We start from the raw sequence: 288,358 nt of genomic DNA on the forward strand, positions 1-288,358 counted from the left end.
TGACAAAGGCTCCTCCTAGGATGCAGAGGAACTACTTCTAGCATCCATGAGAGATGGCCTGTTAGGAGGCTGCGATACTTGTCACATTCGGTGTTCTGTCTATGAAAAATGGACCTATGAGCTGATGGTTCACTATCCCAAACCATACATTTACATTCCATGGATGCTGATGTTCCACCTGATGAAGCCAATAGTAATTGTCAACAGAACACTAGTGTATGTTTTGGCAGTTTAACTGGCCATGATTGGTAAATATAGCTTCATGACTAAACAAGATATGCATAGATCAAAATTATGCTTTTTTAATGTCCATGTGCAGAGGTTAACATGATTCTCACAATCATTTCCATGCAGCTCTTGATGGAGAGAGATATGATAGGGCTGGAACATTTGTTGATGGAGAATGCATAAGACACTTGCCTGATTAATGCCACTTCCTTGTGCAAATGGATAGGAGCTAAGTGCGGATCAACTGCAACAGCAGCAAGGACATTCATTTTCCCCTCTTCTGTCATCACTTGTTTTCTTCTGATACATTGTGTAAGTCTTTATTACTTTCACATAACTGGCTGTAGAGGTTGATAAACAATTGCCGAGATGGTTGATGTCTATTGGGATATCTTGCCACATACACCAAACCAGAATTCTTCATGCATTATCCATACACCATGAGCATGTTGGCTTTATCTGCATTGGCAAACCCCTTTCTCCACTCATGACATACTGCTTAGACTGTCACACACTAACCGACTATCAAGTTGCAACACACTCAGGAAACACACACTGCACTATAAGCAAACATAACAACTTTGTATCTAGTAACTATGCAGGTTGAATGGCACAAACAAGTGTCCATGCTGAAATTTGTCAGAATATGGTATCTTGTGAACAACTTGCACTAGAATCCTACAACAAACACCAATGAAATTCTAATTTACCCTACTTTTAATTTTCTAATGTAAATAGATGTTGTTCCATTTGAAAAACTGTGTGTTCCCAGAAAAAAACGCTTTTTAAATATTATTGCAATGATTTATTGGTGGACAATGTGAGCACTTGACTACCAATCCATTCTATGATAACTGCACATCAATAGCACTTTCTGTTTTTGCAACATTTGTGCTGCAAGTTTTCGGCGATTCCCCCTGTATATACAGAGTGGTCCACTGATTGTGACTGAGCCAAATATCTCATGAAATAAGTGTCAAACGAAAAAACTACAAAGAACGAAACTTGTCTAGCTTGAAGGGGGAAACCAGATGACGCTATGGTTGGCCCGCTAGATGGCGCTGCCATATGTCAAACGGATATCAACTGTGTTTTTAAGATAGGAACCCCCATTTTTTATTACATATTCGTTTAGTACATGAATAAATATGAATGTTTTAGTTGGACCACTTTTTTCACTTTGTGATAGATGGCGCTGTAATAGTCACACACATATGGCTCACAATTTTAGACGAACGGTTAGTAACAGGTAGGTTTTTTAAATTAAAATACAGAACTTGGTACATTTGAACATTTTATTTCAGTTGTTCCAATGTGATACATGTACCTTTGTGAACTTATTGTTTCTGAGAATGCATGCTGTTACAGCGTGATTACCTCTAAGTACCACATTAATGCAATAAATGCTCAAAATATTTCCGTCAACCTCAATGCATTTGGCAATACGTGTAACAACATTCCTCTCAACAGCAAGTAGTTCGCCTTCTGTAATGTTCGCACATGCATTGACAATGCACTGACGCATGTCATCAGGTGTTGTCGGTGGATCACGATAGCAAATATCCTTCAACTCTCCTCACAGAAAGATATCTGGGGACGTCAGATCCGGTGAACGTCCTTCGACAACCAATCCACCTGTCATTAAATATGCTATTCAGTACCACTTCAACTGCACACGAGCTATGTTCCTTCATAAATTTTGCCTTTAAGTTTTGCCCCAGATGTTCCTGGAACCATCTTGTCATAAAAGATTTACATCAACCGGTATGCAGTAGATGGTGTGCTTTTCTTTGTGCTCCCATGAAATTGAACCACAATGTTCATCTTTTAACCCTAAAACTTATAACGTTATGTTTCACATTTAGTCCATTGAACTTATGCTCCTAAACCCATATAAAGTCTTGAATTTATCCTTTGCACACTACCACAATCTTTTATAAATTCTCAACTCATCTACTAATTTAACTTGTTATTTATTGTCTTAAGTTTCACTTATTAGCATGTAAAAAGGTAATTCTGTTAGTGAACCAGTCAACGGGTACCTAGCATGCAGGTAACTCAGAATGGTGTATAAATCTTCATTTAAAACAAAAGTAGATTACACAAATTGCAATCAGGACTGGTGCAACACTGGCAGTCATAACACATTTGGTCATAATACTGTGGCTTTGTCTGTCACAATATTTTCACACATGTTGACACATTTGCTCCTATGTGTTGCATTCTTTTTGTGATGTTACAAATTCATCTAGTCAGTGTAGGAGATGAGGTTTCAGAATATCATTCTGGAAAGTTAGGTTGGTGGCACCTCCAACAGCTTTTCTGACCAATAGAACATAGGTTGTATCCACTGGAGCGTAATTGTATTGGTGACCATAGCTGGGAGATGGGAATATTATGTTCACTATGTCCCTAGTCATAACTTTTATTACTATTCTGATGTTCTGTGATTTTATTCTTGCCATAATTAAGGTTTCGTGTTCTGCCAAATGTCGTGCAATCTTTTTGCAAGTTTCTTTCCCAATTAACCATTGGTTCATAGCATTAATTTTTATCATTTTGGAAGACTTAGGCATTTTTCTGTCATATACCATGTCTTACAGTTTGCACCTTAGAACTGTATGCTGTTATGATGTACATAAGGTACACATCCCAGTTGTCACAATTACTGTTCACATAATAGCTTAATAACTTAGAAATTGTGTGATGTACTTTCTCTGTGTATAAGATTAGTGCCTGGAACACCAACTGTGAGCAAGCAGTTGTTCACCATTGGAAGATTTGTAATGATTACTTGCTGATGTTCAATTAAATGGACCTAAAATATCAAGTCCTATCGTTTCAAATAATTTAGACACTTCTGTCAGTCTCTGTAATGGAATTTATTGGTGACTAAGGTCAGCTAGTTGTCTACAAGGTACACAGTTTCTTCATTATTGATCAACAACTTAGGTAATACTCTATCAAAACTTTTCAGCTACTGATCAGTCAGTTGCTCTGCAATTGCCGTGAGGTACCAACACATGGCCATGCACTTGTTTCATAACATTCTGTTCCTGAATACCATGGGTGCCACCATGCATGGTCCCCACTTCTCTACACAATATGTCGTCATGTTGTACGAACTGCAGTTGTGACCTAAATGCTTGAGAGTCAACATCAGCTGGCATGTGTTCTTTACATTCATTACCCGGGGGTTGTAAAACTCCATTTTTCCTACTTAAACTATTGCCACTAGTATGCTTCTTCCCTGGTTTGTGCACTATCCCGTAATCAATTTCACTCAACCAGTGTCCACCATGTCAGTCTACCGGAATGGTCTTTGAGTCCCAACAGCCACTTGTGTTGCATGATCTGTCGCTAATTTTACATTTTGCCCTTACAAATAACAATGGAAGTAAGGAATGCTGTAGATAACTGTTGACATTCCTTTCTCCAAAATTGAACAGTTCCACTCCAATTTATTCAGTTGTCTCACTGCATGTGCCACTGGGTGTTCCTTATTATACAGGGTGACACATAGAATATGGATGATTTATAAATAAAGAACACTCAGTCAGTTTCAAAATTAATGTATTTTTATTATCATTAATCAAAGCTGATTACTTGTCATTTAATGCAGGTCAGACTTCTTTGGTGATGATGATGATGTGTGGTTTGTGGGGCACTCAACTGTACAAAGTCCCACTTATTACACAGTCCAGTTTGTACACAATCCAATATAGCCACTGTCAAGAATGACAACGATGACGAAATGATGAGGACAACACAAACACCCAGTCCCCGGGCAGAGAAAATCCCCAAACCATCCGACAACGGAACCCGGGACCCTGTGATCCAGAAGTAGCAACCCTAGCCACTAGCTGTGGACACACTTCTTTGTGAAAAATAATGTCATTAAAGTGATGTCCATCATTTTGGTTGCATGATTCAAGTTTCTTCTCCAAATTCCCCCTCACATGGTCCAGAGTCTCAGCAGGGATACCAGCAAGTACTTAAGTGATTGTGTTGTGCAACTGGTTCAAATTTCATGGTTTGTGGCTATAGACATGGCTGTTGAGATACTCCCACAGAAAAAGTCACACACTGTGCGGGCTTTCAAAAATAAGATGAAATGATGTACTATGTACCCACTGACTCAGAGTTGAAAAAGTTTTGGCTGGTTTCATTGTCTAGGGGCTGGGATACGTACCGGTATTTGCTGCATTACAAGCCAACTACTGCTGAGTCTACAGTATACAATATGAATATACACATGAATCGAATGGTCATAGGTTCCTATCACTCGGCAATTTTGAATGTAACGTAGAAGTTTATAAGTGAAAGATTGCAATTAAATAAAATCTGCAGGTACTATCTTAACGACTTTAAATGATGAGTACAATAGTAGAAGTACTTTTGAGAATGCAGTATATTTCTGCAATCACTTATTGGTGTCGATGGACGAGCAGTTAAATAAAATATAAGTTGAATGACAGGGAAACAATAGATTCCTACTGCAAGTAATTAGTTATGAACAACAACATAGCTCGCGAGATATTCACTTCTAAATGCACACCATGTCTTCACTGTAGAAGCCACGGAAATCTCACAAGTGCGCAAGTCGGCACTCTGAAATATCTCTATCTGCAGCATTCACGCGCAAACCGCTCCACAATCTCCAAGTCTCTGCTGCGACTGTGCATCAGTCGCGCTGTACTGTCTCGAACGCGCCGTGTCCTGCATGACTCTTCCTCATGCCGCCCTTTCAGAACTCCTCATGTCCTCTCCCGTACCCTCTCACTTCCATACAGTCTCTCCATGTGTGATTGGCTAGAGCACTCACACTCTGCGTTCAAGACAACGCACACGCACATATTGAAACACATTTGAGCTACTGAATTTACATTTAAATAACTTGAAATTAAATAAATGTTCTTACAGCTGGACCATAAAAATGCTCTAACACACATTATTAAATACATAAACAAATTAAATAAACATATAAACAAATTAAATAAACATATATCAAAGGAATAGCAACAAAAGGTAGGCCAGTAGCCTAATGTCTCTATGCTTTCTAAAACACAGTAAATATTTAACCAATTTCTTCATGAATAATATATATCGGATATAAACAACGACATAGATGAATAAATATATTGATAAGCATGATGCTAATGTTTTTTCGTGTGAGTGTGGAGTACTTATGGCCTGACGCGATCGATAGTAATTGGCCACTTTGACCTCCAATATTCAAGTTAGATGCCTGTAGTTCATACCAATTTAGGTTTACACCAATAGCTTTCTAAAGACATGTCAATCGACAAAATCGGATGAACTGTTTAGATTTTGGAAATTCGTGGCTGGGTGTTACTTGTATAATTTATCGTCAGATACTAAACTTTAAACTAATAAAGATATTGAAAATCTGATTACGCTGTCAGAACTGTCATGCAAATAATGGTAATGTTCTTTTTGAGGTATCATGATTCATCTGGCTACTATTAATTTCTATACGAACTGTGAAAAGTCTGGTTTCACAAAGCCCGCCATTTTTGGCACCCTTGGCATACAAGTCTCTCTCATCGACACAGCGTCACCATGGAATTCCCAGCCACGCACTTGGGCTGGACCCCTCTTGCTTCGACCAACGTCCAGCACCACGTGGTCGGCCTGCTGAGTGGCCCGCACTTGCCGAGCAGCCTGTGTGGCAACGCCAACTCTGAACTTATAATATTTTCGTGGTGCCACAATTCGCCCATTACCTTACAACTGGTAAGTTTCAAGATATGGGAGGCAAAGGAACATTGCCAAAACGTGAGATAATCTGTCTAAGAAACACGTTTCAAAGAACTGCCATTGAAGCTTCCATGGTGTGTGATGTAGCAACATCATGCTGGAACCAAAAATCTTCTAAAGGGATCAAGTCAAATTAACAGCGACTGTTGCTCCAAAAATACATGGTCCAATAATGCCAAAAGAGCCAAGAGCCCACCAGACTGTGACCTTTCTCAGAGCATAAAGAACATTGCTGAATAAGGTGTTGATACTCAGGAGCCCAGTAACACAGGTTTTGTTCATTGACGGTCCTGTTTAAATGAGCTTAATTGTTCATCAATAAAATCACATTATCTCTCAAAATCACTTGCCTACTGCAAGCCAAGTTTCACATGCAGCAAAATCAATTGACTTCATTTGTTGCGCAATAAAGAGTTTGTACAGATGGGAATTTAATGCAGGCAAAATGAATCAAACTGATTCGTGACTGATTGCTAGTACAGTAGCACGATGCCTTACTGACTGTCTAGGACTTTTGACTGCCTTTTTCCCTTACTCTCGCAAGATTTCCTGGTGTTGCACTTCTTGTCAGGCCTGTATGCTTCTTACCCATTATCTTCCCATATGATCTGAAGCGTTTCACCCATCCGGGAATTGTGTTAAAAGTCAGAATAAATTATGTCAACTGAGACTGAATTGTACATGAAACATTCGCCACATTACTGACACTTCTTCTAACAAATCTGTCATAGATGAACAAATGATGTTGTAAGTCCCTCAGCTCAATTGTAACTGAATTGGCATCATGTATGGAGAAGAACTACCCCCATGACAATCTCCCACCACTGCATACTCAGTGATTTGCAGTTCAAAATCAGCCTTCTTCCATGTGTCATTCAGTATATTCTCTGGCTGAAAGAGCATTCAATTGCCACATTGCTCACACTACAGGACAAAGAAATCCCTCTTGGAAGTTGGGGAATACATACAATGGATCTGACTAGAGTGGCTATTTTGTGGAGTCAGAAGCTGCCTGTTAGTCAGTACATCATTCCAATTTTTACTCAATTCTTCAACAAGCAGTCTTTAGGCTCAGTAATTTCAGTAAAATTTTTGACAGATTTCCTATTAGAATTATGAAGTCCTAAAAACGATTCCAAATTGGTTTGCTGTCTGCAGTGGCAAGAAATTATGTACCGTTGACACTTCACAATGAATCAGTTTTTTTACCTTCGTAACTCGTCACATGCCTGAGCTAGTTTACTTCTGTTGCTGCAAAATCACATTTATCAATACTCAGCACATTGTCTTTGAAATCTCTTGAACTCCTCTTTGAAATCTCTTGAACTCCTCCTTGAAAACACTGTGATGTCATCCAGATACATTGTGGCAGTTCCTCCTGCTTTATTTATTTTGTTGTTTGTTGATTTTCCTTAGGGTTGACTTACTGCATTGCTACACTGGCTGAAAAATGGAGTTTGTAATTCTGATACTGACTACTGTAAATGATGTAGCCGACAGATGCACAGTTGCACTTCACCATATTTTAATTTCGCTGTTCACAACCCCTCAGTAATACACAGTTCTATATGTATAGCCAGTGACCTATTGTTTAAAATTCCATAAGCCTCATTAATAGTTTGCAGGCAACACTCTACATAGTTTCTTGTTGAACATCTATGAACAGTAAAAACATCACCACAAAATTCACAGTTCTTGAAGAATAATCAGGTACACATGGAGAAGTCGCTGTCACTGTTTTTACACATAACCTAATTGTTTAACACTCATTCCACAATTAATTTGAAGCATTTTGTTGTTCTAATCTGCACAGGTTACTCGTCAGAAACTCGGCCGTGGACTTTACTGTCTCGTGACCCAAAATTGGGCCCTTATATATCATCACAATGATAGGTGCTAAAATTACACATTGTTTGAAGTTCAATTTACAGAAGTTACAATTAAAACTTAACTCATTAAATTAACTGAATACATTGACAAATTGCATTTTTTTAACAGTTTCTTCTACTACGAGGTTTAGTCTGAATCATTTGTTTAAATCATGAAATTAACAAATGTGCTTATGCACACAATACTTTTGATAAAACTGTTAATTACTTTGGAACTTATGACAGGCTGGTTTTTCAATAGAGCTAAATAGGTACTTTAAGATTAATAGTACTTCGTCTTCCAAATGTTTACAATTATTATAGAATTTATACTCATTTATATGTCTACAATAGATTTTAAGTAACGAAACAATCACTGTTTTCACCTTATGACAAATGAAACTAACTAGGAATAGTCAAAATAAATTAGAAAATCAATTACATACATAAAACTAAGCACAAAATTAGATCTGGTGTTATTTACTTTAAGACTGAGGGCCAATATTTCTCTTTTATGGAAATGCACATTATACATGGATATGTTAATGGTAAATAGGTAAAAGTAACAAAATTAATTTAAGTAGGCAATGGCAAAACAAGAGGGGAAATAAAATTATCCCAGCTTGCTTCATCACATCATCATGCAGCGGTTTGGTTTTAACCCACAACACTCTCTGAAAATAGTGTGTAGGTTCTTTAAATGACATACACCTATAAATAAACATTCATGCTGTCCCTGTTCAGCAGTGGTATCATAGGAGGTATGATAACGCCTATGCTGACAGAAAATTGAAGAACAAAACTATCATTTTTTTTTTCACTGATCTCAGAGTCTGTTGGTATTCTGAGCTTGTGTGATAAAGATATACGCAACTGTGTTAAGTAAAAGTTATAATATGCAGAAGTCACAAGTTTTCATTCTTTTACCAAACTAAGTCCTATCTCCACATCCCGATGCAACGAGGACTTCCATTTTTAAGTGAAACTTTTTTAGAGACAACGTCAACACGAAGAGAAAATAGCCACCACAGCCATGCTGGCATTGTTGTATATGGTTGAGGAGACAAGGTGCAGCTTAATGATAATTACTGTAGATCTGGGCAATCCACATTATCCCTCTCTCCAGCACTATATCTGGCGACCTACAGTAGGATGTCACCATCAGGAGAGAGAGTTAGCAGGTTTGTAATAGTTTAAAATAATTATATAATCCTGTAAATTTTATATTATAGTAATTATTTATTTACACGTCAAGTTCCGTACGGCCAAATTGAGGAGCAAATCCCCAAGGTCATGGAACGTGTCAGTACATGAACTTACAACATAAAAGTAATAACAGATAAAAATAAATGTTCATGAACCTGAAAAAAAGTCAGTCCGTAAGTTTAAGTAAATGCTATCAGCAATACAATAAGAATCAGCTTAATTTTTCAAGAACTCCTCGGCAGATTAGGAGTGACCAATGAGGAAACTCTTCAGTTTCGATTTGAAAGCGCGTGGATTACTGCTAAGATTATTGAATTCGAGTGGCAGCTTATTGAATTGGACGCAGCAGTATACTGCACACCTTTTTGCACAAGTGTTAAGGAAGTCCGATCCAAGTGGACGTTTGATTTCGGCTGAGTATTAACCGAGTGAAAGCTGCTTATTCTTGGAAATAAACTAATATTGGTAACAAGAAACGACAATAAGGAATATATTGAGAGGCCAATGTCACCCAGACTTGTGTCACCCAGACTCGTGAACAGAGGTCGGTAAGAGGTTCGTGAACTCACCACTTATTGCCCGAATGGCTCGTTTCTGAGCCAAAAATATCCTTCTAGAATGGGAAGAGTTACCCCAAATCATAATACCATACGACATAAGTGAATGAAAATAACCAAAGTAGACTAATTTACGTGTCGAAGTATCACTCACTTTTGATACCGTTCGAATAGTGAAAATGGCAGTATTAAGTCTTTGAACAAGATCCTGAATGTGGGCTTTCCACAACAGCTTACTATCTATCTGAACACCAAGAAATTTGAACTGTCCAGTTTCACTAATCATATACCCGTTCTGTGAGATTAAAACGTCAGGTTTTGTTGAATTGTGTGTGAGAAATTGCAAAAACTGAGTCTGTGATTTAACGTTAGTTTATTTTCTACAAGCCATGAACTGAGGTCATGTACTGCACTACTTGAAACTGAGTCAATGTTGCACACAACATCCTTTACTACCAAGCTAGTGTCATCAGCAAACAGAAATATTTTAGAGTTACCCATAATACCAGAGGGCATATCATTTATATAAATAAGGAACAGGAGCGGCCCCATCACTGATCCCTGGGGCACCCCCCACTTGACAGTACCCAACTCAGATCCCACATCACAGCCATTATCAACATTGTGAATAATGACCTTTTGCTGCCTGTTGATAAAGTAAGAGGTGAACCAATTGTGAGCTACTCCCCTTATTCCGTAATGGTCCAACTTCTGGAGCAATATTGTGAGATCAACACAGTCAAATCCCTTTGTTAAATCAAAAAATACGCCAAGCGTTCGAAACTTTTTGTTTAGCTCATCCAGTACATCACAGAGAAAAGAGAAAATAGCATTTTCAGTTGTCAAACGATTTCTAAAGCCGAACTGTACATTTGATAGCAAATCGTGTGATATAAAATGATCAATTAACCTTACATACACAGCCTTTTCGATAACTTTTGCAGACACTGATGGCATAGATATAGGTCTAAAATTATTTACATTATCCCTTTCTCCCTTTTTATAAAGCGGCTTTACTACTGAGTACTTTAATCGCTCAGGAAACTGACCATTCCTAAAGGAAAAATTACTAATATGGCAAACAGGGCTGACATGTGCAGCACAGTACTTTAATATTGTGCTAGACACTCCATCATAACCATGAGAGTCCTTAGTCTTCAGTGATTCAATTATTGACTCAATCTCCCTCTTGTCTGTATCACAGAGGAGTATTTCAGACGTCAATATCGGAAAGGCATTTGCTAAGAAATTTATATGATTTTCTGTAGAAACTAAATTTTTATTTAATTCACCAGCAATGCTCAGAAAATTATTGTTAAATACTGTACATATATCTGATTTATCAGTAACAGAAATATTATTACTGCTTAATGACTTTACATCATCGACCTTGTGCTGCTGACCAGACACTTCCTTCACAACTAACCATATGGCTTTAATTTTATCCTGTGAATTAGCTATTCTATTTGCTTACCACATACTTTTTGGCTTGCTAATAACATTTTTAATCACCTTACAATACTGTTTGTAATGGGCTACTGTAGCTTGATTGTGACTACTTCTAACATTTTGATATAATTCCCGCTTTGTTCTACATGATATCCTTAACCCACTAGTCAGCCAAATGGAAAGCAACTCTCAAAGAGCATGAGAAATGTGTTATGGAAAGCATTGTATTTATCATCTATATTTTCCGCACTATAAACATCTTGCCACTCTTGTTCCCTGACAAGTTTTAAAAAACTCTCCATTGCTGTTGGATTAACTTTCCTACGTAGTTTGTAATGACATTGGTTTGAGTACAAAAACATTTTAGTGTTAAAATTTGTGCATCATGGTCTGAAAGGCCATTCGCCCTTTTACTAACAGAATGCCCATCTAGTAACGAAGAATGAATAAAAATATTGTCTATGACTGTGCTTCTCTGTTTCATGAATGGGATACTATCTTATTGCAGTGACAATGGGAATCACATGATGTGCATGTTTATCAGTTGGAGAATTAATTCTGGAAGGAGTGAGAAAGCCAATGAAAAGTTAGGAAAATTCACGATGCATTGTGTGTGTGACTACACTTCGTAGCATCTCTGCCAATAGTGATCATAGTGCTTTTCCTAATCTAATCCATAAATTGAAGCATTCTCATAAAATACATAGACATCTGACAAAAAATTAATTTTAGGGAGAGAAATGTGTGTATACAATTGAGTTACACTGACATTGTACACTCCTGGAAATTGAAATAAGAACACTGTGAATTCATTGTCCCAGAAAGGGGAAACTTTATTGACACATTCCTGGGGTCAGATACATCACATGATCACACTGACAGAACCACAGGCACATAGACACAGGCAACAGAGCATGCACAATGTCGGCACTAGTACAGTGTATATCCACCTTTCGCAGCAATGCAGGCTGCTATTCTCCCATGGAGACGATCGTAGAGATGCTGGATGTAGTCCTGTGGAACGGCTTGCCATGCCATTTCCACCTGGCGCCTCAGTTGGACCAGCGTTCGTGCTGGACGTGCAGACCGCGTGAGACGACGCTTCATCCAGTCCCAAACATGCTCAATGGGGGACAGATCCGGAGATCTTGCTGGCCAGGGTAGTTGACTTACACCTTCTAGAGCACGTTGGGTGGCACGGGATACATGCGGACGTGCATTGTCCTGTTGGAACAGCAAGTTCCCTTGCCGGTCTAGGAATGGTAGAACGATGGGTTCGATGACGGTTTGGATGTACCGTGCACTATTCAGTGTCCCCTCGACGATCACCAGTGGTGTACGGCCAGTGTAGGAGATCGCTCCCCACACCATGATGCCGGGTGTTGGCCCTGTGTGCCTCGGTCGTATGCAGTCCTGATTGTGGCGCTCACCTGCACGGCGCCAAACACGCATACGACCATCATTGGCACCAAGGCAGAAGCGACTCTCATCGCTGAAGACGACACGTCTCCATTCGTCCCTCCATTCACGCCCGTCGCGACACCACTGGAGACGGGCTGCACGATGTTGGGGCGTGAGCGGAAGACGGCCTAACGGTGTGCGGGACCGTAGCCCAGCTTCATGGAGACGGTTGCGAATGGTCCTCGCCGATACCCCAGGAGCAACAGTGTCCCTAATTTGCTGGGAAGTGGCGGTGCGGTCCCCTACGGCACTGCGTAGGATCCTACGGTCTTGGCGTGCATCCGTGCGTCGCTGCGGTCCGGTCCCAGGTCGACGGGCACGTGCACCTTCCGCCGACCACTGGCGACAACATCGATGTACTGTGGAGACCTCACGCCCCACGTGTTAAGCAATTCGGCGGTACGCCCACCCGGCCTACCGCATGCCCACTATACGCCCTCGCTCAAAGTCCGTCAACTGCACATACGGTTCACGTCCACGCTGTCGTGGCATGCTACCAGTGTTAAAGACTGCGATGGACCTCCGTATGCCACGGCAAACTGGCTGACACTGACGGCGGCGGTGCACAAATGCTGCGCAGCTAGCGCCATTCGACGGCCAACACCGCGGTTCCTGGTGTGTCCGCTGTGCCGTGCGTGTGATCATTGCTTGTACAGCCCTCTCGCAGTGTCCGGAGCAAGCATGGTGGGTCTGACACACCGGTGTCAATGTGTTCTTTTTTCCATTTCCAGGAGTGTATTTTGATACATGTTAGCAAGGCAACACTGAATAGGTCTCGTAGTGGTATCCTATTACAAACAGAACATTTGATTTTCAAAATTGTTCATTTACATTGTCATTTTCTAAAAGTATCAAAAAATAAGTACGCACATTAGGCACATTGTTGCCAGTCCATCGTCGGATAACCAGGCACAAGATATTGCCAAAATGGATGTAGCAACAAATGAAATTGAAACTGAAAATGTCAGTCGCAGTGATGACGACCAATTTAATTTTTCAATTAACATTGACACAGATGATAGTAACATTATCATTCGAAACGATACAGTGATGACAGCAGATGAGACAGGGACACAATTTTCTCCAGGGAGTACTCCCCCCCACCTCCAGTGAACATGTAATGCATCACAGCACAGACTTATTAAATCATTCTTTGCCTGCTGCACTTATGCCTAATGTAAGCATGATTGGACAAGGTGCATTGTGCTAGCAGGAAATCCAATCATGATGCAAATCTTATAACACATATTTAAGCAAAGGTTCATTGATTTGAATTAATTTAAGGAAGAGCAAAAACGAACATTCAAATGAAGTATTGATGAAAAATTTAATGAGTTTTCAAAACAACAGACACAACAGACAGATACACAAAGGGAATTACTTGAACATCAAAAGCACACACTCGACGATTTCAGAACCATCATAACACAACAGTTCAGTGACTTGACAAAAGATTTGCATGATGATCTTTCAAATGAATTATTGCATAAACTTATAAGTATGGGGAAAGATGTAAAAACACAATTGCTCAGTGATTTGTTACAAGATAATGTAAGCCAAAAGGTGTCATCAGTAGACAATATAGAAGAACAGTTCACAGAAAAGGTGAAAGAGGTATTTGAGGGTCAGACAAAAACGCAGCAGGAGCAGTGACAACTGCGCGAAAATATAAATACACTCACAGATACCATTGACAGGTTGTAAACAGTGTATAAAGGCCTACCTGAACAGGTGCAAGACCTACCATTGCAACTAAGTAGCATGGGTTTAAATACTCAGTTCATGAGAAAGGAGAATAAAGACATTAAGGAAATAAAGAACAGAGCTGAGGCTGGTATCCTAGACCAAGGCAGTACTGTCACGCTTAAGGTTGTCCACAAGCGTAAGGGTTATGTAGATGTGATTGAGGAGGCAATGAAGGTACAGAAGGCAGAATGAAGAGCTGAAATAGATCAGAGGTTGACAGCAGTGGACTAATATTGTTACTAACACTGAAAAGGAAAAGGAACATTCAACTGCAAGCTAGGTATCAGGTGTCCATGAACAGGGTAGATAATCCAAACATATGTCCTCAGGTGAACCCTAACCTGTCAGATGAAATAGATCGCAACTATAACATGCAACAGGCACTATGGACTTCTGTACCTGTTGCACAGAGGTATCTGTTGCACAGGAGTATTCAGAATACGACTGGATACTGCACATTAAAAAAATGCCACACCAGCAATGAACAGAGCTGCCTGCCCTCCTGCTTTGCTCCTGGATGAAGGCTTATTATGATTCAGAGTTTCCGATTTTTTCTTCTGAAGGTAAGCAAACAAATCCAGTCATGTTCATAGGAGCCTTCTGGTACATTTTCCCAAGGGATACATTTTTGGTAGGCTATATGCAGGGTGACATCTTGCTGTGGGCCACTAACATGACGAAAAATGTCCTATCTACAAACAGTTTGAAAGAGCATTCCTAGACAAGTTCTGGCCCATCTCTGTACAAGAGAGATTGAGATGCAAAGAGTTTAACCTGACGCCATTCAGCAGTAAACACAGAGTGCTCAGAAGATACTTTGAGATGTATCTAAATAAAACTCATTACTGGACAAACACAATTTCACATGTACATGTGCTAAAAATTTTGGAAAACCTTCAACTGATTAACACTTGGGAGAAATTAATCACCACTCCTGAGTACAATATAGAGAATTCCCTCTCAGTTCTCAATTCCATTGATTTATCTATGAAGCGAGACCTGCGCAACCACAAAGTGGCATTGTGCAGGCAGACCCCAGAAGAACTAACAAACAACACGGTGGGAATGGCAATAATAACCAATACGGTTGGCAGCCACATCTTCCTCGCATCAATACCAATAGCAACCAATTTGGTGATGGCAAGAAACGAGAAGTCTAGTGGCGATACAAAGATAACCAAGGACAGAATTTCAGTCAGTCAGGATTTAATGGCGAGAGAGGATATAATCAGGAAATGTACAATGCACTGCTGACTCGGGGCAATTACCTGAACAGCCACTGGTAAGGGCATAACACAATCAGGCAATAAAATAATCCACAACTGTCTGACTATAACCAGTTCAATCAAAATCACATTTCAAGTAGTGGCCAGGGAGAATGAAATTCTGAATCGAGAGCTGCACAAAATACTAACTGGTGATAGTGTGAACATAGTTGAGGTTACTCCTCATAAGGAAGTCAGTGCTCAAGGTAATTCAGAAAACTTGAACTGTTCTCTATAGGAGCCCATTCGATGATTAGTAATGGGAGTGGGGGCTTGGAACTAGTTAAACCTGTTTTCTTAGTTACTACAACTGTGCTGATATAAAAGATGACCTGTTTCAGGAAGATATTACCAACCGTGTAGATGAAAATGAATACATAGTACAGGCACTAATCAATGCACAAATACTTGGTCTAAGGGTACCCACAGTACTGGACACTGGAGCTACCGCCAATATAGTTTCACAGGGTTTGTTTCACCAATTACAAAAATGAGGATACATACCAATACCTCCAGTCAAAAACTGTAAAATCCAAACAGCTGTAGGTCATAAGCATAAAACTACAGGCATGGATTCCTATACATAGACACATCTAGGAAGTAGCAAGTACAAATTGACATTGGTTAGGGGAAAGAGTCATTTCACTGTGAACGACCAATAGTATTCAGTAGACCTAGTGATCTCAAACACCAGAGAAAGCAGGCTACAACACACAGGTGATGTTCAAGTACAATTCTTCTATCCTGTCATCATGTTTGTAAACACATAGGGAATTAAGCAGTAACAGGAAGAGAGCCCCGAGATTGTGTGTGCCAAGGTAAGTGAGACAGTGTGTCTTACAAAAGAACAAAAGGAAGAACTGCTTGCAGTTTTAATACATTATGCTTGTGTTTTTCAATGATGCTTTGGCATAATCAAAGGGTACAAATAAAAAAATGGAGGTGTACCCATACAAAACCTGCTTTTCATCTTACCGCATCCTGTGGGCCAAGAAGGAGGCTGTGAGGAAATAGATCAATACTATGCTAAACTAGGAAATAATACAATCATCCTTATCTCCTTACTGTAGCCCCACTTTGGCCATTAGCAGCTCAGACAGTAGTGTCTGCCTCATGCCTGACGTATGATGAATGAATAAAATTATTGTGCTATTGGGATGTGGCCTGACAACCTGGATGAACAACTTCAAAAATTCCATAATGTTAAGTACCGCACCATACCAGACATTGAATATTCATACTGGCAAATTGCACTACATGAAGAGCTGTAAGTACACTGACTTTGTATATTAGGGCAGAGGCTATGAGTTCTGTGTTCTTCCTTTTGGCTTAAAAGTCGGTGCAGACATTTATTTCTGCTTTAGATCCTGTCTTAGGACCTGAATTGTTAAGTAGAGTCACTGTGTATGTTGCTGCTTTACTGATTATTACCGCCATGTGGTCATAACACTTAAGGCTCTAGGCCCAAGTCTTGTGTAGCTTTTCAGAATACAGAGTCACAACCAACCTAATGAAGACACATTTCAGTAATGAAAGGTTTAAATTCCTTGGAGAAATATACGACCTCCAGACCCTAAGAAGCTTTATGCTGTCAGTCACTGGTAGCATTCATCTCACCCTAGGTTAGGAGAACCCTATGTCATCGTGACGTAAATAAACCTAAATCGACTTTAGGAGTACGTATATCGATCTTTGCAGTTGTACCACAGAGAATGCATGGTAACGTGAAAGCTAAATGTAAATAACCTTTTATTCTATGGTCCTTGTGTAAATACATGTGTAGAAACCATGGAGGTAAGGATACCTCCATGGTAGAACAGCGGTTGAGTGGTATGCTCATCCCAGTTAAATTAATTGTTAAGCTGTAATCTCACCAGTTTTTGATGTTATTGTGTGTTTCTTGATGTAATGAATGTCTTAACGGAGGAACTATAACAATAACGAAGTCAAAAATAGCGTCTAGTCATTTTTAAAAAATCTAATTAACTGTGCATGAATCATGTGGGTAGAAACGTGAAATAAAGAGAAATTAAAGTGTTTCGTATTTTTAAAAAAGCCAGTGGATTGTACATAATTCATCTGGTCAGAAATGTTAAACTTAGAAATTAACGTGGTTCCAAAGGTAATTCCGAACGTTGCAGGAATTTTAATTTTACCTTCATGCTGTAGATCAGCACAGAAAATTCTGCTCTTCCAAAATAAATTATTGCGGTTGATTATAGTGTACTGACCTGTCATTATGTACTGTACATGTACTGACGTGTCATTATTTTTCCTTATATGTTGTATACTGTGGAAAAACAATGATATGCAAGTCATATTTACCAGCATTTTATGCAACTTAAAGCAGTGAGTGCTGTTGCCAATTTTAGCTACTTTTAGTGTGACACTTAGGTAATGTGGAAATAGCTATAGTAATCATGCCAAACACCCCCAAAATTTATACCATGTCTATTAAGAGAATTAACAAACACAGTATTCCACCATCGCATATGAAACATCACATAGTGCTGCTAAAAACTGTGGACTGCTGAGGTAATGTTGTCAAGTAGCTCACCCATTGTGACAGTCAGTGTTTAACATCATTTCGCAACTACTAGGAAACTTCCTTTTTTTGTAGTTGATACTGCTTAAATATTAAAATGTGAGTAACAATTATAGACGAAATATAATTGTCGTTTCACAGTATACAGCGCATAAAAAAATTTAATGACGTGTTATAAGCAGGTTACATTATACGTTATAATCATCAGTAATAATTTATTTCTGAAGAGCAAAATTTGCTGAGTTGATATCCAACATGAAGGCAAAATTAAAAGTCCAGCAGCATTTGGAATTATCTTTGGAACCACATTAATTTCTCGGTTTAACGTTTCTGCCCAGAATAATTATATACAATCCATTGGCTCTTATAAAAATACGAAACACTTTAATTTCTGCCTATTTTACGTTTCTATCTATAAGATTTATGCACAATTAACCAGAGTTTTAAAAAAATGACTACTCGCTTTTTTACTTTCGTTGTGCTTATGGTTCCTTCGTTCAGATATTCGTTATGTTGATGAAACACACAATAACATCCCACATTCTTGGGATTAGAGTGCAATAACTAATTATTGCATGTTTCTGCCGACACAATCATGCACGATTCGTGGCATTTTTTAAAAAAATGACTACAAGCTTTTTTTAATTTCGTTGTGTTAATGAAATACCCAATAACATCCCAGATTCTTTGGATTATAACTTAATTGTTAAAAGAAAAGAAAAAATTCCTTCAGATCTATGTTTATGTGCTGCTCCATGACTCTGCTGTCAATATTTTATTCTTTGCTTTCGTGTAACTTCTGTGGTTTTTTTTTAGTAAATGTGTTTTTTTTCGTATCCAGGGTGTAATTATGAAATTAATAAAATGTTTTCTTGCCTTTAAAATAATATTGATCATCAGGTTATGGGCCCAGTACACGTGTAAAGGCAAACAACATAGTTTAATTAAAACAATATTTGAAATGAGCCTACTTCTGTTAAGAAAAACATGATTGCTAGCGGCGATTATAAGGTCAGCATTGATAAGCTTTAAGGACGTGAGGACTGGGCCAAATGGAAACGGCATATTTCTATGATGCTACGTTCATATAGATTAGAAGATACTATTAACGGTACCCGCGAATGTGTAGAGCTGCTGCAAGATGCGACAAGTGCACCAAAAGAAGCGTACATGGAATGGCACAAGGACGATCCAGATAGCACAGTAAGCCGGTTTCAAACTTGTTTCCAGATGTAAAGTTCAAGTATATAAGCTTGATCAAAGTTGGAATATTCAGGCCTGTTAGTTGGATTCAAGCTTGAAACAAACATCAAAGTTGGCAGAGTTCAAGCTATATTTCAAGCTTGACTTATCAAGTTTGGCTCCAGCTGTATCTACACACGTAGAATACAGCCTGGTATGTACAGCTTGTTTTAAGCTATATAATTATTAATCTGAATTTATTGAACCTAATTAATTAAATAAATATCAGAATGGAAATGGTGTGAAAAAATTATGAAGACATTTATGTTTAAAAATTTTTATTTTCAAAGTGTTTAAAATTGTTTTATTTCAGAATTTAATTATTCTGACGCCCCTCCGGCCCCAGCACACAGACCAGAGCAGGATCAAATTTCGCTGACTTCCGCTGGTATAATGATCTTGTAACAGGTAAAAGAAAATGTTAGCCACACCTAAACATAATAAATGTAAAAAATTGAAACTGATCAACCTAAATATGAAAAGTAATGTTACGCTTATTATGAATATGCTTAACTTTTGCCAAGCATGAGTCACAAGAAATTTTGTGTCCATCACCACAGAAAGAATTAACAGCTTCAACAATATCTCTCAAGACTGATTGCGTAATAACAGACTGCAACTCTGATTTTACTGTTGCCCCAACTTTAAGACTTCTTTGACTTGAATTTTTTGAGCATGTTTACTTTGTGCAAGAGTGTCACACTAACAGGAAGAAATTTTATATTACCGCAATTGAAGAGCAGTCAAAGCTACGTAAATATAAAAGACTGACACCTATGAAGTGACTGGTTCTTGATGTACTTTTTCCCGTTCACCATGTCATTACTATTTGTATTCACAAAGAAACTTTTTGCACTTCACGATTATTCATTCATGGTGTGACACACACGAGTACTTACAAGTAAACAAATGTAATATAGCGATATTTATAAAAAGGCGAGATTTTTAAAATAACGTTAAGTTTTAATTTATTGGTGCCACGTACTAGAGAGCTAGTTTAAAATGATCTCTTTTTGCTGAACAACTTGTAATATGTATTCTTAGCTGGTAATTCATTTCACTTTCATCCAGGCTCAATTTTTCTATGTAAAAGAATACGATATTTCCTTATGTTACGTAATAGTATTTAACATTTGTAATATTAACGTACCACTAGACAAAAATGCACCAACATACTTGTAATACACTATATATCCTCTTCAGACCTGGTGTAGCAGTAAGGCACGAGACGCCACACACTTACCGAACTATTTTCCAGTATAAAACAAACTTCACAACAGTCAACAATCATTAACGCGTGTCACAAAGGTAAAATGGTCGTAAACCTAGCAGAGTCAGTGCAAGGCTTATAAACACTTGTGGCGCTTCCCGTGGACATCTATGGAAGCTATGCTGCACGCGCATCTGCTGTACAGCCTTCCAGGGAAATTACAGTTTATTTCAAGTTTGAGAAAATTATTATAATTGAAGCTAAATTTTTACAGCTTGATGTAAACTGTGTAACAGGTTGATTTTTCAATCTTGAATTTTCAACTGAACCTAAACTCAATATCCACCCTGAAATAAGCTGTGTAACAGGTTGATTTTTCAATCTTGAATTTTCAACTGAACCTAAACTCAATATCCACCTTGAAATAAGCTTGAGTGCTAGCTGGGGACGCAAAGGTAGCAAGTTTTATAACAAGTGCGCTAAGTAAACCTGTTGCAGAACTCGTCTTAACGTGCAAGAATTCTGAAAAAATCTGGGACAAACTACGCGGCCGATTTGAACGTAGCAGTACTCAGGTTTGAATATGTTGATTGAAACATTTTTCCGTGTTAAACGTGATGAAACGGAAGATATTATTGCACATGTAGCCAAACTGTAAAAGTTATTTGTGGACCTGAACGATGAATTAGCAAAACATGAAGAAAATACGCTATCTGGAAGAATCTTTAATGGCCGAATTTTGTCTACACTGGGAAAAGACTACGACAATTTTAAGGATCTCTGGGATACGATACCGACAGAAAAGCAAAGTTTGAATTTATTAATTGAGAAACTCTGTACTATTGAACTGCGTGAACAAGACATTAATGGAAGTGCAGCTTTCGTCGTTTCTAAAACAAGAAAACGGCAAACAAGTAATCAGCAAGTAAAGATGACGAAGTCACAATTAAAACAGAAGTTTCCGTGTAATATATGCGAACAATTAGGTCACAGGGCAGCAGAGTGTCCACAGAACACTCGTGACAGCAATAAAAGAAAAGAGAAGAAGCGAGAAAGTGAACACGCTGCATTTACTTCATACGCTATGGGTGTGTGTACCAGTAATCACAGTGACCCAAATAAATAGTATTGCGACAGTGGCACTACAAATCATAACACTCCCAACAAACAGTATTTTGTTTCGTATAGTGAATTTGATGCTCCTCAAGTAATTTAATTGGGAAAACAAGATGTCAAAATGTGTGTGTACGGTCAAGGAACAGTTTACAACCAAATTCGACGAAACAATAAATGGTACAATGCCAGAATGGACAATGTTTTGTACGTCCCTGATACAAGTGCTAATCTGTTGTCTGTGAGAGCCATAGCCTGCAGAGGCTACAGTACTAATTTTAGTTATAATAGTGTCTGTGTTCGAAAACAAGTCAATGGCAATATTGTTATGACAGGTTATGTGAAAAATGGACTTTATGTGTTGAACATGCGTGTTGTTAGAAATGCAAAAATGAATCATGTGAACTTGATGCCTTCATCTGAAACATTGCAAGTGTACCACGAAAGGTTTGGTCATCAAAGTAAACAACGTGTGAAGAATATTTTAAAAAGAATGAACATTAATGTGGACGATGCCAAGAGTGAATTTTGTGATGGCTGTGCGGTTGGAAAGATGCATAGGCTGCCATTCAAAACACAAACAATACACGCTACCAGTACTGGTGAATTAATCCACGTGGATGTCAATGGACCAATGAGCACCAAATCTTTTGGAGGAAAGCATTATTATGTATATTTCAAAGACGATTTTAGTATATTTTGCCGAATTTTCTTTTTAAGACACAAAAGTGAAGTGTGTAGTGTGCTTAAGCAGTTTTTAAATGGAGCACGAACTAATGGACAAATTGTCAAACAATTTATATGTGATGGTGGCAAAGAATTTAACAATAAGAATGTCAGTGAACTGCTTGCAGACAGGGGAATTGAGCTTCTGATTCCTTCTCCTTACATTCCTGAACAAAATGGTGTGGCTGAACCGGAAAATAGGACCATTGTTGAAGCTGCCTGGTCAATGCTAAATCCGAGTAAATTACCTAAAGGGTTGTGGGCAGAGCATGTAACACACAGTCTACCTAATAAATCGTACTGGAAAATCTTCAGTTGAAAATAAATCCCCTTATGAAGTACGGTTTAATCGACCAGTGGGACGACTTGATCATCTTAGAATTTTTGGCACAGGCTGCTTTGTTCACATTAACAAACAATTCCGTTCCAAGTTTGATGATAAGGCAGTTTTTGGACGACTTGTTGGATATGTTAATGACAAGGATTTTTTTAGAGTTTGGATTCCATCTATGAAGTCCCTCAGGAAGAATTTAATGATCAGAATTAATCTAAAGATGACCAATGTAAATCTCCTAAGCTGTACACTTCTGGAGGAAGTCAAACTTAAGAAAAAATCGGCACTCTCGATTCTAGAGAAAGTCAAGAGTCGAGTGAATCTGAGGAAAATAAAGTACTAACAGAATTTCTAACAGCAAAAGCTGCTGAATCTTCTAATGAAGAGAAACAGAAGAATAAAAGACAATGAAGAAAACCAACCTGGATGGAAAGTGGTGAATTTTGTATGGCAACAAAAGTTGATGCACTTGAATAGAAAGATCCAAACTGTTTTTCAGAAATATTGCAGTCAAACGAGAAGGAAGAATGGATGCAAGCTATCAGTGAAGAACTTCAATCACTAAAGAGAAACAATACCTGGGTGCTGGTTGACCATCTGAAGAATGCCAAAGTATTGCAAAACCGCTGAGTTCTACAGCGAAAGGAAAGAGACAAAGCAATAATTTCATAATTTTTTTCTTTTGGAGGAAGTGTTAAAAGAAAAGAGAAAATTCCTTGAGGTCTATGTTTTGTGCTGCTCCATGACTCTGCTGTCAATATCTTTATTCTTTGCTTTCATGTAACTTCTGTGTTTTTTTCAGTAAATGTGTTTTTTTTTCGTACCCAGGGTGTAATTATGAAGTTAATAAAATGTGTTCTTGCATTTAAAATAATATTTTTCATCATTAATAATTAATTATTTAATGTTTCTTTCCACATCATTAATGGACGATTCATCGAATTTTTAAAAAACATAATTGCAAGCATTTCATTTTTTACTTTCTTTACGGTTCCTTCGTTCAAAGATTCATTACGTTCAAGAAACACACAATAACATCCAAAATTGTTAGGATTCCAGCTTAATAACTAATTCAACTGGGCTGAACACACGACACAACTGCTGTAGCTTTGTTTCTACACATGTATTTACATTTAGCTTCCACGTTACCGTGGAACCTCTGTGGTACAACTGCAAGGATCGAATATGTACACATGAATTCGATTTAGGTTTTTTACGTCACGATGACGTAGCGTTACGTCACTATGACGTAGGGTTCTCCTCACCTAGAATGAGATGAATGCTACCAATCAGACACAGCCCTCTACCTCAAAATAAGAAACAGTTGATGGGACACAGCAGCAGTGAATAATTACATGTATAAAAATATGTATGAGTGTGATAGTGTGAATGTCAGTATGAAAAAGCTACAGTATGCCAGATATAAAAGTGTTTAACTTTGGTCCCACACTGCCAAATGAAGAGGGGTCAGACCAAGGCTTAGAAGTTCATGTGACTGAGAAGAGCACCAAGTGAGAGTTACTACAGTACATTCACATATGAACTCAAGTTGTCTCAGCATTGTTTTACACTTGTTCAGTGGCACAAGTCTCGAAGAGACATACTCATGCACAACATAATACACAAGAGTGACATATTGTAGCAAAAGGAAATATGTCACTGACACAGAAGTACATTGTTTACAGTTGATGATGGCAGTTGTATAACACAATATTGTACTTCCAGAATGTATGAGTAAATAATAAACATGAAGTAAGTGATTTAACACGAGTAGATACTCATGAAATTATATACTCAGTAGTTCTCTCTTGATGAATGAAGGATTGCAGTACTACAGTAAAAATGAATACTTCTTTATTTATATAATATTTCCTGTAGACCAGTAGATGCATCTAGTAAAGTTGTCCGAGGTGCAGCTAAGCATATTTATGTAGGCTTATTGCGATTTCGTATTATGAAGCTTACCTTCCTCGCATCTGTAACGGTGGATACTCAAGTGAGGTGTGGTGTATGAACACGAAACTTATGCACGTCATGCGATGATGTTTTATGCAAATATTTGGTCAATACTGGGAAATGAGATAAGAAATAATGAAACATGTGTAATGCTTAAAGTAAGATGAGACTATGAAAACAGATTACTCACTAATGAACATTTGAAATGGTAATGTGACAAAAATGGTAATGTAAAAATTAAAAGATATTATGTGACATAAATTACAAGAGATGTGTTGAAAATGTGTGAAACAAGGACAAATTTATTTGTTATATTTATGTTAGAATCTCAGTGATTTATTTTCTTTGGTTCTCACAACTTTTTGCTGTGTGCATTTTCTTTGCAGTCCAGTATCTTTCTATTGTTATTGTACATATAGATTCTTCCCCGTATGTTGTGTGTGTAACTGTGCATCAAATAAATATCCAAGTTCATCACATTCGATATATTATTTATTATCTCAGAAATAAGTAGTTTCAACAGGTTATGGGCCCAGGAACACAAGACACATAATATTTTCTAAAAAGTTAGTATCGGACGTGAAATAATAATTTAAATACGATCGTGCCACATAAGGTCAGTTTTCCAGCCATGAATGAAGAGAAAAATAACTTAACTGCAAGATGGAAAGTGGGATCATCCGCCTAACCAAGCTCAGAGTTGTTGAAAATTGGACTGCCTGGAAGTTTCAAGTGTGCTGAATTTCCCTGAAGAAACATCCGCAAATGCTGCATACAACAAGTTAGTTGCAGCCTGGATGAAGTGTGACACAACAGCTCAACAAATTATCGTCACGTCAGTTGAAGAAAAAACAATGTTGCATACTATGAACTGCAACTCATCGAAAGAAATGTGGGACAAGCTAGTGTCTATTTACGAACAAAAATCTGGAAGCAGCGTGTACATGCTACTGCAACAGTGGTATAGTTTGCAAAAGAAACCAACAGATGACATACTGACTCATATTGCTAGAATTGAAGATCTTGCACATCGCTTGCAGATTCTTGGTGAGCAAATACCGGAGCAAATGGTTGTTACAAAAATATTGATGATTTTACCAGTGGCATACAAATATTTTGTGAGGGCATGGGAATCTGTGCAGGCAAGTGGACAAACACTTAGTAATCTGATCTCCGGACTTGCCATTGAGGAAAATGGAATACATGTAAGTGATCGGGGTGAAAGTGCAGCATATGCACCAAACAAAAGGTCTCATAAAAAAGGTGGTAAAAAATACAACCATTTTGGAAAATCAATCACTTGACACTATTGTCATAAGCCAGGGCACTGGATCCGTGACTGCAAAAAGCCACAATTGCAAACCAGTCTTCACCCAATGGAGAAGCTCTCATTGGAGAAGCAATGTTTAGTGCAAGTGATTCAGATACAACTGGAGAAGCATGGTATATGGATTCAGGAGCAACTGACCACATGTCCAATCTGAATGGCAATCAACAGTCTTGGTTCACCACCTATGAAGAATTTCCAGAGGCAAGACCTGTTCGTATTGGTGATGTTAAGTACATTCCTGCTCTTGGATCTGGAAACATTAATATTCTGGCCTACACTGGAAAGGAATGGAAGGAGAAGCACATTAGCAAGGATTTGTATGTTTCGGAGTTGATCTACAATCTGTTCTCTTTAGGTGCTGCCCTCGTTAAAGGTATGACACATCAATCTGACAATAGAATGTGTAAATTTTTAAAGAACAGCAGTGTTGTTGCAGTGGGAGAGAGATATGACAAGCTGTTTAAAATGAAATTTAAGGTTGTGTCAAATAGTGAGTACTGTGCAAATGTTGCTGTGTGTGAACCTCTTTTTCTGTGGCACAAGAGGATATCACAACAAAATATCGTGCAAGTTAAGCAAGTTTTGTCAAGTGATAACATAAATTGGCAAGATCAGAAGTTTCAGTGTGAAGAATGCATTATTGGTAAAAAATGAAAACTGCCATTTTCATCCAGTGATACCAAACCAAAACAAAAAGGTGAGCTTGTACACACAGATTTGTGTGGTAAAATGCAAGAAGACTCTCTGGTTGGTGCAAAATATTTCTTGATGTTGAAAGATAAATATAGTCAGTGGAGAATGGTGTACTATATCACGAATAAATCGGACACAGCTGAATGTTTGTAAAATTTCTTTAAACTTAGCGAGAAATATTTATGCAGAGGCATAAAGACATTAAGAACCGATAATGGATTAGAATTTTATAATGAAGTGGTTGCCAATTTGATTAATCAGCATGGAATCTTGCATCAGAAAACAGTGCCATACTGTCCACAACAGAATGGAATCATTGAAAGGGTAAACAGAACTGTTGTCGAGTTATCCAGGACTTGGATGCATGCAGGTGGACTGCCAACTGAAATGTGGGCAGAAGCTGTGAATTATACAGTATTCACACTCAACTGGATTGGAACAAGTAAAGAAAGGGGAGTTGTGCCATGTGAGCTTTGGCTATGGAAGGAACCAAGCTTAAAAATCCTCAGAACTTTTGGTGAAGAAATTTATGTCCATGATGCTAAAGAGAAGAGGCAAAGGTTAAAAAGGGGTATTTTGTTGGCTATGACCAAAACACGAAAGGTTATCGTGTGCGGTTTCCAGACCTGCGACAAGTAGAAGTCCAGAGAGATGTTACTTTTACAGGGAAACTGTTTATGGACAACTTCAGCAAACGTGAAACATCAACACCAAGAGCAGTGAACTTTTTCTTACCTCAAGATGGTTTTTATCACCTGCAGAAGCCAACCTTCAAACTATGCCTGTGGTGCGGGATACTACAGAAGCACGTGAAGGAAGAGACAGTGATGCACATTCTGATGATATCAGTGGACAGGAAGCAGTAGCTGATGAAGCTGTTCAGTCTGATAGGAAACATCAATTAAGAGATCGCAAATGATTAAGATTGTCAGCAAGGTACGAGAATCATGTATCCGTTTTCGGATATTGGTAAACCAGAAACATATGACAAAGCAGTTACATGTAATGAGACAGAAAAGTGGAAAGATGCTATGAAAGATGAAATCAATTCCATGGAAGCTAAGCAAACCTGTACATTAGTGGATCTACCTGGACATCACCAAGTCATTGATAACCGTTGAGTGTACAAAATCTAGTATTCTAACAGTGATGATGCTCCACATTTCAAGGCTAGACTTGTGGCTAGAGGTTTCAAGCAAGTTGTAGGTATAGATTATCTGGAAACTTACAGTGCAATGACTAGATTTGACTCAATTCTTATAGTATCATTCATTGCACCATACAGAAACATGTGTCTTGAACAATCTGCGTCCAAACTGCTTTAGTTTATGGAAATTTAGCAGAGAACATTTATATAAATCAACCAAAAGGCTTCAAAGATGGGACTGACCGTGTGTGTAAACTATATCGAAGTTTGTATGGCCTGAAACAAGCTTCCAGGTGCTGGAACCAACATTTCACAACAGTTTTATGCAAGTTTGGACTTCTTAAGAGCCTTCTACCATTAACACTTTGCTTAGTGAAATACAAAGAGAATTTGACATCACATTCAGAAAATAGGATATATACTTGGGCCTGCAGGTAGAGCGATTAGCAGATGGCCCTTTTTTTCTGCATCAAGATGATTATGCCATGAAGGTTTTACGCCGCTTCAGGATGGAGGATGCTAACCCTGTAACAGTACCTGCAGGCCATCATCATCAGATATGTACTGAGCTACATAAAAGGGGGAGAAGGACATGTCCAGTGTTCCATATAGGCAAGCTGTGGATAGTCTGATGTATTTGTCAATAGGAACACGCCCAGACATCACTTTCGCAGTCAACAGTGACAGTCAGCATCTAGAGAAACCAATGAAAATGCATTGGAGTGCTGTGAAGAGGATCCTGAAACATGTTAAAGGCACTATGGACTATGGATTTATTTTCCTTCAAAGCAGGAGAATCACCTCCATGCCTTCAGTGATGCAGACTATGCTGGGGGGGGGGGGGGGGAGGGGGTGAAGCGGAAACTAGGAGATTCACAACCGGTATGTTGTTAAAGCTTGGTAAATCCACTATTACTTGGGCATCAACAAATCAGAGAGTGGTAGCACTTTCTAAAACTGAAGTTGAATACATTACAGCGAGTCAGACAGTGACAGAAATTGTTTGGGTAAAAAGTTTGCTCATTGACTTGGATTTGTTCAGCAAAATAAAAATTTCAGTGCAGTGAAACTTACTAAAAACCCAGGGTTTCATCAAAGAAATAAGCATATTGATGTACGTTATCACTTTGTGTGCAATAAGCACAAGGAGAATAAGTTTGTACTAGAGCATGTTCCACGCAATGACCAGCAGGCTGATTTACTAACCAAGCCATTACCAAAGGTGACACTTCAGATGCAGATGAAGATGCTGAACATCCAAAGCATTCAAGATATTCGTGAGAAACTTCTAAACACTTAATAATAAATTTGAGTCCTCTTTAAGTGGGAGTGTTCAAACTGTGTGACAAAAGGACAAATTTATTTGTTATATTTATGTTAGAATCTCAGTGATTTATTTTCTTTGGTTCTCACAACTTTTCGCTGTGTGGATTTTCTTTGTAGTCCAGTGTCTTTCTGTTGTTATTGTACGTTACCAATCTTCCCAGTATGTTGTGTGTGTAACTGTGCATCAAATAAATATCCAAGTACATCACGTTCGATATATTATTTATTATCTCAAAAATAAGTAGTTCCAACAATATAAACGTAATATTATCTTGTATGTATATTTTCTGTACAGTGTTTAAGTAAAAAACGTAAGAACCTTATGAAAATGTACATGTACAGACTAAGAAATTTGCAAACCTGGCATGTCAAAATATTTTAAAATGTAAATACTCAGGTTATTGTAACAATGTTGAAATGTAAAAACTAAGACGCAATATAAAGTTGAAAATGTTTTCCAGGACAACGTTTGTGAACTAATACCTATAAATGTGCTATAAACATTTTGTGAAGGTTTGGAACCAATAATTCCATGTATGTTCCCATGAGAAATGTGTGACAGTACTGTATAGGAATGAACATTTATATCCTCAGTGAACTGGGTATTGAGAAGACATTCTACCACATAGAGCGTATCAAAACGAATCAAGGCTTTGGAGACTTACCTCGAGCCCATTCAAGAGTCTCTGGGACGCTGATAGTGTGTCTCGTTCAACCACTGAAACATATGGATTGTGACAGGAACAAATGCCTTCTGGGTAAAAAATGTCTCTGAGCACTATGGGGCTTAACTTCTGAGGTCATCAGTCCCCTAGAACTTAGAACTACTTAAACCTAACTAACCTAAGGACATCACACACATCCACGCCCAGGGCAGGATTCAAACATGCGTCCATAGCAGCAGAGTGGTTCCAGACTGAAGTGCCTATTACCGCTCGGCCACTCAGGCCGGCGTTCTGGGTAAAAACCAATGTGACTTATCCAATTCATCACTGCTTTCTAATGGTTCTACAACACAATACTTTCTTTGGTAAGGCTGTACCTACACTAATAGCCAAAGTTGGAATAATTTCATTCAAAAACTTCCATTTTCTCCTGAGAATTTTCAGTTCCAACCATATAGCTGAAAAGTACCGTCCCCGGTGACGTTGCATCTTTGTCACCTCATCCACATACCGTGTATCATGGGGACTTTGATTTCTCCCTTCCTAAGAGGTCCATGCTAACAACCAATACCTGAGCACCTGTGTGGAACAAAACTTTATGTTCCCTATGTTCACTATACCAACAAGCAGCTTTACATCTCTGCATATGTTCTACTGGGAATGTCCTCTTAAGGTTAAGGCATCCCCTTCTGCACTTAACGATTGCTTACTCCAGTGCTGTTTATCTTACTCATTGCTTCAGCAGTTATGAGCCATATACCCTGCTTCTCAATGCTCATAACATTCTGGATGGTGGTACTGCTTGTTGATGTGGCCCATATCCCACATCCATAAAACTATCTCAGAGGAGAAGACACTATAGTCATTCTGCCCCTGAGTAGCAGGGTCAGTTTCCTCTAGTGACAGTACCTCAGTTCTTCATGCTCATTCTTCTCAACATGTCAGTGGAAATACCCGACACAAACATATCTAAGCCCTGTTCCCTCTCCATTCCACATTAGCTCATAACTCATGTGTTGACTTTCCTAATGCTTACAGAGATTGATTCCATAACTGTTTGTGCTTTTGTGACAACCCAGTGAGTTCCTACTTAAAAAGGTAATGCTGTTTCGTTTGCAATAATGCTGGATGATTCTGTTAGCCAGCTGTTCTATATTTTTTGCTTTTATTAAGGATCTTATACAGTGCATTAGGTGTATCTTTGCATCGCCCGCTAACCCTAACTGAGCTATATTTAAACAAATACAGGAAAGTAGTGGACACCTCGTTACTGTAATTTATGGTTGGACCACTACTAGCAATGGCAGTAGTATACCAAAAGGCAATAATACCAGTAGGCAATAATACCAATAGGCAGTAAGACACTGGGGTATAGGAAACAATACAGGGTCATAAGACATCTTTTGAGTGAAGTCGTGATACTTGTCCCAAAAAAATGATTAGATGGCACTAGAAAGAACAAATTTGTCTCATCTGTTGCCTAATTTGAGAGACAGCCCTTACATCACTAATAAATTCAGACAAAAAGGAGTCACTAGAGTAGCTGCTTTCAGCGTTCTCTTGTAATTTATTGTTAAACTACTTCTGTTTGGCTTTAGTTTCTAATGTGCTTTCAGAATTTTAACAGTCTCATGCAAAGTCAACACACATGTGTCTGGCATTTTTATAGACTCAATCTGTGATTATACTAGCAAAAATGAGGAAACTATACTCACATGCATGAACAAGGAACAGATTATATCAATGTTTGTGCATTGTTATTGCCCAATGGGATTCTGTGCACTGCTGTGCCTTATAGCCAAGCCATCACATATAACTAGTATTGCCTTAGTATCTGGCAACTTGTACTCAGAAAAAATAACAAAATGGACACATCACTGACCACAGGTACATTCCCCTATAACTCCCATGTTACTGGGAGAGATCCACAGGCTCCAGTGGTTTAAAAAAGTAAACTTCAATCTCGTGGGTGTCCCTATCACCCAACATGGCCGCAAATAAAAAGAGGGCCAAAAGAAGGCCAACAAAAGAGTTACTCAACAAAACATCTAGCGGCAAACGGTAAACTGTAGTATTTGAGCTCACTGAGGAGCCAGACAGATGATAGTTGCTAACACTGTAGACATACAGTGGAGGTACCAGGCATAGATGTCTCTACAGGTGATTACCACTCCTATTGTCAAATATAGACTTCTGACGCCAAATATAGAGGGCCAGAACCATGGCCCCTAAAATTGTCAGGATGTGTTGCGGAGTGCAGCAGTGAGGATCTTTCGAGCCCCAAAGGTGCTAGTGAGTTACTGTGAACAGTATGCCCATTTATTGTTTGTGGATACACAGTTCTCTTTTTTCAAGACTACCAGTACCCAGGCAAAGAGATTAAAGTAATGCAAGACTAGTACTCACTGATGGCTGGGTGCCCCACAGTCTTGGCAACCACACAGTCGGGGCAATACAAGCAATGGGCAGCTACGCCACAGCAGTTTGCTGACCAGGTACGCTGTGGATGTTGTCTGCATGATCCTAGTGGCCAGCAGCAGTGCTAGAAGGTTGCCATGCACTCTTGTTGACACCATAGAATGGCACACAGCAGCTCTGTATGAATGTAGTTGTGAGCAGTTATGTCATGACCACTTAGCAAGAGAGCAGCAAGGGATGCCAGTGTCTGCTCATAGATGCAGGTTGAGGAATGGCTGCTACTGCTCTCCTCTGGGATAATGGTAGTTTGGAAATTCATTAGTATATAAGTACGTGATGAAAGGCACCCAGGATGCCGTAAAATTGAGATTATTAAAAAACAAAAATTGAAACACTGAGTAACCAGAGGGTAGGCAAAGACGTTAATTATGAATGCGCAGTAAGATGCAGACAAATGAACAAACAAACTGTCAACTATTGTACAGTTTTTTCTGTTTTGTTTTCTTCACTCGTACACACTCTCTCGTATGTAGGAAGAAGAAAATGTGCGATTTTAGATATGAAGTACTGTGAGCTCTATATCTCATATGTGTGTGCAAATAATATTATATGGAAAAACAGTATCAAGTATTTTTTATTTTTTGAACTAAGTGAAGAGGAAAATTACAGGAAGAGGATTTTCGTGATTACGACAAGCGCTGGTGTTCCCAATGTCCTTCGCCACCTGTAACTTCAAACTAGGTCAGCGAAGTCAGATTGCCAAGAAAAATTAAGATTAGAACAGACATTTCAACAATGCAATCATATTCAATTTTATTTATTTAAATTTTTTTGTATTTTACGACTGAAGACCAGTGTGCCAGAACTTCATGGCACCAGTCGTGAGTAGTGTTTGTTAACTATTGTTATACTACGAAATTTCTACGACATAGTTATGAATCATAAAAGGTAATTGCCTGTATTTTCCGTGTGCATGAATCACAACTGGAAGCAAGTAACGCAAAAAGGCAAAATTGAGGAGAAAATTTTCGAAATGAATAACAATTGGACCGAGGTCTTATAAAATTTTCTATAGTAAGCCATTTTGATCGGCGTAGCAGAGGTAGGACAGCTACGCAAGTTGTTTGCATGGTAACTCTTGGTAGTACCTCTTTTGGTGTAGATAGAAACTTTTTCCTCATTATTCCCTTCCTTGAATTTTATTGACGAAAAATGTGCAGGAAATTTTCAGTGTGATACGCATTGTCAGTAAAACATAAAGAAGTGTGACACAATAGTTTGCACATAGTAACAGACGTAAAACAGGATTTGACATTACGTAAATTACATTTATCAAGTGTAATAATTAGCGTATGAAATTTTAACATGTTGTTTAATATCTATTTCTTTGCATATTCATATAACATGGCCGAAAAATATATGTCCATTCTTGATAGCGATTGCGAAAATGCAATCAGCCAAGATGGCGGAGAATTGCGAGATCGAACGATTGAAGTTCAAGCGCCATGCATGCCTACTGCAGAAGGTTTAAATAGATCAGAGATGAGTGTCGCTGGAGTGAGCGACGCTCCACAACAGAATAACCTTGACGACACAATGTTTACAATTGACAAGACAATGTCATGCATCTCCCAGAGTGACATACCGCTCATCAATGAAACATCTGAGAGCGATCCAAATACGAATCTTGACAACACGCTACAAACACCACTATGTCGCAACACAAACATGAACTTGGTAAGTACAGTGGGCAGCAGCCACGGTAGTAAAACTGCCGCACTGCTGTGGCAGTTATTATATAACATAAGCACGAATCTCAGTGATATGAAACAAGACATGAATACCAAAATTTATAATTTGACACAATTTATGAACATAGTAAAACAGCAGCAAAACACTGTTACACAAGATTTAAATTCAATGAAACAAGAACAAAAACATGTATTCAAGGATTTGCAAAACACGGTCTCACAGAAATTCAACGACTTAGCCAAACATTTTCGCACTGAAATCGACAAAAAATTTAATAATATGAAAACACAAGTATAGCATGAAGTACTTTCTGAAGTTAACAGTAGCATTTCAGAGGTAAAACAGAAGGTAGATTCTTTTAATGACCATCACGATCGAGTAGAACAACAGACACAAACACAAACATTGAAACCACACAAAACCAGTTGGTTTGGACAATAAAAATGGTACCACTGACGTTAACAAACTAAATAAAGACTATAAAGGTGAACCTCTAACTGTAGAGGAGCTTACTTTAGGGGTAGCAACATTAGAAGTTGACTCAGCATGTGCTAAGTAGGACAGAGAAGATTAATGAGTATCTGAGTGATATCATTAGTCAAGTTGAAGCAGGTACGTTAGATAAGGGTAATAGAGTTGCAGAGAGGTTAGTAACAGGTTGTAAGATGTACACAGATGTAGTAGAAAAGGCTAGTCAGAAAAAATGAAAATAAAACAGTGAAAAAGGTAAACATTAACCTACAAGCTGTCGAAGATAAGATCCGCAATCTTTTAGAAGAAAATATTACCGGATCTCGAAATAGGCAAGTAAATAATACACAGGCTACAGTGAACAAATCACAAGCTGTTGGTATCTATTCACAAATTATCATGAGTCCCGCAGAAGCACCACCCCAGATAGCACAGTAAACCGGTGTCAAACTTGTTTCCAGCTGTAAAGTTCAAGTATATAGGCTTGATCAAAGCTGGAATATTCAAGCCTGTTAGCTGGATTCTAGCTTGAAATAAACATCAAAGTTGGCAGAGTTCAAGCTATATTTCAAGCTTGACTTATCAAGCTTGGCTCCAGCTGTATCTACACACGTGGAATACAGCCTGGTATTTACAGCTTGTTTTAAGCTATATAAATATTAATCTGAATTTATTGAACCTAATTAATTACGTTACGAATATTTAACATTTGTAACATTAACGTACCGAACTGTTTTCTAGTATAAAACAAACTTGTCAACGAACCACAACCATTAACGCGCGTCACAAAGGTAAAATGGCCATAAACGTAATTTTACGTTACGTAATATTTAACATTAGTAACATTAACGTACCAAACTGTTTTCTAGTATAAAACAAACTTGTCAACAAACCACAAACATTAACGCGCGTCACAAAGGTAAAATGGCCGTAAACATAGCAAGGCTCAGAAAAATAAATAAAATAAGATAAAACAGAACTGGAGACAGCCACACTCAAACCAAACTTCGCGCCGTCATGACGTCACACACGACAACACCCTTACGTCACGGCTTATAAACGCTTGTGGCGCTTCCCGTGGACGTCTATGGAAGCTATGCTGCGCGCGCATCTGCTGTACAGCCTTCCAGGGAAATTACAGTTTATTTAAAGCTTGGGAAAATTATTTTAATTCAAGCTAAATTTTTACAGCTTGATGTAAACTGTGTAACAGGTTGATTTTTCAATCTTGAATTTTCAACTGATCCTAAACTCAATACCCACCTTGAAACAAGCTGTGTAACAGGTTGATTTTTCAATCTTGAATTTTCAACTGAACGTAAACTCAATATCCACCTTGAAATAAGCTTGAGTGCTAGCTGGGACTGACAGTTGTAGATTGCAAAATGCAAAAATACCCACAGCTCCAATACCTGAACAATTACCAGCCAGAATTACAGGTAACTACAATAACAACATAAATATGATGGAAAACGCCATGAGGCTATCAACTATTTTCGCAGACGAAGGCTTGCTGAGGCATCGACAATTTCCTACATCACTACTGAAGGCAAAAGAATAAGTCCTGTAATATTTATTAGTGCTTTTCGTCATGTATTTCTACGCAACTGGATGGAAACACAGAAAATCAGATATGTCGTGGGATATACGCAAGGTGATGCGCTTTTATGGGCATGAAATAATAAGGTACAAAGATGGCGGTGAAAAAAGGTACGCGAAAATCGAGTACCATGAAAATCATGAAACAAAATGAGTTTCTACGCAACCAGTGCAGAAAAACTAGTTTAATCCAACTAGGGAAATGTTATTGCTGTAAGTTAAAAGTAAAAAACGTAAATGAAATCATCACAAGATGGAAAGCAAGTGAAAAGACGGAAGCAAGTTCAGTGCACAACAAGTATAAACATTGTGACGACTTTCGTATTGTGATATCCGCAAGAAATAGTGAAATAGAAGAACTAAATAGGACTGTAAACCAACTAGAACAACAGTTGGAAAATCGGGACTGTAATAATCAAGAAGTACATTATCAACACATGCTCCAAACAATGTCAGAGAGCAGTGAAGTGAAAGAAAAAAGTACAGCAGCCACAAGCACAAAACTTGGACATATCAAAGTAACTGCTTCAAACAATTCTCCAAACGAGTCTGGAAACAGTGTAGCGGAAAAACAAGTGAGTCCAGAAACTATTAAAAAACAGCAAGAGTCACGTTCTGTGAAATCTACTAGTGTTTCAATACATGACCAACGCAAAAAAGACAAAAGAGTAGTAATTTTTGCTGATAGTCACGCTCGTCAACTGGCGGAAAAAGTGACAGACACACAGTCAAACCTAAGTGTACAAGCCTTTATAAAGCCAGGGGCAGAAATGGAAGTAGTTACGAAGTCTCTTGCAAAATCATGCGAAAACCTTGACTTTAATGACTGTCGTAATTTGTGAAGGCGCAAACGACGTTGGCAGAGATAAAGGTAAAATACTCATCACAGTTCTCGACAGGGTGCTGCCCAAATTAAATAAAACAAACGTAACTGTGGTAAATCCACCCCATAGATGTGACTTACCGCCCTGTCATGTGTAAACAAACTGATAGAAAGAGTGAACATTGAGATAAATGAACTGTGCAAAAAATATCCTTATGTGAATCTAATAGATTTCAGTACATTAAACAGAGACATGCATACCACCAGCTAGCACTCAAGCTTATTTCAAGGTGGATATTGCGTTTACGTTCGGTTGAAAATTCAAGATTGAAAAATCAACCTGTTACACAGCTTGTTTCAAGGTGGGTATTGAGTTTAGGTTCAGTTGAAAATTCAAGATTGAAAAATCAACCTGTTACACAGTTTACATCAAGCTGTAAAATTTAGCTTGAATTAAAATAATTTTCCCAAGCTTGAAATAAACTGTAATTTCCCTGGAAGGCTGTACAGCAGATGCGTGCGCAGCATAGCTTCCATAGACGTCCACGGGAAGCGCCACAAGCGTTTATAAGCCGTGACGTAAGGGTGTTGTCGTGTGTGACGTCATGACGGCGCGAAGTTTGGTTTGAGTGTGGCTGTCTCCAGTTCTGTTTTATCTTATTTTATTTATTTTTCTGAGCCTTGCTATGTTTACGGCCATTTTACCTTTGTGACACGCGTTAATGGTTGTGGTTTGTTGACAAGTTTGTTTTATACTAGAAAACAGTTCGGTACGTTAATGTTACAAATGTTAAATATTACGTAATGTAAATAATTAGGTTCAATAAATTCAGATAAATATTTATATAGCTTAAAACAAGTTGTAAATACCAGGTTGTATTCCACGTGTGTAGATACAGCTGGAGCCAAGCTTGAAATATAGCTTGAACTCTGCCAACTTTGATGTTTATTTCAAGCTAGAATCCAGCTAACAGGCTTGAATATTCCAGCTTTGATCAAGCTTATATACTTGAACTTTACAGCTGGAAACAAGTTTGAAACCGGCTTACTGTGCTATCTGGGCAGTCACGGCCTACATTTGAATTATTATGGTAAACAGTTCTAGGCTGAAAGAATCTGCCGTCTTGTAAGCAAGAGTGACAAGAAGCACAAAAAGATTGCACATCAGAGTACCTTGGAGAAATGGATCACTAGGGAAGACTCATCTCGCCCAACAAGAAGAAGCATCAGGCAGCCTCCTCATCTGAATAATTTTTTACTGCCAAAAGCAGTAGCTACAAATTGCACAAACAAGAAACATTTTAAACTGAAGGTAGGTGGTGCTGTAGATTTTCCCACAAATTCTGTAATAAAGATCTTTCACCAAAATGTTCAATCCCTAAGCAATGAAGTAGAAGAACTAAATATTTTATTAATGCATGAACTAGAAGATATTTCCGTAATGTGTCTTTCAGAACACTGGCTTGACGAGAACTTAATTAAATCTGTCTGCCCACACAATTTCACTCTGGCTGAGTACTATTGTAGATCTAGTGGTCACTATGGAGGTGTAGCCATATATGTAAAAGATAATATAGAGATTAGTAAAATAGATAATGTCACCTCCCTAAGTTGTGAAAAAGACTTTGAGATGACAGTGATAAAAATTCCAAAATTAGGTTTGATAATAGCTACAGTGTACCGCTCTCCAATGGGAAACTTTGAGGTATTTTTAGAAAAAATGGAATTTTTTTTAAATAAGCTGCATAAAACAAGGTGTGATGTTGTAGTTTGTGGTGACTTTAACATAGATTTTCTTAGTAAATGTTAACAGAAAACCGCCCTAGGCAATCTCATTAAAACAGATAACCTTACAGCCACAGTTAAATTTGCAACGAAAATAACACCAACCAGTCAGACAGGTTTAGATCAAATTCTGATTGATAAAGAGAAATTGGAGTAGTCAATAAAAGTGTTTAACACAGGGTACAGTGACTTCAAAGCTCAAATACTTACCACCACAAAGGAAGGAAGACCGGTTAAGAATAATTTACTAAAGGTCAAGAGAAGGATCTACAGGCAGAAAAGCATTGACCACTTTAACTCACTATTGCACACTGAAGACTGGTCTGATGTCTATGAAAAGCAAAATCTGAATTTGAAATTCAATATTTTTCTAGAGAAAAGGTAAAGCATTTTGATACAGCCTTCCTTTAAAAAATGGTAAATATAAGAGAGAAGACAAGAGGAAAGGTTTGGATTACTAAGAGAATCAGAACTTCTTGCCAGAAAAAAAGGGAGCTCCATGGAACCTGCAAAGAAAATAATGCCACTAAGGAAATGCATACTCACTACAAAACATACACTAGACTCTTACAAAAGGTAATTAAACAGGCAGAAAGAATGTACAATGATTACTACATAAATAATTCTACAAATAAAGTGAAAGCTATGTGGGACATCATTAAAAAAGAAACTGGCAAAAATAAGAGAACTGAGGAGAACATTGTCTTGATACACAACAATAAAAAGATTTTACAGCCTAGAGAAACAGCAAACATATTCAACAAATATTTCACTGGCATATCTGAAAATTTAATAAAAACTAATTTTAGTTCAGCTCAGCATCAAGTGGTAAACAAGTGCAACAGTAATAAATTTTCAATGTTTGTGGACCAAGTAAACAGGCAGGAGACATTGAAGGCTGTCAGAGAACTAAAGACAACATACTCAGCAGGAATTGATGGTATACCAAACAGAATCCTAAAACTCTGTATCCAAAATATAATTGACCTCACTTATGCAACTGTTCCCTAGAGTCAGGCATCTTTCCAGATCATCTAAAAACATCAAAAGTCATCCCTATTTTCAAAGATGGTGACAAAGATGAAGTAATAAACTGTCATCCCCTTACATTAACATCCTGTTTCTCAAAAGTAATAGAAAAAATTATGTGTAGTAAGTTGTTAAAGTTTATAAACAAAAATAATGTGCTATCTAATACTCAACATGGGTTTAGAAGCAAGAAATCAACGGAGACAGCAATCTGTGAATGCATATCTACTGTATTAAAAACAATAGATGAAAAACAACAACCAACTGGTATATTTTTGGACCTAACCAAAGCCTTCGATATAGTAAACCACAAAACCCTAATGAAGAAGCTAGAGCACTATGGAATAAGGGGGTTGGCAAATGATTGGAATTGTTCATTTCTCAGCGACCGTTAACCAAAATTATCCATCAGACATATAGATGATAAAAGCATGAATAATCACAGAATATGTATTGTCATATAGTCTAATCACTTACAGGGTACCACAAGGGTCGGTAATGGGACCGCTACTTTTCTTTTTATACATCAACGATTTGGATATACATATTGATTCCCACAAAGTACTGTTTGCTGATGACACAACAATACTGGTAAAAGCAGCAAAAAACGAAGATATACAAGAGGATGTAAAGACAATTACAAAACATCTAAGTAATTGGACCGCAGAAAATCAGTTGATAATAAACTACAACAAAACAGTAGCCATAAATTTCCATAACCACCAAAACACCACATTGATATATCCAGAGATAAAAATCAATCAACACCCTATTGCAAGTGATGAGGCTACAAAATTTCGCGGCATCTGGATCCAAAGAGACTTAAAATGGGACAAACACATATAACAAATTAATGCCAAGCTGAGCACGGGCTGTTATCTTCTTAGGGTTCTCAAACGATGCATAAATGAACACGCACTATTGTGTGCCTATTATGCGTACTTCAATGCCCATCTCAAGTATGGACTCATATTCTGGGGAAATTCCCCAACAGCTCAAGGGACTTTCAGAATACAAAAAATAGCCATTAGGATTATGACAGGGAGTGGTGCTCGACAGTCCTGTGAACCAATATTTAAAGCACTGAATATACTACCTCTACCGTGTATGTTTATTGTTGACACACTAATGTACGTAAAAAAGTATATGATTAGAAATGATGATAATACTTTAAAAAACAAAGATATACATGATTATAATACTCAAATAAAAATAACTTGCATGTACCCATAGCCAGTACCAGTTTGTATCAGAAAGGTACATGCTATCTGGGTATTAAACTCTATAATAGACTATCAAATAGTATAAAATGCTTACAAAATATTAGTGCTTTTGAAAGATCTGTCAGAGAATATCTACAGTACCACTGTTTCCATCAGTAAAGGAATACTTGGATCAGAACAACTCTTAAGAACTAAAGCTACTGTAATTTGTAACATTGTATCATTGTAAGAACTACTACTATTGAAATTGGTATAATGTTGAAAAATGATTATTTAAATATGTATCATTTTGAACTTAGTAATAAGTCCAATATCATCCTGTACACTGTACTACATATGATCAAAGGACTCAATAAATAAAAAATAAAAAACAACTGAAGTGGTCGAACGTTGCAGCACTTATATCCAATTTGAATGAGCTTACATCGACAAATACTGGTCTGAGGCAATGCAAGAAAGACTCAGACGCGAGGTTTTCAACCCTGCACTATTCAATGGCAAATATGGTAGTCTACGTGGATACTTTGAAAAATACCTGAACAAGACACACTATTGGATGAAACCAATATCACAGCTAGACATGTTAAAAATTTTGAAAAGTCATTAAACATCGCATATTAGAGAAAAAATAATCACAACACCAGAGCATGACACTGAATATTTTTTGTCAGTACTTGATTCTATCGTCTTAATCTATGAGGAAAGACTTGTACCCAATAGAGCAACAGAAAATTGCGCACAACAGCAACATAATTATGTTAATCAGTCAGCAAAACTTGATTTAAACACACAGCAAGATTGGTACACAGAACAGCAAAACTACATTCCCAGATGTAATGAGTACGGTACACACTATCAGAAGCAGAAAGATCTTAATCAGTGTCAGAATTTGAAAGTTTAACAGTAATATGGACATTAAAGAAGTTTGAATATTTTTTTGTGGGGTGAGAATACCAAAGTTTACTGACCATCAGTCACTGTCATTTCTTTTAACATGTAAACTATTACACCATGAATTAGCCAGGTATATTTACAAAAATTCAATTTCAAGATCATTTATACTAAAGGGAGTCAGAATGTTACTGTGGATGCCTTGTCCTGGTTACCACAAGGTTTAGATTAATTTGGTGAGTTAACAGAGCAGGATACAGAAATCGGAACGTTATTAACGCAAGGTACAGCACAACAGTCTGATTACCATAAGTTTTGTAAGCAAGTGAAAATTACACAACAGCAAGCTCGCAGAGGGAGTAAGGTCATGCAAAACATTAAGCCAGATGAAGGTGAGAAGGTAAGTGTAAATGGTATCAGGAGTACAAGGGCGTTTTGTTTCATAGAAAACATGAAAAATCTGATTAATGGTGTATCGTATACCTGAAGATTATATAGACAAATTTATAAGACACACACATGAAATATGGGGACATTATGGAATGAGCAAATGTACTGCAAAAATTGAAACCCTTTGCTATTTTTCTGATTTGACAATGTAAATCCTACAAGTATTTAGAAGGTGTGCAGTATGTCAAACGTCAAAACAATACAATGTGTCAAAATATACCGAGCTCCACCGAATACTCACAATAAATACCCTAGATACAGTATCCCTGAACATAGCCGGTCCATATCCAAGATGTAAAGGAGGAGAAGATATGTAGTAGCACTATACGATATTTTCTCGAAACATCAAAATGTATGCCATTAAAAATACAACAGCCACAAATATCAGAAAGAGAATTGAGGGAGACTATTTGAGAAGAGTAGGTAAACCAAAGGTACTACTAACTGATAACGCTTCATGTTTCATTGGGCAAAAGTGGAAACAATATATGTCCTCACGCGGCATAAAGCACATGTTAGTAAGCCTTTTTCACCCAGAAGCAAGCCCAGTGAAACGAGTCTTTAAAGAATTTAACCGGTTTATTAAGACATACAACCCTCACAAATACACCTGATGAGTAGAATGCGTAACTCCTTTCATCCAAGTTGTCAATAACCTTACACATTCTTCAACAGGTATCACACCTGATGTTCTGGACGAAACAAACGAATGAGTGGCAGTCAACCATGCCAAAGGTATCCATTACAGAAATGACACTACAAGACAAAATCAAACAAGCCATGGTTCCACTAGCAAACAGTGCCGAGTATAGAAAGAACAGGAAACTGAAAGGTGTTACACAGTTTTTTGAAGGGCAACGTGTCCTCTTATGGACGCATCCTAAATCGACAAAAATTGGGAAACTAAATAAGAAGTGGCACTTACTCTGTTCAGGACCATAATTTACAAAATACCACACCCTGGGAAGTACTGATTAGCCTATGAAAAAACAGGGAGGTACAAGCGTCTCCACCCTCACAAAGATTAGATTAGATTAGATTAGATTTTCTTTCATTCCAATTGATCCGTAGTGAGGAGGTCCTCCAGGATGTGGAACATGTTAGAAAAACAACAATACACGAAAAATATTTACAACTAAAACAAATAAGCTAATGTACCATTCCACAGGTCCCAAGTGGAATGATCGTCATTTTTTAATGAACACTAAGAGTCATTTTACAAATACTAATGCACTGAAATTAAAATAAAAAAGTTTTTTATTTATTTATAAGGTAATAAACATGTAATACTGTAATAGTTATTTACAATGAACACATTATTGCACTGAAATGGTGCAGAAGTTAGATTAAACTTACACACACACACACACACACACACACACATACACACACACACACACACACACACACAAATTTTCAATGAACACATTACTGCACTGAAATTGTGCAGAAGTTATGTTGTACTTATATACAAATCAGTTGGTTTTACTAAGAAATTCATCAATGGAGTAGAAGGAGTTGGCCACCAATAAATCCTTTAGGCTTCTCTTAAACTGAATTTCATTGGTTGTTAAGCTTTTTATGGCTGCTGGCAAGTTATTGAAAATGTGTGTTCCTGAATAATGCACACCTTTTTGTACAAGACTAAGTGACTTTACATCCTTGTGAAGATTATTCTGATTTCTGGTATTGATTCCATGGATTGAGCTGTTGGTTTGAAAAAGTGATATATTTTAATGACAAATTTCATTAAGGGATAAATACACTCCTGGAAATTGAAATAAGAACACCATGAATTCATTGTCCCAGGAAGGGGAAACTTTATTGACACATTCCTGGGGTCAGATACATCACATGATCACACTGACAGAACCACAGGCACATAGACACAGGCAACAGAGCATGCACAATGTCGCCACTAGTACAGAGTATATCCACCTTTCGCAGCAATGCAGGCTGCTATTCTCCCATGGAGACGATCGTAGAGATGCTGGATGTAGTCCTGTGGAACGGCTTGCCATGCCATTTCCACCTGGCGCCTCAGTTGGACCAGCGTTCGTGCTGGACGTGCAGACCGCGTGAGACGACGCTTCATCCAGTCCCAAACATGCTCAATGGGGGACGGATCCGGAGATCTTGCTGGCCAGGGTAGTTGACTTACACCTTCTAGAGCACGTTGGGCGGCACGGGATACATGCGGACGTGCAGTGTCCTGTTGGAACAGCAAGTTCCCTTGCCGGTCTAGGAATGGTAGAATTATGGGTTCGATGACGGTTTGGATGTACCGTGCACTATTCAGTGTCCCCTCGACGATCACCATTGGTGTACGGCCAGTGTAGGAGATCGCTCCCCACACCATGATGCCGGGTGTTGGCCCTGTGTGCCTCGGTCGTATGCAGTCCTGATTGTGGCGCTCACCTGCACGGCGCCAAACACGCATACGACCATCATTGGCACCAAGGCAGAAACGACTCTCATCGCTGAAGACGACACGTCTCCATTCGTCCCTCCATTCACGCCTGTCGCGACACCACTGGAGGCGGGCTGCACTATGTTGGGGCGTGAGCGGAAGACAGCCTAACGGTGTGCGGGACCGTAGCCCAGCTTCATGGAGATGGTTGCGAATGGTCCTCGCCGATACCCCAGGAGCAACAGTGTCCCTAATTTGCTGGGAAGTGGCGGTGCGGTCCCCTACGGCACTGCGTAGGATCCTACGGTCTTGGCGTGCATCCGTGCGTCGCTGCGGTCCGGTCCCAGGTCGAAGGGCACGTGCACCTTCCGCCGACCACTGGCGACAACATCGATGTACTGTGGAGACCTCACGCCCCACGTGTTGAGCAATTCGGCGGTACGTCCACCCGGCCTCCCGCATGCCCACTATACGCCCTCGCTCAAAGTCCGTCAACTGCACATACGGTTCACGTCCACGCTGTCGCGGCATGCTACCAGTGTTAAAGACTGCGATGGAGCTCCGTATGCCACGGCAAACTGGCTGACACTGACGGTGGCGGTGCACAAATGCTGCGCAGCTAGCGCCATTCGACGGCCAACACCGCGGTTCCTGGTGTGTCCGCTGTGCCGTGCGTGTGATCATTGCTTGTACAGCCCTCTCGCAGTGTCCGGAGCAGGTATGGTGGGTCTGACACACCGGTGTCAATGTGTTCTTTTTTCCATTTCCAGGAGTGTATATTGGGAAGCAGTAGTTAGTATCCCTAGTTCCCTAAACAGGCTTCTGCAGGATGTTCTTGAGTTCACACCACATATAACTCTTACTGCACGTTTTTGTGCCTGGAAAACTTTAGCTTGGCTTGATGAATTACCCCAAAAAATAATCCCATATGACATTATGAAATGAAAGTAAGCATAGTATGCCAACTTTTTCATTTTTATATCCCCTATGTCTGACAAAATTCGCATTGCAAACAGAGATTTGTTAAGACGCTTCAGCAGTTCTGTGGTGTGCTCCTCCCAGTTGAATTTATTATCAAGCTGTAATCCCAAGAATTTTACACTGTCCACTTCTTCTATCTTCTTGTCATCATATGTTAGACATATACTCTTGGGACACCCCTTACAAGTTCTGAACTGCATGTAGTGTGTTTTTTCAAAGTTTAGTGACAAAGAATTGGCTAGGAACCAGTGATTAATGTCCACAAATATTTTATTGGCTGATCTGTCTAAGACTACACTTGATTTGTTATTTATTGCAATGTTTGTATCATCGGCAAACAAAACAAACTTGGCATCTCGTAATGTTACTGATGAAAGGTCATTGATATACACAAGAAAAAGTAAGGGCCCCAAAATGGAACCTTGTGGGACCCCACATGTAATTAGTTCCCAGTTGGATGATGCCTGATAGCTTGATACATGTCTCTTTCCTAATAACACCCTTTGTTTCCTGCCAGAGATATAAGATTTGAACCATTTTGCAGCATTTCCCGTTACACTATAATATTCTAGTTTACTTAAAAGGATATTGTGATTTACACAGTCAAATGCCTTTGACAGATCACAAAATATACCAGTTGCCTGCAATTTGTTGTCTAATGAATTAAGCACATTTTCACTGTAAGTGTAGATAGCCTTCTCAAAATCAGAACCTTTTAGAAATCCAAACTGTGACTTTGACAGTATGTTATTTGAGATAAGATGGTTATAAAGACGACTGTACATTACTTTTTCTAAAATTTTTGAGAATGCTGGCAACAGTGAAATTGGACAGAAATTTGATGCTATTTCTTTATCTCCCTTCTTAAACAGTGGCTTAACTTCAGCATATTTCAGCCACTCAGAAAATATTCCACTGATAAACGACTGGTTACACAGATAGCTTAATATGTTACTTAGCTCAGAATCACATTCTTTAATTAACTTTGTTGATATTTCATCATACCCACTAGATGTTTTTGATTTTAAAGATTTTATGATGGACATTATTTCTGTTGGGGTGGTGAGGCTCAAATTCATATTATGGAAGTTACTTGAAATGTCTGGTCTAAGGTAATCCATAGCAGCATCTACCAAACCTGACCACCCCATCTTGTCAGTAACAGTTATAAAATGTTTGTTAAAAAGTTTTGCAACACTATACACATCTGTCACCAATGTATCATTTACTCTTAATGCTATTTGTTCCTCTTCATGTCTGGTTCTACCGGTCTCCTCCTTCACTATTTCCCATATTGTCTTTATTTTGTTATCTGATATGACTATCTTTTCCTTGTAATATATTTGCTTTGACATCCGTATTACAGTCTTTAATATTTTGCAGTATTTCTTATAATGTGCTATAGCATCAACATTGGAAATGTTTCGGATTGACAGATACAGTTTTCTTTTTGTTTTACAAGATACCCCTATTCCTCGAGTAATCCATGGATTCTTTGTAGACTTTGCTCTAACCTTGGTAAGTTTTGGGGGAAAGCAGTGTTCTAATAAGGTAAGCACTTTATTAGCAAAAATGTTATATTTTTCATTCATGCCATGAACACTGTAAACATCAGTCCAGTGAATGTCTCTGAGGAGTGTCCTAAAATAATCAATTTTTGGCTTACTGATTACCCTCTTGAGCTCAGATTTAACATATTTTATATCCTGTTCAGTATTAACATTTAACAGAAGGAACTGCATGTCATGGTCTGAGAGGCCATTGACTATTGGTTTTGTAATATAATTTTGTTCATTGAACTTTTCTATAAAGATATTATCAATGGCTGTTTGTGAGCAAGTAGCTATCATAGTGGGGAACTTTACAGTGGGAATTAAGTTGAATGATAGTGTTACTAACTCAAATAAGTTCTTATTGGGAGAGTCTTTAAGGAAATCTACATTGAAATCACCAGCAACCACTATTTCTTTGTTTTTGGTTGTTAAATGGGCCAGTACAGCTTCAAGGTGGTTTACAAACAGATTAAAGTTACCTGCAGGTGCTCGATATACACTTAATACTATGAAGGATTTTTTGTGAAATTCTAATTCTGTTGCACATGCTTCCATATGCTGTTCTAGGCATAATTTATGAATGTCTATGTTCTTAAATTTATGACAGTTCCTGATGAATGTGGCAACTCCTCCTTTCTCCATTTCTGATCTACAAAAGTGAGATGCTAACCTAAACCCTGTAACACTTAAAAGTTCTATACCAGTGGTCACATGATATAAAAGATATAAAAGATATAAAAGCTTTAATAGAATGACGAAGCAAGGTAACAATTTTTTTTTATCGCAAGTTAGTGTACGTAATTCTAAGTATAATTTTTTCTTCTGGAGTATATTTGAAGATAAGCTAATGTGTAGAGGCGTAAATGATTCTTTTGATTTGTACACATAGGCATAAAATTAACAGCAATGTGAAGAAACATACCGCTTCATGCGAAGCGAAAATATAAACAAAATTAGCTTATGGCTCAGCTGTCCATGCTCAACAATAGCGCTGACGTCAGTAACAGGAGAGGAGACATTGACCTGTGCCCATGCGCGACAGTCTGATAGAAGGTGTAACCATAATAGAAATGCAATGTGTACATAACCTAAATACAGAGTAATCGGAAATGCTACACAAATACATCTAGTGTCTAAGATCTAAGGAACCTATTGATATATGTACACAGAGATTTAATTAAATAGTAGGCTATATACAACATATTTACAGCCGAAAGGAAGCATTCTGAAAAACTATACGAGACTTGTAAGCTAACGACGAACGACAAAATACCACAAGAAATGTCAGATAAATTTCTTTTCACAGTAAATGATCATAATGGATAACAGGATAAACGAATGTCAATGAATTTAAACAAAATATGGAAATATCTGCGGACGTATGCAATGACGAAAGATATCAATGGCCATTGAGCTACGAAATCCAATTATTTTTAACTTAGTTTTAAGTTTTTTTTACTTTCATCGACCAGTGCATCGTCACAGCGCAGAAGAAGAGAATTACGTCGAGAGTAGTAGGTACCAAATGAAGAAATGGGCTGCACCTTGAGTAAACAATTTAGCTGTAAGGATATACCTGTATATACAAAGGTCATAAGGCAAATGAAAAATCAAATATGCATCATTACAGTGTGTCTGCGTGACAATTATCAGTACATATTCACTGCAGAGTTCACATAAACCTTAAAGCGTGAGATTTTACAAAAACAAATTAATTTTTTTTTTTTTTTGTGTCACATGAAAGTTTGAATAATGACATTTCCAGGTATTTAAGAAAGATAAGTCTATGATGGTTCACACGAAGCTACACATGAATTGAAGTAAACAGCACTAAAATATGAAGAAACAATATGACACTTTGGCAATAATTAGTCGGTACGCATTATTTACATGAAACAAAAGTTCCTTGGCGAGTAGTCCATGATTGTACGAGTAACATTTCCTCATAAATTCTTGAACCAGTAAATGAGTTAAAAATATTCAAATGTGTGTGAAATCTTATGGGATTTAACTGATAAGGTCGTCAGTCCCTAAGCTTACACTCTACTTAACGTAAATTATCCTAAGGACAAACACACACACCCATGCCCGAGGGAAGACTCGAACCTCCGCCGGGATCAGCCGCACAGTCCGGTAGATGAGTATTTCCCTTCTTCCTTCCCAAACAAAGGTGGCGTCAGCCAAGGGTAGTTAGGCCAGCAATGCGCAATGTTTGAATCCTATTTCGAATGTTTTTCTTGCTCCTCTACCAAAGAAAGAAATGAGCTCCCATAAGTGATAAACGCCTATCTATAAAATGAAGCCAAAATGTGTCATATGCTTGTATTGTGTCTAAAAATTTGGTATGTAATTAATTTGTATATGTGATAAGAACAAAGATAAGCTGAAGCTAACAATTAAACTGTAGTAACAGAACCCAGTTGATGAAAATTTTATAATGTTTTAAAATTTAAGGAATTTGTGTTGGATGGAATGTCAGTTATAGGTATAAACTATCATGTTATGTATATTGTTGTAACTCAATACTTGTATGAATTTTCATTGGAAAGCAAACTCTATATAAAGAAATGAACTTCAAAGACAATCAATTAATATAATGTTTTGGATGGCTGTATGTGTCTTTCAAGTGCACGGTCAAGTGTGGTGACATGAACACGCATGTGCAACGAAATAACTTCTGAGTATCATAGCTCACGACACTTGCTTCATTGACAAGTGATCTATAGTTTTTCGAGCAGGTACTCACCTCATCCACGGATGCTGTTGGTCAGGGTTCTCTTTGCTAAAAATGCGTGTACAATGGATAGTAATGACGCCCAGGCCGTAAAAATGGAGATCTTCTGCCACAGCGTCTGATTTTGAACAATAAGCACACACACACCTGCACCCAGAATGAAGACAACCGCCACAGAAATTCTTCGATATGTAGCATGTAGGTGAAAGTTTGACATTCCATGTGTCATTGACACTAAGAAAACCAGTGCACGCATGTGCAACGGTATCATATAGCATGTTGACTGTTGGTAACTAGTTATTGCCGCCAAAACAGACAGTGTGCCAGCACTAAACCTAGCAGCAAGAATGCAGTAAACTGGACATTATCAAAAGCGTGCTAAATTTAAATATGTAATGGACTCACATATATATAATATTTTTATTTCTTGTAGAACTTTAATGTACATAGGATAAGCTGACATATCCATTACACTGAATAAAAAAGAAGCTAACAATAAAGGGCATGGGCCCCTGTTGACAAATGTAATTAAAAAACACTGTATGTCTCCATAACATGTCAACATACAGTGTGGGGGCAATTGTATAAGTACATGGTGAAAAGCCCCCAGGAACCACAAAATTAAGATTTATTAAAAAACAAAAATTGAAACACTGAATAATCAGAGGGTTGGCAAAGACGTTAATTATGAATGTATGGTAAGGCACAGATAAATGAATGAAAAAACAGTCAACAATTGCACAGTTTTTTTTCTTCATTCTTACACACTCTCCCCTTTGTAGAAGGACGAAGAAGATGTGCGATTTTAGATATGAAGTTTTGCGAGCTCTATGTATTATATATGTGCAGGAATAATATTATATGGAAAAACAATATCAAGTATTTTTTATTTATTGAAGTAGTGAAGAAAAAATTTACAGGAAGAGGATTTTCATGATTACGGCAAGCTCTGGTGTTCCCAGAGTCTTCCACCACCTGCAGATTCAACTAGGTCAGCGAAGTCCGATCGCCAAGAAAAATTAAGATAAGCACAGACATTTTAACAACGCAATCATATTCAATTTTGTTTATTTAAATTTTTTGTATATTACACTAGGCACCATCAGCTCGGTCTCTATGGACCTGATGGTAGGAGGCATGAAGATACAATGGCAGTAGCCCATGGGAGCCGAGTCCTTCCAATAGGGCTTCCTGTTACATCATGGATCAATGTCATCTATGAGTATCACAGATAAAACATCACAAGTCACATGTTAGGGCTGGTAGCTGAAACTGAGAACTGAGCTTTGGAAACCAAGAATACTTCTACTAGTCTGTCTTTGCCAATTGCGTTCCATGTGGCAAGAATGGCCAAGTATGGTCTCTCAAATGTGAAGGCAGCAGAGAGCATTGTCACACAAGTATATGTCGCCTTTGAGAATAAATCCATAATTAGTGCGAGACTGTTGGATCTTAAGAAAGCATTCGATACTGTATCCCACAATATTATTATAAGAAAGCTACAGTATTACGGAATAGGGGAGAGTGCTCGCCAGCTATTACAAAGTTATTTATGCAATAGAAAACAAACAGTGGCAATAAAAGAATAAAAAACTGTTTCTTGCCAGTTACCACAGGAGTAACACAGGGCTCCATACTTGGACCTTTTCTTTTTGTAGTCTACATAAATGATCTGCCTTCCTCATTACCTTGTGACACAGCGCTGTATGCAGATGATACAACACTAATTACTCAGGAAAACAACACAGATGAATTACAGAATAATGTAACAATAGCAATGGACAGATGCACCAGCTAGTTTTGGGCAAATTCATTACAGATAAACAATAATAAGACAGAAGATATTGTATTTAATTTTAATGCCCCCAAACATGAAAACAAATCTTTAAAACTACTTGGGTTCCATATCGACCATAAACTTAACTGGAAAACTCACACAGGTGCGCTATGCAAAAAAACTCTCACATGTACTAGTACTACATGCATACTTTGCCTTTTTCCACTCTCATCTCGCTTATGGGAGTATACTATGGAGAAACTGCCCAATTTCAAAGACTGTGTTTAAATGGCAAAAAAGCAATAAGATGCCTTGTAGGACTACAACCCACAGTCTCATGCAGGCAGCATTTTAAAGAATTAAATATAATGACAGTCCCTGGCTTGTATGTTTACAGTTGCCTCATATAAGTCTGAGGAGTATTACCGGGTTGGTTGCACCAATAATCACATCCATTTAGCAATAGTTCATTTATTAACCTTAACACATACAAGGATCACAAAGAACTGAACTGAACATGGCGGAACAGTCAAAGATAATGCTTAGAGTCCAAACATGAATACATATTGATGTTGGTGTCGATTTCATAGGCGCCACATAGCACCCCCCCCCCCCCACCCCACCCCCGGCAGGGGTGATCTGCAGGAGCCAGACCACGGTCAGCTCGACAGCGTCGTCGGGGAGCTGTGTGGGTAGATGTCGTGAAGGAAGGTTCGGCCACCAAACCTGGAAGTCATTGAAGCGAGCCAGGAGTCGTACTGGGCATGCTGGTCGTGTGGCGACAGGTAGGCTGGCAGTTTGCGGGTGGAACAGAGAGATGCCGACGATGTCTCCGGTGGTCGTGGCGAACACACTAAGCATGTCCAGGTGGGGAGGGGAACACATTTCATCAGGTGGCAGGGAATGGTGGAGGTTGTGTCATGAGCGCTGAATGAAGAGAAACACATGACAAACAGTGTATAATCGTGCAGTGTTATTGAGACATCGTGGATTATGTCTGGGGGGACAGGCACAAGCACCTCGAGCAAGGGCTCGTTCAAGATGGGGGGGGGCGTGAGAAACCTCGACAGGGCGAGGCAGGCGATGGTGGAGAGGTCGAAGGGACTGACGAAGGGCCCGGCGGCGAGGGCGTGATCGAAGGTAAGCTCGACATGGGGGGCGTGTGGTCACTCGACGGAGTGCGTGAGACCGGAGTAGAGGGCAAGGTCAGAGGAGAGTTCGACAATTGGAGCTGGAAGTCACTGGACAGAGTGTGTAAGTCCAACAAGGAGCATCGTGAGCCATGGCAGTGAGTGGCGTGTTCGTGTCCTGAAGGGGGGTAGAAGAAGGCTCGACATGAGCAGGCTTAAGTCTGTTGAGAGAGACTGTAACAGCTGAATCTTTCATCTGGATGTCATAGGTGTTGGCTGAGCGCTGGGAAACTCGGTACAGGCTGGTATATGGAGGTTGAAGGGGAGCACGGACAGTGTCATCTTGGAGCATGACATACTCGCAATTGTCCAGAGATTTTGGGATGTGAACCTTAGGGTGGGAAAGACTGGCGGGTGGAGGGATATGGAGGTTGATGAAGTGGTGTCTGACGCGGTCCACGAAGGAAGGTAAGTCAGACTGAGGGAGAGAAGTGGAAGGGCTCACAAGTTCGCCAGGGAGAACAATGTTCTGGCCATATACGAACTCGGCTATTGTGCCTTTGAGGTCTTCCTTATAAATTGCACGAATGCTGAGTAGTACAAGGGGAAGGGCCTTCATCCATAGAAAGTCATGGCATTGAAGAACTGCCTTGAAAGTGCGGTGCCAGCTCTCGACTAGCCAGTTACTTTGCGGGTGATATGCTGTGGTACGAATGCGCCAGATGCTGCAAATGTTACAAATCCCATTGAACAGGGTCGACTCAAATTGTCTGCCCTGGTCAGTCGTGATGATAGCTGGACAACCGAAACACGATTCCCATGACTCGATGAAAGCTTGAGCAACAGTTTCAGCCGTAATATTGGGGAGGGGACAGCCTCGACCCAGTGAGTTGTTCGATTGATAGACTAGAGAACATAACGAAAGCCGTTAGAGGAGGAGAGAGGGTTGACAGTGTCAATATGAATATGCTGGAAATGCCCAGGAGGAATCAAAAAGGCATCGAGGGGGGGTGAAGTGTGCTTGTGTACTTCGCAGCGTTGACACGTGACACAGGAGCGTGCCCATTGCTGGCAGTCCTTGTTGACATTTCTCCACACAAAGCGCTCCGCTATGAGGCGGGTGGACACACGAACACCAGGGTGGGCTAAATTATGCAATGCATTGAAGACAGCTCGATGGAGTGTGGTTGGGATGAGGGGGCGTAACGTGCCCATACTGTCGTCGAACCAGATCTCACCATTAATGACAGGGACGGTGGTGCAGACGAAGTGTAGTGTAGAAGTAGAGTCTGAAATCAGGTTTTGTGTTTCCTCATCGGCGGGTTGGAGGTTAGGCAGTTCAGAGAAGTCTAACAGCGAATGGACAGCGTCGACTCATGAAAGGAAATCAGCAACTATATTGTCAGCGCCCTTTATGTGTCTGACATCGGTGGTGAACTGAGATATGAAGTCCATGTTTCCAGAATGAGATTTTCACTCTGCAGCGGAGTGTGCGCTCATATGAAACTTCCTGGCAGATTAAAACTGTGTGCCCGACCGAGACTCGAACTCGGGACCTTTGCCTTTCGCGGGCAAGTGCTCTACCAACTGAGCTACCGAAGCACGACTCACGCCCGGTACTCACAGCTTTACTTCTGCCAGTACCTCGTCTCCTATCTTCCAAACTTTACAGAAGCTCTCCTGCGAACCTTGCAGAACTAGCACTCCTGAAAGAAAGGATTTTGCGGAGACATGGCTTAGCCACAGCCTGGGGGATGTTTCCAGAATGAGATTTTCATTCTGCAGTGGAGTGTGCGCTGATATGAAACTTCCTGGCAGATTAAAACTGTGTGCCCGACCGAGACTCGAACTCGGGACCTTTGCCTTTCGCGGGCAAGTGCTCTACCAACTGACCTACCGAAGCACGACTCACGCCCGTTACTCACAGTGCTCTTGCCCGCGAAAGGCAAAGGTCCCGAGTTCGAGTCTCGGTCGGGCACACAGTTTTAATCTGCCATGAACTCCATGTATCTGAAGCGGCGGGGAGGAAGGTCAGCTGGCAGGTTGTAATGGCCACAGCCAGGGGTTTTTGGTCCATTAAAACATAGAAAGGGCGTCCCTCAACATCAATCTTTAAATGCTTAATCGCTTCATAGACCACGAGCAACTCCCTGTCAAATGTGGAATATTTCAGTTGTGCATTGGTGAGCTGGTGCAAGAAGAACTGCAGAGGCAAAGTTTGACCATCGATTGTCTGGCTAAAGACAGCGCTGATGGCAGTATTGCTTGCATCTGTAGCGATGAAAAGCTGCGCATTGGGATGAGGATGCGCGATGGTGCAGGCCTCGGCAAGAAGATTTTTGAGAGGAGTGAAAGAGTCAGTCATAGCAGGGGTCCATAGAACGAGCCGAGATCCAGAAATGTTGGTGCCTACCAAGGCGTTCATCAGTGGAGCCTGAATCTCCGCAGCCTGAGGTAGATGTTGGTGATAATAATTAACCATCCCCAGAAAGTGCTGGAGCTCTTTGAATGATGAAGGTCTGGGTAGGTTTAATATTGTTTGTACTTTCTCAGGGGGCGGTGAAATGCTGTCAGTAGAGACCCAAAAACCAAGAAAAGTGACAGCGGGTTGATGTAGCTGCAATTTGTCCTGGTTGGTCTCGATGCCTTCTGCCGCCAGAGTGTTCATTACAGTTTATACATGTCAAATGTTGTCCTCGACAGAGGAGCTGAACACAAGAATGTCATCATCATATGCAAAGCAGAATTTTAGGTCAAATAGCACTTCGTTGATGAAGCGTTGCCAGTTCTGGGTTGCGTTTTTCAGACTAAAGGGCATGAATCGAAACTGAAATAACCCGATCGGGGTGGTGATTGCTGTCTTCTCGATGTCTTCAGGTGCCATGGGTATCTGGTGGTAGGCCCTTTTGCAATCAATGACAGAGAACATGGTGGTACCTGCAAGGGAACTGGTAAAGTCGGCAATGTTGGTTATGGGGTAGGTGTCCATAATTGTTTGTGCATTTAGTTGACGGTAGTCTCTGCTCATGCGCGAGGAACATCTTTCTTGGGTGTCATATGTATGGGCGTAGACCAGCTACTGGCAGAGGGTTCAATGACACCGGAGCTTAATAGTTCAGAAATCTGATTTTTAAGGTCGGAGAGGCACTCGGGACAAAGTTGACGTGGTTTACTGGAGATCAGGGGACCTGGTGTGAGGTGAAGCTTGTGAACCATGCCATTGGTGATGACGGAAATGTTGCCAGTGGCACGGTAGGTGGTTTCTTTTCAATGTGCGGCGGGCGGGGCAGGCGGGGCATGGTCATGGTGTTTGGAGCCACTCGGTTGATCCGCCAGGAGCCGAGGCGGCAAAGTGTCCCAGGAGTCAAGACGACAAGATGGCCGCCGGCCTGAAGCAGTGGCACTGTGGTCGGGTGAGCTCAGTAGAGCTCGTGAGCCATTAGTGAGTCCATTGTCCGAGGTCATGGCCTGTGGCAGCACGGTCGTGGGCAAAATGCTTGACGCGAGTCCACTGTTTGTGTTGTCAGTGGCAGTGGCACGGCGGCGCGCAAGAGCCGAAGTTGCATAGTTTGAGGTACTGTCCGCAAGGGCCGGGGTAGGAGAAATCAGTTCGGCAACACGTACTTGTGTCTGGCAGAGTGTCAAATGCTGCCATGTTAGGAGGGTGTGTCCCTGTGGAACTGGCAGTACACGTTATGGCACTCTTGATAGTACAGTTGTGAGGGGTAGTGGGAGGTAAACACATGGAGGCTAGATTGCTGGGATTGCAAGCAGATTTGGTGCACTTACTGACATCGCTTCGTCCTTGCTGTAGTGTCTGTAATTCCTTTGCTGCATCGGAGAGCTGGAGCTGTGTTTCGTGGAGCCAGAGGGAGAGCTCAAAGTTTTCCTTGCGTAGGCTAGGGATGTGTTCAAGTTCAACAAGGCACTTGTGCGTGGTTTCTTGTAATGTCACCAACAGAGACGAGCATGTACGGATGAGATGAGCCTGGACTGGTGTGTCATGGGGGGGGGGGGGGGGGGGTTGCTTGACGGAGCACAGGGGAAGTGAGTCTTGGATGGTTGATGAAATACAGTGTTTTGCACTAGGTCTGGTGAAATTTTTTTTGGTGTCGCAAGAAGTCAATGCCTAGTATAGGTGCGTCAATTTCACACACCAAAAATTGTCCACTCGAGTTTGCGGTTTGCGGAGAGTGAGATGACGTGGGAAGTTGAACGCGAGCATTGTAGTTTAGTTGAATGCACGGCTTGCAGTGAAGTATGATGAGGGCGCATGTTCAACAATGCTAAGGACGTAGGCAGCAGCGAAACATCAGCGCCTGTGTCCACTAGGAAAAGATATCCTGACGAAATGTCTTTAAAGTAAAGTCGTCCGCAATTATCCAGTCATTCCCAGACAGAATGGAGCACTGGGGGGTGCCTGTCATGTTGTGTGTGGGAGGCGGCACCCGGACCTACCTGCGATTGGCGTTTGGGAAGTAGCAGGCTGGTCTGCAGTTCTGTGCCGCCTTACCAAACTGTGTGTGGAAGTAACAGTACGAATAGTGCGGTTGCATTTCCTGCGGTAACTTCATTGCCAGTGGCGGTGGCTGAGGTTCGGTGGCTGCAGCAGGTTCGGTTGCAGGAGGGGGTGTACCATGGGCGGAGCCGGTGAAGTCCCTGTTGCTTGTTTACTGCTTCCCGGAGCAAGCGGAAAGGTCGGCACAGTACGGCCCCGGCTGTGTCCAGCAGCAGGGCAATGAGCTTGGACCTGAGACTCGTCAGGTAGGCAGTGGCTGGCGAAATAGAGCAGTGATGCATCGTGTAGCTTGTCAGCAATTGTCATTCTTTGCTCAACAGGTTCAGGAGACCTTTGAGCCAGAGCAAAGCGGATGTGAGGAGATAGTTTATATGACTAGATGGCGAGGAGAGCTGTGTCAGAGAATAGATCAGCACTGACCAGGGCACGTAGCCATCTCCAGAGCTGGGAAGGTTTGTCGTTGCCTAGTTGCTTGATGTGGAGCACTTTCCATATTGCTCCCTCTGTTGAGCATGCAAGCCGACACAGAACTCTCTTTTTGGCTAGAGTGTACCAGGTAGATGAGTCTGGGGTGTCGACGAGGTCAGCAATCAAATCCTCCTGGTCGTGCAGGTGGGTGATGAGGCACAGAAACCTGGTTGACTCTTCGAGTTTGTGATGGTTGAACACTTCATCCACAATTTTGAACCGGGTTGTTGCTCTGTCAGGATTAAACAGCGGCAGCATTGGTAAGCATTGTAGAATGTTCAGAAGAACAGGTTGTTGCTGCAGTAATGCAGGAGTGTGCCTTCAGGGAATGTGGCAGTGAAGGCTGTTCGGGTGGCAGCGTGAATGTGACACATTGTGGTTGAGCACAATCCGTTGTGACGTGGAAGGCCGACACGGGTGAGACACCGTAATGTGTCGGTTGCAGCTGCGGAAGCTCAACATGTTGCGGATGTGTTTGGACTGACGTGTCGCGGAAGACCTTCATGGATGAGGCACCAAGATGTGCCGAGAATGGTAGCGGAAGCTCGACTGGAGCCAGTGCGGGGGCGACAGGTGATAAAAAGTTCAAAGTTTCAGAATGCGTGTTAGTCCACGGAAAGCTCAACGTATGATCAGAGCCAGGGCCACCTGTGTTGCAGGAAGGCTGCGGAGGTGCGGGCTGTCCAGAAGCACAGTGTGGAAAATGATGTCGAACGTGGGACAGAATGTGTGTATGTTCACTGTTCATAGTCACTCTACTCAAAACGGTGTGCGGATAATGTGAATGTCGTGGCACAAAACACTGAGGCGTAGCAGTGGGACAGAGTTGGAGGTCAGGCACAGATAATAAGTTATTGTTCCTGTTGCAGGCCGAGGTATCAAACTAGGAAGGCATGTGCTGATGCTGAACCGAGGCAGGCGCGGACGTGGTCAGATGCTGAGGAGGTAGACCTGTGAACGAAGCAGTTGTGGCCACATGGCAGGTATCCGCGTGGTACTGCAAGGATTGTGGCGTGGGAAATCGTTGTCCTGGCGGTAGTAGGTTGTCCAACGAAGCATTTGCAGAAATTGGCATTGGTCCCACACTGCACAGAGATCCGTAAGATGTCACTGCACAGTCGATGAGGGAGGGCACATGTGGCAGGAACAAAGGCGTTTGGTAGCTGGAGTCACGTGCGCTCCTAACCTCACTTATTGTTGCAGGTTCGAAAACGTCCGGCGAAATCGGCGGAATCATCAAGTAAGAGGCATCGTGTTGCAGTCCTGGTGGGTGTACATTGCCCACAACACAATGCATGTCTACCACAAAATCCGGCGTTAGGCACTGGGCCGGAGTCATTATTTGAATGCTGTGTCAATGTAATACACGTGAAAATAATCGACGCGTAGGCTGCGGATGCAGTAAAATGGTGAAAACGGAATATGTTACAACTCGGGGTCACCAGAGAGGAGGATTACCGGGTTGGTTGCACCAATAATCACACCCATTTAGCAATAGTTCATTTATTAACTTTAAAACACAAGTATCCCAAAGAACTGAACTGAACATGGTGGAACAGCCAAAGATAATGCTAGGAGTCCAAAGATGAATGCATATCGATGTTGGTGTCGATTTCATAAGTGCCACACATCTAATCTAAGGTTAACCATTCAGTGGTATTGAGTTTGTCATGATAATGTAATGAAAACACATAGCTTTAATATTCATACACATAGAATATAAAAATACATGTTACAAAGATAGGACAAGTGGTTGGCCATGGCCTTGTCAAAGGGACTGACCATCTCAATACATGCCTGAAATTATTTGGGAAAATCAAATAAAAACCAAAGTCTGGGTGACCTGACAGCAAACTCCATCCTTCCAAATATGAAGCCAGTGTCTTAAAAACTGCAGTGCCTCATTTGACTGCTGTCTGTTGTACAAAGTTAATGAAATTATGACAAATCACTTAAATACATTGCAGTGATGAACCAAATCATTACAACCACCTGCTTAATAGCTTGTTCTTCCATCTTTGGAACAAAATACATCACTGATTCTGCATATGAGGTATCCAACAGTTTGTTGGTAGACTTGTAGAAGTATGTGGCATTAGATGTCTATGCACAGGTCATGTAACTCATGTAAATAATGGGCTGAAGATTTGAATACGCATCTGACAGTGACCCAGTTGGGTTCCATAGGATTTACATCAGGCAAATTTGGTTGCCAAGATATCAACATGAGTTCACTGTAGATCTCCTCAAACCACTGTAGCATGGTTCTGGCTCTGAGACACAGAGAGTTATACTACTGAAAAATGAAATCGCAACTGGGAAGACATAAAGCATAAGGGGGGTACAGATGGTTTGCAGCAGTCAGCATGTCTTTGTTTACTACCACAAGCCCCACGCAAGTGCAGGAGAATGTCTCTCATAGCATAATACTGCTCCCACCAGCCTGCATCTGTGGTGCACTGTACGTTTCAAGCCACTGTTCACCTTGAAGACCATCAAACTTGAGTAGCAAAAATGTGATTTACCCAAAGAGCCAACACGTTTCCATTGATTGACAGTCAAATCCCGATAGTCCCATCACCAGCGTAATCATAATTGATGATATTGTTGAATCAACATGCGAACACGTAGGGGTGGTCTGATGTGGAGCTCCATGTTTAACTATGCACAGTGAACTGTGTACTCCAAAAAACTACTGCATGCACCAACAATGTGCTCAATGTGCTATTAAAGCAGAGATGCTACAGGTCACCATCTTTCCTACCTTACAGAGCAGACAAGCCTCTCCTTATTGAGTGAAGAGTCATGGATGTTCAACCATTTAACACCTAACGGTAGTTTCAGTGTGCTTCTAGCTCTTTCCATAGTGGCTCACGATTGTAGGATGTGAACATTTGACAAGTTTCACCATTTTCGAGATATTCATTCACAGGCTCTGTGTAATAATAATCTGCCCTTCATCAAAGTCACTTGCCTCAATGAATTTTCCCATTTGGAGCCCATATCTTTGTTAGGGTGATTCCCTGCCACTGTCTGCTTTGCTTACAAGCTCTTTCCAAAAAATTCCAGAACTTTTTCTACAAGGTTTTTTTTCACTTATCTTTTACTTATTGTGCTTGGTCTCCTTTGAAATGTTCTTCTTCAATCCACAGGGATCAGGTCTGCAGAATACAGAGGATGAGGCAGCACAGTAATTTCATTTTTTGCGCTGTTCGCAGTTTGTGAGCTGTAGGTCTTTCTGGTCTTTGCTTATGAGCCGTGAAATGAACTTGGCAGCAACATGATGTATTCCAATATGCTGTGTCAGGATTTCATGACATGACCCAACTGAAATGTTACATTGTTCTGCAATCTCTTAGGCAGGCAGTCTTCGATAGGCATGCACAATTTTGCTGACTTTCTCAACATGAGCATCCCGGTAAACATCAAAGGGTGTCATCCTTAACTCCCATCAGGCTATTTTTAAACCATGTGAACCATTTGTAATGCCAAGTATAGCTTGAGCACTCATCACTGCTGACTTCCTGAATCATTTGGCATGCCTCTGTAAAGGTTTTCTTGAGTTTCATGCAAAACTTAATACAGATGCATTGCTCCTCTAACTCTGCCATCTCAAAATTTGCAAACTGTGTGACACAACATTCTACTCAATACAGCATTGAACAATAACTAACAGCCATACAATATTGAAACTTCTGACAGTTACAGATTAAACACAGGTGTGTGCATGGATGCCAAAACAACATTGGTGCAAAATTATGAATGTTACGGAATTTTTCGAACAGACCTCATGCATACTATTGTTACCACATCACATGCCTGCAATGCCACCAGGCAGCATCTAGTGTCAAGGTGGGCTGTAGTCATAATATTTTGGCTCATCATTGTATATAGACCAATGGAAAGTTTTGGATGGAACAACAAGAATTTTATGAAAAGTACAGTTTGCTGCTAACCAGATAGAGAAGGTGTTAAGTCACAAATATGCACACTGAAAAGATTGCTATATATTCAAGCTTTCAGATATAAAAATTCTGCTTCAAAAATAAAAAACACACATTCAAATAAGTGCAACTAACTCACACTCATGGCCACTATTGACAGCTGCTGTGGCTTGTCTGTGAACTGTGACTGCAACTGACATGAACAGAAATCTTGTGTGGATAATGGGGTTAGGGAGGAATGACAGCAGGGTGGGGTGGGGGAAAATGTTATGCTGCCTGTGAGGGTGTGTAGGGACATTGTCTTAGTAGCAGCTACATACGTCAATATTTAAAATTTACAAAACTATCAGCAGTGTGATGTACAAAATATATTTATATGTTGGCATTAAACAGAACTAAATATAAAGCAAGTGAGATACTAGGCGAAAAGATAAATATATTAAAAGATGATTGTATAGTTGTTATACAATATCAGTAGCAGTACTTGTATGTATCAGAAACAATGTCATTGCCATTGTGTCATGTCCCTGTGTGTATTTCTCTTATTTCCTAGCTGTCATTTTCGTCACCATGCAAACAGCATCTCATCTAATACTTACTAGCATCAGCAGAGGGTGTTGTGCAACAGTTTTACATTGATGTTTTTATATTTTTATTATTTTTATGTAATATTTGGCTTGTCATAGTATTATGATCAATATAATACCAATACATAAAGATATTCTGCTAATATCCACTATTTACCAACTACAGACCATCATGTGGTAATAGTATTTTCCAGTTTTCCAGTAACCTGTCTCATGGGTCATCCATACACAGGTCTTTGAATATAGTGACCTGTACCATTATCACGACTACAACTGGCATCCCCGTGTGTACTTCTCTGATTTCTTAGCTGCCATCTTGGTCTCTGTGTTACCTTGACAACAGTGTCACTTCAAGTACACACAAGAAGGCACTGCTTAGCAATTACATTGCAATATCAATATATTGTAGTATTTTCATCATTTTATGCAATCATTTGCTTGTTGTATGTCACATTATTAGATTAGATTTACTTTCATTCCAATTGATCCGTGGTGAGGAGGTCCTCCAGGATGTAGAACATGTCAGAAAAACAACAATACATGACAAATATTTACAACCCAAACAAATAAGCGATTCTACCATTCCACAGGTCCCAAGTGAAATGGTCATCATTTTTTAATGAAAGATATATGAAAGAATCATTTTACAAATACTAATGCACTGAATTTAAAATAAAAAAGGTTTTTAGTTAGATTGTACTTACACACACACACTTATTTACAATGAACACATTACTGCACTGAAATTGTGCAGAAGTTTTGGTTCTAGTGAGAAATTCATCAAGGGAGTAGAATTTCATTGGATGTTAAACTTTTTATGGCTGCTGGCAAGTTATTGTAAATGTGTGTTCCTGAATAATGCACTCCTTTTTGTACAAGACTAAGTGACTTTAAATCCTTGTGAAGATTATTCTTATTTCTAGTATTGATTCCATGAATTGAGCTGTTGGTTTGAAAAAGTGCTATATTTTTAATGACAAATTTCATTAAGGAATAAATATATTGGGAAGCAGTAGTTAGTATCCCTAGCTCCCTAAACAGGCTTCTGCAGGATTTTCTTCAGTACACACCACATATAACTCTTACTGCACGTTTTTGTGCCTGGAAAAATTTAGGTTGGCTTGATGAATTACCCCAAAAAAATCCTATATGACATTATGGAATGAAAGTAAGCATAGTATGCCAGCTTTTTCATTTTTATATCCCCTATGTCTGACACAGTTCACATTGCAAACAGAGATTTGTTAAGACACTTCAGCAGTTCTGTGGTGTGCTCCTCCCAGTTGAATTTATCATCAAGCTATTATCCCAAGAATTTGACACTGTCCTCTTCTATCTGCTTGTCATCATATGTTAGTCATATACTCGCGGGACACCCCTTACAAGTTCTGAACTGCATGTAGTGTGTTTTTTCAAAGTTTAGTGACAAAGAATTGGCTAGGAACCAGTGATTAATGTCCATAAATATTTTATTAGCTGATCTTTCTAAGACTACACTTGATTTGCTATTTATTGCAATGGTCACAGGTTCGAATCCTGCCTCGGGCATGGATGTATGTGATGTCCTTAGGTTAGTTAGGTTTAAGTAGTTCTAAGTTCTAGGGGACTTATGACCTCAGATGTTAAGTCCCATAGTGCTCAGAGCCATTTGAACCATTTATTGCAATGTTTGTATCATCGGCAAACAAAACGAACTTGGCTTCTGGTAATGTTACTGATGAAAGGTCACTGATATACACAAGAAAAAGTAAGGGCCCTAAAATGGAACTTTGTGGGGCCCCACATGTAATTAGTTCCCAGTTGGATGATGCCTGATAGCTTGATATATGTCTCTTTCCTAATAACACCCTTTGTTTCCTGCCAGAGATATAAGATTTGAACCATTTTGCAGCATTTCCTGTTACACTATAATATTCTAATTTACTTACAAGGATATTGTGATTTACACAGTCAAATGCCTTTGACAGATCACAAAATATACCAGTTACCTGCAATTTTTTATCTACTGAATTAAGCACATTTTCACTGTAAGTGTAGATAGCCTTCTCAATATCAGGACACTTTAGAAATCTGAACTGTGTCTTTGACAGTATGTTATTTGAGATAAGATGGCCATAAAGCTGATCATACATGACTTTTTCAAAAATTTTTGAGAATGCTGGCAAAAGTGAAACTGGACAGAAATTTGATGCTATTTCTTTATCTCCCTTCTTGAACAATGGCTTAACTTCAGCATATTTCCAACATTCAGGAAATATTCCACTGATAAATGACTGGTTACACAGATAGCTTAATATGTTACTTAACTCAGAATCACATTCTTTAATTAACTTTGTTGATATTTCATCATACCCACAAGATGTTTTTGATTTTAAAGATTTTATGGTGGAAATTATTTCCGCTGGGGTAGTGAGGGTCAAATTCATATTATGGAAGTTACTTGAAATGTCTGGTCTTAGGTATTCCATAGCAGCATCTACAGAACCTGACAACCCCATCTTGTCAGTAACAGTTATAAAATGTTTGTTAAAAAGTTCTGCAACACAATACATGTCTAACCATTTATTGTTAATGTTATTTGTTCCTCTTCATGTCTGGTTATGTCAGCAGGTGTATAAAAATTGAAAAAAATTATTTTATTCTTTTACTTATCAGGTGAAAACTATTAAGAACTACAGCTTTGTAACTTGTGCCAGTGTCACTAGGTGGCACTTCATCTTCTCCCAGTCTGTAAGTTCACTAATTTTAACACAAAAAAGGCTGCTTTGTCTGTTGATCTGTAACCATCAGATTGGTACATAGGTTCACAGCTTTTTCGTCTTGCATGTTGGTATTCCAGCTGATAGGAGTTTATTTATCAAATGCCATTTGTTATTTGAGCTTAGATATTGTCATTTTGTCATAGTGAGTGGAGCTGTGGATGCTGGAAAATGGAGTGCTAAGTGGAGAAATCAGAACATTTTTGATATATTCTTCTGTTTGAGTGCAACAGAGAGGTGACAGCAGCGGAGACAGCCAGAAACATTTGCTACCTTGTATGGGGACAATGGGACTGGACAGGGCATAGCAAAAATGGTTTTCTTGTTTTAAGGAGGATTGTTTTGAGGTTCAGAAAGACCTTCGGGGTTTGATGAAGATTGTTTAAATTCATTCATCCACAGTGATCCATGTCAGTGTACTCAACAAGTGACAAATGCAATGAGCTGTCATCATGCAACATTTGCATGCAGTTGGGAGCATCAAAAATTGAGTGTATGGGTGCCACAAGCTCCTAGCCAAATTCACAAAAATCAGGGGTGGCAATATGTGCATTTCTTCTTGCTCATCATCAGGTTGTGAACAGCACAGGCCAGTCCTATCCAGTATCATTACTGGTGACGAGAAATAGTGTCCTTAAGGTATGTCCACATGGTACCTCTTTGATCATACACAGTCACAGATGCATGGGAATAAAAGAGAATGCACAAAAATTTGTGGAAAGAATGCATGTACACATGTGCATTCGTATGCCCACGCATTGCCTCATTGTGCAAGCCGTCTGATATGAATCCTCTTATTTGATTGGGACTTTGTATTGCACTTATTGTGGTGAAAAGATGACAGAAAAAGAAAACACAAAAGTGACTGTTGATAAGGCAGTATCTAAACAACAGAGGTATGAGTAATACAAAGTGATGACAATGTTTTGCCTGCAAATTTCACAAGGAGGTCACAATGAGATTTTTGATTTTCTGATTTTGTGCTTGGGAAACTGCAGCTATAAGGTGGGCAATAAATTTTTGCTAGCTAGTAACTGGTGACTAATATACTTGTTTGAAGTATTTATTCTTTATTTCAAAACAAAGCATTTCAATTCAGTAAAATTTGTAACCTATAATGTGGGAGAACTGCAATGTATTATTTGATTGTTTTATACATCTTTGCACTGTAGGAAGTGCTTAAGCTTGTAATTATTAGCATATTTTGCTCCTACATAACATTACAATTCATTTCTATTAGCATCTTATACTTCTTCTCACGATAGGACATGCTTAAGCTTGTAATTATTAGCATATTTTGTTTCTATTTTTGCATAAAATCTAAATAACGGCAGCAATGGCTTGTGGTCTTTCAACAGAATAAAATGGCGTTCATAAACACAGTTGTGGAATTTTTTTAAAGCAAAGATTATGGCTAGAGCTTCCTTTTCGATCTATCCATATTTGCACTTGGTTGATATCAATGTTTTTGAGACAAAAGTGACAGGCCATACCAAGCAATCAATGATATGAGAGAGAACAGCTCCTAATATATAACTGGTTGCATCTGCTGTGTCTACCATATGGGGCAAGGGAACATAAGCTATCAGCTTTATGGGCCAAAGTAACACCTGTTTAAGGACCTGCAAGGCTCATTCACATACTGTGCCCCAGTTCCATGCCACATTTTTACATAAGGGATGGTGTAATGGTTCTGTGACTGTGGTAGCAGCAGGGATGATTTTATGACAGTAATTCAGTTGGCCTAATACACATTTAAATGGCTAAACATTTATCAAAGGTGGCAAGTTCTGCATATCCTGGACATATTGTGACATTGACCAGATACCTGTGGCACCAGGGACAGTTCCCAAGTATTCAACCTGGGAAACAAAACTGTGGTATTTCTCCACATTACAATGAATATTTGCTACGTACAGGACAGAAAAAAGGGTGTCCAGTTTATCTGCCAGGTTTTGGGAAAACAGGTCTTCAACAATGATGTCATCCAGGTAACTGGCCTTTCCTGGTACTTCCCATGTATGGTGTTCAAAATACCTCTCAAATATCACTTGGGCTCACAATCCCAAATGGCAGGTGATTGTAGCAGAAGAGATCAAAGGGTGTGTTGTTCACCAGCAAGTCTCATGCTGCTGCATCCAATAGAAAATGTAAATATGCATCCTTCAGATCAATTTTTGCTAAGATTTTGCCCCCAGCCAGCCAAGTAAGAATCACTTCCACCTTTGGGATGGTGTAAGAAGCAACAATGGACTATACTTGCAATGTTAAAATAACGCTTATAAATTACATCTTTCCTCACAAAGTATTTGAGGTAGGAAGTTGAACTTTTTACAGATTATTTATTGGAATATGGGCTACAACTTAACACAGGGATTTCACAAAATTTTAGTTCAGTTATTAAAGATGATTTTTTTTCAATTGTAATGAAAATTCACAACATTTTTTTGCAATTTTTTATTTATATATTCAAAAATATACAGTTTTTTGGAAAAAGGCTGTGTTAAATTATGCAGAAGGTACTGTGTAACATTTACTGAAAGTTTGAAACAAATATGTTTGGAAGATCCTTAGAAAACATGTAATTAGTATGAGAAAATAAAAGTTTTGGGAATCGAGCGACAAAGATTGGATTAACTTTTTAGTGCATTCCAGGTCCATAGGATGGATTATCTTCATCCTCTGCAAACTCCTCCTCCAGCTTCCCCTTGTTCCTCCTCCTGTTTACTCTTGCTTGTATTTCTAGACTCTTTACAGCCCTGTCTGCAGCCTGAAGGCGTTCCTTGTCTAAAGCAAGCATCGCTCGTACCATGTTAGAACCTATCTTCATTCCCATATTTCTAAATACCTTGCACCTTACAATGTTGCCATCATTGAAAGTCGCAACAGCATCATACACACCAAAGTGAAGTGTTTCTATTCCAACAAATACAGTCTTGGGGATTCTCGACCATATAACACTATTTACACTTTCATTGGGGTTTTGAGTTTTTCCGTGAATACACTTTTTCAACAGTTCAGGTGCTGCTAAGTCTCTGAAAATAGGTTAGCCACAACACATACTTTATCTCACATCACTAAAATGTACCTGATGAACACGGACGTTAATAATAACACCATTTGACAGCAGTTTAACTGCGCCACAGTGGGTCATGCCCATGTAGAACACATTTCAAAAAAAATTTAAAAATAGTTGTAGTCTTCGGAATTGAATAAATTATATATCTATTAAAAGGCAATAGTCTTGCAGATTCAGAAAACGCAAAAAAGTAAAAATTGAACTTTTCATGATTTTGAGCCTTTCCAGAGCCCTTTAATGGTGTTACTGAAATCACCACATATGCAGAGGGAGATGTCCATTTGTTGACCAGCACGATGTGTGTTGCCCACTGACTGTTGTAAACGGCTGTCAAGGTCCCAGCATTCTGAAAATGTTGCAGCTCCACGCATAACTTATCCCACAAGGAAAATGTGATGTTCTGATCCTTGAAAAAAAACGGGATGTGGCCATTGGTAGGAGAGTGATGTAGGCATCAGATTCACTGACACCTGTAGCAGAAGCATCAAAAACTGAATGACAGTTTGAGTGAACAGGAAGTAAGTAAGAACTCTCCATACATGGCTGGATGCTGTTGGTTGCATCACACACTTCTGAATCCCAAGGCATCAAAGAGATCAAGTTCCAGTAAGTCCATCACTCCAGGAGTATCTGCAACAAGGAGGTGCATCCTGCATGTTGCACCACCATGTTGGACTAGGGTTTTGAACTGTCCTTTGACAAACATTATATCATTCTTGTAGCTGTGAAGGTGCTGGTATAATGTTTGGAGGGGAGGAGGGCCCAACCACCAGTAGGTATTCCACATGATGATCAATGAAGTGGAACTGGTGTCCACCTGGAAGCCAACTGGGTTACCATTGACTAGTAGACCTACCTGCAGGGGCAGTTTTCAACCCCACACCAGGGGGGACCACATGGATGTGGAGGACCTCCAGGTCTGCCACAGAGGTTATTCTACTGGGAAGGGGTCCACCTGAGCATAATAGACATGCATCTTGGAGGTGGCTTGGCAGACCTTTGCTTTGTGATCTGTTTTGCCAAACAAGACAAATATGACTTGGTGAAACTGGCACTTGTGACTAGGATGTGTGATGAAACAGTGAATGCAAGAGGGCAACTGCTGAGCATGGTGGACTGAAAATTCTGATTTACTGGCAGAGAAAAACTCCATATCGGGTGGGGGAGGGGGGGGGGGGGGGGTGCTACTGGGCTAGAGGGTGGTGAGTGATGAAAGATGTGAAATGGATCATGTACAAATGCTGATGCATGAAGGGACTGTTTGAATGCCTGAAAAGACAAGAATCCAATGTGCAATGTGGGATCTTTCAACTTAAGTAAGTCTGTCCAAAGTCCCTTGTCTGGGGTATGCACCAAGATCATTTCTCAAACAAGTGATATGGCATATGGCTGTTGACAATTATGATTTGAGCACTGAAAACAGCATTGCAGAGAGAGAACTTGAAGCATCATGATCTACTCTCAATACTATTGCCCCTCTTGCTTGTGGTGACTAAGGAATTTGTGCTGCACCATCACAACAAGCATGTGTGAGTCTAAGTGTTCTTGCAAGCAAAATTTCAATTCATTATATTGCAAGGCATGTAGTTCAAGTTCAGGCCATAATTACTGAAGAAGGCAGTAGGCCTCCAGCACAGTACAAGTGACGAATGCCTGACTATGATCATCTGAAGAGATATCATTACCTATAAAATGATGCTTGAGGTGGGCCATATAATTTTCCCTAAGTTCCACTTTCCTTTCAAATGCTTGAAATCATGAAGGAGCTCTGCAGAGGCCTTTACCCATGGAGTCCTTATGAGAAGAGCATTGCAATCCATCAGTGGATGCCATGGTAATGTCACCATCAGGTTTATCAGCCTCTAAATGACATGGTGCATATCTTTTAGGGAGAGCAACACCTGTAGCATACCTTTGAGAGGTTGAGGAACTGGGTGTTCCACCATATGGAAGCAAGAATATCTGACTGATCTGTTGACCTGGAGGGAGTAAAGAATAAAAGAAGACATATATGAAGACCTGGGTCCAGAAAATCTCATCACCAAACTGCTATGTCTCATGTACTGAGATGCTTGAGAAACATCACATTCTAAATCAATAAGAGAATGGTTTATTACAACACAGCAGGATATTAGCTGTATATAAAACTTGTCCTTACAAACTTAATATCAGGCTCTCACAGAAATCAGACATTTGCCTTGGAAACAATGAAGTTAATTAAAATGAATGGATGCAAAGACTAATCCAATGATGTTTCCCACTGGAAGGAAGGAGAGTGTATTTGACAGCTAATGGCCAAAGATACTTCTCAGAAGTAATGTTGGAGAAGTATGAATTTCCACTGTGGGACCTCCTACTGGACTCTGACAGAAGGGCTGGTATTAGCCAGCACACGAGTTGGTCCAGAACATTGGTGGAAAACTCCCAATCAATGGAGCTGTGCTGCTATAAATAGCCTGTGTGCAGAGGTATATTTCTGGATCTGGTTCCACACACATGACTTGATGGAGGAAAGGATATCCAGAGTGAGGAGGACCTCTGGTTGTGTTTTCCCCATTGTCTGTCAGTTGCAATATGACACTTTCTGGTGGCCAAAGCTCTGTGAAGTGACAATGCCAGTCCATCAGTCACACTGATGGTGTATGACATTCTGGAACCAAAAAGTTCTGATGACAAAACTGAGTACCAGTGGCTGCAGTAAATTTGGACATCACAACAACTGAGGTGTATCATTTACTATTTATTTCACCTCTTTTTCAATATGGTCAGTTCAGTTAGCCATATGAAGAAATTATTGTTTAGAGAGTGTTTTGTGTGTGTGTGTGTGTGTGTGTGTGTGAGAGAGAGAGAGAGAGAGAGAGAGAGAGAGAGAGAGAGAGAGAGAGAGAGAGAGAGAGAGTTTGTTTGTTTCATACACTTTGATCAAGTGTGACAATAGTAAGGCCAACAATCAAGAGATGGAGGAGGTGGTACATTTGATACAAGATAATGGAAAGAAAGTTGAAGGTAATATTAGTTATATAAAATTAGAAAAGGAAGCAGCAGTTAAAGAATCAGACAGTAACTGTTAACTGATTCAAGGATTCAGTCATGAGGAAATAGATGGCAATTCAAGCAACCTTTCTAATATGCTTGCAACAATAGTTTGGGGAGAAATTAGACATACAAAGTCAGAAGCTAGACAGGTGCATTGGAAAACAAAAACTTGAAAAACAGAGTGAGAAATTTGACAAAAAATAAATTGTTTGGATAAAAACTTACAGAGGCAAGGTCAAGCACTAAACTGCATCAGAAGATTCAGATGATGTCATAGTTCAGGTACTGAAGTCTGTAGAGATGACTGAGAGTTTAGACATGGATTTAAATGACTTTAAGACACATGTATACATAGAGCATAATAAGTTTGAAACTCATATTCATTCTGTAGAAAATGAGACTGAGACACTAGAAAACAAACTGATCATTGAGATAGAGAGAAATAACAGGAGGCTAAAAACCTTAAAATCTATGATTGAAAATGAAAGTGATAGTATTAACTTGAAACTGAGCAAATCAAATCAAATATTTAGTAAAGAATTGTCAGATTAAAATGTGATGTTGGTTCATGTGTTAGTAATATTTCAAATGTTAGGGCCTGTTTGATGAAACAGAGGAAACTGTTATGATCAGAAATTTTTGTAGTAACAAAGTTAGTACTTGGAATTTTAGAATATAAAGGACTTTCCTGGAGAAAACAAACTCCTCCCTGTTGACTTTGTTTGCCAGTGTAGGGATAATTTTACTAACAATATGTCAGACAACTTGAAAATTAAATTCACAGATAAACTTTCAAATGGGGTGAGGCATTCCCATGGCTTAATCAGAACACATGTACAGATATGACCTTCACAGAGTTCAAAATCTATTTTTAAAAAATTTTGTTCTGAAACAAGCTAGGATTAAATAAAAATTCTTGATTGCACCATGACTAAAAGAAGACAGCATCCAGATGAAAATTTTTTGTGAACAACCACTTAAAACACTTGCAGACTTAAATAAACCATTAGATGAGGCATTAAAAATATGTGTTAAAAAAGCATTTGCCACTTGAATAACGTGAGTGATAGTGTGTGGACCAGATGACTCTATTGAAGAATTTTTAAAATATGTTGATAAACTAATATGGCATGGGAAAGAAAAGATAGACAGAAGGATAGTAAAAAGGAAAATGGATTTTATCACAATGGAGAGTGGCCAAATGATCATCATAGAGACAGAGACAGAGGAGTTATCATGATAACGGAAAGGGATCGACAACCATTAGAATGACAGAGAAATAGATGATGACAAGAGAAATAATAATTGGAATGATGGATGAAGAGACAATGAAAGGCGTCTTGAGCAAAGAAGGAGGACATGGGAAGGTAAAGATAAAAGGTTTGATAGTAGTAATTTAGAGAACAGCAGGTGTGGATTCGAAAACTAATCCGCATCTCATGGGGCATATGTTGGTCTGGAGCAAGAGAAAATGATACCAATATCAGGTTAATCATTTTAGGAGAGGAAGAGGTAGCGTTTAGAGGGGTTTTGATGGTAGAGATTACAGTACACATCAGTAAATGGATATAATTTAGCAGGGTATTTTGGGAAGATATATTAAGGAAAATGCAAGGGAGGGGGGAGGGGGGGGGGAGAAATTAGGAAGCAAAGTGCTCAAGTTGACCTTGGTGATGATGTCTTTGCAGAGTTATTCTGTGAAACCTGCAGCTATAACAGAGTTTTCATTAAAGATAAAAGTGATGATAATTGTGATGAGTTTGGTGAGTTAGGTCTAGTGAAGTTAAATCAAACAATGGAAAATCTAGGATGGAATGTAACAATATAATGAAAAGGATAATTGCTACTCACCCTATGATGGAGAAGATGAGTTGCAGAAAGGCACAACAAGAGACTGTCAGACTTTAACAAAAACAGACAACGTACACACATGCACACACTCACACAAATGCAAGTCCACACATACTACCACAGTCTCTGGCAGCTGGAGCCAGACTGTGAGGAGCAGGGCATTATGAGAGAGGCAACCGTATGGGCATAAGGAGGGCTGTGTTGGGAGGGAGAGAGATAGCAGGGTAGGGGTGGGGAATGGTAAAGTGCTGCTGGGATTGTGCAGGGGTGAGTTGGAGAGTACGGCAGCTAGGAGATTAGACAGAGAATGGTGGAGAGAGGGGGGGATTAGATGAAAAGGAGAGAAGTAAAAAGACTGGATGTGTTGGTGGAATAGAGGGCTATGTAATGCTGGAATAGGAACAGGGGAGGGGCTAGATGGGTAAGTACAATGACTAACAAAGTTTGAGACTGGGAGGGTTATGGAATGTAGGATACATATGCAGGGAGGTTTCCCACATGTGCAATTCAGAAAAGCCAGTGTTGGTGGTAAGGACACAGATGGCACAGGCTGTGAAGCAGTCGTTGAAATTAAGGATGTTGTGTTGGGTGGCTTGATCGGCAAGTGGGTGGTCCAGCCATTTCTTGGCCACAGTTTGCCAGTGACCATTCATGTGGACAGACAGCTTGTCGATTACCATGCCCAAGTAGAATGCAGCACAGTGGTTGAGCTTAGCTTGTAGATCACACAATTGGTTTCACCAGTAGCCCTGCCTTTGATGGTATAGGTGATGTTTGTGTCAGGACTGGAGTAGGTGGCGGTGAGAGGCTGTTTGGGACAAGTCTTGCATCTAGGTCTATTACAAGCATACAAGCCATGAGGCAAGGGGTTCGGAGCAGGGGTTGTGTAGGGATGGTGAGGATATTGTGTCAGGTTCAGTGGGTGGCAGAATACCACTGTGGGAGGAGTGGGAAAAATAGTGGGTAGGACATTTTTCATTTCAGGGCATGACAAGAGGTAGTTGAAACCCTGTTGGATAATGTAATTAAGTTGCTCCAGACCTGTATGGTACTGAGTCATGAGGGAAATGCTTCTCCAAGGCTGGAAAGTGTGGCTTTGGGGGTGTTGAGTAGAGAAATAGATTGGATGGTTTATTTTGAGATTAAGGAGGAAAAATTGATGAAAAGTGATGATAAAAGAACAATTATAGATCTTGATGATGATTAAGTGAAGACTCGGGAAGTACATGATTATCTGCTTGTACCAGTTGGTATCAGTGAAATAATGTCCACTAGTTCCAATGTCAGTAAACAAATGAACTGGTTAATGATGATATTTTGAGGGTTACTTGTGATTATTTTGATAATGTGGTAATGGAAGTGAAATGCATTATGTGTTAAAGGGAATTTCACATGACAAACATCAAGAGAGGGAGAAGGAGGGGGAGGGGGCTTAATTTTGAGCCTAATGAGGATCTAGTAATTTTGGAAAGCTTACAAACTACAGAAAGTGGAGAATTTGTAGAGGAAGAGAAAGATATAGGTTTCAGAGAGATAGAAGAGGATTTATTGCGTGAAAATTAAAACAATGACAGTTTTTATGTACAGGGTAGTCCATAAATTTGTGTTCAAACTGATAATTGATGGGATAATTGCCTTGTTGACTATGGATGTCCTATGTCCTATGTCTGCTTGTGTCTGTGCATATACGGATGGATATGTGTGTGTGTGTGTGAGTGTATACCTGTCCTTTCTTCCCCCTAAGGTAAGTCATTCCGCTCCTGGGATTGGAATGACTCCTTACCCTCTCCCTTAAAACCCATATCCTTTTGTCTTTCCCTCTCCTTCCCTCTTTCCTGACGAGGTAATCGTTGGTTGCAAAAGCTAGAATTTTGTGTGTATGTTTGTGTTTGATTGTGTGTCTATCGACCTGCCAGTGCTTTTGTTTGGTAAGTCTCATCATCTTTCTTTTTAGATATATTTTTTCCACGTGGATTGTTTCCCTCTATTATATTCATATATATATATATATATATATATATATATATATATATATATATATATATATATATATATATATGCTTATAATAGAATAATAGAAGGAAACATTCCACGTAGGAAAATATTTTGTCTGCTTGTGTCTGTATATGTGTGGATGGATATGTGTGTGTGTACGAGTGTATACCCGTCCCTTTTTCCCCCTAAGGTAAGTCTTTCCGCTCCCGGGACTGGAATGACTCCTTACCCTCTCCCTTAAAACCCACATCCTTTCGTCTTTCCCTCTCCTTCCCTCTTTCCTGATGAGGCAACAGTTTGTTGTGAAAGCTTGAATTTTGTATGTATGTTTGTGTTCGTTTGTGTGTCTGTCGACCTGCCAGCACTTTCATTTGGTAAGTCACATCATCTTTGTTTTTAGGTATATATATATATGTTACCACTGGATATATTTCGTAAACCACATCAAACACCGTTCGGATTATCTGGATACTTCCCACTAACACCAACCTCTCAGAACTCTGGAGATGGGAACTTGCCCTCAGTATATCTTCTCTTCTCGTTACCTGCCACGCCTCAACCTCCGCTAATTTCAAGTTGCCACCGTTCATATCTCACCTGTAATTCAACAGCATCTTTGCCTCTGTACTTCCACCTCGACTGACATCTCTGCCCAAACTCTTTGCCTTTACAAATGTCTGCTTGTGTCTGTGTATGTGCAGTTGGATATGTGTGTGTGTGTGTGTGTGTGTGTGTGAGAGAGAGTGTATAACTGAGCTTTTTTCCCCCTAAGGTAAGTCTTTCCACTCCCAGGATTGGAATGACTCCTTACCCTCTCCCTTAAAACCCACATCCTTTCATCTTTCCCTCTCCTTCCCTCTTTCTTGATGAAGCAACTGTTGGTTGCAAAAGCTTGAATTTTGTGTGTATGTTTGTGTGTCTATCAACCTGCCAGCGCTTTCGTTTGGTAAATCACATCATCTTTGTTTTTAGATATATTTTTCCCATGTGGAATGTTTCCCTCTATTACATATATAACAGAAAGAAACATTCCACATGAAAAAAATATATTAAAAAATGCTGCGACTTACCGAACGATATATATATATACAGGGTGAGTCACCTAACATTACCGCTGGATATATTTCATAAACCACATCAAATACTGACAAATCGATTCCACAGACCGAATGTGTAATTGGTTAATACAAACCATAAAAAAATGCATGGAAGTATGTTTATTAACACAAACCTACGTTTTCTTTTAAGTGGAACCACCTTAATTTTGTTAGCACATCTGAACATATAAACAAATACGTAATCAGTGCAGTTTGTTGCATTGTAAAATGTTAATTACATCCGGAGATATTGTAACCTAAAGTTCACGCTTGAGTACCACTCCTCCGCTGTTCGATCATGTGTATCGGAGAGCACCGAATTAGGTAGGGATCCAAAGGAAACGGTGATGGACCTTAGGTACAGAAGAGACTGGAACAGCACATTACGTCCACATGCTAACACCTTTTTATTGGTCTTTTTCACTGACGCACAGGAACTTGATTATCGGCTTGATGTCTGCCGAATCACTAAAGGGGCACATATTGAACATTTGTGAATGCCTAAAAAAACTTTTTGAGATTTTGTATGTGTGTGCAAAGCATTGTAAAAATATCTCAAATAATAAAGGTATTGTAGAACTGTGAAATCGCTTCAATCATTTGTAATAACCCTGTATATATCCCACATGGAATGTTTCCCTCGATTATATTCAAAACATATGAAATAATAGACTTGGCCTACTCAAATTATTTGTCTTTCGATGCTCAGTCTACCGATGGTATTCAAAATTTTTTATCTTTTTGTGATGACAGCTGTAGTGTTAGGTTATAACACAACACCTTGTTTGTTACTGTTGTTGAGTTGTTCAATTGTTAACAGTGTTGAAATACTATTGTAAAGAGTGTTCATTTAGTGTAATCACCTAACTTATTTACTTTTTGTGCTGATTCTGATATTAAAGTCTTAATTAATACAGATCAGTTCCATAGTATGTTGATATGATACGATTAGACACAGAATTATTACAGAATAATGAAGTATTTCCAGGTAGCCATCTCACATCATGTCGCAAATGTCACCATTGTACAAGTCACACTCACCAGACATAAGGTTGCTGTAGGTTATTCACTTCCCGTGGTGATTAGTCACCACTTAGCAAGTCCATGAAATCCCTAGCCATCATCTCTTGCCTCAGCCTCCTCAGCCAAACCAACTCTTAAATCCTACATCTCAGAACTCCATGTTGCTGATATCTCATCAGCATTTGAGTTACATTACAAATTATACAATTAGACTCAAATTAACCATTGCACAGCAACATGTTGCACGGATAACATCTGGGGCCCATCATTGAACCTCATAGAAACATCTGGTTAACAAGATCCTCATGATACATATACCCTATTATAAAGTTATTGTGGAAAATTATTCACAGTTTCAAATTAATAGCAGCATTTGAATAAACAGCACTAGGAATAAAAGAGCCTCCACAATCTCCAACTTGATCTTAATGTTGCACAGGAAGTTGCTGGCAAATAGTGTAAACAGTTTCAAATCAAGGTTAAACAATTTTTGCTTGATGATCCTGTCTACCTTATAGGCAAATTTCTGAAATGAGAATATTTGTGTGTGGCTGAGAAAAATTTATAATATTTTATTGTAGATTAAGACTGAAGTAAAAACTGAAAAATCTTATTGTACAAACAATCAGTGGGAAGCCAGATTTTACTCAGAAAAAATATCTTATTTGTAAATCTACTGACATGTTTCACATGATAATAAGTTGTTACAAGTATGGTTCATGATGTCATATGCAAATAATTTACTCAAAAACTTGCTTTATTTTGCACTTACTTTTATATCTTCAGTGGAAACACATTCCACAAAAAAGATTTTTTTCATTATTTTATTTTACCATTTGTCAACTCATTTTCAGGAGATGATAAATAAACAGTTTTGTCCAGATGAGCCTAATATCCTATTCTGTGCTGTTCTAACTAGTTTCATAATACTGACAAAACTACCTTCTGACTCTCACATTTGAAACAAAAGCTTGGACCACCTACTTGCCTGATTTTTTTCTCATTTAAAGTGACCCCACAGCTCTCCAGAGGGCATTGTTATAACTAATTATGAAGAATCCTCCAGTAATTATACAAATGAATGATTGCTGGTGCCACTGAATCAATTTCTGAGTACCAGAAGTAACAAATACCCCAAACAGCTCCACCCTTAGGATGAAGATTTTTGTTATTTTTATGTGTAAAACAAACCAGCTTGCTTTTCTTACAGAATCATTCTCAGAAATAATGTCAGCAACTTGCTTTGTTAACTCATCTTTTTAACTGATATGGAATGTGTTCAAAATATTGTTTTGCTGTCAGTCACTCTGTAGGTTTACATACAAAAAGGAGACAAAGAAAACAAAAGCTAATTATTTTCTTTTCAATATTAAATGGGAAATTATGCTTTGTGATTAAGTTAAATGACCAACAGTTATCCCAAAAAATTCTCTGTACATCTTCTGACCATTTAGCTGACCTATTCTCTAAATAACTGTTTTTGTATTGTAATTTGCAAACATGAAATAAAAACCATTCCACTCTCTCACAGAAGAGTAAACTGATTAGTAAATGTTTACAGTTTTATTTTTTTTTAATTAACACATGTAGCTGTACGTAATGTTTGTTAGACACTCAAGTGATTCACAGACAGCATGCACAACATATTGTATGAAAAAAAGGAAAAAAATGAGAAACATTTCATTATAATTCATAGCCCAGCAAAAGTTATGTTAAAATTAATGTATTGGATAATCCATGCTTTGTCTTAATGTCATACATTCCACCTCATCAATTTTCAATGTGTTTGTCTTGATGTTGATTTCCTCTTCCAGTTGCAGTTGTGTCTTCAGCAGGAACCGCATAGAAGCCTGTGCCTGAAAGTATGTAAGTTGTTGTTTCACACTAATTACACCATACAGAAAAATTATATTACACAATATCTACAACAAATAATATTTGTCTGTTTACAAACAGTTAACCAAACAGAATAGGATATTAAGAAAAATAGACTGGCAATGAGAAAAACATCGAAGCCTCAGCTGTCGGAGATGAGAGTACCTCTCATGATGAGAAAAGGACAATGCAGCAAACTGCTGTACCCTGAAAGAAGTGACATAAAAGTAAGCAGGATGAATAACAGACTAAAGGCAATGATTTATATTAAAAATAGATAGAAATCACAGGGAGCAGTCAGAAAAGAAGGGCATGAAATGCAGTAATACGATGTAAACTGCAGAGGATAGGGAACAAAACATATCAAAATAGTATTAGGAAGAAAATAATAAAACATTAAGTGATACTCAGAAGAAAATGAGATTTAAACAGTTATGGGAAACAAGCTTTTGAAATGCGTTAAGAAGAGGGCTCATACACATTCACATCTGTACTTCACACTCCACTATTCAGTATGTAGTGTATGAGAATAATTTTGCCACTCATGAGTAACTTACCCAGATACCACCATTTTTTATCTCTTAATGCAATGACACCAGTGTCTACTGAAAATGCAGTACAGTTAAATTTATGAGTGATACTTGGAAATATTTAAGTCCTTCAATAGGTTAAGTTAGTGGTCAATAAAAAAGTTAGATTAATACTTGTGGTATATCATTGATACTTATCCTCACTGTTATCACATTATGGCTCTACTTTTATCTTAGTGAAATCACTAAGATTTTTCCAGCAATAAATACAGTATACCATTGGTGTCCAGCAAAATATATATATATTCTTTGTCTAATTAAGATTTCACTGCTATTTATTTCTGTTTTCACCCAACTTTTTGCTGTTGATACTAGGTATGTATGAAATATTATCATTAAGTGACCTCAGGGTAGTGACCTCAGTGTACTTTTTTTGTACCTGCTATGAGCTATATTTCTTTCCACAACAAATAGATGTTACCAGTTTCTGGTTCTGTAGTTTCTACACTTAACTATCAACTAACTGCCTTATAGTGAATTTTTTCTAATTAAAAAAACCTTCATGTGCATGTCTCACATACCTTACCTACCTGAGATCATGGAAATGACAGATCCACCTTCCACTCAGCATGAAACCAGAAGATTGCATTCAATTCTGGGCATCTCGCCCTGTCCCATGCACACATAAAAGCAAAGAAGGAATTTACATAGACCAGATGGACATTCAAGAGTCAAGTTTGCATTGCAGGCCCAAGTTGCAGCGCTAGAATTCTGATGCTCTGATGTAAAGAGAAATTTAAATAATATAAGTGGTGAAACAAGCCTGGGGGTCCTCTAATACTGCCCTCCAAATTATGGTTAACAGAGAGATTTGGGAAATTGTCAATGCAGGCCACATGGCTAATGTGACCCATTCTGATTGATACCTTAGTAGTTTAACAGTTGATGTGAGCTTTTAAACAGAGCTCGCAGATGAGTCCACAATGATAATTATGTTCATTTACTTATCTTTCTTATTTCTTCCTAGCCCCTCAATTTTGATATATTGGCTATTTCTGTTTGCTTCCTGAGCAGCTCTTTACAGTGTATTGGGTCTGAATTTAATACATTTTCCCAGCATCAGCTGATTACTGCTCTTATTTCCCAGTAACATATTTATTTTATCTGCAAACTCAAACATGGTTGTTAGAGACCATTATTATGTTTGAAATTTTACCTACATGTTGTGTTTTCTTGATCTGGGGCTATGATTAAATTTTAATTTCTTATATGATTTGTACATCTTTTCATATTTCATTCCCTCTAAATGAAGACATGGCAACTTTCACATCTGGAGATGTGATTTTTATTTCATTTTTCCCAACAATCCTCCTCTGCAACTTTCTCCTTCTGCAATTTGTGATGTACAGTCTTAAACATAAAAACTGACTGCCAGCCAGTCACCACAGAGACTAAGTCTGAGAAGTTCAGTTAAGGTGGCCAACAAAAACCAACAACCTCTGACAAGTCCAGCTATCTGCACAATCTGGCAACACTGTAAGATGAGGAAGTGTTGTCTACTTGTTGTGTGAGCACATGGTCTAGTGGTAATCATTGTTCCTTTTCAACTTATATTTGTGTGTTCGCATCCAACTTTGTCTCCCCCCCTTTTTGTTCTTTTACCATGTTTCGGCCCTCATCTAAAGTTATGAGACTGATTGAACATTGAAGATAATTTGCTCCACATTCTACTACCAGTAATAAAAAATACTTCAAAAAACAATTCCACAGGACAGCTCGTGGCTGCATTGCGATCAGAACAGCTCCGCTTGCACATTTGCTCATGCGGGAGTGGCTACCAGCCACTGGCCGGATGCTACCAACCGCTTGAAATCAGATGCCACCCAGGCGAATGCGGCATAATGCTGTCAGTGTATGTATCAACTGTCATTTTCGAATTTGAAAATCTTGTTATCATCTTGCAATTAAGCATTGGATTTTGCATACTTGAAAATCATGAACTATGGTTACGCCTTGTAAAATTGGGAGGAAAAAGAGGAAAAAGGTATAGCATCTGCAACACAATATTTACTTTTGGTATAATACAGGGGCATCTTGAAAGACTTGAACTGTGTGTGGAGTGAGTGCTTTTGGGGAAAATATATCAGTAAAATATATTTGTGTTTCAACAAAGATCATTCTGACATGAATGATTTCCCACATTAAGGAAGTCTCGACTACGCATATAAGTGATGGATTACCGTTTAACCCTCATGTGAAATTTGCATTCAACAGGAAAGTTTCAGAAGTCTGGTGTAGGAGTACTGCACGCTCTAATTCAAAACAACAAAAACCAATGGAGTTACTAGTATTGCAGTTTTGCTTGAATGTCATCAGGTCACACATTGAGCATACCTACGCAATTCTGTTGTAACGATTCACATTGAAAATTACTTAAGTTTCTTCTGCTTGGTCCATTGGTGAATGAATGAGAAATTTTCATGTTTCACAAAATTTATTCACATTAATTGACATCCGAACTGCACCGGCCGGGGTGGTCGAGCGGTTCTAGGCGCTACAGTCTGGAACTGGGCGACCGCTGCGGTCGCAGGTTCGAATCCTGCCTTGGGCATGGATGTGTGTGATGTCCTTAGGTTAGTTAGGTTTAAATAGTTCTAATTTCTACGAGACTGATGACCTTAGAAGTTAAGTCCCATAGTGCTCAGAGCCATTTTTTTGCACACTCGTCATGTAAACAAAACACGGAGAGACTTCACTGATCTCTTTGACTTCATAAAGTAACTTCAAAACTGACTCATCACAGCATTGCTGCATCTCTTTACAATTTTAACAGTAACTTCCAAAATAAAGCATTATTAATTCTGTACAATTTTGATGTTAGAACTAAAATTTACAAAATGTAAAGAAACTGATGTCACAGCCAAATAAGGTATAAAATACAATATTGAATGACAATCTTTTATAGTAATATCTTTAGTTTTCCAAAATAAAATAATTCTGAACGTTAATTCCAATAGTGTCTCTTGTATTATTTTAGTTAGATAATTAATTACTGTTTGGATTTGGTTACCAACATACAATGGTAGTAAAGAACTCATGCTTTATCCGATTATATACATAAAATGCACAAATAAGGCCTCAAATACTGGAAATTGGAAAACTGTGAGATGTAACCAATTGGAGAGTTAATTAGAAATGGAATTACAAAGAATATTAACTACAGAGTAAGACATAAAAATAAATAACAAATGAAAATACATTGCTTGGTAATAACTTTTAAGCTGTTTTTCAAGATAGTGAGGTCTCCTGGTACTGGATTTTTAGATTACCATTTTGTGAATTATAAGCATTGATTTTTATACTAACATCTCTGCAGTCTCTAGTTATTTATTGGTAAGGACTTTTTACTTCAATTTCTTGATTAGTTACTCAATTTAGTATATGTACATAATTTTATCAATGACAACAATCCACTGATAATTCCGACAATGCATGTCCTTCTAAAACATTCCACATGCCTTTGCAATGAATATCAAGTTTTTTATCAGACAGGACAGAATGATACATATAAAGACACAGATACAAAGCCTTAGGAAGCACTGAATTGTCCAATAATGATCCGGATGCATATAAAAAAATGTGGTATCAGACATTTCATATGAGTCGTGAGGGAGGCTGTACTGTTATACTGTTATTGGTGACAAATGATGACGCCTTTATCATTAACTTCCTAAGAAGAATCAAGGGCAGAGTCCTACCAAAATACGTACACTTGTGCAAAGGTAGTGTGAATGTATTTTCCATCTGATAACTCCAAAAGTGTGCTTTGCACTACGAATTCTTCCCAAAGGGTGTGTCCATCACAGCTGGAATTTGTTGCCAACAATTGAAACACGTTTCAGTCACAATGTAAGAAAGTCAACTGACAAAACTACATCACATATGCTACTGCATGATAACACACTGTGTTGATTTGAGAAACAAAATTATCCAAGAGATCGATAGGGAAGTCATCTCTCAGGTACTTGTATTGATAGGCAAGGCCTCTGATTGTATACTCATGAAATTTTACCTTTCCCACTCTTGATCAATTAACTGTCTAAAACTACACTGGTTGAATGTGCTCATTAGAACTAGTGCATTTCTAAAGGCATAGAATTTGTAAACTACTTTAGCACTGCCAGATTGTTTTAGATATTGTGAAAGAACATACTGTTGTTGATTAATTTCTCTTTGATTATTACTGTTGTGTTCAATAAAATTATGGAAAATGCAACTAAAATATGCACTGTACTAATACAAATTAAATTCAAGTTACTACAGAAACATCATGATGGCAGTCTATCTTCATAAAGCATTAAGTGTCAGTAAGATGATTGTGCCTATTTCAACGCCAATTAGTAGGATATGACTAACTTTTGACTTCAAAAAGGTCATGCCCTGTATCATACTCAAGTATTATGAAAATGTGGAAGTTCATAGATAAAATTATGTATTCACAATAACAACAAATATGTCAGCAGAAAACAAACGTGCATTATGAATTTTGAAGTATTATTAGGTTTTTGCTCTGACACTATGGGATACTGAAAGTAGCAAGATGAATTTTGCTCAAGTGTTGTCTGAGAATTCCCTCACTGAGTTTCTATCTGCCTGCTTGTAGCTGTGCTACAAAAGAATTAAAAATCTGGCTTTCAGCAAGTCTCAAAAGGTGGACAAAAGCAGCTTGCACCACATAGGTAAGCACGTTACCTTGGAGCTAGTGAAGAGGTGCAGCATGTGGGTCTTACTTACTAGCACAGTAGACGCTATGACAAATAAATTGCAACATAAGAGACAAGAGTGGCTGTATTTCCCATGTGGTATGACTTTCATGGACTCAGAAGTATTAACTGATATCCTTATATCACATAATTGTGAAAAACTACATTTTTCATCTGCAGAATATTGCAGTACGAACTCAATGATTTTGTAGGATTCCTGTTCTTAATTTCGTTGTCATCATTATCAATGAAAGTAGAGGAGGAGAAAAAGAATCTGACTTGAAATATTATTTCCAGCAGGTTTTGAATCTTTCACTACACTTGCAGTTTGAACATCTAGCAAGGTATCAAGAATGTGAGGATTCACTCAATGCTGTTGTATACGTTAGGGCAGAAAGATTTAGGTTTCCCACAAGTAACCAATGAGAGACACAGTAATTAACGCACAAAGTAACCATCTCACATTCATAAATTTTCCAAATCACTATCACTTGTTAAACATGAACTGTTCTGAAAGTTACTACTGTATCTAGTGAAGGTGGCCTAGTATAGAGCCTGCACCTACTGTCATGTATTTTCGATTTTCAAATGTTAAGAAAAGAATATTTTTCCTGTTCCTTGGTAAGAGGAAGGACTCTCTCTCTGTTAATGAACAAAGGTAGATGCACATTATTTCAGAGCGAAATTGGTGGTAGCCATTTTTGTTGTGAGAATAAGTAAAAAGTCTGCATTTTTTATGTGAGTAGAAGAAATAATGTAGTGGTATTTCTTCAAGGAAAAATTGAGTTGTTATTCCAAGTAGTACTGGAATATATAAAAATCCAAGTAGCCCACCTGTGTACTTCAGATTTATTATGAAGGTCCAATTACAAAAGGAATAATGGACACCATCAAGATTTTGTAGGTGGATACAGCGATTGGATGTAGCATTATTAATTGGTAAGCATAAATCTACAAGAAGAGAAAGACTATTTCGTTTATGTAGAACTAATATGAAAAGATGTCTGTAAATGGGTAAAGAATCACTCTGAGGTGAGTAGTTATAGAAATATCTTCTTTTTATTGTGCTTGTCCGACACACTGGAAAATTAATCTCATTATTTCCATATATCTAAACATTTATTACATTTTTTAAATATATTGTGCTCTATACTGTTGAAAATAAGTCTCTTTATTTAGGGAGACAGTATAAGTTCACTAGCTATTTTCAGGCCACCTCTTAATCATTCAAAAGATTTATCACTGAACTAATTATAAAGATTATTTCTATAACTACTCACCTCAGAGCGAGCTTGTTCCAACCACGTAATACTATCCTTCAAGTCTTCTGTCTCAGCAAGAAGTTTGATTTCCACCTCATCCCTGGCAAAAATTTAAAAAATAATTTAAAAATACACCTTCTGTGGTGTTCTAATATTCTTAGATAACATCATGTAACAATAATAACAGGAAAAACCAAAGTTTACTGAAAGCATAATTTGTGACAAGTTGGATAGTGGGACACATTTTGCAAAGTTGCCAAATAAATCCATTTCAAATCAGAAACCCATAATTTTACTGATCAAAGAAAAAGTAGGAGTAGTAAAAGAAAATAATTTATGGTGTTTCTCACAAAGATAATTTGTTGCCCCCCACCTATATAGGGACAAATTACCATCATAATAAAATAAGAAAAATCAGACTTCATACAGGAAGATTTATATTGGATTTTTTCCCATGAGCTATATGAGAATGAAACAGTCAAGAAATAGTCTGAAAGTGGTGCCTGGTCCCTCTGTCAAGCACTTAATTGTGAATTGCAAAGTAGTCATCCAAATGGAGATATAGATGAACCAATACCCAAAACTCAAAAGAAAAGCTAAAAAAGAAGAAGTTATAAGAAGAGACCAGAGAAAAGCCAAAGGTAAATGCAAAAATGGGTTATAATAACACTGCCTATAAAACAGGAGACCAACAAAATTTAAACCCTTAAGGATCCCAGTGAGTATAAAGCAAAGGTATGTGTCAGGCTTACAAACCACTTTCATGATGTTCAGATAGATGTGTAGAAATACTTCATGTATATTTCTGACTGAGGGGGAAGGGAGGAGCACTGATAGTGTATATCTCTGATACATTCAAGTGTTGAAATATCAGTAAAAAAGTTTACGAAGGCAGCAGTTGATCAAATACAAGTATAGATGGCCATATATACACCTCTCTACATAATTATTATATGACTGGAATACTTAAATTCTTGAGGCTGTATTCTTCATGTGTCAATTTCTACTTTCCAAAGTGGAATGTAACACTTCCCGCAATATTCACCTAATTTTTAAAAGCAAATATACACTTGTACTCCTGCTTAATAATACGTAGAAAATTATTCAAATTATGTTATTTTGTATTTCATTACTTTATGTTATAATAGAAAGGAACATTAGGAAAGTAGTCTAAAACATTGGGAAATATCTAAAAAATACATTTACTTGATCAAAAAACTTTTTAATAATACAAATTTTTTAAACAGATTAAAAAGAATTAAATATGAGGGTAATTGCAAATGTAAGGCCTTCAAAGCACTGGGACCACAGAGAAACTGTTTGTGTAGCTGTTGCCACATTGTATCTTTCTTTGCTCCCTCTGCTCTCTACAGAAACTACTGTTCATCCACTGGAGCTTTCAGTCTTGGATTGACAGCTAGTTACAATGGAGGTCTCGTTAGATGCTATTGCCAGGTGCAAAGTTCACACTGTTATTTAATTTTTGGGTGCAAAAGGTGTTAAACCAATTGACATTTACCAACAGTTGACGGAAGTCTATGGAGAGTCATGTATGGATGTCAAAAATGTCCACAAGCAGTGTAGAGAGTCTGCAGATGGTCATACTGCAATTCATGATGAGGAATGAAGTGCAAGATTGCTAATTTTTGAAGAGTCAATTGCAAAGGTCGAAAAAATTGTGCTTCAAGATTGACAGATCACTGTCGATGAGTTCTGCAATGTTGTTCCTGAGGTTTCTCAACCCACCATTCACCAGATTCTGAGTCAACTGTTGAAATTTCAGAAGGTGTGTGCAAGATGGGTTCCAAGAATGCTGACAAAAGATCACAAACAACAATGCATTGAAATTTCCTGCCAATTTCTTCAACACTATAGAGATAAGGACAATCTTTTGGATTCAATAGTCATGGGTGATGAAACGTGGCCTTCCCACTTCACACCTGAGACCAAACAACAGTTACATAGCGGCAGCATTCCGATTCACGCAGGCCATGAAAATTCAAAAGAATGCAGTCTGTTGGTAATATCATCACAGCTGTGTTTTGGGAATGGAAAGGGATATTGTTGATTGACTTCACACTTCCTGGTGTAACAATTAATGCCGACAGATACTGTCAGACATTAAAAATCTCAGCTGGGCCATTAAGAACTGAAGAAGAGGAATATTGAGCAAGGACATAAGCCTTCTCTATGATAATGCTCACCCCCACATTATCTGTCAAAAAATGGATCATCTGCAATAATTTGGATGTTACATCATCACCCATCCACCCTACAGTCCAAACATAGTGCCACTTGCTTCCCAATTTGAAAGTACACTTGGCTGGATCCACTTCAGTGATGACAACAAGGTGAAAGATGATGTTCAAAGCTTCTTCAATAGCATGGATGCAGGTTGATATGACATGGGCATACAAAAACTGCTACAGTGTCTACAAAAATATAAAAATGTTCAAGCTTCAAAACTGAGTACAAGTAATTGTAAATAAATGTTTATTTACATTTTTTAAAACAAAATTGAAGACCTTACATTTGGGAACACCCTCAGAATCTCTCTTAGCCATATACAGATTTCTAACCCCATACAGATAGTCCTGAAAATTTGTGCTTGTGATTTTTTATAGCTATGACAATACTTGAAAATAAAGTGAAAAATGTGGGGTTCATGCAATAGATAATTGATGAATGGACAGTTCACCTAACTTACTAACAATTTTATTGCATAGAAAATGATAAGAACTGTTCTGTGATCTTTTTTCTCAGTGACAGCTGCTCTTTACATTCCTCACTATTGCACTCTATTACACATGCCCCATGTTTTTCATTTTACATTTCACTAGTATTGTCACAGCTATTAAAAATTCACAAGTACTAATTTTCAGGACTATCTGTATGGGAGAGTAGAAATTATTTTGTACCTTTTAGTTTGTTTTAAAAACATTTTACATTAAAATGTTTTTAATTAAATAATTATTTTCTGGTTTATAGTATTGTGTGTATGAACATTTTAAAATTGATTTTAACATTTTGATGGGATTACAGTAGATACCTGTGGTTAAATTAGAGATATATTTCAGTTTCTCACGCAGATGCTTAGCAGCAATAATTCTTAACAAAAAACATTTTCGACTGGTATAGAAAAAGAGGGATACATCAGTAGTACACAAAGTACCCTCCACCATATACCAGACAAGAACATGAGCTAATATTGTATTTTCATCCATTTCTGAGTTATGGGTAAAGTTTCAAGTCTGAAGCTCAATGGGAAGCTAGAAAACAGTTGCAAAATTTGTAACAAACAGACAGACAAAAAACCAAAGAACGCTTCTCCCCATACCAGACAAGAAAGTGGGTTGATTGCATTGTCATCCAGGTCTGAGCTAAATTCAAAGTTTCAAGTCTGTACCTCATCAGAAGTTAGTTTCAATCCAATTGTAAAATTTTTACTGAACAGACAAGAAAGTGACTATGTATTAAAAAAACATACTGTGACTACATGCTTTACTTTTGCATGGTTTTCATTGACTCATAATTATTCCTGAATGGCTGTGCAATCCATACACTGCCTGTAACATTTGAAGTTCACAATATTGCCATAAATATTCCCTATTATAATATTTGAAGTGCTGAGAACCATAGTGTGCTCCTGACATCTGTTGATCTGATGGTGAACGAACTTTACCTACATCTCTAGCTCCACACTGTACATATGAACTTTAACAAAAAGCTGTATCACCAATTTCTCTATATTCATTTCCATATGGGTTCAAAGCACAAAGTATAATTTTGTTGCTTGGCACTGCTCAATTGTTATGTTGGGTACACTATGTAATTTAGTGTTTACATCATGTATATGATAAAAAATACTTCATATTCATAGGTATATCAGCAGTTTTATCTGAACCTCAAGCAACAGGGTATGCTTAATGAAAATGATGATGATGAGGACCATGAAGGGTTGCAATAGGTCATACTTGTGTGTGTCTGTGTGTGTGTGTGATGCATTTAGTATCTGCTCTTTATGTTCTGATTTAGTTTCATATTAATTACAAATTTTACAACAGTAAAAAGGCACTATTGTCACTAGCCTACACATGGTAATTTTGAGAATTAACATTATCAATAAAGGTAATCTTAAATATTAATTAATATTTCATTCAGTACAATGGGTACATTCCTTTTTTGTAGGAATTATAGGATGTTGAGACTTGATTAAAAAACAATTCAGACCTAGAAACTGGGAGTTTTTCTATAAATTTGATTTTCACAAACATCTATTATACTCAAAACTTTGTTTCTGTGGTTTGGGTTCTTGTGGTTGCCATTCCCCCATTTGATGTGGTCATAAATACCATGTTCAGCATTTACATATGCATTTTACAGATGGTTTGTAGTTTGTGAAGTAAAACTGAGATAGAATATTAATCATGAGTGCAGTTAATGAAGAAAACAACAATAAATAACCACTAGAGCAGATGTTGATTATGTTGTGAGTACAGGAGATTATGTATTCATGAGATGACATGAAAACTGCTTGTAACTTTCAGACTCATATCTTTAAGGATAAGTATTCTGTACAGCATTACAGAAGGACAGCTGATAAGTAAAGAGGTATCAGGTTTAATGTGTAGTTGGGCAGAAATATCCAGCGATGGTAAAATATGAGACATGATACTGCAGTCAGATGCTGAAGGGCAGAATTCACTGTAATGTATAGCAATAGGTGAGAAAATGAGAGTCTGGCTGAAAACTTGTTTCCTACTATCACTAAGTTTGTTTTAAACTTATTTATTTATAGAACCAAATATTTACCTGCAGAGCTCTATATTAGGCCTTTGTGTTCTATTTAATATTCTTTTTTGAGCAAGTGCCAAAAAAGCTTCCTTATTAGTAATTTCTTTTTCAATCTGTGTAATATTACGAATCATTTCATTTGCTTTTTGTACTGTCTGCAACAAAGAAAAAGTTATATTTCACGTAACTTATATTGTTGCTATTTAATGCAGTCTGACAAAACTTCTCTGGTATGAAGCCTGTGTCATGTCTATGAACATATACACTGAGGTAACAAAAGTCATGGGATTGCGATTTGCACATATACAGACGGACTGTAGTATCATGTACACAAGGTATAAAAGAGTAGTGTATTGGTGGAGCTGCCATTTGTATTCAGGTGGTTCATGTGAAACAGTTTTCAATCTGATTTTGGCTACACAAAGGGAATTAACAATCTTGAACATAGAATGGTACTGGAGCTAGACATATGGGACATTCCATTTTGGAAGTTGTTAGGGAATTCAGTATTCTGAGATCCACAGTGTGAAGAGTAAGCTGAGACTATCAGATTTCAGACAATACCTCTCACAACAGACAACACAGTGGCTGATGGCCTTCACTTAATGACCAACAGCAGTGTCAATGCTAACAGACAAGCAACACTGCGTGAAACAACCGCAGAAATCAATTTGGGGCGTTCAGTGAATACATCCATTAGAACAGTGTGGCGAAATTTGGCATTAATTGGCTATGGCAGCAGACAACTGATGCAAGTGCATTTCTAACAGGATGACATAGCCTGCATCTCTCCTGGGCTCGTGTCCTTATAAGTTGGAAAACAGTGGCATGACCCCATCAAGTCATGGACACAAGTAGTCAACAAGACACTGTGCAATCTGGTGGTGACTCCATAATGATGTGGGCTGTGTTTACATGGAAAAATGTCTAACTGAGCCAATCATTGACTGGAAATGATTATGTTCACCTATTTGGAGACCATTTTCAGCCATTCATGGACATCATGTTCCCAAACAATGACAGATTTTTTATGAATGACAGTGCTCCATGTCACCACACCATAGTTGTTCATGACTGGTTTAAAAAAAATTCTGGACAGTTCCATAGAATGACATGGCCACCCAGATCGCCTGACATGAATCCTATAAACATTTATGGTCAGTTCATCCACAAAATCCTGCACTGACAACACTTCCACAATTCTGTACAGCTATAGAGGCAGCATGGTTCAATATTTCTGCAGGGGAATTCCAACAACTTGTGAAGTCAAAGCCACATTAAGTTGTAACATTATGCTGAGCAAAAGGAGGTCTGACATGACATTAAGAGGTATCCCATAACTTTTGTTACCTCAGTGCATTGTACCTACTGTATTCCTAAAAAATATATCAAAAGAATCAGGGAGAAATAAAATATGTAGTGGTACAAAAAGTACTCAACAATACTAATGCTAAGAGTTGTAATAGAGGTATGTACAATAAACTGAGCAACTGTCCAACTCTGGAAATGATTGTGTCATACCATAACATTTGAGCTTCTATAAGGTATTCTACTACAACAATATGGTAAGTGTGGAACTAATGGATAGACAAGGCTCATACACAGACACAGGTAGGCATTGAAGAATGCACTATAACAACAATAAGCACGATTGCCATCTTATCTGAAGGGCCACAGCACTATACACATTTGACCACAGAGTTGTCACTAAATTTGAGCAGTACAACAAGTTTGGACCTGTCTGAATCAGTGATTTAATAATATTTACTAGGACTGGACTGGTGGAATGCATTCCATTGTTCAGAAACCAAAAATATCTCAGAGCAGCTAAGAGTATTATTGTGAAAAAAGTTGTGACTTGACTGCTACAGTAGAAGACACAATTAGAAAGCACACACCTTATTAAGTATTTCTTATAACTACACACACACACACACACACACACATCCTTAAATTAAATCAGTCAACTGTCATTTACCATTCAACATACATACAACAGAATAGGCCTCATTTCTTATACATAATTAAATCATACATAATTATTGATCTGCTTATTTACAAACACACAAATTACAGATATTTACATGCATTTTGAATTTCAACATACAGCATATATACTCCATTCTTTAAAAGAAATCTGTAATAAATATTATTAAATTGGTTTTCACCAAACCTTTTCTACAATATTGTTTGAAGTAATTTATATGTTATGGACCACACTGAGAGTGGTAGTTTATTAAATATTTTTAGAAAATTGACTCTGGGTGAGTGGGCTGCTTTTACTGGCATGACACTTGGAATATTAATTTTCATTTTGTCTGTATTGTTGTAGTGGCGAATTTTTCCTCTGCCATGAAATTCTTTTACAATTAGCTTAACATATAGCATTAAGACATAATGTTATGTGAATATAATTATATCAGCAAATTTACAGTTGTACATATCTTAAATTTTCTGTACAAACGTCAACAGTTATCTCTTAGGCAAGCCCCACACCTTTCTCATAGGACTCTTTTTATATTTGCAACATATCACTTACATGAAACTTCCTGGCAGATTAAAACTGTGTGCTGGACCGAGACTAGAACTCGGGACCTTTGCCTTTCGTGGGCAAGTGCTCTACCAACTGAACTACCCAAGCACGACTCACGCTCCATCCTCACAGCTTTACTTCTACCAGTACCTCATCTCCTACCTTCCAAACTTTACAGAAGCTCTCCTGCAAACCTTGCAGAAGTAGCACTCCTGAAAGAAAAGATATTGCAGAGACATGGCTTAGCCACAGCCTGTGGGATATCTCTGCAATATCCTTTCTTTCAGGAGTGCTAGTTCTGCAAGGTTCGCAGGAGAGCTTCTTTATAGTTTGGAGATGAGGTACTGGTAGAAGTAAAGCTGTGAGGACAGGGCATGAGTCGTGCTTGGGTAGCTCAGCTGGTAGAGCACTTGCCCACAAAAGGCAAAGGTACCGAGTTCGAGTCTCGGTCAGGCACACAGTTTTAATCTGCCAGGAAGTTTCATATCAATGCATACTCCACTGCAGAATGAAAATCTCATTCTGGAAATATCATTTACATGTGAAGAGTGACCCATCCCATACCAGGTCGCCATAAGAAATGTGGGACTGGAACAGTCTAAAATGTAAGTCTTAGATATTCAGAAGTAACTGCACCTCTCAATTTATGCAATAGGTAGTTTACCCATGATATTCTTTACCTAATACGACTGATGAAATCTTAAAAGTTCAAAGGACTTATTTTTTATTTCATTAGACAGTCCTAATATAATATGTTGGGTCTTATCTGGGTTATGCAGACGTTTGTTGAATGTGAACCATATCACTTGTAATGTACCCCTCCCTCCTTTGTTGTCACAAATGTTTGTATAGTTTTAAAATTTGAGAGGAGTAAGATTTACAATAAACTTTTTGCTTATCTACTTTTCTCGTGCAGTTGGCTCCAGTTATTCAAGTGTAGGGGTCTGTATCTTGGAGCTGAAATTTTCACATTTTAGGTTCTCATGGTCCAATTGATCTACATAAATTTGAAGAATGCCTGTACAGAATTTTTCTTTTTATGGTGTTTATTTGCATCACATTTTACAATATCACACTGTCTTTACAATTTTCATATTAACAAAGCCGAAATTACATTGTTCATCCCAAATAAAAAAACATGTCCGATCACATCAGAGACATGCCCACTATTACTTCACTCTGCGGTAATAACAATATTCCAAAGGGCTTACAATTTTTTTCGACAAATTAATTTATAGTAAATTATACTATTATTCTATAAATGAATCCAGAAATAAACATATTCAACAGAAGCAGATTGCATAAATAATAATAGAAATTTTAAGTTTACCAAATATTCCGTAGTTTCAAATGTTTCTAAAAAAAAATTTTTAATTGTACATTCAGAGCTAGTACATATTGATCATAGCAACACAAATAAAGTAATTCAATTTCATTGTTTTTAACTTGAAATATAACATATTGTGTATAAAATTATATGCAATTTTTCAGATATATAGTCGAGATAATATTGACCTGTCCAAAATTCGAAAATATTTCTAGTATCAACTACTTCTGCTGAGGAAAAGTAATGTCCCTTTGCAATATCCCCCTCACAAAATTTGGAAATTTTACAATATTTTGTGACCTACTATAAGGTTTGCCAAACGTTGTACAAAATGATGCCAAAAGATATAACATAGATGTACAGAAGTATTTGAAATAATTATATATGTATTGGGAAGATAATCCCCCTACTTGAAAAACCATACATTTATGAGGAATAACACTGCCCATGGCAGTGATGAAATTTCTAAACAAACAGTTGTATTAATTCTTCATATAGGATAATCCCTTGGCTAACAATTTACAAATTTCAGTCAGAACACTGATTAGCTGACAGATGCTTGAGTACATTACCCAGCACCTATGGTCTCTTGTAAGCTGACTGGACCAGCAAGGGTGCAGCCATATAGGAGTGTGGGATTGGATCTACCCACATCTATCAGTTCCCTCCCTATATTTCTCATCACATGCTCCAATAGATAGGTTACTTCTTGTCTAGCATTCACATCAAATCCTGCAACATTGCTTTGTGTAACAAGTATGCTGTTTAATACCCCCCTCACATCGCATAGCATATGCTTTGCCTATTTACATTTAGGGAAAAAAAAAGAAGACAAGTATACAAGGTCTACATCAGACTGGATTAAAAAGTGTTCACATACAAAACTTTAATAAACAGAGCTAAATGCAATGAAAAAATCAACTAGTAAGGTGATACACGCAGATATTCTAAGATACTATTCCTAATTTTTACAGTACATGATATGAAAATTTATTGCTAGATGCTTAGTGGCATGGTCCCATTTCAAAATTGTTAAAGGATCTACTCATTTAGTACCATGGCATAAGTGTATCAACTTCTAAACCACAAACCTGTAACAGAACATAATTATGCAGTTGTATGAACCTGCAAATGTAGTGTAGCATAGTCAATAGATAAGACAGAACTTAAGAAATCTCATCATCTTACATACTACATTCCTGACAAACTAAACATAATTATATGGTTATAATAGAAGGAAACATTCCACGAAGGAAAAATATATCTAAAAACAAAGATGATGTGACTTACCAAATGAAAGTGCTGGCAGGTCGACAGACACACAAACGAACACAAACATACACACAAACAATGTTTGTGTTCGTTTGTGTGTCTGTCGACCTGCCAGCACTTTCATTTGGTAAGTCACATCATCTTTGTTTTTAGATAAACATAATTATATATTCGTATGAATCTGCAAACATAGTGTATACTTTCTTCCAGACCAGGTGTCAGTCATTATGCATCCATTTTCAAAGGTCTTGTCTTTTATACTAAAAGTTAACAGTACCTGAGATTTTCCCAATTTACTTTGCTTACCAGTAATTCTTCTTATCTTTACATATACAATGGACATTTCCATGACATTCTTGATATACTTGATCTTGTCCCTAAATTGTTCAGATACACCACTAATTGGGCTATCTGTATCAATCAAACAGTTGCTTTCCCACTGATTAATCTTAATTTTAATGTAAGGACACCCAAAATCTGAATCATCTTCTCTGTTGTCAGACACTTCCTGCAAAAGATCACTTTCAATTTCATCAAATGCTACATCCACACTGTCTTTATAGGGTTTCATCAACTTTACTGGTATGATAGCATTACTTTGGGTACTCATGTTGTCAGGTAAAGACTGAACACAATGAATGGATTCCATGGCACAACTAACATCACTTGTTACAGAAGGAACACAAAACACATTACTGCCAAAATTACACTTCCTCTTTAGATCTTCTTTCACTTCATTCCACTAATTTGTATACAAATTCTGACTACTGATAGCTAACTTATTGCAAAATGCACAGTTATCTGTGTTATCATAGGTCTGATCCCAAACAATCTTCAGAAAGTTTTCACCTTTACCCTCTAGGTTCACAGATAACCCACCTTTACTGTTTGGATTACCACTCTGCATGACATTAATGAACTGTTTCGGCTGGACTGGTATTCCATGACTCACTTACAACACCACATACATGACCTACCTTACCTGCATTGTCAACATCATTCACAAAAAACTCTGAAACTTCATTATACTTAAAATTCACAAATACCTGATACTCATAACCATCATATTCCTCCAAAATTACTTCTCCAACAATATCACTAATAAGGCAAGTCTCATCTCCATCACCAAGTGAGGTGGTGCAGTGTTTAGCACACTGGACTCGTATTCGGGAGGGTGACGGTTCAGTCCCACATCCGGCCATCCTGATTTAGGTTTTCCATGATTTCCCTAAACCACTTCAGGCAAATGCCGGGATGGTTCCTTCGAAAGGGCATGGCTGACTTCCTTCCCCATCCTCCCCTAATCTGATGAGACTGATGACCACACTGTGTGGTCTCTTTCACCAAATCAACCCCAACTCATTTCCATCAAAGTCACTTACCTCACCTCCATTCATTTGCAATAAGCCATCAGTCTCACACATACCAACCTCAGTTATTCCACAGTTCTCATTCACATATTCATATCTACATCAGAAATATCCCCTAGTTCAGAACCAATACAGTCATCACCTGATTTACATACATCAACAACACTGTTTTCTGACCAAGAGAAGAAATCATTAATACATACTACATCAAAATTCTCACTACTCTCATATTCTGGTTTGTGATTAACACCTACATCACCATAATTAAACATAGTATCCCAAAAGTTTTGATCAGAACATGAATGAGAAATCTGATATTTCTTCTGTTCAATTTCAGATACATGTGCCATACCATTAACATTGTTATTTTTGTCTAATTGCAAGTGTAACTTGGAGGTCCTGTGTTTGTTATGTTTGCTTGCCCAAAAACAATGGACCTTCATTGAGGCAAACTGCCATTCCCCGAGTAGTTACTTTTATGATTTTTGCTTCTATTAAAATGCCCTTGATTATCTCCATGATTCCTATCCTGCTGATGTTCAAAATTTCTCTCTCTATTGACACTTTGATCCTGATAGAAGTTACCATTATCTGTGTTTCTGTAATTACTCGCTTGTGATTTCTGTCATTTTGATTATTATGGTACATACTTCTTTCTGCTGCCTTATCCAGCCCATCAAAATATCATAAAAATTATTTAATCAGTTGTCAGGTCCATGTACTAAATCCCTCTGCAACCTTTCTAGTAATCTGCTTTTAAGCACATCAATCAAAGTCATTTCATCAAATGGTTTATCAAGGTGTGTTAATTTTTTCAGTTCCTTCTTACAATACTCTTTCAAAGTGCTGTCCCTAATACTGTAATTAGGACCATTCAAAGATTCACTTTTGATTCTCCCCTGTTCAGCTTCCAACCAAAATTTATTTTAAAAAATTTTCTCGAAAATCTGATATGTTTCCAACAGACTTAAATTTAAATTTATCCCATGATAGAATTTCATCTTCGAGACATCTTTTAACAAATTTAATTTTTTGATTGTCATTCATGGCTGACACAAAACCATCTCTACAGTTGTGCAGAAAATCTACTAGATGTAAATTGTCCGATGGAAAACTATTGGTAGGAGTGTTGGACCAAGCAATACCACTGTTTGCACAAATACTTTGGTTAACATAGATTTCCTGACCTGCTGAAATTTTTTGATCTAAAACAGTTACATTAGTTTGCATATTGTTTTTGACATCTAGAATTTTTTGGTTTAAACTGGTGATATTTTGTTCCATTTTTTCAGGTATGGCCTTTTGTTCAACTTTAACATCATCAACATTCTTTGATTGTGTTGCTGATTCAACTACCAACTCATTTTCTAAAACAATAAATTTATTTTCTAAAACATCAGCTTTTTCAGTCACACTTTTAACCCCTCTGACAACCATTTTTTAACTCTGAAACTTGATTTCTAAGTTGACCTATCTGATCTTGTACTTTGTCTATTGTGCTATTGTTTTCAGTTCTTATTTCAGTTAACTGATCATTAACTGCACTAAATTTGCTATTATTATCTAACTTCATTTCCTCTAGTTTTGCAAAAATTAACTGTGAAATTTCAGTTTTTCCTGTTTCTTTATTGGCTACAATTTCACTTGTCATGACTTCACATGTCATGACTGGATCCTACAGCTTTCATTTCTACCTCACTTCTACCCTCATCCCTATTCATTTTGTTAACAAGAACACGATCCCACAAACAAATTAACTTCACAAATAGTTTGTACTCATATTTCGTTTTAGATGTCCCTGGTTGTAGCTGCTAAGTCCTCTTTCATTTGATCTGGTCCATCATTATTGGTAGTACGTAATCACTGCTGGTATGATTTGCTCTGTTGTTCAGCCCTCAGTCTTCGTGCTTCATATGACTGGAAACCCATTCATACATAAACTGCAAAGGGCACAAATCACCCTCCCTTCTGCAACAGACAAAACTTCATTATTTGTTAGTTGATCCCGGCTGAGCCCCCAGTTGTTATCTACCCCTCCCTCCTTTGTCATCACAACTCTCTTTAAGTCTTTCCATAAGAATTGAGAGGAGTACAATTTTATAATCTTACCCCTCTCATGTCATTTGTTGATTGCCACTCTTTTCATAATAAATTTCTTTTAATAAGCTTAGAGAGGATCTCATAGTTGGCTCTAGTTCTTCACGTCTAGGGGTTGTTTCTTGAGGCAGAAATTTTTGATTTTATAGATTTTCTTGGTTCCAATTGATGTAGTAACTACTGAAGAATTGCCTGTTTTATCTTGTTTTCGTTTTTTCACATTTTTCTTTGTCACACTGTGTTTACAGTTTCCACTTCAAAGCTGCAAAAATTACATTGTTATTTCCAAAATTAAAAACACATCCGATCTGTGTAGGTACATGGTCAAAGACCCCTGGATACATTACAGTCAAATTTTATTTAAAAAGAAAAATGAATGATGAAACAGAAACCGGCCATAAGGGTTGGAAAAGACATTAATTATAAATGAGTGGTAAGGTGCAGACAAAAAAAAAGTCATTCATTTTTCTTTGTACATGATTTTGTGTTTCACTCTCTCATATGTAGAAGGATGGTTAAGATGTATTGCTCAAAGTATGAAGTATTACGAGTGTTATGTATTATTTTGGAGTCTACATAAGAGAAGACTTAGTGACAGTAATAAGTATTTTTATCAAAGTGAAGTGGAGCCAAGTAAGGAGGATTTTCTTCATTTTTGGACATGTACTGGTGTCCTTGAAGTTGGCTGCCTGCATCAACAACTGAAATGTAAGAGAGGAAGTCCAAATAGCCTAAATTTGCACATGCAGAACATTTATAACAATGCAATTGTACTATACTTTAAATTTTTCTTTTTCATTTATTTTTTTATTATTGTAATACAATTGGCAACCTAAGAGCCATGACTTCAGGGCACTGATTATAAGTAGGGTTTGTTGACTATTTTTTGTAAGCAATTTCTATGACATTGTTATTAGTCACAAAAACTAATTTTCTGTATTTTCTGATTGCATGAATCACAACACGGAGCAAGTAAAGCAAAAAGGCAAAAATTGAGGAGAAAATTTTAGAAAGGAATAAGAGTTGGCCACAGGTTACGTAAAATTTTTCATAATAAGATGTTCTGTTAGGCACAGCAAAGGTAGGACGGCTATGCAAGCTACTTACATGGTTATGCTTGGTTGCAACTCTTTTGAAGTAGATAGAAACCGTTTCCTCATTATTCCCTTCCCTGAATTTTGTAGTGGAAAATTTACAGGAATTTTTCTGTGTGATACATGTGATAAGTAAAACATAAAGAATTGTGCACAATAGTGTGCATATCATAACAGAGGTAAAACAAGCTTTGATGTTGCATAAACAACAATTATCAAGTGTAATAATTAGCATATGACATTTTAACATTTTTTGTAAAGTTTTCATTTTTGCATATTCATACAACATGGTGGAAAAATATATGTCCATTGATGAAAGAAACAGCAAAAACACAATAAACCAACATGGAGCATGATAATAAGTCCCACTAATAAATATGAAATACTGAAAGTAATTAACACTATGAAACCCAGAAAGGCTGCAGGACTGGATGAAGTGCCAATGACAATAATAAAAAAAAGTCGCCTCAAAAATCTTGGAACCACTGGTACATATTGCCAATTTATCAATCAATGAAGGTGTGTTCCCCCAAAGGCTGAAAATTTCTAAGGTTAAACCATTATTCAAAAAAGGGGATATACATAATGCAGAAAACTATAGACCTACATTCATCCTCCCATCTTTATCAAAAATTTTTGAAAAACTGATGAAAATTAGATTCATAAGCTACCTTGACACTTTCAATCTTCTAAATTGTAATCAGCATGGTTTTTGTACTGGTCACAGCCCAGGAACAGCTATACAGGCCTATACGGAAGAAATTATTCGTAATTTAGACAATAACAAATGTGTGGTAGGAATAAACCTAGGTCTTTCCAAGACCTTCAAGATCATCAAGTTCTCCTTGACAAACTGGAGGCAATAGGCATCAGAGGAATTGGGAGGAAATAGTTTGAATCCTATCTCCAAGATAGAACTCAGGTTGTGGAACTCACCTCATCTCAGAATAAGCAAAAAATAAAGTGGGTATTTGATGCTGAGAAAGTGGCAGTAGGTGTCCCTCAGAGTAGTGTTCTTGGCCCCATATTATTCCTAATCTATATAAATGACATTGAAAGGCCTAACAGATCATCAAAAATTATGTTATTTGCAGATGATACAAGCATAACTATAAATGATGACAGCAAATCCTTATTCACTACAGCTGAAAAGGTTCTGAAGAGTGTGCAACAATGGTTTTACACTAATAAGTTAACATTCAATTTAAATAAAACAAATTTCATACAGTATGGTAAAGTAAATGAGAAGGATGATCACCATTTATCAATGAGTGACCATGAAACAGAGAAAGTGTGGTCTACAAAATTTTTGGGCATGTACATTAATCAGCACTTGAGCTGGAAAGACCATGTCACATACATATCCAAAAAAATCAATTCAGCGTGTTTTGCACTGAGAATAATTTCTAGAGTTTGCAGTACAGAGTGTACAAGATTAGTGTATATGGCTTATTTTGATTCTATTATATCCTATGGAATAACATTCTTGGGTGTAACTAAATGTCGCTTGAGAGAGGTTTTTAAATTCCAGAAAAAGGCCATTAGAGTTAGCTCTCCACAAACACATTGCAAGCCCTTGCTCATGCAGCTAAACATACTTACAGTACCATCTTTGTACATATTAAAAGGCAGGCTGCATACAAGAACACACTTGAGTAGTTTATGTGTAAATTCAGATCTTCATGACTACAATAAATGTATCTGTAAGAACTACATGTAGAAAGAACAAGAAAAACAAAAACTCAAAAAGATGTGAGCCATTATGGAATAAAGCTTTATAATGCTCTGCCACTCTGCATCAGGGGAACAGAAGATGAAGGAAAATTTAAGTCAGAATCAAAAAAGTTTCTGATAAATAAGTGTTTTTATAGCATAGAGGAATATTTTGAATCCTTAAATCACTAACAGATAATTGTATTGTCAATATCATGTTGTTCTCATTGTCAGTTCTATGTCTCGTTTATACTCTTTTTACTCTAAATTATGTGTAATATGTGTTTTCCAAAATGTACTAAATATATATAAATCCTTTATATATAGTACATATTAAAAGAGCATGTAAAAGAACAACCCATTAATTAAATGATTTAATTTCCAACATATTATATAATGTTAATTTGACATGTTTTAATTCAATGTTTTAATTTTCAACAAAATGTTAATTTCATGTATTTGATGTAAATTTGTAATATTATGCTGTGCATATTCTGGACAATATCATGACAATTCCTGTGTCATGTAAATGATGCAAAGGATGATAATAAATGAAATGAAATAGCGTGACCGAACAGTTGAAGCTCAGGTGCCTTGCATGCCTGCTGCAGAAGGGTTAAGTAGGTCAGAGATGAGTGTCGCAGGTGTGACAAATGATAGTGATGCTCCACAGTGGAATAACCTTGAGGGCATAAGGTTTACAAATGACGAGACAATGTCCCGCATCTCCCAGAGTGATATACCACTCATGAATGAAATATTGGAGAGTGATACAATTATAAATCTTGACAACACATTACAAACACCACTTGGTCACAACACAAACATTAACTTGGAAAGTTTAGCTGACAGCAACCACAGTAGTACAAGTGATGTACTGCTATGGCAGTTGTTATCTAATATAAACACGAAATTAGATAGTACCAACAAAAATTTCAGTGATATGAAACAAGATATAAATACCAAAATTGATAATTTCACACAAGATATGAACAGGGTGAAACAGTAACAAAACACTGTTACACAGATCTAAATATAATGAAATAAAAAAAAATATTCAAGGATTTACAAGACACAGTCTCTTAGAAGTTCGATGACTTAGCCAAAAATTTTCGCACTTATCGATGAAAAATTGAATTATATGAAAAAACAAGTAAAGCATGCAGTACTTTCTGAAGTGAATGGTAACATTATGGAGTTAAAACAGAAGATAGATTCTTTTAACAACCATCATGATCTAGTAGAGCAACAGATAAAGGAAATCACAGATGAGAAAACAAATATTGAAGCCACACAAAACAGGTTGTGTTAGACAGAAAGAATGGTAACCACTGTCATTAAACAACCACTATGAGGGTGTACCTCTAGCTGCAGAAGATCTTACTTTAAGGGCAGCAACATTAGAAGTTGACTCAGCATGTGCTAAGAAGGAGAGAGAGAATGTCAATGAAAATCTAAGTGATATCATTAGTCAAGCTGAAGCAGGTATGTCAGATAAGAGTAAGACCACTGCAGAGAAGTTAGTAACCAATTGTAGGTTATGCACAGATGTAGTAGAAAAAGCTATTTAGAAAAAAGAAAATGAAATAATGAACAAGGTAAACAGGTGTCCAGCTCTGAGGACTAAAAAACAGCTAAAAGCTTTTTTAGGACTGGCATATTTTTTTTCATAAATTCGTACCACAGAAACTGATGAACAGTGACTTATTACTCAACTTGTTACAAAAAAATAGGCCTTGATTATGGATTGGTAAGTGTCAGGAGGACTTTACTAACATTAAGCAAATATTCTTAACAAACCTGACATGTCCAAGGATTTTTGATTATCCACTGATACCTCATCTCAGGGGCTGGGAGCATGCTTGTTCCAGATGCGAGAAGAAGAAGGTAAGGAAGCACCCATGGTCATCAGTTTTGCTTGTCTAACATTATCAGAAGCAGAATTGGAAAGTTTAGCTGTAATATGGGCATTTAAAAAGTGAATATTTTTTATGGGGTAAGAATACCAAAGTTTACTGTGACCATCAGTCACTGTCATTTCTTTTAACATGTTAACTATTGCACTGTAAATTAGCTAGGTGGAGTCTATATTTACAAAAATTCAATTTCAAGATCATTTATATTAAAGGAAGTCAGATGTTATTGCAGATGCCTTGTCTAGGTTACTACTAGGTTTACAGGTATCCAGTGAATTAACAGAGCAAGATGCAGAAATCAAAACATTATTAATGCAAGGTACAACAAAACAGTCTGATTACCATAAATATTGTAAGCAAATGAAAGTTATACAACAGCAAGATTGCAGACGGAGTAAAGACGTGCAAAACCTTAAACAAGATGAAGGTGGAAAGGTAAGCAAATGGTATCAGGAGTAGAAGGGCGTTTCGTTTCATAGGAAACAAGAAAATTATGATCAATGGTGTGTGTGTATTCCTGAAGATTATATCGACAAATTTGTAAGACACATACATGAAGTATGGGGAGATTATGGAGTAGGCAAATACACTGAAAAAATTTCAACACTTTGTTATATTCCAAATTTGAGAAGGCAAGTCATACAGGTATTAAGAAAGTGTGCAATATGCCAAAAATCAAAACAGTCCAATGTGTCAAAATATACTGAGCTACACCCAATACTTACAAAAAACCCTCTAGATGTAGTATCCCTGGACATAGATGGTCCATATCCAAGAAGTAAAGGAACGGTAAGACATGTAGTAGCACTATACAATATTTTCTAGAAACATCAAAATGTATGCCATTAAAAATGCAGCTGCTACGAATATCAGAAAAAGAAATGAGGGAGACTAATTTAGTAGAATAGGTAAACCAAAGGTACTACTAACTGATAATGCTTGATATTTCATTGGGTGAAAGCGTGTAATGTAACGAACTATTGAAACTACCAACTATTGAAACTACCAAACTGGCGAGGTGTGCGCTGTCGTCAATCAACTTGAAGGAGCAAGTGAACTTTAACTACGTAAACATAAAGTGAAATATTATTATTTTGTTACAAAGCTGTTAAAACACTACTGTTCATACTATGTTTTTCATATATGTATACGTGCGATGTGTAAAATATCGATATACAACCAAGGTTGGCAGTACTGCTCAGTTTGTAAACTCTGTGAACAGGATCTGGTTGTCTTGAGACAATGGGCAGTTGGTGTTGAGATGTCTTGTAATATGCATGCTTTGAGAAGCTCATGGATAGAGGGAACGAAATGATCTATTGGAAAAGCTGTTACATTGAAAATTATTGAATATCGTCATGATCAGCGTTTATAAAATAAAAGTTGGAACTTTAACAATGTGTCAGTTATTACGCAACAGAATACACACCCTGGATCTCAAATTGATTTAACAAACAGCGGATGGCAAGATTCATCACTGGACGATGAGCATGCAGCAATGACCAATAAAGGTAAGAAAGTTTTATTACTCTAAATTCAAATTGTGATGTTACCTATCTTTCTCCATGTCTTCAACCCTGTATGTACTCTGTTGTTAGAGTGAACAGTGTGACGGGGACTGGTGGTCGACTAGGTACACCAGGGAGACCACACAGGTTTAAAATGATAATTTGTAGCTTAATATACTACTGCTGATAATAATTAGTATTTGTCCCCTGGAGACAGAGGTTCATTACAAGTGAAAACAATTTATGACCTCACAAGGCATAAAACACATATTAGTAAGCTTTTTTCACCCAGAAGCAAGCCTAGTAGATCGAGTCTTTACAGAATTTATCCAGGTTATTAAGACATACACCCCTCACAAACATACCCAGTGGGTAGAATATGTAACTCCTTTCAGTCAAGTTGTCAATAACCTTCCACATTCTTCAACAGGATTCACACTTAATGAACTGATGTTCCGAACAAAGCAGACAAATGAGTGGGAGTCACCTATACCAAAAGTACCCCCTACAGAAATGAACTACAAGACAAAATCAAACAAGCCATGACTAAACTAGAAAACAGGGCTGAGTATAGAAAGAAAATTTATAATAAGAAACTGAAACATATTACATAATTTTTTGAAGGGCAATGAGTCCTCTTATGGACACACCCTAAATTGACAAAATGTGGCAAACTGACTAAGAAGCGGCAATTACTCTATTCAGGACCATATATAATTTGCAAAGTACCTTACCCTGGAAAATACGGATTAGTCTATGAGAAAACAGAGAGAGGCAAGGGTCTCCACTCTCACAAAGATATAAAGGCTCTCATAGAATGATGAAGCAAGTTAGCATTTTATCTTTCTATTACAATATATTTGTACATAGTGTACATAACTCTAAGTGTAATTTTTTCTTCTCTTCTTCTAATTCTTTTAAGATGAAGTATTGTGGATAGGTACAATCAATTCTTTTGATTTGTACATGTAAGCATAAAATCAACAGGAATGAGAAGTAATACACCACTTCATGTGAAGCGAAAGTATAAACAAAATTAGCTTATGGCTCAGCTGTGCATGCTCTAAAATATGTGCTGATGTCTGTAGTAGCAGAGGAGGCATTGACCTGTGTGCATGTGTAACAGACTGTCAGAAGGCCCAACCAAAGTACAAGTACCTAACTTAAATACAAAGTAAATGGAAATACTAAGCAATTACATCTACTGTCTAAGGACTTAGGAACCTATTGATATATGTACACAGAGATTTAATTAAATACTAAGCTATATACAACATTACTATGAGCAAAAGGAAGCATTATGAAAAAATATATGGAACATGTAAGCTAAGGGCTAATGACAAAATACCATAAGAAATGTCAAATATTTTCTTTTCAGGGTAAATAATCATAATGAGTAATAGAATAAACAAATGTCTATGAATTTAAACGAAGTATGGAAACATCTCCAGATGGATGTAATGACAAAATGTATCAGTGGCCACTGAGCTACATAATGCAATTAGTTTTAAGTTGGTTTTAAGTTTTTTTCTTTCAGTGACCAGTGCTTCATCGCGGCACAGAAGAAGTTAATTATGTTGGGAGTACCAGGTACCAAATGAAGAAATGGGCCAGACCACAAGTAAACAATTTACTTATGAGGTTATTTATACAAAGATCATAAGGCAAATTAAAAATGAAAATATGCATCGTCACAGTATATCTCCATGACATTTACCAGTACCTGTTCGCTTTAGAGCACACATAAACATTTACACATGTGATTTTACAAAAACCAATTAATTTTTATCATGTCACATGAAAGCATAAATAATGACATTTCCAGGTATTCGAGAACGATAAGACTATGATGGTTGAAACTTGTTAATATTTAACACTAAGCTACATGTGAATTGAAGTAAACAACACTAAGAGCATATAGAAACAACATGATAGTATGTGAATTATTATCAGTACATATCATTTCCATGGAATAAAAGTTCCTTGGCAACTAGTCCATGATTGCACAACTAACATTTGCTCATAAATCCTTGAACTAGTAGATGAGTATTTCCTTTCTTCCCTCTCAAACAAAGGAGGCAGTGCCAAGTGCAGTGAGGCCAGCAACATGTAATTTTTTAGTCCTATTTCCAATGTTTTTCTCCCTCTTCTACCTAAGACAGACATGAGCTTCTATATGTGATAAAAGGCTATCTACAAAATGAAGTATAAATGAATCATATGCTTGTATTGAATTATGTAATTAATTTGTATATGTGAGGTTAACGAAGATATGTTAAAAACTAACAAACAACTGTAGTAGTAGAACACAGTTAATGAAAAATTTATGACGTTTCAAAATAAAAAATTTACGTTCATGTTATAAGTGATGGATGGAATGTCAGCCACAGTATAAGCTATCATGTTATGTATATTATTGTAGCTCAATACTTGTGTGAATTTTCATTGGAAACCAAACTCCATGTGAAGGAATGAACTTTAAAGACAAGCAATTTATACAATGTTTTGGATGGCTTTATGAGTTTTTCAACAAGTGGACGATCAAGTGTGATGACATTAACATATGTGTGCAATGAAATACTTTCTGAGTACTGTGGCTCACAACACTTGATACTTTAATAAGTGAACTACAGTTGCTCGAGCCAGTGCTTACCTCATTGACAGATGCTGTTGGCCATGGTTCACTCCACTGAAAATTCTAGTATGATGGGTAATAATGACATCAGGGCTATAAAAATGGAGATATGTCACAGCGTTGGATTTTTAACAATAAGCACACACCCACTGCACCCAGAATGAAGACAAATGCCATGACAATTCTTTAATATGTAATACTCAGGTGAAAGTGTGACACTCAATATGAAATCAACACTAAGAAAATGATTGCATGCACATGTGATAATAGCAACTAACATGTTGTCGGTTAGTGACTAGTGCTTAGCTACCAAACCTACTAATTTCCAAGTGTGAAACCTGGCAGTGAGGCCAAGGCAAATTGAACATTATTGTCAGTGGGCTAAATCCAAATATGTAATAAACTATCATATTATATATATAATCTTTCAGTTTTTTGTAGAACTTCAATATAGATAGGATAAGCTGGCATATCCATTCCATTAAATGAAAGAGAAGTCAACAAGTAAAGGGCATTAACCCCTATCAACAAATGTAAATGTAAATTTGTACATGCAAGAAGACTGAACGTCTCCGTATCATGTCAACGTACAGTGTGGGGTCAATTGTGTAGGTACATTGTGAAAGACCCCCTGGATGTAGTAAAGTTAAAATTCTTTTTTTTTTTTTTTTTTTTTTTTTTTTTTAAGTGAATGGTGATACAGTGATCGACCATAATTTTCTGCAAAGACATTAACTATCTATCACCCTTCAAAGAAGAAGAAGTTGTTCGTTAGGAAAATGTAAGTGAGTTGTATGATGAATGAGGTAGTGTGTTTGGAACATGAAGGACATTGGGAGAGGAAGTTCTCAATTGTGGCAAGACCTTGAGAATGAGGGATGTTGGTGTATAGGGATGTGGCAAAAATAGTGATAATAGGGATCCAGGAGGAAAAGGGGTGGGGGTGGTGGAGAGTCAGTGAAGGAAGTGGTTGGTATCTTTGTCATGTGGGGCTAGATTTGAGGTAGTTAGTTGGAAGAGTTAGTCAATGAGGGATGAAAACCTTTCAGTGGGAGCACAAATAACCAGCTACGATGGGGCATCCAGGACTGTTGGGTTTGCGGATTTTGTGGAGCATAAAAAAGTAGATGGGCTGGGTGTCAGAGGGGTGAAGAGGCAAATGGATTCAAGAGAGAGGTTCTGGGAAATGCCTAAGGCTTTAAGCAGGGATTGGAGGTTATATTGGACTTCTGTGATGGGATCATTCTGGCAGAGCTTATAAGTGGAGGAATCAGGTAATTGGCATAGGCCTTTCACTGTGTAGGCACTGTGATTCATAATGAGAGTTTGCAGGGAAGATGATTAGCTCAGGATCTGCTTTGAGTCTGTGCACAGCTGTCTTTTCTTATGCTGAAAAGTCAGTGTCCTTATGAAGGTAAGAGATTGCCAGGTGACAAGCAGGTGATTAGGTGGGAGTAGGAGAGGATCGCAGTTGGATGGTGGATGAACTGGGAGAGACAGGGTTCAATGTTGGCATTAGGCTGCCTCTGGTTGGAAGGATTGATGGCAAAAGAAGTTTCTCCACTGCATACACCTTACTTTCAAGTGTAAGATGGCAGATAGAGTAAAAGTTAAGCAAGTGCCTTCCAGAAAAACGTAAATTTTGGTGCAAAAAAAGAAATCATGTGAAAACTGTAAGGATGAAATTATGAAACTGAGTGAATGCATAACTAGCTTACAGTTCATAATCGGTAGTTTGAAAATGGATATTTTGAAAATACAACAAGAAAATAGTGAGCCAAACACACTAAAATTTGCACTGGATAGTTCGTCCATTACGGAAAAGTGGTCAAATGTGAAGCGCAATAACAGCAAGACCAAAGTGCAAAATCAGAAAACCTGTGAAAGTAACACAAACTTTGTGTACGGAAACACATTTCAAGTACTTTCAACTGCTGATAGTGTAAATGCAACATATAGTTCGCATGAATGATGGGATAAGCAAAAAGACACTGTGAATAAGGTAGGAGAAGAAAATTTATTGATGAAAACAAGCGTGAACAATGTCAATGTAAATGTGCTGACCAAAAATTGTGCCAAAGTGTTTAGTAAAACAATACAAAACGATTCCCAAATTGTGAACTTACTTTACTTTTTGGTGTCCAGAAACTACAATTTGTTTGCCCAGTATTGGGCAATGTCCAATGCTCCTTCTTTAGCCAGCCATAGATCTTCAAGGGTGCATCTGTGGGGGCAGGCAGGGCATTGTAGAAGATGTTCCATGTCCTGTCGAGTGCCGCAGTCACATTTGTCATCATTTTCATCCAACAAACCCCATTTGATGAGATTATATTTCACATGAGCCACCACAGTTCTGATGCAGTTAAGCATTCTCCAGGTTTTCCGATGCCGCTTGGTGGGTCCTCTCTTAGTGGAAAGTAGATGGGGGGCTCATCTAAGGCACAACTTAGGAAACGGCGTCTGGATTTGAGTCTGTTGGGGCCACACTCTAGGCCAAATATTGAGTGATGGGCATCAAAGGTTTGTTTTAGCTTCTCGGTATGTTCATGGGCTTTCCTACATGAGTCAGGGTTTGTGAAACCTGCAGCCCTGTGAAGATTTTCTATGGGGGTTGGTTTCATGCAGCCTGTCACTATCCTGTATGTTTCATTCAAGCTAATATCTACCTTTTCTGCGTGGGCGGATCTGCACCATACTGGGCAGGCATATTTGGCAGTTGAGAGGCACAAAGCTTGGGCTGAAGTTCTGAACATGGTAGGTTTGGCATCCCATTTGCTATTGGACAGCTTTCTTATTAGGGAATTTCGTGCTTCTACTTTTTTGCATGTTTTTCGCAATGATATTTGTATGTCAATGTTCTGTCCAGCACAGTGCCAAGGTAGGTGGGAGTATCTGTGTGTTCTAGTAATGTCCCATCCCAGATAACATTGAGCCTGTACTTTGCCTGCCTCGAGTTCAGATGGAATGCATTCACTTGAATTTTGGAGGGATTGGGTTTTAGAGAATTCTTTTTGTAGTAGGTTGACATTGTAGAAAGGGCAGTTTCTAGTTTCTCCTCGATGGCTTCAAACCTCTTGCCTTGAACTGTTATTGCCAGGTCATCTGCATATACAAAAGTTTTGGTTTTGTCTGGAGTTGGTAGGTCATTTGTATATACATTGAATACGATTGGTGCCAACACGCTCCCTTGGGCGAGCCCATTTCTCTGATTCTGGCAGCGACTCTTTTTCCCCTCAAGCATTACAAAGAGCTGTCTATTTTGGAGCAGGGATTCGATTATCTTGACTAGGTGGTAGCCTTTCAGGGTCTCATAGGTTTTATGCGGTAGTGTCCGGTCGACTAGTGCCAGCCCGGTGATTAGTTTATTCTCAAACCCATCCTCAATATGTTCCGTCAATGCCAGAATTTGACTGGTACAGGACTTTCCAGGTCTAAAACCTGCTTGGTGTGGAATTAGCTATGAGTCAATGATCTTCTCTATTCTGTTGAGGATCAATCTTTCATAGAGCTTAAACAGGTGGCAGAGAAGGGTTATGGGTCGATAGCTCTTCTGAGACTCTGGGCTCTTCCCAGGTTTAAGGAGAGCCACCACTTTTGACTTCCTCCACAGCTTCGGGATTTGAAAGTTTCACGGCACACGTTAAAAAGTCCAAGTATCCAGTCCCTGGCGCCAAGGCCAAAGTTTTTAATCTGTTCCCTGCAAATATCATCAAACCCAGCGGCTTTCCCATTCTTCATGGTATTTATGCCATTATTCAACTCTCTCATGGTAAATGGTTTCTAAAAGTTGGTGTTTTCCGTTGACAGTAGGCGTGTGATTTTAGTTTTCTGACGTTTGGAGTTGAGCTTGCCATTTAGAAGGAGTTACATTGGCTGGGGCCATGCTTAGCCTTGGGTCACCATCCAGTTTCTTAATCAGGTTCCAGGCTATTTTGCTACTGTGTGACATATCCATTCTTTCTAGGGTTGCTATCCACTTCTTCTCGTGTGCCTCGCTGAGGGCTGACATTAAAGCTGTGCCGCAGGTGATGGTTTCATTGCTGAATGGGTCTTCCATGAACAATACTTGATACTTCTCCAGGATGTCCTTTGAGGCATATGAGAGCCCTGGGATATAGTGTTGTCTGCAGCCCCTAGGAATATAGTGTCTAGATACCTTTCGCAAAGTCTCAACAAAGATAAGATAATTATTTGGTGTTGGGGTCAGACTGGCTAATTCCTCATCCAGTGCTTGGGAATATTCTGACCACCTAGCCTTTTGTAAAGTTGAATCTCCTACAGAAAGGTATTTTGGTTGTTTTGATTGTTGAGTAGACTTGGATTCCAATAGGTCAATGTTGTGTCTTTGGGATTGCATCATATACTCTTTTGCAGCAGGTGTCGTAGATGCTCCGGCTGACAAAGCAAATATCGGGATTGTAGCCTCGCTTCCAAATTTTGCTGTTGAAGGAGCAGGAGAGCTTGGGGTCGTGGAGAAGTGAGAGGTTATTTGCCTCAGCCCATTGTTCTAGCAGCTGACCATTAGCGTCTGTCTCATCGTAGCCCCAGGTGGTGCTGTGGCTGTTAAAGTCGCCCACAACGAAGTGTGTCCTTTGGTTGTTGAAGCTTTCTGGCATTGAAATGTGTAAGTTCTGGCCAGGGGGTTTATACACGGAGCATATTGTAAATGATCCACTCTCTATTGCTAACACTTCAATGTTGTTGGTGATTGTCTTACTAGTGGAAGAGAGCAGCATCTCGGGTCTGGTAAATGTTGCGCTCCCATATCTTCTGTGAGGTGCTTCTAATGCCAAGCACATTCCTTTGATATTGGGTCTGTTTGCTGTTTCATCTCTATGCATTTCCTGCAGGCACAGTACGTCCCACTTTTCTGATTGGCATAGTTGCAATATTACATCTTCTTTATTCTTGGTGATTCCCTTGACATTCAGGTTGGCCCTGAAAAGGACCTGTTTTTGTTTTTGGCTTTTGATTGCATTGGTTTCTGGTGGTGGAAGGTTTGGCCGTTGTCTGATTGGGCAACGTTTCTGGGGAGTGCCGGCATTTTAATTTCTTCTATGTAGCATGTAAGTAAAATGCACATAGTGAACAGCAAACTGTTTGTGCTTTCAGACAGCCATCGTGGACGTGTGAGTAAGCTAAAAGAAACAACTAAAACATAATTGTGTGGTATAGTGAAACCGGGAGCCCCACTTGGCCAAATTTTAAAAATACTCCATCCACAGAGGTACAAAATCTGCATTATAAAAACTTTGTTGTACTTCTGGGAGGCACAAACGACATCTACAAAAGTGAAGCAGCGAATGCTACGCATGATCTTAAACAGTGTCTGAGAAACCTCACACACACAAACATAGTAATGGTCAATATTCCACATCGCTATGATCTTGTCAGATGGTCATGTGTTAATACAGAAATAAAAAGTGCCAACAATCAGTTTGCAAAAATTTGCAGACATTTTAAAAATGTAAAAGGTGTTGATATAAGCAATATTGGACGTAGGTTCCATACACAACATGGACTTCACCTGAATGGCTTGGGGATAGAATATCTGGCAAACCTGATAACCAAGGAAATAAAAAACACCAAAATAAATTCAAAACTAAAATGATAATTGCATCACCATCGTCATACTCCATAACGAAAGCACTTCAAAAAGAGGCAAAAGCATTAGAACCATCATCGGCACCAGGAAAGCATGTAAAAAAAAAGACAAAGCGTTAACAGAAAGAACAGTGGACAGCCATTTGAATGACAAGAGAACTACAGTTCCTGATCATCCAAATATTATTTTAGATGAAAAACAAGAAGACTCCACATTCACAAGAAAACACAGCAGTAGTGGCAGAACCAACATTGGAAGTGTCAGAAGCAGCATCACCATCAACAACAGAAATGGCAGTATTAAGTACATTAGCAGCAGCACCAATAGCAGCAACAAGCAACTCACCACAGCCCATTGTACAGGTATGTCCCGAGAGGTCAGGAAACCTGGCCTTCTCAAGAATTTTTGATATATCACCAGGACACCAGAATGAATATGCTATTCCTCCATCTTGCCCGCCCGACTTTGGTTTGCTGCTTCTGTTTGCTGCAGTTATATTCTGGCCAGAGATTGCAGTCATGTGTTTGTGAGGTATGCTTGGTTTTGTGAATGTGTATGTGTCTTTCTCTTTTCTGAAGAAGGCTTAGCCTGAAAGCTCAATGTGTAACAGTCTGTTTATTATATGTGTCTGCAACTCAGTTTGTTATCTTTATGGTGAATAAAAGTCTATCCTTTTCACAATATTGTTGTTAGTCCAACCTGGGTTTTCCAATGTTCGATGTCTGAATTTCTTTGCTTAATGTTTTATAACTCTTCTGATATTTTCAAATTTCAGTCTTTATTCTTAACCAAAGCTGCACATCTATTCATAGTGCATATTTGGAATTTGACAAAGATGCCTTCAAGGATGTTTGAAATAAGGCTTATGGTGCTTATGTGTCAAACAACAGGCAATTTATCACATGAACCAAGTGTATCTGATACTTATGCCAAGGAACTTTTATTCCATGGAAATGATATGTACTGACTAATAATTCATGTACATTATATTACATGCCAATATTACATAATCACAAAAGAAAAAATTCAAGATTTACTTCAGTGTGATTTTTACTTATAGCTCACACATACTTAGAATTTTACACCTTGTGGATGAGTGCCTCATACTGTTGTGTGCAGTGAATATGTTATAACTGGTTGCTGAATTATAGTTTCTGCCTTTCACAGGAGATGCTCTCCCTAAATACGCTAATCAGGCATACCTTACAACCAAACCCAAAGAACTGGTTTACGAACACATCTCTTCTACTGACCTTCATTAACTGTTGGACTGGAATTTCTGGGACAGAGGAATGGTAGAAAATGCTTCATCTGCAAGCAAATTGTGGTTTGTAGAATGAATATTCATTCTATATTGGAATCTGCAGTACCGGTAGTACATAGCTCCTGGCAGGTTAAATAATTATCTAACCAGAATTGAAACTTCGACCCTTGTCTTTTGAGGACAATTATTTCTTCTAATTCATAAAGTATTTCATGATAGCAAATAGGCTATTGCAGACTGGAAAATATATTATGGTGTGGGAATGACAAGTCGATAGTTGACAGGACACTGAAACACTCTCTTTGCGAATGAGGTTCTTTGGAGAAAGGAGTGTCCGTTTTCCCAGGTTAACATATGCTTGTATTGTGTTCGTGTGGAATAATAAAAGTGATCACTGCAGTTTAAAATCCATGCAAGCGTTTTCTTTTGTGTAGTGTAATTACTCCTACATAAGTGGTGACCCTGGAACTACATTGCAGTGGTGTGGCAGTAAACAAGTTTCTTCACACAGTTTCTGCGCCGTCTCATATCGACATGTTGTCTGCACTGAATCTCTTCCTTGACATCAACAGCGTCACCCAGAATATAAAGAACAAGCGCTACATGATGCAGCAAACCCCTCAGTTAACAGTGCCATGGATTCCTACACCTCATACCGAGTTCATCCACGATGTTACGTTTCCAACCACGCCGCATGTGGTGTTCCCACGCCGCCACCACAGGATATTGCCTCGCACTACCAGCCTGCAGGACATGCCGATATCAAACCAAATGTGCTCGTGTTTTCATCACCCATGTAGGTGCTGCTCCCACAAGTTTCAGAGTTTCCGTTTGCCAGCTCTCGCAGCCCACCTGTGTCGCAATTACAAATTTGGCCCCCACCTTTCATTCCCGAACGTCTGGAAATTTGGTTCATTACTATGGAGAACATTTTCATGCAGCAACAAATAGTCGATGATTTTTAACAGTTTACACTAGTAATATGCAACCTGGACCAACGTGCTTTGTCAGTGGTATCGGATATAATTATGCAACCCCCATCACAACAAGCTTATGCCAGCCTCAAGATGGCATTAATTTCTTGTTGCACAAAACCTGTGGATCAGTGGATAACACAGCTCCTGTACCACAAGAAATGCGGTGACAGGTCACCTTCAGACTTTTATCAGCATTTACATGCTATGGTGAACCCTTCCGTGTTCTCAGACACATTACATGTCCACATCTGGCAATAGCAGTTACCGTCGCAGGTGCGCTTGACCTTAATTGCATACGAGGGCCAGCCATTAGGTGAGTCACTGCAAGTGGCTGCTAGAGTGCACTCCCTGCTCGACTCACATGCCACAGTGGTCGCCACTGCAACTACTTCGGCTAACGACTCCCACTGATCACTGTCGGAGCCGATCAACACCGCACCTCCAGCTTGCGCTGCCACGAGCGCCGGACGCGACCGAAGATTTCCGGTCCCTTTGTGCTGCCAATGATCATCTGACCACCCAGCTGCAGCATTTAGAGTCACATGACATTGTGGTGGCTGAGACATGCACATGTCCTAGCCGGAAGACCGCATTAAAAACAGACACAAAATTTCCTCGGCAGAGTTGATATATGGAGAACCACTACATGTTCCAGCGGAATTCCTTGCACCAGTCCTGCTCCCAGATGAGACACAACTACCCCACCTTTTGCAACAAATGAGGAAACAGGCAGATATGCTATGTGCAGCCCCGACGTCTCAGTACTTGTCCCTCAATACTTGTTCTCACATCATGCTCCGCACAGACCAGGTATATCATGCTTTACAGCCACTGTACACCAGACCATACCAATTGCTAGGACAGGACACACACACAATGGATATCCTCCTCCAGGTAAAGCCGACCAGTGTTTCCACTGAGTGGGTAAAACCTGCTTGGACAATGACAGCACCAACTGTAGTGTAATTACTCCTACAATGTTAAGAATTGTATGTTGATGATTTCTTCATTCCTAGTGAATGTTATTATTGACATTCTTGTAAATGACATTACTGTCTCACAAGCAGTAATCCATGTATGGCATGTGATTAAACAATGTTGATGATAAGCACTGGATGAGAAACAGGGAAGTATGGCACACAGGGAATGATTTCATATGATGCTGTAGACTTTAAGATAGTGACAAAATATTGCTTTGGCAGATGTAACAACAATGCTGATCTGACTACCTCTTGCTTTTAGGTGTAATGTACAGGTCAGCCAGTTATTATGAATATATTTTAGCAATACATAAACTAAGGGAATGTTCCATCCAGGAACTTCCATTGTTGTTGAAAATATTTTAAGGTTTTTATGTGAAATTTTATTTCAAAAGAATCAGAAATGTCATTCAAACACTTATCCTTCATCACTCTTTATGTCTATGCAGTGCCTATGATGCGGAGAGAACCATAGAATCACCTTATTATCATGTGTGTGCTTTGCACACTCCACTGAATAAATCAGATACACATGCCACCTATGTGACAAATAGAGAATGTGGAAAATGAGTCATTGGATACTGCTAGAGCAGTTGCTAGAGTGTCTTGTAGGGCAGAGCTCAGCCTAGATGCTCTCTCATATTCAGCCTTCAGACAGAGGAGACAGCTTGACCCTGTCTGCCTCTAGCTCTGTTCTCAAGGAATGACTACCAGACACATAGATGTGAATGGCCTCTTGTCACATTGCCCATTCCCTTTCTTGCATTCAAAAACTTAGAGTGGCAGTCATCCCTCACTCCCCTCCAAGGTGAGCCCTTCTGTACTCCATAACTTCAGAATATGCTCCAAGATTACGTCATTATACACTTTCATTTTGAAATTTACTCTTCCACTGATCTCTTGCTTTTATTTTGCCATGAACCAGATGCAGCAATACACTGATAATGATGTCCAGAGTGTGCTAGATCTGGACATTTTACTGACATAATGAGAAAAATCCACATCTGCAGCACACTGCCTGCCAACCAGTCCAGCCTGAGCGACGCCATGAGCTCACCAAGCAACGAACACTGTTCATGTGTGTTCTGTGTGTGTCGCTGCTGCTCAGGGCTAATTTCACTGTCACAGGGAGCTAGCCAGTGCTGGCTGGAGCTGCTCATCACTAAGCTGCCCACATATCACAGGGCATGAAAATTGCACCACTCCCATGGCCTTGCCAGCACTTACCCGTGATAGGCCGAGAGCACAGATACTGAAACCCACCGGCATCTAGAGGCACCGCCCTGTTAGCTGCCTCCCACCCACCTGTGGTGCCACATCTAATACTGCATGGTCTGGCTTCCAGCCAAACTGTCCATGCTCTCCTCAACTGTGTGGATCACACACCATCCATTCATTGGCACAGCCTACCTGCGGCTGCCCAGCCTAAGTATTCTGTGTACAGTGTTGGGGCATCTCTTCCTCACTCCCATTGCAGGCAGCACCCACTGCCGGGTCCATACCACATCCACATGGGATATGAGGCAAGTATCCTTAGCTGTTTGCATGCACCTTTATTGCTAGCTGTTGCACTTTGTTTGTCATATGATGTCTTGATAAGTAGTCTACGTTTGAACGTTTTGACTGTTCTTTGAGTGCACAAAATGCCCTCCACATGATCCCAGGTAGAGAGTGGAGAAGAATGAAGGACCAAAGTTGCAAGGACCTTGTTGAGACTTTACAAGAGCAATTAGTGGCACTTGGGGTGAGAAGTTGGGAATTAGAGGAATGATTTCAAGCAAGACAGAAATTGAAACCAAACAAGTTGATTTAAGTGTGCAAACCATCTCTGTTGGTGCTGTTATTAATAATCATCCTCCCCCCCCTGCCCATCCCACACACACACACACACACACACACACACACACACACACACACACCTGCCCCTCTTGTGTAAGAAACTGATTAATTTGAGAAACAGTTTACCTGCTGTAAATTTTATTCCCTCTTTCTTGGGGAAGCCCTTTGAAAATGTGAACACCTTTTTACAAAATGTCTGCAATACTGATTGCATTTACTCATGAACAGAAGGTTTTATGTTGAATGTGGCATGCCTAAAGCTATTGGTGACACACACACTTATGTGTAGTCAGTAATCACATTAAGAAATACAGAATGTATTGAGGGATTGACCAAGGGTTTAGTGGAGAGATATTCTAACATAAAAGTGTGAGCTGTTACCAGGACTGGGAAAGGTAAGGAGAATATTTTGAGGCTTTTGTAAATAGAAAGACAGAATTCCCTCCCACAATCTTGTGTCATACAAATGATTTTGTGGAAGATGCAACATGGAATGATATCCTGTTACAAGAGGCCAAATTACAAGCCATTGCTGTGTTTATCTGCAATATAAATCCACAAATTGGAGTTGATGTTTGAGTGGCATTATCTCTTCTTGGCATGAGTTAGTCTGCTTCAAATTAGTGTATGAGGAATTTTGGCTATTTGATTGATTCCCTCATACAATAATGACGCCTGTTGTGTCACACCAAGACAGACTGCTGGTGATATAAACAGCTGTGCCATACTGCAATGCCCTTGTTATATCTACTGTAAAGAAATTGGTCTCTGGGTTGATTACTGTCACTGATCATGAGGTACATCAACCAAAACAGAGGAAGATTTCTCAACTAATAGAGATCTGTGTATTCTCCATGACCTTGCAACTTACAAGTTGTGGAGTACTGTCCAGAGAGCAACCAAACCAATGTGGCATTTCTTTGCATTTAATTTTTGTGTTATGATCATGTTATCTCTTTCCTCTATTTATTGACATCTACCCACAATTTCATGCCACTGACATGTGTAGGTCTCTGCCCACATGAAGGAGAGAACATTAAGGTACTCTGAACTGCTTCTGCTAAAGAGGCCATGCCTCACCTGAGGCCAAAACCATCTGTGTGTCACAGGAGGAGCCTAATCACATGAACTTTGATGGGAGTGACTTGTTTTCAGGCCCAGATATAGATATGTCTTCAGAATCTAGGCTTTCCAAGAACAGTTGCAGATCATTAGATTCTGACAATCTTGCGACAGTCTATCAGATTACTAGTAGGGGTAGATTACTATAGTCCTGCAGGGGCATTATGCACTGATAACAATATGATTAGCATCTGCTGTTGGCAAAACCACTAGGATGCTATGTGGACTATAGACCTGCAGGGGCATCATACAGTCATAAAAATATGAAGTTTTGCAAGTGACACAGTGCTACTTAGCTGTTGCTGCATTTTGCACCTCTGTGTCAGGAAAATTAAAGGCACCACATTTGTTGGCATGGACCAATGTAAACAGAATTTTGTGCATTTACATAGGGCAATGAATATTGTATTTACTTTGTTAATGGTGCACCATTTCATATTTTGCTATCCGACTTCTGTAGTGATCAGCAAACAAATGTTGAGTCTTTTTTTGTATAGTGTTTTTAATCATAGACTGGCCAAAAATAGTTACATTAATGTTTATTGTATTTGAATGACATGTCATTCTTCGGAAGTACTTAAGATAACACCAGACCCTGTTTTTTAACAATTGCCTATAGCCATTGAAAGGTACCTTTCCTATCTTAAATAAATGTGTGTGTACCAGAGTTGTGGAATTTAAATGGACCTCATGCATAAAGCATGCCATTAATCTATTTAAGAATAAAGTTCTGTCATCAGTTGCACAGTTATTTTTATTCTGCATTACTAGTTTCACCAGATAAATATATCTTCAGAAACCTAGAATATTTGGGACAATGTTGTTGTTGTTGTGGTCTTCAGTCCTGAGACTGGTTTGATGCAGCTCTCCATGCTACTCTATCCTGTGCAAGCTTCTTCATCTCCCAGTACCTACTACAACCTACATCTTTCTGAATCTGCTTAGTGAATTCATCTCTTGGTCTCCCCCTACTATTTTTACCCTCCATGCTGCCCTCCAATACTAAACTGGTGATCCCTTGATGCCTCAGAACATGTCCTACCAACCGATCCCTTCTTCTGGTCAAGTTGTGCCACAAACTTCTCTTCTCCCCAATCCTATTCAATACTTCCTCATTAGTTATGTGATCTACCCATCTAATCTTCAGCATTCTTCTGTAGCACCACATTTCGAAAGCTTCTATTCTCTTCTTGTCCAAACTATTTACCGTCCATGTTTCGCTTCCATACATGGCTACACTCCATACAAATACTTTCAGAAATGACTTCCTGACACTTAAATCTATACTCGATGTTAACAAATTTCTCTTCTTCAGAAACGCTTTCCTTGCCATTGCCAGTTTACATTTTATATCCTCTCTACTTTGACCATCATCAATTATTTTGCTCCCCAAATAGCAAAACTCCTTTACTACTTTAAGTGTCTCATTTCCTAATCTAATACCCTCAACATCACCCGACTTAATTCGACTACATTCCATTATCCTCGTTTTGCTTTTGTTGATGTTCATCTTATATCCTCCCTTCAAGACACTATCCATTCCGTTCAACTGCTCTTCCAAGTCCTTTGCTGTCTCTGACAGAATTACAATATCATCAGCGAACCTCAACGTTTTTATTTCTTCTCCATGGATTTTAATACCTACTCCGAATTTTTCTTTTGTTTCCTTTACTGCTTGCTCAATATACAGATTGAATAGCATCGGGGAGAGGCTACAACCCTGTCTTACTCCCTTCCCAACCACTGCTTCTCTTTCATGCCCCTTGACTCTTATAACTGCCATCTGGTTTCTATACAAATTGTAAATAGCCTTTCGCTCCCTGTATTTTACCCCTGCCACCTTTAGAATTTGAAAGAGAGTATTCCAGTTAATATTGTCAAAAGCTTTCTCTAAGTCTACAAATGCTAGGAACGTAGGTTTGCCTTTCCTTAATCTTTCTTCTAAGATAAGTCGTAAGGTCAGTATTGCCTCACGTGTTCCAGTATTTCTACGGAATCCAAACTGATCTCCCCGAGGTCGGCTTCTACTAGTTTTTCCATTCATCTGTAAAGAATTCGTGTTAGTATTTTGCAGCTGTGGCTTATTAAACTGATTGTTCGGTAATTTTCACATCTGTCCACACCTGCTTTCTTTGGTATTGGAATTATTATATTCTTCTTGAAGTCTGAGGGTATTTCGCCTGTTTCATACATCTTGCTCACCAGACGGTAGAGTTTTGTCAGGACTGGCTCTCCCAAGGCCGTCAGTAGTTCTAATGGAATGTTGTCTACTCCGGGGGCCTTGTTTCGACTCAGGTCTTTCAGTGCTCTGTCAAACTCTTCACGCAGTATCGTATCTCCCATTTCATCTTCATCTACATCCTCTTCCATTTCCATAATATTGTCCTCAAGTGCATCGCCCTTGTATAGACCCTCTATATACTCCTTCCACCTTTCTGCTTTCCCTTCTTTGCTTAGAACTGGGTTTCCATCTGAGCTCTTGATGTTCATACAAGTGGTTCTCTTATCTCCAAAGGTTTCTTTAATTTTCCTGTAGGCAGTATCTATCTTACCCCTAGTGAGATAAGCCTCCACATCCTTACATTTGTCCTCTAGCCATGCCTGCTTAGCCATTTTGCACTTCCTGTCGATCTCATTTTTGAGACGTTTGTATTCCTTTTTGCCTGCTTCACTTACTGCATTTTTATATTTTCTCCTTTCATCAATTAAATTCAATATTTCTTCTGTTACCCAAAGATTTCTACTAGCCCTCTTCTTTTTACCTATTTGATCCTCTGCTGCCTTCACTACTTCATCCCTCAAAGCTACCCATTCTTCTTCTACTGTATTTCTTTCCCCCATTCCTGTCAATTGTTCCATTATGCTCTCCCTGAAACTCTGTACAACCTCTGGTTTAGTCAGTTTATCCAGGTCCCATCTCCTTAAATTCCCACCTTTTTGCAGTTTCTTCAGTTTTAATCTACAGTTCATAACCAATAGATTGTGGTCAGAGTCCACATCTGCCCCTGGAAATGTCTTACAATTTAAAACCTGGTTCCTAAATCTCTGTCTTACCATTACATAATCTGTCTGATACCTTTTAGTATCTCCAGGGTTCTTCCATGTATACAACCTTCTATCATGATTCTTAAACCAAGTGTTAGCTATGATTAAGTTGTGCTCTGTGCAAAATTCTACCAGGCGGCTTCCTCTTTCATTTCTTAGCCCCAATCCATATTCACCTACTATGTTTCCTTCTCTCCCTTTTCCTACACTCGAATTCCAGTCACCCATGACTATTAAATTTTCGTCTCCCTTCACTATCTGAATAATTTCTTTTATTTCATCGTACATTTCTTCAATTTCTTCGTTATCTGCAGAGCTAGTTGGCATATAAACTTGTACTACTGTAGTAGGTGTGGGCTTCGTATCTATCTTGGCCACAATAATGCATTCACTATGCTGTTTGTAGTAGCTTACCCGCATTCCTATTTTCCTATTCATTATTAAACCTACTCCTGCATTACCCCTATTTGACTTTGTGTTTATAACCCTGTAGTCACCTGACCAGAAGTCTTGTTCCTCCTGCCACCGAACTTCACTAATTCCCACTATATCTAACTTTAACCTATCCATTTCCCTTTTTAAATTTTCTAACCTACCTGCCCGATTAAGGGATCTGACATTCCACGCTCCGATCCGTAGAACGCCAGTTTTCTTTCTCCTGATAACGACATCCTCTTGAGTAGTCCCCGCCTGGAGATCCGAATGGGGGACTATTTTACCTCCGGAATATTTTACCCAAGAGGACGCCATCATCATTTAATCATACAGTAAAGCTGCATGCCCTCGGGAAAAATTACGGCCGTAGTTTCCCCTTGCTTTCAGCTGTTCACAGTACCAGCACAGCAAGGCCGTTTTGGTTATTGTTATAAGGCCAGATCAGTCAATCATCCAGACTGTTGCCCTTGCAACTACTGAAAAGGCTGCTGCCCCTCTTCAGGAATCACACGTTTGCCTGGCCTCTCAACAGATACCCCTCCGTTGTGGTTGTACCTACGGTACGGCTATCTGTATCGCTGAGGCACACAAGCCTCCCCATCAACGGCAAGGTCCATGGTTCATGGGGGGTTCATAACCATACTTTGAAAACTTATAGTAAATGTATGACATTTATGTACAGAATCCAGTTATTGTGCTAGCATCAAGGAACATATATATAAGCATATTAAAAGTATAACTAACGTATATGAAGGAAGTTACATAGAATACGTATGAAAGACGTTTCACAAAGTTCCATACAAGATACAGCTGACATTAATATCTAAAATTAATGGTCTAATTTTATACATGTGTGCCCTAAGAGGTAAGAATGTCAGTAACATATTCTGCTGTGTCTGTTCCTCAGAAGAAAAATTTTTTCTGACCACCACTTGCACATGAGTCTTAAATGAACTATCCAGGGGATACAGTGGTTCCCATGCCCATGGGCAAGGGAAAAATATCAGTTGTTTTTCAGTCTATAAAATTATTTGAAAGAAAGTATTATGTAGGTTTCTAAGTGGTTCATAACTATAACTTTTTAATGGCTACTTACAAGTCGCCATTCATCTTCCAAAATATTAAAAATACTTTATACTTACAGGTGTATGCCCCCTTCCCTCCCCCCCCCCCCAACCCCACTCCACCCCCTCCCCACCCTCACATCCTGTACAAATCAGATGGATACATTCCATCCATTATGTTTTTCATCTCCCTAAAAATTATTGTTTTGTTTGAAAATATTTTTTATATAGTCATCAATTTTATATGTCCACTGTGCTTAATATCTTGAATACTAAGTCAGGACTTATCCAAATTTACTACCCCATTTTTTTGGTTGTTTAGAATTTATTTGTGTCACTAATTTGGCTGAAAACCATGCTACTTGCAGTTACCAGTAATTTCAGATTGTGTTGTCACTATTCATTTGTAAAAGTACATCTAACAACTAACTTCCTGATAAATTAGATGAAAAAGATATACAAATAATTACAACATACATACAGCTAATGCTGGGAACTCATTAGTATGATTTGTGCTCATTTAGTTTCAGAGTAATTAGCATCCTTATTTAAAACATTGTTACGGAAATGGAATCTCATATTTATGCAAACCAGCCAGTATCATTCAATACAGATTATTGTTGTATCTAAAACTCCTCATTCATTCCTTTAATTTTCATTTGCTCACAAATTTGAATCTGTAATTGTAACTCGGTAAAATTTGGCAAACAACAATAGCTGAATGTAGTTCTGATTATTGCAAACTTATAAAAGAGGTAGTGTTCAATCATATCATTCTACATAATGTTATCATCTGAGCAAGATCCATGCTCAAAGTGCCTGTGGCTTAGTACAGTTTACAGGTCATAAAATGTACCACAATGTATCTAGATTTTGAGTTGGGGAGTTTTCACCAAGGTTCAGTGACTGTTTTTAATGGTTCATAGTGAACTAGTAATTATTCTGATCAACAGTGTTCATTTTCAATAATTATCATTATTCATTGTGAAAATAGGATCAGACTGTGAGTTGTGTTATTTCAAACTTATACTTACACTGTGCACATTATTTTCATATGGATTTGACTATTAGATTTCAAGGACATTGATTTATTCAATGACTGTGTCAGTTATACATGTTCGCTACATGTGAATTGCTGGAACAGTTAGCCAATGTTAGGTTACTATACTCAAAAGAATCATATTATTAGACATCAACCAAGTGTTGTATGTGGTTAACCAATTAAATGTAATGTAGTTAAAGTAAATGAGACATAATCTGGCGATAACCATTACTTCAGCCAATATCTAAGGGCAATTAAAGTTTGTGGACTACAAAATGGTTGTGGACCACTAAATTGTTCCCACCACCAACCTTACAGCCACATTCAATGGAGGTTCGGCTATCAAAAGCATATTATTTGCACAGGTAAATATGGTTATGCCACCCCCACTCCCACTGTCATCCCCCTCCCCCCCCCCCCCCCCAAAATCCCCCCATACAAACTATCTTAAGCCGTTGAGGGGGTTCAATTGGCTACCTGTAAATGACACAGTAATATTCTTGGTTAGCAGCTTACACAGGTATATCAGCCCTTATCTTCAGTTTATTTCACAAGAAACATCACCACATTTCATAATATTAATTTTGAAACATTACAGTTTCATTGTGTTACCTTGGATATTTGTGATGCAACATTGCATGAATGATTCCTCCCCTATGTGACTCCAGTTTAGTGTCAGCAGTGAATGGTGCCATGACTGAAATTGTAAGCTGTTTCTAAATGTGTTGTATAATAAGGAAAATAATACACCATAAATGAATCATCAGAAATAGTTACCTGCAATGTTTCACTCTTTCACATTTATTTACAAAATTAATTGTCTTCCATACACACTTTAACCCAACCAGATTTAAGATTAAGACATTGTAATATATAATGCAATTAAATTACCTCCTTCAGCTGATTCTCAAACTTTATTTTTGCATCTCTTGTCTCTCTTATTCTTTGTTGGAAAATGTGATTGGTATCATAATACAGCTCCCAGAGTTCTTCATTTATCTTTTTAAGAATCATATCAATGCCAGACCGCAGTGAGTAACTATTTTTAATTTCTTTTGATGCACGCTCAATATTTCCAGTTGTAAATAGTGCCCATTCTTCTTCTGTAATGTTGCTAATGGAAAAAGTTTGATGAACTCTTTGAAATAATTCTCCATAGATTTCTACAACTACTATTATTAGTACTAATCTTATACAGTATCAAACAATATAAACTGCATCAATATGTCTAGTAATTTATATCAACTGCTAAATTTCTGCTATAGTGGTGGCACTCATAAATGTTTTGTGAGCAAAACAGTCTAAATTGATTAGGATGTTACTTTATTTATAGTGTTGTTTTGGCTACTTGCATGATCAGATCTATGATGAAGATTAAATGAACATATAAGAATGAGAGAATTTAGTTACACACTATAAGGCTACATAGGTTGAAAACTTAAAAAGGTTCAGAAATACTAAAAAGTTCACTCACCAAAACATTGAACTTGTGAACCTAGAACTTGTAGGTCAAAGCAGCATGAAGTTGTGACATGGTTTGCAGCGTATTCCTACAATGGGAGCTCTAACAGATTGATAATGCACTTGAAGAGGCAGAAGCATAGGTTAGTGCAAAAGCATGACAGTGTTGCACAGGGCACCAAGATAAAATGCCTTAAAAATACTGGAAGACCTTGAAATTTCTGCCCATAAAAACAGAGACTCACAGACTATTTTGATCAAACAGTGTGAATTCAGTCCTAAAGCTTTTTTATTATTTTTTTTTTGCTGTGGCATGTGCTGACTCAGATATGTTCTCTTGCTTTCCACTGGACCACACCTCATTTTGCATTTACAGGGTTGGCAGAACTCCCACTGCTTGACAACTGACCTGTCTCTATGGGCAAGTTACTGGTTCTACTTCAAGGTGGAGCTGCCTTCAAAATAGTATTAATTTAATAATCAATCTACACTCCTGGAAATTGAAATAAGAACACCGTGAATTCATTGTCCCAGGAAGGGGAAACTTCATTGACACATTCCTGGGGTCAGATACATCACATGATCACACTGACAGAAACCACAGGCACATAGACACAGGCAACAGAGCATGCACAATGTCAGCACTAGTACAGTGTATATCCACCTTTCGCAGCAATGCAGGCTGCTATTCTCCCATGGAGACGATCGTAGAGATGCTGGATGTAGTCCTGTGGAATGGCTTGCCATGCCATTTCCACCTGGTGCCTCAGTTGGACCAGAGTACGTGCTGGACGTGCAGACCACGTGAGAGATGCTTCATCCAGTCCCAAACATGCTCAATGGGGGACAGATCCGGAGATCTTGCTGGCCAGGGTAGTTGACTTACACCTTCTAGAGCACGTTGGGCGGCACAGGATACATGCGGACGTGCATTGTCCTGTTGGAACAGCAAGTTCCCTTGCCAGTCTAGGAATGGTAGAACGATGGGTTCGATGACTGTTTGGATGTACCGTGCACTATTCAGTGTCCCCTCGACGATCACCAGTGGTGTACGGCCAGTGTAGGAGATCGCTCCCCACACCATGATGCCGGGTGTTGGCGCTGTGTGCCTCGGTCATATGCAGTCCTGATTGTGGCACTCACCTGCACGGCGCAAACACGCATACGACCATCATTGGCACCAAGGCAGAAGCGACTCTCATCGCTGAAGATGACACATCTCCATTCGTCCCTCCATTCACGCCTGTCGCGACACCACTGGAGGCGGGCTGCACAATGTTGGGGCGTGAGCGGAAGACGGCCTAACGGTGTGCGGCACCGTAGCCCAGCTTCATGGAGACGGTTGCGAATGGTCCTCGCCGATACCCCAGGAGCAACAGTGTCCCTAATTTGCTGGGAAGTGGCATTGCGGTCCCCTACGACACTGCGTAGGATCCTACGGTCTTGGCGTGCATCCGTGCGTCGCTGCGGTCCGGTCCCAGGTCAACAGGCACGTGCACCTTCCGCCGACCACTGGCGACAACATCGATGTACTGTGGAGACCTCACGCCCCACGTGTTGAGCAATTCGGCGGTACGTCCACCCGGCCTCCCGCATGCCCACTATACGCCCTCGCTCAAAGTCCGTCAACTGCACATACGGTTCACGTCCACGCAGTGTTAAAGACTGCGATGGAGCTCTGTATGCCACAGCAAACTGGCTGACACTGACGGCGGCGGTGCACAAATGCTGCGCAGCTAGCGCCATTCGACGGCCAACACCGCGGTTCCTGGTGTGTCCGCTGTGCCGTGCGTGTGATCATTGCTTGTACAGCCATCTCGCAGTGTCCGGAGCAAGTATGGTGGGTCTGACACACCGGTGTCAATGTGTTCTTTTTTCCATTTCCAGGAGTGTATATCATTCTTTAGCAACTATTTTAGGAATCCACAAACTTCGGTATATCTGTTTAACCAAATTTTAGTTCATAAGATGCAGTTTTTATGAGCAGGACATGTATAACAATAAGAGCTAATACAACTTTTAAATTCACAACAACATGTTGAAAGAAAATATGTTTCATATAAGATTCTATGCAGATGTTGTATGGACTTGACTGTAAAGCACATTTAATGAAAACTTGCTGCCATTTTAGATGAACTCCACAGTAATTTAGTGCTGTCATCTGCACAATTGATTTTAGAGGTCTGCAAATGTACTCTTTTGAATCCTGTTTTATAATTTGTCATCTGAAAATTGAATTTTATGAGTATGCAGTTGAACTAATTTAAATCATGTTTTGTAATCTGACTTTGAATGATGATAATTTTAAATAATGACTATCATTTCATATTTAATAACTAAAAAATAAAGGAAAAAGGTCACCACACTAAAAGCTAAGTTGACAGTTGATACCCTGCTTATAAATAAATTATATATAAGTGATCTGACAATTTTATTTACAAAATTCTATCAACTCTGTCAATCAATGCCAGGCTGAATAACAGCTTGCAGAAGGCCCAGAGGTGGACCAACACTTTATTGACTTGCTCAATTTGTGAAGCTCTTCCTCTTGAGTAAATGATCAAATTTTTCTGAACTTGTTCTCATTTGTTTGTCTATTAATGTACATCATATCTACCAATTTCCAGCCCATTCAGATAATTCCTTCATGGTGCATAATTCATTTTTGCCTTAGAATGTATTTTTGCATTCTGTACCACATTTGCTTTAACTTGCATTCTGTCTAAAAAAAAAAGACTAACAGATATGTTGAAAAGAAAAGCACCTATTACTTACCCTTACCCTATTTTGCTGATCTTCCACTTTACAGCCCCCAAGACAAGTAAAACCAAAACCGAGGGACGTATAAATGAGCATCACTTAAACCATTTCTGATAATGGGACTGCAGCATGTATGCACACTTGCTCAAACAGTCTGGAGTGAAATGAAAAGGGGGGGGGGGGGGGGGGGGGGGGCACATCGTTGACGGATCTCACTCACTCAGTGACAATACTTCAAGTCTCTAATAATTTTTGAAACAACTAACAACAATTATGAATTAGTAATGAAAGTAGGCAAATGGTCAACTGTGCAGAAGAAGCTACTATCTACAATTGTTGGCAGTTAGTGATTGTGAATATTAAACTGAAGAAGTATGGTGTCTGGTGAAAATTCCCAAGCAGAAATGTTCACTTAATGAAATGTTACAGAAAAAATTTCTGTTTCTTGAAGAACATGACATAAATAACAAAACTGAGTGTACAGTATGCAGATCAGTGTTTTCAATGGGTCACAGCAGAAAAAGTAACATTAGTGATCACCTCCAAAAGGAAAAGCACAAGGAAACATCATTGTTATCTACAAGTAACAAGAAATTTAATCAATTTTTCATAAAAACACTCCAAGAATGTCCAAATTAAAACTGGTTCCTGAATATCATGCCATCTCTCACAATCATAGCTTTCAGTCAATTGACTGTACTCCTTCTTTGATTTGTAAGGTTTTCAAGAGACTTAAATATTATTGCACTAGTTCTAAAAGTGAAGCACTTGTTGTTAATGTGTTTGTCTCCATGTTCTTACAGTAATGGCCAATGAATCATAAAATGCAAAATATGTGTCTATAATGACTGGCACATCAAATCACAAAGCAATAAAAATGATCCCATTAGTGGTGCAGTATTAAATTCCTTGTTTGGCATAAAAGCCAAAATATTTGATATTAGTGATGTTCCAAATAAAACAGGTGGGACACAAATTCAGTTTATTGAGAAAATTTTGACAAAATATTGTTTAATAGATAAAGATATTGCATTTCCTGCATATAATGTAAACACCAATTTTGGGGGAGCCAACCATAATGGAACATAGAATTTTTACCAGAAATTTTGAGCAAATCCAATAAATCACTTGCTGGTGTTGGCTGTGGTGCTCATGTTTTGCACAATAGTGTTCAGTCTGTAGCAGATGGTCTGTCATTTGATGTTGAGGTTGATTAAGTGGAAAATTTACAAGTATTTTGAAATATATAACCTTAGAACCAATGCCTTAAAATAATTATGTGAGTCTACTGGTGTTAAATACAAGTTAGTAACAGCAAAACATGTTAGCTGTCTCTTCTTCCTGCATTGCAGGTGCTCCCTAATATTTTTGAAGGACTTAAGTCATAGCATTTGTCCCTTGACAACTGCCCTCAAATTCTGCTAATTTTTTTCCAATATCTCTTCACCATTATGGTTGATATTTTTAGGAGGTCAATTATAAGTGTTTGTTGTTACTACTAAACAAATTGAGAGTCAAAATCACTCATTGAAATCGTTAATTTGATGGACAATCTTGTACAAAAGTTCATTTCTAGAATGATCAATAGATTCACAACAACAGCAGTTAAAGAAATGTTGAAAAATCTTGTGGAAAAAAGGAAATATTACAGAAAAAGAGTTCTTCCAATCACATGAAACTGTTTTTGATGACTGTGAATTACACAAAAAAGTGGAACCTGGGGAGTATTCATACATTCAGGATGTATCTTTTCTTTTTTTTTTTTTTTTTTTTTTTTTTTTTTTTTTTTTTTTTTTTTTTTTTTCCATCTGCATCACTAGACTCATGTTCTCGATTCTCTTAGGTTTTTATACCATTATGGTATTCCTCTCTACTTTCAGTGAGTTTGAACATGTTAAGAACGTAATGGAACAGCATATCAAAGATTAGGAAATGAAGAAACTGCCTTCTAGAAGAAAGATGAACTGCAAATATTTTTAAAAAGTGAAATTTGTAATGTTTCTCTGGAAAACATAGAGAAAATTGTTATTTTCCATCGTGTTTGCTAGGTCCAAATGCTGCAGAAGAAAGGGTTTTCAGTTTCATTAACATGTATTGGTACAGTGAAAAAGTTCATTCTATTTTTGGATTCAATGACAGCTACTACTGTTGTGAAGACTCATTTCAATGTATCTCATATAGAATTTTATGATTTTTTTAAACAAGGAACTGTTACAATCAATTCATTCTTATGATAAAAATAGCAAAAGTAAATCTTAGGATGAAATGTATAATTCATATCTGATTACTGATTAGTAATGTTACATAGTTTTTAAGATTAACATATTGTACCTATTAACAATAATAAGTAACTAAACATTTCAATAAACATATTCAGGCTATTGTAATAAAAGAGTATATATCAGTCCTTTTTATTCCTTCAGAAAGAATATTACTCATCAGGTTACCTTCCATTCGGAAAGCGGTTGCACTCATCGACTGTTATATTGACTTGTAAATTATAGATTGCAGAAATCAGTCATCCTTTTTAAATTTTATTATGCAGATCTAGATTTCAGCTAGAAGCTATTCATTCTCAATGCTAAGAACACAAGAAGTACATAGTCAGATGATGTCATAAAAAGTTACAAGTAATGGCTTAACTCATAAGGTTTGTATATTACATACTATTATTATTTTCGCTCAAAGCATGTAAGTCCCTGTTGATCGGGCTTTACCCACAGTTCATTGAATGCTACTGTTTGTGGAAGGCAGACTGTATGGAGAACACATCAGTTGGTTACATGGCGCCATCTATATGAACTACGTATATAAAATTCAAGGGAAGTAAACCACTTCAAATTTGCATGAGAATTGCATAAAATGAAACATAAGTAAAATTCTCTACATTGTAGTCTGACATATTTCATATTTGCCGGCAGGTAATAAAATTTCCATGTTCAGTCCTTGTGAGTCTGTTATTATTATTAAAACATTTTTAAATTTTTTAAAAAAAATTTTGAGACACAAGAAGACACATGGTGTATACACCTATTAGTTGATATGGCTTAAATATTTTTATCTTGATACTATATCTCCCTTTATTAAAACATAATAAGTATATTGTTAATCATATTTACTAAATAGTTCATGGATGATGCCAAATGTCAGTCAGATTCATGGTTTGTGCAATTTGGATATTCCACTATAGATATAGAGGGTACTAACCTCATTATCCCTTAAAACCAATTTTCCTTGTAAATGCAAAACAACCAATATACTGCATTGCTGTTAATAATGGCAGCAGGTAACCAACCAATGTGTTCTGCATACAGCCTGCCTTCCACAAACAGCAGCATTCAATGAACTGAGGGTGAAGCCGTATCAACAGGGTCTTACATGCTTCGAGCAAAAATAATAGTGGTATGTAATATACAAACCATATGAGTGAAGTCATTACTTGTAACTTTTTATGACATCATCTGACTATGTACTTCTTGTATTCTTAGCATTGAGAATGGCTAGCTTCAAGCTGAAATCTAGATCTGAATAATAAAATTTAAAAAGGATGACTGATCTATAATTTACAAGAATATTATCTATGTTTAATGTATTTACATGCTCCTTTCCAGTTTACAAAATTAAAGTCCATTCTTTGTGTGGGTTTTTCAACTACTGCATCCTTGTAAACCTATTAGCAATTTCAAAATGTTATGATAAATTACAAGAAAGCTAAGTGTAAATGTAGTAATAGTATTAAGTATAAACACAAGTGAAGTCTGTTCAGTATGTGTAGCAGGGAAGTGTGAGTCAGATCTTTTGACACAACACTCAGTGGCTGCGCAACAAGTAATGATGCGTAATTGGAGGTGCCAATGATGTGTACAGGAATGAGTTACTGATTGCTGTGCCCAACTTAAGGAAATTTCTGGACGGTACTAAGAAGCACAACATGATTGTCACTAGCATACCTTGTAGACATGACCTTATCCCCACTTCGTGTGTAAACGCTGAAATTATGGAAGCCAACTCGCAATTTCAGGAAATATGCAAAATGTATCCAAATACAAACTTTCTTTGTACAGATTTTCTTAAGAGAGACTGCTTCACGAAACATGGGATGCATCTGAACAAAAAGGGCAAGAAACTTTTGTGTGGGAAAATCAGTGAAATGTTAGAGAGACCGAACAAACATAGTGACAGCATGTCATTACCATTAGCTCCAACAGTTTTAAAGCAAGCACCAGCAGAATTATTTCCACAAAAAATGCTAAAAGCATCAGAAACAATCACAGCAACAACAACAACAAAAGCAGTAACAGCAGCTACATCAACAGCAGAGCCACCTCTCATACCATATATATATATATATATATACACACACACACACACACACTCCTGGAAATGGAAAAAAGAACACATCGACACCGGTGTGTCAGACCCACCATACTTGCTCCGGACACTGCGAGAGGGCTGTACAAGCAATGATCACATGCACGGCACAGCGGACACACCAGGAACCGCGGTGTTGGCCGTCGAATGGCGCTAGCTGCGCAGCATTTGTGCACCGCCGCCATCAGTGTCAGCCAGTTTGCCATGGCATACGGAGCTCCATCGCAGTCTTTAACACTGGTAGCATGCCGTGACAGCGTGGACGCGAACCGTATGTGCAGTTGACGGACTTTGAGCAAGGGCGTATAGTGGGCATGCGGGAGGCCGGGTGGACGTACTGCCGAATTGCTCAACACGTGGGGCGTGAGGTCTCCACAGTACATCGATGTTGTCGCCAGTGGTTGGCGGAAGGTGCACGTGCCCGTCCACCTGGGACCGGACCGCAGCGACGCACGGATGCACGCCAAGACCGTAGGATCCTACGCAGTGCCGTAGGGGACCGCATTGCCACTTCCCAGCAAATTAGGGACACTGTTGCTCCTGGGGTATCGGCGAGGACCATTCGCAACCATCTCCATAAAGCTGGGATACGGTCCTGCACACCGTTAGGCCGTCTTCCGCGCACGCCCCAACATCGTGCAGCCCGCCTCCAGTGGTGTCGCGACAGGCGTGAATGGAAGGACGAATGGAGACGTGTCGTCTTCAGCGATGAGAGTTGCTTCTGCCTTGGTGCCAATGATGGTCGTATGCATGTTTGGCACCGTGCAGGTGAGCGCCACAATCAGGACTGCATACGACCGAGGCACACAGGGCCAACACCCGGCATCATTGTGTGGGGAGCGATCTCCTACACTGGCCGTACACCACTGGTGATCGTCGAGGGGACACTGAATAGTGCACGGTACATCCAAACAGTCATCGAACCCATCGTTCTACCATTCCTAGACCGACAAGGGAACTTGCTGTTCCAACAGGACAATGCACGTCCGCATGTATCCCGTGCCACCCAACGTGCTCTAGAAGGTGTAAGTCAACTACCCTGGCCAGCAAGATCTCCGGATCTGTCTTCCATTGAGCATGTTTGGGACTGGATGAAGCGTCGTCTCACGCGGTCTGCACGTCCAGCACGAACGCTGGTCCAACTGAGGCGCCAGGTGGAAATGGCATGGCAAGCCGTTCCACAGGACTACATCCAGCATCTCTACGATCGTCTCCATGGGAGAATAGCAGCCTGCATTGCTGCGAAAGGTGGATATACACTGTACTAGTGCCGACATTGTGCATGCTCTGTTGCCTGTGTCTATGTGCCTGTGGTTCTGTCAGTGTGATCATGTGATGTATCTGACCCCAGGAATGTGTCAATAAAGTTTCCCCTTCCTGGGACAATGAATTCACGGTGTTCTTATTTCAATTTCCAGGAGTGTAGATTAAGGAAAGGCAAACCTACATTTCTAGCATTTGTAGAATTAGAGAAAGCTTTTGACAATGTTGACTGGAATAATCTCTTTCAAATTCTAAAGGTGGTAGGGGTAAAATACAGGGAGCGAAAGGCTATTTACAATTTGTGCAGAAACCAGATGGCAGTTATAAGAGTCGAGGGCATGAAAGGGAAGCAGCGGTTGGGAAGGGAGTGAGACAGGGTTGTAGCCTCTCCCCGATGTTATTCAATTTGTATATTGAGCAAGCAGTAAAGGAAACAAAAGAAAAATTTGGAGTAGGTATTAAAGTCCATGGAGAAGAAATAAAAACGTTGAGGTTCGCCGATGACATTGTAATTCTGTCAGAGGCAGCAAAGGACTTGGAAGTGCAGTTGAACAGAATGGACAGTGTATTGAAAGGAGGATATAAGATGAACATCAACAAAAGCAAAACAAGGGTAATGGAATGTAGTCGAATTAAGTCGGGTGATGCTGAGGGAATTAGATTAGGAAATGAGACACTTAAAGTAGTAAAGGAGTTTTGCTACTTGGGGAGCAAAATAACTGATGATGGTCAAAGTAGAGAGGATATAAAATGTAGACTGGCAATGGCAAGGAAAGCGTTTCTGAAGAAGAGAAATTTGTTAACATTGAGTATAGAAGATTTAAGTGTCAGGAAGTCGTTTCTGAAAGTATTTGTATGGAGTGTAGCCATGTATGGAAGTGAAACATGGACGATAAATAGTTTGGACAAGAAGAGAATAGAAGCTTTCAAAATGTGGTGCTACAGAAGAATGCTGAAGATTAGATGGGTAGATCACATAACTACTGAGGAGGTATTGAATGGAATTGGGGAGAAGAGGAGTTTGTGGCACAACTCGACAAGAAGAAGGGACCGGATGGTAGGACATGTTCTGAGGCATCAAGGGATCACAAATTTAGCATCGGAGGGCACCGTGGAGGGTAAAAATGGCAGAGGGAGACCAAGAGATGAATACACTAAGCAGATTCAGAAGGATGTAGCTTGCAGTAAGTACTGGGAGATGAAAAAGCTTGCACAGGACAGAGTAGCATGGAGAGCTGCATCAAACCAGTCTCAGGACTGAAGACAACAACAACAACAACAACAACAACAACAACAGATAATGTTATGCCCAAGTATTGGTACGAGTTGATTGATTCCTACTGTGATCCATTGATATTATAGTTATAGGATGCTACACCATTTCATATTGTGAAGTGCACAATTTTACATTTCTGAACATTTAAGGCAAGTTGTCAATTTTTGTGTCATTTTGAAATCTCATTAAGTTTTGACTTAATATTTGTGAAGTTTCTATCAAACTGTACTTCATTACAGACAACTGCATCATCTGTGAAAATCTGATTTCGTCTTACTGTTGTCCGCAAAGTATACAACAAGAACAGCAAGGGTCCCAGCACACTCCCGTGGGGACACTCAAAATTACTTTTACGTCTGTCAATGGTTCTCCATCCAAGAGAACTTACTGTATCCTCCCTACCAAACAAACCTCATCCAGCCACAAATTTTGCTCGATGCCCCATACAATTGTACTTTTGATAATAAGTGTAGATGTGGTACTGAGTCAAATACTTTTCAGAAATTGAAAAATACTGCACCTACCTGATTATCTTGGTCCATGACTGTCAGTGTGTCATGTGAGAAAAGTGTGTATTGATGTATTGAGTTTCACATGATCTATGTTTTCAAAATCTGTGCTTGTTGACATGGAAGAGATCATTCTGTTCAAGATTCATCACTATGTTTGAGCTAAGAATATGTTCTAAGATTCTACAACAGATAAATGTCAAGGATATTGGATGGTAGTTTTGTTGATATTGTCTGCTACCCTCCTGGAAGACATGTGCAACAAGTCCTTTCTTCCAACAGTAGCACACTGTTTTCTGTATGAAAGATCTATGGTAAATTATAGTGAGAAGAGGGGTTAATGCAGTATAGAATCAGAAAGGGTTTCCATCAGGCCCTAGATGTTTGTTCAGTTTTAATGATTTCTGCTGTTATCAATGCCATTGACACTTACACCCATTTCACTCACCTTTCCAGTGATAAGACAGTTAAACTGGGGCAATTCTCCTGGGTTTTCTTAACAAAGGAACATTTGATGATGGAGTTGAGTATTTCTGCTTTTGCTTTGCTACCCTCAATTTCAGTTTCTGTTTCATCCACGGGTAGCTGAACACTAACATTGGTGCCCCTAGCAGCCTTTACATAAGAAAGAATTCCTTTGATTTTCATGTAAGATCATTTTGTGAATATTCTGCTGTGGTAGTCATTGAAGACTTCATCACCACTCTCTTGACAGCCAAATATATTACAGTCAGCATCTCTCAGTCTATAACCCTATGCTTTGTTTTTCATCTATTATGCAATATCTCTGTTCATTTAGATGTTTGTTTACGATGACTATATACAGTGAAGGATCCCTCCCATCATGAACTGTTCTTCCGGGTACATATCTACCCAGTGCATGGTCATTTATCCCTTTAAACTTGAGCCATACTTCCTCATGTTCTGATCTAAAAGCTTCAAGTTCTTCATTGTAATGTGTCATTACTGTTTCATTATCTAGTGTACTGAAAGTATAAACCTGTCTACTTACTTCAGTTCCTGTTGTTGCTACAACTGCCACATTGTCACTGATACCAGTTTTTATGTGGATGCCCTAAAATAGATCATATTTATTGTTGCCATTACATCTAACATATTCCCATCATAAGTGGGTTTCCAAACTATCTGCTCTAGGTAGGAGGAGGAGGATATTAGTGTTTAACGTCCCGTCGACAACGAGGTCATTAGAGACGGAGCGCAAGCTCGGGTGAGGGAAGGATGGGGAAGGAAATCGGCCGTGCCCTTTCAAAGGAACCATCCCGGCATTTGCCTGAAGCGATTTAGGGAAATCACGGAAAACCTAAATCAGGATGGCCGGAGACGGGATTGAACCGTCTTCCTCCCGAATGCGAGTCCAGTGTGTTAACCACTGCGCCACCTCGCTCGGTTGCTCTAGGTAGTTTCCAGAGGAGGCAGTTAGTAAGATTTCACAGGAGATCTTGTCACATCTACAACTAACAAACCTGTAATTATCCCAATTGATTGTTGGATGGTTAAAGTCCCCTCTGAAGATTATAGTGTGGCTGAGAAACCTACATACAACTGAATGGAGCTTTTCTCTAAAGTTTTCATTTTGAAGATGTGAGTCTGGCTGTTAATAGAAGGATTCAATTACAATTTTATGTCCACCCCAGATACTGACTCTTACTCAAACAATCTTGCAAGGAGTTTTGATTTCTGTTTTGTTCAATTAGAATTTCTTGTCTATTGTGACAAATACATCACCTTCATTTCCCATTACTTTATCCTTTCAATAATTTGTTAAGATTTTAAATTGTATATTTTCCCAGTATTTAAGCTGCATCATGGGGTAGTTGAAACTTTAAATATTTGAAGATGATCAGAATTTTTTGTGGTTAGAGTTTTAGCTCAATCATGATGTGACTGGATGCTAAAAAATTTTATTCATGGATGATATGATGAAAATTAATGTCCATTAAATAAATAATAGCAGAGAGTATTTATTGCTAAAGTATGTGATATTTTTCCTTAAATATAAGACAAGTCTCTCAAAATTAAGTTATTTTGTTTCAGCTTTTTTAGTTTTCACTGACAAATTATGTGTAGCACATATTTTGGTGTAAACTTCTGCTTTATGACATTATCTGGAGTTGGCCATCACCTTTATTGTAAGAGAGTGTAGGCACTGGTAACTTCTATCACAACATGTGCATCTTGGTTTACACCTGGAGATCTTAATATATGCTTCTGTAATCCTTGCTGCCATTCTATATATTCTGCTTTTAGCTTTTCAGAAAACACATTGATAAGAATGCAATGTCGCTGTTGTACTCTCAAAGATTCTCTAATGTTTATGAAAGACGTATGTGAATTTTTATCTGTGTGCCAATATTATAAAAATGCTACTGTCACTGATCATTCTGCAGCATAAAACATGATTCACTGTGGTAGATGACAGTCTTTTGCTATCAGTAAGCTATAATACATAATCTATGCTAAACTACTGCTCTGGATCATTTCAAGATGAAGAAGGGCACTTACTAACCTTACATCCAGTTGTGCTTTCCCTTGATAAAAAGTAAGGTTTAGACGTGTTTCCTTGAGGTTTGAACAGTGATCATCAACAATCAGTGCTGCTGCCTTATCTCTGTGATCATGTTCAATGAAATATTTGGTAGACCGCAGTAAGCGGAGCTGCTCATTTGTCTGTTCCAAAGTATTATGAAGCAATTTATGAGCATTCTCAATAGTTTGAGCTTCCTTGTAAAGTGAGTTTTCTACAGCATCATGCACCAAATCAATTCCCAATCGATTTCCCCTATAGAACCACGCAAATAAAACCAACATAATTATTATGCACAAGGTGGCAAAAATAATTGCATGAATATTTAATTATTTAAGTTTCAAACTGTACAAGAATCACTTTTTGCATGAATATTTAATTATTTAAGTTTCAAACTGTACAAGAATCACTATTTAACACACAAATGCTACTGTCACTTCTATAGAAAATATTATTTGTTATCTAAGAAAAAATGCTTTAAATTTGAAACCAAAATCAGTATTTATTCTTTGTACTTATTGCAGGTGAGCACATGAATTAATTTGGAAATAACTGTTTATTACCTGAAATTCACTTACCTAAGAATAATACACTTCTTGACAATACTGAGAGCCTGTTGAATCAAAGACTCCATAGTGCATAATACACGTTCCTTATACATCTTCAGCAGTTCCTCTTCCTTGCAGCATTGTTCTTTTTGTTTTTCCAGTTCCTTTTTGTGAAACTGGATGTCTGTTATTCGTTCCTTTAACTTTATGTCAACTTCTTTCTGTAAGGAAAGTCTGTATTACTAAATGACTAACCCAGTTCAGTTTCAGGGATGAAGGTATAGCATGAAATATTGCAGTACTGTGTCTCAGACATTGCGTTGACAATCAACATGCTCATTTAATTCAGAATGAATTCAAAAATCATGATAATGGCTCCACATAAGCTGTAGAATATTTCAGAATAAACGAAAATTTGTGTTAGAATGGAACTCGAATACACATTTCCCACTTGTCACAGTCACCTGAAACGTGGGACATAGGGAAAGGCAGGATCGGGTGTGGACGGGGCCTTACTCAGTAATTGTTCGTGGCTCAGTTTTTTTTCTAATCACGTACACTTTATTTGGAACCAGTTGCAAATAAGGTTGACAATAAGGAACCATTATCAAATTTGACTGTTAAGGCACAATGTCTAATAAGAAATTCTTAAGCAAGTTGCACTCACAGCTGAAGGCCTTATTGACTATAAATTCATATTATTTGTCGGCTGAAGGCCTCAATAGTAATAACTCCAAAACAATTTGACGGCTGAAGGCCTGGATAGCAAATTCTTAAAAACAGTTAAATTTCTCCAAGAGATACTTCAATACTTTTAAAAAAATAATCAACAAAATTTCACTATTAAGAGACAATATCTAATTAAAAATTCTTAAGACAAATTGTATTCATGGCTGAAGGCCTTATTGATCAGAAATTCAAATTATTTGTCGGTTGAAGACCCCAATAGTAACAACTCAAAATTAAAATAGTTTTTTGAAAAAAAAAAAAAAACAGTCATCATCATCTCATCTGATCGAACCAAGAGAGAAGTGGCTGGACTTCACCAATAAACAATGTATGGCTTACAGAAAGTCCACAAGGAGCACATCCCATTACATCCTATTGTCAGCACTATTGGTGCCCCGACATATCCTCTCACCAAGTACCTCAAGGAGCCGCTCAGCCCTCACGTGGGGACAGGCCCACACCATATCCATAGCTCTTTGGATTTCTTGGGATGCATCAACCACCTCACAATTAAGGAATCTGACATACTTATGAGCTTCAATGTGGTTTCCCTGTTTACTACGGTTCTGTTACCTGAATCTCTGGAACTCATCAGCCAGAAATTTGATAAGAAAACCACCAAACTGTTCAGATATGTTCTGACATCAGCATATTTTCTATTTGATGGTGACTGCTACAAGCAGATCGAAGGTGTTACTATGGGGAGTCCCCTCTCTCCCATCATCGCTAATGTGTACATGGAACATTTTGAGGAAGAAGCCTTGGAGTCAGCACATCTAAAACCTACCTATTTCTTCAGATATGTGGATGACACGTTTGTTATTTGGCCACATGGAAGAGACAAGCTGATGGAATTTCTCGCACATCTCAACTCAAGACGTGAGAATATCAAGTTCACCATGGAGGTAGAATCGGATGGGAGTTCCCCTTCTTGGACGTTCTCATCAAAAGACAAGATGGCAGCAGGTTGGGGCACAGTGTGTATAGAAAGAAAACTCACACCAACTTATACCTACATGCAGATAGCTGCCACCACCCTGCTCAGAAGAAAGGCATGCTAAAAACTCTTGTACACAGAGCTCGTGCCCTCTCTGGTAAGGACAGTCTCCAACAAGAATTGGCCCATCTGAAGTTCGTGTTTCTGAGGAACGGTTATAAGGAAAGGCAAATCTGGGATGCTCTATGTCTGACAATCGCAGCACAACCGGCATAAACTAATGAAGAACCTTAGAAAAACACGGCCATGGCATTCATTCCATTTTGTGGGGCCTTATTGGGAAAAGTTGGATGCATTTTATGAAAATATCAAGTCAAAACCATCTTCTGCCCTCCAACTAAAACCAGAGCACTTCTTGGCAGTGTTAAGGATGACCTTGGTTTACATAAATCAGGGGTTTACAAAATACCATGCCAATGCAGTAAGGAATACATAGGTCAGACAGTTCGCACCATCAAAGTCCAATGCTGTGAAAACCAACAGCACACAAGATTGCAACAACCTAATAAGTCTGCAATTGCTGAGCATTGCCTGTCAGAACTTCATGACATGGATTATGACAAGACCAAGGTCCTAACACAGACTTTGAAATATTGGGACTGTATCATCAAAGAAGCTATAGAGATCAGAGTAAGCAACCCTGAACTGAATCATGACAGCAGCTATTCCCATAACCAAGCTCGGGAACCAGCCATTACCTGGGTTAAGGAGAAGATAGAAATATCGCAGAATGTACTGACTTCGAGGGCAGGGGGAGGAGCCTCCAAAACACCACCAGCAAACCTCCCTGGGTGCAGACCTACAAGGGAACACTCAGACATGGGGCCACAAACTGAGTGAGCAATACTTAGCGATAATGCCTCATATTTTATAGGACAGAAATGGAAGCAATTTATGACACCACAGGATATAAAACACATCTTAGTATCAAGATTCTGCCCTGAGGCATTGTCCATAGAATGAATATTCAAGGAAGTTAATCAGTTTATAAGAACATTCACACCGCACGCACACACAAAATGGGGAGAGTATGCACACCTTTCATGCAGGTCATTAACAATCTTGCAAATTCTTCCTGGTTTCACACCAAATGAATTAATGTTTTACACCAGACAAAAGGGCAAATGGGAGTCACCCCTACCAAAAATACCAGTGGTGCAAAATATCATTGGAGGAGATAATTAAACAACCAGTAATCACACTGGAAAACAGGGCTGAATATAGGAAGAAAATCTATTATTGGAAACTGAAGCATTTTACACAGTTTAGTGAAGGCCAACGAGTTCTGTTATGAACCCTTCCTAAGTCAACAAAAACAGTAAATTTAAACAAGAAGTGGCTCTTACTTTATATAGGACCATGTATAATTTCCAAAATTCCATATCCTTGAGCTTTTAGACTGATTTATGAGAAGACTGCTCTAGACAAAGATCTCTACCCCCACAAAGACTTAAAGGCATTTGTGAAATAAACATTTTTGACACAAGTATTTTTACAAAAAATGACTGTACATGGTGTATGTAACACTAATTTAATTTCTGTTTTCTTTAGAACACTAGTGTTAAGGAAACATGTTTAGATATAAGAGGTTTTACTTGTATTTTGATATATAAAGTAATAGGTAAGTAAAATTGAGAGGGCTATTAAACAATACAGTGCTTCACTCAACACAAGGAGCAGCAAAGCAGAGCAGAGTTTGTGACACACACTGTGGTGTAATCACAATGGTGAGCTATGTCAACAGACAAAGTGAAAGCAACAGCTTGTATGCATGTACATGTAAACATGGCCGCAGGAGATTTAATTATTAGATAGCTGCCATAATAAACGATCACCAGCTAATGCAATTAAACGCAACTCGCCCACTCATATATTTATAAGAATTATATACATATAGGAAGAAAGAAGGAATAACTATATTATAACTATAAACTTAAGGTGGACTACATCTAATATATATAAAATAATAATGTTAACCTACTATATACAGATATGTACAGGTGTTTACAGAAAGTGAACTACAAGACGCGTAATATACATTTAAGGATATGAACGACGACAGCTAAGATGACAGCAGGTTAGAGGGATCAGGAGCACAAGTACCTCATGCTTTTAGAATTTTGTAGATACTTTTCTTTACAGGGTAAAGGTAAGTGAAGCTGGTGGTGTACTGGGCAGATGAAGTGAATAAAACAGCTGCATACTGATGTAAAAGAATGACTGAATCAATAGCAACTGAGCTACTACACATTTAGTTGTAAGTTAGTTTTAAGTTTTTTCTTTCCAGTGACCGGTGCACAACACAGCATGAAAGAAGAGTTGATAAGCTTCAAGAGTGGCATGGTACCATACAAGTTCAATGGGCCGCACCTCAAGTAAGTAAAATTTAGTTGTAAGAAATATTATACATATAAGTGATATGAATGAACAATTCAAAGTATACACAGTAGCAGTCTGGTAAGTGACATTGTAATGATCTAGGTTTGATGCTACCGAACAAGTAATGGGCCGACATACTTACAGGGCACAGTCATTACTTCAGAAGCTCCCAATACCCATTTTCCTCTTCATAATATGTATATGTACATTATCATTATAAACAGGATTATTATTTCTACATGTTGAATAACAACAACATTTATGGAAATTAAACACATGTCATGAGTACTTAAGTTACATGTCATCTGAAGCAAACGATATCTATTTCATGTAGTAGAAACATAACAAGAATCTACCATGAACAGTGCTGGCTGAGAGTCTTCTTGTAACATGATATATCAGTTATACATCCTTTCTTTAATTATCCACTGGGCCTATAGTCAAACAGGTTCCTTCCTTCATTTCTAGAGGCAATGCTAAGCATAGTTAGGCAAGCAGTGCATAGAGTATTTGAAGTAGATGCCAATATTTTCCCACCTGCTCCATAAATAAATGACAAGTTCCCATGATTAATGTGAAAGGAATTATGTATAATGTTTCTTATGTAAAGATTTGTGATACCCAAACATACAGATGTATATATGTATTAAGGATGATCAATGTAACTGAGGTTATGCATAGTTATACTACAATATGAATGTAAATGAATCTATTATTTACAAACTAAAATCATATGACTGTTTATGAAGCAAGTGTAAGTGAAATGTCAGCAATAATATGCAATTTGTGAATGTATTAAAATTGTAACTATGTAAATAACAGTTTGTTGAAAGAGTAACAGCATATGAAAGCAGACACTTTATGCAAAATAAGTGATTAATAGAGTCAGATGGCAATTCAGCAAGGAACCTGTGTAAATGTGATATTTGTTTTTCAAAAGTAAAGTGTGCTGATGCTTAGTATGTGCGTGCAATCCTACAAAAATTTTTACTAGCCTACACTCAACTCTGAATAAATGGAGAAGTTTTTTATAAGGAACTTACCTTATCATGGGTGCTGATCGATTGATTTCCTCCCACTGAATAAGCGCATTACGCCAGGTAAACAGTAGGTCACAGGCCGTAACACTGTAGGTCTTATGTCATAGCATTGAAATTACCAAAAGCACACACACTGTTTCCAAGAAATGAGCAAATATTTGTGGAGGAATCCACGGTGAAACACACAATGACTTCGCTGTTTCACTCCATGTGAAATGGACAAGCACGAGTTAAAAGTATTTGACAAGCACACAACCATTAAAGTCCCAGTGCCAAGCCACCAACTACTTGCCATGCACATAGGCGAATAATGAAAGAGACTTAACTAAACCAAGGGCTGTTGTATATATGCAGTACTTGATATTTTTACCCTTTTTTTTATAGCTTGTCTTCGTTTTAATTATTTGTATTAGAATATGTAGATATAATAAGGTAAATCTGATGTCTCCACTTGACATAAGTGTTTCAAAAGACCGAGAAATAAAGGGCTTTAACCCCCCCCCCCCCCAACACTGGTAATGGATAGCAACCAATTAATAATCTGATACAATGTCACTGTACAGTGGGGGCAATTGCGTAATACCTAAAGAACTAACTCTCAATATCACACCTTTCATTTTTTCTCACTATTAATTTCTATGAATGTTTTTTTTTCCTCAACAGCAATAAGAAATTTGTTCATTGCCACTGAATGTGCAACATATTTAAGTGAGTTAAGGGATTTATTTCTGTTAAATTGTTGTCACACACGAAAGTTCTAATGAAAACAAACCTGTAATTATTAATCAGCTACCCAGACCTATAAAACCTTCATTATAATTTATGAAATGTGCTAAAACAACAATGTATATGTTCAACATTAATTATTGTAAAGTTATAAAAGAATCATGGTGATAGGCATACAATTGCATGTCTTGTAAAAGATTTTATGACGTCAAACCTGTCACATGGTGCTAAAATTTTGTAATAAATATTCTGAAGTTAAATTTTTTGTTTTGCTTAAATCATTTTGCAGCTGTCATGTCTCAAATTGCCTGTAATTTCAAAAAAATATAATTCAGGCAACATCTTTATTGGAGGATGTATAAAAATAAACAGTTACACCACTGCTTATTTCATTTATAGATACAATGCTAAGTACTGGTCTGTTCCCTTTAGCCGGCAAACATTTCACAAACCAGGTTAAATCTGCAGTATTACAAAACATGAGCTAAAGACACTTGTAAGCTTTTGATGGCATATCTGATTACCTTCTCAAATCCCATGTCAGATACAATAAACTTCTTCTTTCTGTTGCGCCAATTCTCTAAAATTTTCAAGGTAGTACGAGTGGTTCCTCTCTTTTAAATAAAGTGAAAGGAGTGATATTAATAACTACAAACCCATCTTGATCCTGTCAAGCATATCAGAGTTCCTTGGGGATGCAGTGTGTGACAATGTCATTAAGTTCCTGGAAAGTAGCTGTTTATTGAGCCCCCATCAGTTTTGCTTTTGAAAAGGGAGATCAATAAATGGGGTCCCATTCATTTCTAAACAAAGTTTACAATGCACTCAGCGACAGACATCATACAATAGGACTATTACTTGAGCTCACAAAGGCCTTCAATCTTCAACTAGCTCCGCAGATGACGAAGAGATTGATGAAATGTATGATGAGATAAAAGAAATTATTCAGATAGTGAATGGACACGAAAATTTAATAGTCCTGGGTGACTGGAACTCGACAGTAGGAAAAGGAAGAGAAGGAAACGTAGTAGGTGAATATGGAATGGGAGTAAGGAATGAAAGAGGAAGCCGCCTGGTAGAATTTTGCACAGAGCATAACTTAATCATAGCTAACACTTGGTTCAAGAATCATAAAAGAAGGTTGAATACATGGAAGAAGACTGGAGATACTGGAAGGTATCAGATAGATTATACAATGGTAAGACAGAGATTCAGGAACCAGGTTTTAAATTGTAAGACATTTCCAGGGGCAGATGTGGACTCTGACCACAATCTATTGGTTATGAACTGTAGATTAGAACTGAAGAAACTGCAAAAAGATGGAAATTTAAGGAGAAGGGACCTGGATAAACTGACTAAACCAGAGGTTGTACAGTGTTTCAGGGAGAGCATAAGGGAACAATTGACAAGAATGGGGGAAAGAAATACAGTAGAAGAAGAATGGGTAGCTTTGAGGGATGAAGTAGTGAAGGCAGCAGAGTATCAAGTAGGTAAAATGACGAGGGCTAATAGAAATCCTTGGGTAACAGAAGAAATACTGTATTTAACTGATGAAAGGAGAAAATATTAAAAAAAAAAAAAAAACGCAGTAAATGAAGCAGGCAAAAGGGAATACAAAGGGCTCAAAAATGAGATCAACAGGAAGTGCAAATTGGCTAAGCAGGGATGGCTAGAGGACAAATGTAAGAATGTAGAGGCTTATCTCACTAGGGCTAAGATAGATACTGCCTACAGGAAAATTAAAGAGACCTTTGGAGAAAAGAGAGCCACTTGTATGAATATCAAGAGCTCAGATGGAAACCCAGTTCTAAGCAAAGAAGGGAAAGCAGAAAGGTGGAAGGAGTATATAGAGGGTCTGTACAAGGGCGATGTACTTGAGCAAAATATTATAGAAATGGATGAGAAAATAGATGAAGATAAAATGGGAGATATGATAGTGTGTGAAGAGTTTGACAGAGCACTGGAAGATCTAAGTCGAAACTAGGCCCCGGGAGTAGACAACATCCCATTAGAACTAATGACAGCCTTGGGAGAGCCAGGCCTAACAAAACTCTACCATTTAGTGAGCAAGATGTATGAGACAGGTGAAATACCCTCAGACTTCAAGAAGAATATAGTAAGCAGGTGTTGACAGATGTGAAAATTACCGAACTATCAATTTAATATGCGACAGTTGCAAAATACTAACACAAATTCTTTACAGACAAATGGAAAAACTGGTAGAAGCCGACCTCGGGGAAGATCAGTTTGGATTCCACAGAAATGTTGGAACACATGAGGCAATACTGACCCTATGACTTATCTTACAGAATAGATTAAGGAAAGGCAAACCTACGTTTCTAGTATTTGTAGACTTAGAGAAAGCTTTTGACAATGTTGACTGGAATACTCTCTTTCAATTTCTGAAGGTGGCAGGGGTAAAATACAGGGAGTTAAAGGCTACTTACAATTTGTACAGAAACCAAGTGGAAGTTTAGAGAAAGCTTTTGACAATGTTGACTGGAATACTCTCTTTCAATTTCTGAAGATGGCAGGGGTAAAATACAGGGAGTTAAAGGCTACTTACAATTTGTACAGAAACCAAGTGGAAGTTATAAGGGTCGAGGGGCATGAAAGGGAAGCAATGGTTTGGAAGGGCGTGAGACAGGGTTGTAGCCTATCCCCGATGTTATTCAACCTGTATATTGAGCAAGCAGTAAAGGAAACAAAAGAAAAATATGAAGTAGGTATTAAAATCCATGGAGAAGAAATAAAAACTTTGAGGTTCACCGATGACATTGTAATTCTGTCAGAGACAGCAAAGGGCCTGGAAGAGCAGCTGAATGGAATGAATAGTGTCTTGAAAGGAGGATATTAGATGAACATCAACAAAAGCAAAATGATGATAATGGAATGTAGTCGAATTAAATCAGGTGATGCTGCCAGAATTAGATTAGGAAATGAGACACTTAAAGTAGTAAAGGAGTTTTGCTATTTGGGGAGCAAAATAACTGATGATGGTCGAAGTAGAGAGGATATAAAATGTAGACTGGCAATGGCAAGGAAAGCATTTCTGAAGAAGAGAATTTTGTTAACATAGAGTTTAGATTTAAATGTCAGGAAGTCGTTTCTGAAAGTATTTGTATGGCGTGTAGCCATGTATGGAAGTGAAACATGGACGATAAATAGTTTGGACAAGAAGAGAATAGAAGCTTTCAAAATGCGGTGCTGCAGAAGAACGCTGAAGATTAGATGGGTAGACCACATAACTAATGAGGAGGTATTGAACAGAATTGGGGAGAAGATAAATTTCTGGCACAACTTGACTAGAAGAAGGGATTGGTTGGTAGGGCATTTTCTGAGGCATCAAGGGATCACCAATTTAGTATTGGAGGGTAAAAATCGTAGAGGGAGACCAAGGGATGAGTACACTAAACAGATTCAGAAGGATGTAGGTTGCAGTAGGTACTGGGAGATGAAGAAGCTTGCACAGGATAGAGTAGAATGGAGAGCTGCATCAAACCAGTCTCAGGACTGAAGACCACAACAACAACAACTTGTCAGTCATGAATTACTTATGGATAAACTACTACAATATGGAATTAGGGGAAAATGTAATGACTGGTTTAGATCATAACTCTCAGAGTACAGAAAGTTGAAATCAGCTCAAAAACATTTGGAAGCACACAGTCATAGTTGTAAGTTATAAGATGAGGCATTCCACAAGGTTTCACAGTTTGTTCACTTTTGTTTATTATATTTATCAATGATCTGCCCCAAAGCATTTTAAAAGATCTGTGAGTGATGTGTTCTTATAACACCAAGACAGTATATTTGAATTACTGTGCTAATGAACTCCCTAACATGATTTCTGATAGAAAGTCCAAGCAGTTAAATGTATTTAACACAGCAAAACTGTTACTGGTGAAGAGAAAAACTGTGCATATTAATTTTCACCCATCAGTCATAATTATATCATGAACAGATATCAGATCTGAAAATGTACCTAGTATGCAGATGCGCCTATTATGTAGGTGTAGATTAATCAAGAGGTAACTACTAAATTCCTTGGAGCATTGAAAGATGTCATTATAAGGTTTGATGTACATAAAAAATAGTCTGCACAATTTTTTCTACAAATCTAATGCCCTGAACAAAGTCTGTGACATCAAAACACTAAAATGTGCATACTTTGCACTTTTGCACTCAATACTCACTAATTGCAACCATTTTGGTGTGTCTCACAGAGAGTTATATTTATTATGCAGAAGGGTATAATTAAGATAATGAGACAAGTGGTTCATTCCTCCACCATTAGACATCTAAGTATTTCATGAGTTCAGTAGCCTGCCAGTGCCTTATATTTATACTGATCAAAGAGTATGTTTTATACATGATAATTTACATAGTTTTTTAAAAAAAGTAAAGACCTCCACCACCATCAGACTCATAATTAAAATTATTTATCTATAAGCAGTCAATGACTATATAAAGAACATGGTAGTGCAAAGTTCATGGGAGTTCTTCTACACAACAAGCTACCTGAAAACTTAAAGATGAATAGAAAGGAATTCAGAGATAAAGTAAAAACATTACTTGCAAAGGACTGCTTATATACAGTACTAGAATTTATGAATACAAGTCTAAAATAACCAAGTTAAATATTTTCTTATATGTCATAACTTTATAGCTGATTCATTCATTTTACAGATATTATTGTTATTTTCCTTATTATAAATCTAAAACAATAAAGTTAGTTTTCAGTTGATTTATTCATTCTTTAGATGTAATTGTTATTTTTTTTCTTCTTATGAGTTTACTATAATGTAACTGAAGTAATGAGAACCATAAGTGACCAAAACACAGACACAAATTTTCAATAAAAATAGATGTTTGCCAAAAACGAGGTTGTTGCCAACCCAACAGTCTCATAAGTGTGACTTGTTTTATTAACAAAGTCCCAACATCCTATATTTTCTATCACAATATAATGTACCTACTTTATGTTAAGAAAATTTAAATAATATTTATGATTTTTTGATGAATGTTACTATTAATGTAGATTTCCAAATGTTTCATATAAAGGCTAGTAAAAATATTCTCTCTCTCTTTTTTTTCAGTTGTATGGGGACACAAGCTCTATGGACTTCCATCCCCAGGAATATCACTGCAAAAAACAGTATCTCTGGACCTGGGGCAGTGTATACTTAGACGCCAAGTGTTTAAGTTGTATCTGTCCGTATAATGTGTATAAATAAATATTGTGTATGTGAATCAGTAATTTTGACAGTCACTACACATCATGAATATCATGTTTGTTACCCAAAACCTACTTCAGTGATCCCAAGTTTTCTGACACCCTCATCATGACATTATCATATGACATGTTGCTCCACCTCCACCCGACGTGAGAATCCAACACCTCGCTGACATAGATCCTACCCACACTGATGGTCAGCTAGCTACAGTCAATGATAGCAAGTGTTGCAAGTGTTGGTCTAACGACTTTTCACTGCTACAAGACAGAAATTGCAATACTTCTGTGTTTAATACATGCACAACAATGCAACCATTGTCACATCAGAGCACTCATAAGGACTTTGATACTGAACTCCCATCAACCACAGTGCCTTTAACAAACACTGAAAATAGTGTCACATGTGCTTATGAGGCCACTAACCTCATCAGACTACATAAAAAATGGACAGCAACAATTGTCGGTTATCAACAATGGCGCTACCCTGCTGCCCCCCACCATTCTCGAGTGCAGTATTCCAGATGATATACATTCAGCTAGTACTAATGCTACTCCCAAGTCTCCCTATCAGCTGAGTGACTCTACCATTATTGAGATGTCAGGCATTGACAGCTTATTATAGACACCAACAACAGTGATGTAGCAGACACCGAACAATCAGTGACAACAAACAAATATGCAGGTCAGTGTATTTGGTAGTCTCAGAGACAGATAGTGCCAGTTAACAGTGATATTGAACAGAATGCCATATTTCTGCAAATCACTTTTGCTCTCATACATCACGTGGGTGACATCATGGCAGCCGTGCCGCATACCATGGTAAACCTCGGGTGTGATGTCACAGCCCCGCCAGGCTCATCACTTCCCACACCCCAGCTCACATCAGGATATGCTGATGCCTGCCGCATGCTGGTATGGATGCACGACATGACCATTTTACCACAACCAAACATCATCAGCTACCAGGATGCCACAACAGACACATCAACAGCACTACGACCACAAGATGGATATCAAAGTTACAACCTGACTGCTACACCACCCACACTGACAATGAAGGGCATCAAATTCGAGCCAGACATCACACATACAGTGAACCCCATACCACATAGGCCGGTAATCTACCACAAATTTATCCAGCCGACGATCATTACATGACACGCTGCTGATCCTATGGGCAAGACCTCCCATGCCTCGATAGCTTCTGACCAACTGTGACTTTACCCCACCTACTGTGACATGTGTTACAACCAAGAGGGGTGATGCCATTCACACGGACTTACTTGCTACACCTCCTGCACTGCACGCCACCTTTAATTACACTGATGCAACCACAGCAACCGTGATGGCCACGACACGATTAACACAACAGTGTGCACAGTGGACACACAGACAAACACTACCAGAAAACTATGATATCCAACAGAATTACATTTCTCCACATTCTGCTGAAGCCTCTATACGTCACACGGATGATGGCACAGAAATATCAGCCGTGTCACGACAGGCGTGATGTCACTGCCTGGCTGGCCACGTCGCATGCCAAACCAAAGCTCCAACCAGAATATCACACCACACCATGCTGACAGGTACAATAAACAGTGGCCATACCTCATCATGCCACCACAGTTGGTCCAAGCAATGCCATGCAACTAGTGCACAGCGACAACTCACTGGGACCAGCATGAAACAACCACTACGGGAACGACCCACTGTCTGTCAAACTCCTGCTGCTGCCCATTCACACAGACTCACCAGAAGTGTGGTTTGCTTTATGTGAATGTATGAGGAGTACAGCAGGGAACAAGGATGACCAGAGCAAGCTGTCAATAGTTCTCAACCATCTCAGCGAACAAGCAGATCTCATCAGTGATCTACTGCTAAATACCCTGACTGTGCACAAGTATGAGATAGTGAAGTCTCTAATATTGCAATGATTATAACGCACACTGAGGCAAAAGCTACACCTTGCCATAAACAAGACAGTGTTGGGTGATGACACACCATCAGCATCATGGTGGTACATTTACATCAACAGTGTTGCGATCGCTCTCAACGGTGATTACATATGTGTGTAAAAAAAAAAGAATGTGTGTGTGTGGGGGGGGGGTCATCCCTCTCCACTACACAAAGTATTTGCCTTGTCAACAAATGTTCTTAACATGGTAGCAGTTTGTGGTTGTTAACAGCTGTTATGAAAAATGAAAAAAGTGTATACTTTCTGAAATTGACCTGTGTGTGATGAGGAAGACTAAGAGAACTGGAATTGGTGAATGGAAATGCATCTGAAAATGAACAAATATTATACAATGGCTTCAAGAGCAAAAATGAGCATGGACAAGGATGACACTTGGAAAGAAGAAATCTGAGCACAATGAAATACATATTTGGAGCAATATTGAACAAGCAACTAGAATTCTTGAGTGATAAGGACACTGCATTTAAGGTAATGAAAATGTTGGATGAATTATACTCCAAGGAATTGATGTCACTTCAGATTGTGTATAGAAACAAAATGGACAATCCAAGGTTAAAAGACTATATTGACCTGGTAACATTCTTCAGTAAGTTTAAAAAAAAAGTAAATAAATTAAAATTAGCAGGCATGAAATTGACAGAAAAAGAAAAGTGAAAATCCCTGTTGTGAACTTTGCCAAAATCTGTGATCTCTATTGGGGATTTGATCAGTATTTTGAAAGAAGAAGATCAGACAGTTGCTGCAGATTGCAACAAGGGCAAAGTGAGCAGCATAGCAGGGATAACAACAATTCATCACATGGTCAAAGGAAATGGGATGGTTCAAGAAATGGTTATCATCCAGAGTACAGAGGATATCAACAGAATGGAAATGGCATGAGCAGATTTGTAACAGAAGTACAACCCATGATTTTGAGTCAGATAACAATGTACAGACTGATTCGTTATTGAATAGTGGTTGCACATATTATGTTGTTAACAATGAAAAATATTTTTCTGAGTGCATACATTTAAAAGAGCCTGTGAAAGTAAAAATTTAGGGCAGTAAAGTTTTACAAGCTACAAAAATAGGAAATATAATGCTTTTTTTTCCATTTTGTGGTGACAGGATTCCAAGTGAAATGAAAAATATATTTTATGTTAATGATGTAGACAGAAATTTGTTTGGCTGTGCTAAAGCAACAGAAAAACATCAAGTTGTACTGTAGGCAGTATCTCAAAAGTTTTTGATAAAGATGATAACTTATGTACTTGTGACTGCTTAGAAAGAAAATAGGCTGTACAAAGCGACAGGTATAATTTATAAGGAAAGTATTAACATAAATAGTATTAGCAGTATAGATAGTGTGTCAGTAAAGATAAAATGGTGTTGTAGCCTTGGACATGCAAATTTTAATGATTTGCTGTAGACCACAACAACAACACTGTATATTATGTGTAAACAGTTGTTAGCAGACGGATTGTCAATAAATTTCAAATTAGAATTTATGAGGTAAAGTCTGTACTGAAAATAAAGTGCACAATTTACCTTGTGAAAATAATAGAAGCAAAGCAAAAAAACATTAGAAATTATTCAGACTGATTTGAATGGGCCACACTCAAGTCACGGTTTGCATAGGGATTGATATTTTCTTACTTTTATTGATGATTATATTGAAGCAGATAGTGTCTATGGTATCAAATCAAAAAATCAGGTTTATGGCTGTTTTGTGAAATTTGTTAATGAAACAGAAAATTTAACTTGTAAAACAATTAAGAAATTAGGTCATTATATGGGAAACAATATTTAAATTTAGATTTTTATCAATTTATAAGGTAGGAAAGGCATCATTTTAAATGTCTGTCCTACCTATGTACATGAATTACATGGTGCAGCTGAAAGACATAACAGGTTAATTATGGATATGTCAGGATCTCTGTTAGCTGAAGCAAAAGTAGAGAGAATATTCTGATCTAAAGTAGTTTGCATAGCTACATACCTCAAAACAGAATTTTAGCAAATACTATTGAAAAGAAAACTCATTATAAGATATTTTTTGGGAATAAACTTCATGTTAAACATTTAAAGTTGTATGGAAGTACATCTACATCTACATTTATACTCCGCAAGCCACCCAACAGTGTGTGGTGGAGGGCACTTTACGTGCCACTGTCATTACCTCCCTTTTCTGTTCCAGTCGCATATGGTTCGTGGGAAGAACGACTGCCGGAAAGCCTCCGTGCATGCTTGAATCTCTCTAATTTTACATTTGTGATCTCCTTGGGAAGTATAAGTAGGGGGAAGCAATATATTCAATACCTCATCCAGAAATGCACCCTCTCTAAATCTGGACAGCAAGCTACACCGCGATGCAGAGCGCCTCTCTTCCAGAGTCTGCCACTGGAGTTTGCTAAACATCTTCGTAACGCTATCACACTTACCAAATAACTCTGTAACGAAATGCGCCGCTCTTCGTTGGATCTTCTCTATCTCCTCTGTCAACCCGATCTGGTACGGAATCCACACTAATGAGCAATACTCAAGCGTAGGTCGAACGAGTGTTTTGTAAGCCACCTCCTTTGTTGATGGACTACATTTTCTAAGGACTCTCCCAATGAATCTCAACCTGGTATCCGCCTTACCAACAATTAATTCTATATGATCATTCCATTTCAAATCATTCCGCATGCATACTCCAAGATATTTTACAGAAGAAACTGCTTCCAGTGTTTGTTCCGCTATCATATAATCATACAATAAAGGATCCTTCTTTCTATGTATTCGCAATACATTACATTTGTCTATGTTAAGGGTCAGTCGCCACTCCCTGCACCAAGTGGCTATCCACTGCAGATCTTCCTGCATTTCGCTACAATTTTCTAATGCTGCAACTTCTCTGTATACTACAGCATCATCCACAAAAAGCCGCATGGAACTTCCAACACTATCTACTAGGTCATTTATATATATTGTGAAAAGCAACGGTCCCATAACACTCCCCTGTGGCACGCGAGAGGTTACTTTAACATCTGTAGACGTCTCTCCCTTGAGAACAACATGCTGTGTTCTGTTTGCTAAAAACTCTTCAATCCAGCCACACAGCTGATCTGATATTCCGTAGGCTCTTACTTTGTTTATCAGGCGACAGTGCGGAACTGTATCGAACGCCTTCTGGAAGTCAAGGAAAATAGCATCTACCAGGGAGCCTGTATCTAATATTTTCTGGGTCTCATGAACAAATAAAGCAATTTGGGTCTCACACAGTCACTGTTTCCGGAATCCATGTTGATTCCTACAGAGTAGATTCTGTGTTTCCAGAAACAACATGATACGCGAGCAAAAAACATGTTCTAAAATTCTACAACAGATCGACGTCAGAGATATAGGTCTATAGTTTTGCGCATCTGCTCGACGACCCTTCTTGAAGACTGGGACTACCTGTGCTCTTTTCCAATCATTTGGAACCTTCTGTTCCTCTAGAGACTTGTGGTACATGGCTGTTAGAAGAGGAGTAAGTTCTTTCGCGTACTCTGTGTAGGATCGAATTGGTTCCCTGTCAGGTCCAGTGGACTTTCCTCTGTTGTGTGATTTCAGCTGCTTTTCTATTCCTTGGACACTTATTTCGATGTCAGTCATTTTTTCGTTTGTGCGAGGATTTAGAGAAGGAACTGCAGTGCGGTCTTCCTCTGTGAAACAGCTTTGGAAAAAGGTGTTTAGTATTTCATCTTTACGTGTGTCATCCTCTGTTTCAATGCCATCATCATCCCGGAGTGTCTGGATATGCTGTTTCGAGCCACATACTGATTTAACGTAAGACCAGAACTTCCTAGGATTTTCTGTCAAGTCAGTACATAGAATTTTACTTTTGAATTCACTGAACGCCTCACGCATAGCCCTCCTTACACTAACTTTGACATCATTTAGCTTCTGTTTGTCTGAGAGGTTTTGGCTGTGTTTAAACTTGCAGTGAAGCTGTCTTTGCTTACACAGTAGTTTCCTAACTTTATTGTTGAACCACGTTGGGTTTTTCCTGTCCATCACAGTTTTACTCAGCACGTACCTTTCTAAAATGCATTTTATGATTGCCTTGAACTTTTTCCATAGACATTCAACATTGTCAGTGTCGGAACAGAAATTTTCGTTTTGATCTGTTAGGTAGTCTGAAATCTTCCTCCTATTACTCTTGCTAAACAGATAAACCTTCCTCCCTTTTTTATATTCCTATTTACTTCCATATTCAGGAATGCTGCAACGGCCTTATGATCACTGATTCCCTGTTCTGTGCTTACAGGGTAAAAAAGTTTGGGTCTGTTTGTTATCAGTAGGTCCAAGATGTTATCTCCACGAGTCAGTTCCCTGTTTAATTGCTCGAGGTAATTTTCGGATAGTGCAAACAGTATAATGTCACTCGATGCTCTGTCCCTACCACCCGTCCTAAACATCTGAGTGTCCCAGTCTATATCTGGTAAATTGAAATCTCCACCTAAGACTATAACATGCTGAGAAAATTTATGTGAAATGTATTCCAGACTTTCTCTCAGTTGTTCTGCCATTAATGCTGCTGAGTCAGGAGGTCGGTAAAAGGAGCCAATTATTAACCTAGCTCGGTTGTTGAGTGTAACCTCCACCCATAATAATTCACAGGAACTATCCACTTCTACTTCGTTACAGGATAAACTACTACTAACAGCGACAAACACGCCACCACCGGTTGCATGCAATCTATCCTTTCTAAACACTGTCTGTGCCTTTGTAAAAATTTCGGCAGAATTTATCTCTGGCTTCAGCCAGCTTTCTGTATCTATAACAATTTCAGCTTCGGTGCTTTCTATCAGCGCTTGAAGTTCCGGTACTTTACCAATGCAGCTTCGACAGTTTACAATTACAATACCAATTACTGCTTGGTCCCCGCATGTCCTGACTTTGCCCCACACATTTTGAGGCTGTTGCCCTTTCTGTACTTGCCCGAGGCCATCTAACCTAAAAAACCGCCCAGTCAATGCCACACAACCCCTGCTACCCGTGTAGCCGCCTGCTGCATGTAGTGGACTCCTGACCTATCCAGCGGAACCCGAAACCCCACCATCCTATGGCGCAAGTCAAGGAATCTGAAGCCGACATGGTCGCAGAACCGTCTCAGCCTCTGATTCAGACCCTCCACTTGACTCTGTACCAAAGGTCCACAGTCAGTCCTGTCAATGATGCTGCAGATGGTGAGCTCTGCTTTCATCCCACTAGCGAGACTGGCAGTCTTCACCAAATCAGATAGCCGCTGGAAGCCAGAGAGGATTTCCTCCGATCCATAGCGACACACATCATTGGTGCCAACATGAGCAACCACCTGCAGATGGGTGCATCCTGTACCCTTCATGGCATCCAGAAGGATCCTTTCCACATCTGGAATGACTCCCCCCCGGTATGCACACGGAGTGCACATTGGTTTTCTTTCCCTCTCTTGCTGCCATATCCCTAAGGGGCCCCATTACGCGCCTGACGTTGGAGCTCCCAACTACCAGTAAGCCCACCCTCTGCGACCGTCCGGATCTTGCAGACTGAGGGGCAACCTCTGGAACAGGACAAGCAGTCATGTCCAGCCGAAGGTCAGTATCAGCCAGAGACAGAGCCTGAAACCGGTTTATCAGACAAACTGGAGAGTCCTTCCATTCAGCCCTCCAGAATGTCTTTCGGCCCCTGCCACACCTCGAGATGACCTCCCACTCTACCACGGGTGAGGAGTCAGCCTCAATGTGGGCATTATCCTGGGCAGCCACAGCTGTAGTCCGATCATGGGATGCGTGAAACGAGCTGGCCGTCCCCGACAAACCCCCATCTGGACCCCCATAGTGATGCCCATTGGCAACAGCCTCAAGCTGTGTGACCGAAGCCAACACTGCCTGAAGCTGGGAATGGATGCCAACTCAGCCCGCATCCGAACACAGCAGTTGCAGTCCCTATCCATTCTAAAAACTGTTGTGCAAAGAATGCCTGAACTAATCTACAGAGAGCACAAACTGTTCAACACAAAATTTAAACGGTTATTAAAATACAAGATTGCCTAGTAAATGCAGTAATGCTGCTACTTGCGCACTGCTGACACACTGCTCAGCGGCGGAAGAAGACTACGCAATTTTACACTATTCAGGTACTAAAACGTGATGCTACAACTCGCAAATACTATAATACGCCCAAAATTTATGAATTAAACAAAGCAAGTACCCAAAAACATGCAAAGAAATTAAGAATTAAACTATATAACAAATAAGTCAGCTAAGAGTATACAACTTGCTGCTGGCAGCTGCTTATCCAACGGCAGCAGGGAGCGTACTGGCCATTCAAAACAAAAACAGAAGACAGACGACTATGCGAATTTAGACTATTCGGGTACTAAAGCGAGATGCTACGACTCTCAAATACTATAATACGCCCGAAATTTATGAATTAAACAATGCAAGTACCCAAAAACATGCAAAGAAATTAAGAATTAAACTATATAACAAATAAGTCAGCTAAGAGTATACAACTTGCTGCTGGCAGCTGCTTATCCAACGGTGGCAGGAGTGTGCCAGAAGAACTGACAAAGTCAAAATGGGATCATAAAGCATACTTTGCAATTTTACTAGACTACAGCAAAGCTGAATACAGTGTATTGATTAATAACAAAGTCAAAATTGCCAGACATTTTGATATTGTGGGAGAGGATATCAGGTGTATTGATCTAAAGACTCTGATTCACGAAGTGAACACTTTAGTGATTCTGAGTGCAAAAGCATAGACAGTGAATCTGTAAATAAACAAATAAAAGAAAATGGTATCAAATGGACTCCAAGCAATCATAAATGAAAACAAAAATGTCACTTGAGAAAGTGAACCAAAGCACGCAGAGCTCCTTTTAGATTTAACGATTATGTCGTAACTTCATTTATGCAAACTTTGGTATGACTGATGGAAGTTCAAAAACTTTCTCTGTAAATGTTTTCTTTCTCTTTAAAACTGTACTGAAATTTTAATTTTGCATGTTACATTTGGTTAAAAAAGCCACACATATCGTTAAATACAAATAAATATTTCTGATTACCTTGTTGGCTTTGGTTGTGTGTGCTGTCACCTCTCTAGCTCTTGATCCTTCAGACAGTATTCTTTCAGCTAAATCTTGGTGATAATCTGCTGATTTGTTCAGTAACTTGTTGTTTTGAATCCATTCACTCAGTGTAAAATGTAGTTGTTGACAGGGCAGTGTGGCCAAGGTATGATGCTTCAACATTCTGTCAAACAAAATTTATATAAGAACTGAAGTAAAGGAAGATTACATAATTATATATAACTGATGTTCACAGAGCAAACAAAAGGAAGGCTAAGCAAGGAAAATCAGGGATGAATAGACTGTAGTTAATCAAAACTGAGTGTATAATATCTCATACCTTCCTGTGCTCCACCCCCCCCCCCCCTTTTTCTCCTCCCCAAAAGAGAAAAAAACTTCACATGCAGAATTATGTGCCCAAACCAAAAGTTATACCTTCAACAGAATGTTACACAGGACTATATCTATCAATATTTAATACAAGTAGCACATAACTTTTTAAAAAGTAATGTCAACACTACCATAAATTCTGCCATCCACTTAGCTTCCGTAATAAACTTCCTATACTACTTTCCAGCCCCAATCTCATGTAGCCTGTCCTATTTGAAAGATGAGTTGTGTTGGAGTAGCACTGACCTGCCTTACTGATTATTTTGCAGGACACACTACACATCTGGGGCAAGAATATTATTGAGCCCCTGATGTGTCAGCTGGCCTGTACAACTGGCATGTTGTATTGAATACCATTGCCTGCTTTATCAACCTGCCCCCTCCATCACTATCCATCTTCTTGCCCTTTCTCTGTTCAGCCATACTTATCTGCTGAAATACAATGTGAATGATTTTTGATATGGTATCAATGTTACATTTCCTGCATGCGATCAGTAACCATCATATGTTTGATGCTGACATCAGGCTGACTGACAACAAACTCCTGGTCACAGGGAAGCAGCTACACTACCGGTCTGTGGAAGGCTCTATCATCCATCACTTCAGGAAAACAGTTAGGACACACACGATGTCAATACTACCGCTCTCACCCCCCACTTCTATGCTGGTGGTATCCTCGCCATCAAAGCTCCTTGCCTGCCCACTCCAGATCACGCACCATCACCTGTGCCATCCAACTCCAGTGATCTCTCCACCACCCCTACAACCTCCAAAACTGCCATATAGGCATGTTTCGGCCACCCCACCAAGTGTCAGTGTGTCTTCATGAGTACCACCTGTACAGCACCTCCCAGAGCCAACTCTACTGCTGACAACAACACAACTGCCATCCCCACATAATATTCTGCCTCCATACTTCTCATCACCTCTGCACTCTACGCTTCTTTTTGGTACTGTTGGTGGTTAACTGATACCAAGTCCGAGCAATGTCTGACTGACCGTGTGGTAAGTGGCATCTGATAGTGTAGATGTACCTCCATTGCATCAATTTAGTATGAATAAAGAGTATGCTTGTTTGTGTATGGATTTACATTCCATGTATAATAGAGTGCTACAAGGTGAAGCTGTAATGGACAGTAATAATAGTCTTACCAGACTTTCAATTAAATGTGTTGTGGACATTTGCCTGAACAGTAGCTTTCTGGGTCACTTCTATCAGAGCCAAAGTTCAGTTAAGTTGATTTCTGGCTGAGTGACTTGCAGAAATATGAAATTAAAGGCACATGTCAAAGGAAGAACAGTCATACAAAGAAAAATGTGGTGCTTCACCTTCAGAGATATTTTCTACATTCCTTGTCCCATATGAATGAGTATTGTCCTGGTGGACAGTAATACCAGAAAAGCTGTGAAGAAATTCGCTGATGCAGCAGCTACTGCTGAGAATTACTGTAATTCAGGACATCTAAGATAAGAATTATCTGTGTTTCCAGCACTCATATAATACTGCAACTATGCCACACTGGTTTCACCATCCCATCAGACTGCTCGGTGTGATATTCTGAAAACTGCATATCACACCAGTCTAATTTCATGTTAATCTGCCTATCTGTGTAAGACTATCATACCCACTACCCTCTTTTCTTGATTGATTCAATGTTTCTAAATTACTAGATTTCTGAGGTAGGCTTAAATGAACAGATCACAATTGATTTGAATGCTAATGACAGTACGCCTGAAAATCTCAATATGCATAATGTTGGTGACATCAGTTTTCTAGTTTGCATCCACATTTGAGTATGCTGAATAAATATTGCAGAGTTGTTGTAGAAAGTAAGAAAAGGAGTGACTAGGATTTAACAAAGTGGCTTTATTTTTGCACTTACCAAGGTGCAAATAACAGTAATTTCACAAATCCTAATGTTTTCCTAGTTGAGAAGTAATAATATTTACATTTGTAATATATTTTTCTCAACTAACAAGGTACAAAAGAATTATGACCATATAATAACATTCCTCTAATATGTTTTCATAGTAATCATTGCATAAAGAATTGTGTTTCAAATACATGTAACATGTTTTATGTTTTTCCTGTGAGATCTAATAGAATAGAACAGTTGCAATGTTGTATTTTATTTTACACTTCATCTCTTGTTTAGCATGTCACAAAACATGTTATGGTTGTGATGGCTCAGCACATCTTTACACTCCATGGTTCAACTGTTGTTTTTGCATATTTACCAATTGCAGTGTCATAGCATGTTATACAGTTCAGATGTTGAGTTGTACATTTCTACACTTTACATGCAAAAAGTAAGTGAGCTTCATTTGTGTGGCCAGCAGCAGGAAAAACTAAGCTAACAGTTCATTCACAAGCATAGTGTGTAAAAAAAAGTCTAAGGTACATACAGGGTATGCATTTCAAAACCCAAATACACGGTGCATAATTCATGTACCCAGAGTGTGCAGTATATATAGCTACACATACACTGTAATAAATGGGTACTGTTCCACATATTAACACCTTCCACCTTTTAGAAGGCATACACCCACTCTCTATCACTCAAGTGAATAGTGCAAGTAAAAGGGGATTTCAGACCCACCACCACAAATGATACATTTATCATAATGATGTGACAGTCCAGTCTTCAGCTACACCAGTATGGATCACAAGTCCTCTTGAGTATATCATCTGTGCTAGTGCCATACAAGCACACCAAGTAATCCCCTACCATGAGAGCCCATGTTGCTGCATTCTGTACACCCTCAGCCTGCCTCTATGTAGCACCTCCATTTGTACAGTGTGTGTAGACCCACAAACTGCATGACCCATTTGTCTCATATTTCATCAAGCTAATAACCTTGCAGTTTGACAGCTTAGTTCAATCAGGGCTATCAGTTGCACACGCAGATGTTTCAAACACATTGGGGTGGCACTTTGTCACTTCATACGCATCACAACACTTCAACCAGTAAATGAAGTTGTCAGTTTTCACATAAAGCAACTCCTCAATTTCAAAATGGGTTTTAGCAAACTCAAAATGAAATTGAAATGTGGAGTTTTGATACATCCAAAACGCACATGCTATTGTAAACAGGTTTCAAGAACTGTACTGCAACCTTACCATGCCCAGAGCCAGAAATTTGTTACTGAAGACGGTAGCCCATTTAAAATTTGGCTTGACAATCACTTTTTTCCCATCACAGCATCCATCCCAATGATTGACTGATTTAGTACGTTTTCCCTAATTTTTCCGTTGTCTGACCAATAAGTGAACTATTCATTAATTCATATAAACTCTTACCAAAAGCACACATCAGAGATGACTTTTTGATACTTTTATCAGTAAATGTCTTCAGCTAGGATCGTTGGTGGAATGCAATAATGTAGATGTCTCTACTTCATTTCAACCCTAACTTGAGACATTGCTGGAGATACCTTTAGCGTTTATGCACTTTGTTTTTTCTCCCAGCATTATCATCAGCTTGTGATAGGAGCCATCCCACAGAACTTAATGCTCTGGAAATAGTGAAAAATCACATCATCCAAACTATTAGGATATGTTTAGTCTACCTCCAAAACATACCCTACATTAGAATAATTTGTCACAGCTGAGAGATGTCAACCATTGAAACCCTCCAATAGGTAGAAACTGTTGCTTAGAGGACCCATATAAAGAGTTAACATCAAAGTAATGGACGTAACTTAAATCGATGGATGTCCTATAGTACAATTCATCCATTTGCAGGCTATTTGCCTTGTTATATCTATGGACACACTGGCAAAGTCCTGAATGTATCCTACACTCAAAAAACAGCAGCATGTCAACATCAGTTAAGAGTTCCATTTTGAAGCCTGTGTTTATGAGCATAGTGTCTGACAATATCCCTAGTGCAATGCAATAGATGACAGGAGCCAACATGTACAGGGTTCGGATAAAAATACGGAAACACCAAAATCACAACACATTACCACATCTAATAAGGCATAGAAAATTTATTGGCATTCAAAACAGCTCCCAGTCATCTCAGAGAGGATAAATACATGTCCTGTATGGCTTTCTAGGTAATTTTATACCATCCTTCCTGCAAAATGGTGACAAGCTGGCATAATGATGATGGAGCTGGATAGTGATAATGCAACCTTCTCCCCAAAGTAGACCACTAAAGTTCAATAAGTTCAAGCACCGTGACTGTGGTGATGAGGAGAGATGCAACAATTCATCTTCATGCTCACAGAACCATCCTGGGTGATGCAAGCAGTATGAACAGTAGCCCTGTCACCTTAGAATACACCATCACCATTGGGGAACAAACATTATGTGGTGCATGCCCACATATGCAGCCTCCATAAGTACAGAATTTATATTTGGCACCACTGGCTGGAAAGTACAGTAACAACTTTTCTTTTAAATTCCCAGTAAATTTTAGATCTAATTACAATCAAATTAGCTCCTTCACAGCTTGGCAAGCATAAGAACTCAGACATTACATTTCTTTCAGAGCATTTAATAAGGTAAGACACAATCTTCTTGTTCTGTACACCTGCAGCTTAACCCTTTCGTAGTTGCATTTTTCGTAGCAACTCAGCAACAATAATTTTTTTGCTATCCTATTAGAATTGTGATCAACTAAGTGTATTTATTTTTTGATAATTTTATTGTTGTGATTTAGGGTCAAAAACTATGGTGGTACTTATACCTCTACACACCTTTGTGAGGTATTAAAACAATTGTGGTTAATGTATTTCCCACTTCCCTTTTGTGAGCTGTTATGTGTTGCCATAACACATAAAAAAGTAATAACCAGTGTTTTCTGTTTTTATTTTATGTTCTTTTTTACTTCATTAACAATATTAAAATTTACTTACCACAGAGTGAAAACAATCCCAGAAACTTTATCACACAATAAAGGTATGAGCTGATACAGATCACAATAGCAGAAGTGAAACAATGTGTTCCGACAACAGTTGATTCCACAACAAATAAAAAGTGATTGTTGTAGCAGTTTTCATAGATCTGGTACAGTGTACTACCACAAGATGTCAGGCATGGACAGAGGTGGTAAGATGTTTTCCCAAAAGCTTTGGGATACCCCTAAGTTGGTGGTAAGTATGCTTCCCAAGGACCAAAAATGTTGCACTAATTCTGTGGTAAGTATGCACTGAAGAGACAAAGAAACTGGTACACCTGCCTAATGTCATTTAGGGCCTCTGTAAGCATGCAGAAGTGCTTCAACATGATGTGGCATGGACTCGACTAATGTCTGAATTGGTGGAGGGAATTGACACCATGAATCATGCAGGGCTGTCCACAAATCTGTACGATCTGTACAAGTACAAGAGTGTGGAGATCTCTTCTGAACAGCATGTTGCAAGGCATCCCATATATGCACAATAATGTTCATGTCTGGGGAGTTTGGTGGCCAGCAGAAGTGTTTAAACTCAGATGAGTGTTTCTGGAGCTTTTGTGGCGGGGTTCATAGCGACAAACACTTCGCTGTAGAAACGGCTTACGAAGTCACCGCCACACTTTTAATAGCGGGCCGACCGGTCCGCTGGAACAGTGAACAGAAAGATGAAAACCCAAACACTCTGATTAAATAAAAGTCGGTACTTATCTTTATTAAGGAAGATACAGAAACACAGTAGTGAACTCCGTGTCTACAGAAATCTGTCTAGTTCGAGTCGGAGCGGCTAGGTCAGCGTCGGCTGACGACAAACAACAACTCTGCTGCGATGAACACACAACTGACTAGCAAGTACACAAATCAGTGGTGAGTATACCACTGAGCGGCGAATACAGAACTGTCCTAGCGCTCGCGACTCCAGCGCTTAAGAAGCCAGAAGCCAGCGGTGGCGCGCGCAGACTTGCGGCGATTTCCTGTATCGCTGGCGCTGCTTATGCGGACGGCGTCCGGACTTTGATGCTGCCAACCTTTTGGCAGCGGGCTCGGTTGGCATTACTGGCTAGGATATAACAGGAGCCACTCTGTAGCACTTTTTGACATGTGGCGTGTCGCACAGTCCTGCCAGAATTTCTGAAGTCCATCAGAACGCACAATGGAGATGAATGGATGCAGGTTATCAGACAGGATGCTTATGTATGTGTCACCTGTCAGAGTCATATCTAGATGTATCAGGGGTCCCACATCACTCCAACTGCACACGCCCCATGTCATTACAGAGCCTCGACCAGCTTGAACAATCACCTGCTGACATGCAGGGTCCATGGATTCATGAGGTTGTTTCCATACCTGCACACATCCATCATCTCAATACAATTTTAAATGAGACTTGTCAGACCAGGCAACATGTTTCTAGTCATTGAGAGTCCAATGTTGGTGTTGATGAACCCTGGCAGTGCATAAAGCTTTGTGTTGTGAAGTCATCAAGGGTACACGAGTGGGCCTTTGGCTCTGAAAGCCCATATTAATGATGTGTCATTGAATGGTTCACACGTTGACACTTGTTGATGGCCCAGCATTGAAATCTGCAGCAATTTGTGGAAGAGTTGTTGAATGGTTCTCTTCAGTCATCATTGGTCCCATTCTGGCAGGATCTTTTTCCAGCCACAGCATTGTTAGAGATTTGATGTTTTAGCAGATTCCTGATTTCATAGTACACTTGTGAAATGGTCATATGGGAAAATCCTCACTTTGTCACTACCTCGGAGATGCTGTGTCCCATCGCTCGTGCGCTGACTATAACCCCACATTCAAACTCACTTAAATCTTGATAATCTGCCATTGTAACAACTGTGCCAGTCACTTTTTGTCTTATATGGGCGTTACTGATCTCAGCACCATACTCTGCCTGATTACCTATCCTTGTATTTGAATACACATTCCTTGTATTTGAATACATATTCCTATACCAGTTTCTTTGGCACTTTAGCATACTTCCCAAGCCCCTTTCAGGAACTACTTTGGTGGTAACCATACTTCTCAAGAACCATTAAAATACCGTTGTTTGGTACGATATATACTTCCCACAATCCTGAAGTCTATATTTCACAACAAAGAGAAACTACTGTTGGTGCAGCAGACAGCCACTAGATGCCAGAAGTTTACAGAAGTGGTAACAAATATTCCCTTAAATGCTGTAAGGAAATACTTTCAGTGGGAAGTTTATCTCCCATGGCCCTTGAAAGGGTTAAGCTGTCCAACAGATGGATTTATGCACAGTATGAAAGTAGGAAGAGGTATGATTTAAGGCAGTGTTCTTGTAAAAGGGATGGAATTTCCATTCTCAATTCATTTAGCTCCCATGTGGTTCAGTCCGTTACGAAAGGTGATAATAATATGGGTAATTGCTTGAATAAATACAATACAAATACTCCAGTTTGTGTACACTGACAGCTTCTGTGAAGGTTAAAATTATAATCTTGCTACAGCCAAGGTCATGCACCACTGCTGCGCAGATGATAGCTACAGCGTCCAATTTCATGTGCAGTGCCCAATGACACAAAACAATACCTTCGTTATTCAGTGTAACAGTTTTGACCACACTTGGTGCATTTAACTGATATCAACCTCTGCAATAAACAATTATAAAACCAAATGGTCACAAAAGATCACTTTTGTAATAACTGTCAATAATAAACTTGAAGCAATTGTATGCAATTTGTTGTCATTTAGAATCACAAATTGAACTTAACACAATATCACAAGGATTCGGTCACAATCTCTATGCAGTGTGATGTCACAACAGGACTCTGGCAGTTTCATCACACAATGGGATGAGTGAGTGAAGTGTTTATTCTACTTGTGTGTGTACAGAAGACATGGGATCTAGACATTGGAACTTGTAAGTTCATTAGTCAAACCGGTGAAACTGGGTGATGTATCACCGTTTCGTAGGAAGCACCATTTGGTTGGCTGTTGTGGCCGAGCAATTCTAGGTGCTTCAGTCCAGAACCGTGCTGCTGCTACGGTCGCAGGTTCAAATCCTGCCTCGGGCATGGATGTGTGTGATGTCCTTAGGTTGGTTAGATTTCAGTAGTTCTAAGTCTAGGGGACTGATGACCTCAGATGTTAAGTTCCATAGTGCTCAGAGCCATTTGAACTATTTGAAGCACCATTTGCAGCAAGTAAGGTGTTATCAACAGATCCTGCTAGGGCTTAGTGCACCATGTGCAGAGTTGGTATTGGTAGAATGTTTTATGTGCCACCATTATGGCCATAATGCTGGGAAGTGTACTGAATCTAGGTGGTTCACAAAAAGGTGTAGAATGTACATTAATTGTAGATCTGAGGGTATGAGCTGTTGTAGGCGGATACTGTGTTGTACTTGTTTGTGAATACAAGTTAAAGGTTTCACAATGGCGGATGCAGGAACATGATGTTTGCAGGTGAGAGGCATTGCAGATGTTACTGGAGAAGGTAGTGAAGTTACCAGCGGATAAAACAGAGTTATTTGGGTAAATGGCAATTAAAGATGAGCAGCTAACATCAGTCCAACTGTCTGAGCCCCAAGTAGATCCAGCGGCCGCCAGTTTAATCACTCTGTTTTCTAGTACAGGGTGTTTCAAAAATGACCGGTATATTTGAAACGGCAATAAAAACGAGCAGCGATAGAAATACACCGTTTGTTGCAATATGCTTGGGACATTTTCAGGCGGACAAACTTTCGAAATTACAGTAGTTACAATTTTCAACAACAGATGGCGCTGCAAGTGATGTGAAAGATATAGAAGACAACGCAGTCTGTGGGTGCACCATTCTGTACATCGTCTTTCTGCTGTAAGCGTGTGCTGTTCACAACGTGCAAGTGTGCTGTAGACAACATGGTTTATTCCTTAGAACAGAGGATTTTTCTGGTGTTGGAATTCCACCGCCTAGAACACAGTGTTGTTGCAACAAGACTAAGTTTTCAACGGAGGTTTAATGTAACCAAAGGACCGAAAAGCGATACAATAAAGGATCTGTTTGAAAAATTTCAACGGGCTGGGAACGTGACGGATGAACGTGCTGGAAAGGTAGGGTGACCGCGTACGGTAACCACAGAGGGCAACGCGCAGCTAGTGCAGCAGGTGATCCAACAGCGGCCTCGGGTTTCCGTTCGCCGTGTTGCAGCTGCGGTCCAAATGACGCCAACATCCACGTATCATCTCATGCGCCAGAGTTTACACCTCTATCCATACGAAATTCAAACGCGGCAACCCCTCAGCGCCGCTACCATTGCTGCACGAGAGACATTCGCTAACGATATAGTGCACAGGATTGATGACGGCGATATGCATGTGGGCAGCATTTGGTTTACTGACGAAGCTTATTTTTACCTGGACGGCTTCGTCAATAAACAGAACTGGCGCATATGGGGAACCGAAAAGCCCCATGTTGCAGTCCCATCATCCCTGCATCCTCAAAACGTACTGGTCTGGGCCGCCATTTCTACCGAAGGAATCATTGGCCCATTTTTCAGATCTGAAACAATTACTGCATCACGCTATCTGGACATTCTTCGTGAATTTGTGGCGGTACAAACTGCCTTAGACGACACTGCGAACACCTCGTGGTTTATGCAAGATGGTGCCCGGCCACATCGCATGGCCGACGTCTTTAATTTCCTGAATGAATATTTCGATGATCGTGTGATTGCTTTGGGCTATCCGAAACATACAGGAGGCGGCGTGGATTGGCCTCCCTATTCGCCAGACATGAACCCCTGTGACTTCTTTCTGTGGGGACACTTGAAAGACCAGGTGTACCGCCAGAATCCAGAAACAATTGAACAGCTGAAGCAGTACATCTCATCTGCATGTGAAGCCATTCCGCCAGACACGTTGTCAAAGGTTTCGGGTAATTTCATTCAGAGACTACGCCATATTATTGCTACGCATGGTGGATATGTGGAAAATATCGTACTATAGAGTTTCCCAGACCGCAGCGCCATCTGTTGTTGAAAATTGTAACTACTGTAATTTCGAAAGTTTGTCTGCCTGAAAATGTACTGTTGTCCCAAGCATATTGCAACAAACGGTGTATTTCTATCACTGCTCGTTTAGTTTTTATTGCCGTTTCAAATATACCGGTCATTTTTGAAACACTCTATATGTCAACTGAAGATGTGGTGACTTTCTTGCAGAACCTGGAAACATCAGCAGGGATGGGTGAATGGTTCCAGAATCAGTTGTTATAAGTGACAAACTTATGAATGGTTGGGAGGGCAAACACTTTTGCTTGGTGTACTGAGGCACTGAAAAACATGTAGACATTTGAGTAATTGGAGAAAGGCCTCCTGTAACATTACAGGAAACGAAACAGCATGAGATTTTTATGTGAGCAATTAAAGAGAATCACAAAAAGACATGGAAACAGCAGAAGATAAGTATAATTAATGCACAAACATATGAGTTGAGGGAGGTTGGCGAGGTAAATAAGGTTATACTGCAGGACGCCAAGCATTGGACACTGAGGAGGCTGCCACCCAAACTGTGACAGGGATCCTGAAAGTTCTGTATTCTGCTGTCAGATTGTCAACAGAATTTAAAGAGACTGATGTGGCAATGAGGGTACAAGATAAATGTGGAGTGTGCTGTACTAATGCAAAATGCTATAGGTGTGGACAAACGGGTCATGTTGAGAGACAACACTGCCAGCCTCAGTTAGATGGAAAGGGCAGATGCCAGAAATGGAATGATGGAAGCAATAATAAGAGGTAGACAAGAAGGATAAGGTTTCTAAAATGAAATTTTTCACTCTATTAGCAGAGTGTGCGCTGATATGAAACTTCCTGCCAGATTAAAACTGTGTGCCGGACCGAGACTCGAACTTGGCACCTTTGCCTTCCGCAAAGGCTTAGCCACAGCCTGGGGGTTGTTTCTATAGTGAAATTTTCACTCTATAGTGGAGTGTGCACTGATATGAAACTTCCTGCCAGATTAAAACTGTGTGCCGGACCGAGACTCGAACTTGGCACCTTTGCCTTCCGCGGAAGGCAAAGGTGCCGAGTTCGAGTCTTGGTCCGGCACACAGTTTTAATCTGGCAGGAAGTTTCATATCAGTGCACACTCCACTATAGAGTGAAAATTTCACTATAGAAACAACCCCCAGGCTGTGGCTAAGCCATATCTCCACAATATCCTTTCTTCCAGGAGTGCTAGTTCTTCAAGGTTCGCAGGAGAGCTTCTGTGAAGTTTGGAAGGTAGGAGGCGAGGTAGTGGCGGAATTAAGGCTATGAGGATGGGGCGTGAGTTGTGCTTGGGTAGCTCAGTTGGTAGAGCACCTGCCCGCGGAAGAAAAGGTCGTGAGTTCGAGTCTCGGTCTGGCACACAGTTTTAATCTGGCAGGAAGTTTCAAGAAGGATAAGAACAATTGTTAAATGCAAAAGGGTACCCCAAGTCTGTCAAGTGGCAACCCTATTAAATTTTGATGCAAGGAATATATATGCATAGGTGGAGTGTGTCACAATAGGCATTAGGAGGGGCAGAACACATAGGTTTTTGTTTGACAAAGGGGCATGTGTGTCAGTGGCAAATAGGGACCTTGTGGGTCAGAAGCGATTAAACTCACCATGTTACAGATTACATGTAGTGGGTGATGGAGATATAAAGTCATTAACGTCAGTGGGATTAAGTTTTCAGGTTGGGACAGTTCAGTCTGAATAATGTATGGAAGTAGTGTCTCATGTAAGCAAAGGTTACTATGTGATCCTGAGGTTAGACATTTTGTATGAACATCATGCCAAAATTGACCTTTGGTGATGTGTGATGGAAGCTCATGGGAAAACATTCCAGCTAGGGAAAGCTGCCATCTGTGAAGTACTGTTTCACAGTCTGTCTACCTTAAGGGACAAACCAGTTAAACAGCATACAAAAAGACTAATGCTTGATTCAGATGATATTGTGCCTGAGATGACCAGAAAGAATGTTGATATATTTCATGTAATATAGCTACTAACACAGAATGATGTAATTGATACATCAAATTGTTATTTCATGAGGAGCAATCTACACATAAAGGAAAGATATGGTGAGAAAATGGTACCCGTGAATCCAGATCATGTTGGTGTCAATGAAGTAGGGCTAATAAAGAGACTGTTATTAGCAAATTTGGACATCCTGTAGGACCAGGTGGAGTGGGACACATTGGGTGTAAGCCACAGTTTGCCACAGGCCACCACTAAAACTGCATTTTGTAAGAAGATGGTGCATCTATATGGAACAGGAATGATAGAAATGGAAAACTCAATAATTTAGTTTGAGGACTTGTTTTATCCCCAGGTTTTATTGTCAGCAAAGGGAATGATGCAGCCGGCCGCAGTGGCCGAGCGGTTCTAGGCGCTGCAGTCCAGAACCACGCGACTGCTACGGTCACAGGTTCGAATCCTGCTTCGGGCGTGGATGTGTCCGTAGGTTAGTTAGGTTTAAGTAGTTCTAAGTTCTAGGGGACTGATGACCTCAGATGTTAAGTCCCATAGTGCTCAGAGCCATTTGAACCATTTTTTTGAGTGATGCAACACCCATACCAATGAGAAATAAAGCACCTTTGTATTATAAACCATATTGTAGAGCTTACCCCATAACCAAAATAATGGAAACCCTCAAAAACTTGGGACAGTGCCAATATTTCTCTGTCATGGATTTAAGGAGCGAGTACTGTCAGTTAGAGGTGCTTTCAAAAGATCAACCCATAGACAGTGTTCTCAGTTCCCTAGGGTCATTATCAATACCAAAGAAAGTCTCTTGGATTAAAGAATGCACCAGCAACATTTCAGTGGTTGCTGGTTGGGGTCCTAAAGAGATTAAAACCTTGGCATTGTTTCGTGTACCTCAGTAATATAATTGAAATTTTGAGGGATATAGAGGGACATATGCAATGACTGAGAAAGATTTTTTAAAAGGATGAAGACCACCCATCTGTCACTGAGCATGAAGAAGTGCCATTTCACTTTAGAGAAAGTCACTTACTTGGGGTGTATAATTAGTAAGAGAGGGGTAAAGACAGTCTCAAGATCAATGCAAGTGATACAGGATTTTTCGTTTCCCAGGCTGAGCAAACATCTATATCCATTTTGTGAGACTCACAAGTTACTATAGGAAATTTGTGAAAGGGTTTGGAGATGTGACATTATTACTCATGCAACTATTATAAAAGGTTGATAAGTTCAGGTGTGCAGTAGGAATGTCAAGCCACATTTGAGGGATTGGAGAAACATTTCAAGTCATACACAGTTTTGATTTTCCCAGATTATCCGAAGGGTTTTGTGCTGGCTTGTAACTGATCCAGTCTGGTGATGGGTTGTGTTTTGAGTCAGGAGATGAATGATGAAGAACATCCTATGGCTTATGCTTCACAACAACTCAATAAGGCAGAGATGTTCCACCACAGAAATGCTCTGTTTGATATACTGATTTACATATTTCTGGTGCTACTTCTATGGGAAAATATTCAAGGTATTAACCAATCATGTAGCTCCAAATGGTTATGAGGTCTGAAGGACACTTCTAGCATGCTGATAAGGTGAGTATTAAAACTCAGTGAGTTTGATTATTAAATGGTGCATAAAACAGGAAAGAAGTGTAGAAACACTGATGTGCCGAATAGAAAGGTAGTGGTAGTACAGGCACTGGGACACAGCCTTGCTGAATGACAAACAGTGCAAACTATGGACCCCAACTGCAAGCTGTACATTACACAGCCATGGCTCAACATGTGTGACAGACTGTTACATAAGCCCATTAGGTTGCGGGTGCATGTGGTAGTGCAGACTCAACTCAAGGGGAAATACTGAAAGAAACACAAGATCACATGTTATCTGAGTGCAGGGGATGTTGAGCAACAAACTGAAGGGTAGCAGAGAGGCACTGGTGGAAGTGGAGGAAGCAAGATGTAGATCAATACATAGTGTATTCAATAAAAAGTGTTGAATACTTTGAGAGGTGTTAGTACTCATGAAACCAAGAAAAATAAGTCCAATAAACATGGGCCCTGAAATGCATGCTTTCTGATGTAAAACCAATAAACATGGGTCTGGAAATGCATGCTTTCTGTGATAAACACATGTTTACAGGAGGTGTTCAACGTAGCATCCATTCATGACACTGCACTCCTCTGCCCTTGAGCATAAGGAATGATGCGCCCTTGGAAGTATACCCAGTTGATGTTGTTCCTACTGGCACACATCAAAGATGTGACCCTGTAGTGTCCGCACATTGTTGATGGGCATGACATGTAGAAATTCCTTCAAATGTTCACATAACCAAACGTCTAGGGGATGGGGATTTGTGGAATGAGCAGCCCAAGGTGTGGGATCCTCGACCAGTCCAGCAGTCCTGAAATGTCTGCATCAGATGTTTGCACACATTGTGACAAAAGTGTGCTGGAGTGCCATCATACATGAATCACATTTGTATTTGTTGCTACAACTGCATAACTGCCACAAAGATAGGCAATACATTAATGAGAAAGTCCAGACTATGTGCCCCAGTTAATCTTTGTGGTAGCACATATGGTCCTGTTACTGCATTGCCAAGTACATCTGCCTTTATGTTGATTGAGAATTGATGTTGATGCCTTATGTCCTGAATTGCTTTGGGATTTACAGCTGCCCATACATGCTGGTTATGGAAATTACAGCATCATCTCTTGTGAATCCTGCCTCATGAGTAAATAAAATCTCGGATGTGAACAGTGGATCTTTGGCACACTTCTGCAACAGCCATTGACAAAACTGCTGTCTGCCATGATGATCGCATGGCCTTAGGACCCATACGTGCTGTAGATGATTTTGGTGCAGCAATTGTTTATGAAGTACCCCCCAGATACAAGAGTGAGACACATTTTCTACTGCTGATAATCATCACACATTGCTCCTAGGAGTTTCTTCCACTGAATGTAGCACAGCACATGCTCCTCCATGTCAAATACGTAGACTGAGAGAGTCTTCCACTGCCAGTTTTCCAAGGTGCTAGGGTACCTGTGTCCCTCAGACATGGGAAAAGTCTGCTGAATAGCTTATTAGAGGGTACTCTATGCTGTGTATGTTTTTCCGCGTAGAGGACATTGGCTCGCAGACTACATCTTCTTGCTAAACCTTACCAGAATATCATATCTGCCATTTCACTTGGCAAGTAGTAGGCTTCAATTGCTAACAAGTGGTGGAAGAGAGAAAACATAAACGTACCACACCATTTGTATGTACAAACAGTGCAATAACAGTAAACTCATAAGTGCATCTGCATTTGGAAGAAGGTAAAACACAATGATACATACCCAGGGTTGACAGTGCTGTACAATAAGGCACACAAGCACAATGAAAACTAACGTAGCCTCCGACATAACTCAAGCCCCACAACTGACTGCAGAGCACCTAATGGTAGGTAGAGTCCTGTGAATAAGACATCATAATACCATTCCAACATATTTGGTGGAGCGCCAATGCAACTACTGTGCTAATATAAGCAACCAAGCATCATGCAGTCCTTCCTATAAACATGTGTTTATCTCAGAAAGTATGCGTCTCTGGGCCCATGTGTATTGGAATTATGTTTCTCATCTTGATGAGCACTATCACCTCTGATAGTATTCGACACTTTATGACACTGTATGAGGAGTTGTGGAAAGTGTGCACAATGAGCAGACATGAACCACAGGCAAGTACCATTCCCTAAGGTCACCGGGAGCAACAGGCTCATTTGAAATGAGGGGGACAGGGGTGGATATTTTAGGTTCATTTAACTGGACTCCAGGAGGAAACCATTTTGTTTTAATGATTATTGATCATTTCTCTTTATACTTGTAAATGGTCGCATCCCAAATAAACAAGCCACTGTGCTGGTGTAAGCCATGATCAACAACTGAATGCTCAGGTTTGGTGTGCTTGAAACAGTGATCACAGACCAAGATACAAATTTTATGTTGAACCTGATGAAATAACTGTGTCATTTGCTAATTGTATGAAAATTAAGAACTAGCTCTTTGCACCTACAGACTGATGGTAGAGTGGAATGCATGCACTGAGCTATGGGTAGAACGTTGAATTACTATGTTAACTCTCACCATAATGACTGGGATATATACCTGTCATTTGTCATGATAGCTTACATCTCAAAAGTTCACTCTAGCATTGGGAAATCACAGTATGAGATGGAATACGGGAGAAAGAGATGTCATTACCATTTGATACGGTTAGATGAAAAGCTGCCAAGGACGAAAAGTCAGTTCGATAATTTTACCAAATCATTGAGAGAGGTATGAAGGTACATGCAGAAGCAAACACAAAAGCCCTGGAATGACAAGAGGCAGCAGTGGAGCCCATGAGGAGATTACCACATTATAAGGTAGGCCAGTGCATAATTTTGTCAAGAGTTTGTCACAAAGTACAAAGGACCATACCAAGAGATAGGGACTATGTCACCAGTCAACATCAAGCTCCAGTTGCCCATGATAATAATGCATGTCGGATGAGTACAATCATTCCTAGGTGCTTCGGATTCATTTCCGTCAATCTCAGAAACCACACATGGGAAGGAGTGAGGAAAAGTGAGCAAAGGAGAGAGCATGAGGATGTTGAACAGCCTACATGATAGGTACCATATTCATTGATTTAGAAGGTGAGAAGAAATGTTGTCTGCATTTTATAATACCTGTTAATGTAATCACAGACTTGAGAGTTTAGTGTATCATGTGTAGTTATCAGAAGGTAATATTTTTTTGTGTGATGTGTAACTAGTAAGTTTTGTGTGCCACATTGTTATAATAATTAGCTGAAGGGTTCACTATCGTTCCATGTGTGAGAAATATGACCAGTGCCAACAGACCTCTCTGAAGGGAGGAAGGAGAATGATTGTAGTGGTTTAAACCTGTGTCTGGCTATCCTGATTTAGGTTTTCTCTGTGATGTCACCAGATTGCTTCATGCAAATGGTTCCTTTGAAAGGGCACAGTTGATTTCCTTCCCTAATCTGAGCTTGTGCTCTGTCTCTAATGACCTCATTGTCAACAGGACATTAAAACACTGATCACCTCCTCCTTCGCAATGATTGTAGTCCCTTTTTTCAGGTTGTTGTACAATGGGTATGAAGATGATTCTAGTCATGGTAATGCTTCTTTTCTTCATTGATGGTGGAGTGTTAGTGTTGCAGGATCAGGCACCTGGACAGCAGAGTCAGTCATTGATGGACATGAGATTAGTCTTTAATGCATGGGAACTGAGGAAAGAGGTGAGGGGGTTGGAGGATGTGTTTTCTGGACTACAACAGAAAGCAAAGGTCAGAGGTATAATCAGTGAAGTTGCAAAAGAGTACAATAAGTTGCATAAGTCTTAGGAACAGTTATGAGAGTGAATGTGGCGAGCGCTAGATTTACTACTCTGTAGTTTGTGATGACACAAGAGCGTTGGTTAACTGGTGGGGGGGGGGGGGGGGGGTCTTGAAACATGTGTTCAAGTCTGCAGATGAGAGTATCATCAGGGATTTGAATGGGATTATTTTAAAGGTGAATCTCACTCAGCCCTCGTTGTGTTGGTAGAAAAAACCATTAGACATGTAGGCAACCCAGCACCTAACTTAAACAACACCTTAAGACCAGACCTCCTCCGTGCACCAGATGAGCTTACAGCGGCACAAAAAGTTCGTATTATTGGCTCTGAGCACTATGGGACTGAACTTCTAAGGTCATCAGTCCCCTAGAACTTAAAACTACTTAAACCTAACTAACCTAAGGACATGACACACATCCATGGCCGGGGCAGGACTCGAACCTGCGACCATAGCGGTCGCACGGATCCAGACTATAGCGCCTAGAACCGCTCGGCCACCCAGGCCGGCAAAGTTCGTATTACCACCTATCAAATGCTCCACCATGTATGAAAATTTTGACTATTACTGTGTCGTATTCTGGAACCATTGTGATTTTGACTCTGATTCGTGTAACAGGTATCTATTTCAGACGAAAAACCATCAAAACCATCGACTTCCACTGCACCGCTAACCAATGGACTGGGATAACATTAGTAAATATCGTTTATTTACTTGCCTGTCTGAAAGAGCAGACATAACGATTATATTCAGAAAAAGCCAATGAAACGTGTGCTTTATGATATATTAGAGGCAACGAAGAGGAGAGTCTTGTTTTTTTTATGTCAATTTATGAAACGTGTCGAAATATTTTTTGTCCAAAGAGTAAACAGACACAAATCTGAAGACAGGATTTTGGGGGGGGGGGGGGGGGGCGAGTGAATATGGTGGGAAGTGTAAACTGCGATTGTGTTACCTCTACAAATATAAACGTAAATTGAACGGAAAATGTACGACATACGTAAAAATCAGTGAATACCGCAAGCTTAAATGCATTGTGCGTGATGATATAACTCAAGTGTCCGGAAATTCGGTCTAGAAATAGTGAACTACTGGTATGTATATGAAGTCAAATGAAATGGCTCACGAGTGTGATGTGCGCAATGTTCTACCACACGGAAATACAGCCGCTGAAAGTGAAAATATACCATGTAAAAAATGTGTAGCAGATATTGAATATTTTAAAAGAGTGCATCATAAGCATGCAACCAGCGATTAACACTTTAAATAGTGATCCAACGAAACTTCGAAACGAAAATACTGAACTGTTAGGTTATCTGAAATCGAGTGCACCAGTTAAAACAAATCCTACAAAAACTGTAAACAGAGAGAAAGAAAAGCAGAATGAATGGATCAGAAGCAAAAATACTACAGCGAAGGACCCAAGTGCTTGTGTTATGATGCGCCCTGATAAAACCAACAGCGTTAATACACATGAAAACTGTAAAAAAAAAAAGCGATCGACCAATGCCCCAAAAAATGATACACAGTGAAAACAGTCTAGTTAGACTGTGGTGAAAGCAAGAGACAGAACGTGTTAATTCTTTCTGAGAGTCATGGTCGTCACTGTGCAAAAATTATGATCTGTTGTCAAAATCAAAAACACTACATCTCTTCTGTTGTAAAACCTAACACACAGTTAAAGGACGTGGTTTGTAACATAGACTGGAAGACGAAAGAATATACGAAAAATGACAGTGTAATCATTCTAGGTAGGACAAACGACATCCTAAAGAAATTTCAGGATTTCAAATGTGCCTTAGGAGATTCTCTTTATAAGACAATCCACACAAAAGTTATCTTGTGCACAATTCAGTACAGATACGATGTACCAAAACTGAACAAAAATCTATGCTGCAAACGAATTCTCAGTGAGCACTGCAAAAAAATTATCAGCACGTAATGGTAATAGACGTCGATACATTCTTCAGCAGACGCGATTATACAAAGCATGGACTTTACTTGCGAATGGAAGGCGAAGAGAAATAATGTAGACATTTACAGCTAGCAGTAGGTGCCAATCTGCAAATACTAGTTCTAACGTACATACAATGTGAAGGCCTTTCAGCAAATATGACAGTGACAACACAAGAAAAATCAGCAGCAAAAATGGATTTATCCAACTCGATAGTTATGAAAGTTAAACGAGAAGCTGCAAAAAAGAACTGTACAACACCTTCATCTCTCAAAGAAGACACAGCAAAACAAAACTACCATCGACTAAACCACGCTGTGATAGCGGCAAAAGCATCTAACCCAGAAAAAAAGCAACTGAACCAAGTTCCACACCCAAAGATATTCAAGATACAACAAGAACAACTGGGCCCTGGAAACCACAAGCAGTACCTACAGGAAACCCACTAAGGACATCAGCAGATCCAGTCTCAAAAGTATCACCAACGACATCTAATTTTACATGTCTCAGTGAACACCAACAATCAACTACTACCACCCCAGCAACAGGAGGAAATTCAGCAATTCCTGTGAGAAGAAATGTTAGGCTACCATGTCATCTACAAGATTTTTTATTCCCAAAAAGCCTCAAGACCAAATTGGGAAAACCAGTGCACCTATCAACACCACCTCCAGTAGCAGTCCTTGCAGCAAAAACAGAAACCACCTCAACATCGACCACACTTCAGGATGAGAATGAAGATTTCCCACATAATTTAAATTCAGGAATAAAGGTAAGTGGTCAACCTAGTACAATCAGAACAAACTTAAAATCTCACCAGGTCACTCTTCTTCATCAGAATATACAGTCACATAGGAATAAAGTAAGAGATCTATAAATCTTGCTACAAGTGAACTCAGATATGTTAATATACTTTGCTTAACTGAACACTAGTTGAAAGAAAATGAGTTAAAGACAGTGAAAATACGGATTACATGTTAGCAGCACAAACTTGCAGAAATCAGTTTACACATGGAGGAAACTGCATATACATAAAGAAAGATATCAAATACAGTAACTTAGACAATGTTGAATCCTTAAACACTGATAAAGATTTTGAAATATCTGGCACAGAAATTCCAGCGTTCAAGTTAATTGTAATATGTTTATATAGATCTCCAGATGCGCACCTAAAAAAATTCAACACTCAGCTTGATACTTTACTAAATAAAGTAGTAACAAATCGAAAAACATTTCTTATATGTGGGGACCTGAATGTAGACTTTAATAAGCGAAGCAAATTCAAAATCTGAGCTGATGAACATATTAACAGCCAATAATTTGGAGATTACAATTCATTCCCCTACACGTGAAACGAATCATTCTAGTACTACCATAGACCAAATAATAATTAGCTGCCGGCCGGTGTGGCCGTGCGGTTAAAGGCGCTTCAGTCTGGAACCGCGTGACCGCTACGGCCGCAGGTTCGAATCCTGCCTCGGGCATGGATGTGTGTGATGTCCTTAGGTTAGTTAGGTTTAATTAGTTCTAAGTTCTAGGCGACTGATGACCTCAGAAGTTAAGTCGCATAGTGTTCAGAGCCATAGCCTAATAATTAGCTCCAAAAAAATACACTCCTGGAAATTGAAATAAGAACACCGTGAATTCATTGTCCCAGGAAGGGGAAACTTTATTGACACATTCCTGGGGTCAGATACATCACACGATCACACTGACAGAACCACAGGCACATAGACACAGGCAACAGAGCATGCACAATGTCGGCACTAGTACAGTGTATATCCACCTTTCGCAGCAATGCAGGCTGCTATTCTCCCATGGAGACGATCGTAGAGATGCTGGATGTAGTCCTGTGGAACGGCTTGCCATGCCATTTCCACCTGGTGCCTCAGTTGGACCAGCGTTCGTGCTGGACGTGCAGACCGCATGAGACGGCGCTTCATCCAGTCCCAAACATGCTCAATGGGGGACAGATCCGGAGATCTTGCTGGCCAGGGTAGTTGACTTACACCTTCTAGAGCACGTTGGGTGGCACGGGATACATGCGGACGTGCATTGTCCTGTTGGAACAGCAAGTTCCCTTGCCGGTCTAGGAATGGTAGAACGATGGGTTCGATGACGGTTTGGATGTACCGTGCACTATTCAGTGTCCCCTCGACGATCACCAGTGGTGTACGGCCAGTGTAGGAGATCGCTCCCCACACCATGATGCCGGGTGTTGGCCCTGTGTGCCTCGGTCGTATGCAGTCCTGATTGTGGCGCTCACCTGCACGGCGCCAAACACGCATACGACCATCATTGGCACCAAGGCAGAAGCGACTCTCATCGCTGAAGACGACACGTCTCCATTCGTCCCTCCATTCACGCCTGTCGCGACACCACTGGAGGCGGGCTGCACGATGTTGGGGCGTGAGCGGAAGACGGCCTAACGGTGTGCGGGACCGTAGCCCAGCTTCATGGAGACGGTTGCGAATGGTCCTCGCCGATACCCCAGGAGCAACAGTGTCCCTAATTTGCTGGGAAGTGGCGGTGCGGTCCCCTACGGCACTGCGTAGGATCCTACGGTCTTGGCGTGCATCCGTGCGTCGCTGCGGTCCGGTCCCAGGTCGACGGGCACGTGCACCTTCCGCCAACCACTGGCGACAACATTGATGTACTGTGGAGACCTCACACCCCACGTGTTGAGTAATTCGGCGGTACGTCCACCCGGCCTCCCACATGCCCACTATACGCCCTCGCTCAAAGTCCGTCAACTGCACATACGGTTCATGTCCACGCTGTCGTGGCATGCTACCAGTGTTAAAGACTGCGATGGAGCTCCGTATGCCACGGCAAACTGGCTGACACTGACGGCGGCGGTGCACAAATGCTGCGCAGCTAGCGCCATTCGACGGCCAACACCGCGGTTCCTGGTGTGTCCGCTGTGCCGTGCGTGTGATCATTGCTTGTACAGCCCTCTCGCAGTGTCCGGAGCAAGTATGGTGGGTCTGACACACCGGTGTCAATGTGTTCTTTTTTCCATTTCCAGGAGTGTATAAATCAGTTGTAATTAAAGCTGGACCGGCAGACCATCATGCACAGGCTATAAACTTTTGTCTAAACACTAATCCATCCTATAATTATATCAGGAAGACAACACACATGGGCAGAACTTTCAATAATACTGCAGTAAAAACATTCCAGAATTATCTCCAACAAGAATCATGGGAGCTAGAGTATAGTACAGAAAATATTTCTGACAAGTTTCAGACATTCATGAATATTTTTAAATATTATTTTGATCTTGCTTTTCCATTGAAAGCCAAAACAACCCAAACCACTAAAGGCAACAAGTGGATTACTAGTGGTATAAGGAAATCTTGTGCTAGCTAACAGCACCTTCACAATATTGCAAGAAGCTACAACACAACTCAGGAGTTTGACAGTTACTTTAAAAAATATAAATCTATCTTAAATAAAATTATAAAGGAGGCAAAGAAACGAGACAATGACAAACACATAGAAGATGCTTCAAACAGAACCAAAGCAATCTGGCAAGTTGTAAACAAAGAAACCATATCTTACAAAAATAGAGTTAATAATATAGTATTAAAGGTGGGCTTGGACATTAATAACCCACAGGAAGTAGCTAATATGTTTAATAACTATTTTATAAATGTAACAGAGAAACTACTACAACACATCTCTAATAGAAAACAGCATACAGAAAAGGGGAAAAAAGTCTCAATCAAATCTATGTTTCTGTACCCAACAAATGTAGAAGAAGTAGGTAGAGGTTACAATAAAAAGTCTCAAAATGAAACACTCTGCAGGCATAGATGATATACCTGATTTCATTATAAAGAAATGTGGGGACTTGATCACTGAGACCTTAACTCACTTACGTCACCTATCTTTTGCTACAGGAACTTTTCTTTCATGTTTGAAAATAGTTAAAGTAATGCCATTATACAAGAAAGGAAACAAAGATGATATTTTCAACTACAGACCATTGGCACTTCTGTCTGTTTTCTCAAAAATATTACAAAGTCTATTCAATAAGAGACTAACAGACTTCTTAAAGGACAATGGCATTCTGTCGGAATCTCAACATGGATTTAGAGCAAACCATTCTACCGAGTCAGCAGTTCATTCCTTCCTATTAGAGGCACTGATAGCATTAGACAACAAAAAACTTACCATGGGCATATTTTTAGATTTGTCAGAGGCTTTTGACACCATAAATGATGACAAATTGCTACACAAGCTACAAAATCTTGGCTATAGGCCTAACAGCTACCAACTGGCTCAGCTCTTATCTTAAGAACAGGGAGCAATATGTGGAAATAGAACAGGAAAGGGATAATGACAGTAGGAAATATAATTCCAAGCTACTGATTGTTAAATATGGAGTGCCACAAGGATCAGTAATGGGTCCTGTTCTGTTCTTACTCTATGTAAATGACCTAAACATAAGCAATGATAGCAGTAAAATATTTCAATTTGCTGATGATACGAGTGTTCTAATTACAGGAAACTCAGAAGAAACTCTTGTAAAAGACATAAGAGAAGCCACTGACAGGCTAACATGTTACTTTGATGACAATGACTTAATAATAAACACTGGAAAAACTGTAGCTATGGATATACAGACAGTACAAACAAAAAATCTGATATCACCCAATCTAGAGCTATATGGACAGACAATTGCCAAAACAGCCTGTACCAAATTTCTTGGACTTCATCTAGAAGACAACTTGCAATGGAAAGCACATATTGAGCAAATGAACAAAAAATTATGTACTTCTTGTTTTGTGTTAGATACATTAAAAAACTGTACCAGCTACAACACTCTTCATTGTGTATATTATGCAGTTGTACACTCTCACCAGCGGTATGGGATTATGTTCTGGGAAAATTCTGCAGCTGCCATCAAGACATTCAAAATTCAAAAAAAAAATTGTAAGAATAATGGAAGAGGTAGATAATCGCAAATCATGTAGACCATTGTTTCAAAAAAGGATGATCATGCCACTTCCTTGCATATATATATACACTTGAAAATATAATTTGTTTAAAGCAAAATTTACATACAAAAAGACCACTCACCACTCAGAATCACGCTATACACAGCTATTATACAAGACAAAAATTGCATGTACATGCTCAAAGCGCCAACACAAAGTTATTTCAAAACAGTCTTATCCATCCTACTATCAAACTGTACAATGCCTTATGGGATACCATTAAACACTTACAAAACATTGGTCACTTCAAATCTAAATTGAAGTCGTACTTGGTTGATCACTGCTTTTACACAGTAAATGAATACCTACAAAAATAAATTTTTCTATGTTAACCCAAAGTAGTCTCATTCAGAAAAACATCTGTATTTAACTCTCTGTATATAGCATAACAACATTTATTTAAGTATTCATCATTAATTGATATATTAATGTGTGTTTTTTTGTACAAAGGTATATTATATGTAAAACTGTTAATATTAACATAAAAATCGAAATATCTCTTGCACATTGTGCAGCTGTAAATGAAAATTGATCAATAAATCAAATCAATAAATCAAATGTTGCACCACAACTCTGCAGGGACAACTAACCGTCCTGTGTCGGTCAGCTGGACGACATCATAGAGGATCGAGCAGTCATCTGCCTGCAATCCAGACATTGTTACGCAAAAAGGTGTATTGAGAGTGCAAGAGTGCTTATTGAGGACACTGAGAACTCGAAAGACGTCTACCAGCGCTTGTGAAAGGTAATGCTGAGAAATATTACGAGGGTGAGTCAAATGAAAACCTTAAATTTGTAATAATAAATCGTAATTTCGCACTGTTATCCTGTAAGTTGGTAAGCCTGCTACAAACAGCGTGCAGAATGGCCTGTAGGTGGCAGCATAGTGCAGATGCACACATACCGCCACAGTATCAGTATAAAGATGGCCACCCCACTTGCGACTTGCACCAGGGAAGAACAGTATTCTGTTATTCGATTTTTGCGTAGTGAAGGTGTGAAACCTATTGAAATTCATCGATGAATGAAGGTTCAGTACGGTGATGCATGTTTGTCACAGCAGCAAGTCTACGAATGGTGTAGGAAGTTCGCAAATGGTGTGCCTTCAGTGGAAGATGCTCCTCATCCAGGTCAGGTGCAACGAGTGTGACTCCACAGTACATTGCAGCAGTTGAAGCCATAGTGAAAGAAAACCACCGAGTGACACTGAATGGCATTGAAGTATGTTTACAGATTAGTCATGGGTCAGGACACCACATTGTGCATGATGTGCTCCAGTTTCACAAAGTGTCTGCAAGATGGGTACCATGGCAGCTGACTCCTGAAATTAGAGAATGATGTGTTGATTCCTGTGAAGAACTTCTTCGGCGCTTTGAACGAGGAGGTGACGGTTTCCTTGTAAGAATCGTTACTGGGGACGAAACCTGGGTTCACTTCCACCAACCGAAAACGAAGAGAGCGAAGCGAGCAAGGAATGGCGCCATTCCTTATCACCAAAACCAAAGAAGTTTCGAACAGAACCATCAGCAGGGAAAGTTATGCTGACTCTCTTTTGGGATGACAAAGGTTTCATTTTGGAGCATTACATGAGTAGAGGTACCACTGTCACCAGTGCATCATACACAGATTTCCTAAAAAATCATCTGCGGCCTGCAATCAAATCAAAGTGACGTGGATTGCTGCCATCAGGTGTGACAATGCAAGGCCCCCATACTGCCCGTACAACAGTTGCAACAATCACAGACTTGCATTTTGAGTGTCTTCCTCATCCTCTATACTCATCAGACCCTGTCTAAAGTGATATCCATATGTTTGGACCACTCAAAGGCGCAATGGATGAAAGAAGTTCCGTTCTGGTGAAGAGGTAGGCCACGAGGTGCATGAGTGCTTGTGCAGGCTACCAAAAGAATTTTTTTCTAAAGGAGTTTATGCAATTTGTAAGCGCTTGAGGACTTGCATTAAGTGTGGGGCAGATTATGTTGAAAAGTGATACAGCTTTGTACCACTTCTGCACAATAAATAATATATTTTAAAAATTTAAGGTTTTCATTTGACTCACCCTTGTACATTTATGACAGTGTTCTGGATGAGATGACCAAGCAAAAAGTCAGAACAAATGAAGCAATTGCCACCCAATCGTGACATCCTGCCTCCCTAGCCTGCTATGAGTTCTGACGTGAAAGTGCTACTGTTGGAGAAATACTAACCAGCCAGCTAACAAATATTCTCCTCAGATCACACCCTCACTCTCAGATGTTCTCAGGTGCTAGCCAACGATCTTTGTACATGACAGTATCCAGGTGTGTATGTGATGTCGAATAGCACAGTCTACAACAGTGGTTAACTTTAAGATGAAGACTTTTGCAATACCAGATGACACAGCCAGCAATATTCATTGAACCTGACTCCTGTAGCTGCAGGCACCCGCTTGAGCTGGATTTTGTGTGCGGACAGCTTGGCATCTTCACACTGTGGGTTCATCTGCTGGGTCACTTCCTCCTGCTAGTAACCACCTCCCTGGTGAGCCTAGTTTTGGAACCTTAGCTGGGGGCTGCCCAACTATACTGTTGCTATCCACCGGTTCCTGTGCACTGTCATTTTTGCCGATCACCCCCAGAGAGGGCACATACTTTCGACTTTGGACTGGCTGGATACTATGATTTAAACACTGTTAATCCCAATGTTGCACACAGCAATCACGAGGCAGCCAAGCTGCCTGAGTCTGCACTTCCATCCATCATCGGCATTCTGCAGCCTTCCTACTATCTCCCTAGCAGGCAGTCGCTTACATCATTGGAGGGCAAGAGCCTTCCCAATTTTCACCAGCTGCGACCCTGACCCAGTACGTAACATGAATAAAGGACTATTTTATTCAGATATGTTTTACTAACAGTACTCCCTGTGATTCCAGTCACTACCTATTCCTCAGCCCCCATCCAGGCCAGGGGGCTATGCTTCATCATGACTTGTGACAATCAATCACAACGCTGCACTTGGTGTCACTTTCTGACCGTAATGAGATTAATGCACACGAAGGCTTATAACAACATAAATGTAGAAATTTTTAGAGGGAATGAAACACTTCATGACGAGCAGTTACTTCGTAGAAATATTGTGTAGTCAACGAAATACCATCCAATGCAATGATGAGGAATATTTATCTATTGTACCACTCACTCTAGCATGTAGGAAATCTTTTCTTGCAAGCTCAGATTTTTCTAGTGACTTCACAATTAATGTCTTCGCCAGCTCTCTGGCCGCTCGGTGTTTCATTTTTTGTATTCGTTTCTTAATAAATCTTAATTTTACCTCATGCTGGGGGCCTTTCATCATGTACCTACACAACTGCCCCCACACTGTACGTTGACATGGTATGGAGACGTACAATGATTCCATTTTTTTTGTCGGCTTCCTTTTTTATTTAATGGAATGGATATCTCAACTTATCCTATGTATGTTAGAATTCTACAAGAAATTAAAAGATTATATGCATAATATGACAGTTCATTACCTATTTGAATTTAGCGCGCTAACACTAATATTCAGTTTGCTTCATTCTCGCCGCCGGGTTTCGCACTGGCCGATTTGTCGGCTACGAGCTAGAGGCTAACGGTCAACATGCTAGAAGCTACCGTCGCAAGTGCGTGCACTCTCTGTCTCAGTGTTGATTCCACATTGAGTATCACACTTTCACCTGAGTGTCACATATCGAAGAATTGCTGTTGCGTTTGTCTTCATTCTGGGTGCAGTGGATGTGTGCTTGTTGTTGAAAATCCGACACTGTGGCAGAAGATCTCCATTTTTACGGCCCGGGCGTCATTATTACTCGTCGTACTCGCATTTTCAACAGAGAGAACCCTTATCAACAGCATCCGACGATGAGGTAAGTACCGGCTCGAACAAATATAGTTCACTTGTCACTGTGTCAAGTGTTGTGAGCCACGATACTCAGAAGTTATTCTGTTGCACAGACATGTTCATATCACCACACTTGACCGTCTACTTGTTGAAAGACACATATAGCCATCCAAAACATAGTATAAATTGCTTGTCATTAAAGTTCATTTCTTCATATAGAGTTTGGTTTCCAACGAAAATTTGTACAAGTATTGAGTTAAAAAAATATACATAACATGATAGCTTATACCTATGACTGACATTCCATCCATCACTTATATTACGAATATAAATTTCTTAAGTTTTAAAACGTCATAAAATTTTCGTTAACTGGGTTCTGTTACTACAGTTTGTTTGTTAGTTTCAACTTCTCTTAGTTCACATCCTGTGTACAAATTAATTACATATCACATTATTATGACACAATACAAGCATATGATACATTATGTTTCATTTTATAGTAGGGAAGGAGGGAAATACTCATCTACTGGTTCAGGGATTTATGAGGAATGTTGCTCGTATAATGATGGACTAGTTGCCAAGGAACTTTTGTTTCATTAAAATATGTGTACCGATTAATCAACCATGTAGCATCATGTTGTTTCTCCACTTGTTAGTGCTACTTTCTTCAATTCACGTGTAGCTTAGTGTAAAACATGACGTTTTAACCATCGTAGACTTATCTTTCTCAAATACCTGGAAATGTCATTATTCAAGATTTCATATGACACCATAAAAGTGAACTGGTTTTTGTAAAATCTGATGCTTAAATGTTTATGTGTACTCTGCAGCGAATTGGTACTGATAATTGTCACGGAAACACACTGCGACTATGCATATTTCGTTTTTCGTTTGCCATATGACCTTTGTATGAATATCCTTATAACTAAATTGTTTACTCGAGATGCGGCCCGTTTCTTCATTTTCTACCTGCTACTCTCGACGTAATTCTCTTCTTCCGCGCCGTGACGATGCACTGAAAGAAACAACTTAAAACTAATTGCAGTACATAGCTCGGTGGCCACTGATACATCTGATCATTGTATACGTCCGCAGATATTTCCATACGTTGTTTAAATTCGTAGACATTCGTTTATTCTGTTATCCATTACGATCATTTATTCGGCAAAGAAAATTATTTGACATATCTCATAGTATTTTGTCGTTAGCCCATAGCTTATACGTCTCGTATAGTTTTTCATAATGCTTCCTTTTGGTTGTAAATATGTTGTATGTAGCTCAGTATGTAATTAAATCTCTGTGTACATATATCAATAGATTCCTTAGTTCTTAGATAGTAAATGTATTTGCGTAGTATTTCCGTTTATTTTGTATTTAAGTTAGGTACATATTGCATTCCTATTTTAGTTGCGCCTTCTGCCAGTCTGTCGCGCATGCGAACAGGTCACTGTCTCCTCTTCTACTACTGACGTCAGTGCGTAATGTTGAGCGAACGACAGCTGAGCCATAAGAGAATTTCGTTTATACTTACTGTGTTATTCCTCATTGCTGTTAATTTTTATGCATACGTGTACAAATCAAAAGAATTACTTATGCCTATACACGTTACTTTATCTTAAAATACACTCCAGAAGAAAAATTACACTTAGAAAAATGTACACTATGTACAATTGTCTTGCGATTAAAAAAAACAGTTACCATGTTTCGTCATTCTATAAATGCTTTTATATCTTTGTGAAGATGGAGACCCTTGTCTCTTTCTGTTTTTTCATAAACTAACCTGTACACCCCAGGATATGGTATTTTGGAATTCCATATGGTCCTGAATAGAGTAATTGCCACTCCTTATTCAGTTTGCCAAATTTTGTCGATGTAGGGTGCGTCCGTAAGAAGACTCGCTGCCCTTCAAAACACTGTGTAACACGTTTCAGTTTTTTCTTATAAATTTTCCTTCTACACTTGTCCCTGTTTTCTAGTGTAACTATGGCTTGTTTGATTTTGTCTTGCAGTGTCATTTCTGTAGTGGGTACCTTTGGTACGGGCAACTCCCACTTATTCGTTTGTTTTGTCCGGAACATCAATTCATTAGGAGAATGTGGAAGGTTATTGACAACTGGCCTGAAAGGAGTTACGCATTCTACCCATCGGGTGTATTTGTGAGGGGTGTATGTCCTAATAAAACGGTTAAATTCTTTAAAGACTCGTTCAACTGGGCTTGCTTCTGGGTGTAAAAGGCTTACTAATATGTGCTTTATGTCCTGTGAGGTCATAAATTGTTTCCAATTTTGCCCACCGAAATATGAAGCATTGTCAGTAAGTAGTACCTTTGGTTTACCTACTCTTCTCAAATACTCTCCCTGAATTCTTTTTCTGTTATTTGTGGCTGTTGCATTTTTAATGGCATACATTTTGATATGTTTCGAGAAAATATCATATAGTACTACTACGTATCTTACTCCTCGTTTACTTCTTGGATATGCACCAGCTACGTCCAGGGATACTACATCTAGAGGGCTTTCTGTGAGTATCGCGTGTAGCTCAGTATATTTTGACACATTGGACTGTCTTGATTTTTGACATGTTACACACCTTCTTAATACCTGTAGGACTCTCCTTTTCAAATTTCGAAAATAATGAAGTGTTGCAACATTTTCAGTACATATGCCTACTCCATACTGTCCCCATATTTCATGTGTGTGTTTTATAAATTCATCGATATAATCTTCAGGAATACACACACACCAATGAACAGATATTTCATGTTTCCTATGAAACCATACGCCCTTACACTCCTGATACTATTTCCTTACCTTTCCACCTTTATCTTGCTGACGGTTTTTCATGGCTTTTCTCCATCTACGATCTTGCTGTTGTATAATATTCATTTGCTTACAAAACGTATGGTAACTGGACCGTTGTGCTGTACCTTGCAATAGTAACGTTCTGATTTCTGCATCCTGCTCTGTTAATACACTAAATTCCTCTAAACTCTTGTGGTAACTTGGACAAGGCTACCACAATAACATTCTGAGTTCCTTTAATATTTATGATTTCGAAACTGAATTCTTATAAATATAGACACCACCTAGCCAATCTACGGTGTAATAGTTTACTTGTTAAAAGAAATGACAGTTACTGATGGTCACAGTAAACTTTGGTATTCTTGCCCCACAAAAAATATTCAAACTTTTTAAATGACCATATTACAGGCAAACTTTCCAATCCAGACACAGATTAGGATCATTCTGCTTCTGAAACGTGCAACTAGCAAAACTGATGACCTTGGCTACTTCCTTACCGTCGTCCTCTCGCATCTGGAGTAAGCATGCCCCCAGCAAGTGAGATGAGGCATCTGTGCATAGACAAAACTCCTTGGACAAGTCATGGTGGCTAAGAATGTTTGCATTGACCAACGCCTGCTTAATGTTATCAAAGTCCTTTCGACACTTATTATCCAATAACCAAAGCCTATTTTTTCGTAACAAGTTGAGCAATGCATCACTGTTCATCAGTTGTTGCGGTATGAACTTACGAAAAAACGAAACTAGTCCTAAAAAAGGCCTCTAGTTGTTTTTTATTTCTTGGAGCTAGACAATTGCGTATGGAATCAAGTTTATTTGGATCAGGTAATATACCTTGTTCTGACACATGTCCTAAAAATCTAACTTGGTCCTTACCAAAACTAGACTTTTTTAAAGGTGGCTGTTACTCTGTAATCTGCAAATCGTTGAAGCACCTGTTTAATGAGCCTGATATGTTCTAACCAAGTGGGTGTGGCTATTAGCATGTCGTCTACATAAACAGTGACTTTGCTAAGCAATTCTGGTCCTAAAACCTGGTCCAATACAGATGTAAATACTCCTGAGTTAATGTTCATTCCAAAAGGTTGTTGTTGTTGTTGTTGTTGTTGTTGTGGTCTTCAGTCCTGAGACTGGTTTGATGCAGCTCTCCATGCTACTCTATCCTGTGCAAGCTGCTTCATCTCCCAGTACCTACTGCAACCTACATCCTTCTGAATCTGCTTAGTGTATTCATCTCTTGGTCTCCCTCTACGATTTTTACCCTCCACGCTGCCCTCCAATACTAAACTGGTGATCCCTGGATGCCTCAGAACATGTCCTACCAACCGATCCCTTCTTCTGGTCAAGTTGTGCCACAAACTTCTCTTCTCCCCAATCCTATTCAATACTTCCTCATTAGTTATGTGATATACCCATCTAATCTTCAGCATTCTTCTGTAGCACCACATTTCGAAAGCTTCTATTCTCTTCTTGTCCAAACCATTTATCGTCCATGTTTCACTTCCATACATGGTTACACTCCATACAAATACTTTCAGAAACGACTTCCTGACACTTAAATCTATACTCGATGTTAACAAATTTCTCTTCTTCAGAAATGCTTTCCTTGCCATTGCCAGTCTACATTTTATATCCTCTCTACTTCGACCATCATCAGTTATTTTGCTCCTCAAATAGCAAAACTCATTTACAACTTTAAGTGTCTCATTTCCTAATCTAAGAACACGAAATTCGTAACTTCTGCCACCACAAAAAAATGCTGTATGTTTTCGACTTTCTTCGTGGATCATTATTTGCCAGTAGGATACTTGAGAACGAGTATACTGAAATATTTTGTATTGTAAAACTTTAGAAGCTGTTTGTCCAAATTGCTGGTTTATGCATATTGGTACTATAATCTTATTGATACATGTAGCATCGAGGACTAATCTTACAGAACCATCTGGTTTGCTAACTAGTAATATTGGACTACAATAGGGTGAAAATAAAGGTTGTATAATTCCCCATTTAATCATACGATTGATCCTTCCCATACTGCCTCTCGTTTTGACCATGGAATAGGACTTAACATTACACAAAATGTTTCATGTGGATAGACTTCAAATTTATATTCATAGTGTTTTATTATTCCTGGATCCTTACTGCAAACATTGGCATGCTTAAATAACAAGTTAGAAAGTTCTTGTCGTTGCATCTCATTTAGTACCTGTGATTCACTTAGTTTCTGCTCTACTATTTCGCAACTAACCTCAGTGTTTGCTTCTTGTTCAGTATCGAATTTGTCTGTGAAATATACAGCTGTTAAGGAATATTGTACCACTACATTTCAGTCTGGTTTGTTTTCGTTACTTTCATAAGGTGTTCTGACTCAATCAATAGAACAGATCTGGTCATTTACAAAAAAAGTGACATTTACCATTACCTATGTTAATCTGCGTTTTATATGTTCTAAACATGTACATGCCAATAAGACAGTTAACTAAAATTTTGTCGGTTATACGAAAGTTGCATTTCACTGTCAAATGTTCAATTTGTAATGGAATAAGGACCTGAGGTTTCACCAGTGTAGTCTTACTGCTTGTAGCAGTTTGCACCTTGCCGTTTTGGACAGGAAATGTTGGGAACTGGCCTCTCTTTTTCAATTCCCAAAAGAATGCATTTGACATTAGGTTAGTAGTTGAACCTGTATCCAAAATTAACTGTGTGTCAATGTTAAATATTTTCACCTTAATAATTGCTTGTGTTTGTTTTTCCTTGACCTTTTCTACTATATCTAATTCACGCTGATACAAATCATCCTTCATGTCACCTTATTTGTCAAACCTTACAAAACGTTGTTCTACCTTGTCCCCACTCCCTGATAGGTCAATGTCCTGGGGCTTAACTACGACCTGTTGGTGTTTTCCGACGGCGTAGTGTGACTTAATTCGTAACCTGGAGACATTTTAGTTAGTTGCACTGTGCGGGTACTTCTCCAATTTGTGTCATTAGCTGCTATGCAGTTATTTTGCTGCCCAAAGGTCCGCTGCGGTACATCGTTAAGACATGCCATTGATGCCGTGCGTCTGCCACTGCTGCGCTTGGCCATTTCTATTCATTTCGGCATATGGCCTTGTGATGGTGGATTTTAATCCGCTCGTGCGTTGAAATTTCTCCTGTTGTTTTGGAAATTTCTTTTAAATCGTTTGTTTTTTCCATCACCGTTACCGTAATCATACCTCTTGGTATGTAATTTTGCTGTTGTGTACTATCCTTGCGTGTGTTTAGACCACATTTTACTGACTTATTTACATAAATATGTTGTTGTTGTGCCTGATCGGGTACAGGTCTTTTCCTCACAGATTAAGTCGACAGAATCAAGCACTGACAGAAAATATTCAGTGTCATGCTCTGGCATTGTGACTAATTTTTCTCTAATCTGCCATGGTAAACGACTTTTCAAAATTTTTAACATGTCTACCTGTGATATTGGGTCCGTCCAGTAGAGCGTATTGTTCAGATATTTTTCAAAGTATCCTCATATACTACCGTATTTGCCATTTAATAGTGCAGGGTTGAAAACCTCGCGTCTGAGTCTTTATTGCACTACCTCAGACCAGTATTTGTCGACGAATGCTCGTTCAAATTGGATATAAGTGCTGCAACGTTTGGCTACTTCAGTTGCCCATAAAAGAACGTTACCTTGCGTACATACCACGAGAAATCTGATTTTCTGTGCATCCGTCGAGTTGCGTGGAGGTGACTGTAGGAAACTGTCGATGTCTCAGCAAACCTTCGTCTGCAAAAATAGTTGATAGACATATGGCATTTTCGGTCGTATTTAGGTGGTTATTGTAGTTACCTGAAATTCTGGCTGGTAACTGTTCATGTATTGGAGTTGTGGGTATGTTTACATTTTGCACTCTACAATTGTCACTGGTATCTGCTGTGGGACTCAGTACAATTTGTGGATTAATACCAACAGGTTGTGGTTTGTTCTCTGTATCCTGTGTATTATTTACATGCATATTTCAAGATCCAGTAATATTTTCTTCTAAAAGATGCTGGATCCTATTTTCCGTGGCTTGTAGATTAATGTTTAGGCCCTACCTTGTTCACTATTTCATTTCCTTTTTCTGAATAACCTTTTCTACTACATCTGTGTACAACTTACAATCTGTTACCAACTTCTCCATAATGGTATTACCCTTATATAATGTACCTGTTTTAGCTTGACTAATGATATCACTCAAATTTTCATTGATCTTATCTCTCTCCTTCTTAGCACATTTAGGGTCAACTTCTAATGTTGCTACTCTTAAAGTAAGCTCTTCTACAGCTAGAGGTACACCTTCATAGTCTTTATTTAGTCTGTTAACGACAGTGGTTACCCTTTTTACTGTCGAACACAGCTAGCTTTGTGTGGCTTCAATGTTTGTGTTTGCGTCTGTGATTTTCTTTATCTGTTGTTCTACTAGACCATTATGGTTGTTAAAAGAATCTATCGTCTGTTTTAATTCCATTGCGTTACTGTTAACTTCAGAAAGCACTTCATGCTTTACCAGTGTTTTCATATCTTTCAATTTTTGTCGATTTCAGTGCGAAAATTTGTGACTAAGTCATCGAATTTCCGTGAGACCATGTCTTGCAAATGCTTGAATACTTGTTTTTCTTCTTGTTTCATTGTACTTAGACGTTGTGTGACGGTGTCCAGACTGTGTGTCAAAATATTAATTTTGATATTCATACACTCCTGGAAATGGAAAAAAGAACACATTGACACCGGTGTGTCAGACCCACCATACTTGCTCTGGACACTGCGAGAGGGCTGTACAAGCAATGATCACACGCACGGCACAGCGGACACACCAGGAACCGCGGTGTTGGCCGTCGAATGGCGCTAGCTGCGCAGCATTTGTGCACCGCCGCCGTCAGTGTCAGCCAGTTTGCCGTGGCATACGGAGCTCCATCGCAGTCTTTAACACTGGTAGCATGCCGCGACAGCGTGGACGTGAACCGTATGTGCAGTTGACGGACTTTGAGCGAGGGCGTATAGTGGGCATGCGGGAGGCCGGGTGGACGTACCGCCGAATTGCTCAACACGTGGGGTGTGAGGTCTCCACAGTACATCGATGTTGTCGCCAGTGGTCGGCGGAAGGTGCACGTGCCCGTCGACCTGGGACCGTACCGCAGCGACGCACGGATGCACGCCAAGACCGTAGGATCCTACGCAGTGCCGTAGGGGACCGCACCGCCACTTCCCAGCAAATTAGGGACACTGTTGCTCCTGGGGTATCGGCGAGGACCATTCGCAACCGTCTCCATGAAGCTGGGCTACGGTCCCGCACACCGTTAGGCCGTCTTCCACTCACGCCCCAACATCGTGCAGCCCGCCTCCAGTTGTGTCGCGACAGGCGTGAATGGAGGGACGAATGGAGACGTGTCGTCTTCAGCGATGAGAGTCGCTTCTGCCTTGGTGCCAATGATGGTCGTATGCGTGTTTGGCGCCGTGCAGGTGAGCGCCACAATCAGGACTGCATACGACCGAGGCACACAGGGCCAACACCCAGCATCATGGTGTGGGGAGCGATCTCCTACACTGGCCGTACACCACTGGTGATCGTCGAGGGGACACTGAATAGTGCATGGTACACCCAAACCGTCATCGAACCCTTCGTTCTACCATTCCTAGACCGGCAAGGGAACTTGCTGTTCCAACAGGACAATGCACGTCCGCATGTATCCCGTGCCACCCAACGTGCTCTAGAAGGTGTAAGTCAACTACCCTGGCCAGCAAGATCTCCGGATCTGTCCCCCATTGAGCATGTTTGGGACTGGATGAAGCGTCGTCTCACGCGTCTGCACGTCCAGCAGGAACGCTGGTCCAACTGAGGTGCCAGGTGGAAATGGCATGGCAAGCCGTTCCACAGGACTACATCCAGCATCTCTACGATCGTCTCCATGGGAGAATAGCAGCCTGCATTGCTGCGAAAGGTGGATATACACTGTACTAGTGCCGACATTGTGCATGCTCTGTTGCCTGTGTCTATGTGCCTGTGGTTCTGTCAGTGTGATCATGTGATGTATCTGACCCCAGGAATGTGTCAATAAAGTTTCTCCTTCCTGGGACAATGAATTCACGGTGTTCTTATTTCAATTTCCAGGAGTGTATATTGTTTCATATCACTGGATCCTATTGTGTTTCATATCATCAAATTTCACTTTTTGTGTTAGATAATAGCTGCCATAGTAGTGCTTCAGTTGCACTGCTGTGGTTGTTGTCAGCTGTACTTTCCAAGTTAATGTTTGTGTTGTGACCAAGTGGTGTTTGTAACATGTTGTCAAAATTCATATTGTAATCACTCTGTGTTGTTTCATTCACGAGCGGTATGTCGCTCTAGGAGATGCGTGACATGGTCTCGACAATTGTAAACACTGTGTCGTCAAGGCTGTTCAGCTGTGGAACGTCGCTATCATTTGTCACTCCTGCGACACTCTTCTCTGGTCTACTTAAACCTTCTGCAGTAGGCATGCATAGTGCCTGGACTTCGATTGTTCGATCTCTCAATTCTATGCCATCTTGGCTGATTGAGTTTTCGCTACTGGTATCAACTATGGGCGTATATTTTTCGGCTATTTTGTATGAACATGCAAAAAATAAAATTCTCACAAAAATGTTAAAAATTTCTTATGCTAACCATTACACTTGACAAATGCAATTCACGTGATGTCAAAGCCTATTTTCCGTCTGTTATTATGCTAAACTGTTGTGTCACAATACTTTATGTTTTACTGACAGTATGTATAACACCGTACAATTTCAGTAGATTTTTAGCAAATAAAATTCAAGGAAGGGAATAATGAGGAAAAGGTTTCTATCTACATCAAATAAGGCGCTACCAAGCGTAACCGTGCAAGCAACTCGCGTAACCCTCCTACCTTTGCTGTGCCAAACAAAACAGCTTACTATGGAAGATTTAGCGTGATCTGGGTCCAATTCTTATTCCTTTCCAAAATTTTCTCTTCAATTTTTGCCTTTTTGCTTTACTTGCTCCCTGTCGCGATTCATGCAAAGAAAATACAAACAATTAGTTCTTATGACTCATAGCAGTGTCAGTTACTATAACAATAGTTAACAAACACTACTCATAACTGGTGCCCTGAAGTCCTGGCACACAGGTCGACAGTTGTAATAAAAAAGAAAAGAATGAATAAATTAATACATAATACTAAATATTATTGAGTATGTGTATGAAGACATATTTTTGTAGGATATAATATGATTGTATTATTAAAAATGTTCTGTGCTTATTTGTATCTTTAAGCCATCGGACTTGGCTTACATTTTAATGGTAGCTGCAGCTGACGGACTCCGGGAACACCGGCGCTTGTCGTAATCAAGAAAATCCTCCTTTTATGTTCTTCACTTACTTCAATAAATAAATAAAATACTTGATAATGTTGTTCAATATAATATTATTCACGCACAAATATGATTCATAGAGCCCACAGTACTTCATATCTAAAATTACACATCTTCATTGTCCTTCTACATACGAGAGAGTATGAGAGTGAAAACAAAAAACTGTACAAAAATTGAATGTTTTTTCTTTCATTTGCCTGCGCCTTACCGTGCATTCATAATTAACGTCTTTGCCAGCTCTTTGGTCGCTCGGTGTTTCATTTTTGTTTTTAATGAATCTTAATTTTACGGCATCCTGGGGACCTTATAGCATGCACCTCCACAGACGGCGCCTCCGTGTATGGAGGTGGGGTGCTAGGGAAGCATTTTGAGAATGAGGTGGTCTGCGCATATGTAGCTGCTGAGAGTGGGCAAACCAAGGCCGTGGTCCTGAACTGTGTTGCAGCGGGCAACACTCAGGTTCATTTGTTTTGGGTACATCGTATTATACATTCAAATCTGAGGAGAATTATACATTTTAAAACAGATTTCGATATCGAACCAAAATCATTACGTTTGCTTGACAACAGCTTCTACTCCATGTAATTTTTTAAGACGTTTATAATGCATGTACATGTGTGTGTTTGAGTGTAGTTCAATGAAAACCACTACGTGGAAAAACGGAATTACTGGTAGCAAAGACTAGTGAAAAAAATTGTCGGTATGGTATCATATTTTTTCGTTTTCAACAGGCACTATGTGTTTAAGCTATCTCGTTCGCCTTTATAGTGAGACACCGCATTTAATCCATTGAACTGGCAAACAGTTAACTATCTTCTGTGGATAAGTCGAGGGGATGTGGACCGATAACGTTGAAAATCACCTAATCAATAAAGACTAGGAAGTTCTCCTATACTATGTACGCAATTGACATGGTGACAAACATAGCTTTTAAACTATGAGTCTTCAAAACCGATAAATATTATTACTTTACTTTGTTCTAACGTCTACATCGTAATACCATCGTCACTGCTATCCAAGTACATAACCGAACCATCTGACTGTAATTTTAAAATGACAGGTTCAATGCTTAAATCCGCCTCCATCTCCCTATCAAAGTCTTCTTCCTGAAACTTTTCAGCGTGCTGTACATAAATTGCCCATGCTGAAGCCAGACGCTATTTATTGCTTCATGCACAAGCATTTCAGTGTTGGTTATCTTGAATGCTTTGGTGATTCTTTCTCCACATAGCCTTTTAACATTTACTGAAATTAATTCCATCGTATTACACTGACAGTGACGTGTGGGTAGACACAAAACTGTGTGACCACGTTCTCATACAAGAAAGTAAAATTTGTATGTTCTGTCACGTGACTCATATAAATTAACAAGTCACAGGAGCTTGTCTTACACTGTCTAGAATGTTTTTATTTCTCATCCAAAGCACACTATCCGCTTTCCTGATGATTGTACTTGGTGTTTTCTCTGTAACAGCTGAATGATTATTGGTATGGTAATTACAATAACTGACTTCGAAGCAGGGTATGGCAAGAATTGTTCAGTGAACCACTTCTTTCCGAACAGTAGTCATTCCTGTTTTTATTACACCTAAATACAAGTTTACTCTCAGGAACAAAACCAGAAGAATGCAGCATAATTATCCCAGAACCTTGTCCTACGGGGACTTTAAAACAGTCAGTGCCATCACTCATTGTGCAGCAGGTATTTATGGAATGATTTTGATTCACCCATGTTTCATCAAGGTAACACACTAGCTACCTCCTTCACTTGTGCATCTTTATATGGGAAGTGGTTCATGTTGAACCTAGGTCACTTCTTCCAATTGAAAACTCTGTTCTTAAGATATTTGAACCCAATGTCTTTTAAAATACTTTGCTTTGACGAAGTACTACCTCTGAAACAAGTTTGCTCGTGCATGACCAGAACAAGCTTTTGTGATATCGGGTTTCTCCTTCTTGTATACATTTCAAACACGGTTGTCTTTTAAAATATCGTTGTCAAAACCATCCATTTGTGTTACAAATTTCTTGCGGTTTCGATGCTTTCCAGGCGACATGAATACAAATTTTCCTGAGGCTTCTACAGCTCTGGCACTTTTATTAACTATTTCTGTACAGTTCTCTTGGCGACATGTGCTTCTGCAGTTTGTTCTTGAGTCTTCAAAAGTCAAAATTAGAAGGCTCACTTTCAGATTAACATTTAAAAATTTATAGATGCGATACGTAAATTCCTGCTTGTGGAGGTCTATATCTACATGATTACTCTTTAATTCGCAATGAAGTGCCTGGCAGAGGCTTCATATAGCCACCTTCAACCTATTTTCCTACAGTTAAACTCTCGAACAGTGCACGGGAAAAACGAACACTTCAGTCTTTTTGTGTGAGCTCTTATTTCTGTTATTTTGTTACAGTCATCATTCCTCCCTGCGTAAGTGGACACCAACAAAATATTTTCACCCTCTCCGGAGGAAGCTGGTGACTGAAATTTCATGAGAAGATCCTTCCGCAGCGAAAAACGTCTTTCTTGTGATGATTGCCATCCCAATTCGAATTTCATATTCTTGGCACTTCCTCTTGTTTCACGAAAATACAAAACGAGCTGCTCTTTTTTTGGACTTTGTCAATGTCTTACACGAATACTATCTTATGCAAATCCCACACCAGACAGCAATACTCCAGAAGAGGGAGGACAAGCGTAAAGTAAGCAATTTCTTTGGTAAATTTTTTGTACTTTCTAAGCGTTCTGCCAATATGTCAGTCTTTGGTTTACATTCCCCATACGATTATCTGTGTAGTTGTCACTATTTAAGTTATTCATAATTGTAATCCATAAGTATTTAGTTAAATTAACAGCTTTTAGATTGGTGTGATTTATCCTATATCCGAAATTTTGTGGAATCCTTTTAGTACTCATCCAGACGACGTCACACTTCTCATTAATTAGAGTCAACTGCCACCTCTCGCACCCTACAGATATCTTGTCTAATTGTATTGTAATTTGTTTTGATCATCTGATGACTACATAAGATGGTAAATGATAACATCATCTGCAAACAATCTAAAAGGGCTGCTCGGATTGTCTCCTAAATCGTTTATGTAGATCCCTAACACTTTCTTAGGGACCGCCAGATTCCCTTCTGTTTCATTCGTTGATTTTCCATCGATTACTTTATACTGTGACCTTTCTGACAGGAAATCACGAATCCAGTCACAAAACTGGGACGATACTGCATAGGCATTCAATTTCTCCCAGCTGGCCATTCGTAGAAGAATGAATCTTGTTGGTTGCTAGCAGTTAATGGAAGGTGATGCCTTCCTACATGACTCAAACTATAGCTGTAACTTGCTGTTAGCCGTATGGAAAGACAACAAATATTATTGGCTGCCAGTGGCTAATGGAGGGGGATGTGCAGAATGGCTGAAAATTGGACTGCCTTCCTAAATGACATGGACTTTAGTAGTGAGTGTGCTGGAGTGGTAGTGTGGCAGACATGGTCGACTGTATATTTAGTGAAAGAGCTGTGAGTCAGGAATACGCGAAGTTGAAATATAAGGTGTTTAATATCGCATCGAGAGAAATATGTATGATATAGTCAGGTACGTTTCCTATTGTTTGAAGATGAATAAAAGTGAGGTAAAGGAAGTCATCTTTTATTTCAGAAAAACGGCACCCTCTTTCGTTATTAATTTGGTTGTAAATTATTATAGTTATGCCAAGTACTGTCAGTCAGCAGTTTAGCTTTTTGCGATCGTTGCTGAAGTAAGTCTTGCTCCTCATAGTCCGATTAGACCGATAGGACCACCTTCAAATTATGGGGGGTGGGGAGGGGGGGGGAGTTTACACAATGTTAATTTGAGAAATGCCGAGTTGCACTGTGTTTTTTTGGAGCCCACATTGAGTTGTAACCCCCCCCCTCCCCCCCTCTCTTATGACTCGCTGGGTAAGTCAGCCCAAAGAGTTCATATGAAGGCAATGATATACCACCTTCAATAAGTCCATGCGTAGTAATATGGCATTGTGATAATCAATCCAACTTTCAGGCTGTTGACATCTTTACTTCAGCAATTTGATAAAAGATGCGAATGTTGGATACGTTATGCTGTTAGCTCTGGAATACTGGAGTATGGTTCATGATTAAAGTGAACTTAGTACAGAATAGCTCATATTGCAAATACAATCAGTAATACTTCCGTCTCTATTTGTGGGTACTTCTGTAGTCACTAATATTTCTGTCTCTATCTGGGGGTGCTAGCAGTTAATGGAATGCTGTTAGCTCTGGAATACTGGAGTATGGTTCATGATTAAAGTGAACTTAGTACAGAATAGCTCATATTGCAAATACAATCAGTAATACTTCCGTCTCTATTTGTGGGTACTTCTGTAGTCACTAATATTTCTGTCTCTATCTGGGGGTGGTTCTGTTGTGTGGGCAGCAGTATCTTTGACCCACAGTCGATGGGTTTTCAGTATCCTCATCGTTCCTACGTGCCAGCAATGGACCAATACCAAATGGACAGGTATTTATGGCCAGAGCAAGTGGATGTGATGGTGAAAATGTTGTAAGCCAGCATGTTTTTTAGCTGTGGCTCGGTACAATCGCAGATACCTGTATTGACATCTTTCTTCTGTAGTCGGTTTAACTGTTGCACAGTATGGATAGTTTATAGGTGAGACTTTGAATAATAACTCACCTTTCCCTAGAAAGCTTGCAGCTCCGGTAAATTTTCTGTTTTTTGTTTCCTTTTTTTTGGGGGGGAGGGGGGTTAGCAAGTACCCAAGGTATTCAGCTTACTCCTGAAAAAAAGGAAGTATCTTTAGCCTTGCATTATAATAATGTAGTAAACTATTGTGTAAAGGTTTCGCAGGTGATCCTGAAGCGTAGCTTCCATGACAGTTAAGTCACCTAGATAGTTAGTGTAGAGGAGGATGGACATCGTTAACTGTTCCTGGTATCTCTGAAAGCTGTAAGAATAGAAAAGGCCCCAAAAGGTAAGTGCTTCTATTTGTACTAGCCGAAGTGAGCGTTTACGAATATGAAGTTTTTTGACTGTTCATGTAGTAGTATTTGCAAATATGTGTCGGCAATGTTGATATTTAAAAAAATGCCCTCCTCCAATAAGCTTTGTGAGGAAGTCTTCCTGGATGTGGTACAGAGTAGATTCCTACTTGTGCCTCGGCATTGATTGTTGGTTTAAAGTCATTGCATAGATACTGTAGCTATTGGATTTCCTTAGTACTACCAGGAACATTTTCCAGGTACCTGTTTTAACTGGATAAAAGACCCTAGCCTCCTGGAGTCAATCAAGTTTTTACTTAACGGCTGTCCGTAAGGAGACTGGGTCATGCTAAGCAGAAACAGTGCATGGAGCACCCCAGGCCAGGTTTGAGTATAGATGTTAGAATGGTAAAGAGGTTGTCAAGTTTCTGGAAGGGAATCGTGTCAGAGGCAAGCAGAGCTTCGTCAGTGATGGAGAATCTAAACAATGACAAAGCACCCAGATCGAAAATGTTTCCAGATGAATGACTGTCGATACTTACTGCTCAATTTTGTGCAATCAGTACTTTGTTTCTAAGTGTCACCGCAGAAAACAGGTACAGTTACCAGTCTTGTGACCTTCTTGTAGCCTGCGGTGATCGCAAACTGACCATGGGGGGAAACTGAACTGACACCATATGTTACCAATTACTTGTGGGGAACCTACATGAGCATACGTTTGGTGGTATACCAATGTATTTCTATCCCCTGCCTCTATGAACAGCTGTTCAGAGGTCATTGGCACACCTAATATAGATGAATCACCACGTCACTGTCTTGAAAGCGATTTTACCTTCTGCTAGGCTTATCAAGTTCCGTGACGCCGCTAGTCGCAATGTACCTTCCGAATATGTGAGACGATATTTGTGTTTGAATGTTCATTTTAATTTTTTAAAAGACTACAGTTCTCTTTATTGGTACAGATTTAACATATATGGAAATGACCATCAGGTTCGTTAGATTTTAAAATTAACATCATTTAATGCAGACGTATATTAAATTGTCATACTGATAGAATTCAGTTGATTTAATAAATTATTGAACTAACAAGAGTGCATATGCCTACAGACAGACATTTTTCACAAACTATTTTGTATACTTTTGCAAACAAAGATGCATGTGGCATTTTTCACATCCATACTTGCTGAGGCAAGCCTTTTCTGTCTCCTTGTAACATGAATGGACCTTTTTCTTTTCTTACTCCCTGGTTCCAAAGAAAATTCAGTGTTTTCTTGCTATGGTCCATTGGGTTTATATTCTCCCAGCATCGATTTTATGTCATATGGTAGTTTTGCAATCAGCACTGTTCTTTTGAGCTGAACTTCCAGTGGAATCTGCGCGAAATCCTTGAGGTACTTACGTCTATCTGAGTATTTATTCTTGCTGTCCAAGAAAATGACTCTTGAGTTGATGCCTACAACGTTTAGCATATAGGAAAAAAAAATTATCCTAGGCCATCTCCTTCTTGACTTCGCTACATTGCAGATAGCAGAAATTTTGTTGACTACATCAACTCATATATGGTGTTATTAGAGTGAGGTATAATTTCTGGTTTCTTCTCTAATCCTTCCCAAGTCTCATGTGATGATACATGAATCCTCAAAGGAGAACCAGAGTTTTCTCTTTTTTTATTATTACTAATACTATTTGTATGTCGTATCTTGTACTCGCCAAAAAATAACTTGTATCTTGTACTCGCCAAAAAATAACTTTCATCATCTTCCTGCCCTTCATTATTTTCCTCTCCATCAACTTCATGATCTGCATCTGATTCTCAGACCCTGTCTCAATTGTCTTCAGGTTCGGAATCATTTTCTACGAAATGATCGTCAGTGGGGACCTCATCGCCGAAAAGAAAGAATTACAGCTGTTGCAAATTCTTAGGATTTTCGAAATCGTATACTTTACTCTTTTTCAAAGCTAGAGCTCCCTATAATAACGAAATGTACCCTCATTCACCTGACAATAACGGAACTACAGACTTGAGCACGCGGCACACAAGCGTATAGTTGCATTCCATGGTAGCGACAATGAGTTAAGTTAGTTGGTGCGATGTATCTGACAGACACAACCTGATACATGTGCTGATGTTGTCTTGTTTGCGACCACGGCATTATGGAAATAAGTTTGAAACTTCTGTGAAACAATAACAAAGGTATGATGCAAGGCATCTGGGCCAGCAAGCACTTATCTCCTTTTATTTCGGTAATATTGAAAGAATAATTTGCCCTGTATCTCACAGATACATAACATAAGTGGTTAACGCAGGCCCAGATCTTGTAATGGGGCGGGGGGGGAGGGGGCAAAACCGGGGTATCTGCTCCGGGCGGCAATTTCAGGGGCCGCCAAATTCATATTCTTGAAGAAAAAAACCTTGCTTCGCAAAGCACGCAGCATCCTGCGTACGTTGGCCTATTGATTATTCATATGATTTTGAAAAGCATCCCTGTTTGTTTCTGAACAAGTTCTAAGTTTATTTCTGTACGAATCATAAGTTGATTTTTGAATGTGTGCGTAGTTTACATTATGTCTCTGCCAGAAGAATCCTAATCGCATCTAGAAATAGAGTGCTAAAGTTAAGCTGAATTACTGGCGTGTGTACTATAAGTAGGAAATATTTAAGAAATGGCTTGTGCAGGACTTGAAATTAGAGACGAGCACTTCCACGTGGTGAGTACTGTGTGAGTATCAATCTATGTATGACACAAAGGATAAAGAGAAGTACTCGTCCAAGGTATCAGTTGAGGACTCGCGTGTGTGACAAATATGATCTTAATGTTACTTTGCATGTTATGTTTCCGCGTGATGCTAGATTCAAACTCTAATACTCTGAGAGAGAAGCAAGGTGTGTCAGCCGTCTATCCAACAACGTCACTTGGCTTGCATTGCACAGGAAGACGTGCATATATCCACCAGAGATGGTAGTAGCAAAGAAAAGTTACGAAGTGGGGCAGTGTCGTGTGAAACTGGGATGAATACTAATTCAAGTGGCAAAGCTGAAAGTGAAGTGATTCTAACGTTGAGACCATTCTTTGTGAGGTATTCTATGTTGCCAGTGCGGTGTATTTCATGTAATTCAAGTATGTGTGGTTTGCATGGGAGAGTAGCAAGATAGGTTCAGAGACAGTGGGTGATGTATGTTTCTTTTTGTACCACTCGGTCTGGAGTAAATTTTCGTGATGATGGGTGTGAGAGTCGAAGTATGAGATAATGCAAAAGATCCACCATTCTATCCAGAAAGTGCACTGTAACGTTAGATAATTACGAGACCATAAGATAATCACCAATGTAAAGCCATGCCCACTAGGCGGAGTTTCTCATGTGTAATTGTTGTAAAAATGTAATGGTGTGTTTAGGTTATCTTTGAATCATAATACACTCCTGGAAATGGAAAAAAGAACACATTGACACCGGTGTGTCAGACCCACCATACTTGCTCTGGACACTGCGAGAGGGCTGTACAAGCAATGATCACACGCACGGCACAGCGGACACACCAGGAACCGCGGTGTTGGCCGTCGAATGGCGCTAGCTGCGCAGCATTTGTGCACCACCGCCGTCAGTGTCAGCCAGTTTGCCGTGGCATACGGAGCTCCATCGCAGTCTCTAACACTGGTAGCATGCCGCGACAGCGTGGACGTGAACCGTATGTGCAGTTGACGGACTTTGAGCGAGGGCGTATAGTGGGCATGCGGGAGGCCGGGTGGACGTACCGCCGAATTGCTCAACACGTGGGGCGTGAGGTCTCCACAGTACATCGATGTTGTCGCCAGTGGTCGGCGGAAGGTGCACGTGCCCGTCGACCTGGGACCGGACCGCAGCGACGCACGGATGCACGCCAAGACCGTAGGATCCTACGCAGTGCCATGGGGGACCGCACCGCCACTTCCCAGCAAATTAGGGACACTGTTGCTCCTGGGGTATCGGCGAGGACCATTCACAACCGTCTCCATGAAGCTGGGCTACGGTCCCGCACACCGTTAGGCCGTCTTCCGCTCACGCCCCAACATCATGCAGCCCGCCTCCAGTGGTGTCGCGACAGGCGTGAATGGAGGGACGAATGGAGACGTGTCGTCTTCAGCGATGAGAGTCGCTTCTGCCTTGGTGCCAATGATGGTCGTATGCGTGTTTGGCGCCGTACAGGTGAGCGCCACAACCAGGACTGCATACGACCGAGGCACACAGGGCCAACACCCGGCATCATGGTGTGGGGAGCGATCTCCTACACTGGCCGTACACCACTGGTGATCGTCGAGGGGACACTGAATAGTGCACGGTACATCCAAACCGTCATCGAACCCATCGTTCTACCATTCCTAGACCGGCAAGGGAACTTGCTGTTCCAACAGGTCAATGCACGTCCGCATGTATCCCGTGCCACCCAACGTGCTCTAGAAGGTGTAAGTCAACTACCCTGGCCAGCAAGATCTCCGGATCTGTCCCCCATTGAGCATGTTTGGGACTGGATGAAGCGTCGTCTCATGCGGTCTGCACGTCCAGCACGAACGCTGGTGCAACTGAGGCGCCAGGTGGAAATGGCATGCCAAGTCGATCCACAGGACTACATCCAGCATCTCTACGATCGTCTCCATGGGAGAATAGCAGCCTGCATTGCTGCAAAAGGTGGATATACACTGTACTAGTGCCGGCATTGTGCATGCTCTGTTGCCTGTGTCGATGTGCCTGTGGTTCTTTCAGTGTGATCATGTGATGTATCTGACCCCAGGAATGTGTCAATAAAGTTTCCCCTTCCTGGGACAATGAATTCACGGTGTTCTTATTTCAATTTCCAGGAGTGTAGAATTTATCAGAATAAAAAAGATAGTAAAAAGAAAAATATTGGTGGCCTTGTTATTCGAATAGTGTGTAGTCATGATAACCAGGATTTATAATGTGTGCGCCATTCATATTCAGTGCGATGGCCACGTGTTGATCAAAGCCATTGGATAAGAAAGAAAATGTGGTATTGCCAGAGTGTAGTGAACAATCAGAGTTATGTAAATTCCTATCAGTTAGATGTGCGTTATCCGTTTCCGATGCGTAGTATTCAAACAGGAGAATAATTTGTAGCTTAATTGTGGGTACTAGAGCTCATAATCAGTCATTGATGATACTCGAGAGATAAGAATAAATCGACTCGCTTGTCAGACCACTCATCTTGCAGGCCTGACTGCTTGATGCCACAGCATGAGCAAGGCTTGTGGGTGCCTCTCAATGGGCCAGTACAGCTTTAAGGTGGTTTATGAACAGATTAAAGTTATCTGCAGGTGCTCGATATACACTTAATATTATGAAGGATTTTTTGTGAAATTCTACTTCTGTTGCACATGCTTCCATATGCTGTTCTAGGCAAAATTTATGAATGTCTATGTTCTTAAATTTATGACAGTTCCTGATGAATGTGGCAACTCCTCCTTTCTCCATTTCTGATCTACAAAAGTGACAGGCTAACCTAAACCCTGTATTTAGTGGGTATAATCAACTGACAAGAAAGAAAATATATTCGGACAAAAGCAATACCATACACAATAAGTCAATCTATAATGCAATGCGGAGGAATATATTTGTTTCAAGTAGTAAAGGATACATCAATAATATGCAATGATGTGTATTGCATATCTAGTTTCGGTCATTGTGTGGCCATCTTCAGTGCAGTAAATGTAAGTTAAAATATTAAAAACACTTATATTTGCACATAGTCCAGTTGGGGCTACGCACATATACAGCGAGCAAAATCTAGATATGCAATAAACATCATTTTGATTGATTGCTGTATCCTTTAACACTTTATCTAAGAATTGACATGATCCCGCTGTCAACCTTGAGGAAATCAAATATTTCTTAGAAATACTAGCGCTTAGTGGGTATAATCAACTGACAAGAAAGAAAATATATTCGGAGAAAAGCAATACCATACACAATAAGTTAATCTATAATGCAATGAGGAGGAATATATTTGAAATGATCAACTGGTTCATTCATTTGTTTAATAATGATAACCTTGATGCAAACAGTAAAGATAAATTGTGGAACATCGTCCTCATATTACTCGGTGTAAGACACAATTATCCAAATATTTTGGGCCTGAACAGAATTTGGCTTCTGCAGAAGAAAGAAATATATATGAAAAGGGTATTGCTCATTTTAGCATACAAGAAAGAAATGATCTGTGTCTGTGTAAAGTATGTGACAACCCTGTTGCTAATGCAGTATCAAATACAAATGGTGTGAATCCAATACTGGTAACTAACATTACAAGATATTACCTGTGGTCAAGGAAACACATTGAAGTCCCTCAGCCCTTCATCCTGACAGAGTACAACAAGCACATGGATGGAACTGATTGAATGGATCAAAATGTGAATCAGTACAGGATAAATGTGCATAACAGGAAAATGTATTGGCCTATTTGCAGTTGGTTACTGTATCTCGTTATAAGCTGTGAAACTAGAAATACAATTACTCATGTAAATTAAAAAAAAAAAAATGTGCGGGTGTACTTATGGAAGCATTCGATACCACTGAAAGGGCCTGGACGAATCCCACACTACAGTATTATATAAGACGAGTTCTGTTGATGGAAAGACCACCTGATTGTGAAAATACTGGAAGACTGAATGTCTGGAAGAAAGTGTAAGACTCAGCATATATGTGAGACTGTGTTTGAATGTTCTGCTGGTTACTGTACCAAATAAAGTGGTTCTTTTTTTTTTTTTTTTTTTTACAATTTGTATTTCGTTCTCGTGTCTAATTTGTTATCGTCAGTAAAAAAAGTGTACACTTTTCATATTAATGAAGTTTTGCCTAGCATTACATATACCTGATATTATGTTAAAACTACAAACGTAATGTTTTCTTTTTCACTTTTACAGTAGTAAATAATACAAACAGTTAGCAAGAAGTTCAGGCACTACTGGCTTAATTTCGCTTCAGGTATAGATCACTTTTAACGAAGGTTTTCAAGTTTTATAGCACTTCATACTTACACACGACTGCGTCCACGAAATATTTCATGATCAATATGTCATTTGTGTACAGTTTACAGCAATATCACTAACATAACTAACTCTTTATCGTATTCAGGCTGTTCGAGCTGCAGTAATTGAAATAGATAGGCGTACTTTCAGAAACATAAAAACCACATAGGACAAAATAATTTCTTCCTGAAAATTTACTTCATTTCAGTTTACACTTTCCCATCAGATTTATGTAAAATTCACCGTTTGTAATGAATGAAAACTAATATAAACCTATGCCACATAACTCCCGAACAAAAAAGTGTTGCACAACATTAAGCTTTCACTCGGTAATGAAAATACAAGTGTAATTTTTTGAATAATTTAATTCTAAACATACTATTACAAAATCTGGAGAGTTGTCTAGACAAGTCTTTAGCAACTCTATTTGAGTGTTGTACATTTTATTGGTGCAAAGTTAAGCTTCATACCGGTTGTTAAAATAACCCTTCCCTGTTGGTTTTAGCATTTCTGCAGTTTTGCACATAATTACATTCTGAAACACAAAGTAAGATTTCTGTTACTTACCGTGTTCTGGAAGTGTATCCTGTTGTCACGAAACTATTTACGCTGTTGGTTCTCATGACAACAATGCTTCGTTTATATGTAACCACGCTGAGAGAATCTGTTTTTTTTTTTTATCCCTGTTTATCACCCTTAAGCTACTTATTACTAAGCAGTACTCCGAGATGTTGTGCGAAATAAATCTTAATAGAAAGAGCAACACAAATATGCTTGACAATCATTGCTGGCTCTGACATTTGGCTAGCATTGGGATGCGTAGAAAAATGTGTGTAAGGGATGTATTTTGAGTGGATCGGTGTTGAGTGTAGGCAGTGAATGGCAGTACTTTTGGTGTTCTGTGTGGCAGTAGAGATCTTAGAAAATATGTAGGAATGAGTTGTTCATGTCGGATTTTACATTAAAATTTGTATGAATTTGTTGCATGTTGCACATTAAAGTTCGGAGACAATAGCTATTCCAGTGCATTTAGTGGAATGTTGGCTCTCATTTATGGTTTTTATTGCTCCCGGTCGTTTTTACTTTATTTAGTACTTATTGATCATTCCTTTGTGTCACGGTAATTGTATTACTAATTTTATTTTACCATAAATTTTGTATTTGTAGTCTTAAGCGTACAGCTATATTAATTAGTTCCGTGTAAAATACCTGTACATTGTGCGGTAACATTGGCACATATTTAAGTCAGTGAAGCGCCTCTGTTATCTGTGTGGAAATAACCGCACGCAGAGTTTCGCGAAATAGTTGTTATTCTACGAACTAGGCGATCTAAGGCCTGTGCTCTCCCAAACCTGCGTGCTCGTATTCTCTATGAAATTACATTTCTCACTGTCACATGTGATACTAGGCTCTGTTCGTAAAACAGTGCCCTTGAAATGGGAAATGCCAACGTTTTACTGCTCTAAAAACTGTTCTGTCCTTGCAGATAAAAAAAAGTCAGCTGGCCTTGGCATCAGAGAAACGTAATTTGCTACATCAGTTTCACCATTTGCTATGCAGAACATCTGTTAACAGTTGACAAATTCGTCTTTATCTATGGTAATATTAATCGTAATATCATCACAGTCTAGTGCGGTGTTATCATTAGATGACGAAGGAAAAGAAGAGTAAGTCTTGCCTTCTACAAAGTGTCTGAACAGATTTACAAAATGATTCTGTCAGAAGTATTTCATTAGTTGCATGTTGCACAGAATATGTACAAAAGAATTTATGTGACTTATTTGACACAAAAACTGGGAATAAATAGTGTGTGTTTATGTAACAACATTAATGAAGGATTCAGTTTGTAGTTGTTAGCATGTGGTGCTACTCTGGGGTAACTGATCAGTTTGAAACAAATTTAAAGATTATATGATGGTTTGTTTTGTAATGTAATGATTCTGTGTGTGTGATTATTTTTCTCAGCTTAAAAACTGTTGCACACAACCTGTTACGGTATGAAACAGTTTAGTGGAGAACCACTCTCATTTTATGATTTGGTACTGTCACAACGTAAGGGTAAGGTTGGGATAGGGGTGTATTCAGTGCCTGTGACAGTTAACCACATGAACTTTCAAAGTACATCATGTAACCTCATTTGTATGTAAATTAAATATAACATGTGACTTTACTGTGGGATTTCTGTTACAAGACAATGGGAACAACATTGGCATAGTTTTGAAGACACCCCATTTCTTCCAAGATAACTTTAGTCGGAAGTACTGAAAGTTTGTGAAAAAAATGTTGTATCGTCATTGCAATTGCTCACTTATGCATTACATAGATATTGGAAGGAACAAATATTAGATTTTGATATCCACTTGATGTTGGAAACAGAAGTTATTGAATGGTACATGGTTAAAAGCTATAAAATTCATGCAAAAAGATGCCTTTTATTACATGAAAAATTTATTCCCTAAGCTTTAAAAAATGCAGACCTGGACTAAGTACAGCACCTATTTGTTATTGTATTTAGTAAAATGTTGGATACAAAACAACTATATGGCATTCCTAACTGTATGTTTGTGCCAGCCCTACATTTGTCTAATAAAGGAATCAAAAGCACTAAATAAAGTTACTTTTAGTTTCACTTAAGTGCAATTACAGATTTGTTTGACTTGCAGGTTAGCATTATGGAAATGATAAAAATCTGAAGTGGCAGACACTTGAAGGTAGGCACAAGTATCCCAGAAATGTCTCTGTATGAAGCTTCAAGAGTCACTGTTGAATGAGGAACCTAGGAATGTACTGTAGTACATTACATATTGCTTCTGTAGGGATTGTGAAAAAAAGATTAGACTAATTACAGTGCCCACAAACACATTTAGGCAATAGTACTTCCTATTCTCCATTCACAAATGGAATGGGGAAAACCAAGTATGTGGTGCCATGGCAAGTATCTCGTCCATGTATTTCACAGTGGTTTACAAAGTACAAGTGTAGATACAGTACCCCCTCCTTCCCTGATCTCTTGGCTGTAACTTTTTTCTTCTTTTTATTTGTCCATAGACCAGTTAGTACAGCAGTATACAATGTCAACACACACTGACGTGTAACTCAAGGCCTAGGTTACATTGAGAAGCTGGGTTAAACTGGAAACGTTTGGTGTCAGTGACAACAGAGGGAGCACCTGCAATGAAAGGGGAACAAATGGGATTTGTTGGATTACTAAGAAAAAAGCTGCAGTGTACAGAAGAATCATTGTACAGCATCCACTGCATTTTGCACCAAGAACTACTCTGTGCAAAAGCAGCAAAATTGGGGTTAGTGGTTATTCGGGCAGTTAATTATTTGAGATCCCACAGGCTTACACATAGACAGTTTCACACATATTTAGCTGAAATTGGGGAAGAGTACGGTGACATACCGTACCACAGTGAAGGCCACTGGCTTAGCTGCGGTAATGTACTCAAAAGATTTTTTGAGTTGAGAATACCAATAAATCAGTTTTTGAAGGACAAAGGAAGGTACGATCGCAAGTTAGAAGATCCAGAGTGGGTTGCCGACCTTGCACTTTTAGTGGACATTCCCGGACACATGAATGCATTGAACACAAGTTTGCAAGGAGAGAATCAGCTAATTTGTGAAATGGCTGAAAAGGTGCAAGCTTTCATTAGTAAGCTTGAGCTGTGGGAACGACAGTCCTCGTCAGGGAATGCAGTGCATTTCCCTACTCTGTCTACTGTGCGAGAACAGAATTGCAAAGAATATGGTTCCATACTTAGTGCATTAAAAGAGGAATTTCGCAAGCGATTTGGGATATATCATATTCATCCCAAGCTTTTGAATGGTTCTCGTGACCATTTGCTGTTTCTGTAGATGATATTCATTCCAATTTTCAAGTTGAATTAATAGATCTACAGGGTAATTCTCGTCTGAGAGACAAGTTCCTTTTGGCAAGACGTGTAATAGACTTTTATCGCGACTTTCCACAGCAAGAGTTTCCTCGTCTCTATTGTGAAGCCGTGAAGATAACGTCAATGTTTGGCTTCACATACGTTTGTGAGAGATTTTTTTTCTGTTATGAATATTAATATGTCTCGGTTAAGAGCTGACTCAGGGATTGTTCCACATCTTCACTGGTCATGGCCCTTATCCGACATATCTATGTCGGTTTGGGAAGAGGGCGACACCCGCTTGTGACTGTGGCGCATCGGAGGGTACTCTTGACCATGTGGTTTACGAGTGCCCCCTTTTTGATGATGTAGCAGCCGCACTACGGCAACAACTGCTGAGTAACACTACCTATGACCTACTGAGACAAGAAGAGAATTTTCAAACACTGAATACATTATCCAACAATATATCACGAAAAGTATTGATGATATTCTTGAGAGACTTTCGTGACTAGTTTCTAATCACCAATCGCATCCAGCATTCCGATCCCGTACCGCCTGTTCGTGGATAGTTCGATTAAACAGTTGGAATCTGCCACGTGCAGGACTAGGGGGACTGGGGTGATCTATTTCACGGATTTGACACATGCACTGGATATGACGTAGATTAGTTAGTAGTTTAGTAGAATAGAATAGAATAGAATAGGAAAGTAGACTAGGAATCTGCAGCGACAATAAACTCCTTGCCTGCCTTGTGTCAGGGGCATGCTCATTGGGTTTAGCTCGATGAGCCAGGCACTCAAGTAGGTTTATACTAACACTGGCACACATGTAACGCTGCAGGCAGTTAACACAAATCACCAGTAGTTATTAGAAAGTAGTGTTAACATTAGAAATAGTCTGCCCATTAACACAAGTAATACTGTCTGTAGTCTTGCAAATTAATATGTAGTAGCTGCAATTATAAATAACGTTGTAGAATATTAAGACCCACTGATCATTAAGGTGGTGGGATATTCTTGTATAATTATTATGATTGGAGGAAATAAAGGAGATAAAAAAAAAATCAGTGATGAAAATTTACGTAACTGTTTGCATTTGTATGTAGAAACTTTGTTCCAGACATTAAACGTATTGTAAACTCCACCTGTGATAATTAAATAAAACGTATCATAGATAATAGTTACTCTTTCAAACCATGATTTCTTTCAAACACTCCTACTAACCTTGTTCCTTCATTCAATAAAGCAAGCGGAGAGACAGTATAGTGGGGAGGGGGGAGAAGCGGGTGGCCAAGTTACCCCTGTGTGTACGCAGAATACCTGTTAACTGCACACGAGCAAGTGCACCGCACATGTGCAGGATTCCTGCTCTCCCCCCACCCCCAACTCCCCTGGTGTAATGCCTCCTCTTGCTGCCTACTGGCACCATGATCACCGGTGTGATGTTCTTTTTCTGTGCCCAACCAGTATTCTTCACCTCGTCAAGATACATGAAAGCGAGGCAACACAACACACAACACTATCTGTAACTGCAGATAATATTTGTTGATCAATAAGTTTAAATTCAAATTATTACTCTCAGCTAGCTGCGTTGTTTAGTGGTGGCTGTGTTGTTGTTGATGTTGTTGTGGTCTTCAGTCCTGAGAATGGTTTGGTGCAGCTCTCCATGCTACTTCATCCTGTGCAAGCTTCTTCATCTCCCAGTACTTACTGCAACCTACATCCTTCTGAATCTGCTTAGTGTATTCATCTCTTGGTCTCCCTCTTCGATTTTTACCCTCCACGCTGCCCTCCAATACTAAATTGGTTATCCCTTGATGCCTCAGAACATGTCCTACCAACCGGTCCCTTCTTCTAGTCAAGTTGTGCCACATACTCCTCCCCAGTTCTGTTCAATACCTCTTCATTAGTTATGTGATCTACCCATCTAATCTTCAGCATTCTTCTGTAGCACCACATTTCAAAAGCTTCTATTCTCATCTTGTCCAAACTATTTATCGTCCATGTTTCACTTCCATACATGGCTACACTCCATACAAATACTTTCAGAAACGACTTCCTGACACTTAAATCTATACTCGATGTTAACAAATTTCTCTTCTTCAGAAACGCTTTCCTTGCCATTGCCAGTCTACATTTTATATCCTCTCTACTTCGACCATGATCAGTTATTTTTCTCCCCAAATAGCAAAACTCATTTACTACTTTAAGTGTCTCATTTCCTAATCTAATTCCCTCAGCATCACCCAACTTAATTCGAATACATTCCATTATTCTCGTTTTGCTTTTGTTGATGTTCATCTTATATCCTCCTTTCAAGACCCTGTCCATTCCGTTCCGCTGCTCTTCCAAGTCCTTTGCTGCCTCTGACAGAATTACAATGTCATCGGTGAACCTCAAAGTTTTTATTTATTCTCCATGGATTTTAATACCTACTCCAAACTTTTCTTTTGTTTCCTTTACTGCTTGCACAATATACAGATTGAATAACATCGGGGAGAGGCTACAACCCTGTCTCACTCCCTTCCCAACCACTGCTTCCCTTTCGTGCCCCTCAACCCTTATAACTGCCATCTGGTTTCTGTACAAATTGTAAATAGCCTTTCGCTCCCTGTATTTTACCCCTGCCACCTTCAGAATTTGAAAGAGAATATTCCAGTCAACATTGTCAAAAGATTTCTCCAAGTCTACAAATGCTAGAAACGTAGGTTTGCCTTTCCATAATCTTTCTTCTAAGATAAGTCATAAGGTCAGTATTGCCTCACGTGTTCCAATATTTCTATGGAATCCAAACTGATCTTCCCCGAGGTCGGCCTCTACCAGTTTTTCTATTAGTCTGTAAAGAATTCGCCTTAGTATTTTGCAGCCGTGGCTTATTAAACTGAGAGTTCGGTAATTTTCACATCTGTCAACACATGCTTTCTTTGGGATTGGAATTATTATATTCTTCTTGAAGTCTGTGGGTATTTTGCCTGTCTCATACATCTTGCTCACCAGATGGTAGAGTCTTGTCAGGACTGGCTCTTCCAAGGCCGTCAGTAGTTCTAATGGAATGTTGTCTACTCCCAGGGCCTTGTTTCGACTCAGGTCTTTCAGTGCTCTGTCAAACTCTTCACGCAGTATCGTATCTCCATTTCATCTACATTCACTTCCATTTCCGTAATATTGTCCTCAAGTACACCGCCCTTGTATGGACCCTCTAAATACTCCTTCCACCTTTCTGCTTTCCCTTCTTTGCATAGAACTGGGTTTCCATCTGAGCTCTTGATATTCATACAAGTGGTTCTGTTTTCTCCAAAGGTCTCTCTAATTTTTCTGTAGGCAGTATCTATCTTACCCCTAGTGAGATAAGCCTCTACATAATTACATTTGTCCTCTAGCCATCCCTCCTTAGCCATTTTGCGTTTCCTGTCAATCTCATTTTTGAGACATTTGTATTCCTTTTTGCCTGCTTCATTTACTGCATTTTTATATTTTCTCCTTTCATCAGTTAAATTCAATATTTCTTCTGTTACCCAAGGATTTCTACGAGCCCTCATCTTTTTACCTATTTGATCCTCTGCTGCCTTCACTACTTCATCCCTCAGAGCTACCCATTCTTCTTCTACTGTATTTCTTTTCCCCATTTGTGACAATTGTTCCCTTATGCTCTCCCTGAAACTCTGTACAACCTCTGGTTTAGTCAGTTTATCCAGGTCCCACCTCCTTAAATTCCCATCTTTTTGCAGTTTCTTCAGTTTTAATCTACAGTTCATACCCAATAGATTGTGGTTAGAGTCCACATCTGCCCCTGGAAATGTCTTACAATTTAATACCTGGTTCCTAAATCTCTGTCTTATCATTATATAATCTATCTGATACCTTCTAGTATCTCCAGGATTCTTGCATGTGTACAACTTTCTTTTATGATTCTTGAACCAAGTGTTAGCTGTGATTAAGTTATGCTCTGTGCAAAATTCTACCAGACGGCTTCCTCTTTCATTTCTTTCCCCCAATCCATATTCACCTATTATGTTCCCTTCTCTCCCTTTTCCTGCTCTCGAATTCCAGTCATGCATGACTGTTACATTTTTGTCTCCCTTCACTATCTGAATAAGTTCTTTTATCTCATCATACATTTCATCATCATCTGCAGAGCTAGTTGGCATATAAACTTGTGCTACTGTAGTAGTTGTGGGCTTCGTGTCTATCTTGGCCACAATAATGCGTTCACTATGCTATGTTTGTTGTAGCTTACTCGCACTCCTATCTTTTATTCATTATTAAACCTACTCTTGCATTACCCCTATTTGGTTTTGTATTTATAACCCTATATTCACCTGTCCAAAAGTCTTGTTCCTCCTGCCACCGAATTCACTAATTCCCACTATATCTAACTTCAACCTATCCATTTCCCTTTTTAAGTTTTCTAACCTACCTGCCCGATTAAGGAATCTGACATTCCACGCTCCGATCTGCAGAACGTGTGTTTTCCTTCTCCTGATAACAAAGTCCTCTTGAGTAATCCCCGCCCGGAGATCTGAATGGGGGACTATTTTATCTCCAGAATATTTTACCCAAGAGGACGCCATCATCATATAACCATACAGTAAAGCTGCATGCCCTCGGGAAAAATAGCAGCTGTTGTTTCCCCTAGCTCTCAGCCGTTCGCAGTACCAACACAGCAAGGCCGTTTTGGTTAGTGTTCAAAGGCCAGATCAGTCAATCATCCAGAGTGTTGCCCCTGCAACTAATGAAAAGGCTGCTGCCCCTCTTCAGGAACAACATGTTTGTCTGGCCTCTCAACAGATACCCCTCTGTTGTGGTTGCACCTACGGTACGGCCATCTGCATCGCTGAGGCATGCAAGCCTCCCCACCAACGGCAAGGTCCATGGTTCATGGGGGCTGTGTAAGATGTTCATTAACAGTTGCCAAGTGGTCAATTCATGTTTCAAAATTAATTGATAACTTTGATTAGCATAGCACATGTACACCAAAATAATTCCTTCAAAAGGCACAGGGTTCATTTAACATTGTTTATTTGATATGATTTACTGTGTGGGATATTTTTACTTAAGTCCGATAATGTCTATAATCAAAAGTCAGAGGAATATGCTTTTAATCAAACCGGCCTCCAGAATATTAACAATTTCACGCAGTGGCACATGAACTTAAGAGTCGCAAATATTCAGAACTAAAATGCTAAAAGCTCGGACACTAAAATCTCGAACACAGACTACCAGACACTAAGAGACTAACTGACACGAAAGACGTTAACAGTACCTGTGTTGGGCTTATATAATAGTTATGAAGCAAAAGGGATGTTCATAAGAAACTCTTTGAATAAAGGCCATTGCTACTTTGCATATAATTCTCTGTTCCATTGGCTCTCGTTATTCTTTTATTTAAATTTTCTCCTGAAAAATGAGAGTTCATGATATGGAAATTGTTCATGACCACTTAGAATAAATTTTAGTTTCAAAGAAAGACCAGATATGTAAAGAGCGTTTTTCACAACCCCTCCTCCTCCCCCCCCCCCCTTCTCAAATGATAACTACTTTTAGTCAAATTGTTATAGATAACCACGAGATATGCTGAGATTATTCCTTTCAAAGCGTATCTAAATCTTAAATATTTCATTCATTTAATATCTATACTGAATAAGTCTTTTTAAAGTTAACTATAAATTTTATTTTAGATACCAGACACTAGTTAAAATACTCAATCTATGTCTTTTAGTGAATAGGTCCATTTATACTAATTACACATTCAAGTCTATGTATACTCTTCAATATTTCATTTACAATCTTGGGACTTCTTTGTAGTCTTGCCAGTTTTGCCCAGCGAGGTCTGTGATGTCCATTCATCTCTCCGCTCCTGTGCAGTTGCACAGGGCGATCGTCTGAGTTCTGCAGGCCACCTGTGCAGTTGCAACAGTGTGACACAGGGAATATGGGTAATCTAGGTCCTCTTTTGTCGTGCCGCCTCTTCAATGGCTAAGCGACATGACTTTTGTTGCCTCGTCTTATAGCTTGCAACATACCCATTGTAACAATGGATCTTCTTGCCCTCAACATCGTATAACTTCTTGGTTGATTACACCATATCATGTATGACTTTAGATTTTTCGTTCTCTTTAACTTCCATTCACTAATTCTTCGTCTTTATTGTTAAGCTTCGTAATGTGTTCTTCGGACTGCCTACAGCTGCCAACCTTCTGAGGTGGGGTCTTCTTTTTCTTCAGATTCTTCATCTCATTCCTACTGATGTTTGTACATCTCCATATGATGATCTTGGCTAAATTGGCAGTCAAATTTCCCATTGACATCAACGAACTGCTCACTTCTTGTGTAATGTCTTTGAGTGACGAACTTCAGGCAAACAGTTCTTGTTTGCTCGTTCTCACTCCACCTCTAGGTTGCAAGGCGAGCAAACTCCTGATGTTGACGCCCTCCGCCTACATCAGGGGATGTCTCGTAGCTCATAGTTATTGTTTCTTGAATCGTGCAGCCAAGAGATGACTTGCCCCATCCAATAATAGCAACAATCCCTCAGGTTGTTTGGGCTGCGGCCTCAGCAATGGGTAAGATGTCTCCGCACATGCTCCAGAATGATGAATATAGAGCATGAGCACAGACATTGCATTCTGTCAGATCCCCCACCTCACGAGGATGTCTGTACGCCTTGGATTTAGGTTCACGCCGGTATTTTCTCGTCGATACCAGAGCAGACGTTAGTGTCATACCTCCCACATTTTCTGTAAAGGACACGATACCACCCAAACTCTCCCTTCGAGCAGCAAATAAGTCGACACTCCGTTTTGAGTGTTTGGCCAAGTTACCTATTGAACTCATACCTGGCAAACAGTTCACTTGGTCCTTCTACGTGGCTGATGTCGAAGATCTAGTATTAGGCATTGACTTCCTTTTCCACTTCGGACTGTCTCCAGATCTTCAGTCAGCCGCATTATTGCACCATGCCTCGTCCACTCATATTGCATGTTCAGTTGCCTCTTCGGCTCCCCCTCCCCCTCAGCTGCCCGACGACTTCGACACGGCTTTCATCAAGTGCTTTTCATTGGTGGACAGCCTCACAACTTCCATTCCCCAGCTCCAGCCTGAACGCCCTGCAGTTGACAATCTCCGTGCTCACAGCGCCGAACTGAAACCTTGCCATATCGTCGGCTACGCAAGCCCTCACCGAGGCACGATGCCTCGTACAATGCCTGTCAATGCCGCCACCATCCGACACCAGAGACACACCTCATGGAACATTGTTGCCACCAACGCAGACAGCTTCCCTGGCACATCAGGTTAGTGACTTTTGTGTGCTACCGATTCCCGTTCATGACGGCCCCCGAGCGAGTTCGCCAGCCGAGCTGAACGCTATCACGAATGGCACGACACACAAAATTGTCACAACAGATGGGCCTCCAGTGTGCCATAAAGCGCGCCGACTGCCACCACATAAGTTACGCCTTGCTAAAGCTGCAGTGGAGGAACTTCTACAGGCAGGTATTGTTCACCCATCGGACAGTAACTGGTCCTCGCCCATACATTTAGTCCCAAAAAAGGATGGCACTGTGCGCCTCTGCGGCGACTATCGTCACCTCAACGCGCAGACGGTATTAGACAGTTACCCGATACCTCACATACAAGACTTTGCGCAAGTACTTAGTGGAGCACGCATCTTCAGTGTCTTGGACTGCTGCAAGTCATATTCACAGATACCAATGGAACAGAGTGACATACCAAAGACAGCAGTGATCACACCTTTTGGCCCGTACAAATTTTGTTACATGCCTTATGGTCCCAAAAATGCTGCCCAAACTTGGCAGCGTTCTGTAGACTCACTTCTTTTTAACTGCACATATTGCTATGCATACCTCAACAACATACTAATTTTCTCCCCCTCTGACAGGGAACATGAACTCCACCTGGCCACGATACAGGAATTATTGACACGTAATGGAGTCGAGATCAATAATGACAAGTCACAACTCCGCTGCACCGCTTTCACTTTTCTGGGGTGCACCGTCTCCTCGGACGGTATACGCCCTCCGCAGGAGCAGGTTGACTGTGTTCGCGATCTACCCCTCCCAGTGTCATTTCACGAATTATGCCGGTTTTTAGGAACTGTCAATTTCTACCGTAGTAACCTGCCAATGGTGGCAGCAATTCAAGCCCTGTTGACTGATGCATTGGCCGGGAAACAAACTTCGGGCAGTCGCCGAGTACTGTGGTCTGACAACATGGTGAGAGCTTTTGAAGACCTTAAATCAGCGTTAGCACATGGTGTCACTCTCGCCCACCCTTTGCCAGATGCCTGCATCTCTATTACAGCGGGTGCATGTGATTTCACAATCGGTGCAGTCCTCCAAAAGCATGTCAATGACATGACTCAACCACTCTGGTTTTTTTCCAAAAAACTATCTACAGCTCAACGTAAATGGTCAGTATTTGACAGAGAATTGCTTGCAGTTTATGAAGCTGTAAAATATTTCTGCACAGACATTGAAGGAAGGAATATAACAGTTTTCACAGACCATCGCCCCCTCGCGGAGGCTATCCGTAACCCCGCTGCTGTCCTTCCCCCATGTTGGTTCCGGCAAATGGACTTAATTTTCAAATACACAACAGACATCCGTTACATTCGAGGTTCAGAAAATGTGGTGGCTGACTACCTATCACGTATCACTGCAATTTCACCCCCCATTAATTTCGACAAATTAGCCCACTTACAGGACAGTGACACCGAATTGCACAACCTTCGACAGGACCCAGATACTTCCCTTCAGACAGTTCCATGCAACCTACCGGGCTCGGCCAAGCCACTGTGGTGTGATACATCCATTGGCACCGCTCGGCCTATTGTTCCCCCTGCGCTGTGTCGCCAAGTGTTCACTACTTTACATAACCTGGCACATCCTGGTGCTAAGGCTACTACGCGCCTGGTTACAGAATGCTTTGTGTGGCCATGTGTGAAGAGGGATTGTCATACTTGGGCTTGTGCTTGTTTACAATGCCAGGGCAGCAAAGTCGGCAGGCACACACAACCCAGTCTAGGAAAATTTGACATCCCGAAAGGCCGCTTCCGTCATGTACATGTGGATCTCATAGGGTCATTACCCATGTCTGATGGTTTCAGGTATATCCTGTCCGTCATTGACTGCGTTTCTAGTTGGGTGGAGGCAATACCCCTGCAGGACATCACAGCGGATTCCATAGCACGCGCATTCATACCCTCCTGGATAGCTCGATTTGGCCGCCCTACATCCGTCACCACTGACCAGGGAAGACAGTTTGAACCCCTGCTGTTTAACAAACTCTGCGTCCTCTGTGGGGTGGATAGACTCCACACTACAGCTTACCACCCTCAGAGCAATGTACTGGTCGAGCGGTGGCACAGAGCTCTGAAAGCGGCACTCATGTGCCACGGTGGTGAGTGGTGCGACGCCCTTTCCTGGGTTATGCTAGGAATACGCACGGCTTACAAGACAGACCTCCTGGCTTCACTTGCAGAGCTCCTGTATGGCGAGACCCTAGTTCTCCCCGCAGTTCGTCAATGACGAAGCAATCGCTGACCTCCCCACGCTAGTTGAGTGTGTCTGGACACAAATAGCCGCGATCTGCACACCTCCTCCACGACCACATACCCATCCTTGGGTGTTCCTGCATTTGGCACTGGACTCTTGCGAGTTCGTTATGTTACAGGATGACATAGTCAAACCGGCATTACAGCCACCTTACTCTGGCCCGCATCGAGTAGTGGCTTGCACGGACAATACTATGGACATTCTTGTCAGTGGTTGCTGGCAGACAGTTTTCCTCCAATGTGTGAAACCAGCCTGGACGATCGAGGAATCTGTAACACAACCCCCAAGTCGAGTGTTCTTCCATCAGGTGACGACTCCGACCTCACACAGACCAACCACTCCCCTGTGCCCCACCATGATCGTATGTGCACCGAGCCACACCTGTGGCAACTCAGTGGTTGCGTATGATGATACTCTACCTTCATTTCAAACAGGCACTGCGTGTGACAATCCACAACCTCAGGCTCAACCACATGTTGCGTGTGACATTACACCATCCCAAGTGTTAGCATCCAATACTCCCACAGAGTGTTCCAATGTTTCTCCTCAATTACGTTACTTTTCTCCCCCCCCCCCCCCCGCCCCCCCAGTGCCCCCTACATCCACTGTCAATGAAATTTGCATCGCAATCAACGCCTCTGAGTGCCCACGCAACGAGCTTCCCTTGCAGCTCCATGAGGGATTCATCTTCGTCCTTCGCATAGGGGACACTTCACGTGGGTCCACACCCACATCACACATCACCATCCTGCGCACAGTCCCTGTCCCAAATGGGGTGGATACGGCTGCCATTGCTGCAACGTTCAGTACCGACGGGATGCTCAAGATTTGCCTTCCCCTTCCCGCCAGTATTGCAACGACGACATTTCCTGCGCCAGTCCAGTTCGCGCATGCAGGTCGACCAGTCCACACCCTCTCCCCCACTGGATGGCGGACTACACAAGTGCTAGTCCACCCTGCACAGACAGTATGAACTCTAAGCACACGCTGCTATCAACCAGCGAGCATCCCACAATGCCACTACACAGGAAGACACCCACATCCTTCTCCCAGTGCTCTGCACTCCCGGGGGGGGGGGGGAGGGGGAGAGGGGGGAGGGCTCTGTTGTGACAGTCGACCGCCAGTAACTTCACCGGCAAAGTGCAGAGTAAACAGTCTTTGGAGACTCGAGATTCTTTGGCAGTCCCGTCTGCAACTTGACTGAGTGATACACGTGTTGTGAAATTCTGAATTGTTTTTCTTGTGTTTCTGTAACTATACGAACCTTAATAAAAGTGTCTTATCACAATAAGTTGGAGTTTTCGGTGCGTGGTCTGTCACTATAGCCTAAAAAACCCACACATATATACAGTTTGATGATATGCATAAACCACTGTTCTCACATTTCATCTGACTCATGCACCTGTAAATTCAGATTTCTAATGAAAGAGAAGCTTCTTTGTGTGACAATCAACACAAACAAACATAGCTATGCTTAGCCCCCCATCTTCCAAGTCTACTACAAATGTATGTGCTGATATTCAAGGAATGGTGACAGCAAATGGAAAGAAGCATTTATTTGCTGATGAAATCCATTATCTACCCACCATAGAATAATAAACTCTTTGTGTACACTTCTTTGTATCTTTGTGAAACTACTTACTTACTGTTTGCTGAACTTATTACAGAATTCTGACAACACAGTGTCATATAAGTTATCAATATTATATGTTTAAAGTAGCTTTAGTGAGTGTAATTCAGTGTACCTAACTTACATCCACATCTTCAAGATGGCACTCTTGTGTATATAATTTACTTAAATATGTCACTGTGAAGATTTTGCTGGGAAAATATTGTAGAAGAATGTTCAGATAAGTTGTGATCCCAAGTAAATTCATTTTGTATACTCATATTTGGCACTCATATCAGTAGCTTGCGCATTCTGATGTCCAATCTGACCAATTTTTCCCTTAGTACTACACCTAAACTTCATTTAACAACAGTCTGTGTACTATAATCTCTACATACACACACATTCATTCACAATGTCTCATTCATACACACATTTATATACATCTAATTACTCATACTGCAGTGTGGCCTGTTTTCTTTGGTACCAGCTGCCTAAATTCTCCTTCCTGCCTTTGCCAGGGCATGTTCTTGTTACATGGAAAAGAAACTTAATAATAACTGATAAAGTAAGAACGTAGTCACTCCATGGCTAACTAACATATCATTTTTCTCCCTACACAATATCTTTTTACTTTATATAAGTGGATGTGTAAATTCATCAACTCCTTTTTCTCTCGAAACCAATTCTCCTTTTATAAGAGCGCAAATATTCAGAGAATGTCCATTGTTTCAACTTACCTTTATCAGTCCTTCCATATTCATATTACAATTACACCTGAAATTAATAAGTGTTGTTGTAAATGGACACAACTTAATTGTCTTTCGTAGCTTGTTCATAATGTGACCATAGTCCTGCAATTGTTATTTCTTTCTTTCTTTCTTTCTTTCTCCTTCATCTTAATAGTAATTAACTTACATTATAACATCCAGAATATGTCTTATTTTGTGGTTAGATGCCAAGTTTGCATTGCATTCAGCTTGTAAAGCAGAGTATTGGACTTGAACAATTTCTGTGCATGTGCTGAGGTTTGTAAAGATCATATTATTTTTTCTTTTTTTCTTTGTTCTTTTCTTTTTATAAATATAAAGCCAAATGCAAATTAATGAGAAGCCTTGTAGAAGAGATCATGTTTTAATATAAAAGAAAGAGAAGGGGGTACACCCTTCAGTTGATTTATTTCTGTATCTTCACCTGTTTGTATCCATAAGTGGTAGCATGCCAGTATAGTTTAAAAATATGTGTTACAACTGTATATAAAAAAGTGTTATAAAAGTTATTATGGAGGCAAGTTTATTCATATATATGTTTATACCGATTACACCCATCTGTTCTCATTTTGCCCATTATGAGAATCCTACATCAGTAGGTTCAAAGCAGACAAGAGGAATTTACGTGAGCAGCAGAGGGGTGATCTAGTAACAGCATTATCATAATCAGCTCTGTACACAATGGAACTAATGAGAAGTAGTACATAACTTTAAACAATGAATATTAATCTTGAAATTATAGATGTTGAAGGTCTGTTGATATTAGTACCATTTAAAGTTCACCCAGGATATGTATACCTTCCAATTTATTTCAATTATTCATTCCAATTAATTTTTTAATTATTCAAGCAGCAAGTATTTATCAGTTTTCCCCCCTCCCCCCCCCCCCCGCCCCCCCCCCCCCCCCGGTCATATGCATCTATTCAGCGGTGACTGTGACAGAACAGCACTGAGCAGAATGTGAGCAGACCTTTCAATTGCTGAAATAAAAAAAATTGAGATAAATGATTCATTTTATCGTTACAAGAGACTAATGAGACATTTGTTACATGTGAAGGAGCAAATTAAAGTTCTGCCTAAAAATGAGATGTGCCGGGAATGCTGGTTTCAGTGGTAAAGGTAGGAAGGTGCTGTGTTGTATGCTTATATGGTGACATATAAGCCTACTGCAACCTGTTCCAGTTTTCTGGTGTTGTGGTGGCATCGGTTTCTGGGTTCAGCGTATGTCCATGCTTGGTGCCTTCTCTCTGGCAGTACATAATCTCTTATCCTTCCAATTAATATCTTGTACAGAAAGAGACAAAAATTTGTATAGAGTCGTCATTAAAATGCAAGGTAAGTCATTGAATTTGATAAGACTATCAGATAATAATTAGGTTTATTAGTGAATATGCAGATGAATAAACTTAATTTGAAAAGTACCAATACAGACAAAATTTCATTTTTGAAAATTGTTTTTAATAATTTTGTTAAACATTATTCACAATGGAGCCAAAAGAAATGGCCATTGTTGAAAATTCATTGCAAAATGCAATGTGCTAATATGTCCACGGCCGATTTCCTTTCCAGTCCTTCCCTAAACTGAGCTTGCGCTCCGTCTCTAATGACCTCGTTGTCGACGGGACGTTAAACACTAACCACCACCACCACCACCTGAATTATCTCACAAACTATCTGGGAAGTTGAGAGAGCTTGGTAAACAACTAAAACAAGGAATAATTACTGACATGTCCCACAATGTAAATACATTAATGGAAAAAGTGTCACCTGTAGATGATAAACAGGAACAAGTTGCAGGTGAATTACAAAACCTCAGTGAAGCATATTCTCAAATTCAGGAGATGCAATCCCAAGAGGATGTGTCAGTAAAAAATGTGACAAACACAGTCAGCGAGCTGGCAAAAACTTACCTACAGAAATACAGAAGTTAAGTCTAAGAGCAGACCAGTTAAGTTTAGAGTCAAAATTTGCCAAAAAAACAGAGATTAGTTATGTGCAAATGTAAAGGAAATAACTGCAAAAGTTGAAGCCTGAACGGTTGGTAAGGGCAGGACCCTTGCTGAAAAGATAGTGTCAGAATGCAAAATTTATATAGTTACTGTAGAAGCTCTAAAAGAGAAAGAAAGTCAACTTCTTACTAAAATAGATTCAGGTTTAAAGGAAGCAAAGGAAAGGTTATGAAGCAGTATTGCTAGAACTACTGACATTCTGAAACAACATTTGACAGAAAACAAACCCATGCTTTTAGAGAGTTTAGACGTTTTCACTGGTTACCCACAATATGTGGCTAACCTGTCAAAAGAAAATATCGAAGGTTGCAGAATGCAGCAACACTTGGTGGCAGCTGTAACCATCAAGCACGTGCAGTTGCCATGCACTATGCCACTAGTGAACATAAACACAACACCTGTCACTGACAGTGTGTCATGTTTCTGAACATTACTTGCAGATGAAGGGTTACTTAGACACTGAAAATTTCCGGTATTTACCTCAGAAGCGAAAACAACAAACCCCATGGTCTTAATCAGAGCATTTCAAAATGTTTTACCTCATACCTGGGCTGAAGCTTAGAAAATTAGATTTGTTGCTGGATACACACAGGGTGACATACTGCAATGGCCTATGGACATGGCAGAATGTTGCCACTACTATGAACAGTTTAAGAGAACATTTATGGATAAATACTGGTCTGAGGCCATACAAGAGAAGCACGTGACCAAATACTTTCTATCTGTACTGGACTCAATAGAGTTGATATAAGTACAACACAACCTTGTTAATATGCAGATAGTGCCACAGAGATTTATGGACCAACAAGTGAACAACAGATTTGTAGTACAACACAGATGGTAACCTTACCCCACATCAACCTATGGTAATGATAGCAGTAATCACAATGGCAATGGAGAAAGCCATAAATTCAAAAGTGAATATAAAATAAATAGACAAAAATTTAGAAAAGAAACCTACAACAGGCAAGTAGCATATAGCCAGCCTGTACGATATGTACAGACACAAGCTACCAGCAATAAACAGCCAATTGCTTGGCAAATACAAAACAATATGCGACAACCAAATAATCCACAGACAGCAGGATTCGGCCAGCAAAATAATGCACATATGCTGAATAATGTGCAAAGGCAAAGAGAATTTCAGTCGTGAACCTCACAGGATACTAACTGGTGTAATCAAACACCAACAATCCATATAGTGGAAGTTACGCTGAACCCAGAAACCGATGCCACCACAACACCAGAAAAGTGGAACAGGTTGCAGTAGGCCCCCATTCCATGACCTTGGAGGAGAGTGTGGGCACAAGCTTGATTGACACTTGCTCTATCAGATACGATCGAGGTAGGTACACCTTCTAATTTGTATATATGGATAACAGTATTAGATGTAGGGTGCTGGAATTTATGTTTTTAATTGATAAGGAAAATTTTTGTTTGTGTTATTTTCTTTTATGTCAAATGTGTAATCGGTAAGATGAGTGTATGTGACAATCAAGAATTTTACTTTTATGTGTCTAGAGATGATGATACTCTAAATACAACACTTTGCCTTGCACGTGGCTGAGTTCTAAACAAATAAATGAACTTGTGAAACGCACGGTACCATGCAATGCAAATCACAACTCGCTATCATGTAAATGGTATAGCGCATTGGGGAGCAAGCTAGTCAACAAACAGCAAGTATTTTTATGCACATTAGTTACTTATATAAACACGGTTTTGTGCTCATTGTATGTAACTTGCTGTATTGATGATACAACTCTATATACCTCAGTATATGAAATGGTTATATTTTATACAATGAACATAAGTAAATATTGAGCTGCAAGTTTAAACACTGAGTAAGTATTTGATACAATTGGTACTATCAAATTTGAGTTGAGTTTGTAAACAACAAACTATTTTGTTCTTGAGATCACAGTTAAGTCTTGTAACAAGATGTAACTGAGAACATAAATGCCTTTCCGTGGAATTTCCTCAACCCTGTAGTGGGTAGATCCTTCCTGGAGAATGCTAGAGAGGTGAGGCCATGTGTAGTTATGTGAGAGGCATGTAGTATCTGTTGTAGTGACTATTGTTTACTACTTTAATTTTTTGGAATTGATAAATATGCTGTGACAGGAAGTCACAAAATAGAAATGAAATGTATGTCAATTTTGCCATAAAGGAAAACGGAATTTATTATTGTATGAATGTTATGTAAAGAATGTATTTCCAAACAAGAGTAAAAAATCTACTCATATAATTGGAATGTAACTAAATTGTAATTTAACAAAATGTACTATAATAAAGTGACAAGCAGACTGTGATGTATATAAGCTACAATAATTGCATGTCAGCAGATGAATAGGATAAGTGTATTTTGTAATTGTATTTGTATTTTTTTATGTTATGTGCGTAGTATGTTGAAAGGACACTACACACTCTTTATGTAATGCAACTGTATGAAAGACACTCAAAAACAAAGTGCAAAAACATACAAAACGTGGCTGCAAAGTGTTAAGTGTGCATGTGATATATGTGGGTGTGCACATGATAAACTAAAGATGACAATACTTCGTGTAACATGAACTTTCTGTGCTTGACAAAATTGTAAAAACATGAATTTTCTGTGCTCGACAACGTCGTAAAAGCAGTAAGAAACTTACCTTGTCGATGGATGTCAGATGTACAGCTGGTGTCCCCACTGAATAGGTGAGAGCGCCGAGGTGAAATAAATTACTGGGCCACTGATATGGAAACCAGTTGTCACAGCATCGAATATTTGACAATGGATCATGCCACTGAACCTAAAGCTTCACAAATTTGTTCTGTGGAAGCTACTGTAAACACACGACGCAGACACAGTGGCTTTGTACAAGACACGTGAGCACGAGATGGGACAATAATGACCGCTGCACTGTGTGCGCATGCTACACTAGCTAAGCACTGGGCAGATAATGGCTGACAACAGTGGGACTATGTGGTAACAGCAAGCACTTCGTTATAAAAGAAAACTTATGTATGTATGTATGTATGTATGTGTGAAAAGAAGTTGACATACCCATATAAATTGATAACCTTACAGGATAACTCCAATGGCTGAAAATAAAGGCTATGTCCACACCGGCCAGGGTTATCAACCCTCAAAAAGAGAAATAAGTGCACACAGTGCACCTCTGCATGACATCAGTGCACAGTGGGTGACAATTGTTATGGATCATATTATTTTTTCTTTTTTTCTTCATTATTTTATGTTTAAACATGTAAAGCAATACGTAAATTAATAAGTAGTCTTGTGGTAGAGATTTATTTGTTTATTTATTTATTTTATTTTGTTTTAATGTAAAAAAGAGAAGGGGTGCACTCTTAAACCGAAAAATTTCTGTATCTTCAACTGATTGTATCTATAAGTGGTAGTGAGCAGACATATGACTAGCTCCACCATGCCAGTATTGTTTAAAATGTGTAAACAACTGTATATTAAACAGTGTTATAAAAGCTATTATGAAGCAAGTTTATTCAGATATATATTTATACCAATTACACCCGTCTGTTCATCATTTTGCCCTTGCTGAGAATCCTGCATCAGAAGATTCAAAGCAGATAGGAGGAATTTGCATGAACAGTAGAGGGGCAATCCAGAATCAGCATTGTCATAAGCAACACTACACACAATAGAATTAATGTGAAGAAGTACGTAAATTTAAGTGATGAATATTGATCGTAAATATATTGGCATTGAAGGTGTGTTGATATTAGTACCAGTTAAAGTTCACGCAGGATATCAATTCTTATTCTCAATTAAATTTTTTTTTAGTTATTCAAGCAGCAATTATTGGTCAGTTTCCATTATTTTGCCCACCCACCTGATATGACACTATTCAGGTTGCCGACCAATGTGTTAGGTCCTGCTACACCTTTGCATCCTCTCCCTCTTATAATGTTACTTCACATGTTTACATTTCAAGTGCATTGTCACATTGTATTTGGGAAATGTACATAACGTAGAATGAATCAGCACCACTGCGATTGTGTTTGATTTTCAGGTTTTATACAGCCTTTTGACATTAAACGGAATCTTAAATTACTATAACTTGTTTTCATTCAAAAACATATAAATAAATAAAATAAAAATTTGCTCTTAAAACTGAGTGAACAATTGTTATATATTTTATTGCTATATTGTTATTGTTATATATTTTGTTCACATATGTTTGAAATGAGAAAGAAATTTCATACCAGTATTAAGTATTTCTTATGCAAGTGAAGTGAAACCAAATAAGAAGGATTTTCTTAACTATGATAAGTGCTAGTGTACTGGAGTCTGCTGCCTGCAGCTACAATTGAAGAAGTAAGAAATGAAGTCCGATAGCCTAAAAATTCATATAAGCACAGAACATTTCTAATAGTGCAATCATGTTATATCTATTTAAAAAGTGTTTTCATATGCATATTTAATAAAATTTATTTATTTTTTATTATTAGAACACAATGCCCACACTCATGTTCAAACCAAATGGCAAAATGCAAAATTGTAGCCCCTGTCCCCTCAAAGGCATACTTCCAACTGTCTTTATGTAATGCTACTTGAAATCAATTATAGTGAGGTATTTAACATAAAGAATTTTTACTTTGATCTAATACATTCTTTGAGGCTGTCAGGTCATGCCCAGACAGGAACAATGATTTTATTTATACTTCGGGTGTCAAGCACAAGGCTGATGCCACCATTGGGCTTGGCAATAGTAAAAATAGGGCTACAATATGGGGAACAGATGTCACAGGTCCTCTTGTTACTCAAGGACTTGGATATGGGGAAAAGCAGGTCATCTCGTGTGGGTAAATGTACACCCATACTTCTAACCCTAAATATTTGTGTGTAGTGAAGTATTACTTCTTGTAACTCCTCTGTCCAATCCTCTGACAAACAAGAAGATTCACTCACCTTGGTCCAGACAATCTCTGGTTTCATGTCTGCTACAGATAGCTGCTTACCCCTTTGTGTATTAAGAAACAGTTTGGGTATGAGAATTGTACTCTGATATCAGTACTTGCTTTGAGTGTATTTTCAGTCACGCAGGTTGTAATTAAATTTACTGATAACCTCTGTTCATTGATTATAAAGAAACATTGTCCTTGCACTGTCTCAAAAGGTACCCATTGCAATAAGACAGTTTACTACATGTTTTCCACTACCAGAAAAATACTAGAGAAAAATTGCTGATGGTAATGGGTATTAATGCCTGAAGTTTAACTGCTATTGATTTGTTCCCCTCTGCGATCAAAATATGACATTTTTGCACCATGAAATTTGCTGTATATCATCATCTTTGCTGCTCATTGAACAGACCTTGTGATATTACATTTGTTGATGCATTCATGTCAGGTACCACAGGTACATCAAAATCACATATCCGGGGATTAATTACAGCTTGCATTGACTCCTCATTATCCTTTTTTAAGTTGTATACACCTTCCCAGCACAGATCTTCTTTCATATCTACCTTTGGTAATATCAGGGAAAGCAACTTGAAATAAATTTCATACCTCCACCCATTTTATTGGACTGCAAATGGCCCTTATTGCGTCCTATTTAAGTTTTCCTGATTGGTTGGAGGTTATCCTCTTGATTGCCAGTAACTTCAACTACTTGTACATTGAGTATTTGACCTTGCCAGTTTGTGTTCTGTATTAAATGCTCCTTGATCTTGACTCCCACTGGCTATATAATTGTTATTGGACTGATTATACACTCCTGGAAATGGAAAAAAGAACACATTGACACCGGTGTGTCAGACCCACCATACTTGCTCCGGACACTGCGAGAGGGCTGTACAAGCAATGATCACACGCACGGCACAGCGGACACACCAGGAACCGCGGTGTTGGCCGTCGAATGGCGCTAGCTGCGCAGCATTTGTGCACCGCCGCCGTCAGTGTCAGCCAGTTTGCCGTGGCATACGGAGCTCCATCGCAGTCTTTAACACTGGTAGCATGCCGCGACAGCGTGGACGTGAACCGTATGTGCAGTTGACGAACTTTGAGCGAGGGCGTATAGTGGGCATGCGGGAGGCCGGGTGGACGTACCGCCGAATTGCTCAACACGTGGGGCGTGAGGTCTCCACAGTACATCGATGTTGTCGCCAGTGGTCGGCGGAAGGTGCACGTGCCCGTCGACCTGGGACCGGACCGCAGCGACGCAGGGATGCAGCCAAGACCGTAGGATCCTACGCAGTGCCGTAGGGGACCGCACCGCCACTTCCCAGCAAATTAGGGACACTGTTGCTCCTGGGGTATCGGCGAGGACCATTCGCAACCGTCTCCATGAAGCTGGGCTACGGTCCCGCACACCGTTAGGCTGTCTTCCGCTCACGCCCCAACATCGTGCAGCCCGCCTCCAGTGGTGTCGCGACAGGCATGAATGGAGGGACGAATGGAGACGTGTCGTCTTCAGCGATGAGAGTCGCTTCTGCCTTGGTGCCAATGATGGTCGTATGCATGTTTGGCGCCGTGCAGGTGAGTGCCACAATCAGGACTGCATACGACCGAGGCACACAGGGCCAACACCCGGCATCATGGTGTGGGGAGCGATCTCCTACACTGGCCGTACACCACTGGTGATCGTCGAGGGGACACTGAATAGTGCACGGTACATCCAAACCGTCATCGAACCCATCGTTCTACCATTCCTAGACCGGCAAGGGAACTTGCTGTTCCAACAGGACAATGCACGTCCGCATGTATCCCGTGCCACCCAACGTGCTCTAGAAGGTGTAAGTCAACTACCCTGGCCAGCAAGATCTCCGGATCTGTCCCCCATTGAGCATGTTTGGGACTGGATGAAGCGCCGTCTCACGCGGTCTGCACGTCCAGCACGAACGCTGGTCCAACTGAGGCGCCAGGTGGAAATGGCATGGCAAGCCGTTCCACAGGACTACATCCAGCATCTCTACGATCGTCTCCATGGGAGAATAGCAGCCTGCATTGCTGCGAAAGGTGGATATACACTGTACTAGTGCCGACATTGTGCATGCTCTGTTGCCTGTGTCTATGTGCCTGTGGTTCTGTCAGTGTGATCATGTGATGTATCTGACCCCAGGAATGTGTCAATAAAGTTTCCCCTTCCTGGGACAATGAATTCATGGTGTTCTTATTTCAATTTCCAGGAGTGTATTTGCCAGGTGGAGGACTGCCAAAGTTCTATTTGCAGTCGGTTCCTGCCAATTACTCTATTGGTTATTGCCAGCTGCGGTGGGTGCATTGTGAACTTGTTGATCACAGTCCCTCTGTTCAGTGTAAACCAGTCTGTTGTAATTATTTGCTTTTGGTTTGCCTCTTTGCCATAATTACGACTGCCAAACGTGTTGGTTATTGCTACTGTTGCCATTCTACTGCTGACTATTTTGTGGAGGCACACAATGCCTATTAATGTTCTGTGGTTGCGATGGCCCCTCTTCATGTATTAGGTCAAAGTAAAAATTCATTTATCTCTCACCCACCTGAAAAGTAATTATATGTTTTCATAAGCAGACACATCACTATTTTGACACTTTTTTTCTTCTTAAGTTGATGGAGAGCAGGGCACCTGTAGAATTCTGGGTCTTGAATAGCTGCATACTTGAAGATTCGATGCATCCATGTAATCTTCTCCCACCCTTTGATGTAGATGATGGTATCCATGTATTTAGATAATTAATCCAATGCCACCAGGGTATACCACGATCCATTCCACTGAATTCAATACAAGAAATAAGTTAACCGCTTCGCACTTGTCCGTGCTTTAATGCACTTCACATCCTTGAAAGACTCTGATGAAGCAATGCTTTCTGAGAATGTCTATTACATCAGCATCTTCTGTGTATAGTATGAATGCAGTATCTTTAAATATGAACTATCTGCATTCGTCATCATAGAAACATTAAACTCTGCAATGATTTTCATGCTTTGGTATAAGCCAAAGTATGATTATGTGAGTAGAAGGGTAATGACGGTTCTGGTATATTTTGTGTGTGTGGTATGAATACATTCAGGGGCAAGCAGACATTCAAGGGCCAATTATCACCCTCCCCCTCTGCTCAACCTATTGTTATGCTAATTGATTTATGACACCCTGGGGATAATCCACCCTTCTGATAAACCCCTGGTATTGAGGCTTATGCCGGCTTGCCTATATAGGTGTCTGTTTTAGTTTTCTCTGTTAATTTTTATTCATTAATTCGCCTATGTAGTTTATGGCAAACATTAAAATGCAGTTTACCCACAGTAATCAATCCTGCAGAGATAGCTAGAAAAAATGAAGAACATTATTTTTTTATGCTTTGTAAAAAGACTTACCGGATGTTTTATTAGTCTTGTACTGTTTGCCTTTTCCCGTCTATGATAGAGAGTGGATGTGGATTTCTGTATGGTTCACTAATGTGAAATATATTAATTCTTATGGTACAAAGTTAATATTGTGTATTAGTTCCTTATTTCACCTGATCTATCTGTGTGTATCACTGGTACCTGTAATACTTCAGAAAGCAAGCAATTGAAGCAGAGCAAGCTGGACACTATAACATTGGTTTTAAAGAAGAAGAACTTAAGGGGGGACACTGTCACAAGTGATAAAATACCAGTGGTCACAGGTGTCGGAGGGATACCTTTTTTAGGATAGGCAAGGGGGAAAGAAAACAAGTTTTAAGAGAGATGGGCAGACACACTCAGCTTGAGAAAACAGATGAACAGGAGTCAGATTTTAGCATACAGCCTCCATTTAAACAATGTCTAACAGAAAGTAATCAGAAACTGCCAGTTCATCTTCGCCAAAGCAGTTATAATCACATTAGTATGCAGCATCAGTTATCTTTGTTACAGCAGAATATTCTGGGACTCAGAAATAAAGTTGATGAACTACTCATTTGTATTGATGAAATGAATTCATCTAACCAAATTGACATAATCTACCTCTCTGAACATCAAGTGACCACGGGTATAGATATGTTAGACATTTCAGGATTTAAGCTAGATTCCTACTCCTGCAGAGTAGATATGGATGGAGGAGGAGTTGCCACATTCATTAAAAACTGCCATAAATTCAAGAACATTGACATTAATAAATTCTGTTTAGAGCAGCATCTAGAAGCACATGCAACAGAAGTAGAGTTCCATAACAGATCCTATATAATAGCAACTATTTACTGAGCACCTGCAGGAAATTATAATCTATTCATAAATCATCTAGAAGCTCTTTTGGGTTATTTAACAGGAAGAAACAAAGAAATTTTGATTGCTGGTGACTTAAATACAGATTTTCTAATGCAATCTTCCAGTAAACATTTACTGCAGTTAGTAATGTTGTCTTTCAATCTAAGTCACACTGTAAACTTTCCAACTAGGGTCACTAAATCCTCAAGGACAGCCATTGATAACATTTTTATAGACAAATCAAAGAAACAAAATGTATCATAAAACCTGTAATAAATGGACTGTCAGATCATGACATGCAGCTCCTTGTTTTAGATGTAAATTCTAAGCAGATTATCAAGACTGCTAAATCTGAGTACAGGAGAGTAGTCAATCAACCAAAAATTGAGTGTTTTAGAAAACTGCTCAAAGATATGAACTGGAAAGTTACTCAAATTAAACAGAAGTCTATAATAAAACCATGGATTACACAAGGAATAAAGATTTCCTGTAAGAGAAAAAGGAAAATGTATCTGTCGACCAAGAATAGCTCCAATGCTGATGATTTAGCTAAATACAAGGAATACTGTAAAACATTAAATAAAGTAATTCAGACATCTAAACAAATGCACTACGAGAAGAAGATAGCAATGTCAGGGAACAAAATAAAAACAATATGGGATATAGTGAAAGAGAAGACTGGTAGGACCAGAAAGGGACAGGAGCAAATAGCATTAAGGGTAAATTACACATTAGTAACTGATGGGCATAGTGTGGCAAATCTATTTAACAAGTACTTTATATCCGTTACTGATAGAATGGGATTGGTAAATAATGCCCCTGAATATCTGAAACCAGCCTTTACAAATAGCTTCAGGTACATGAATATGTCACTCACTTCACCAAAAGAAATAACTTCCATAATAAAATCTTTAAAAACAAAGCATTCTAGTGGTTACGATGAAATATCAACAAAGTTAAGTAAGGCATGTTCTTGTGAGTTTAGTACAATTCTAAGTTACTTGTGTAACCTGTCAATTATTACTGGGACATTTCCTGACTGGCTAAAATATGCAGATGTTAAGCCTCCATTCAAGAAAGGGGACAAAGAGATACCATCAAACTACAGATCGTTTTCACTTTTGCCAGCATTCTCAAAAATTTTAGAAAAAGTTATGTACAGGCAGCTTCTCAACCATCTGACCAAAAATAACATTATCAAGAAGACAGTTTGGATTTCTGAAGGGTTCTGATATCGAGAAGGCTATTTTCACCTACAGTGAAAATGTATTTAATTCATTAAATAACAAATTACAAGCAGCAGATATTTTCTATGATTTGTCAAAGGCATTTGATTGTGTCAACCACAACATCCTTTTAAATAAATTAGAATTCTGTGGTGTCACGGGCAGTGCTGCAAAATGGTTCAAGTCATACCTCGCTAAAAGGGAAAAAAAGGGTGTCAGTGCAAGAGACTAGTGAAGTAAGTCATCAGCCATCATCAGAATGGGTAGAAATTACATGTGGTGCCCCACAAGGATCCATCTTAGGGCCATCGCTTTTTCTTGTGTGCATTAATGATCTCTCATCAGTTACACTGCCAGAAGCAGAGTTCGTTTTGTTTGCAGATGACACAAGTATTGCAATAAATAGTTTGTCGACTGTAGTTCTAGAAAGATCTGCTAATGATATTTTCATGGATATTAATAAATCGTTTAAAGCCAACTCACTGACATTAAACTTCGAAAAGACTCACTATATGCAATTCAGAACCTGTAAGAGGTTTCCACCCAGCATATGCATAAAGTATGAAGAAGAGCAGATAGAAGAGGTTGACAGTATTAAATTCCTGGGATTAAAACTTGAAAATAAATTCAGCTGGGAGGAGCATACCACAGAACTGAAGAAGCACCTTAACAAATCTGTATTTGCAATTCGAGTGTTAGCTGACATAGGCGACATAAAAATGAAAAAGCTTGCATACTTTGCCTACTTTCATTCCATAATGTCATATGGCATAATATTTTGGGGTAACTCTTCAAGTCCAAAAGCATGTAATACGTATTATTTGTGGAGTAAATTTACGGACGTCCTGTAGAAACCTCTTCAAAGAACTAGGTATACTAACTACTGTCTCTCAGTATATTTACTCCTTAATGAAATTTGTCCTAAATAATATATCTCTTTTTCCAACAAACATCTCAGTTCATACATACAATACCAGGAACAAAAATGATCTGCACAAGGGCTTAAAAACACTTACTTTAGTTCAAAAAGGGGTCCACTATTCAGGAACACTCATCTTCAATAATTTGCCAGCAAACATAAAAAAATTAGTTACAAATAAAGATCAGTTTAAAAGGAGCCTGAAAGACTTACTAGTGGCCAACTCCTTCTACTCCATTGACGAATTTTTTAATAGAAACAAATGATATATTGTACATATTCATACTATTAGTATTGATATTTCAGCTTAAAACAAAATATTGACATGTTCCACATCCATGAGGATCTCCTTAGCACGGATCATTGGAACGAAAAACAAATCTAATCTACTCTAGGAGGTAAATAACTTCAAGTCTTGCACAACTATCAACTAATAATATATATAATTTTATATGTTACAGATTTTTCATGTGTACAAAAAATCATAAGCCTGACATTCTGTAGTGTGTGTAACTGCACGTAAAGTAGCTGAGGCACACACTCTCAAGCAAACTCACTATTGTTGTGCCTCTTGTGTGGTGCTAGCAAATTTTCATCATAATTATTATTCATAAAATTATTAATTAAATCAGGAGAACTTGTGACCATTCTCTGCACAGTGCCAGACAGATTAAACAGAAGCAATAATTAAATGATATAAAAATATTATGTAGCATTCCACTGTACTAATTGTTTTTTATTTGACTTTGTTTTATAATTGAAATAACATTGCCAAGAGAAAACTGAGGGTAAATATCACATGGTAGGCATAAATTACAAATGATTAACCAGAGGAGTTGTACCAACAACATTTAAGAAGGTTGTCCATAAGGTAGGAAAGAAATCCAACTTATACCTCACATAACTGTGGTTGGTAATGCCTTGATCAAAAATTGGTATCAGTACCTTACCCTTTCCAGTCATTAATTTGAAGCACTTTCTTAAAACCAATAGAGATTTGAGTTAAAAGTATTTGATTTTTGAACTGTGGGTACAAAAATTGTAAATGGCAATACTAAGCTGCGATACTGACATAGAATACATCATGTACTGATAAGAAAAATTCTTGCAATACATTTTAAGGTTAAAACTCAGTTTGACTTCATATTTATAACGTTAAAATTTTTTTTAAAAATGGATCCACTTAAAAAGGTTGTGTGGACTAGTGTAAATAGTGTAGAGGTACAAGACATCACCACAGTGGATGTGACAAGAGATGATAGTGACACGAAAAAGGTCAATAATATCAGTAGCAGCTGGAAATATTACACAGATTCAGTTTATGCTGATGACAATAATGTCTTACTTCAAGATGGTACCACACAGTAGATGAGATTAGTTCCAAAATGTCACAGAGAAGCATTTTCTCATGGAAAGGCAGTGAAAGTGACACTAGTGTGGAAACATAAATTCCAATTACTCTCTTCTCGTGAGCACTTGTTTCAAACGTAACAGAACAAGACATGGTAGGCACACAAGATGCTAATGCATCAATGTTTCCCATGCAGGATGTATGTAAAGACCTCACTGACCTAATGAAGAATTTATTTAATAATTTTTCTACACAACAAACCGAAAAACTTGAAAAATTTTGTGATTTTAAAAATGAACAAAAGCAAACATTTGTGATTTTAAGAATGACCTATCACAGAGGCTCGATCATTTAAATCAAAATCTATATGCTGAGCTTTCTAATGATTTAACATGCAACTTGCAGATATGGGGAAGAAATTAAAGGTGGAATTATTTACTGGTTTGTCTCAGGAGATAAACGACCTAGGTCAAAAAGTGTCACCTGTCAACGGGTCACAAGATGAGGTGGCAGGTAAAATGAAGATCATGAGTGATGTGCAGACTCAGATACAAGAGGTTCAGTCAGAAATTTGCAGAAATTTAGAAACTATGACAGGTGCTGTTAATGAGTTGCAATCTTTATGTAAAGACTTTCTGGAAGAAGTATGGTAGCTGTCAATAAAACTGAAGAATTTAGGTTTAAGCACTAAGTTAATAAAGAAAGCACATGAAAAAATCAAAAAGAAAGTGAAGAATTTAAAGGACAGGGCTGAAGCGGGAACGCTAGAAAAGGATAAGACCAACACACAGGAGGTGGTACAAGAGTATAAGTCCTATGTTGAAGCTGTTCAAAGATGTAGGAAGGAAAGGGAAAATGAATTAATCGCTACGATTCACCTAGGCTTAAAGGTAGCTGAAGGGAAGTTGCTGAGCGGTCTAATTAATGTTGTGGATGTCACAAGAGAGATGCCTATAGCGAGCATTCATGTGCACCCGAGCAGGATAGACAGTGGCAATACTAATCAGACTTTTGTAACCAGCTCTTCAGATGGAGAAGAAAGGAATTACAAAACGCAACAGGCACTGCCAATGTCAATACAAGTTGCACAAATATATCCACAGTATAGTCAGGTACATCTGAACAATGCCACATGGCAACAGACAATACTACATGTTTGTCTTCTTTATTAGTGGATGAGGGTCTGCTCCATCATAGGCAATTTTTGATTTTTTCAATAGAGGTTAAGAGAATGAACCCCACAGTATTTATCAGAGCGTTTTGCACTGTGTTACCCCACAACTGGACATATGCACAGAATATCCAGTTCTTTGGGGGGGGGGGGGGGGGGGGGGGTACACACAGGGTGATGTTTTATTGTGGGCAAAAGATATGGTTGAGAGATGCCATACCTGTGAGCAATTTTAATGAGCTTTCTTGGACAAATATTGGTCCACAGCAGGCCAAGAGAGACTACATCAAGAGGTTTTCATCCCATCACCTTTCAACAGTAAACAATGGGGACTCAGGAAGTATTTTGTAAAATACTTAAACAAAATGTGATATAGGACAAACCCAGTATCCCACGTGGACATACTGAAAATACTGAAAAGTTGGCTGCCCACCCATGTCAGGGAAAAACTGATTACAACATCTGAAAGTGATACAGAGTATTGCTTATCTGTACTCGACAGATATATGACAAAATTTCACTCTTTTTTTCCCATCATAACACTGATACAATTTGATTCTAGAGATACAATTCGCTTGCTCTAATACAATTTGGTCTTGAGATGGAGTTTTGATATTTTTCAGATAATATTTTTCAATGCAGAGATATCTTTTTTTATTTACACACTATTACTAATACGATTTGCTTGATGACTGGAAAAGTATCCCACAGTCAGCCCATCAACAGCACTGGTTGAGCACTTACAACCTACAAGGCAGACAAGCACTAGCTAAAAATATTCTCAATTTTTTTGATGGGTAGCACTGGTTGAAAATATTCAAACTTTTTTTCCGAAAGGACTGTGGGTTAAATATATCTAAATAAAAACCAATCAAAGATTCTAAATCACCCACATTAAACTTCTGTTTGCATGGATCCATCATTTTATGCGGTTGTACACCACACTCAGTGAGTCCATTATCATGAACATCAATTGGTCTCCTTGTTATTGTGCTACGTTTGGTTTGATTACAGTGTGCCAGTATTTGTAGGAGGATATCTGCCAATTTGTATGGAGCACGAAGATTAAAATGCATCCACATTTGACCTTTTATTGTTCTGTTCAGACATTCCACGATACTCGCATCCAGGTGCATAAATGTTGAACGGTGGTGTATTCCATACTGCCCATCACCGTCTTGAAGCTCCTATTGTAAAACTCTCCACCATGATCAGCTAAAACGCTATCCAGACATAGATTCATACCTGTCAGCAACAAATGCTCAAACATATTTGTGATGTCTCTCCCCATTTTTGTTTTCAGATGTAATCCCCAAGTAAATTTAGAGTTTGTATCAATGACCAATAAAATATACTTGAAACTATTATTTACACATGAATACTCCCTCATATCTACAAGATCAACGTGACATAAGTCATCCAAACCTTTAATCATAACTGGTCTACAAGGGTACATCTAATGTGCTGGATTGTGTAATCCTTGAGCTACTGTCTCCGTACTTATTTGATGATACCTCTCCTTCTAAATTCTGAAATTATTGCAAACACCTCATTTGAATGAACTTTATTACCATCAGCAGCTGATCTCATGAGGAATCATAGCCAATCTTTTAGATCATTAGGATCATAATAATATATCACTATGTGAATCAATTATTCACTCTTTTATGCTGAATGTTAATACCATCAGTGCTGCTATTTTCACCATCATCAGAATATAATTTTCCCGAGAGCTGCTGTAGAGATTCAGTAATTGGCTTAAAGGTTTCTCTTAGTCTTTGATCCCACTCCAGATGTCCTAACCTTAGCAGCCAGATTTTCTCTTGAACAGCCTTAGTGACTTTATACTTAGTTGTCATCTTTTTATACATGTACTAAGCAGCATTCTGTGTCAGGTGCACCTTATATAGCGTGAACATTAATAAAACAACAAACCACAGGGGCGGATTAATGAGTGAAAATGGAGGAAAAAATGTCCTATGCTCTTGAAATACATCGTTGCCACGGTAGATGGCACTGACAAACAACAGATCCTCTGATCATGTGTCTTGTGTTCCTTGTGTGTTGCAAGCTGTGTGACTGATGCAGTATACAGTAAGCAGCAGAATGGTCCAGTATTCATGTCAGGAACAAGTCGAAATGGCGTTTGTTTTCGCCTAAGTTGATGGAAACAGTAGAGAGGGAGCACAGCTACACCAAAACAAGTATCCTCATAGACACCAATCAAATCACGCAACATTTCAAGCCCTTTTTGGGAGTTTGTGTGGTCATGGGTCCTTTCAGATATACAAACATGTAGGGAGGCAGCAGACTGTGTGTATACTAGATTTGGGGGACCTGATTCTACAGGTTACTGAGATGAACCCTAGTAGCTGTAGCCAAGTGGCCTGCCAACATGGTGTAAGCCAAAGTATAATTATGTGAGCAGTAGGTTAATGGCAGGTCTGCTACATTTTGATTGTGCAGGTTGCATACATTCAGGGCTAGCATACATTCAGGGGCAAATTATTACACTCCTCACACTTCTCCTTAACCTGTTGTTATGCTAATTGATGTATGACCTCCCTGTGGATAATCTGCCCTTCTGAGAAACACTCACTACTCCTCAACCACCTGCTCTTAAGTTTAAGTGGTTTATGACTCCCTGTAGATATCTGTTGTTCTGTTAATTGGTTTATGAAACCCTGAGGGTAGCTTTATGAACCCCTGGTGTTAAACCCTCCATCTGAGAAACCTCCATCCCTGCCCATATGGAGGAATGGGACATTCTTTGGTAGTAGCACTGTGAACTAGTTCAGTCGATACCAGAATGTCAAGGTGAGCGCACACACGAAATTTTTGCAACAAGACAACATCTCTAATCTGCAGTAGTGTTACCATGTAGTTAGAACATGTAGTTACATGACAAGGTAATACTTTTCTTCCAGTCCAACATCTCAGTTTAGACTCGTAGTTTCCCAACATTTTTTCCAGATTTGGAGAGGCTGAGTTCTTACCACAAATTTCCAACAGTTTAGGACCCAAAATAAAAAAAACGAAACTACCCTATGTCCTTCCTCTGCAACAGCTCAGCACAGATTGAGTTTTTCCCACCAATTTCCAAATTGAAGAGAGGAGATGGGGAATGGAGGAGGGGTGGGAGGACTTGTGGTCTTCCCAGAGGGGAGGGGTTAATTAACTGATCAATTTAATTTAGTAGTCAATTTATTTGATCTCAAAAGCTTACATCTATCGATGGCGGGGGGGGGGGGGGGGGCTGGTGATTTCCCAGAGGGATGGGGAAGGGGGAAGGGCATGGAGGGATGGAGGGTTTCTCTAAAGGAGAGATTATCCCCATGTGGTCATAAATCAAATTGCACATTTGTCATAAACCAATTAACAGAACAAAAGGTATCCCCCAGTTGTCATAAACCAAGGGGTGGTGGATGGGTGGAGGTCATTTATTACCAGGTGATCATAAATCAATTAGCATAACAATAGGTTCAGGAGAGGAGGTGGGGGTAATTTGCTCCTGAATGTATGATTGCTCATGAATGCATAAAACCAGCACAAACAAAATGCAGCAGAACTGCCATTGACCTTCTACTTATGTGTATCCTGCATGACAGAGTCTGCTATCTCATGAAGCTACTTTGAATATCTGTTGTGACGTGGACGCGATGCAGCTCTTTACTGTGTTCCATGATGATTTGTTGTCATTGCATGTACACTGTCCATTTATAGACAAATGATCATAGGACCTTTCTTCCTCCATTTCCAATTATGAATCCGTTCCTACAGCTTGTCATTTTTATTAATTTTCACCCTTATACACATTCCTTTCTATTGCATTGATCTTTACAGTTAAGTCACTTACTTCTTTTCAGTTACATTAACCCCATCATTTAATGTACTGATCAATCTCAAAAGGGTCTGACAAAATGTCAGTAATTCCTTGTATACACTCACAACTTTATGTGCAGGAGCCTGAATTTTTCGACCTATACACAAGCGAATGTACTGTTCTTGTATACTCATGCTTCATTTGCATGTGGAGTTGACCATGGTGTGTTGTGTACTGATGTAGCTTGCTCTTGTCATATCAGTATGTAAAGAAACTCTTCGAAATTTCGCCTGTACCTACCACAATTCAGTCTTCTTGTTTTATCAGTAACAAGAAACCCATACTGTCTGTGATTACAGCAATCTTCACACATATATTCATGAATTCATTGGATGACATATCAGTTCCTATATGTGCTTGGTACATGTGCTTCAAATCGAAACTGTCTTGTTTGAAGGCTATAATGAGGTTTGCATTATATCTCACCAGCTGCTTTGGGACTCTGAAATGTGTCAGACACAAATAACATATGTCAACACATATATGCTGGCCAAAGCAAAAATATCTTAGAATTTGATGCTAATTTTCCACAGAAACATCATCGAATATGAACACAGTGTTTGGCTTTACTTTTACCAGTGGAGGGATATCACTACTTTTAATGAATGATTGACACATTACAGCATCTCCTGCAATAGTTGGTATTTGGGCTGAAACAGCATTTCTGAAAATACACAGACACGCTCAATGACAACATTTGTCTTCTCGCAGGTGACTGGACCTACAATTATCACTCTTATATTACTGGAAAGGAGTAACCCATTCTTCTTCGGAACTTCCACACCATCCCATGATCAATTGCTTGCAAGAGAAGCCGTATGTTGAGGATGATTCACCCACCCTGGCATGATATTGACTACATCAGGTATTGGAGTGCAACGTGTTTTTATAGAAAGAAAGTTTTAATAATATTAATAATAATGATGATAATATATGTAGCCGTTTTGATGTTCTGATAATAAGTTGCCGTCTCTTTAATCTAAGGATAGATGAGCAATGCAGCTAGCCACTATCTGTGTGTAATGTCTAGTCTGTATAGACATGTATCTTTTGTCTTTAAGATCCCTTCACCTTCGCACATAAGTCTATACAGTAAAGTAAGGCCCTCCCAGTTCTTGGCTGATCCGTGATAAGACAGGCGAAAAATTAGACTAATGGAGGATTATTAGTATTATCTCTATTTTCATTCGCTCTCTCTCTTTCTCCCCTTTGTCTATGTATAGTTTTTAATATAAGATGTCATTACTTGATATAGTGATAAAAAAAATCAACTAAACAGAATCTTTGGTGGAGTCCTTCGTCTTGGTAATCAGCTGCTGGCTTGCTGTAAGAGATCTTTACGTTTATTATTACTGTTAAACACTGCAGTCAGTCGGGAGAATCAATCGTTTGGACAATTTGTTCCTTTTACGAAAGATTGCGAATTCCAGATATGTATGAAGTCTTTTTGGACGATTTAACACAGACGCAGTGATTGCAGGCGCTCTTCGACACAGCTGAAACTTCCCCACTAATTACAGGGCCAACGTGATCAACAAAAAATTCAGAAAAAACTCATTCGTTCATTCACTCGAGAAGAAAAAAGTCACAAACCTTATTTATGGAGGAAATCGTGTATTAAATCCATCTCCATAACATGCCCAGATCTCCGGTGATTCCACGCCTTAATTATTTTTCCTTTTACAATCTCTTTCTCTTCAAAACAAACCGCTAGCGGCACAAATGTTAATTGGCTCGCTTTAGCGAGAAGAAAAGCAGAATATGTATCTCTCAGAAACACGTCAATCCCTCAACAGATACTCCAGAAGCTCTCCTAGTTACCACTCCAACAACCATGGAGAATGCATATATGCATCTTTGTTATTTCAAAGAATAAATGCACTAGAAAATACTTTGGCGTCGACGAGCTGTCGCCGCCTATATTACGAGAAAATCAGTTCAGATAACTTTTCCAAAGTGAATGAATGTGGATGGTTTGATTGAAAATGATTAATTGGTGCGTGGTAGTGGGTATTTGCTGTGGGGACATTACAATGCCCCTTGCAGCGAGCGAAGTTTGTGAGCCTAATTTTGGTTTACCGAACACACTTCGCGAGCTATCTGTTAGTGTGGGTAACCCGGAAGTGATGAGTGTCAGTCCTCCAACTGAAAAAAAAAAATTATGTACAAGACAGATGAAGAAAAGAAACATGGAAAACAGAAGAAATGAAGAGACAGGTACCGCGGCTGTATTGCTTTTACGTGCATCAAGGTGTTATGTCTGCTGTACACAACCAAGGAAGATGATCTTTCATGAAACTATTATCAGGGTCTACCCATTCGGGAACTTTCTTAAGCAGGGAAACCTTGGAAAACCTCTTAAGCCTAGACCCCCAGCCTACGGTACATAGAAGATAGGAAAGCCTACAGAAGAGAAAAAATAATTTTGAAATTGATCTCTAATGGAAAGATAGGGATAGATTTATATAACCATTTGGAGAAGAGTGATTTGCTGTTGACGAAAAGATCATAATATTTACTCTAGTTTGAATTTTCTTTTGGACTTTGCATATCACTTAATCACCACTTGTGCTTATAAGTCCAAAAATTCTGACACATTTTCTGTCAATGATTTACTCTTTGTAATTTAAAGGATTCATGCAACTTGCAGTAGATTTTGGATTCAAATCATCGAATAATGGAAAGTGTGGTTCATTTTATACAAAGACATAATCCATCATTTCCTTGAAAAGTCATATCATTTATCTATACTCATAAAAATTTTATCCTAAATACATATATTTCTCCGCTTGATTGCTGTAATGTAAAAGTTATTAGTTTCGAGGAATGTGAATTCACTTCCTTTATTCATTTATTCTCTGATTCATCCGACATTCATACATGCACATATATGGAAATGGATTTTCAAACAAAATTCGAAAGTGAACAATACCCATTAAATAACTACTAATTCCATGAATATTAACTTCTTTTGACATTCAACAATAAATCAAGAACTCTTAACTCCTAATTACGACACTTTTTTTTAAGTTGAACATCAATCAGTTTCCCCTCGCGTTTGATGCGAGTCTCTTACAAAGCATATCTGTGTCGTCTATATCGATTCTAACTCTCGTGCCGACGTCAATTGTTTTGTGCGGGAAATTATCTTTGCGGCGTTAACCGTCACTCATGATTCACTGCCTAAACGCATCACTTCACTTCACACGTTTACACATCTAAGCGTGCACTTGAAATTATATATGAACATTCACTGGGTACCTCTTTTGATTATGCAGCGTCATTTTCGGGAAATATTTCTTTCTTCTTGAAGATCATTCAGATCCTTTATAATGCTTGATGACATTAGCAATGCTAAAGTTCTATGTTTACCCAAACACAAGTGAAGCCTGTCTCCAAAATGGTTCAAATGGCTCAGAGCACTATCGGACTTAACATCTGTGGTCATCAGTCCCCTAGAACTTAGAACTACTTAAACCTAACTAACCTAAAGACGTCACACACATCCATGCTCGAGGCAGGATTCGAACCTGCGACCGAAGCAGTCGCGCGGTTCCGGACGCCTATCTCCACTATCTTCTTTACAGCACTAGATAGTTATAGTTATTCACTATTTCTTCAATCTGTGTCACTGATTAATTATTTCAGTTTAAAGTTTTTTAACACTAAACACACACAGTTTATTGTTATGTTTTTACGAGTGTCCATCTCTGTCACTCGCAACACCATTCATCCCTATCTTCTAATCTTCATTAAATTTTTTCAAGTCGTTATGGGAAAATAACCCTTTAATTTTGTTAGAACCCGAGTATGCTAACAGATAAGCCCCAGGGTTCAGAATTTGTAGAATGATGTATGGGCCAGTATATAATAACTCCCATTTCTTTATACTCATCTTTACTAAGGATGCTTTGGTATGTCTTTTGACTAGTAGCTTCTCTCCGACGTGGTACACCTGTACCCTCTTGATTAATTTGTCATATTGTTGTTTTCTCTGATCAGCCTTTTGCGTCATATTTATGATGGCTTGTCTTATTTTTTCTTCCCAAGGCACCTCAGTTTCCTGAGCTTTGGGCATATGTTCTGTCCAGAAGTTTTCTTCTTTTGCCTCGAACATCAATTCATGAGGTGTATAACCAGTGGAGGAGTGGGGCATGTTGTTGTATATCTGCTCAAATTCTTCCACATAATTTGCCCACGCAGTCTGCTTATTATGGCAATAGATCCTCATAAAGCGATTGAACTCTCTAAAAATTCTCTCAACCAAATTGCCTTGTGGGTGGTAAAATGATGTTAGTATGTGTTTCACACCGACTTGAGACAAAGTCTGTTTCCATCAGAGTCCCGTGAATATCTTAGCATTGTCTGTTATTACCGCCTTAGGTATACCAACATGTGGAAGATAATCCCTTGTCAATCTTATTACAATTACTTTGGCTGTAGCCGCCTTTATCGGGTATAGCTTTACGTATTTCGTACACATATCAAGAAATGCCAACACATATCTAACACCTCCTCTTGAAGTAGGTAACGGTCCACACAGATATCTCGAAATTAATTCTTTTAGTTCTCGGACTAATATAGAGCATAATGGGTGCTTACTCCCTTTTGAATCCAGCTTTGCTTTTTGACAGATTATGCATTTCTTCAAGACCTCATGCACTCTGCGCTTTATGTTGGGAAAATAACAGTACACACTTATCTTGTCTGCACATTTTGTCACACCGAAATGTCCCTAGGTTAAATGGGTGAACCATACGGGTTTCTCTATTTGCGCCTCAGGCATACATACACACCAACGGACTTTGTTTGGCCTTCCACAGCGGAAAAATAATACGCCATTTACCAGCTTGTAATAATTTGCCATCTGATCCGAAGGTTGCTGTTGTAACCTTTGAATGACACTTCCCCATTGAGCATCTCTTTTCTGTAACTGTGCCATATGCGCACACAAATTGACATAGTATGTTTTATATGGATTTTCCTGCAGCAGCAATACAGGGAATTCTGAGTTATTATTTACTTCAATCTCTTTAGTCAAACCCTGTGGTGACCTTGATAGAGCGTCAGCAATAATGTTTTGCTGTCCTGAGACATGCACGATCTTAAATTGGTATTGTTGCAGAGCGAGAGTCCATCTAGCCAGTCTGGGGTGTAACAGTTTACACATTTGTAAAACCGTTAATGATTGATGATCGCAATATACGACAGTCTTTGACCCATATAGATAATAATGAAATTTTTTAAATCCCCAGATGACCGCAACAGTCTCTAATTCTGTCATTGTGTAAGTTCGTTCACAGTTGCACAAAGCACGACTAGCAAACGCAATAGGACAGAAGGTGAGTTGTCCATTTATCTTGCGTACTTGGAAAAGGCACGCTCCAATACTCACATTCGAAGAATCTGTTGACAAGTAAAATTCTTCTTGCATGTCCGGATGGTACAAAAGCGGTGCATTTACTAATTGCTTCTTTATCTCTTCGAATGCTTCTTGACACTCTAATGTCCAGAGCCAGGGCACATCCTTCTTCAACAGACTATTTAGAGCTGCTGCGTTCATCGCCTGATTTGTTATGAATCTTCTACAAAATGAGGCAAGGCCCATAAATACTTTTAATTGCCTCCTATTCCTGGGTGTTGGAAACTTACTAATTGCAATTAGCTTCTCCTTGGTTGGTAAAATTCCCTTTGCGTCAATTATATGCCCCAGGAACTTGATTCTGTTTACTGCAAAATGGGATTTCTGAAGGTTAGCAGTTATTCCCGTGGTTTTGAACACGTCCAACACTCGGTTCAGTAAGGTAATATGCTCCTCCCAAGTTTTCGATGTAATAAGCAAATCATCAACAAACACTGTTATCCTGCTTCTGAGTTCTGGGCCTAGTGCATAATCTAGAGCTGTTATAAAGATTCCAGCACTAATGTTGAGTCCGAAAGGAACTACGGTGAACGGGTAACTTCTTCTGGAATAAATGAAAGCCGTATACTTCCTTGATGACTCATCCAGCTTGACTTGCCAATAAGAGCTCTGCAAATCAATGATCGTCAAATATTTGACATCCTGGAACCGTTGTATAAGTTCGTCTATGTTTTCCGGATGTGTTCTCACTGGAATTATGATTTTATTTATTTCTCTGGTGTCGAGTACCAGCCTAACAGTCCCATTTGCTTTTGGCACGACTAACAATGGGGAGCAGTATGGGCTTGTAGAGGGTTCGATCAAACCCCATTTCAACATGCGATCTTTTTCCTTTTGAACTTGAGCCTTTAACCTCCAGGGAACAGGATAGAAAGTTCTACAATACATTTCGTGCAGGTTAACGTAGAGATGGCATATGTATCCCTTAATAACTACTGGCCTTTCATCAAAAACGTTTTCATACGTTAATAGTAATTCATTCAGCTGCTTCTTCTGATCTTCAATAATGTAGTCGGATTCATTTAACTTTTCAAACACTAATTGACCGAAATCTTCTTTGACTTGGAACTCATTAATTACGTGCTGTTTAGAATTTTGGGCCATCCTGATTACTTGCACACTGATCCCACAATTATATTTTCTCGTAAGGCTTTTTTTTTTTCAACAACTCCAACTCTATTTCTTGTTTATTAACATTCAACCAAATTTTTCCTGTTTTGAAATCTATTCTGCATCCGTATTGACGTAGGCTGTCGACTCCGATAATGCAATCTACCACCAAATTTTTCACAACAAGGAATATGCTTAATATTGCTACATTTTCGAATTCCACACCAAGTAGTGGCTGCACCTTTACATTAGCCGATCGAGCCCCAATGGCGCCTATTATTCTGCAATTTTGAACTGGAAAAACTGGTACTCGTCTTATATTTCTGATCCTGTTGAATAGTGCCTCCGAAATAACATTTGTGGTTGCAGCTGTGTCTAAAATCGCCACTATAGGTACGGTCTCCATAATGACTTGCACTTCGGCTACTGCCACCTGTTCCTTATCCTCATCTTGTGTTTCTAAGTCCTCGGTCAGTGCATCTGCCAGTAATCGTCCATCATTATACGTTAGCATGGGTACATATATCCTGTTGCCCCTCAACCAATTGTTGACCGCTCCTCCGGGGCACGAGTGGGTCCTTACGAGTTTGTTGGATTTTGATTTGTCTGCTGGTTGACATCATCCATCACCTCGGTAATTACTGGTTGATTCGGAGATGTCCGTCCCCACTGATGTTGGCTATTTGAATTCATTCCTCCTGGTTGATTCCACTTTCTATTATTGTTATTATTCCAGCCTTGGGGTCTGAAATTTCTTTCGTTCCCCCACACGGGGTTGTATCTTTTCCCGTTCCTGTTGTTCCTTGAATAGCCCCTTGCAAGACCGGTGCCGAGATTACTATTGAGATTTTGAGGGGTTCCTCCATTATTTAACGAACTCTGTTCATTCATTCTAAGTGTCGATTGATCGCCATTGGTATAACCCATACTTCCACCTTGCCTACCGTTTGGCGGAGTTTCTATCGCCCTCTATTGAAATCTCTTATTACGGGCTTCTGGTTGTTCTCTTCGATAATATCTATACTGTCTAACGTTGTGAGGAACGACTCCAAGTCTTTGTCGTTGCCGTAAATCAATTGATCCCGGATGCTAGTTGGTAGTCTTGCCTTAAGTATGTTTATTATGTCTGGCAAGGGCATAGGTCTGCCCCAGTATCTCGTTTTATTTATATGTTTTTCGAAATACCTTCTAAGGCTTCCTTTCGAAAAGGAGAAAGGCTCTGGGTATAGCACCTCCTGCCTTAGGCGTTCCTGTACCCCTTCTGACCAGAATTTTGCTAAAAACGCCTTCTCAAAATCGTCATATGTCGGGCAAACAGAAGTCATGTCCGAGGCCCACATCGCCCCCGAACCTCGTATATATCCTGTAACAAAACTGATCTTCTGCCACTCCGATCAATTTCTGGGTAACACTTCTCTGAAACTTCGAATAAAAACAATTGGATGGACCCCCCTTTTGTCAGGGTTAAAAATCTGGAATTGTCGATGCTTTATCATTTTTTCTTCGGCATGCCAAAGGCTTTCGTAATCTCCGGTAGATAAGAATTCACGCGAACAACCAGCTTGTGGCAATTTAATGATTGAATTACTTGCACAAGTCGGTATTGTGTGCGAATGGGCAATGACTGGCTCTATAGTCGTTGCCAACTTCTGCTGCTGCCCTGTATTCATTTGTTCTGAGCTTTGTTGTGAAGCGCGCATCGACTCTTCTATCATTTGTTTCCAATGCTCAAAATCAGCGCCTAAATGCTGTCGCACCTCCTCAAGGCCTTTCACAAACAAATTCTCTTCGTGTTTGCCAGATAAATTCTGGAATGCCGCCTTAACATTTTGCTCAACGTTTTCACACAGTAGCCTTTTGTTTTCTAATGTGATTTCAGATAATTTACCTGTTAATATGTTAATTTGGTGGTCTATAACGTCTTGGCGCTCTGTCAGATGCTCAACGCTTTCCTTTAGGTTAGTCTGTGTACGTGCCAATTCAGGAAGTTGCGCAATTGCACGTGCCATGGCGTCTTGCTTTCGTACTAATTGCGAATTCATTTCCACTTGTTTCCATACGGCACCTATCTTAATAGCCACATATTCCGCTGAGTAGATTCCTCACATTGTGCTTTCACCAATTCTATTTGTGCAGTTAATTTTCGTTTCGTCTCTTCGGCCTGATCTTTGAGTTCCTTGATCTTCGCCTCTATCCGCTGCTCTAATTCGGAAAAACTGTCTTATAACTGCTGCTTAATCTCAGTCTGGACTAATTTCATCTCTTCTTGAGTTTTAGTGACGCAAATTTCACATTAATGTCGGTTTTCAGATTTTCCTGCCCTTCAGTAACTGAGGCTATTTTCGTATTCAAATCATTTTGCCCTTCATCTGCATCTGTCTCATAATAATTATAATGGATGTAATCCCTGCTGCGTACTTGCTGATACACTCGCAGCCGTGTCTGCAAATCATTTTGCCCTTCATCTGCATCTGTCTCATAATAATTATAATGGATGTAATCCCTGCTGCGTACTTGCTGATACACTCGCAGCCGTGTCTGCAGGGCGTTCTGTTGCCCTATCTGTAGCCATCGGTCCTACAACACTTCTTACTGCTTATCTGGCCTTCTCTCTGCGCCTGGCCTGCTGTCTTTCGGCTTTATTTGTGGATCCAATTATATCACCTGCGAGTCTTTCCTCTCTTTTCCAAGCGTCAGTTAGGTTAGCTCGTCGTAGTTGACATGAAACAGAGAACAAAATTATTTTAGCAACGTCCAAAAACGTGCCCTGTCACGGATTGGCCATTTTAACATTTTAATGTTCTGATAATAAGTTGCCGTCTCTTTAATCTAAGGATAGATGATCAATGCAGCTAGCCGCTATCTCTGTGTAATGTCTTGTCTGTATAGGCGTGTATCTTTTGTCTTTAAGATCCCTTCACCTTCGCACATAAGTCTATACAGTAAAGTATGGCCCTCGCAGTTCTTGGCTGATCCGTGATAAGACAGGCGAAAAATTAGACTAATGGAGGATTATTAGTATTATCTCTATTTTCATTCGCTCTCTCTCTTTCTCTCCTTTATCTATGTATAGTTTTTAACCCTTTGTTGCCTGACGGTACTTAAAAGTACCAGTAAGTTTTGACTCTCATTATTTTCTCGTGGTGCAGTTTCGTGATCTGAGAGCCTGTCGGTACGTAACAGTAACTCTGCTCTACTGTTTCATAGATGTTATTGTGCAATACATAGACCTCTCTGGCGGTCAGAGCTTGAAATTGTTTTTCGCGCGCTGCTGTGAAAACAGAAAATTGTATGTGCTTGTTTCCATGGTGTTGCCTGAATTTGTGCGCAATTTATTGAAACTTCCGTTGAGTTTCCCATTGCACGTACTTATCTTCTTTGTTTTTTTATAATAGTTTGAAGCATTACGTTACATGTGAATGAGATAAAGTGGAAAATATAAGGCGGACTTATTAGTACCGTCAGGTTGTGTGAACACTTTTGTAGCAACAATGCGTTACCTCTCACTAGTTGTTCTGTCCACTTTTTCTCACATAGAAATCGGTAAATACATTTGCCTGTGGAGCAATTAGAACACACAGGAAAGGTTTGCCAGGCAATTTACCTAAAGAAAAATGTCTAAATCAAATCACAGAGAGTCATCTTTAGACCTAACAGTATTTCAATGGAAGGAAAATAATGTAGTGTATTTTGCGTCAAACTTCCATGGCACTGAAAACAGAAAGATGGAACTAGTATGACTATACCATATCCAGTTATTGTATGTGATTACAATAAAAACATGGGTGGTGTGGATCATGCAGACAGATTACGTTCAACTTATGGTCTTGACAAGCGATCAAAGAAATGGTGGCACCGTCTGTTCTGGGGAGCAATAGAAATTGCTTTTGTCAATGCTTACGTCATTTTCAGTGATCTACATGGGGCACTGCCACTGCTGGAATTCAGGCGTGCTGTGGCACTAGGGCTAATGAATGAACAGCAAGTGCCAAATCTCAAAAAGAGAAACTCTGGTAAAGATGAAATAACTCTCCCAAATAGAAGAAAGGATAACTTTTCTGTTCCGAAGGATGTACGTCTTGGCAACAGAGGAAACCATTTTGTAGTGTTCAGTTGTAAAAGAGGACGATGCGAAATGTGTGCGAAAAATAAAATTCAGCCGAGACCACATTCACAATGTAGTACATGTAAAGTGTATTTGTGCTGCAATAAGAAAAAGAACATTTTCCTACAATTTCATGAGGTATCACTAAATATGTGATATGTATATACTGTCAAAAATGTATAGCTAAGTTACTATGTATTGTGAAGTTGCTCTAGAATAAATCTACGTGAAATTTTAAAAAAATTCAGAAATATCATATTTCTGTTAATTAATTTTCTAATGTAAAAATATTTAATATTTATGTGGAATAAAGTACAACTTATAAAAATTGGAGCATTTTTCTGCGCATGTTGTGATTCTGTCCATGGAGTCTGATGGTACTTCTGAGTACCAGGAGAGAAAAAAGTTGTGAAAAATAAAATAAAATTTTACAAAAAATCCTACCGTCATTTGAGGCCACAATAGCATAAATTCTGCAAAGAAAATGTTAGAAAGTAAATTTTTTCTTATGTCAGGAAACAAAGGGTTAATATAAGATTTCATTACTTGATATAGGGATAAAAAGAATCAGCCAAATAGAATCTTTGGTGGAGTCCTTCGTCTTGGTAATCAGCTGCTGGCTTGCTGTAAGAGATCTTTACGTTTATTATTACTGTTAAACACTGCAGTCAGTCGGGAGAATCAATCGTTTGAACAATTTGTTCCTTTTACGAAAGATTGCGAATTCCAGATATGTACGAAGCCTTTTTGGACGATTTAACACAGATGCAGTGACTGCAGGCGCTCTTCGACACAGCTGAAACTTCCCCACTAATTACAGGGCCAACGTGATCAACAAAAAATTCAGAAAAAACTCATTCGTTCATTCACTCAAGAAGAAAAAAGTCACAAACCTTATTTATGGAGGAAATCGTGTATTAAATCCATCACCATTACACGTCCAGATCTCCGGTGATTCCACACCTTAATTATTTTTCCTTTTACAATCTCTTTCTCTTCAAAACAAACCGCTAGCGGCACAAATGTTAATTGGCTCGCTTTAGCGAGAAGAAAAGCAGAATATGTATCTCTCAGAAACACGTCAATCCCTCAACAGATACTCCAGAAGCTCTCCTAGTTACCACTCCAACAACCATGGAGAATGCATATATACATCTCTGTTATTTCAAAGAATAAATGCACTAGAAAATACTTTGGCGTCGACGAGCTGTCGCCGCATATATTATGAGAAAATCAGTTCAGATAACTTTTCCAAAGTGAATGAATGTGGATGGTTTGATTGAAAATGATTAATTGGTGCATGGTAGAGGGTATTTGCTGAATGTCTTGTGCATTACACCGCTACAGTGCAATCACTTTACTGACTGTGCTACAGTGGCTACATTATAATGAGAGGGTTATGAAGTAAGGAATAAAACACCATTTCCAATACTATATATACCCTCATGTCCAGAAAAACAGGAAACCTCGAACAACTAGAGACAGGTCATGTACAAATTCCAGGCCAACATTGATATCACAGCACAACAACACCTACCTGTAAAATGTGCCTGCAGCTCTCGTTATTGCTGTAAACCGAAGGTAATGGATCAGTGTGACTTGAGCAGACATGCAGGGTGTCTTGCAGATGTATGAACAAACCATACTGTCAAATCAGTGAATTTGAAAGAGGCCACAATATTGGAATGAGAAAATGTGATTCATGCATCTGAGAAATTGCTGCTTGTGTGGGACAAAGTGTTTTGGTAGATCAACAGGTGTGTGCAGAATGGTTCATGGAAGGCTGTAGTGCATTGTACACTATCAGGGGTGACAGTCTGTCTCCATTTATAATGGCACGAGTTACGTGCACATCGTTCAAGAACCACCTACCTTTGACGAATGTGAGGAAACATGCCGGACAGCAGTGGTGTATGGGACGATGTCACTGAGGACAGGACTGGCATCAGATAGTGTATTTGGATGAATCCAGGTTCTGTTTCTTTAAGTTTCGGGTGTGCAGCCGCAAGAAACAGTCTTTGCGCCGCCAAAACCTGAAGATTCACATCAGGTTCTGTTTGTTTGAAAATTATGGCCACATTTTGGTTCACCGCTGACAGGGAGAGAGGCATCACAGTGACTGTATTTGCACAAGACATTCAGCACCAAGTCAGTGCATTGCATTGTGGGGTGCTATCAGAGTTTGTGTGTGTCCAGAGCACCATGACCTGTGTGACCATGACCCTTGCTGCATAGCACCCCAGACCCCATTTTTCAGCAAGACAATGCACAAACACATGTTGTTGCACAAGCAGTAAAAGTCCAGGAGAGACAGAGATTGGTTATATTCTGTAGTCATCTGAGCACTGATGTAGGATATTGCAAGACATAGATCTTCCCATTTGAGCTCATTAAACTGCACTATAACACTCTTCGTGGCGTTTTCGGTCTCCATCATCACACGGCACTCACTGTCTGCTGCTTCTATGCCTATATTTAGATGCTTTGTCCACTAGCAGTTAAATTATACGCGAAAGTGAACAGCAGTGTTGCACAGGGAGCAACTGATAACTTCTCATCCACCACATTTACACTCTGTACTTGCAGTATCGCTGGAATGTTCCGTATTTCAATGGATGGTGTTGATGTTAAAATCCAGTTCTGACTTCCAACATGCTGCATGAGACCCCCGATGAACTTCTCTGAGTCAGGGATAGGTTGGGTGTCTTCACTGATGAGTGGAAGAGGCAACAGCAGTCCCTTGTCCTTCTCCAACATGCTAAATAGGTGCGCTACAGGATCCCATATGATGGCAATGACTGCAGATCCTGGCGTGCTGGAGGCCGCTGCTGACACAGGTCCTGACAAGCCAAAGTTTGCTGCCACTTGTGTGGGCCTGTAACTGCTGGAGACTGCTGAATTAAGAAGAAGGAGAAACATTATGTGTGATAATAGTCATAATAATAGCAACTATGGGCAGACATAAACAGACACATGTGATGAGTACTTACTTCTCTGCTTCTTCCTATTCTGCTGGGAAGCGCTGCATGATCTTTGCTGCTGCTGTTGTTGACATCTCATGATCCTTCCACTGCCCCAGACTGGCAGGCCATCATGTTCACCTTATATGCCTGATATCATGACCACATGGCTGGATACCATTGGTTCCCACCAAGTTTTTTCACCCATGATGTCACAATTTCGAGCACACTCTGGTTGTGGTATTGTGAACTAGGTCAGTTGGGCTGAGATTGTTGAAGAGCACACATTTGTCTCTTAGGCATATTGAGTGACCATTTCCAAAAAGGTAGACAATTCCAGCACAAGCAACTATCCGCATGAGTTTGTAAATGAATATAATAGAGGGAAACATTCCACGTGGGAAAATTATATCTAAAAACAAAGATGATGTGACTTACCAAACGAAAGTGCTGGCAGTTTGATAGACACACAAACAAACACAAACATACACACAAAATTCAAGCTTTCGCAACCAACGGTTGCTTCGTCAGGAAAGAGGGAAGGAGAGGGAAAGACGAAAGAATGTGGGTTTTAAGGGAGACGGTAAGGAGTCATTCCAATCCCGGGAGCGGAAAGACTTACCTTAGGGGAAAAAAAAGGACAGGTATACACTCGCACACACACACATATCCATCCGCACATACACAGACACAAGCAGACATTTCCTAAATGCGTGTTCAAACCCTCCCACAGCATCACCATTATTTGCAGAAATGTATTCTTCTTCATACACTCCTCCATTATCTTTCCTTTCCAACCCTCATGTAGGGCACTATGGACACAATCCTCAGCTGCATGCTTGAATAAATGAAAACTGACCCAGAAACTCCCTTACTCCAATATTCACAAGGGTGCTTCACGCATGCTGCCATTATACTGACTACATGAGGTATTGGGATGCAATGGGCTTCTATAAAAATAATCATAACAATAATAACAATATGTGTAGCCACTGTAGTTCAATCAGTAATTAGCATGTTATTAACTGAACTACAATCGCCATACATCTGTACATTTTAATGATAGGTTTACGAAGCCAGAAAACACAAGATTTGCAATGGTATATTATTTTTTTATTTACACTTCAGCAGTGGTACATAGGATGCAGTACATCAACGAAATACACTGGTTCTTTTCTCTTTTTTCGCAGCGGAACAATATCTCCTGAATAACTGTTTCTTGTATGCACTAAATTCTGTCTTTTTTCCACCAAATTGATAGGAGGATCACAAAATTATGGAACACAGTCTGTGAATTTAGTGTGAATGGGCTCCATGCCTATTGGAGCAATAATAGCTGAATTTGGCACTGCATTGATACGTAAAGTGAAGCACTGTTCTAAATCATTCACATGTGTACTATACACTTGAAGATAGTTTCACAAACTCATTGTACACAGCTTCAGCACACAGCAGCCAGCAGTATAGTCTCTCTGACACAAGAGATATCACCACCCCTAGTCGAAATAACTTCTTAATAGTAGAGTCCTGTAAATAAACGGATAGGTCTCCAGATTTCACCCTGAGTTTTGTGTTATCATACATTGACATGATGGATAGCATCAGATCAAAACACTAATGTTCAGGGAAAGAAGACATGAGTTATACTCTGTAGTCGTCTGAACGTTAATATAGATCGTTGAAATGCATACTTCATCCCATTCTGACAGAAGGAACTGCACACTTTAGTACCCTACATCACATTATCAATCTCCATCACCTCATGCTAGCCACCATCTATGTTCAGATGCTTTAACCTGCTAATATTTAAATTATATGTACAACTGAATAGCTGCAGCACACTGGAGGCAATTGGTATCTCTCATCCACTATATCCACACTCCATCCTTGCTGTATCACTTGAATGTTCCGTGGTTCAGTGGACGGTGCATGTGCTTCAGTCCAGTACAAACCTGCGTCCTGCTATTTGGCACCCCCAGTGCACTTTGGCAAGTCGTGGATAGGTATATCTGTGCTCTGCTGTTGGGTGTTGTCATTACACAAATCAATGAGTGGTACAGACAATAGCAGACTCTTGTCCTGCTCCAACATGCTGACCTGTTCTGATACAGGATCCCATGTGCTGGAGGTCACTGCTGCTGCAGGTCCCAACAAGCTGGGCTGTTGTGCTGCTGCAATCTCAGCAAGCTGGAGGGCACTGCCGCTGCAAGTCCTGGTTGTGCTACTTAACGTGTGATAATAATAACAGCAACTACAGGCAGACAAATAATATTACTGAACAGTGGGTACTTACTCTTCTACTTCTTCCTATTCTGCTGAGGGGCTCCAAACAACCTCAGCTGCTGCTGTTAATGCCTCATAGTTCTTTCACTGACTGTCTGCAACTGAGACTGATGAGCTATCACACCCACCTTACATCCCCAACGCCATAATCACATGACCAGATGCAGTGGTGCCAGATTGGATTTCCTACCCTCTGTTGGTAGTATTGTGAACTACGTCAGTCTGTCTGAGGCTGTGGAAGAGGATGTGGTCATCTCTTGCTCTTTGGAAGAGGCAGACTGATTAGTCATTTGAAAAGCAGGTGGAAAGTCCCAGCACAAGCAACCATCTGCGTAGCAGCAGCACATTGGGGGGCAATTGATATCTCTCATCCACTATATCCACACTCCATCCTTGCAGTATCACTTGAATGTTCCCTGGTTCAGTGTATGGTGCATGTGTTTCAGCCATCCCACTGCATTTGCTGAAAGTATTCTTCTTAACACTTCTCCATTATCATTTCTTTCCAGTCCTCATTTACGAGGCTATGGACGCAATCCTCAGCTACATACTTACGGGTAATACAGTTCTTAAGGTACTCTCTGTCTGACACCAACATCTCATCAACGGAACACATTGTACTCACACAGCTGCTTCCACTGAGGCTGACAAGCAACTAAACTTTTCCTGCTAATTCTCAAAGTGGAGGCAGGGGCCAGTTGAACGTTGGGGCAGGGGGCAGTTGAAAGTGGAGATAGAGGGTGGCAGCTGCAGTTCAGATTACTGCCAATTCCCATTGTGGGGGCAGGGTGGGGAGATTTCTTTTCCTAGCACCCTGTGGTTGCAGTAGTGTGAAGTAGACCATACAAGAATATTCTTCCAACAGGAACACACCCGCACCTGTCCATCCCAAAGATGATGATCTGAGAGAACCTTCCACACCAACAGCTCATCATGGACTGAGCTTTTCCTGCCAATATCCAGGTGGGGGAGGGCAGGAAGTTTTCCCAGGAAGATGACATCATCCATTGACACCGTATACAGTGTTGCCACATTGTACAGCAGCCGCCATCTTGAATAAATTTGTCAAAACTGCTGACTGTGCTCGTAGGTTCTTTGTCCCACTATTCATAATACACTAAACTAACTCACCAAGTTTCCTTAAGCAGGGCACACTTCTAGCTTTATAAAATGTAAAAAATGTGAATATCTTGAATGTGTACCAGTGGCTATTTATCATTTACTATTGTGTTATATGTAGTATTTTTATGACATACTAACTCTATATATCTTATTTTCCATCTTTGTCTTGTTTACTTGTTTCAGTATACTGTGGATGGAAAATCTGTTATATGACAGAATCTGCCCATTGTTAAGCTTATGTAACGTTGTACCAGGGTATGACTTAAACTAATGTATACTCTGAAGAGTAAAAAAAAAAAAAAAAGAAAAATAGGAAGCCGGACGTCTCCAGTGTGGGCATGTTCTGAAGGACAATAAATTTTTAAAAAATGGCGAAACATGCTCCTGGATGTCGTATCGTGACGAATATAACAAAGATGCTGTGAAAGCGATCATTAAGGCATTGCACAGAACACACAGTACCACACATGGCGTTCTGTCTAACAAAACAATGATCCATGACATGGTGTCTTTAGTAATTGTTGGAAAGTGTAACAAGAAATTTGATTCTATCCTTCCTTTATAGTAAAGTGATCAATGCAACAGACCCTCACAAGGGGAAACCAGGTTCCATTCCCAGTACTACCAGGGATTTTTCCTTGGTCGGAGGACTGGACCAAGGTACACTCATCCCTGTGCTGTCAGGTGTGAAGCTACCTGATTGGGAGGTAGTGGCTCCAAGGCTGAGTCATCAACAGTGGATGGCAGTGCAATGTGCTAACCCCTTGCTCCTCAGTAACACATCCAAGGATAAATGACTGAGGGTGACATGATGATCAGTCGAGAATCATGTGGTTTTCAGGGTCTGATTACAGAGTTTCCTTTTTTCACAGTTGCACTACACCTCGCAGGCAACTTCACAATAGTACTTCAAAGAAGCCTGTAAAGCAAGTCAGCATGGTATACAAGACTAGTTTTTTCCCTGCCTTCATTTAATCATCAGTACAGTAGTCTACTCATTATTATGGAGCGGAGAACAACTCACAAACGAATGAAGCCCATTCTCCATAATTAAGTTTATGGTGTTACACTTTCTAAAGAGAGGATGTTAACTGCTATTGTACTGTCTCACTGGGATCAGCCACATAATGCTACAACTGGCTAAATAAGAGGTTTTGTGGAATCACTAGAAATCGCTTCTAGAAGTGTTTGAGAGTTCTGTAATTAATAAAAACTATGTATTCTACATTCCATGGGGAGGGGTGCGGGAGAAACAAGAGCTTGTCGTGCCTTCCCTAGCAGACACCTATCAGGGGAAAGGGCTCGAAAGGCTGCCAACTTCTAGCAATGGGAGCGCTGGGTGTGCAGTTGTTCGGCAGCTATGGCATAAATTACACTCCTGGAAATTGAAATAAGAACACCGTGAATTCATTGTCCCAGGAAGGGGAAACTTTATTGACACATTCCTGGGGTCAGATAATCACATGATCACATTGACAGTACCACAGGCACATAGACACAGGCAACAGAGCATGCATAATGTCGGCACTAGTAAAGTGTATATCCACCTTTCGCAGCAATGCAGGCTGCTATTCTCCCATGGAGACGATCGTAGAGATGCTGGATGTAGTCCTGTGGAACGGCTTGCCATGCCATTTCCACCTGGCGCCTCAATTGGACCAGCGTTCGTGCTGGACGTGCAGACCGCGTGAGACGACGCTTCATCCAGTCCCAAACATGCTCAATGGGGGACAGATCCGGAGATCTTGCTGGCCAGGGTAGTTGACTTACACCTTCTAGAGCACGTTGGGTGGCACGGGATACATGCGGACATGCATTGTCCTGTTGGAACAGTAAGTTCCCTTGCCGGTCTACGAATGGTAGAACGATGGGTTCGATGACGGTTTGGATGTACCGTGCACTATTCAGTGTCCCCTCGACGATCACCAGTGGTGTACGGCCAGTGTAGGAGATCGCTCCCCACACCATGATGCCGGGTGTTGGCCCTGTGTGCCTCGGTCGTATGCAGTCCTGATTGTGGCGCTCACCTGCACGGCGCCAAACACGCATACGACCATCATTGGCACCAAGGCAGAAGCGACTTTCATCGCTGAAGACGACACGTCTCCATTCGTCCCTCCATTCACGCCTGTCGCGACACCACTGGAGGCGGGCTGCACGATGTTGGGGCGTGAGCGGAAGACGGCCTAACGGTGTGCGGGACCGTAGCCCAGCTTCATGGAGACGGTTGCAAATGGTCCTCGCCGATACCCCAGGAGCAACAGTGTCCCTAATTTGCTGGGAAGTGGCGGTGCGGTCCCGTACGGCACTGCGTAGGATCCTACAGTCTTGGCGTGCATCCGTGCGTCGCTGCGGTCCGGTCCCAGGTCGACGGGCACGTGCACCTTCCGCCGACTACTGGCGACAACATCGATGTACTGTGGAGACCTCACGCCCCACGTGTTGAGCAATTCGGCGGTACGTCCACCCGGCCTCCCGCATGCCCACTATACGCCCTCGCTCAAAGTCCGTCAACTGCACATACGGTTCACGGCCACGCTGTCGCGGCATGCTACCAGTGTTAAAGACTGCGATGGAGCTCCGTATGCCACGGCAAACTGGCTGACACCGAGGGCGGCGGTGCACAAATGCTGCGCAGCTAGCGCCATTCGACGGCCAACACCGCTGTTCCTGGTGTGTCCGCTGTGCCGTGCTTGTGATCATTGCTTGTACAGCCCTCTCGCAGTGTCCGGAGCAAGTATGGTGGGTCTGACACACCGGTGTCAATGTGTTCTTTTTTCCATTTCCAGGAGTGTATAACACAGACAAAACAAGACTTTGATAAAGCACATTATACAGGCGCATGTGTTCAAATATGCCTTATGTTATTTCCTTCTCATTGACTCACATACCGCAGGACATAACCGTGCTACTAGGTTGCTGAGATTACTGGCAATTGTAAACAAAAGTTGATATACATTGAGGTGACAAAAGTCAAGATATAGTGATATGCACATGTGCAGACAGTAGTGGTATCCCTTATACAAGGTATAAAATGTCAGCGAATTGGTAGAGCTGTCATTCGTACTTAGCTGATTCAAGTGAAAACATCTCTGACGTGATTATGGCTGTACAATGGGAGCTAACAGGCTTTGAACGTGGAATGGTAGATGGAGCTAGATGCATGGGACATTTCATTAAGGAAATCGTTAGTGAATTCAATATTCTGAGATCCACAATGTTAAGAATGTGCTGAGAATACCAAATTACAGATTACAGGCATCACCTCTCACCAAGGACAATGAAGTGCCGAGAATGCCAAATTACAAGTGTTACCGCTCAGCACGGACAATGCAGTGGCTGATGGTCTTCACTTAACGATTGACAGCAGCAGCGTTTGCGTATAGAGTTGTCACTGCGTGAAATAACCGCAGAAATCAATGTGAGATGTACAACAAATGAGTCCATTAGGACAACGCAGCGAAATTTGGCGTTCATGGGCTATGGCAGCAGAGGACCACCACAGAAGCCTTTGCTAACAGCATAGCATATCTGCAGCACCTCTCCTGTGCCAGTGTCCGGTCGGTTGGACCCTAGACGATTGGAAAACCATGGCTCGGTCAGATGAGTCCCGATTTCAATGTGTGTGAGCTGATGGTAGATTTAAAATGTGGCGTGGACCCTACAAAGCCATGGACCAAATTGTCAACAACGCGCTGTGCAAGCTGGTGGTGGCTGCATAATGGTGCGACCTGTGTTTACATGGAATGAACTGGGTCCTCTGATCCAGCTGAACTGATCCTTGACCGAAAATTTTTATGTTTGGCTACTTGGAGACCAGTTACAGCCAAACAACGATGGAATTCTTATAGATGACAATGTGTCGTGTGACCGGGCCACAGTTGCTCTCTATTTGTTTGAAGAACATTCTGGTCAATTTGAGCGAATGATTTGGCCATTCAAAATGCCCAACAATAATCCTATCAAACATTTATGGGACATAATTGAGAGGTCATTTCATGCAAAAAATTCTGCACTGGCTACAGTTTTCCAATTATAGACGCCTACAGAGGCAGTATGGCTTAGTATCTCTGCAGGGGATTTTCACTGACTTATTGAGTCCATACCACATCGAATGCTGCACCATGCTGGACAAAAGGAGATCCCACACGATACTGGAAGGTATCTCATGAGTTTTGTCACCTTAGTATATATCAATCACGACTTTGGATTTAAGTTCAACTTATATTGGTTACATTGTAGATCTCTGAGGTTGCAGGCAGTAATACACGAAAGACAGTCGACACGAAGGTTACCAATATGTTGTTTGGTTGTTTTGGGGGAGGGGACCAATGAGAGAGAATCATCGGTCCCATCAGATTAAGGGAGGATGGGGAAGAAAGTTGGCCATGCCCTTCCAAAGTCATCCCCGCATTCGCCTGAAGCGATTTAGGGAAATCACGGAAAACCTAAATGAAGATGGCCGGACATGGTTTTGAACTGTCGTCCTCCTAAATGCGAGTGCAGTGTGCTAACCACTGTGCCACCTCGCTCTTTTACCGATATGTAACTATAATAACTTTGGATAGCAAATAAAGTTACGTTGCGGTTCAGTACATGTGTATTATTCAAATCTCCAGTGCTGACTTGGGCAAATGGTATGAACAGAAAAAACAAACAATGAGGAAACAGACAAGTGGAGACAATACGACAGTTAAACAAAGTCCAATGACTATTCCAGAGAGAGAAAATATGGGACATAGTGAAGTGGAAAAGAAGAACCAACAGTCTGTTTGACGACAAGATGGATAGTGAAACTGCGCAGTGCGTATTACTGGGTAGCCACGAGGTCTAATTGGTCTGCAGAATTATGTGTGGGGTTGAGACACCTAACGCAATTGCAAGTAGTTGTTACAGCTCTGCCTGATGTAGGGTGACCAAAAATCCAGTTTTTCATCACAACATACAGTGTCCCAAAAAATTCTGTTTTTAAATACATTTTATGAAACTCTAAAAGTTTTTCTACATCTACATTCTACATCTACATTTATACTCCGCAAGCCACCCAACGGTGTGTGGCGGAGGGCACTTTACGTGCCACTGTCATTATCTCCCTTTCCTGTTCCAGTCGCGTATGGTTCGCGGGAAGAACGACTGTCTGAAAGCCTCTGTGCGCGCTCTAATCTCTCTAATTTTACATTCGTGATCTCCTCGGGAGGTATAAGTAGGGGGAAGCAATATATTCGATACCTCATCCAGAAACGCACCCTCTCGAAACCTGGCGAGCAAGCTACACCGCGATGCAGAGCGCCTCTCTTGCAGGGTCTGCCACTTGAGTTTGTTAAACATCTCCGTAACGCTATCACGGTTACCAAATAACCCTGTGACGAAACGCGCCGCTCTTCTTTGGATCTTCTCTATCTCCTCCGTCAACCCGATCTGGTACGGATCCCACACTGATGAGCAATACTCAAGTATAGGTCGAACGAGTGTTTTGTAAGCCACCTCCTTTGTTGATGGACTACATTTTCTAAGGACTCTCCCAATGAATCTCAACCTGGTACCCGCCTTACCAACAATTAATTTTATATGATCATTCCACTTCAAATCGTTCCGCACACATACTCCCAGATATTTTACAGAAGTAACTGCTACCAGTGTTTGTTCCGCTATCATATAATCATACAATAAAGGATCCTTCTTTCTATGTATTCGCAATACATTACATTTGTCTATGTTAAGGGTCAGTTGCCACTCCCTGCACCAAGTGCCTATCCGCTGCAGATCTTCCTGCATTTCGCTACAATTTTCTAATGCTGCAACTTCTCTGTATACTACAGCATCATTGAGGTTTCACTCAATTAAACAGAATACGACACACTTATTTCTCTAATCTCCATTGTCCCACAATAATCTCTGTATCATAATATTGATACGTGAATCCAAAAACAGAAATACCAATTTTTAATATTAATTATACAAAGAGGCCAATAAACCTTATGTAATTCCAAAGGTACTTTGTCATAGTTCTCTTACACGATAGCAGATGTCAGGCACGATCCCTTATGGAAGTTTCATGTCAGTATATCTTTGTCTGTGGTCAAGCCGAGTGCACTGCGGCAATCCGGACGCTGGTGGCGTGAAATTACAGTGTATTTTCGCGAGTTTGTGTCATTGAACCTACAATATGCAAGATGAAGTGGCCTTGCAGAGGCCAAGATTATCTATTATCTGGAGAGTGTTTCACAGACACATTCGAGTAACGGATCCGATAGTGAGATGAATGTGGAGGGGGACGACGCTTTTGTTCCAGTGAAACTGCTGACTCAAGCGATTCAGACACATCAAATGAGCAGCAAGCAGAACCTGATCCGTCTGACAATGACCGACCTCTTGCACAACGTAAGCATGAAGCATTGTACTTAAGCTTTTGAACAAATGATCATGATGTCCCCTGCACAGCTTTCTTTCTTCTATTCTTTAAGTGTGGGATATACAGATTCTACACAAGGGCGCGGTCACCCCTCGCAATGGTGAGCCAAACGTGTGTGCAATGCAGGACAGGCCTTCGACAAGGATGAGGATGACGGGGTGGTGGAGTTATCAGTCAGTTACCTAATGGAGCAGGTAAGTCACTGATAAATAAATCTTTATTCAAAACTCAAATGCAATATCACTGATCATCTAAAGTAAATGTGTAAGTCAAATTGCGTCATGGCCATCTTCACCATCATTTCCTATCTCTCACCAGTTACAAAGAACTTTGACATACAGTTCAATTTGCAACTTCAGTGGCGATAATCCAGGTGGTGAGGACGACTCCATCACAAGACTGCAATGGAGTGACAAAGGTCGGAGCAGTCAACTGAGCGGCGAGAAGTGGACATAGTCGGGGTACATTGGGTGCCAGATATAGTGCAGCAGCTTATGCTGAACAAGGAAGAGCAAGTGCCGAGCAGCATCCACTCTGTGGCGAGGAAGTGGAGAATTCAAATGGCACCCACTGGACATGGATTAAGCCAGGTAACATAGCTGGTAGGCGCAGCACCCAGAAAATATTAGATACAGGCTCCCAGGTAGATGCTATTTTTCTTGACTTCCGGAAGGCATTCGATACAGTTCCGCACTGTCGCCTGATAAACAAAGTAAGAGCCTACGGAATATCAGACCAGCTGTGTGGCTGGATTGAAGAGTTTTTAGCAAACAGAACACAGCATGTTGTTATCAATGGAGACACGTCTACAGACGTTAAAGTAGCCTCTGGCGTGCCACAGGGGAGTGTTATGGGACCATTGCTTTTCACAATATACACTCCTGGAAATTGAAATAAGAACACCGTGAATTCATTGTCCCAGGAAGGGGAAACTTTATTGACACATTCCTGGGGTCAGATACATCACATGATCACACTGACAGAACCACAGGCACATAGACACAGGCAACAGAGCATGCACAATGTCGGCACTAGTACAGTGTACATCCACCTTTCGCAGCAATGCAGGCTGCTATTCTCCCATGGAGACGATCGTAGAGATGTTGGATGTAGTCCTGTGGAACGGCTTGCCATGCCATTTCCACCTGGCGCCTGATTGGACCAGCGTTCGTGCCGGACGTGCAGACCGCGTGAGACGACACTTCATCCAGTCCCAAACATGCTCAATGGGGGACAGATCCGGAGATCTTGCTGGCCAGGGTAGTTGACTTACACCTTCTAGAGCACGTTGGGTGGCACGGGATACATGCGGACGTGCATTGTCCTGTTGGAACAGCAAGTTCCCTTGCCGGTCTAGGAATGGTAGAACGATGGGTTCGATGACGGTTTGGATGTACCATGCACTATTCATTGTCCCCTCGACGATCACCAGTGGTGTACAGCCAGTGTAGGAGATCGCTCCCCACACCATGATGCCGGGTGTTGGCCCTGTGTGCCTCGGTCGTATGCAGTCCTGATTGTGGCGCTCACCTGCACGGCGCCAAACACGCATACGACCATCATTGGCACCAAGGCAGAAGCGACTCACATCGCTGAAGACGACACGTCTCCATTCGTCCCTCCATTCACGCCTGTCGCGACACCACTGGAGGCGGGCTGCACGATGTTGGGGCGTGAGCGGAAGACGGCCTAACGGTGTGCGGGACCGTAGCCCAGCTTCATGGAGACGGTTGCGAATGGTCCTCGCCGATACCACAGGAGCAACAGTGTCCCTAATTTGCTGGGAAGTGGCAGTGCGGTCCCCTACGGCACTGCGTAGGATCCTACGGTCTTGGCGTGCATCCGTGCGTCGCTGCGGTCCGGTCCCAGGTCGACGGGCACGTGCACCTTCCGCCGACCACTGGCGACAACATCGATGTACTGTGGAGACCTCACGCCCCACGTGTTGAGCAATTCGGCGGTACGTCCACCCGGCCTCCCGCATGTCCACTATACGCCCTCGCTCAAAGTCCGTCAACTGCACATACGGTTCACGTCCACGCTGTCGCGGCATGCTACCAGTGTTAAAGACTGCGATGGAGCTCCGTATGACACGGCAAACTGGCTGACACTGACGGCGGCGGTGCACAAATGCTGCGCAGCTAGCGCCATTCGACGGCCAACACCGCGGTTCCTGGTGTGTCCGCTGTGCCGTGCGTGTGATCATTGCTTGTACAGCTCTCTCGCAGTGTCTGGAGCAAGTATGGTGGGTCTGACACACCGGTGTCAATGTGTTCTTTTTTCCATTTCCAGGAGTGTATATAAATGACCTAGTAGATGGTGTCGGAAGTTCCATGCGGCTTTTCGCGGATGATGCCGTAGTATACAGGGAAGTTGCAGCATTAGAAAATTGTAGCGAAATGCAGGAAGATCTGCAGCGGATAGGCACTTGGTGCAGGGAGTGACAACTGACCCTTAACATAGACAAATGTAATGTATTGCGAATACATAGAAAGAAGGACCCTTTATTATATGATAGCGGAACAAACACTGGTAGCAGTTACTTCTGTAAAATATCTGGGAGTATGTGTGCGGAACGATTTGAAGTGGAATGATCATATAAAATTAATTGTTGGTAAGGCGGGTACCAGGTTGAGATTCATTGGGAGAGTCCTTAGAAAATGTAGTCCATCAACAAAGGAGGTGGCTTACAAAACACTCGTTCGACCTATACTTGAGTATTGCTCATCAGTGTGGGATCTGTACCAGATCGGGTTGACGGAGGAGATAGAGAAGATCCAAAGAAGGGCGGCGCGTTTCCTCACAGGGTTATTTGGTAACCGTGATAGCCTTACGGAGATGTTTAACAAACTCAAGTGGCAGACTCTGCAAGAGAGGCGCTCTGCATCGCGGTGTAGCTTGCTCGCCAGGTTTCGAGAGGGTGCGTTTCTGGATGAGGTATCGAATATATTGCTTCCCCCTACTTATATCTCCCGAGGACATCACGAATGTAAAATTAGAGAGATTAGAGCGCGCACGGAGGCTTTCAGACAGTCGTTCTTCCCGCGAACCATACGCGACTGGAACAGGAAAGGGAGGTAATGACAGTGGCACATAAAGTGCCCTCCGCCACACACCGTTGGGTGGCTTGCGGAGTATAAATGTAGATGTAGATTTAGATGTGTTGGATCCGGGGGGACATGCAAAACGACATGTCGTAGATGACTCGTCAGTCTCTGCATTGCAGCTATATGTCAGTGAACTAACCCTGAAACTGATGAAAAAAAGTACACTGAAGAAAAGACTCACGGCACAATTGGTAATAATTAATGGAAGAACAAGATGCTTTTATTGGATTACTGTACATTCGTGGAGCATATTTCATATATAGACTTATGGAGAAATAAGTGTGGACCTCCTTTCTTTCGAAGCACCATGTCAGGGAACAGATTCGCAAAAATATGCAGTCATCTTAGGTGTGATTCTATGTCATCAAGAAGACAATGTAAATAAACTGATAAATTTTGCATTGCTTCAGAATTACGGAATCTGTTTACTGACAACTGCATTGCCTGTTACAAGCCAGCTGAAAATGTGACTGTCAATGAGCGACTATATACTTGCAAGTGCAGGTGCCCATTCATATAGTACATGCCAAATAAACCTGATAAGTACGGGACAAAATATTGGCTCTTGTGTGATGCTGACAAGTGCTACATAATGAATGGATTCCCTTATCGTGGCAAAATGGTCATGGAGGATCGCTAATTGAAAGTGTGTGAAGTTGCTCACGCTTGCCAGGTGACATGTGAAATACTAAAATGTAAACTTTCACGGCCGGAAATATCATGTCCATTATAATTATCCGGGCTGTTATGCCGTGGTCGGTTGATGAATGCTGTGGTGATTCCCAACGTTTCGTCTCCGACTGCGGGAGACATCTTCAAGGGGGTCCGTAGCTTGATGGAAGATCCAACACACACACTGGCTCGCTACTGACTGCCGCTACATTCCGTGTCCGCGCGCCCCCGCGCCGCGGCGTGACGTCACGTGTTTTGAAAACGTCAGTGCAATTGGCCGCTGTCCGTCGCCGTCGATCGCCGTTGCCATCACCCAGTAGTGGACGAGTGGTACACATCTTCTTTAACACCGGCATCCATATACCGTTTAATTTGACGCCCTCCTCCTTTCTGTTGAAATTATTTGGGTGTTTAGCTAAAATTAAAAAAAATGTTTCAGCGTTGTAAGTACTTTTTTCCTATTCCGTTCCGAGAACATTTCAAACCACCCTCGTAGCACAAAAAATCTTAAATCTGCTATAATAAATAACTACACTGAAGAGCCAAAGAACCTGGTAAACCTGCCTAATATCGTGTAGGGCCCCTGTGAGCAGGCAGAGGTGCCGCAGCATTGCGTGGCATGGACTTGACTAATATCTGAAGTAGTGCTGGAGGGACTTGACACCATGAATCCTGCATGGCTGTCCACAAATATATGCTCAATAATGTTCACGTCTGGGGAGTCTGGTGGCCAGCGGAAGTGTTTAAACTCAGAAGAGTGTTCCTAGAGTCACTCTGTAACAATTCGGCGTGTGGGCCAGAGCCTCCACCACCTTTAAGCGTCCCCTTCTGACATGCAGGGTCCATGGATTCATGAGGTTGTCTCCATACCCATACCCGTCCATCTGTTCGATACAGTTTGAAACGAGATTCGTGTGGCTAGGAAACATGTTTCAAGTCTTCAATAACCCAATGCCAGTGTTGACGGGCCCAGGCGAGGTGCAAAGCTTTGTGTCATGCAGTCATCAAGGGTACACGAGTGGGCCCTCGCCTCCGAAAGCCCATATCGATGATGTTTCGTTGAATGGTTCGAACCATGGCACTTGTTGATAGACCAGCTTTGAAATCTACTGCAACTTGCAGAGGGATTGGACTTCTGTCACATTGAACGATTCTTTTCAGTCGTCGTTGGTCCCGTTATTGCAGAATCTTTTTCCGTCTGCAGCTTTGTCAAAGATTTGATGTTTTACTGGATTCCTGGTATGCACAGTACATTCGTGAAATGGTCACACAGGAAAATCCCCACTTCATTGCTATCACTGAGGTACTGTGTCCCATCGCTCGTGCGCCGACTTAACACCACGTTCACACTCACTTAAATCTTGATAATCTGCCATTGTAGTAGTAGTAATCGATCTAACAACTGTGTCAGACACTTGTTATATAGGTTTCGCCGACCGCAGCTCCGTATTCTGACTGCTCACGTACCTCTGTTTTTGAATACGCAAGCCTATACCAGTTTCTTTGATGCTTCAATGTATCTACTCAGTGCTTTGCCAGACAGGGGAAAAATTTATAACAGCAATGACAAAATAATTTGTGATAGTGGATACAAATTGATAATTACTATGCAGTACAGTTTCTGACTTCTCTGCTTTAAGTGATCACTGCCACAAAATTACATTTAAAAATTAATTGCATTGCTTTTCTTATTAGAAATATAAATACGAAAGAATGATTAGTTAGTGGAACCAGAATTTGTGTCAAATATTTATTTAATAATGCTGATGATTGCCAAGTTTTAACTAAAATCATACAAAATAAGCGAATTTTGATTATGTGTTTATATATGATTTAGTTAGGCGCTATTTTACCTTTTCAGTTTCAAAAAACACAATTCCCAGTTATTTCTGCATTTGCCATTACCAATGGTAAATCACAAGGACAAACATTCGAAAAATTTGGGATTTTATTAAGACAACCACTTTTTACGCATGGTTAGTTATTTGTTGCAAGGAGTAGTTAGAATTTTATGTTTGGCAATATTAAATCAGAAATTTTATGTTTGTTAACATAGCAAGAAAGGATATTTATCGAATTATGAAAAATATTTACTAAAAATATTGCCTGTATCGTTAAATTGTAGAATAAAGCAATTAGTTTCCTCTTTTGTGTCTTTCATTCTTTCTTTCTCCCCGCCCTTTCTTATTCCTTTCCACATAGGGTTCAGGTAAGACCCAAAAAATCTGCATAATATTCAGGTAAGAACTAAATATCTGCATACGAATAAATTCCGATTATTTATGTTAGAAAAATAAGAGTTTCGTAATTTTATTAACATAATTGGTAGAATTTCGATCACAAGCGATAGCAGTCAACACTGATACACAAAAACAATTATTTATTTTGAGCGGAACTGTAGCTGGAGAGTAATTGACTTGTAACAGTTCCGGGAGCTGCAACTTGAGAACTGTCTGACTGTTGCCACCATTCCCGTTGTCAGAATAGAGCAGCTGTTGATGTTATGTCAAAGCAGTTGTACCGGTGGCTTCTCGTATTAGTCGCATTATTGGCGTTGAGTTGCAAAACGCAGTACCGAAACATGCCTTCAAATTCGGTGACAGTTATTGTAATGAGTGGAATTTTATCAGGAAATGTCGATCTGATTATGAAGCAGAGTGTTTGGTATGTAACTGTTTTATTAATATCAGTCATGGTGGGTGTTCTGACATAGCTGATCACATCACCTCAAAGGAACACATTGACATATTCAGCGCACCGAGCTGTTGTAAAGCTCTACAAAATTATTTTGTAAAACCTCAGTCAAATGAAGGCACGAACGTTCAGGCAGCTGAGATTATACTGGCGTACCACACAGTAAAATATTGCCAAACCTTTGGATCTATCGACTGTACTAATATCCTTCATAGTGTTATTTTTGATGAGTCTTCAATTGCAAAAAGGGTGTAGTAGCACAAGATCTGAAGCATCATTCTTAGAAAAAAGAGTTGTTGTACCCAAGAGTTTAAAGGAAAGCCTTGAGAACATCAAAAGTCTTCTGTCTACAGAATATTCCATGGTGACAGCAGTCATAAAGCTGCTAAACTATTTTCGATTGTTGTTGAGTTTTTCGATATTAATGAAGGCGTTCAGTTCAAACTTTTGGAGGTGATTTTCCTGTCTAATGAAACATCTGACGAAATTCCAACTGTTTGTATGAATAGTATCGACATTTTTTGGTCTCAAAATATAAATGTGTGGCGTTTCGTGAAGATAATATGTACATTGACTTTAGTGGTTTAACAATACAAGGCAAATGTAAAGTATTGACCAAATTAAAGACAATATTACATGAAAACTTTTATTGCATAAGACGCCCTGCATATTTTTTACACAATTGCTTGTAGACCTTCTGATACTTTGAGCTGTGATGCTGGAACAATCATTGTGAGAGTATTTTCGTACTTCCGTATATACACAGTTAGAACAGAGAAGCTTAAGGAGTTTTACGATTATTTAGGGACTGAATATATGAATGCAGTGTGTCACTTTAAAACCCACTGTTGTCACCATTTCCAGCAGCTGAGTGAGTCATCTGGCTGATTGAACTTTTAAAAGATTTTTACGCAAATCACATTATCGGTTCAATTTTTCACTAATTCTTTAAGTAAAGCTTACTAACGGTTCATTCACAGCCAGCTTAGCACTTCGCAGCATGTAATAAATGTCCTGATAAATATCCTGGAAACTGTTACTAAGACAAAGGACAGCAGTGCATTTAAAAAAAATTAAATCTGTTCTTAAAAGAACAGGAGTGACACAATTAGCAGGAAATGAATTTAAAGAAAAAGTCGACAAAATTTATTACACTTGTATAGAATATCAGAGCAACTGGAGCATCTCATATTCATCATTATTGTCGGTTTTTGGTTGGAAGTTACTCAAAAGAGTGCCAAAATTGGGAGGTGTTGGAAAGAAAGATTTTTGTTTGAAGAGAGAAAAAATTGAAAACAATGACTATTCTCTTTGATCAGTTCGGGATATTGACAGATTTCGTTGAAGAAAATATTCACAAGTGAAATGATGAAAATGAAGTACCACTGCAGTGAGTGAGTTCTTTTAACAGCTGTGACCGTCTTCAGCAGTACTCCAAGATATTTGTTTCCAATACTAGTCCATAATGTCAACGCAGAAAGGATATTTTTGTTCAAGAATATCCAGTATTATGGTCAAACTAACAGAATGAAGGTGAACTCTCGTGAAGCAATCGTACAGCCCCTGTACAACTACAAAATCAAATGTGTACAAGTGAAATGATGAAAATGAAGTACCACTGCAGTGAGTGTGTCTCAAAGGACAAAGACATGATCAAGAAGTCTGGAAGCAGCGAAAAATACTCTTTTCTTCAAGTACAATCAATAGGGTGTGTCAAAAGCTGCGCTACAGCTTCAATGTGTTATGCCACCCAAACTAATTAAGATATTCATTCCACGTGTGGCTTATGTGACAGACAAATTCATGCAGTTTTGTTTGTCTGTTTTTAAGGTTTGCGTGACTGAAACATAATAACAATGTTTCAATAAAAGGCTCAGTGTTTGGAATGTTTTAGTTAGGTCAAATCTGATGCACAGGTGCAAAGGAATTTCCAAGCACATTAAAGGAAGCAACCACTCCCACAGATGTCAATGTACCAATGGTGCAGGAACTTTATGCAGACCGGAAGCTTCGCTGTGTGCAACCTGGAACAAGCGAAGCACACACAGAATGAATACAGCTGGTTTTCCAATATTCGTTGCAGAAGTCTGTCAGGGTTGTGAGGGAGGGGCGAGGGAGCAGGAGCGTCATTTTCCTAGGGCGATCATGTACCCAGTCCTTTGGAAACATTTACGGATGATCCATACCGACTGTAACTGTTGCACGCATTGAAACCAGACAATCCACAACATATGCAGTTTGCTGTACACGTTCTTCACCATCTAGAGGAACATGGAAATTTTCTACACAACTTAGCATTTTCTGGCAAAGTAACATTCCACATGTGTGTTAAGATAAACACAATGTTCGCAACTGGGGCACAACCAAACCATATACGAGGTGCATTCAAGTTGTATGGCCTCCGATTTTTTTTCTAATTAACTACTCACCCGAAATCGATGAAACTGGCGTTACTTCTCGACGTAATCGCCCTGCAGACGTACACATTTTTCACAACGCTGACGCCATAATTCCATGGCAGCGGTGAAGGCTTCTTTAGAAGTCTGTTTTGACCACTGGAAAATCGCTGAGGCAATAGCAGCACAGCTGGTGAATGTGCGGCCACGGAGAGTGTCTTTCATTGTTGGGAAAAGCCAAAAGTCACTAGGAGCCAGGTCAGGTGAGTAGGGAGCATGAGGAATCACTTCAAAGTTGTTATCACGAAGAAACTGTTGCGTAACAGCTCGATGTGCAGGTGCGTTGTCTTGGTGAAACAGCAAATGCGCAGCCCTTCCCAGACGTTTTTGTTGCAGTGCAGGAAGGAATTTGTTCTTCAAAACATTTTCGTAAGATGCACCTGTTACCGTAGTGCCCTTTGGAACGCAATGGATAAGGATCACGCCCTCGCTATCCCAGAACATGGACACCATCATTTTTTCAGCACTGGCGGTTACCCGAAATTTTTTGGTGGCGGTGAATCTGTGTGCTTCCATTGAGCTGACTGGCGCTTTGTTTCTGGATTGAAAAACGGCATCCACGTCTCATCCATTGTCACAACCGACGAAAAGAAAGTCCCATTCATGCTGTCGTTGCGCATCAACGTTGCTTGGCAACATGCCACACAGGCAGCCATGCGGTCGTCCGTCAGCATTCGTGGCACCCACCTGGATGACACTTTTCGCATTTTCAGGTCGTCATGCAGGATTGTGTGCACAGTACTCACAGAAATGCCAACTCTGGAGGCGATCTGTTCAACAGTCATTCGGCGATTACCCCAAAACAATTATCTCCACTTTCTCGATCATGTCGTCAGAGCAGCTTGTGCGAGCCCGAGGTTATTTCGGTTTGTTGTCACATGATATTCTGCCTTCATTAAACTGACGCATCCACGAATGCACTTTCGACACATCCATAACTCCATCACCACATGTCTCCTTCAACTGTCTATGAATTTCAATTGGTTTCACACCACGTAAATTCAGAAAACGGATGATTGCACGCTGTTCAAGTAAGGAAAACGTCGCCATTTTAGGTATTTAAAACAGTTCTCATTCTCGCCGCTGCCGGTAAAATTCAATCTGTCGTACGGTGCTGCCATCTCTGGGATGTATTGACAATGAACGCAGCGTCATTTTAAAACAATGCGCATGTTTCTATCTCTTTCCAGTCCGGAGAACAAAAATCGGAGGCCTTAGAACTTGAATGCACCTCGTGCTGTGACAGAAGAGTTACGTGACAGCCTGAAAGTGGGTGTGATGTTGTTTGATGATTGATCGCATTGTGGGACCATTTTTTCCAGAAAAAACAGTCAATTCTAACAGTCACCTTGCGCACTGGACCTGTTTGCGTTATCACAACCTGCTAACGACCAAGACACAATCGTTTTCCAAGAAGGTGGTACACTGCCTCCTTGGTCTCAGACTGTGTGAGATGTTCTGGACCAGCTGTTTCCTGATCAGTGGATTGACAGGGTTGTCCAGTTCCCCGGCCTCTTAGGCTGCCTGACATAACGCCAATGGACTTGTTTCTATAGGTGTATGTCAACGACAGAGTCTACCGAACGCTTGTCAATCACATCAGTGATTTAATGAACAGAATCTTTGCTGTCATTGATGTGGATTTGTTGCGTCAAGTGTCGATAGATCTTAAACAGAAAATGGATATTGTACATGTCACATGTTGAAACTGATTGAATAGGATAAAAATGTTATGAGGTAGCGTGTGACATAAGCCAAACATGGCGTGAATATCTAAATTAGTTTGGATACTATTACACTGTGAGACATACAGTACCATTTGAGACATCATGTATTTAAAGCGTATGTTTATTTTATTTTATTAAAAATTCCATGACTGTAATATTTAGAAAAATCATAATAATTTTTTAAATATTTATATTAAACTTCATTAATTAAACAGGTACCGTAGAAATAAATCAAACTAAATTTTTTGTTCTTTATTTATTTATTTAATATAAAAAAACCTGGGTACATTTTGTGGGGGTAGGGGATGGGGATCTATTGCGTGTTGGCTGGTTATGTTCTGGTTTTCTCTGAAAATGATTCGGTCATCCTAGCCTAGTGGCCATGGTCCATTTCCATCCTCTCTGGCAAGCTTTCAAATTCACTGGGCCAGGATATCACACCCTCTTCATATCGATAGCTTTCTGGAATGTTCAGGGCTAAACACACCTTTCTCGTTAGGAGGCACAGTGTTGCTGATCCATTCAGCAGTGCTCAAGGCCTACCACTTGCGCTCTTTCATTAGGGGAGCAGAAGTCGTCATTCAGGTTTCACACAGAACAGTCATATGCAGATATGTCACAGTAAAAACTATGGATAGTTTGCAGATGTTGATAAAAATACGAGTATGAAAGTTTGCTGTGGAATGGTAGGGCAAAGTGAGAAATTAATTGAGTTATCCACAGGGTATGTGAGTAAATCAGTGGCTGAATCAGTATTTTCATTCTTTGTCATTTTTATATCATAACTTACCTATGTGATCATATCATCAACGAATGTGTAATTCAGATGGTTCAAATGGCTCTGAGCACTATGGGACTTAACTTCTCAGGTCATCAGTCCCCTAGAACTTAGAACTACTTAAACCTAACTAACCTAAGAACATCACACACATCCATGCCCGAGGCAGGATTCGAACCTGCGACCATAGCGGTCGCGCGGTTCCAGACTGTAGCACCTAGAACCTCTCGGCCACCCCGGCTGGCTTTATATGAACATCAAATATTTCGGAATATGCAACCATTACAAACATTAGCAAGTTCGAAAACCTTTCAGAAATGATAAATACTAAATAACAAATAATCACCGGTGGTTAGGTCTGAACTGGCAACAAGCACATGCCAGTCAGTGACGCTGAACGCAATTCCACGTTGCATGCAAATAGCTGGAGGAATTGCTCCCTCCCCTGGATAAACAGTTACTCACTATTTCAGAGGTTCTCATTGGAGTCAACTACAGCACCCTGGACTTAGATGTTGTCAGTGATCCCCTGTATGGCAGCACTGACGGATCCTCGCGTTTTCGCCATATTGTCACTTCCTCTTCGTTGTAACCACCATTGAAGGAACTCCACCCCATCGATGCTTCACAAGCATCTAGTGGGTCTTCATTTTCCTTGAACAAGAAGCCACTGTCGTCAATTTGCGCCTCAGGGCTGCAGTAAGGATTCATACAAAGTTCATGGACAAAAAAAATGGTTCAAATGGCTCTGAGCACTATGGGACTTAACATCTCTGGTCATCAGTCCCCTAGAACTTAGAACTACTTAAACCTAACTAACCTAAGGACATCACACACATCCATGCCCGAGGCAGAATTCGAACCTGCGACCGTAGCAGTCGCGCGGTTCCGGACTGAGCGCCTAGAACCGCGAGACCACCGCGGCCGGCAGTTCATGGACAGTGTACCTGCACTTTTATCTTCCTGATGAACAGTAATAATCCTCGACTCCATTATGAAATCCAGTAAGTGATGAAGGACACAATACAGCGCAAAGTAGGGCTTAGTAACTATTCTGACCATCCCACTTTCCACACAGTTTTAGAAATCCATATCTAATCTCTCCGGCTGTATCTCTCTGGCCAGTGCTTGGCATTGTAGCGTTCTTGGTCTGTCTTCTGGGCATCCAGAGCTGTATACAAGCCACCTGCCTTGCTTCTTTGAGCCTGGTGATGAGGTGTTTCATGCAGCCAATCTGAATATAGTCGAGCTGAAACAGTAACAGTGTGACCGTTATCAGTTTGCCCCCATGGCTCTGGATCAGGAAAAACGGCGTGAAATCTGTAGCATCTTGTTTCACTGTGTCATATGCAAATGCCACAATTGGCAATAATGTAGCTCACTTTCTCTGTTTGACATCAACATACATCGGTAGCACCTACCTACATCTTATTAAATCACTCTGTTAAACTACAGCATGAGTCGCTAACTATTGCCACCTAGAATAACTCCAAAAGTGTGATAGCAGCTGAAAAGTTTGTGGGACAAATATTGCATGGGACAACAGGGGCCATAATATGACATTGGTTTTTTGTTGCTAGGTGGGGTCGCTTCAGAGATATAAAGGTCAACTTTGTTTTTTTTTTAAATGGGATGCTATAGCTTGGTACTTATTTTCTGATAGTAGCTATCGAGACGAATCCAGTGATGTCCAACAGTAAGGTCTTTGAAGTTCAACGAAGATCACAAAGGTGGCATGAACGTCAATTTACAGAAGGTGTTTGCAGTGATGACCATTGGTCATTGCTGCAATCTTCTTATCATGGATTGAGTGGTATTCCTTATAACATCGGCACTTATCAAAGCACGTGCTCTGAAAATCCTCTCTCGCATATCTTCAGGTGTAGTTGGAACATCTTTATAAACAATGTCTTTTACGAATCCCCATAAGAAAAAATCCAGAGGCGTCAAGTCTATAATTCTGCCCTCCAGAATCCCACGCCATACATTCTCTGACCACGGTTTTTGGTGTGCAACTTGCCGCAGCCAACATGGATTTTCAGTTGTCCAGTAATGCATTTTATGCAAATTAACATTTCGATGGGTCGTGAATGTAGCCTCGTCAGTAAATGAAATCAAATTAATAAATGTATCATTCCTCTGAATCTGAAGTTGAGCCCATCGGCAGTATTCAATATGACGCATACAAACCGTACCAGTTAATTCTTGATGGAGATTGATATGGTAAGGATGATATTTATGGTGATGCTGAACACAAACAACACTACTCTGGCTCATGCCAGATTCCCTTGCGATTTGATGCAAACTAACACAAGGATCTCGAACCACAGTGGCAAGAGTACCAATTTCCGTTACCTCGCTAGTAACTTTCCTTTGCCGGATATGTATCCAATGCGTTAAAGATCCAGTTGTTCTCAATTTATCATACATATATTTCAATGTACAACGTGCAGGGTGAGTACGTTGAGCATATCTTTCAGCATGTAAGTCTCTAGCTCTCACTAAATTTCGTTGGCATTCTCCGTAAATGAGAACCATATTGACGTGTTCTTCAAAGGAATACATCATTCACATTCGTTTGATTCGACGATACTAGTCTTACCGTTCCTATTAGTGTTGTATTGCAAAACCGTCGAATGGTGTTAACATGTCAACGGCACGTTAGATGGATACGCCAAATTCGGCGAATATTTACTATTTGCCCTATGTACGAGAGAGAATTGTCAGAGCATGTGCTTTGATAAGTGCTGAAGTGATAAGGAATACCACTCAATCCATGATAATACCAATGATCATCACTTCGAACACCTTCTATAAATGGATGTTCATGCCACTTTTGTGACCTTCGATGACCTTCAAGGACCTTACAACTACACGTCATTGTGTTCATCTCTATATCGTTATCAGAAAATAAGTACCAAACTATAATATCCCATTTAAAAAAACAATGTTGACCTTCACATCTCTGACGCGACCCCACCTAGAAACAAAAAACCATTGTCATATTATGGCCTCCATTGTCCCACGCAATATTTTTCCCACAAACTTTTCAGCTACTATCTCCCTTTTGGAGTTATTCTAGGTGACAGTAGTTAGTGACTCACCCTGTGTTCGCCTGTAAGTGGTAGGGAGTTGCGTCCTGTGGATGATGTAGCAATGTGAAATTACCTCTGATACTAGTCGCGACTGGAAACTTCTTCCAATCTCAGAGATATCTTTTATAAGGAACTTCGCAGTTTCCAGAGTTCCGACAGTTGGCACACCTTTGATGATGGTATTGTGGTTGATGTAGTCAGTGCAGACTATTATCCATCGATTCCGACTTGTCGACTTTGGGAATTCTATGAAATGGCGCTGCCAAAGGCGGGATTTGTACCACACGTCCTGTACATAATTTCGACTCATACGTCCATCTCTGCCTTTTCTTACAGTGGCACATGTAGTGTCTAAGGGTCACTCGAGACCTGCCTAGTGATACCTGTCTCTCACTATGTGCACAGTCCTCATGAATCCCAAGTGACCAAATGTTGGAGTGTAGTGGAAAGACTTCTGGATCGCTAGCTGTAGATGACCTGGGATGACGAGCAAGCCTTGCTATGGCATTGGATCATAGTTCGTCTCAAACAGTATTCTGTTTATTAATTAACATTTCCCTTTGATCAGATCCTCAAACTTCTAGACTTTAAGCAATGCTGGATTCTCCCACGGTTCAGTAGCAATTTCATTCAATGCAGTTTGTCCTTGCTGACATGTTCCACCATTGGACTCCTTGAAAGGCAGTTGTCATCCTTGTGTTTGCATTCGTTTTTATATACCAATACAACATCGTTTTCCTGAACCCTTAGCGCCCATCTGGCCAGTCGATTCGATAGGTCCTGCAGACTACTCTGCCAGAAAAGACAATGACAGTCTGTCACAACAGTGAGTTGTCTAGCTATTATCATATGTGTGAAATTTGGTCTCGACATTCTCCTAATACAATGCTAGGACTGGAGATGATGTTAGCGCCTCCTTAAGGGCAAGCAGTATTCTTTCTCGCACCTCGTTCCCAGGAAATTTGGCGTCTTCCTGCAGTAGGTCTTGCCTTGGTAGATAAGTCATTTACGAAACGTTCGACAACCAAGTTCATTCTGAGAAAACTTCTTACATCACAAATGTACTGAGAAATCGGAAGATCTGTGACTGTTCTTATTTTCTCTGGATTGGGACGGATTCCAGCGCACTTCACTTGCTGCATCAAGATTTTTTCTTTTCTTGAGTGGTGAAGACGTTCTTTTCAGATTCAGGCAGAGGCCTGCAGTCTGAACATACTTCCACACAGTCGCCAAGAAGCTTAAATGTTCTTAAAATGTCTTCAACAAACGACAGTATCATCCAGATAGTAAACACACATTGACCATTTAAGGTGTCTAAACAAGTTGTCCATCACACACTCGAATATGACTGGAGCTCTACATAGTCTAAACTTCATAACTTGTTTCCTAGAGGTCGTCAAGAATTATGAAGTCAGTCTTTTTACTGCCACCCTCATAATCGCGATTTGCCAATAGCCTCTCTACACGCTCATAGTTAAGAAATACTTCGCTCCTCACAAGCATTCTAGTATATTGTCAGTTCATGGCAATGGGTACACATGATCTTTTTCGTGATTTTGTTCAGTCGCCAGTCGTCGACGCAGAAACGTTATATGCCATCCTTCTTCTTCGCAGGGACCACAGAAAGTGACCAATAATTCTCGAAAGGGTTACTGATGTCATCTTGCAGTATCGTCTCCACTTGCTCCTGTATTATCAGTCCTTTACCTGACGATGATCTAACGACACTCTATATGAGTGCCGGCTGAGTGGTGGATAATCCCCATTGCTGATAAGCTGTTTTACAAATGGCTGCTTAGTCTGTCTTTTCTCCACTCTGGATCTGAAAGCATCTGAAAATTGGCACAAAACAACTCACATTCACTGATATTGTACTTCGGTCAGCCCAGAGTCTATTGGGAGTTTGATAGTAACTTCCTCCCTGTATTGTCTGTACTGGTAGCGGAAGGCAGTTCTTAGTTGATGGTACTAAGCTGCCCTTCTCGGACTGATTTGGTTGTCCCTACATACCAGTCATTAGGCATGAGCTGTAGCTGTGTGGCTGCTCTTGCCAGTTAGCGATCCAAAGTTTTCGTTGACCACCTATAATTTTAATGATCATTGCTGGCATGTAGATAAGTTTGTGAGCCTGCGTACCTTTTTGCAGTCGACTGAAGTTTCATCGTCCAGATTGATGACTCGAACTCGTCTTGTTAGTGATGACAGGATAAAAATGTCTTCAATGACAGACGACTTCACAGGTCAATCTTCGTTATGTGTGCATGTTGAAATAGCTTCATCGGTCTGGAGCTCTGATCTTCCAAAGTCAGTGACTGCTTCTGACACCTGCATGAAGCCCCATCCTAGAATAACATTATGAGTACATTCTGATAAAACGACAAATTCGAAAGGCTGTGTTCTATCTCTGACAGCTATTACAGGATTATATGTTATCGTTGGCTGGACATACTTCCCATTTGTGACTTTCAGCAGAATCACTTTTTCTTCATGGAACAGAATTTTATTTTTATGACAATGATAAACATTTGATGTTAGAAAAGAGGAAGCCCCTGAGTCGACTACCGCTTGAATAGGTTGACAATCAGGTATCCTGACATCTTGGTGACTGTTATCCATGGAGGATTTTCATCTATTGCAACCTCACATCCACACATGGTCGCCTCGCTTAGTTTTCCTGAATTCAGCAGCTACGTGTGCAGCTGGTACCTCTGTACGATGACAGGGAATGACTACAGCATGTTGGGGAGCAAACTTGGTCAGGGTGCAGCAGTGGGTTTTGTCCCACAAGTAGTCCACTGGTGTGAATAAAACTGTTTTTATTGTTAACCTGTGAGAGTGTAGTTGTTCTTGACAACTTGTCTTCTTTTTCTGGTAGAATAGAACGTGTACGGGATGTCCATAATGGAAACACACTGGTGTGTTGTGCTCTGTCCAAATGTCTGATCATCTGCAGGGCATTATACTTGGTGAAGGAGTTGGTTGTACCTAGGTTGGTTGGGTGCTAGATTGTCATTTGATGGTTAAAGGCCGAGTTGACTGAGTCCATTCTCCCTGGCATGTTCAGCTGATTGTGGAGATTAGAGCTAAAAATCGATACACCTTTTCATCAACATTCTCTACTGGCTTTTGAGGTGGATATACACATCTGCTGTTTTTTGCCTACTCGGTTCAACAGTTCTATGTGCCATAAATCTTCTCTTACAGCATGACGTATGAGAGAGGCGAGGTCATGGTGGTTTTCTACAACTGCCAAAGGTAGCACGTTCGGAACTCAGTCAGATCTCTTTCAGACATTTCTTCTCTGTTGGAACTTTCTTGATGCATTGGCACCCTGTGGTAGTGTAGTTGTCACTGAAAACTTGTTTCCTTTTTCTAGTCGTGTACGACGTGTCCAGGGCGTCCATAGTGTAAACACGCCGGTGTGTTGACCTCTGTCCAACTGTGGGATCATCTTCAGAACATTATATCTGGCGCAGGAGATGGTTGTACCTGCGGTGGTCAGGTGCTGGATTGCCATTTGATAGCTTAAGTACGAGTTGGCTGAGTCAATTCTCACTGATGTGTTCAATTGGTTGTGAGGATGAGTGTTAAATATTGATACACCTTTACTTCAACATACTCTAGCACCTACTGACATATAGGGTCGATGTCCATGATTGCTATTTCTTTCCATCTCGGTTCAACAGCTCTATGTGCCACAAAAATGGCGTACATCTTCTCCTACAGCATGGTATATGCTTGTATGAGAGAGGCAAGATCATGGTCGTCTTCCACAAGTGTCATAGGGACCATATTTGGAAATCGGTCAAACCTCTTTCAAACATTATTTTTCTGTTGCATTTTCTTGATGCGCTGGTATCAGTTGATAAATTCCTCTGTTATTGTAACACCCTTTGCAAGAAGAGTTTGGTACATGAATTCCGCGACCCCTTTCAGTAAGAGCGAGATTTTTCCATTTCCATCATATTCGTAATCACAATGTGGCATAGGGTCAAAATATTCAG

The 288,358-nt window shown here is 39.7% G+C and overlaps 2 protein-coding genes across 5 annotated transcripts; one reads left to right on the forward strand and one right to left on the reverse strand.

Annotated features, from left to right (window-relative positions):
* The first annotated feature begins 25,484 nt into the window (after nucleotides 1-25,484).
* On the forward strand, nucleotides 25,485-25,991 carry LOC126109814 (uncharacterized). The gene has a single exon (XM_049914908.1). The coding sequence runs from the start codon at nucleotides 25,485-25,487 to the stop codon at nucleotides 25,989-25,991; it is 507 nt and encodes a 168-aa protein (XP_049770865.1).
* Nucleotides 25,992-78,844: 52,853 nt separating this feature from the next.
* LOC126190007 (tektin-1) lies at nucleotides 78,845-211,512 on the reverse strand. 4 transcript variants are annotated; one of them, XM_049930986.1, is made up of 9 exons: nucleotides 211,418-211,512; nucleotides 198,354-198,469; nucleotides 160,167-160,353; nucleotides 140,058-140,248; nucleotides 139,462-139,734; nucleotides 126,186-126,408; nucleotides 90,475-90,611; nucleotides 85,681-85,762; nucleotides 78,845-79,088 (listed from the first exon to the last, which is right to left on the reverse strand). In XM_049930986.1, exons 3-9 carry the CDS (start codon nucleotides 160,350-160,352, stop codon nucleotides 78,951-78,953), a joined length of 1,230 nt encoding a protein of 409 aa, XP_049786943.1. In that variant the 5' UTR covers nucleotide 160,353; nucleotides 198,354-198,469; nucleotides 211,418-211,512; the 3' UTR covers nucleotides 78,845-78,950. The 4 variants fall into 4 exon arrangements, with proteins under 4 accessions (XP_049786943.1, XP_049786945.1, XP_049786942.1 ...); XM_049930988.1 differs by lacking the exon at nucleotides 198,354-198,469 and having other exon boundaries at nucleotides 211,418-211,443; XM_049930985.1 differs by lacking the exons at nucleotides 198,354-198,469; nucleotides 211,418-211,512 and adding an exon at nucleotides 180,032-180,107.
* Nucleotides 211,513-288,358: the final 76,846 nt, after the last annotated feature.

This window comes from Schistocerca cancellata, chromosome 1 (genome assembly GCF_023864275.1).
Source record: "Schistocerca cancellata isolate TAMUIC-IGC-003103 chromosome 1, iqSchCanc2.1, whole genome shotgun sequence".
NCBI lineage: Eukaryota > Metazoa > Arthropoda > Insecta > Orthoptera > Acrididae > Schistocerca > Schistocerca cancellata.

What these genes read in the sequence shown, in the direction of transcription:
- LOC126190007 (XM_049930986.1), bottom strand. Translation starts at nt 160,352, where the DNA reads ATGTTGAAGCATCATACCTTGGCCACACTGCCCTGTCAACAACTACAT. An exon ending in TTGAGAATCAGCTGAAGGAG is followed by an intron (nt 90,612 to 126,185) that starts GTAATTTAATTG and finishes TCTTTGTTGCAG; the next exon opens with ACAGTACAAAAAGCAAATGA. An exon ending in TGGAACAAGCTCGCTCTGAG is followed by an intron (nt 79,089 to 85,680) that starts GTGAGTAGTTAT and finishes ACATACTTTCAG; the next exon opens with GCACAGGCTTCTATGCGGTT.
- LOC126109814 (XM_049914908.1), top strand. Translation starts at nt 25,485, where the DNA reads ATGAAGTGTGACACAACAGCTCAACAAATTATCGTCACGTCAGTTGAA.